Genomic DNA, 287435 nt, shown 5'->3' with positions numbered 1-287435 from the left:
TGAATTTAAAATATCAATTAAAATAAAAAATAAATGTGATTTAAATAAAAACTGTTTAAATGTGTGAAAAAGAATAAAACAGGAATAAAAGTATAAAACAATTAAAATATGAATAAAAACAAGAGAAATAAAAATAATTAAAATAGTGCATATATAATATAGTTCAATCAGTTCGGACGCAGCATAGTGCTCATTCAGTAAATGCATAGCTAAACAGATGTGTTTTGAGTCTGGATTTGAATGTGGCTACTGTTGGAGCACATTTGATCTCTTCTGGAAGCTGGTTCCAGATGCGACTGGCATAATAGCTAAAAGCTGACTCTCCTTGCTTTGAGTAAACCCTTGGTATTTCCAGCTGATGTGATCCTAATGATCTGAGTGATCTGATAGGTTTGTATTCAATGAGCATATTAGCAATGTATTGAGGTCCTAGTCCACTGAGTGATTTATATACCATTAATAATACTTTAAAATCAATCCTAAAAGTAACTGGTAGCCAGTGTAGCGACCTGAGGACTGGTGTGATGTGTTCATATTTTCTGGTTCTGCTCAGAATCCTGGCAGCAGCATTCTGAATGAGCTGGAGCTGTCTAATGGTCTTTTTGGGAAGGCCAGTGAGGAGGCCATTACAATAATCCACCCTGCTAGTGATGAAAGCATGCACAAGTTTCTCTAAGTCTTGTCTGGAAACAAAGCATCTAATTCTTGCAATATTTTTGAGATGATAGTATGCTGATTTAGTTATTGCTTTGACATGACTACTGAAACTAAGGTCAGACTCCAGAATCACACCAAGATTCCTGACTTGATTTTTAGTTGTTTGACCCCTAGCGTCAAGGTATGCATTCACCTTGAGAACTTCATCTTTGTTTCCAAACGCAATGACTTCAGTTTTCTCTTTGTTTAACTGAAGAAAGTTTTGGCACATCCAACTGTTAACTTCATCAATGCATTTGCACAGGGAGTCAATGGGGCTATAGTCATTAGGGGATAGAGCTAAGTATATCTGGGTGTCGTCTGCATAACTGTGATAGGCAATTGTTGTTATCTCTCATTATTTGGCTTAGTGGGAGCATATACAGGTTGAACAGGAGTGGCGCAAGAATTGAGCCTTGCGGGACTCCGCATGTCATGGATGTCCACTCAGATTTATGGTCACCTATACTTACATAATAACCTCTCCCTTCTAAGTATGACTTGAACCATTTCAGGACCATCCCAGAAAGCCCGACCCAGTTTTCCAGCCTGTCAAGAAGTATGTTGTGATCGACAGTGTCAAAAGCAGCACTGAGGTCGAGTAGCACCAGCACTGATAGTTTGCCTGTGTCTGTATTGAGGCGAATATCATTTATTATCTTTATGAGCGCTGTCTCTGTACTGTGGTGTGGTCTGAAACCAGATTGAAAAATGTCAAAGTAACCATTCGAAATTAAGAATTTGTTCAGCTGATTGAAAACAACTTTTTCAATGATCTTGCCTATGAAAGGAAGATTTGAGATAGGTCTGTAGTTGCTCAATACAGTGTTATCTAGGTTGCTCTTTTTCAGGAGGGGCTTAACAACTGCAGTTTTAAGGGACTTTGGAAAAGTGCCAGAGTTAAGTGATGAATTTACCACTTTTAGGAGATCTGCTTCTAAACAGTTAAAGACACTTTTGAAAAAAGATGTTGGGAGTGTGTCAAGGGCGCAGGTTGATGTTTTAAGATGCTGTACTATTTCTTCCAAAATTTTACCATCAACTGCTTCGAAATCAGACATCGTAACTACTTTCTGATGTTGTGGTCTGATTTGTCTGACCCCGGCGCAGCTCAAGGATGTGCTGATCACCTTTCTTATATTATTGATTTTCTCAGAGAAGAAGTTAGCAAACTCACTACATTTGCTGTCTGAGAGCATTTCACTTGGAATGTGACTTGGGGGGGTTGTTAGTCTCTCTATAGTAGCAAAAAGAGTGCGTGTGTTATTTATGTTTTTGTTTATAATATTTGAAAAGAAAGTCTGTCTAGCTTTGCCTAGTTCCACACTGAAAGCACGAAGGCTGTCTTTATAGATTTTATAATGGACTACAAGTTTTGTCTTCCGCCACATGCGCTCAGCTTTTCTGCATTGTCTCTTCATATTCTGCACCTCTGTTGAGTTTCTCCAAGGTGATTTTTGCCTGCCATTCTTCTTCCTGACTTTTACAGGAGCAATATCATCGATTGCAGACACATACGGAAAAAAATATATTTTTTAAAATATTTTTAAATATATTTCAAAATATACAAAAAATGGCCAACAAAATACATTTTCAATGATATATTTTTGGCCATCTTTTTATATTTTGAAATATAGCCTATTTTAAAAATACATTTCGAATCATTTTATATATATATATATATATATATATATATATATATATATATTTTTTTTTTTTTTTTAATCCAAGAAAATATATTCCTTTTGCATTGGAAGAAAAACTTTTATGGTTTTCAGAGGTTAAAAAAATTAAATATATTTTCAACTTCAAAACTATACTTAATAAAATTTCTTGTAAAAAACTTGCATTTAGCATATATTTCAAATATATTTAGGCAAAAAAAGACATTTGCCATATGGAATATATTTGCTTGCCTTGAAATACATTTTGACATATATGTTAATATATGAAGGTTAAAACTAATTATATTTCCAAATTAAAAAATATATTCAATTGAGCATATATTCTACAAAATGTATTTAGCATATATTTTTTATTTATTTTTGGCCAAAGAAATTTATATTTTTGCTGTATGGGGAAACGTATTTTTCCCACCCAATTTACATTGGTGCAATGTCCCTTAAAGTCGCCATGAAACGGAAGTAGTGATTTTCTTACTTCCCCATGGTGACGTATATCCAAGTAAAACCGGATTCTGAAATGAAGTAAGGCAGGGTTGTATTTGAATTGGTCCATCGAGATCTGATTGGATTGTTTGAAGTTGGGTCGTGTTGCTAATTGTGCCGGCCCGAGCCTCTTGGGGGCCCTATGCAGAATTTGTTTGGGGGCCCCCTCCCACCAATTTATTATTAAAAATAAAGAAATTACAAACATTTATAAAAAGAACAAAGTTGTGCTTTAAGTTAAGGGCTAAAATTAGCATTAGGTACAGAAATCAAATCAAATGAATAATAACACTGTCTTTATTGTATGAATTTAATATAATCATTATTTTTAGAGCTAGAGAAGTGATTTTCTCTTTGTCTTGGATTGTTTGATTAACATTAATGACACAGACTTAAGTAGGTTAATTGAGGTTACTGTCTCTTTAAGAGAAGCACAGACTTGGTTTCTGCTAGGGATGCACCGAAATGAAAATTCTTGGCCGAAACAGAAACCAAAAAAGAGGAAACCAAGGCCGAAAAACCGAAACCGAAACACTGGAATAAATTATTATGCCAATTATAAGTACAAATGCATTTATGTGTGTGATGGATCACAAAACTCACGATTCTGATAATTTTTCAGATCAGCAAAAAGGGGGTGGGGAAAATCTAATAACAAAAAAGAAATTGCAAACATTTTTAAAAAAGAACAAAGTTGCACATTAATAAGGGCTAACATTAGCATTAGGTACAGAAATCGAATTAAATGAGTCATAACACTGTCTTTATTGTACCAATCTAATATATTATTATTTTTAGAGCTTCAGAAGTGATTTTTTTTCTTTGTCTTGGGTTGTTTCATTAACATTAATGATACAGACTTAACTTAAGTAGGTTAATTGAGGTTACTGTTACTGTCAGAGACTGGTTTCTGACTGTAATCTATACATACACTTAAGACATAAACAAATGTTTTTATTAGAAAAAGAATACTTTGGAGATAATTTTGTTTATATGTGCCCTGTCAATAACAGAAAGATTTTACCTTTGCTTGTTTGCGTCTTACTCGTGTGTGCACTATTGAGGGCCCTAAACGCGCGCGCACACAGAGACCGAGGGCTTTATATTCGGCACATGTATGTTAATGGACTATACAGTATGAGACACATTTGTGCGACTCTCTCTCTCAAGTTTACACATAAAAACTTCTGATCTTTGAAGGGCGTACTCACTTTGAAGATCACGTCTGGACTGGGCAGACACATTGGTAAGACGTGCGCGCGATCCGCGGAGGCTTGCGCTGCGGACCAAAGCGCGACTATAAACAAGGCTTAAACCGCGTCTGTGCATACAGACAACTGCTCACTTTAGCGCCTTTTTGTGGTTAAATACATCCAAACCGCATACATGTTGCTTCAGACAAGCACGTGCAGGTCGCGGTTTCTGTTTGCGTCATCACAACATTTCTGCTGTATTGTTTCGGTGATAAAAGTCTTTCGGTGAAATTCTGAAAATTTTCGGTGGCCGAATATTCGGTGCATCCCTAGTTTCTGCCTAATCTATACATAAACACCCAAGACATACAGTAAAGAAATGTTTTAATTGGAAAAATTGGCCAGGGGCCCCCAAGCAGCCGCTTAGTTCGCTTATGCCTCGGGCCGGCCCTGCTAACTGCTAATCGCTGCGATATTTTCCCGGACTCCGCTCACCTGGCATACCATGTGAACGGAAGTAAAGAGAGATCGTTTTGAGGAGGGGAGCAGATTGCGTTTTTGTTAAAGATTATGAGGGCACATGATTTTTAAAAAAAATAATGATGCTCAAGGATCAATCATTTGTAAAAAAAAAAAAAAACAATACCACAAAATTACAAAAATGACAGTTTTTCATTTTATTTTTTCATTGCGACTTTAAATACCTATTTGTTAAAACATGTCCCTTAAATTACATCTGTAAAATACCAAACAATCTTTACATTTGCCTACATTTAAATGTATGCACTTAGCTTATACAGTGCATTAAAAGATAGCTAAACATTTTATTATTGTTCAGATGAATCTAACTAATTGTTCAGATGAACCACTCATTCCAAACAATTTCTTAAATTGAAATATTTGACACACAAATGCCCCCTAGAATGAGTTTTCATGGACGATTTAACATTTTGACAGTGTTTTGCAGTATTATAGTAATCTTTGATATAGCATTAGTAGTACCTTTAGGGGACTGTTTCCTAGCGAGGTAGTGAAGTAGTTTGGAGTCGATGAGTCTATGAGATTATATTCCATTCCATTAATCTCAGAGTTTTACCAGCCTCTGGGAAAGTAGGTGGTGTTTTGGGGGTTACAGCATGACTATATATCACTAATTGCTCGCAGATCGACATTTATGTGCTACATCACAGTTGTAATGCAACAGATCTGCTCATTTCTTGTGTTATTTTATGCTTTTCAGCTGTGGTGCATCTGGCGTTAAGTTTCCAGGATATTTATTGCTTATTCTCTCTACGACGACTTTTGTAACGTGCAGACGTTTGCGTTGGGACAGAAGTGAAGGTGCTCCAAAGTAACTGGACATTTTGGAGTTTGTTTTCCACGATTTGATGTTGAAGGTCCATCTATTACACTTGCGTGTGTGTGTGTGACACTGAATGTGTTTGTGTGTTAATGTTGTACAGAGATGGGCAGCTGCGTCTCTTTATACACTGATGAAGGCAAAGTGGAAGGGATTTGGGGGCATGTTGAAAAAAAACACCCTAATGGACAGGAGCTGATGGAGGCCTGGATTAAAAGCCTGTGTGTGTGTGTTCGTGTTATACACAAAGAGAGAGAGAGAGAGATAAACAGAGAAAAAGAGAGCAAGGATGGTAACATAGGTGGGTGGCATTTAGTCTCAACCTTAATTTGGAGTAATTTCCCCTTTCTGGGCATGGTGCAGGGGATTTGTTTTGGTGGCACGGCCTGGCCCAATCTGTTCCTCTGATATAACTATATATATCTCAACAGCTTTTAATCCACATTACGCGGATTTATGGTGAGATACGCTGGGATTTGTGAAAATCGGCGTCTGTCACAGAGAAACAGGAACGAATAGAGGCTGTTTGTGTCATAGGAGAGACTCGGATTATTATTATTAGTCTTTTTGATCCACTTTGATCCATATTGATATGATGCAACATTTCTATATATAATATAATGCTGTATGATCAATGCATCTTTTTCATATTTTTACCCTAACTAGACACAATAATGCTTTATATATATTTAATAATAACACAATTAAATGGCTTCCCAAACTTCTAAATTGGCATTGCAAACATATTTGTGTTCTCACTCATGGTTTCCCAACCACACAATCAGGATCTGACCTCATAACTTCTAGATGAAACTAACTTAATCCTGCATTGGTCTGGCTCTCATCATGCATTCCTTTGAAGTGATTGCACTTTCTTTGCCCAATTTAACTGAATAGGGCTTTGTTTATTTGGCGTAGCTTTGGTGTCCCGAAACCCCAGTCCAGTGTTTCCCCTCAGGCTGATATAGTATCAGTTTTGCCTGATCTTGCTGTATTTAGTCTAGTCTTTAAGCCACTGGTTCCAGATCTGTTCCTAATGCCAGGTGACCTCCCCACCCATCAGCGGTGATATTTATCCCATATGTGAAGCTCAAAATCTGGTTATTGGCTTTCATCGAGTACACTCAAACACGCGTATCATTTTACACTCCAAAATGCAATTAGTGTGGAATTCGCTTTTAAGCACAACGCACGGCTGTGTTTTCGCCCTCATGCAGGCTTTGCTCATTAAACGTATATTTATAATGGCCATTGCGCTCTGTAATTGTCGCATGTGCAAGTTCTCAGCCTGTGGTGAAAAGTTGTCGTCTTAGCTAGTGGATTATTTGGTAGTTTTTGTAAGCATGGTTTGCATGGCCTTGGATCAGTTTCAAATTAGAGAAGAACAAGGCTAAATTCTCGGCATAGCAATTGGATCTGGATTCGGCACCTTTGTATTTGGATTCTTAAAATAAATATGTATGTATGATAAGTTCTTCACACATATACATAATAGTTATAATGCTATAGTGTCTGTGACTTGCAATATCACTGACAAAATGTGTGTGTGTGTGTGTGTGTGTGTAGTGTGTGTTTGCTGTTCACAGAAGAGATCATCTTTGTTTGAAAAAAATAGTCCAATTTACAAATTCATTAACTTCATGATAGAGCATTGCATTAGCAGCGCAAAAGGTCACAAGTTTGAACCCATGGAAAACACATTCGCATAAAAATATGTATACCTTTTCATGCACTGTAACTAGCTTTGGATTAAAGCATTGGCATAATGAATAAATGTTAATTTACGAACATTTGACATGTAAAGTGAACAAACAAAGCTGAATTGTGTGTGCTGATGCACTCAACTTTTGTTGTGATGACCACTCAAAATGTCGATAACTTATCCGGATCTTTCACCAGTTTTTAATTTAGAATTTAGCATTGTTAGGGGATTTTAAAGCCCCCCCCCAAAAAAAATTATTTTCAGCCCCTCTAAAAATGTAGCGATGTATACAGATTTGTGATCGCTTCAGTCTCCTTCAAATTTCAGATGAAAACGGCAGAAAGATTTTCGTCTCTCCCCCCTCTGCGACTTTCAGCACGTTTAGCCCATCTATGTAATACAGTGGAATACACCAGTAAGTTTTATTTTTTTTGAAAATAGGCTCATTTTCTAGCTTCCCTAGACTTAAACATAGTATTTTTACCATTTTGGAATTCATTCAGCCGATCTCCAGGTCTGGCGGTCCCACTTGTAGCATAGCTTAGCATAATTCATTAAATCTGATTAGTCCATTAGCATCGCACTAAAAAATAACAGAGTTTTTATATTTTTCCTATTTAAAACTTGACTCTTCTGTAGGTACATCGTATACTAAGACCGACGTGAAATTAAAAGTTTAGATTTCTAGGCAGATATGGCTAGGAACTATCCAGCGTAATAATCAAGGACTTTGCTGCTGTAACATGGCTGCAGCAGGCGCAATGATATTACGCAGTGCCCGAAAATAGTCCCCTGCTATTGAAAGTACCCAAGGTGATTAATTTCAGGCAACTTTGTAACTACAGAAGAGTCAAGTTTTAAATAGGAAAAATATATTTTTTAGGGCAATGCTAATGGTCTAATCAGATTCAATGGATTATGCTAAGCTATGCTAAAAGTGGTATTGCCAGACCCAGAGATCTGCTTAATGGATTCCAAAAAGGTAAAAATCAAGTGTTTAACTCTAGGGGAGCCGGAAAATGAGCATATTTTCAAAAAAGTGGAGTGTCCCTTTAAAGTGATCTTTTTAATATATAATGATAAGATTAACTGTGTTAGATGGGACTGCCACCAATGTGCCACCACTTTGTTTGCATGGCACGGTGCTTCCTACCCAACAATAGCGCCCATGCACAGAGCTAAATGAGTTCATGTTCGCATCTTTTTGGTTCATGGACAAATACACACAAACATGTCTCAAAATAGCTGTCTTAGTATCATATCTTAACCAAATGTAAACTTTTTATTGCATTCGGTCTTGTAGTAAGCCTACCTGTTGACGTTTCTGTCATTAAAGTTAACTAAATAAGAAAAGAAGAAATTAAAATCACTCACTGCTATGACTGACTAACTGTAACTTTGTAACAAAGATTAATCCATATTTATTTTAAATAGGCTAAATTACTTTTTTGCCAGAAATCCTTAGTTTTAAGTTTAAAGGGACACTCCATTTTTTTAAAATATGCTCATTTTCCAGCTCCCTTAGAGTTAATCATTTGATTTTTACCACTTTGGAATCCATTTAGCTGATCTTCGGGTCTGGCGGTACCACTTTTAGCATAGCTTAGCATTATCTATTGAATCTGATTAGACCATTAGCATCGCGCTCAAAAATAACCAAGGAGTTTCAATTGCAGGGGACTATTTCCATGTTACGGCAGCAAAGTCCTTGATTATTACGCCAGAATGAGAGTATAGTTCCTACAGTAGCCATATTGGCCTCGAAAATTTTTCTTTTTCGTCGGTCTTACACGATGTAACTACGGAAGAGCCCATTTTTAAACTCTTTGGTTATTTTTGAGCGCGATGCTAATGGTCTAATAAGATTCAATGGATTATGCTAAGCTATGCTGAAAGTGGCCAGACCCGGAGATCGGCTAATAGATTCCAAAACTGAGAAAATCAAGTGTTTAACTCTAATGTCCCTTTAAGGTTTACCATGGAGTTTAGATTTCCTGAACAATTTTTACGAAACTTACTGCAATTAACATGAGATGTTTTGTTCAGAGTTTAAAATTCAGCCTTACAATGTTTACATATGTGCCAGTAATTCATCCAGTCAGTGCAATAGCCTATAGGAATATTTATCTAATGTGGGGTAATATAAAGTAATCAGCAATCATGAGATTCATTCATCATTTTTTGGTTCAGAGAGAGTGAATGAGATGGCCCCTGGCCACCCCATTTAATTCTAGCTCTGCCACTGTTCGTATATAGACCTTAATCTTACATTGTATTCAAACAAATTTTTATTTTATTTATTTATTCTTTTTATTAAACCCTCATTGGGGGTCTGCTCCCCCCTAAAAATAAAAATCCTAGAATCGCCCGTGGACCTTCCAGTTTATAATTAAATACCGGAGATGGCCTAGCAATATGAGCATGTGACTGGGTGTTAGTCATGCCCAAACCTGACAATATTGCATCTCTCTCAATTCGTGTTTACTGTGTCAGTGATTCCCCAACATAAAATGAATCCAATAAGCACAGTTAATAACCATGTGTGATTATTCTGCCTCTCCGGTTTATTCATCTATTCAAAATCTCATTTGGCTTATCTGCTAACGCAATTTTTAGCGCTCTCCAGCTAACTCTGTCACCTGATACAAACTGTGGAAACCTGGCCAGCGCCGCCACATTTTCATGACATATTGTAATGCGCCATAATCATCAGCCCTGCGGTAAGCAACCATTATAGCTCCAGTAACCCGTGGTGTGGTGTGTGCTACGCCACCCCACACTGCAGACAAAAAGTGCCCACCCTGACGTCTTCAGCCTCTAAATCCACTTCACTCTGTGGACGAGCGTATTTAAAACAGCAAAGTTGACGGTTTTGTTGCCAAGCTGCAGAAGTGCTTATGTCTGTCTGTTTGGGTGGCGGGGGACAAGCTTTATCTGTCTTTGCAGAGCGGGAGAAAGATGATTTCATGTGTAATTTCCAAATGGGGGGATTGTTTCAGATGAAAGAAGCGGTTGCTGGTGCTTTGGCCCTCAATGGCCCTTTCTTCTGGGTTTTCTCTCTCTCTCCCTGCTCTCTTTTCCTCTCCATTTTTACTTTAAAATGATAAGGTTTAGTGGCGTGTCCATGATTCTAATCTTATTTATACACTAACGCTTTTGGACACCCGACATCAGTCTGAGAATTAAAAGGGAAGCTCTCGGCGGGAGGGCAGGCGTTTGGTGCTGGTAAAGCGTCCTAAGATCCAGAGAATATCATGCGTACTAGTCGTAGTGGTTTAAAGCGGATGTCATTAAGCGTCACGGTGGCTTTTTAAAAGTAAATGTGTGTTTGTTTACAGATACTGATGGCATGGCTTGGTGAACTGTGTGTACACTCTTAAAAATACATGAACTTCTAGAGGAACCATTTTTGGTTAAATGGTTACATAAAGAACCTTAAATATTCAAATAACCTTTCAAAAGCTTCTTTCAATTATAAAATGATATGAAAAAAATGCATTCAATCTATACATTTGTGTTTTTCCTGGGAATCAAACCTGCAACATTTTACCATCTACCAGTGAGCTACAGGAACTAAAAGAGACCCCATATACAAAAACCAATGCTTCCTAAGCTTCTGAAGCTTAGTGTTCAGTGCTTATACTGTACTACACAGGAAACGGTTAATCTTTGCCTTCGCCGTCAATAAGTCCCTCATTTTTGAAGATCTTACAGTTACTGACATTCAAGTCTTTGTTGCTCAGTCAAGCTTAATGGTGTGATGCACATAACGGTCCCTTTGGTTAGAGCTGATCTGAGTTCAGCCCACTTTAGACTGTTTGAAGTAACACAGTGATTTTCCTGTCTGTATCTGTTCAGTGCCATAAAAGACAGATTTCGTTTTTAGCATTCCAATGCTTTCAGCAACTTCCTCTTTTATACCGGTAACATTTATCAAAATGTTTATAATGTCTATAATGTGTATGTGTATATACTGTCAACTCCAGTGGATATTTCTCAGGGTAGCTTTATTTTGGGATTTTTTTATATTCCTGACAGTAAAACGACTTTTTAATATTTATACAGAGACAATATTATCAACTTTAATATGAAACCATAGGCATCAGATGCCAAAAGAATGTGGGTGGGTCCAAAACATTTACTGGAGTAGATGCCCTTTTTATTGTATTCTGGTGCCTTTTAATTAACTCATTCCCCGCCAGCCATTTATTGAAAAGTTGCCCGCCAGCATTTTTGTGATTTTCACAAAAGTTTCACAAAATGCCTTTCAGGAATTTTTTTTCCCTAAAAAATATATAAACATATATCAAATGAAAGAACTGACCCTCTGCTTTCAAACAAACAATAAAAAAAAATTAATAAAGTTCCATCCTACACAAATTTTTTTTTGCTAAATAACACTAAAAGCTCATAATCATAGAGGGAACCTTTTTTAGTGCTATATAGCACCTATAAAGCACCTATAAAGAACCATCCAGGAGTGATATAGCACCACTATAGCATCAGATATGGTTCTATATAGCACAATATGGTTCTATACAGGTACTACCTAGGTGCTATATGGCACCTAAAAGGATTCCTCTATGGTTACGAGCCAGTGAACCACTTTTTATGCTATTAGCACAGCGTTTTGTCTCTTTATTGTTTAGCAAAAAGCTGAAATAATTGCATTTTTGTGAAGAAATTTTGTTTAATATTACATTTAGAATGATTATCAAAACATACACAGAGTTTAAAATTAGTAAATAACGTTTTGGCTTTATGTTTTTCATAAATTGGGTAAGCCAATCTAGTGGATAATTGTGGTATTGCAGATTAACATAAAAATTCATCAGAAATACGTTTTTTATGCAAATGTTTTCTCTTAATTGACGAGATAACTCGTCAATGGCGGGGAAAGATTTAAACTATTGCTTTTATAGCCTAAAAACGTTTTACTTGTACTGTCATGCAGCAGGCGATAGTAGTAAAATATTTAAAAGCACGAAATGGAGTTTAAATTATATGGACTCTAAATCAGGCAAGTGGAATGGATTCCAGCGTGGAAGTCAAAGCTGTAGCTAAAACGCGGAACAGAGTTGAATTTTTAGGGTATTTCTCTAGTGGAATGGATTTCACTGACTGCGCGAACAGACATATGCGCTAAATTGGAGAAAAAGTGAGTGGGTCCAATGTTATTAGACTTAAAAAGTCTTGGCCCACCCACATATAATGGTTCCGGGGCTCGTGTATGAAACAAAATAAATCAAGAAATGGTCAAATTAAATATTTTAGCTTAAACCATTGTATCCATGATTTTTTTTATTTGGGGACATTATTTATAAATTGGATAATTTTTTGCTATAGACGTTTATAGCGGTAACAACATAAACAAAAACTTGTGGACCAAACTTCAATATTTTACTATGTTCTTACCGCAACTTAGACAAATGAATACAAAACTATCTATTTTAAAATGCGTGCACTTAATCTTTGTACAGCGCGTCGTAAATGTGTTAGCATTTAGCCTAGCCCCATTTATTCCTTAGGATCCAAACAGGGATGAATTTAGAAGCCACCAAACACTTCCATGTCTTCCCTATTTAAAGACTGTTACATGAGTAGTTACACGAAGTATGGTGGCACAAATTAAAATTTTATGCGTAAAGAAAATGAGAACTATGTTGTATGGCGGAAGAGCACTTTGGACATTGGCGCGCAGTAACATCATCACTCTTGACTACGCTCCCTCTTGCTCAAACTTCCCTCAATATTACTGCACCCGAGGACGAAGTGCTGCAAACTAAGTGCTCTTCAGCCATACAATATAATCTGCTTAAAAAATCGCCACGTTTTATTTTGTGCCAAAAAAAGATAGGAATGTATCAATTTGTCCAAGCCGAGGCAAGAACATAGCAAAACACTGAAAAACGGTGGTGTTTTCCTTTAAAATCCAGTAAATTTGTGCAAACAATCAATAACAATGGAGTCATTTTAGAAATAATTATGTTTGATAACAAGCAAAATAAATAACAAGTAAATTACCTTAGTTCAAATCATAGCTAAAGCGTATCAACTACTGCACTAAGCTAACATCGTGTAAAATTTGTATACAATGTGAGCAGATCCTTGAATTCTTGCCTGGCTGCCGAATCTCCACAGCAGTGATCCGTGTTTACTGTCTCTCCTTGTCTTTTAAAAACCAAAAATTTTTTATATTCCACAAGGTATTTTCCAAAGGTCTGTTTAGTCACTAGCCACACCGATAAACAAGCACAGACCAGAAGCTAAATACGGATCAGGCGCATAACCGCGCCTACGTCCAATGAAACCGTTTATAAATTGTTAGAAAATGTGACAACCTCCCATAATAGAAATGTGTATGTTTAAGTGTTAAACACACAGCAATATATGACAGGTACAGGCCCAAAAATATGCAACATGAAGTAGCCTAGGCTTTAAAGGAAAATTGGTGATTTTGGAGTCTAAACTTTTGTTTAATTTGAATGCATTCACATTCTATCAGGCAGAAATTTCCTTTACAAAACAGATGGTGGGCACTGGTCAGCACACACCATGTCAAGGTGTGTTTTTTTAACCTTGCACTCGTATTGTTTTCATATTTATTTGTATTTTCGTTTAACACTTGCATAGTTTAACCTTGCAGTCCGCTATCAAAACAGACCTGTGACTCATTTTTAGATCACAACCAGAACCGCTGAACTAGAACATATGAACCCAGTTCTCTAACCTAAATTAGTTTCAGTAGGCTTTGAATCAGCCAGACATTTGAAGCACACTAATAGTGGGTTGTCTCTTATTATTATGATTTCAGAGGAAGCTGTACTGTGAAGTCCATAAATATGATTTAGAGCCGTGTAGGGCACTGTTTGAACAGTACGAATCCACCTGACAGAAAGCAAGGTGATGTAGTCAGGCACACATGCCAGCTTCAACATTTCTTAAGTGGTGTAATTGGGTTCTTTCTACCGCATATCATTTATTCAGCCGGGTATACAGTGATAATAATGATTGTATGCGTGAGGTTGTGTTTGCTTTCATTATCTTCCATCCTTGTTCAATTACTCGGAATCTGATTCTCGGAATAGTCCGTTATTTTCCTGACCACTGAAGAGATGAGGCAGGAGCTTGTAAACCGTATTGAGGGATTGGTCACGTTTACTCGGTATGGGAGGGATGAAATGGTAGCGAAAGTAGTGTCTTCACATGTCTTTACTGTAATTAATATTACAGCTCGGCGTCACAGGAAGTTCCCGTAATCGTCCGCCAAATTCTCAGCAAATCCCTGCAGCTCTGTAAATCCGCCTAAATCTCTCTTCACATGTTCCTTTATTCGTTTCTTCCCCCCATTTTCATTTCTCTTATTTAATTTTCTTCTGTTCTCCGTTCCATTGTCTATATGTTTGCCTTTGTCGACCGTTGGTCTTGTGGCGAGCACTCTTCCAGTTCAATCATTTGTTCAATCAATCTGTTTTCTCTATGCCTAGTTTCCGTTCCTGTTCTCTCCATCCTCATCTCAGCTCTTCCTCTACGCCTCATTTATCTATCCACTGTCGGTGGGTTCATTCATGACTATAGCCCCTTCTCTCTTCAATTTTTCTATCTCACCGGTGAACATTTGCGGACGGCAGGGCTGTCAAAGCTGTTGGGAGCTCCTCGGATCACAGTGTTTTGGGGATTACCGCATACTTGCTATGGCATGTTCCACCCCCTCCCTGGCTGATTTGGTTTGTGTTTTATAAAATTCACCACATAAATCACAAACTAGCAGGATAGAGTAAGAGTGAAGGCATGTACTATGTCCCTAGGTAGCCTGTAGAAAATATGCATGTAATAAATATGTGTCAGACCGAATTATTTGAGGAAAACTGCATGCAGTCTATCAGTAGTTATGTTAAAGTCATTTTGTGGTCAAAATCAAGTTTTTATTGTTATTTATATGTTTATGTCTCAAAACTGCGGTTTGTAATTAGTAGGTGACCGATATAATGCAGACGCCTAATTATCGGCCGATATTTGAAAACATTTTTATTATCCGCCTCGGACGATAAATCTTTCCATTTGGCCGATAGATTGTCTGGTTGGGTCATGTTAGCGCATTAGCATTGTGTTCCAAGATAAATACACTCGAGACCACGCAGCTCGACCCACAGACCGACATCAAAGCACCCCGAGAGCAAACTGCTACGCGTCGACCGGCTCATGCGAAGTTGCAAAAAATCAAACACACAGTCAGAGTCTTAAAGACGGTGAGATGACTATTTATAATTTCCCTTTTAACGTGACTTGTGTAACACTCTGAGTCCGGCAAGCAACAAATGGCGCTTTTCCATTGCACAGTACCCAACGGTTTGGTTTGGGTCAGGTCACCTCATTTCACTTTGGCTTGGTTAGTTTTTCCATTGAGTTTAGTAACACTTCGGAGTGGGAGAGATTGTAGGCGTGTCGTTATATTTGCGCTGCCTACTGCTGTGACATCATACAAGTGAGAGCGTCGATGTACCTTCCCATACATTTATTTATTTCTCAGTCCGCCACAAATGAAAGTTGACCACCACAAATAGATGTTTGCGTTTATCATTACCTCTGTCTCACATGACAATTTCTGTACAAACACCCGTGGCGTCAGTCGATGCCTCATTTAAGTCGCATTTAAGCATATATGCGGACATGCGCATCGCGAATGTGCCGCCACAAACTGCAAGTCTAGAAAAAAACTGTGATGGTGTTCCTGATTCTCAACCTGTGGATGTTTTTTATCGCTAAAAGGGAGTTAGGGAATTTATAACAGAGCACAGATGACTCTGTTTACTCGAAACAGCGCAAGCTAGCATAAAGGTAAAGCTAATCTTTTACATTATAGCGATGACGCTGGTAGTGACGATTCTCTCAGATCAATCAGTGATCTACAGTGTTTTCACGTTACGTTTTGGTATCAGCTCGGCTCGCTTGGAACACCGACTGAGGGGGTACTAAAAAAAGTATTGGGTACTACATACTGCACCCAGTGGAAAAGCTCCCAATAGTAAGCTGACCCAAACCAAACCGTGGGGTACTATGCAATGGAAATGTGCCAAAAGTGTCATTCAAAGAGTTCCGTGAGGTGTCACATCTACAGCCCAGCAATAACTACAACTGGTGACAACAAACTGAAACAAATTTACCTCACAAACAGTGACAAATCCCACAACCGACTGTTCCTCAGATATGTGCGTGCTGTCGGTAACTTATAAACAAAACGCTGTTTTCTCTGCACTCAATAACCAGCATCAATCGATGCCCAGAAAGCTGTGCATGTGTGTGTGCGTGAGGAGGAAAAGACATAGGTCTGTTTTGTTGCTACATGCCTCTATCTAAGCAAATATATAACATAGGCTGTGCAATTGTCATGTTTTTGTATTGTTTTTACAAAGACAAAACAGAAGAACAGACACAAATCTTTTTTGGACTAATTATATTTTTAACTTAAAAAAAAATGAAACTCTTACTGAACTCTTACTGAACTCTTACTGTTCTGACTAACTTAATGCAATTTATTTGTTAATATTAAGGAATTATAAATACTGTCTTGTCATTAATTTTACATGGTATCTTAAACTATAAGCAGTACTTATTTAACCTCATTAAAATTTTTACATCATTACAAGTTTTTTAGATTAAGAGAATATTGCAAAAATATGCCAAATCAATGTTTATTTAGTTTCACTAATTGTTTGTATGTTTCGCAGTTACTATAATGATATATTTCAAATACTGCCCTTATATCGGCCACATTGTTTTCTTTATATCGACACCGGCCATAAAAAACCCACATCGGCCGACCTCTATTTGACATTGCCTCGGTTTCCTACGTCACAAACATGTAACCAATCACATCAACACAGTTGAATGAGTGATTAAGCAGTCCATAGATAGTTTCACAACATAGTCTATGTATGGCTATCTCAGCACTGCTTTTTCAGCTCTACTTCTGCGACGCGTGTAGTGTAAATCCTTAAACCTTTGAAAATCAACGCCAAAAATAATGTGCTGTATACATACAACTTGAAACCATCAGCTATGTTTCTCGAACTGCCGAACATGGCATCTGTGTACATGTATATCTATGGTCTGTGCTGGTGTAATTGAGGAATAATTTGGATATTCCTAGATCCGTGTATACTAAATGAGGCAGGGGTGTAGTTATGTTCAAGCTATTTTAGGGCATGAAGTAGTTATAATCAAAGTTCATCAATTGGTACTCATTCATAGCATAATTGATAAGTCGCTATGTTCTTGAAAATTGTACTGACCAGTTTTAATTGGCAGCAGTGGCAGCTGGTGACTTCTTTTTTTGAAGCGCACAATGCGAAGTTCATCACAACATGTATGTAGCCTGTCATGTGTGTGGTTCGTTATTTCAAAATATGTGTTCTGCGCTTTGAGAGATCGTGTGTACATCACGTGTCATGCCAAAATAAGTGCCTGCTGCAGACGTGTATAAATGGTTTATGATAAGAGACGCTCGCGTTTGCCAGATACTCGCATTATCTCATGCATAAGAGTTTACTGTTAAAGAAGTGTCTAGCGTGTATTTTGGGAACGTGAGCTTCTCTTTTATCATAAACGGGTTTGACGCGTGTGCAGCAGGCACTTATTTTGACAAAACACTTGATGCACACAGGATCTCTCGACACGCAAGACACATATTTTGGAAATGGGAACCACACACGTGACAATACGAACACTTATTTTGAATTAACGCATCTTCGGATGAGCAGTCACGAGCCGCCACTGATTGGCAGCCGCTTTATTGTTGAAACAAGCTTTTGCTCTAATTGTGCATACATCGATAATCCTGTATATCTGGATATTTAAAAATACAATTTGTACGAAATGATTCTGAAATTATGTATTGTAAAGTTTCTCGTGTACTAGTGTAATAAAATAACAACATGAGGTACTCAGATATGGTTAATCCTTATCTTCGGCATGTTGAAAATGGCAGGTAAAAGGTTCTTTGTAATTTCACAATTTTCTGCAGAACTTTCAGTAAAGATTGTCAGACTTAGCAACGGTAACAGGTGGGCAGAGCTATGTAAAGCATCAGTTAACTGGTTTGTTAACATCAAACTGTTTCCTTCCAAGCTGTACTAAAACAGGCCATGTCCAATAATAACGCTTGTTAGTTCCTAGAAAAATCCCCTGCTGCAAAGAGCCGACTAGATGAAATTAAACTCTGCTGTACATTGACTGAATAAAGGTTTTTTGTTCTGCTGGAAAAGACAAATGTGAGTCATTCTAGTTTGATGGCCTTCATGGGGGGATGATGGAGTCTTTAAAAGAATCTCTCATCTTGATGATACCAAGGCAATTTAAATGGAAAGTGAAAAAAAGAATTTATGCATAATCCATGATTTTTCCCATTTCTGCAGTTTTTTCAAAATTGCAACATTCATTTTTTCTTTCTTTTGTTCTTTAGTTCCATTTTTATCCTATTTTCGTTCCACCGGTTCCCCCTTTTGTAAAATATTTGTTCCATTTTGTTTAGGGATGCACCGAATATTCGGCCGCTGAAAGACGTTTATCACCGAAACAATACGGCCGAAATGTTGTGATGACGCAAACCGCGACCTGCACGTGCTTGTCTGTAGCAACATGTCTGTGGCGTAGACTTATCCCTGTGTCTCAATTCGTTCCCTAGCTCCCGAGGTCGTGAATGTTAACATTCAAGTGATTTTAAACAATTTGACCGCAAAAAGACACTAAAGTGCCCTTAGTAGTGCATACATGGATAGGCGAGTTTCAAAAAGTAAACAAACATGAAATCTTTCTGTTTTTGACAGGGCACATACAAACTAAATGATCTCCAAAATATTATTTTTCTAATGAAAACATTTGTTTATATCTTAAGTAGGGATGGGTATTGTTTGGGTTTTTTTCGATACCGGTGCCAAATCGATATTTTTAAAACGGTTCCGGTGCCTAAACGGTGCCTAAAGCGGTACTTTTAAAAAAAGAGTCACAGAAAGATGGTAGATGAAAGTACAGCATAAAACACAATGAAAATTCTTCTCTGTTTGTCATTTGTTTATTAATGATTTGCCTAAAGCACCATCATCTTTTAAGACCTGCATTCTTGATTTCTTTTTTATGAAATTTTTGATTTGTGAATTAAATAAAATCTTCTCAACACTCCACTTTGAGCTCAGAAAAATGTTCTAAGATTGGTTGTTAATAATCTGTTCAATGATTGGTTAAGGCCTGCGCAGCTGCTAGAGAACTCTAGAGAAAGTTGCGCAATTGTGTGTCTCATAGTGTGGCTAATTAAACACACTTGGCAAATAGAGCAATAAAATACAGCGTCTTTTTCTCTTTATTTGGATTGACTGCTCATGCGAAATCCTCTTCGTGAAGTACCCTTCAATGGCACAAAACGGCATTTGGAATTCACCCAAAATATTTTCTTTTCGGCTTGTAAAACCATTCACGTTTTGACGCTTTCTGCTTGTCTCCGATGAACTTGACACTCGTGACTGCCGCGGGCCATCTCAGGCCAATATCAGCTTATATGCGTGTAATACTAATAAAAAAAACATACTAATAAAAACATAAGTGAGGTAATACGTTTTAGCAAATTCTCTGAAGGAATGTTACCATATAAAATATTTAATAGAAGAACAATGTCGCACACCTGTTAGTTCGGGTTAGGTGCGTTGGATGAAGAGACAATGAAGTCCACCAAACATTTATAAAAAAGGGAATATCCCGCACACTATTAAGTTGCAAAATTATGCTTTATGCAAGTTAATAATGTGCGGGATATTCCCTTTTTTTATAAACCATATAAAATATAAAATAAGCTGCCGTCAGATCAATTGCGGCATTCACGCGCTCCTCTGAGGATCTCATTTTCCAAATTGTTCTTTTAAGTCAGAATATAAAAATAACCTGGACATATATTCATACAAAATTTGTTCGATTTGTTTTATTAGGGATGTGCAGATGAGGATTTTTTCACATTTTAAACTTATTAAACACAGCGCATATTTTAAATGAAAATATATTTGGCAAAGAAGTTTAAAAGTTGGCTATTTAATCTTTAACATTAGATTATTTAATATTTCCATTTATTAATCAAATTAATTTTTAAAATGTTTGTTCATTATTACTCTTAACGAAAAACTCAACTCCAATAAAATAGTAGCTCCAATGACAAACTTGCTTATATTGCTTGTTTATTAATAAAAACGAATTCGAGGGATGGTATCTGCGTTAAAACACAAATAAATGAAAGATTTAATTGACATAATTTTCATTACTACGAATGCTTATTTGTTCTTTTTTTTTATTAAAACAGAACAACAATAAAAATGTAAAATGACTCGCTTATATTAAACCAAACGTTTAACAAAAACGAATAGACGGAAAACATTTCATCCGCCCTATAACATAAATACTTCTAAGATCCTTAGATTTTTCAAAACAAATGATTGATAAAAAAATGGAAACCAATATAAAACTACAATAATGTAAAATATGAACAAACTCACATAAGCGAAGAAATCAAACTTGAATCCTCTGTATTATCAAATCTTTCCGACTTTCCCATTCACGTGAATTTTGTAAGTGAGGAAATTATTTACACCAGATATGAGTGCAGTATAATTTAACTAGCGAGTGTGCTGTGCTTGTGTGATTATGCTTTTTGCGCTACAGAGAGCAAAATACTTCAGTCAACCGTTCATGCATTAAGAGGCACCGAAATGAGGCACCGAAATCTGTGTTCTGATTCGGTCCGGTAGGTACCGCCCATATAGGCTTCGGTGCCATAATGGCACCGCGTTTCGGTACCCAACCCTAATCTTAAGTGTGTGTTTAGATTAAAGTCAGAAACCAGTCCGAGCTTATTTGCTCTTAAAGAGACTGTAACCTCAATTAACCTACTTAAGTCTGTGTCATTAATGTTAATCAAACAACCCAAGACAAAGAGAAAATCACTCTTTTAGCTCTAAAAAATAATAATTATATTTAATTTATACAATAAAGACAGTGTTATGATTCATTTAATTCGATTTCTGTACCTAGTGCTAATTTTAGACCTTACTTAATGTGCAACTTTGTTCTTATTTTATTAATGTTGGTAATTTCTTTATTTTTTTATTATTTTTTCCACCCCTGATCCGAAAAATAATCCGATCTGTGCCTCAAAAACTGTAATGTGATCCGAACCGTGAGTCATAAATGCAATGGTACTAATAATTGCCATAATTTCTTTCGGTGTTCCGGTTTTTGGCCTTGGTTTCCTCTTTTTCGGTTTTGTTTTTTGTTCCATTCTCTCGGTTCTTTCTGGTTTTCTTTCTTTTGGTTCCATCTTTTGTCCCATTTTCTGTCATTCCATTCGTTCGTTCCTTTTTTTCTTTCTTTCATCAAGGTTCTGAAATCTCTTATTTTCCTTTTGTCTTTGTCTGAACCAGTTTTTGTCTCCTACCACAGCACTTAATTTGCTTCAAGAAGAAGAGGAATTGGGGAGTCAGAAAGAAAAGAAAATGCGAAACGAACCTCCTTTGCATAAAATGGCAAGTTATAGTAATCTTAAACGCTTGCCGTGGAACTCTAAATAATCACCGTGCTTTTGGAGATGAATATATTAGCATAACTTACAGCTCTGGAAGTAATCACCAGTCTCCAAGAGTGCGGGTCTCCCCGTGGGCTTGTTTCGGTCTGGATTGTCTCTCACAGTTTAAACCCTGACCCTCCTGGACAGATTAGATTGTGGAACCAAAACCCTGTGGTTCTCCCTAAAGTGTCTTACCAATAAAAGGTGATTCGAGGTGAGGAGTAGTTCAGTCCTTTCTGTGTTCTTTTTTGAAAAGAGCAAAAAGTATATTGTGCCAAAAAAAATATTTTTGCTAACTAGCATTCACGTGTACTGTCATCGAGCTGGCACATGTGTCACGGTGGCACAGGGTGGACCTTAAGGGCACAAACAACGTCATTATAGAGGCAAACAAAACTCGACAACATTAAGCCGCAACGCATTAAGTCTTCACATCATCTCCAAGAACACTGCGTTATCTTATGGCACAGATGTTAACACATTTCAAAGTGACATGTTTCATTTCTAAAGTGTCACTTTACAGAAATGCTAATTTGGTTATTTGCTTGATTTTAGCAGAACGACGTGGGGGAGCGCGAGCGGCTTCAGCTTTTAGCATTTGCATTTCCTTAAATGTCCCCATCTTCATTTGACTCACTTGGTAATCGCAGACTGCTAGCGGAGATCTGAGCGGTTGTGGCGAGATGGAGGCAAAATACAAGGCTCATTTGTAAATGCTGGTGAGGTTGTGTGCTTAAAACTCCTTACTCATCTTCTCTCTCGCTCTCTCTCTGCTGTGTTCATAAAATTCCCCCTATTAGCATATTCTTCGACTGAAGTTCATAAAGAACCACATATGGACTGGCCCTGCAGAATGCTGCCCATTTTATGAGCGGAGTTTGGCATCTATGATATCAGCCTGAAAGTATGTGTGTCACACGTTGTATTGAGCTCTTCTCTTCTGTATTTTCAAAGCACGCACAAAGCATTTTATTATTTGAAAAGATGAATGCAAGGAGGAATAAAGAAATGTTTTGGTGCTGTTGAATTGATTGTGCGGAGGACATTGGCTTTCTCTCTTTTCCTATCTGTTTTTTTCCTGTGCCGGTTTGCACTGGCTGATATGAAGGCCGGAGAGATGTGCCTGCCTCCTTTTAACTGCAAACACAGATTCCTTTTGAATACATTGTGATAGCGCAGCCATGGCGTATTGTGACTTCCGTCGGCTATCTTTGTCCTGGCACTCTTTTTGATGTGGGTGGCAAGACGCTGCTTGGGGAGGTTGTGTGGACACTTTTTGTCTTGCAAAAGTGAAAGGAAAAACAAACAAGCTTAGAAAATAACACTTGTGCGTTTCCTTGTTGTACATATTTATTATGATGATACATTAAAGGGATAGTTCGGCCAAAAATGATATTAAACCCATGATTTACTCACCCCGAAGCTGTCCGAGATGCCTATGTCCATCATTTTTCAGACAATGACATTTTCAGTTATTTTAGAAAATGTTTTAGATCTTTCAGTTAATCAAATGTGAAGTTATGGGGTCCACGACCTTCAAGACCAAAAAATTAGCATCCATCCTTCAAAAAATAAATCCAAACGGCTCCACAATGATAAACAAAGTTCTTCTGAGGGTAATCCGCGCAGTTACGTTGTAGAAATATCCACATTTAAAACTTTATAAACGAAAATAACTCGCATCCGGTAGCGCCGCCATCTTAGACTCTTCTGTATTGTGCGTTAATCATGTTGAATTTCTGAACTGTCAGAAAACTATCGTACACAAGACCGGGAAAACGACGTGTTTGAACCTCTCTCACTGTACGACATAGGACCACTGATGAAGAGCCACGATCACAGAAATCTAGACGATTGTTTTACGATGGCAATCTTTTGTCTGGGACAGCCAATAACCGTGCAGTGTATCCCAGGCTTAAGTTACCTGATTGCCTTAAAATTTAGTTGATTTGATTAAAATAGGGATGCACCGACAAAACGTTTTATTAACGAAACGCTTTGTTGAGTGTACAATTAAAAAATAGACTACACTCCTGGCTTAAAGCGTCGTTGCTCAAGTTTCTTAAGTTGGACTAATGAATATGTAATTGCATTTTGTGCAAGAAAATAGAAGATTGGGTTTATATCAGTTTAGCCAAGACTCATTTATGTGGCCAAACAAATCATCTTTCTGAGTGACTTGAGCCCTATAATGTCTGCTAAAAAGCAGGCAAAAGCACGCACATCAATTTTAGTAGGGTGCTCGACAAAAAAGTTATAGTATTAAAAAGCAAAGTCGGCAACACCAAAGCTCCAAAAGTTTTGAAAATATGAATTATTAAAAACTATTGCATGGCATAGAGGTAACTTCATCATTCTGATGAAGAGCCTGCGTGCTCGAAACATTAATTCAATGCAATGCAATAGTTTTTAATAATAAATACCTATAATGTCTGCTGGAATGTTAAAAAAAATGTTTATTGTAATTTGTTAAATAATGTGAAATAAATATATTAAAAGGGACATTCTGAAAAAGATCAAATTGGCAAAATAATTAGAAAAATTCTGTATTTTTTCAACTTTGGCCAAGAATTTTCCTTTCGGTGCATCCCTAGAATAAAATATTAGTTTGTTTTTAAAAAAGTAAAAAAATGTCATCTAACGAATCATCCAAAAACGTACGATTATCATAAAAAAAAACAATAACAAAATCCCCTCCTCTAACCCCAATTTTACATGGGCCAAAGCAAACCATACAAAAACATTCAAATGTGATCATACTGTACAAATAAGCCACATTCGTTCTATAAAATATGCTCAATCTGCCATGAGATAGCATTGGTCATTCACTGAAAACATTTAAGGGTGGTCATTTAAAGACAAAAACTAGACTTTGTATTGGGTTAAAATGTGACCTAGACTTGAATTATGTAAGGTTTGCCCTTTTAAATCAACTATAATAATGTACTATGTCTGTAGAAAGGGGTTAAAGCAATGCTTTCTTCATTACCAGCCTGTCCAAAGAATAGAATAAAGTCATGTCGTCATTTATAAATAATATAAATGTTTTCAATCTGTTTATGTAACGTAAATGAAAGCCTTCATTGTGAATAGTATTGAATGACACCCAGACTGCTGTTGACATTGCACTGAATCAGTACCCTGCGGTTTGGTTTAGATATGTGAAGATCTGTTGATAATTGTGAGACTGACAGGATGCCAAATGTCTGAAAGAGAGTGAATGAGACGGCATAAAAAGCTAAAGTGAGAAAAGGAGGCAGGGCGACGCTCTGAAGAGCGAATGAAAGCGCTCTCCAGACAAACATGAAGCAAAAGGGCCTAGTGCAGACATCGAATTGAAGCAGATGAAGGGAACGCTCACAGCCGTCTCCCAACACAAGGAAGCGGCGTTCTCCTGATGTTCCAAGTGCAGACATTCCCTCCTTCTCATTTTGGTCTCTCGCTCACTCTTTTTCTCTTTCTGAAGGTTGTCTGGCTTGAACGCCCTCAGTAAATGTCAGAACAAGCTGCTGCTCTTCCCAGACCACGCAGTGGGAGAACCACCAACCTCATCGCCTTGGCAACCCCTTGTCTCTCGTCCGAAAGTAAAAGGCGAGGAGGTGGAGAAGAAAAGGCCTTTTATGCTGCTGCCCCCCTCCACACACACACTCAAACATGCCCGTCATGCCCCCGGCCCGACCGAGAGACCCTTCTGAGACCTGGAACATGTGGGTGAGCTCCCAGGCTTTCTGAAAAGAGTGGCTCGAAAGGAAAGTGGTTTAAAAAATGAGAAAACCTTCTCTCTTTGAAGTTGCAGACATAGGGCAGCAATTAAATGTACTAACTCGGTTACTTAAGGACTTTAAGGGACTTTGCTTCTTGGTTTGATTGCGTCTGCTATTTATGGTTTGTTTACCAAATTACGGTTAATTTACAGAGAATAAAATTAGATTACTTTTGTAAATATTAGATACATCAGAAAATGGTGTAAACAAGTTTCAAGTGCAACTGCATTATATTTTATTGTCATATAAACTAACAGAAAGCGTATCCTAGGTAACCATATACTTAAGTCAAAGAGTGCAGGAAGGTCTTTTGTCAAAAATGTCAGACAGATTTGTTAAAGAAAGTAGAAAAATGATTTAAACTTGATTATACAAAGGGAGGGAGGGAAGGAGTGAAAAGTTTTGCGTCGATGAATGAACTCATTTAAGAATTGCTGGTTTCAATGTGTTATACAAATTAAGAGCTCAGGTGCAAAACCCTCTAAAGGGCTTGGTATATCTTTTTCTACTTTGTGTCCGTCTTTCGTGCATGCATGCATCCGTGCAGCTTTCAAAGTATACTCAACCGCGGCAACGCGGGGATGGCCGTGTATGACATGTACGCCATAGAAATGATTTCTTAACTCTTTCCCCGCCATTGACAAGTTCTCTTGTCAATTAAGAGAAAATATTTGCATGCAAAAAAAAACAAAACGTGTTCCTCTGGAGTTTTTATGTTATGTGTAATACTGTGATTATCCACTAGATAACTTACCCAATTTATAAAAAAACTGAAGCAAAAAATGATTTACACTCAGTTTATGTTTTGGTAATCGTTCTGAATCTGATCTCTAACAAAATTCCTTTACAAAAATATTATCATTTCAGCTTTTTTTTTTGAGGAAAAATACCTATATTTAAAGCGTAACTAAACCCCTGGTCATAGCCTGACTCCACCCACTGGCAATATTTGAAAAATGCAAGAAAAGTGGGCAGATCCCAAAGGAGATAGAGGGGACGAACTAAGCTTGTACCAAGTGTGTGGTGAGATGGTAACAAGGACGTGGTGAGCTTGAATCTGCTTACGTCACAAGTTATTTTTTGGACCCAACATCCAATAGGAAAATTCAACTGCAGTAGCCACCGTTCAACCTGAAGAGGGCAGCACTCAGGCGTTTTTACCCAATATATTGTAGTATTGAAACACTTTATATCCAAATGTCAAAAAACTTACTAAAATCAATGAACAGCACTAATAAAGCATCATTCTTACAGATCATTAACTAAAAAAAGTTGGTTTAGGGTTTAGTTACTCTTTAAGAGTAAAAAAATATAGATAGGGCCTTTTTTCTAATTTTTTTTGTTTGTTTGAAAGCAGAGGGTCTGTTCTTTCATTTCATATTTGTATGTTTATATATTTTTTAAAAAAAGTGAAACTTTTGTGAAAATCACAAAAAAAAAGGCTGCCGGGGAATGAGTTTATCAATACTCTACAAGGCCATCAGGGCAGCACTGATTTGCGACATACAGTACATTAAAAATTTAGGACAGATGAAGAAAAGTAGTCGATCCACCATTGCAAACCAAGTTTAGAACAAACAATAAGAAAACAAAGAACCGGGATCAATTATGGGAATGAAAATGCTCCATAGCTTTCTGTTCTTAAAAGAAGTGAAAATAAACAAAGACGATGGTGTGTGTGTGCCAATGCTGTCTATTGCCTTTGTGTAATTGTTTGAAGTGGAGTGTCCTGTCTGAATATTTTCTTGTGTATGCGCTGTTGTACCCTCGTGATGATGAAAATGACGTCATGCAAACGGCGCGCATACGCGGACGGTCCTAGTATACCTTCAGCTTAAGTGCATCTGAGATGTTTTCTTGTTCTTTCACTTTAATAGCAATGAAAAGGTTATTAGTCAGTAATTGAAATTGTAACTGTATTTTCACAAATGTTACATGTCATAGGTATTCAACAGATTTTACATGCAAGTACATGTATCAATGTCTTAATGTATTCGGTAAACCTCCTTTAACTGTATAAAAAAAGTGACGTACACATGCCGTCATTAATTCAGGGCGCACTCACATTATCCAAACCAAAATTAGTTTGGCCGTGTTTGACCCCAAAGCCTGGTTCGTTTGACTAGTGTGATCGCTTTGTACCACGCCCGGGCGCGGATTGGTTAATCCTACCCTGGCTGGGTTGCAGAGGTGGGCTGGAGCGCGGTTCATTTTGGCTCAGGCGCGGAAGGCGCAGTGTGATCGCTAATCATGCCAGAACGCGTTTTAAAAGGAGAGACGTCAATTGCGCGACCACTCACCCTTATCTGCCTCTGTAAAAACCTTCTGATGTGCGCGGCAGGGTTACATGAATGTCGGAGATGCACACGTGCGAGATCAACTAAGCATTATGATGGCATGTGAGCGGGCTGGGTGTCACCAAACGACTCAGAATAAAAAACACAGACTTAACATTACGATAGGTTTGAGCGTTAAAGGATTAGTCCATTTTCTTAAAAGAAAAATCCAGATAATTTACTCACCACCATGTCATCCAAAATGTTGATGTCTTTCTTTGTTCAGTCCAGAAGAAATTATGTTTTTTGAAGAAAACATTGCAGAATTTTTCTAAGTTTAATGGACTTTAATAGACACCAACATTTAATACTTAACTCAACACTTAACAGTTTTTTTCAACGGAGTTTCAAAGGACTATAAACAATCCCAAACGAGGCATAAGGGTCTTATCTAGCGAAACGATTGTCATTTTTGATAATAAAAATAACAAATATACACTTTTAAAGCACAACTTCTCGTCGTGTAGATCCGGTCGTGATGCGCCAGCTGACCCCACTACGTCACCGCAATACGTCATGACGTCAAGAGGTCACACAGGACGAACGCGAAACTCCGCCCCAGTGTTTACAAGCGTCTTGAAAGAGGACCGTTCCTACATTGTTATATGTCAACTGATACTAATTAATGTCTTTGTGTCAGTTTATTGTTTAAAATGGTCCGCAAATGTGCGTTTTATATATGTAACACGTATTACGTCACTACGCATTTACGTTAGGTCGCGCTGGACCGGACCTTGACGAAAAGTTGTGGTTTAAAAGTATATATTTTTTATTTTTATTGTCAAAAATGACAATCGTTTCGCTAGATAAGACCCTTATGCCTCGTTTGGGATTGTTTACAGTCCTTTGAAACTCCGTTGAAAAAAACTGTTAAGTGTTGAGTTAAGTATTAAATGTTGGGTTCTATTAAAATGAGAAAAATTCTGCAATGTTTTCTTCAAAAAACATAATTTCTTTTGGACTGAACAAAGAAAGACATCAACATTTTGGATGACATGGTGGTGAGTAAATTATCTGGATTTTTCTTTTAAGAAAATGGAATATTCCTTTAAGAGATCACTTTACTTCCTGCTTTGTTAAAACAATCGCGACCTAATGACGAAAGCGCTTCTGGGCTCGGATCGATAAAAGTACAGTCTGAATTCTTGCATATGGGGGAGTAGAGAGGGGGAACAATCGCGCGGGGGCATGGTTTGAATAATATGAGTGCACCCTCAGTTCTTCTTCGGCGCACTTGGAGGACTGAAAAAGTGACGTGGCATTTAACGAATTCTGCCAACAGATTGGTATTTCTGAATGGCCTGAGACCAGAATTAAGCAGATTTGAAGTGAAAGTATTTGATAAAAGTAAAATACATGCTGAGAGCATTCGATTAATACCATTATCTTATTTTTCACGGAGGTGACATTTAGCAGCTTTTGCATTTGAGCTCTTCAAATACACTGAAATCGCAGATTGTTTTGAATGTCAAATTCTATTTAAGTGTAAGCCAATGGGAGATTATAATGTGGCTTTAGATCATTCTGCTCTTACGTCATTGGTGGAGGCGATGTTGCTATGTTGGGCGTCTCAAACAAGCAATCTTGAAAGCAGCACAGATCCACGCTGTTATACTTTTTGGGGAAATCGCTTACTTGTGCATTTTCTCTGCAAAATGAAAAAAAGATTTGAAAAAATCTCCAGTGATGCATTTCTTAAAGTAAAAAGTTTCTAAAATCCCAAAATACATGAAACGCCTAAGGCTGAAATGATCTACGCATGAAACAAACCTTGAATCGGATCCTATCTCTCAGAATTGAAAAGAACAAGAACTTTCAGTTGCGGACACGAACGATGCCTTTATGTATATATATATTTTTTTCACTGCGTGAGCTCCGTATTCTCCGTGCAAAGGAAGCTTTATGTGTCATCAGACCACATGGGGCCATTTTGTTGGATGGTACTTTGAGACTGCAGGTGCTCTTTCTATAATGGCTGCTGGGACTGCATTTCTTTCTCAAAAGTGCCCTGTCTGTCTCTCTTTCTCCCAGACTCCCTCTCCCCATGCGCCACCTCTTACTGTGTCTCTGCAGCTGAGCTCGTACCTCTTGAAAACTGTTGTTCGTGCAGTCTTTCGGAGAGAGAGAGAGAGAGAGGGTGGGTGTGTAGTCTGGTTTATGGCGATGTTCCATCAGGTCTCTGTGGTGACAGCATTTAGCAGAGCTCCTTTGGGAGAGAGAGAGAGATAGAGAGAGAGAGAACGAGCAAGTGAATAAGTCCAATACACAAGTATTTACATGTAGATGACAATTATTGGTCAGCACATTACAAGTGCAGCCCTGTTAAACATACTTGAGATAAGAAGGCTGAAGTTACCTTTAAATGTTTAAACCAAATATGTGACCCTGTCTGTGAAATCTAGGTTAACGTCTCATAATCTTATAATGAGATTGAGAGCATTAAAGTTTGATTTAAAGAGCACCTAATTCATTGCTAAAAATAACGTTATTTTGTGTATTTGGTATAATACGTGTTTGCGTTGTTTATGGTTAAAACGCATTATTTTCCACATACCTTAAATTTATTTAGCTCCAGATTTCACTCTCTTCCTGAAATACACAGATTTGAAAAGCTCTGTGTCCTTGATTGGCCAGCTAATCTGTACTTGTGATTGGCCTGAATACCTCTGACGTCAGCAGGAAATGTGACGCTCCTTACCATGTTTGAAGGATTCGGTCACAATGCAGTGCTAACAGGAGTTAACTTACAAAGCGGGAGGAATTATGATAATGGCAGTCTTGTCTTCATCACCAATCGTAGAAAGTAAACTGTTGCCTACAATTGTGTGTTTGGCCCTGTCCAAAATGGCGCACTTTATGTGGACTTTCAGTCTAGTGGCCTTTAATTGCGTATGCTCACTTAGTCTACGAGTCGTAGGGTGTCCCATCTGTCATTTTTACGCTCATAAGTGTGCTCATCAGCGCCTCCTTCGCCCACTTGATGCAGTCTTTAGCGAAGCCCGCACTGCAGCAGGCTTCGCGCACTTTACCAACCCAGAAGTCCTTGCGAAAGAGCAATCAGACCAATCAGACGACGGAAGGGAGGAGTTCACACTGATTGGAAACTTCTTTACCTATTTCCGGCGTGACGCTAGAGTCTGTCCCAAATTACGACTCTGGTGCACCCAGGTGGACTCGCATCAAGGGTCCCTAAGGTCTGGACTACATGATGTCATCAAAGTGTGGCCTCTGTGGAGGACCACAAGTCCGGAGTGTGCCATTTGGGACAGGGCCTTAAGCCGCCTTTCCACTGCACACGACATACGGAAACGGAAGTCGGAGTTCTCCCCCTAGTGGCAGTCGTAATGAAGTTTCAATTTAATCGTATATGGGAGAGAAGCTGATTCCAGCGCAAGAGGCTTCATTCTAATTATGTTTACCATGGTGAAATAAATTAATGCAAATGAATGAAACAATAAACAGCTATGCATATATGACAAAGATTGCAAATTTTTTTTGGAGAGAACATATAAAGACAAGATTAAAATAATAACGTACACAAATTAAATTAATAATGTATTACTTATCAGTAATCAAAAGTGTTTTTTTAAGGATTCAAGTGTTACTAATAGTGTTAAACCAAAAGGATTAATAATTTTCACCTCACACACAGTTTGTGATTGGAATACAATGAAAATCATAACTTCCGGTCGGCGTGTCGCATGCGGTTTAGTCGCACAAGTTCAAATTTTTTAACGGATCCAACGCTCAAAACGGATCCGATATTTACGCATCCGCAGATGGTCGGAACCTCACGCAACCCCTTTGCGACTCTCCATAGGAAATGAATGACTTCTGGCTTATCGGCCGTTGTTTGTCGTGTGCAATGGAAAGGCGGCTTAAGTTGTAGTCCAAGAAAAGAGATTTACGTTGGAGACGATAACTCGCGTCATCGTTTACTTTGGGGTTTGGGCCTTTTGCATATTATTAACATGTACTAATACACACTTACACATCAAAGCAAATGTAAAATCGTGAATCGGACCATTGGTGCTCTTTAACTCATTGATTTCTATTGGCCTTACTCAGTCAATACTAAAGATGTGAAGATTATATTTTCACAGAATGTTCTTTACATTATGTAATATGATTTTATGTATAAAACAGACTCACAAAAATCTGTTTTCACAGAAATTCTTCTCAAAATGTTGCTCTGTCATGACCTGAAAGATAAGCCTTATGTCACTAATGTCAGCCACAGGTCCTTATTGTGTATATCTGCGTTGCTTTATGAACTGCAGTCTGATGTATTTTGGACATTTTTGCATGAATGGAGTCTATGTTGCTTGTAGCGTTTGTGTGTATTTGGATGGTTGCATGGATAAAACAACACTAAATGTGCAAAATAAAATGCAGCTAACTATATAAGTGCACAGTTAAGACGGCAAAGTAAAGAGGCTTGTTATTGTGTCTTAACAATGTTATCTTGTCTTTTCAGGTCTTAATTGGTCTTACTGTTCAGCGCTACAGTCAACAGTTGAATTTTTTTAATATGCGATAATCATGAATGTGATTGACTGGCTGAAAGGTTATGCTTTATTTTGCCACCAAATCATCAGGCCAAATTAGTTTGACATCAACATGAAAACCGGTCAGGTCTTGAAGAGCCATCTGGATGTAAGTAAAAGGCTATAGTTAACTTTGTCAAGAGGTTATGAGGCACACTCTCTCCCTCCATTGCTCTTTGCCTTTTACACAAATGATGTTATTTTCTCTCAAACACAATATTCACATCTCTCTTTCTCTCTCCAGCTGTGGTCTGTCCTCTCGCACATGTTTTTAATGTTTCCACTGACAGCTCAACAGTATATCTTATTTCGTTCTCCTTATCTTTGTCATTCATTCTGGCTGTCGTTTGCTTTTTTCCCCTAGTTTCAAACTCTCAATCTCTCGCTTTTCCTCTGTCCTCAACATAGCAATTTCCTTTAAGTCACTCTTAACAATAGTTCCACTTTCTCTCCCTTTCAATATGACACACAGCCTGTCCAACACACGTCTTTTCACTCTATATATCAAATCCTTTTTTTATATTAACCGTTGTGGTGTTACAGTATTTTACAGGCGTGTTGCTCAGAACACGAGAGTTTAATCGTTTTTAGGTTCGGCTTTTGTGGAGAGACGTATGGTTTTTATTTGGTGTCTCTTCAACAACACAACCCGGGGTCAGAGAAATAATATCTTTCATATCTTGGGGATTTGTGAGTTGTGCGTTTGACCACCTTTGAATCCACCGAGCTCATATTGGATATCTGTTCAATTTGTTTGAAATGTGTAGACGTGCGCTAACATTCTCAGGTTTGTGGTTTTATATACCAAACACGTAACTCAGACTTAAGATTTGCGCTTTATGATTTGGGCCGGTGTGACCGCTCATAACGTCATAGCAAGTTTTGAGAGGCGTCACCCACGTTTTTTCAGTGACTGTGGTGAGGCTTCATCCATATGTGTATTTTTAATCCGTGTGTGCGGGTGTCATTCTGTTCCTTTCTGCTTCAGTGCCTTGACCAGGCTGCAGCGAACTGTACCGTTGAGCTTCCACATAACCTCAGGTCTGCAGGGAGATCCTTACCTTTCATGTGCCCTTCTACCAATGTCCCGGAAAAGTAGGTCAGGACATGAAAGCACCCACATACCACTTTAACTTTGAACAGGATGAGCAGGGAGCATCAGGTGCGGGACGGGTCAGTGTGAAGGACAGGCTTGGCATAGTATAAGTATAATAAAGTATAATAAAAATCATAGCTTTTCTCTTTGTATATTTACATGAACTTGTAGAGATATAATTAGTGTTGATTGATATGGCTTTTACTTTTCTTAGATATCAGGCTCGGATTTTAGTCTGGGATCGGGTGCTTTTGGTTTGGGCCAGCAACTTGTCACCTTAGTTTTGCGTGACACATATTTTTCACCATTTTACGTGCCCCTGCCATGACTTTATTTTCCGTGTCAGTTTCACATATTGGTTACTCAGCTGTTTTTCCTATTTTTAAACAATTGTCGCTTCGGTTTGGGATTAGATTTGCTGTTTGCTTTAGGATGTCACTTAAAGGTGCAGTGTGTAAATTTTAGCGGCATCCAGTGGTGAGGTTGCAAATTGCAACCAACGGCTCAGTCCACTGCTTCACTTTTGAAACGCATAGAGAAGCTATGGTAGGCGCCACCGGAAAAACATGTAATTGAAGGAGACAACTTAGTAGAAAAAGTTTGTCCATTAAGGGCTTCTGTAGAAACATGGCGGCACAAAATGGCGACTTCCACGTAAGGGGACCCTCTGTGTATGTAGATAAAAACGTCTCATTCACTTAAAAAATGATTAATTGAATTAATCAGTTTTTTTGAGGTGGGTGGTTGCAATCAATTTATTTGGGCTACATTTGAACAAAAAAGATTAGTAAAGTAAAAATAAAATATAAAACTTTTGTTTAAATTTAGCTTAACTAAATTGATTGCAACCACTTACCTTAAAAAAATTATTAAATTCCATAAATTATTTTTTTCAGTGTTCTAAGGTAATAAAAACATAACGGTTCATTATAAAAAGGTCTTTATACACCCCTGATAATATATTTTTGTATATTATTTTGCATTTCTGTAAAGAGGTCCTTCTAAAAATTACACACTGCACCTTTAAAGTATTGGTTTATACTATATTTTCATACGTTTTTTAAACCATTGTCGCCTGACGTTAGGGTTAAAGTTGGGTTTGGGTAAAGATGTTATTTTATGTAACAGAAAGTTGTTCTAACCCCAGACCAAAGTGACAATTGTAAGAAAATAGGAAGAATAGTTGAGTAACCAATACGTAAAACTGTCACGAAAAAGAAAGTCGTGGCAGGGGCACGTAAAATGATGAAAATACGTGACAGTGTCACGCATAACTGAGCAAAATAATGCGTGACTATTTCACGTATTTTGTGAGATCAGGTTACTTATAAAACAACCATGATGTTTCTATAGACCCTTTTACTGTTTGTACACAATGATGACATGGCAGCGTATGGGCGTGCATTTAGGCAACAGAAGTTTGGCAAGAATCAGCATTAAAGCAACACAGACAGAGAAAGTAATTTTAAAAAGTTGACTTTATCAACATTTTCAACACAGCTACCAGATCCATGAACTATAGTGGAGTGGATAGAAGACGTTAGCAGATGGACAAATATAAAGTGGCCAGATACATACGCAACAACCAGACATTTTAATGCTGGGAAACCGTTTTTGGAACAACATCACTTCTGTTGCCAAAATGCGCACGCAGGCTATTTGATCACGTGGGCTGTGAAAGGGTCTAGAGCAAAACTTTTATGTTTTTGGCTAATGGATTAGCCTTTGTATTACCAGTTTAATTTCAAATATCATTGTTAAAACATTAAACCACTCCAGTTTTGCCTTTTGAAGGAATACTCCACTTTCATAAAAAATCCTGATCATTTACTTACCCCCATGTTCTCCAAGATGTTTATGTCTTTCTTTGTTCAGTCAAGAAGAAATTTAGTTTTTTGAGGAAAACATTCCAGGATTTTCCCCCATATAGTGGACTTTACTGGACCTCAACAGTTTACAGTTTCAATGCAGTTTAAAATTGCAGTTTCAATGCAGCTTCAAAGTGTCTATGAAGTGTCTTATCTAACGAAAAGATCGTCATTTTTGCAAATAAAATAAATAAAAATATGTACTTTTAAACCACAACTTCTCGTCATGCACAAACCTTGTGATGCCCCAGCGCGACCTTACATATTACGTAATCATGTTGAAAGGTCACATGATACATATGCGAATCGCACACTTGTTGACCATTTTTAACAATACACTGACACAAAGACATTAATTAGTATCAATCCACATACAACAACGTCAGAACGGTCCTTTTTTTCTCCAGACTTGTAAACACTGGGGCGTTAGTTTTGCATACCTGTACGTCATGTGTGACCTTTCAGCGTGACGTTTTCAAGGTCACGCTGGTATGTACATGGCTAGTGCGAGACGAGAAGTTATGATTTAAAAGTACATCTGTTTTATTATTATTATTATTATTATTATTTTTTGGCGAAAATGACGATTGTTACGCTAGATAAGCCCCTTTTGCCTCAGTAGGGATTGTTTAGAGCCCTTTGAAGCTGCGCTGAAACTGCAATTTTAAACTGCATCGAAACTGTTGAGGTCCACTAAAGTCCACTATATTGAGAAAAATCCTAGAATGTTTTCATCAAAAAACGTATTTCTTCTCGACTGAAAAAAGAAAGACATAAACATTTTGGATGACATGGGGGTGAGTAAATTATTGTGGCAGTCATTCCATTACATACATTACATACAGGTATTTATGTACTGCATATATGTGAGTAGCCTCTCTTCGAAATCCATTCCAGTATTGCACTAGAGAATAGTTTACCCCACAATTAAAATTCTGTAATCATTTACTTGAAGTTTCTTTATTCTGTTAAAAACAAAAGAAGATAAGCACATTGACTTCCATAGTAGGAAAAACAAATACTATGGAAGTCAATGGGTACTGTCAACTAAGTACTTACCATCTATGATCAAAAAATGTTCCAAAAAATAAAGAAACTCATACAGGTTCAGAACAACTTAAAGGTAAGTACATATTTGGCTATTAAATGGTTATTAACTATTAACCATTTAATAGACAGGATTATTATTGATTTGCCATGTTGAATCAAATGCTGAATGTTTTGGTTTATTGTCCTCTTTGAATTGTGCCACCATTGACGCATGTTGTGTCCATCAATACAGCTCTCTGAGTACAGAAAGATTTTCGACTTATCACGGGTGACGTGCCAAAAGTTTGTACTGTTCTTGACAGACTGGGAACTTCGAGAACATCCTGACCCTTCCTTGATGCAAATGCTAAATAAATACATAAAAAGCCTGCATTGTGATTGGACATTGCTGTACAAGTGGCACCCGTGCGTCCCGACAGACTGTGATGGCTGGGATGTTTGATGGTGATGATGATTTGAGACCAGCGTGTGGAACGCTGTGCGAATTATCTTATTTCTAAAAACCCTGTAGGGCGAAATCACGGGGACGAGGCGGGAGAAGGAAAGCCCAGCTGACAGCCATATAGAAAAAGTCCAGAGCCCCCCAGCCGACAGTGGAGAAATCACCATCTGGAGCGAGGCCTGCACGCCATGCTGGGCCTGTCAAAAAGACGAAGCTCTTTTCCCAGCATACTTTTGTCCATCGTCTCTCTCTTTCTCTCCTCCATTGGAGCTCTCACTTCCCAGCAGAGCTTTCACAGTTCTCCTCTCCACAAAGACCTCCTACTGCACGGATTGTTCCATTCATCGGCGGGGGGGAGGAACCGGATGGACATCACTCATTCGGATCTACAGAATGGTTAACCGGTAGATTGGTTAAATTTACACTAATCCTTTGATGTTTATCAACATTCTTTGGGTGTTAAATCAGGGATGAATGCTGAACAATGCCTTCTGACATCAAACAACTGTTTACATTTGGTTTGTAATATCAATCAGATGTTAGGGTTACTACAACATTTGTGTTTTCGTTCGGTTGACAGTATTATTAAGTAGACATTGGACAGTAGCTTCCAGATGTCAGACATGTGCTGGTTGACATCTGTTTTTATTATCTCCAGGCACTTCATTATGCATTTCTGCCAAGAAGACAGTCAAGCTAATGATCTGCTTGCTGCCTTTGTTGAGGTATTTTTTCAGCTGTGTTAACTGTGCAGTACCAATTCTAGTGCAATGCTAGCATTAGCAGTGCAAAAGTCATGGGTTTGATTTCCAGGGAACATTTTGTACTTTGCATAAAAGCTTCTTTAAAGGTATAATGTGTTTTTAGCGCAAATTGCAGCCAACCTTAATTTCGAAACGCAAAGAGAAGCTACGTAGCTTGCAAAGGACAAACATGTCGTCGTCTGAGATAACGTAGGGACGAAATGCAATCTGTAGAGCAGTTTGTCCAAATAGGGCTACTGTAGAAACCTGACAGCGACTTTCTTGAAAGGAGACTCGCGGTTTATGTAAATAAAAACAACTTATTCTAAGGTAATAAAAACAATACAGTTCATTATGCAAGATCTTTATACACCACTGATAATATAGTTATGTATATTATATTGCATTTCTGTCAAGAGATCCTTCTAATGCTACGTCTACACCAGAGTCATAAAAACAGAGTTACGTAACGCTTTGATCTCGCCGCCGCGCGGTCAAGTGATTAATGTAACGTTCTACAGTTCCAAACCAAGCCAGGCTGTCAATCTGTTTGCATAGGTTTTCAGCTATTAGGTAAATATTAGCGTGTAATGTGAATTGATCACTATACTTACTATGTTTATAACGTTTTTTTTACTAGGGAGTGATGGAAATACAGTAAACCAGTTAATAAAGGTAAACAGTTAATGGTGACCCAAAGATAACTGTGGTTATCTTATCTAAACCAACTACAGCAACACAGTTTATTTTTTATTTTTGTAGCAAAAATATGGCTATATAAATGGCTATCAATCTGCTAAAAACATAATTCCTACACTTTTACTATATTAAAATCACAAAAAAGATTGCCAACGCGGTTATTTGTAACAGTGAAGCATAACAGAAACACACAAAATTCATATTTAATTGTATTTATAGTACACATTAAATTTTAATATAATTATAAAATGATTTTCGAGGATACATCACTCGTATTACTTACCAAACACAATGAAACACATAGCAGCATTGTGAAGCAGTGTGACTTTCTTATAAGGCATTTAGCTTGTCGCCGTTGCCCCCTAGTGTTACTCGTAATATATAAAAAAAGATAAGTATAAAGTAGATGGCCACCAGACAGTAATAAAATATTAAACCATTAAATCTATATTATTCACACATTATACACAACTCATTAAAATATAAAAATTTTACTAGTTATTATTAACGATAATCATCACCTACAGCAGTGTTCATAAAATATCACTGTTGACTATATTCATAAAATGTCTGAAAATGTAAAGAGAAATGGTAATTTCATCGATTTACCAGCAGGTGCCATTGAAATGAATGGGCTTCAGTGCTGCGTTTGGAACTATGCGTCACTCCATGACACGCTGTTACTTCCGCATTCCATTCTTACAACGGACGTCTATGTGAGTGTCATAACTCTATTATTATACGACTCTGGTCTACACCAGCCACGGTATCATCAAGCGCAAGTGATTTCAATGTTAAGCCAATGTAAAGACCCGTTGATGCGCATCTGGAGGTCTTGTAGCGCGAATGAGGCGTTCAGCGCGGTAGACGCAATTCTGCCTAATTCCTGTGTTTACTTCACGCGAATGGCGCGAAAAAAGTTTAAAAATCTGAACATTGGTGGAAAAACGCGCTGCGTTAACCAATCAGGAGCTTGCTCTAGTAGTGACGTGACGACAGAAAGTGAGCAGAGTCACAGAAGCCCCTTCCATGATGCAAATTTCCACGTGAATGTCTCAGTGACTAGAATTTCACACGCGAATGAAGCGAGTACACTCAAAATGTTCAAGCTTCCAACTACATGCGGTAGACGCGAATTTGACACCTCAAAAATGTCTGGTGTGAACCCACAGTAAAAGTTACACATTGCACCTTTAAATGGTTAGCTCTGTGTTGGATTAGATATAATTTTCACCAATAACTTATGCAAAAATATTTGTCCACCGATCTGACAATTTATCATGTCTCTGAAACACACATGTAGTAGTTAAAATATCCCAACCTGTTTGTGTTAGCTGCACAAGACAATGAAGCTAGCTCACCATCCGGGGAAATTAGCCTGCTAACACACCAGACACGCTGGTTTATTTATTTTTAAACCAACTGCTAAAGTTGAATGCGGCTATACCTCAGTGGCTTGGTAAACAGACTGGATGAGGGAAGATGTTGTTGAAGTACCTAGGGTTGCCTTTCACCTCAGCGCCAGAGGCGGGTAGGAGACAGAAGTAAAGCTAACAAATCCCATCGTGATCTAAGAGTGCATTTCTGTGTGGAGGATGGAAAGATCTGACATAACCGGGTAGAAAAGTCTCCAGCTGACGGCTATTCACTGAACTTCCTAAATTCGCTCTGGCCCTAATGCGGGTTTTGAACTCGCTAGGTGAAATGTGGAGCAGTGCTGCTAAACAGACCAGTCAGCATCATTCGCTGTATGTTTCTTCCCATCCCAAACTATAATTTTAACCATCGTCTGTGTAAAACCTCTTAGGATCTCATTTGGGAAACTTCCTAAGTCTAATTTCAACTCTCCATTCTTTTCTTTAATTGATAATTGAATAAGCTTTCGCCGTGTAATCAATTAAGGACTTGATCTCAGCCACCGAAAGTAATTGTAAATTGGTTTGTGCCAATGAGAGCTCAAGAGCTGAGGTATTAACAACGATGAGGTTTCAAAGGTCATTTGCAGGTTTTCTTTATAGCTTTCACCGCATCGCTGGCTTTCGCAGTTGATCACGAGAAACGAGAGCAGGACCTTTGCAATGAATGAATCTTCGTGTGACCGAAATAGAAGCGGAGTTCAAAACCTTCACCATCTTTGATCTTGTTTTTCAGACTTTTGCACGAAGCCTCCCCTACTGCCGACCTTTGACTGGCCGAAAAGGCATCCGAAAAAATCTGCACCGCCTGCCGTCTCCGCTGCTTTGTAACCTGTGAACGGTGAATTGAGGTATTGGAGGGGAAAAAAGGTTCATCTGTCTCGCCTCACCTGCTTTTTTTGCTTTTCCGCTCCGTTCTCTAAAAACATGTCTTTTTCACTCAGTTGACTTCCATTCAAAGACAGCCAGCGATGGTGAATGCTTGACTAGGTTGCTTTGGACTAGCAGCCCCCTGGGTTCTGGGCAGGGGCCTGAATGATGCGTGAAGCTGCTTTGGAATTGAGAGCCAGTGCAGGCAGGGGGCTAATAGCGGTGCGCGGGATTGTCTTCACGGCCCTGGTGGGTTGAGTGTTGAGGGCCAAAACCATCTGCTTTTGTAATGGTGAGCATCAAAGCCAGGAGGAGCACGGCAGGAGATCTCCTTTCACCAGGGACACATTGCATATGGGCCTCATATTTCTCCAAGACGGGTTCCTGCAGACCGCTGGGACCCATCATAGTCGCCTCTATTCTCTTTATCCCTGCATGGCTACTGAGTGCCAAATAGGTGTGGAGAGACAGGAATTCCCTATTATTTACCCTGGGAATTTAGATAATAGATGAGTTTGTTTGACCCAGCAGACCCCAAACTGTAAACACTCCCCTTTCCCTAATTTTAGTCGTTTTATCTAACCAGAAACCGTAGTCTTTGCTTTATTTTTGTTGGTGGGAGGAAAAAATGGGTCACTAGATGGCTCAAGCAACATGCTCAGAAGATGATTAATTATTAAAGTGACTAATACTACATTTGCCTCTGAGCGCTTGTGACTTTAATCCATGGCAGGGGCACAGCTACTTGTATTCAGTTTTCCACTTGTGTATACACGCACACACACATCTTGTTCTTCTATGCCACTAGCTAAATTCAATTTCAGTTTCAATTTGCTTTATTTTCATGACCAAGATACATATTTGAACTGCCAAAGTTTTATCACTCTGCTGTGTCAGTTCCTCTCATTCTTACGGTCGGCCCTCCTCCATCCGGAAGTAGTAAAAAAAGAAAAGTAATATGCCACTCGATCTGCACAGTATCACATGAACTCAAACACACCTATGATTTTTATGGCAGTAAAAGCGGAAACCGAGGATAGCCCGGATATGACACCATTGGCAAGCGACCCTATGAATGGGGGCGGGCACTATTAAAAAAACATTTAGGATAATGTACGTACACATGTAAACAAAATCTATAACATAAATACCTGGTTGTATTCTGGTATGGTCATGACGTTCTTTAAACGTCTTATTCCAATGTTATTAAAGGGCACCTATTTCATTGCTAAAAACAATGTTATTTTGTGTATTTAGTATAAAACAATGTGTTCGCGTGGTTTATGGTTCCAGATTTCGCTCTCTTCCTGAAACGCACTGATTTGAAAAGCTCTGTGTACATAATCTGTACGCTATGATTGGCCTGAATACCTCTGACGTCAGCCGGAAATGTAACACTCCTTACCATGTTTGAAAGGTTCACTCACAAAGCAATGCTAACAGGAGGAGTTAACTTACAAGTTGAGTCCGAAGCCAGAGGAATTATGATTATGTCTGTCTTGTCTACATCACTAATACCAGTAAATAAACTGTTCCAGTAAGTAAATCCATGTGCATATCGTTAACATGTACTAATACACACTTACACACCAAAGGAAATATAAAATCATAAATTGGACCATAGGTGCCCTTTAAAACGTTTAACTAAATGTGCATTTTTGTCTGGTTTTGTTTTTGTATTAAACAGACATATATTTATGTTTTTTTGACTACCTAAAGAAAACGTACCAATTGGTTGTTTTTACAACGTTTTCAAGATGTCCGTTTTCGGTTGCGTTGTTTTTAAACACTAGAACCGCCAGGGGTCATTGTATACCTTAAACCGCCAGTGGGTAAAATGTACCCACACACAAAACAATTTTGTCACTGAATTATATACTATTGTTTTCACAAAGTGGTGTGTAAAGTCATGAAATTATTATTTTTAGTCATCAACTATGTTTTTGTCCTGTTGTTTTATGTTGAAGGCTATTTTTAAGCAGGCTATACAAATCGCTTTTCTTAACGTTGAATAGGCTAAATTGCAACCACAATGAGTATTAGAAATAAAAAAAACATATTTGGGTGGTGTAGTAAATGTCAGTAATCGCATATTAAAATATCCTTTGTTATTTAAATACTAAAATACCCTAAATAGACAATAAGGAGCAATAATAATTCACTGCTCTCATGGGCATAAAAAAAATTTAAACGCATGGGCATAAATTTGACCCGGCTGGTGCTTATGTATAAATGCCCTGCTTTGTATCCGGTTTTGATTAGGAGACTTGGATACTTTATTGAAAATCTGTAATGTACATTTGAATAATATCTATTGATGAATTTTACCCAGTGGCAGTGGGTGTGGTTTTTAAAACATTTTTAAACTGTTGTGATGCAACATTACCTAATTACAACCAAAATACAATGTTGTGGAAAAAAATGGTTTGTGTTTGCTGGGTGAAAATCGTACACAGGGCTGGGCGATAAACCGGTAGATGTGTTAAACGGGAGATGTTGGACTATATGTTGCTATGCACGTGGTCACAAAAACTTAACGTTTGTAGACGTATTTAAACACAGAAGTTTTAAACTAGTGATTTTAAGCCATTAAAACACAAACAACAGTGCTGTATGCGCATGCTGTTTTTGTGTGAGAGGAGCACGCAAGTCGCGCATCCGCTAGTCATTAAGCTCGTGAGCATTTTTGTCGCTTTATTTGCCTTAGGGCCTGTTTACACGAGAATGCTCGAGGGTGAAAACGTAAAAATATTTTATCGGATGTGCCTTTCGTTTACACGGCGACGGCGTTTTGGGGGCTTAAAAACGCAAAAAAGTGAAACCACCCTCCAGAGTGGAAATCTTAAAAACAATCTACCGTCGTGTTCTCGTCTAAAGAGTAAAAACGCAAAAGTCTGCTCACGGTGGCTCTCGTCGCGTACGCATTTACGTCACAGGCATGTGCCAGTTCAGGAAAATAACAACAAACATGTCGGATTATTTCCATACGTCGGACCTTCAAGTTGCCATAGCAGCTCTGATAAAAAAACAAGTCTTGCCAGCTGTTGTACGAAATATTCACAGCTAGTATTACTGATCAGAGAAGGCGCCAATTCGTCGGAGGCAAACCAGACGGCTTTGGATGAGACCTGGGAGAACCAGGAAGAAGGTTGTACGCAGGCACACGGACTTGGTGTTGTTGTGTGTCAGTGCTTCACATTGCCGCCTGGAGTGCATACTACATCGAATATCACACACTTTTGCGTCACCATGTGCACGCAGATTTCCCCCTCAAAACGATCGTATAAACGCGGAATAAAAAGTGATAACGCAACGCCACTTTTGAGGTTTCTTTTCAGATCGTTTCCATGTAAACGTAGCCTTAAATACATATATGCGTCAAAATGCTAGTCTTTGCAAGTATCCTCATAAACACGAACATTTAGATCTTAAAGGCGGAGTCCATGATGTTTGAAAGCCAATGTTGATATTTGAAATCACCTAAACAAACACGCCCCTGCCCCAATAGAATCTGGACCTTCTGTTGATAGACCCGCCCCACACATACGCAACCCGGCATTTGATTTGATTTGATTGGCTATAAGTGTGTTTTGGTAGTCGGGCCGTCTCCTTCTCCAACGCGTTTTTCAAACATCGTGGACTCCGCCTTTAAGAGAAAGTAAACAGCTAAAAGAGAAAATGCATGTGTACGTATATTGGATCTAGACTTTGGTCTTAAAGGGACAGTTACCTAATTTTGCTCCTGTCTGTCACTTATGTTTTTGTGAAAATCTCTTTAAATTACTAAATTACTTTAGTCAAGATATATAATATAATGTACATTATTATTTATTATCATTCTTTCATCACTGACTGTTTATTTTCAGCGAGCTTGAATTTTGTTTGTTTTAATCTCTTTCTTTTATGAATGTATACGTTTTTTGTAAAAATTATGAATATTCTGGCATCACATATTTTAATAACATAAAAACCTTATTAAAAGATAAAAACTCTACCGTGATACATATCGTTATCATGATATAAAATGAATCCTATAGTGAAATACAATTTTGGTCATATCACCCACCCCTAATCGTACATATTGTGCATTTTACAAGTGTGCATCGACTGCTAACATTTTAGTATCAAGTATCAGCTCTGTTTTCTTTCTCTTCCTTCAATTGCTCTTATTTTCGTTTCTCTTCTCTTTTAGTGCCATTAACTTTGGGAGGGTGAGGATAAGGTTAAAGCTATCCGAAGAGAATCATTAGTTAAATATTATCCAGTCTGTTCCATTAAAGCTATAGGGGGAGGCTCACGCTCGAAACAATGGAGCATGTGGGACCCCTGTCCGCCTCGAACATACACAGGCTAGTCTCTCAGGTCTTCATAGCTCGTACAGCCGTGCCACAGATGGCTAACCACTAATGACACTTAATGACACCTGTAGGGATGGAGAGAGACAGGTAAATGCTCTTTAACAAAGAGATCCAAGCTGAAAGGTGCAGTCAGGAAAGCTCATTTCGTGAGACTCGCAAAGTCAGCCGGAGTGCTCGTGGACATCACTTTAAAGAGATGATGATATTTATTTGAACAACATGTCAGGTGGAAATTACCTGTACTCATTATCTAATCAAAAACAGCACAGCATATTTAAATTTACTCGCATGATGTGTAATACTCAAGGAAAAACAAAGAATTGCTATTTTGAGGAAACAATGATCAGTCAGATGCTATGGTTGGATGAAACCCAGGTGAGATTTGTATTCCAAAACAATTAAAACCGCACCGTAGGGAGAGGTAACATTGAAGAGCACTGTTAAGGCTAATTGTGGACAATTAAAATAATTACGCTACCCTACCATATCTTTTATTCATCGGTGGCTGAGGAGTGGTTTACAATGACTTCCCAATTTAACCCTTGAGACCTCAAGGTGCACATATGGTGTAGTAGTTAACGTCTTTTGTTAATTCTGCTTGACAACGAAACCGTTGTAATCGCATAATGATCTCCATGGTTACATCTGGTGATGTGATAGCTGTCGAGAGCTACGCCGTCTTAAATAAATATGAATTAGAAATAAGAAACGATTGATTGTGTGGAGAGATGATTTGAGTAACGGTGTGGGGGTCAAAGACCAGCAGCTGACGGTAAATTGCTGCGCTGTTGCTGATCATGATAAATTCATGTTTTCAGACTAAAGTTGAGGTTTTAAGATCGCGTACGCACACACTCGGAGCACAAAATAGCTGGGCTCATGCTTCTAGCCCATTCACACTAATCGAACTGCAATCCTTCAACCATCTGGCAGACATGCACCCTCACACTCCATCCTTCATACACACACACACTGACACCCCAATCAATTAGTCTTAGGGTTGTGGAGGAATGTCGAGCAGGCAACTCTGAGCTCCCAGCATACCATCTATCTCACCAAAGCACACTGCTGTGTACACACATACACACATACAATGGTTGGATGGCTTTCAGTATTAGGCATGAGAAATAATCACAGGCATTTAAATGAAAGCGTGTGAAATGGGATAGTGTTTGAGAGAGAGATTGTACAAACATAAGCTATAGACACCACAATCTGACTGAAAATCATTATATGAGGTTTGTGGTTGTGTTCTACCTGTATTAGATTTACATAAGTTTTCCATTCATTGTGGGATCAAAAGTTCAAAATGTACCCAGTGAAATGGCAATGCCTGACCAAATCTAATCTTAAGGTTTAATTGCTTGTATTCCTATTGCACATACTTAAAAACCCATTGAAATGCACAGCTTTGTATAATTTTAACTTAAACAGGAAGTAGGGCGGGACATTAAGTGGCTTACACTGCATGAAAAGAGCTGTATACGGACAAATACGGGATGGGAAATCCCTGCTAAACTTTAGGTTTGCCAGATTTTTGAGGCAGAGTGCCTGGAAAGGTAATACACCAAAGTAAACTTGTGAAACATCCAGAAACTTTACGTTTGTGGATGTATATAGGAACTGGTGGAAGTTTCCAGGAATCCTTACAGCTGGTTGTGAGGAGCGGTGGGTGTGAGGTGTGAAGGGCTTTTTATATGTTAATGACCCACAGGTAGAGGTGTCTTCTTTGTTCTCAGAGCTGAGTGTGGTGGGGTGGGGGGTTAACCATGTCTCTTTAAGACAGCACATACAGTATTGTGGTACATAAAAACTGTTTTCTAAATACGTTTATTATTAATATAATTTAATTAGTCTATTTAAGAAACTTAGCATCATTCAAAATAACTAAAATTCAATGGACACAATTACAATTTTAATGTGTGAAAGTTATGTCTCTGACTCAAGAGAAATGCAACAAATGTTATTTCAGAATATTTATTTCCAACACTTTGAAAACATGTCTCCAACTGCCCTAGGTCAGAATATTGTGCACGTTTCTCTCAATGCTGCATACATCGTTTAAAAGAAGCCGTTCAAACGACATCATGTAACACATTTTTGCTAGCTAGAATGTTGATAAATTAGTCAGTGAAATGTAAAGCTGCTTGATTTTGCTGATGTCTCATGATTTGAAGTTCACTGTTTCTATTGTTATTATAATTCTACCCTAACATTTCATTAAATCTTTTAAAATAGAAACAAAAATATTAATAGACAGGTCCATAATCTAAAAGACAGTCTTTCACATGAATGCAAAACATGTTGGGTGATACTGACTGACAAACTCGGGTAAACATATCTGCAGATACCTGTCAGCTACTGTACTTCTAATCCAGAGGTGCCCAAAGTTGGCCCACAATAGATCTTTAATTTGGCCCATCATGCCACATGAGATAAGGAAAAAGAACAAAAGTCATTGACGCAGATGTTCATATTTTTAATTAAACATTTTCTAAAATGTATCATTTTTTGTTGTATTTTTACATTACAAAAATGTAAATTAATATTAAATGCAAGGGATTAAAGTGAATTTTTTTATGTTTCATGCATACTTGAAGGTGTATAAAATGCATCACAAAACTTAATGAACTCGGGTACTACAGGCTAAAAATGAAGAGGTTTTGGCAGTGGCACACAGAGAAAAGGATATTTTAAATTGGTTGGCAAAATGATTTTTTCTACAAAAAGCCTTGGAAAATAAAACTGCATTAGTTATGCATAAACAGAGTAATGTTTGCTTATTTATTTTTAAAATATTAGAAAATTATAAATTAGGGTTTATCAGAGCAACTTTAATTTTATTATAACACAACAACATTTACTTTTGGGCCACGGCCCTCAGTCAGGTTTGGCCCTTGTAAGGAAAATGTTCGGGCACCAATCAATGTGTAGTTTATCTGAGGAGGTAACTGTTTAGCATATGATAATGCATGCTTGTACAAAGTCAGTCCACATATTATAATGTTTGTCTTCAATCAATCAATTTGAATAAATGAGATGGGGACTTTATAATATAATAAGGGTCCATATATCACAGTGATAAAAGACATACATGTATTTTTACTTTAACATGAACTAATGCTGAGTTAAGGCATATACTATCATAAACTAAGAGTCATCATTAAGATGACATGTTTTTCATTGTTAGTTAATGCATTCATTTACAATGAATTAATTTGAGTTCATGTTGTAATTAAGTAAGTTCAGTAAGTTACATGTCTTAACTCAGCATTAGTTTTGTATTTACTTATATTTAAGTAAGAATTCATTTAGGTATATGTTCAATGTTTCCAATGATGAGCAGTTAATCCACTAAACCCAAAGATAATTCCTGAGGCATGTTTAAAGAGTTTTGTATTTCATCAAAGATTTTATATTTAAGAAAATCTGAGCATCATTCAAAATAACTGTTAACATGTTTGTCAACTAAACATGTTTTGTCAACGTTATAAACTTTATAGAAATATTTTTTATTAATGACCAAGTATAAAGAACCATGCATAGTGTGAAAACGCGGATTATATAAAAGTATATAATAAAGTGCGAGCAGAGGATCAATCAAACTTGGGCTGGAATGATTGTAGTGCATCCAATGCACCTTGGAATTCGTAGTTTACATCTACAGCAGCATATGGTACAGCAGTGACAACGCCAAAGAAAAGGACTACATTTCCCAGAATGCACCTGCACCCACTCATCTGCCCCCACTCTTCAGGTGCGACTGCTTGACCTATGGGCTTGACGGGAGAATTCAAAATCGCGAACCGTTACAGCCTGGACTTCTCAGTGTCTTTCTTTGTTTGTTTGCTCATCAACAGTAAGGTAAGTTTGATTTAATTAGTTTGTCTGCATCGCGCTGATCGGTTGCCTATTTGTTCATATTATGTTATTTACTATGATTCGTTTTTGTCTTTATACTAGAACTGTTTGAATTTAAAGCACAAACAGTAAAACATTAAGGGTATACATGGTACACAGCGGTAAACATGAGGTTAAAAATACGCGAAGTAACATTCAAACCGGGCTGTTAAAAGAAGCAATTCGATGTTTAAGTTTTTAAAACAAAACTTTAAAGAAGCCAAGATGAGAAGTTCTTTGCTTAAAACAAACAAAGCAACAGTAACTTGTGTGTTGGAAATGTTAGCAGCTAGCAAGTGTCTCTCTGCTATTTTAAATGATAAACAGACGATCTTTTGTTGTTTAAAAGCTCATTGCTTTAGTTCTGGTAGATGCGGCTTATTTTTCAAGACGGTTTTAATAGCTTTATATTGATTTGTAACAAAGCCAGCTTCACTTTGAGAGAACCTAGATGCTAATTGTAAAGAAGCTTGGAGTCATAATATATTTTAACGTAATATGTTTGCTGTTCTTCATCTCTTTAAATATGAAGTCTATCCATGTTTGTGTTTACAGAGGTCATGTACACTGTGGTCAACTTGTGGACGCTGAAGAGGTTTCTGGGTAAAGATGATGTAAGTATATTCATTCAATTTTAAAAACCAAACGGGTTAAATAGTAAACAGATGTGTTATGATGTATGTGATTTTGATTTTTAATTCTGTGTTTGACAGAGAAATAATGAAGTAACAGTGGAAGCTAAAACATCAGACTGATCCAGACACTGAAGAAATTGATGTCACTGCAATCTGGCCAAAATGATGTAAGTTTAATAATGAAATTATTAAATCAAAGAGGTTAAATAGTAAATAGATGTGTTATGATGTATGTGATTTTGATTTTTAATTCTGTGTTTGACAGAGAAATAATGAAGTAACAGTGGAAGCTAAAACATCAAACTGATCCAGACACTGAAGAAATTGATGTCACTGCAATCTGGCCAAAATGATGTAAGTTTAATAATGAAATTATTAAATCAAAGAGGTTAAATAGTAAATAGATGTGTTATGATGTATGTGATTCTATTTTTATTCTGTGTTTGATAGACAACTATATTGAAGTAGCCTACTGTAATGAAGCTGCAGAACGTCACAGAGACTCTGAGGACATCAACACAGAATATCAAGTATGAAGATGGACATTATGAAGTTCTTTGATCATATATTGTTGTATCTTTGTATAGTTTAATGTAAACTTTCTAAAATGTACAACTTTATCATTTTGATTTGTCATGTGTGTGTATATCTGTATATGTATATGTGTAATAGTATTATGCCAAATACTTATATGTACTTTTATATTTCCAAAGGGCTCCCAAGAGATGTCTGTCCAGATGAGGGTGCATCAACGTTACCTTTGCTGACAAGTATATGCTTTACAATGTAAAACCTAACAGTTAACTTAACTCAAACCATTTAGGGAAATTGGTTGCCTTGGATCATTAGGTTTTGAAGGAACATACATTTGAGTACTGTGAACTTAAGTCTTGTGCAATTATGCACTTATATTTAGGTAGTGTGAACTTAAATATAAGTGCTTAACTGCATGTGACTCAATTTGTTTAAGTTCACAGTACTCAAATCTATGTGTTTTAAAACTTAAATGGTTTAATGCAACCGGTTTTCTTAAATGTGAGAAATTACAGTGTTACAGTGAGAAATGTTTGAATTATTCCAAGACAGAGCTCTGTGATTGATTCTACACTGCAAAAATCACTTTCTAACACTTTTTTGGTTTTAAAAGCAACCAATCAGTGTTGAGATTAAACACCAATGGGGACACTAGAATTGTGCAAAGGTGTGAAATTCCAGTACCTCTGTAGGTGTGAAAGTGGCCCCTGCCAAAATCTTCAATGGGATTACTTCCCATGGCAACAAATGGCTGCATATTCCACGGTGATATCCCCTCAGCAAGATACATCCGAATTGGTATCATTACGGGAGTTTCCTAACTTGGTGGAATTAGTAGTTTACCCTCAGTGGAACTAGTAGATACTTCCGAAAATCAGTAGTGTTTACAGGAGTTTCCTAGTACGGATACACCTCTTTTCATGCAGTGTTAATTTTTGATTAATCGTTTTTTACGTGATTGATTCAAATCGATTCTCAAAGGCCACGAATCGATTTTTTTCCCAGATTTATTTTCGCAAACATTGAACGTAAAATTAACGTTAATCTAATTACTAGTCTTCTCCACTAGATGTCACCCTCTTTTTTGCCTTGCATGATGTTACCAAGGAGCGAGAAGCGAGCCTGTCATTCATTCACCCTCAATTTCCACCGACTGCGGAGCGGCTGCAGATCGGCTGCGCTGCGTTACGGCTCTGCACTTCGCCGTCCGCCAATACCCACCGGATCCGTATTTGTTGCAGAGCGGCTACGTGCTGAAGTGACGAGGACCCGTGAGTTCTCGCAAATTCACATGAAGATCGCGTGATAACTAGTTCCTTCTCCGCCCATTATGACGTTGAATTATGACGTTATTACAAACCAGCCCAGATCACAACACGAGATCTCGCTAATTCAGGTATGATCACGCGATAAAGTCATGGCTCCGCCCTGCGGAGCTGTCCGGCATCCGTCAAAAATAGAAGCTCTGCGTATTTGTGCCGGAGGGCTGCGGATGGCCGGAGCTATGACGGATTCGGAATGCAGTCAGTGGAAATACACACATTGACTTGAATGGAAACCGATTGACTCCGCCGCCGTTCCGCAGCGGATCCGCAGCCGTTCCGCAGCGGATCCGCAGCCTTTCCGCAGTCGGTGGAAATTGAGGGTCATTCAGTCAGTCTATATTCGAATATATTCTAATATAATATAATACATGTAAGGAATAATTGATGACAGGCCGTTGAATTATTAGAAAAATAATGCACATCCGAAGTGGTGATGCGCCACGACGCGAAGCGGAGTAGACCTTACACCTCGGGTGTGCATTATTTTTCAATAATTTAACGGCCCGGAGTCAATTATTCCGCTTATACTATGGTTACCACACCTCAAGACATCAATCACATGATATATTTAAAGGGATTTGTTCGGTTTTTGTACTTAAATCGCTATTGATATGAGTAGGACTATTTCTTGCGCGTCTCATTCAATGGCTCTTTTGCTAGCTCCAAAACGTCATTTTAAAGCTGACAATGGAGGCTTGAGCCGTTGATAACATTTTAATGCAGTTATTAACAAAGTTATTAGAAAGAGAGCCACAGAGAGAGAAAGACAGAGAGAGAGAGGGCGAACAAGAGAGATTGGGTGAACGAGGCCAAGTTACCTATGTGTGTCTCTTAAAAGCGGTGTTATTGCCTCGGAAAATCGTATGTCATTTTGTTTTTGTTAGTCCGTTATTACAGTTAACTGTGCGAAGTGATATGGAACTGTAATGCGGTCAAGAGAGCTGACTGGAACTATGTTCACCATGCGTTTCCCAGAAAATAATTGCACACCTCAGAACGTTCATCAGCCAATCAGATTCAAGCATTCAACGGACCTGTAGTATAAATAATATTCTAATATAATATAATACAATATTCTATATAATCTATATTCATTGAGTTGAATCGGGAATCGAGTATTTGAATTGAGAATTGGGATCAAAATCGAATCAGAATCAAAAATCTAATCAGAACCAAAAATCTAATTTGATAGCCTGTGAATCAAAATCGAATTGATCTGGAACATCTGAATCGATACCCAGCCCTATTGAACATCCTGTTCTGATGACACAAGAGTTGCAACTATGGCAGATGAGAAGGCCATTCTTTGTGTTGTTTTTGAAGAATTATCCGAGCCTGGTGAAATCGGTATAACTGTTTAATACTGTGAAAAATACGCTCAATGTTACAGTCACTGCCCTTGCTGTCCAGAATAAAAGAGAACATCCCAAACAGACACATTTGTCTGTTTAATACGCTTTATTCAGCGCCCCATGTTGATTCCAAACCGTGGCTGTGAGGGATGGACATCGGCGAGCTTTAAATCCATTGTTTCGTATCAGGATGCTGGTCATTAAGCCATCAAAACACAGAAAATATCATTTTACAAATTTCCACAGGACCAAGAACCTCAGAAAGTGTTGATTATTAAAATAAGAAGGGACATATAACCTAATTTGAGATGAGAATAGCGCATTGTGTACATAATATCTGTTTTGGATTTAGCCTGTTGGCTAATCGCTAATTTCTCGCAACATGATCTCACGGCAAGTCGTGTTATAGTCACAAAACATTTTATTAATTTATTTGTGTCCATGGCACGAAATTCTTGTCACTCAGCACAAATTTCTATAAACAGTTTTTCGTGTCCGTGGCATGATTTTTTTTTCGTGTCATTTTACTGTATGTATTGTTTTCTCATTTTTTTTTTTTTAAATCATTGTCGATTGGGGTTGGGGTTAAATTTGGGGTTTTGGTTAGGACGTACTTCTATGTATTGGTTTCTACATGTTTTTCTTCAGTTTTTGAAACTATTCTCGCCTGGAGTTGGGGTTAGAGTTGGGATTTGGGTTAGGATGTCTAAAAATTTAACAGAAAGTGATTCTAACCTCAACCCCAAGCGACAATGGTAAGAAAATAGGGGAAAAAACAATGAGAAAACAATACATAAAATTACATGAAATAGAAAGTCGTGCCACTGACATGAAAACTATTTATAGAAATTTGTGCAAGTGACACGAAAAAGACATTTGTGCTCAAGACACAGAAAAAAACTGAATTTTGTTCCATCTACACAAATAAATTAATCCAATTTTGTGTGACTATAACATGACTTTCCGTGAGTTCAGTCTATTTCTCATGTAGTAAGCATGTTTACTTTTCTTTAAAACACCAATATAGTGCAAAAATACAAGATTTTATGACAACAACTAAGTATAAATCTCCAGTTTGTGTAGAACATTAGAGTATGTCCTATGTATTTTCTCATTTTTTTCAAGACATGGACATTGACTTAAAAATTATTAAATTTAAATAAATTATAAAGTTGTGTACATATGTACATGTAGTAAGAAATGAATCCTGCTTCTGTTGATTTCGGTCAATGTGCTTAAAAAACTTACCGGAATTTTTTTTATGTATTCATACCTTGCGTTTTTTGTTATCTGTACGAATTGGAGATATGTACTTAGTTATACAGTAGGACTTTATTAGTGTTACAACTTACTTCTCATTTTAACTATCCATGATTTCTGAGGTTCTCTGTCCTGTGAAAATTTGTAAAATGCAACCTCCTACAGTATATGGGGATGGGCAAGAAATAGTTTAGTTTATATTTTAATAGCTAATACATGGTTAAGATTAGTCTATATGTAAGAACATGTTATACAGAAAGAGACAAGATTATTGAACGGTTATGTTTGTCTGCACTAAACATGTAATACGGCTGCTTAGATACGACTGCTTAAGAAGATTGAAAGGACAGCAGTAAAATTGCTGCTTGCACATGTTGGCGTCAGCAAGCTGCCTGACACTGCGGTGTAGTCGTATGTACTCGCTTGTGTGATTATGTGTAAGGCGCTTGTCTCTGTGTGACAGGCTTTGTGCGTGTTATTTTATAATAAACTGTGTGTTTACTGTAATAAGAGTTATAATGAATGGCTCACTCAGACAGGAGAGTTCAAACTTGTTACTTGTGAAAAAACACATACATCCTCTCCTCCTCCCTCTTTTTATTCCTCCCTCTAATGGGATCATGGCTCAATGTTTTTCCTGCATCCTGTCTAATTAAAAAAGGCCAATCACCCATGTTCATCAATCTATATGTCTGTCTACATGTATATATTTCTGTCTGTCTTGTTTGTTTCGGCTTTCTCTCTGCTCCTGTCTTTCTTATTTTCTGTTTCTTCATATACATATATGTATGTATGTATGTATGTATGTAATGTATGTATGTATGTCTACAGTATTGTCTGTTTGTCCATATATGCATGTGTCTGTCTGTTTGTCTGTATGTATGTCTTCTGTCTTTCTATATATGTGTCTGTTTCTTTTTATCTGTCTGTCTATCTGTGTTTCTGTCTGTCTATATATGTGTCTATGTGTCTGTCTGTCTATGTGTGTCTGTGTTTATTTGTTTTTCTGTCTGTCTATATGTGTGTCTCTGTCAATGTGTCTATCTGTCTGTCTATGTTTGTCTTTGTCTATCTGTGTCCCTGTCTGTCTATATATGTGTCTCTGTCTATGTGTCTGTCTGTCTATGTGTGTGTCTGTCTGTCTGTGCTTTTGTCTGTCTATATATGTGTCTCTGTCTATGTGTCTGTCTGTCTGTCTGTCTGTCTGTCTATGTGTGTCTCTGTCTGTTTGTGCTTTTGTCTGTCTATATATGGCTCTCTGTCTATGTTTCTGTCTGTCTTTCTGTCTGCCTGTTTATTTTTGCCTGTCTATGTGTCTGTCTCTCTGTGTTTGTATTTGTCTGTCTATACTGTAGGTCTCTCTGTCTGTCTGACTTTGTTTATATGTTTGTTTGTTTTTGTTTGTCTGTCTCTTCGTCTGTTTGTGTCTGTCTGTCTTTGTGTCCATCTGTGATTTTGTTTATCACTCTATATATATTTCTGTCTGTCTATGTGTCTGTCTCTCTATGCTTTTGTTTGTCGGTATGTGTTTCTGTTTGTCTGTATATGTGTCTGTCTATGAGTCTCTTTGTCTGTCTATGTTTCTTGTTGTCTGTCTATGACTCTCTCTGTTTGTCTGTTTATGTTTCTTGTTGTCTGTCTATGTGTCTGTCTGTCTGTCTGTCTGTCTGTTTGTCTGTCTATGTCTCTTTCTATCTGCCTATGTCTGTCTGTCTATCAGCCTGTCTATGTTTCTGTCTATCTGTCTGTGTCTCTGTTTGTCTGTCTCTCTGCATGTCTGTGTGTGTGTCTGTCTGTCTGTATGTCGGTCTATCTATCTATCTGTATTTCTGTCTGTCTGTGTTTCTGTTTATTTGTCTGTCTTTCTGTCTGTGTGTATGCCTGTCTGTCTATCTGTCTGTTTCTGTTTATCTCACTATGTCTGTTTATGTGTCTCTGTTTGTCTGTCTCTCTGCGTGTGTGTGCGTGTGTGTGTGTGTGTGTGTGTGTGTCTGTGTCTGTATGTCTGTCTATCTGTATTTCTGTCTGTCTGTCCGTGTTTCTGTTTGTTTGTCTGTCTCTCTGTCTGCATATCTGTCTGTATGTGTTTCTGTCTGCCTGTCTGTTTCTGTTTATCTCACTATGTCTGTCTCTCTATGTTTTTGTTTGTCTGTCTGTCTGTCTGTCTGTCTGTGTTTCTGTTTGTCTGTCTCTCCATCTGTTTGTGTTTGTCTGTCTTTGTGTCCATCTGTGATTCTGTTTATCACTCTATATATGTCTGTCTGTCTATGTCTCTGTGTCTCTATGCTTTTGTTTGTCGGTATGTGTTTCTGTTTGTCTGTATATGTGTCTGTCTATGAGTCTCTTTGTCTGTCTATGTTTCTTGTTGTCTGTCTATGACTCTCTCTGTTTGTCTGTTTATGTTTCTTGTTGTCTGTCTATGTGTCTGTCTGTCTGTCTGTCTGTCTGTCTGTTTGTCTGTCTATGTCTCTTTCTATCTGCCTATGTCTGTCTGTCTATCAGCCTGTCTATGTTTCTGTCTATCTGTCTGTGTCTCTGTTTGTCTGTCTCTCTGCATGTCTGTGTGTGTGTCTGTCTGTATGTCGGTCTATCTATCTATCTGTATTTCTGTCTGTCTGTGTTTCTGTTTATTTGTCTGTCTTTCTGTCTGTGTGTATGCCTGTCTGTCTATCTGTCTGCCTGTCTGTTTCTGTTTATCTCACTATGTCTGTTTATGTGTCTCTGTTTGTCTGTCTCTCTGCGTGTGTGTGCGTGTGTGTGTGTGTGTGTGTGTGTGTGTGTGTGTCTGTGTCTGTGTCTGTATGTCTGTCTATCTGTATTTCTGTCTGTCTGTCCGTGTTTCTGTTTGTTTGTCTGTCTCTCTGTCTGCATATCTGTCTGTATGTGTTTCTGTCTGCCTGTCTGTTTCTGTTTATCTCACTATGTCTGTCTCTCTATGTTTTTGTTTGTCTGTCTGTCTGTCTGTCTGTCTGTGTTTCTGTTTGTCTGTCTCTCCATCTGTTTGTGTTTGTCTGTCTTTGTGTCCATCTGTGATTGTATATCCCTCTATATATGTCTGTCTACAGGTATGTGTCTGTCTATCTATACTTTTTTGTTTGTCTGTCTGTCTATGAGTCTGTCTGTCTGTCTATGAGTCTGTCTGCTATGTTTCTAGTTGTCTGTCTATGTGTCTGACTGTCTGTCTATGTCTCTTTCTATCTGCCTATATGTGTGTGTCTGTCAGCCTATCTGCCTGTCTATGTTTCTGGCTATCGCTTGTATACGTCTGTTTATGTGTCTGTCTGCTTGTCTGTCTCTTTGTCTGCATGTCTGTTTCTGTTTATCTTACTATATATGTATGTTCATGTGTCTGTCTGTCTATCTATCTATTAATGTTTATGTCTGTCTGTGTTTGTCTGTCTCTCTGTGTTTGTGTGTGTTTGTCTATAAGTCTCTCTGTCTGTCTGTTTGTCTGTCTATCTGTTTTTGTATCTTTGTGGCTTTTTTGTCTGTCTCACCATCTGTTTGTGTCTGTTTGTCTGTCTTTCTGTCTGGCTTTTTCTTTTTATCTCACTATAAATGTATGTCTATGTGTCTGTCGATCTATCTATATATGTTTCTGTCTTTCTGCCTGCCTGCCTGTCAGTCAGTCTGTCTGTGTTTCTGTCTGTCTTTTTCTGTTTATCTTGCTATATATGTCTGTCTATGTGTCTGTCGATCTATCTATATATGTTTTTTGTCTGTCTGTCCATCCGGCTGTCTGTCTTTCTGCCTGCCTGTCCGTTTGTCCTTTGTGTGTGTGTGTGTGTGTGTGTGTGTGTGTGTGTGTGTTTCTGTTTGTTTGTCTGGCTGTGTTTCTGCATGCATTTCTGTGGGTCTATGTCTCTGTCTGTCTGTTTCTTTTTGTCTACTGTACGTGTCTGCCTGTCTGTCTGATTTTTAGGCTTTTCACACTGCGCTTAACTCCGGGTTATCTTTATTCAAAACCCAGCTTTTAACCCTTAGTTATTTAGTGTTTCACACTTGTAATTTAGAAGCTGAGTTATCCCCGAATTTAACCTGTGGTTAAGAGACCCAGCTCTGAAGCATTGCGGTGCCAAACGTGTGCAGTGCGAAACGAAGTGGGGTTAGAATGTTATGACTCGATGCTTAGCAACAGACAGCCAACCAGAAACTGAAGAGAGCACGTACCTCATACAGTATCACAAGCTGTGTACGGAAAACACTTGAATTAGTGTAAAAAGACATCACAGGAGGCTTAAAATAGCCAAGAGAGATTCATGTTGCGACCTGTTCTGTCACCGATGTGGAAGCACGAGACAAGCAGTTATTTAATTATTTTTCAGTCGGTTTTTATTATGACAGTTGACACCGCAAATATGCAAATAAAATGGTTAACCCAGAGTTTAGGAACGCGCAGTGTGAAACATCAAATTATGAATAACCAGGGTTATCTCCCAACCCCTGTTAAACCAAGATTTTGTTAACCTAATGTTTTATTTCGCCGTGTGTGTCTATCTATCTGAGGTCTGTCTGTCTAACTTATAATTATAATAACTTTTGCCATGTTTTAGCACTTGTTAGTTGCCGGTCTGTTAAAGTAAAACCAGGTTTTTATCTAAGTAGGTGCAGAGAGCAGAATATAGCTAACAACACATTCTCGTGTGAATTTAATTTGTAAACACACATTCGCTCAAGAACAGATTGTGGATTACTTGGTTTGCACAAGGATCATGCAATGAGCTCACCAGCCTGTGTCCATGTGTTTATATATTTGCGTTGACACTTAGTTTGCTCTTTATTTTCTTCAAGGATTGTGATGCTTTGATTGGAGAGGTGACATTTTCAAGTGGGACTTTCTTGTTTTCTCTGCCTTGACCCATTCGGAGTCACACATTCTGCTCGCATTCCTCTCCGCCTTGAAGCGGTTCGGTTTATACGACTTCTATAGATGCTACACAAAAGGTCTGGTTAATTAGCAGCTTTGTCGGTTTAATAGAGTGTCACACACACACACACACACACACCTCATCTTTTTCTGCTCTGGTTTGTGTTGGCATATAATGAGGCCCTCGCTTGCACAAGGGACAGTAAACAGTGATCAGGGTTCAAAATGCTTGCTGTGTGTATTAAGTATTTTTCCTTTGTTAGGTTACCTAGAAAAAAAACACATCAATGGAATGAAAGACATCACATCTTGATGGCGACCTTTTTTTAGTGTCATACTGCAGTTGAAAGGTGATGAACTGAGTGGCAACTGAGGCGCTCAAATATTTTTTTTTATAAAGAAAGATGCTCTCATGACAAAATCGCAAGAGTTGAAACACAGCCCTACTTTGACCTCCATTTCTCCCTTCCAGCAAAACAATGTGGTTTTAATGTCAGTATTGTGTGTGTGTGTGTGTGTGTGTGTGTCTGTGTGTGTGTAGGGGTTTTGGCTTGAAGTCTACAGCTCATTAAGTCCATTGACTAAAAGGTTCATTAAAAACCAAGCGAGGCAACAATCTAAGTGACTCCGTTAACTGAAATCCCCTCCCGGCCCACCCACGCCACCCTAAAAACCAGCAGCTTTAAACTATGAGTGTTAACATCACCTCCCTGTTCCCCTCCTGCTCTCTCTCTCTCTCTCTCTCTCTCTCTCTCTCTCCACAAATTTACACACTTGAGTTCCGCCACTCTCCCCTTTATTCAAGTCTGCCTCTAGACAATAGATTCCATCTGTTAGCGAGATTTTCTTTCCCCAGGCTCTCCTCGGGGGGCCGTGAGCCCACAGCTCTGTGACTCGAGCCTGCGCAGGTGGAGGGTGGGCCGGCGATCCAGTAGTCTCTCCGGACGCTTTTAGTGGGAGAGAAAGTCATGGGAACCAGGAGAGGGAGCGCGATGATGACTCGGGAAGCGAGGGAGGTTTGAGATTCGAGGGCGCCTTGAGGAAAACCACCTTAACGGCGCTCCGGATTTCTGGCGAGGCAGCTGCTCGTGTGCCGAGAGGGCGCTCAGCTGCGTTTTAAGTACTTTTGAAATGGAAGAGGTGAAATCCAGAGCTAAAGTTATGACTCGCACCTAAACACGAGAGAAAGAACAGCTGCAGTCAATTGCTAATGAGCGTCTTTAAGAATGTATCATTTTAAACGAATGAAGGGAAATGTCTGTTTAAGGAAATGTGAAACTTATGAAAACCATTTGGCTTTCATTACAAAAAATTACTTTTCTTCTTAGTATTTTTGTCTGGTTTTCAGTACAAATATCTAAAAATATTTAAATCAAGTTGCATTATCTTGAATTTAAGTAAATTTGTGCTTAATTAAAGGAAAACACCACATTTTTTCAATATTTTACTATGTTCTTAGACAAATTAATACATACCTATCTTTTTTCAATGCGTGCATTTAAGCTTTGTACAGCACGTTGTGAATGTGTTAGCATTTAGCCTACCCACATTCATTCCTTATGCTGCGTTTACACCAGCCACGGTAGAGGCGGCAAGCGCGGGTAATTTACATGCTAAGTCAATGCAAAGACGTGATTAGGCAACCTGCAGCACGGTAAGCGCGACGTGAATAGCGCGGAACGCGCGTCGCGGATGGCACATTACGCGCAAATTGAGCGTTGGCAGTTGGAAAATCTGAACTTCGGCGGATTTCCACGGCGCGTTAACCAATCAGGACCTTGCTGTAGTAGTGACGTGATTACAGGAAGCGAGCAGAGTGGCGGAGTCTCAGCGAAGTCGCAGAAGCCCCTCCCATGACGCGTATTTCAAGCGAGCAGAGTGACGGAGTCTCAGCGGAGTCGCAGAAGCCCCTCCCATGATGCGTATTTCCGCGTGAATTTCTCAAATGACTAGAATTTCACACACGGCTTTTACGCACGAATGAAGCGAGTGAACTCAAACGTTCAAGCGTCCAACTACATGCGAATAACGCGTTTTTGCCGCCTCTACCGCGGCTGGTGTAAACACAGCATTAGGATCCAAACAGGGATGAATTTGGAAGCCAGCAAATACTTCCATGTTTTCCCTATTTAAAGGCTGTTACATGAGTAGTTACACAAGTAAATATGGTGGCACAAAATAAAACGTGGCGATGCGTGGAATGAATGGGGCTAGGCTAAATGCTAACACATGCACGACGCACTGTACAAAGATTAAGTGCACGCATTGAATAAGGATAGGGATTAATTTGTCTAAGTTGAGGTAAGAACATAGTAAAATATTTTTCCTTTAAATAAAGCACAAAAAAATCTGCCAATGGGGTAATAAGTTTTCTTGAATTAAGTGTTTAAGAAAAAAGCACAAATTCACTTATATTTTATGTTTTTTTTTTGTCTAAAAGTAAAAGCTAGACTTATTTTCTTAAAGTCATGGAAGAATATAAATTACTAATCAAATGTGACATTGACCATATTAACATTATGAAATCATGCTGGGACAAGTTGAATCATAAAGTCCATGCTGGCTGGAGAGAAATTAGGGAGGTTTCATTTTGACCCTAATTTGACATAAAACTGTAATTTTTCTGACAATTTTATGTAGATGAAGGCAATAAGGTGTATAAACACGATTCAGTATATTAACAGCGAACAAAGCTCTAATTGAATCAACATTTTATATCTTTTTTTATAATCCATTGTTAATCACAAAAGGTCTTGTGCGCTTTTCAACACTTTATGATTGGACTCGGAAAAGATATGCGCATGCAAATGCTCAGCAATTAGCCTTAGACTAAACATTATTATTTATCTTATGCGTGATCACGCCTTAGGTTATTTATGCAAGTTTCAAATAATCACGTTTTTTTTTGCACATGAGAAGTTCAAAAGTTTAAGGAAAGTTTAAGTGAAAAATGATTTTAATCAGATAACATTCCCATTAAAAAAAAACAAAGAAATTCTTTTAAAAGGAGATGACGAAAAGAGAAGATGAAAGCTGATCTCATCGACTCAAATCAAAGCGACCTTAACAAATAGTTTAAATGCGCTTCGGTTCGAATGAGAAATGCGCAAGACTTGACACCTCTGCACTTTGAAACGGTGGAATTCTAATAGATGAAAAGCTAAAGTTCAATGGTCAAACGTGGTAGCTACGATCAGATGAATGAATTAAAACGCAAACTATGCCACTTTCAAGGTGCTTTGTGGGAGGATTACAGCCTTGTTTTTGACCTCAACTGTTAATTAAAACGCCTTTCATAAAGTTAAAAACGGAAATGGTGGCCTTCACCAAAAACGGATCCCGAACCCATCTGTCGGGTTACGTGACTGTACGAGCATGTGTGTATTTACGCGTGGGCAGTAGCAGCTATGAGACAGTGCATGTGGGTGGAGGAAGGGGGAATAATACAGCACATGGCTTAAGCTATTAAAGGACTGTTTTACAGCTTAATCGTTTTTTTGTTGGAGCTTCCATGACGATCTGTTCTGGGTTATTTCTGCTGCCGCTATTTCCCTCTTTTGGAGGATTTAACCGAGTTTACCCCTCTAATCTGGCTCTCTTTGTTACCGATACTCAAACCTGCTTGCTGAGATTATAGCGGTGGTCTTGCTAATGTGTGCGCGTTCCCCTGTAGCGCGACGGGTCTGTTTCATTGTCATGTCCATCACTGTCAGATGTGATTGCGTCTCCTCCGAAACATCCGATGTGCTTGGCACATCTTGAGTTTGTGGGTCCATGGAGACATCTGCTTGAGCTGTTATTCTTCACTAAATGAGAGTTTGTGGGATAGAGAGATGGGAAGTGAACAGGCTAGAGACAAAAACGTATGCTTAGCCGCTGTGTATTGTGCAGTGTGTGTCCAATAACAATGCTTTGGTATTAATATTTACCTTTGAGAAGCAAAGGGTTAGGTTATTAATTTACTGCACAACAGTAAGCACTGAAACAACAAATCTCTTTCTCTCCTCCATCTCTCTCTCATATGCATATAAAAAAAACATTGTGTGTGTATCCTTAATATAATTAATTAGACTAATATATTCTTAGCTGAACCGTGGGTGTACATTTGTTTTGTGGCGCTTATGTACTGTATACCTCAAATAATTTCCACCTGAAAGCCGATATGCGTTTGATTGTTACTGCTTATCTTATTTGTTTGGTGTGTGTTTGTTTAGGTGAGATAGCATCAGTAATAGGCCCGTGTTGCCGAAGCGGTAAATAAAGGAACAAGGTTACCCGTGATGCTGATCTTCTCTGACCTTCCGTTTCAATGCGGCCTCAAGCCTCGTTTGATTTCGCCCCTCCTTCGCTCTTCTTAACTCATTCAACCCGCTGTCTCTTCATCAGCCCTTCATTGTGATGGATGGCCACGTGGAGGGACAGTAAAGTGCTGAAGTTTGTGGGCCGTGGAACCCGCATCTCTGTGCATAAAACAGAGAGACAGCCAGCGAGCGAGCGAGCGCCTCCAGAATTGGATGGAGTGAAGAGGATACGTCAGCATTTTTCTCCCAGTATGTTTCACTCAGCGCGATTGAGTCTTATTATGTGACCCCACTCCCTCTTCGCTCTGACCTGATAATATTTCACCACTCACACACATTCTCTCTGTCACTCCCTCCATCTTTCTGACATCTTCCTTAGCTTATCAGTGTCGCTCTCACACACGTTATTTTCTATCATGGTGACCACTTGTATCAATGTATAAATGTATATTTTGTTTCATACTGAGCTAATGGTATTTTCTAAACTCTGCACTATATACTACCACTATACTGGATAGATAGATAGATAGATAGATAGATAGATAGATAGATAGATAGATAGATAGATAGATAGATAGATAGATAGATAGATAGATAGATAGATAGATAGATAGATAGATAGATCACAGGCAAAGACATAGGCATAGGCAAAGACATAGACATAGACATAAACATAGGCATTATACAAAGGCAAAGACATAGACATAGGCAAAGGTATAGACATAGACAAAGGCATAGGCAAAGACATAGACATAGACATAAACATAAACATAGACAAAGGCATACGCAAAGACATAGACATAGGCAAAGACATAGACAGACATAGGCAAAGACATAGACATAGGCAAATACATAGACAAAGGTATAGGCATAGGCATAGGCATAGGCAAAGACATAGGCAAATACATAGACATAGACATAAACATAGACAAAGGCATAGGCAAAGACATAGACATAAACATAGGCATTATACAAAGGCAAAGACATAGACATAGGCAAAGGCATAGACATAGACAAAGGCATACGCAAAGACATAGACATAGGCAAAGACATAGACAGACATAGGCAAAGACATAGACATAGGCAAAGGCATAGACATAGACAAAGACAGACATAGACATAGGCAAATACATAGACCTAGGCAAAGACATAGATATAGACATAGACAGACATAGGCATAAGCATAGACATAGGCAAAGACATAGACAAAGGCATAGGCAAAGACATAGACATAGACAGGTAAAGACATAGATATAGATATAGGCATAGGCAAAGGCATAGACAAAGGCATAGGAATAGACATCGGCATAGGCATAGGCATAGACATAGGCATAGGCATAGGCAAAGACAAAGGCATAGGCAAAGACATAGAAGAGCTCAGATGCAAAAACCACCAAACGCCACCTCAAAAACGCCACCATTCAGAAGTACCGGTGTGTTGGCCAGAGGTACGTGGATTTTAGTTTTGTGTACAATTTTTACTACTTTTTACTACAATTTTTTTACAAATTTTTACTAAATATTACACTTTTCACTTCATATGTTTACATATGAAGTTTGAATTTCAACAAAATTAACTCTAAAGGATAAAAATCTGGTGATGAGCTTTTTACTTTAATTAAGAAAATACAGTATAATGAAGAGTGACTTGAGACTTTTTAGTCATTTAAATTTGTTAATTACCAATAAAATGATAAAAGTGACATTTGTGAAAATAATGCATTTCAATTACTGACTAATAACGTTTTCTTTGCCATTAAAGTAAAATTACTAAACATAAACATAAGAGCCTGATAAAAAATTATAATTTACAAGAAAATATTATGTCCGGTGGATTTTGCATCTGAACTTTTTATATATATATTCCAAAATACACACAAAAAAGATGTAGTGTATTAACTATTTTTTTGTGTTAATTTATCCATGAACAGTTGGGCACTTATATCATCCAATGACTGTAAAATGCAAAAGCTGAACCACAATGTCTCTAAAATGAGCCCATCAGCTCTCAGAATATAACTGTATTAAATAGCTCATATTTAAAAGCTCGATTTCGGTTTTGGGTTAAACAGAGACGATTTTGGGATTAGTCCCATTCCAATCTGGCTACCACAGCTGGTTTCCACCCAACAGTGCATCTGACCCTACGTTTCAATGCCAGTTTGTGTGCTGCTGAACACCGACCAGATCTAAGGTCCAAATCCTTCTTATCCAGAATTAATCATTTTTCCACCTGCTCAAAATGTCTTTCCTGGGTCACCAACAACTAAGAGATTAGAAGCTAACGTTTCCCGTCTTTGACCTTTAACCTTGAGGAGATGTTTCTTACTATGGAGATCCAAGAGATCTCTCCAAGACTTAATGTGCAAGATTACAGTGGAATTGTGTCCCAGACAGACTGCCAAAGCCAGACGGCTATTTCTTGATGATGGCGATTTCTGTAATCACAGATAGCCAGATTGGTGTGTTTTGATGTTTCGCTTGGGTTTCGAGTGCTGGCGTGCGTTTATGTCTGCGTGTGCAATCTTTAAATCATATTTGGCCCAGCGAGAGCAGTATGTGTCAACATCAATAGCGTAGTCAGTTCTTTCAACTTAATGCAGACAATAACTGTGAGATTCCTGGTTTTCCCCCTGCCCAGGTGCTCTCTTAAAGACCTCTGAATATCCCTTGTAAAAGTCATTGTGGTTGAACCCAGTTTGCTGGTTTGATTACGCTGCAGAGATCAGAACTGCTGGCCAGTAGTGCATTAGCCAAGCACTTAGAATCAGAGAGAGCAAAACTTGATTGTTCTTCAGGTCAAGGCTGTACTTAGCAAATAGTGGTCTACACTTCAAATCCTTTATCAAGTGCAATACTGTCATACTATAAACTGTATCTTTATTTATAACTATAAGAAAAAGTGGTTAAGCTCCAAGTTGTGCATTCCTGGAATTTACCACACATGTTGTTGAAAATAAACACTGTCATATAATAATATTTTATAGTAGTGAAACAGGGTATTCATTAAGAATAGTGTATAGAAGATCAAGTATTGAAATATTTTCTCTATAGGTTATGTCTATATGTTAACATGGTCTCTATATGATGTCTCTACATAAACATCTCTACTGTATGTGTTGACTCCACAAACATTGTCTTTTTGTCTAAACTCTCTCTATATATGTTGTGTCTACCTAAACATTGTCGTTATACACAGATCAGCCATAACATTATGACCACCTGCCTAATATTATGTAGGTCCCTCTTTTGCCACTAAAATCGAGGCATGGACTCCACTAGATCTTTCTATCAAAACCAGCATTCACTTTTTCAACAATCTCAGCTACAGTAGCTCATCTGTTGGATCGGACTTCACTTCCAACGTACATCAATGAGCCTTGGCTGCCGGTTTACCTCTTTTCCTTCCTTGTACCACTTTTGATAGGGACTGACCACTGCAGACCGGGAACACATAAGCTGCAGTTTTGGAGATGCTCTGACCCAGTCGTCTAGCCAGTACAAGTTGGCCTTTGACAAAGTTGCTGAGATCCTCACGCTTGTCCATTTTTCCTGCTTCTAACACATTAACTACACTTGTCTTCAAAGTTGATGTGTTAGAAGCAAAAATCATAATATGGCTGATCGGTGTATGTTGTCTGTAAGTAAACATTGTCTCTATCTGTTGTTTTTACTTAAACAATGGGTCTAATTCATTATTAATTATTAACATTCATTAACATGCATACGCACAAATTTGTGTGTGAGATGTGCGTACGGATGTTTTCACAAACAAATCGTGATTAAACAAAAACTTTGTATCAAAATGTCTTCTAAATGTACAGAAAATTCAAGAAAACCTAAAACCACTCGTACGCAATAATCACGTATGCTATAATCAAATACTAGACTATAATATAATGAATAGATAATATATTATAATAGATAATTATAATGTTTATAATAATGTTGATATATTATATTATATTTTTGGTAGTATATATTATTATACATGCTCTATATTATTATTATATTATACATTATTATATTCTACTTTTTTCTACACATATAAAGAAGATGCACGTAATGACAAATCTTCATGATTTCCTTCCTCACATTATTTTGTTTTATTTCAAAGCATCTGCTTAATGCCTAATTTAAACTTCATGTTAATGTAATGAGAAGTCCAAACGTCAATCACTTGACCTCCTGTCTGTTTTATTTTAGATACAGATGCGCGTCTCTGTCATATTAATTAAATAGCATATGTCTGTACCATATACACAATACACACACAATGTTTAAGTAGAGACAACAGATAATGCAACAGATGCATAAATATCCAAATGTGAATGCTTTACTCCAAAGGGACTTAAGGGCAATTTATAGTCGTGCGTAAGTTCTACGCCATTTTACGTGCGTAGCCTGACGCGCACCTCGCAAAATTTTTAACAGCGCGCCAGTTCTACGCGGACCAGAAGTGTTGTGATTGGTCCACCAGAACCCCTCCCGTTAGGTAAAAAAACTGCGTCATAGGTATTTCCGTTTGCGACGGTGAAAACAAAGAATGGCCAAGTTGAGGAGTGATTTAACGCAAACTGCAATGAAAGTCACTGTTTATTTACTTCCATCATTGGTCTTCTCAAATCATACACAACAAGTTACTGTTTCTTCTTCGTTTGTGGGTTACCTTGCCAAGCTTCTTCTTCTTTGACGGTCACGGTGCTACTGGTTACACGTGTGGATACGGCCTACCAGACGCCTGCACGTGTGTTTGCACGTCGACGCGGACGCCGCCGCAAAAGTATAAATGAAAACCGACGCGGAACCTACGCCGTCGCTGCTACGCTGTAGGACCTACGCACGACTATAACGAGCCCTTTACAGTGCATTACTAGGTATACAGTATAGGTTTTAACAGTATGTGCCTTTCCTGGGTTCGAACCTTTGAGCTTTTGCGCTGCAAACGCAATGCTCTACCACTGAGCTATACAGGAGCATTATCTCTTTATGTTGTCTCTATATAAACATTGTCTCTATAGACGGTTTCATCGGACACACGTGCTATGACCGATTACGCGTCTTGTCGGAATTTTACTTCTGGTTTCTGTTTGTATAATGGTCTGACTAGTTGCTAAACTGAAATCTTGAACAAATACCGGATATTATAAAATAAACATTGTCTCTATATGTTGTCTTCACCTATGCATTGTCTTTATATAAACATTATCTCTATCTGTTGTCTCTACATAAACATTGTCTCTTTATGTTGTCTTAATATAAACATTGTCTGTATATGTTGTCTTTATAAAATATAAGCATTGTCTCTATTCAAACATTGTCTCATATGTTGTCTCTATAGAGTATAGAAATTATCTCTTTATGTTGTCATTATAAAAACGTTGTCGTTTTGTTTCAGTCCTTTGGTGTCAGGTTAAAAAACATTAATTAAACTTAAAAACAAAAAATACATCTACATATAATGAACTAACCTAAATTCATAACCTGAAGTCAGTATAAATCTGCATGAAACTGGGGTAAACTCTCCCTCGGGGACAAAAAGGAGAATGTTTTAACGAAAACCTTTCAGTTGTTCTTGCGGATCACATGATCTAAAGGAGGTCACTGAATCAAGATGTTTTTAGATGTAATAGTCTTGCAATTTTTATCTCATGAACGTGTTTGCAAGTACAAGTGCCATTTTGAATGCTGTGTGTATTTTTGCATTCATTCATTAGCTTGTGAGCATCTGATTCTCTAACTGCTTTACAGCTTTAAGGTGTCAAGGAGAACCATTTGGTATCTCTAAATCACTGGATCATTACTGTAGCATCATCAATTCCAGGTTTACCCAGCCTTAAACGGCACATATCAACAAAACAAACAGTGAGTGGTGGCTTTAAATGCCAGTTAGACAATCGCATCCTGTCTAAGTGGACCAGACTTTATGCGAAAACACACCAGGAGACAGTGCCAGATTGCTGAGTTGCAATAAAACTTTAGTCAAGTTTTGTCGAATCAACATAGAAACTGAACATTGTGTCACCAACTAATACATTGTAAAATTGGTGCCAGTTGGATTTGGCACTAATCGGGATCCAAACCCTACTGCTGTTGTACAGTATTAGTACAGCACCGGTGCTAACACCCTTAAGCTGACAGCAGGACTATAGGATACAGATCGCAAAGGCTATAGGGTTAAGTTGTAATTCCTGATTTCAGAGCGCACATACAGTATAGGATCCGATCTCAAGCCGGGTCCCCCTCAGGTCCGTATGGGTCAGTGAGGTCCTATTTCATCAAATATGACTCTGTGTTAAGTGTGCTGGTGGGGTTAAATTTAGTCTCTGATGAAATCGGTTATTAGTGTCTGTAAGATCTTTTTTCCAAATTTTTTATCCGTCTAACCTCAAGCTACTGTTTACCCTTCATAATTAAACCTCCTGTCTCCCACTCACTTTCGGTTAAAAAGGAAACGAACGATGCGTGTGGTTGTGTATTTTGTAACGTTTAGCTGTGCCGTGGGAACACTTTCATAATAATGTGTGCACAGAGGTGGGGAAACATTAAAAGTATCTAGCAAAAATCTTTAATTTTTATCACATACTAAAAAATTAATCCTTCCTTAAAGGATAACAAGTCCTTTGTAAAGAAAAATTATCAAAGCAGTAAAAAATGACCAAAGCAGCCAATTTTTGCAGTTTTGTGCATCGTACTCACGTTGCCAGATATTTAGACTGACGGCAGAAAGTCTGGACTCCATAGCAGCTTTCATAGGCCAAGGACCGCCAACAAAGCCATCTACTTGACATGTAAATTAACCAATCACAATTCAGTTCCTAACTAGCTGCGTTTCCATTACAGATTTGCACGAAACTTTAGGGTTATTTTCTAAATGACGACAATAGATTATTGTGAAATGACGGCATTTCCACTAAACGATGATAAGCGACTTAAACATAGTTTTTCCTCTCGCGATAATTAATTTCAAACATCACATCGACTGATGTTGGTAGTTTTAGTAATATGACATCCACCGCACTATGTATTTTTTTACCAAATGAGACGTAAGAATATTGTCCAGACATTAATGAGCCACACAAATCCAAAATCGAAAATGACCTGTATTGCAGTGTGTCATGTAGCTGTCCATCAATGTAAACAATGTGCAAAGTAGTTTAACCAAAAAGTGCACGATTAATAAAGTTATTGGCTTCTAAAGTAGGGAGTCGACTCTGAATCGCTGAAACGAGTCGTTAAATGGACTGAATCTCCTCCTGTCTTTATCCACGTAATACAAACACTTTTCATAATAATCTCAGCATACAGCCTATCCCGGCAGAAACGAAAACTATGACCTGCCCACAGAAACTTCAGCTAGTTAGTGTATAAACCTCATATCACACTGTGTTTTCAGTTTGTGTTGTTTTCCCTACCAAAGGATGAACATATAAAGAATCAGTGGTTAAAATTACTTTTTCAAGGAGGGATTTACTAAACGTTTGGCTGTAAAGAATAGGCTTGGGAATCGAGAATCGATTGGAACCGGGACTAGCTTTGCAATTTTCCCGGAATCGTTCAAAAGTTTAAAATTCGATTCCTAGTTTCGATTCACAGTCCCCCAACCGGATAAAGAAACCGCTGAACACCAATGAAGAAGCGTCTGTTTCGTGCATAGGCACGTCGAACGTAATATAGCACCTCGTTCATTGAGTAGAAATAAATGTGTGCCCCGTCTTTGACGCGCTGCGCCGACCGTCCTCCGCTGCCTCTTCCTCTGTCTATGACCCCCAGCTTGGCACCGCAGTGACTGCACTGCAGTCCGTATCAAGCAAGTAAAACAATATATACAATGAGGGCTCGCTAAATTTTGAAATCCCTGGTAGAAAAAAGAACCGCTACAACAATGTTAGTCTCTGAAAACAAAAGGACTTATTATTTTTAAATTACTTGAGTTGAGCTTTTTGCTGAGCACAAGAACAAGTACAAGTACTTGTGAAGAGCGGACCCAGGATGCAGAGGAGCGCGCATCTCAGACGAGAACACGAAAGGAATAATGGGTTTAATTATGCTTTCAGTTTCACTCCTTGTTACGTGAGGATATTAATGACTGACAAGACGACGCCGTACATACTACCTAACAAAATCTGAGAGAATGCAAAAACATTAAAATATTTTTCTTATGATAGCCCGCACGGGCAGAGCGAAGATGCATTTTGATAACCCGACAGGAATTCGCAATAGCCCCGGGACGTCGATCTAGCGATTTTGCGAGCCCTGAAAAGAATGCCTTGCACCAACATTGAGCTAACAAATTAGCCCATGTATTTTTTCATAGACAATTTATGAGCTAAGAGTGCGAATGTTAGTTAGCCCATCAGTGGGAGCACGGTAACATGTTCAAGTACCTGCAGCAGCATAATACACTCATGTGTTTTCATGAGGTTTTTAAAAAATAAAGCTCTCTTGAGGAAAGTGTACCCCTGTAAAAATATATTCATAATTTATAATATTTATATTCAAGTTCATAGATTTGATATTTATATTGTTGAAAACAGCCATGTGAGAAATTAATAGTAAAGTTCATAAAAAGTCAAAAGTTTATAAAATTAAAATTGATGGAGAAGGTCAGACTATTTCCTTCAGAAAGACCATTGGTTAGCTAGCTCATTCAAAATATCCTAAACATTTTTGACCCTGCCTCTTAAAAGAATCGGAATCGAGAATCGATAGGAACCGGAATTGAAACAAGGAATCGGAATTGGAATCGTTCAAATTCAAACGATACCCAACCCTAGTAAAGAACCTGTTGTTAAAATTAATTTTTTAAGGAGGGATTGACCTTATTTGGAATAACATGAGTCTCCTAACCACAACATGTTTATAGCTACATACTTGCTTAAATGAGTGTAAAAATGTTAATGTTTGTCATCGTTTTTATAACTTGGACTGATGATGAATGATGTGTATTGATGTCGGTGTTTAAACTCTTAATATACTGTCAGAGAGTCACGTTAACAAGCGGCTAACGCATGTGCACTAACTTATTGTTTACATTTTTGCTATGGTCCGGTTAGCTAACATACTTGCTTAAATGAGTGTAAAATGTTAGTTTCTGTCGTTGTTTTTATTGCTTGGATTAATGATGAATGATGTGTATTGATGTAGGTGTTTAAACTCTTAATATACTGTCAGAGAGTCACGCTAGCAAGCGGCTAATGCATGTGCACTAACTTAGTGTTTAGCATACTTAGCTACGGAGCCCTTCTGATTACATGGTAAAACTTTTTTTTTTAAATCGTGGCCACGAATTAGCAACTCGTTCACACGAATTATCAAATCGGGCGCACGTTTTAGTAATTCGTTCCCTCGTTTAAGCTAAATCGTGCGCACGACCCAGTAATTCGTTCCCTCGTTTAAGCTAAATCGTGCGCACGATTTAGTAATTCGTTCCCTCGTTTAAGCTAAATCGTGCGCACGTTTTGGTAATTCGTTCCCTCGTTTAAGCTAAATCGTGCGCACGTTTTAGTAATTCGTTCCCTCGTTTAAGCTGGGTCGTGCCCACGTTTTGTTGACTCGTTCCCTCGATTGGGTTGAATCGTGGCCACGTTTTGTGAGTTGGTGCCCAGAATTTCATTTAAACCATCTGGACATTAACACAACGCTAACAAGATCAAATTCACTCTAGCCATTATTAATGACGCATACTTAATGTAGTTTTATAAATTCCTGCCAAGAATTTCATTAAAATCATCGGAATGGTGACGCTTGTTGCAGCTCAATGCATTAATACATTGCTATTAAGTATAAAATTCATACACCTTATGGCTTCTGTTTAAATACAGTTTATTAACTCCTTCACAGAATTTCGTAAAATATATTGGGACATAACGTGAGCTAACGCATTGATACAGTGCTATATAAGGATCAAATTCATACATCTTGGGTCTTAAACCGTTTTATACATTCCTGCCCGGAATAATAAAAAAACAATAATCGGGAAATTAACATGACCCTTAACGCATAAATACAGTGCTATTTAAAGATCAAGATTAATCTATATACCTTATTAATGAGCCATACTTCATATACAGTTTTATTAATTCCTGTGCAGAATAAAAAAAACCCTTAACACAACCTTTAGGACATTAACATGACGCTTAATGCATGCTAATGCATTAAATACAGTGCTTTTAAGATCAAAATCACTTTATTAATAAGTCACATATTCCTGCACAGAATTAAAAAACATATTGGGACATTAACGTGACGCAGTAATTAATTTAGTCATTTATTTTGGTTTGTCCAACTAAAAAATCACCCAAGTGACATAAAGAGATTTTATTAAGTTATTTTATTTTAGTGATATTTAAGCCCCTGAATTATTTAGTTTAATTAATTCCTGCGTCACGGTAATGTCCCAATATGTTGGGACAATATATGGGCAGGAATAAATAAAACAGAATATGTCTTATTAATACTGATTTTGATCTTTTACTGTATTTAATGCATTAGCATGCATTAGCATCGCTGGTCAAACTGTGCAGCCTCTTTGCTTAACATAAAAGTGCTCAACCTGTTCGGCAGGTCCAACCATAGGGATTTTTAAAAAATATATGGGGATCATTTAACGGCTCCTCCCCAAATGGCATAGCCTGTCGGCCTTTGATGTAAAAAGCCGCGCCGCTCAATGCTTGTTTGTTGCAGTACATATGCGGTCGGATTGATCCATCAAGCAGATAGACTATTTGATAGAAAGTGTGGATTAAGGATGTTTAAAATCTCTAGCTTGGTGGTCAGTACATGAATGGATCAAATCAGCACATTTGCAAAGGTTTGTCTCCATATGGCTATATAATAAATACCAATAAGAAGGGTAACTTTGCAGTATCACATTATATATTTTCATATTATAAACAATTTTCAAAGGAACTGTATTATTGCAGTTATTCAAAGATGCACACATTATTCCGCATATGATTTAAATATTAGTCGAGAGTATATAACAGCAATGAACGTCTTATATGGCAATAAATATCCACATAACTTCAAATAACAACATAATGAAATTAATAAAAAGACAAGGAAGCAGGATTGGCATGTAAATTGTATTATTATTACCGGAAAAACAGCAAAATAACTGAAATAAACTTTGAGGTAAATGAGCAATAACAGTGGAAAAAACGTTATTATCTATCAAAACTTTATATGACAAAAATTATATTTAAAGTTATTCAAAGACAGGTGTGCAACTCCGTCTTTCGAACAGGTATAATTTTGTATAGTTACTCATTTAGGAAAATTATCCATGATTTAATGATTTTATTATTATTATGAAAAAAATTTTTTTGCAGATTGATTACGATTTCTATACCCTAGTTTAAATACAATACCTTTTTTACCACGGAGGGCCGGTGGTATACGGAATTTTCCGGGAGATTTTTTGGTCCCACTCCGCCCCTGACTGTATTAATGCGTCACATTAATGTCCCTACTTTTTAATGGCCTACTGGGCACGAATTAATAAAACTGTATAAGACCCAAGGTGTATGAATTTGATCCTTATAGCACTGTATCATGAGCCAGCTCACGTTAATGTCCCAATATGTTTTTTAATTCTGTGCAGGAATAAATAAAACGGACTATCTGACTTATTAATAAAGTGATTTTGCATTAAGCGTCATGTTAATGTCGGTTGTGTTAAGTTTTTTTTTTATTCTGCACAGGAATTAATAAAACTGTATATGAAATATGGCTCATTAATAAGGTATATAGATCAATCTTGATCTTTACATACTGTATTTATGCGTTAAGCGTCATGTTAATGCCCCGATGGTTTATTTTGTATTATTCCGGGCAGGAATGAATAAAACGGTTTAAGACCCAAGATGTATGAATTTGATTCTTATATAGCACTGTATCAATGCGTTAGCTCACGTTATGTCCCAATATTTTTTATGAAATTCTGGGAAGGAATAAAACTGTATATATACACGAGCCTAAGGTGTATGAATTTTATACTTAATAGCAATGTATTAATGCATTGAGCTGCGATAAGTGTCACTATTCCCCTGGTTTAAATGAAATTCTGGGCACTTATTCATAAAACGTGGGCACGATTTAACTTAATCGAGGGAACGAATTACTAAATTGTGCGCACGATTTAGCTTAAACGAGGGAACGAATTACTAAATCGTGCACACGATTTAGCTTAAACGAGGGAACAAATTACTAAAACGTGCACACGATTTAATAATTCGTGGGAACGAATTGCTAATTCGTGGCCACGATTTAAAAAAAAAGTTTTACCATGTCATCAGAAGGGCTCCGTACTTAGCTAACATACTTGCTTAAATGAGTGTAAATTGTTAGTTTCTGTCGTCGTATTTATTGCTTGGATTAATGATGAATGATGTGTATTGATGTTGTTGTTTAAACTCCTAATATATTGTCAGAGAGTCACGTTAGCAAGCGGCTAACGCATGTGCACTGACTTAGTGTTTACATTTTTGCTATGGTCCGGTTAACTTACATACTTTCTTAAATGAGTGTAAAATGTTAGTTTCTGTCGTCGCTTTTATTGCTTGGATTAATGATGAATGATGTGTATTGATGTCGATAATGTCTTCTCAGTAAATCATGTTAGCACTAGGTCAAAACATGTTGCACTATTGTTTGTCTGTGGCACTGATCTGTGGTCTGTGCGGAGACTTAGTCAGTTGACCAATCAGAGCAGAGTACACTACTGAAAGGTGGGATTTGGGCAGACTGAGTCGTTGAACGGCTTCACATGAATCGTTTGGTGATCTCTGAGAAATGGGGTAATTTTAAATTTATATTTTGAGATGTGTTTTTTGACCTTGCATGCATCTAAACCTGTTGTCCGGGACTTCTAAACAGTGATAGGACGCTTAAAATTAGCATCTTACTGACTCTTTAATGCAAATGTAAAGGTGTTCTTAGAGGTATTAGTACATTATTTTAAATCAAACGAGATGTAGGAGTGTTATCCAGACATTATTGGCAAGGAATGTCTGTTATACTTAGTAGCAGACACGTACTTACATGTTTCTGGTAGGTTAGTCCGAATTGCCTGAAAAACCACCTCATGCGAGCGTAAAAATATATATATTTTTTTTTGCGATATATGGGAGTTTTTGCAAAATTGACATGTCTCCATTGGACAAATTTTCAATTCGCAATGTCAATTTGCACAATTTAAATGGTAATGGAAGCTCAGCTACTGTTACTTCCCATAGGAGTGTGTTACTCATGTAGTTGTAGAAACAGAAGTGTCTCTCACACATTTCCACCTGCATCTATACACTTAGTTTTCTTGCTGAGGATGTTACTTTTCTTGACCATTTCCCCTTTCTGTATCTCTTGATAGTGTTTGGTTGTGTGCGCGTGCACAAATGTGCATGATCTTCACTTTTCTGTAAACTATCTTTGCAGCATCCACGTCTCCAGGTGCTTCCTCTAGTTCTCCCAGCTCATCCTTGCGTTTCACCTCCATTGGTTTGCCGTCCTTTTATTTCTTCTTTCACTGACTTTTCAATCTTTAACAATATTTCCATCTTTCTTTCTCTTTGGGTTACCACTTCAGCAAGGCTGAAAGCTTGTCGAGGACACACTTCAACCCGTAAGGGAAGAAATTGCATTTGGCTTATGATGCAAATAATAAATAGCATGCAAACAAAAATTCTTGACATTTGACCTCCACCCATACCCCCCGATTTAATTTTTCTTATTTGTATGGATACACTGCCAGAAATAAATGGTCCTACACTGTCACTGGGGCAGTTCCCTTTAAAACAAATAATAACAAATACCATTAAAGGACTAGTCCATTTTCTTAAAAGAAAAATCCAGATAATTTACTCACCACCATGTCATCCAAAATGTTGATGTCTTTCTTTGTTCAGTCGAGAAGAAATTATGTTTTTTGAGGAAAACATTGCAGGATTTTTCTCATTTTAATGGACTTTAATGGACACCAACATTTAACACTTAACTCAACACGTAACAGTTTTTTTCAACAGAGTTTCAAAGGACTCTAAATGATCCCAAACGAGGCAAAAGGGTCTTATCTAGCGAAACGATTGTCATGTTTGACAAGAAAAATAAAAAATATGCACTTTTAAACCACAACTTTTTGTCTAGGTCCGGTCCAGCGCGACCTAACGTAATTGTGTAGTGACGTAGGGAGGTCACGTGTTACATATATAAAATGCACATTTGCGGACCATTAAACAATAAACTGACACAAAGACATTAATTAGTATCATTCAACATACAACAACGTCGAAACGGTCCTCTTTCAACACACTTGTAAACACTGGGGCGGAGTTTCGCGTTCGTCCTCTGTGACCTCTTGACGTCATGACGTATTGCATGAGGTCACGCTGATGCTTTCAGGACCGGAGGAATATGAGAAGTTGTAGTTTAAAAGTGCATATTTTTTATTTTTCTTGTCAAAAATGACAATCGTTTCGCTAGATAAGACCCTTATGCCTCGTTTGGGATCGTTTAGAGTCTTTGATACTCCGTTGAAAAAAACTGTTACGTGTTAAGTTTTAAGTGTTGGTGTCCATTAAAGTCCATTAAAATGAGAAAAATAACAAATAAAAAAACATAATTTCTTCTCGACTGAACAAAGAAAGACATCAACATTTTGGATGACATGGTGGTGAGTAAATTATCTGGATTTTTCTTTTAAGAAAATGGAATATTCCTTTAAGGTACAGATATAGATACATTTGATACCAACAGTATGTCTTTTTAAGTACAAATTTTTTGAAAGAGTACTGCTCCAGGGACCACTGTGGAAAATACCATTACTGTAATACAGTATTTTTATGCTAATTGTGCCATCACTTTTGTTTGTTTGTGAGTTTGTGTATGCTTTGCGGACTCTGAGGTCTTATTTTTTTGCTATTGTGCAATGTGTGTGTACAGTATGTGTACTTGCATTTGCATATATATGTGTGTATACTGTATGTCTGTGTAAGCATTAACCTGCGCCTGGGGGCCACTCAACATAATGACTGAGCAACAGGCTCCAGCTGTTTACATCTGTCTCTCCAGATCTCTATGAAATGCTTTTCCTTCCACTTATGGTACACACCATACTGTGTATCTACTTTATGCATGCATGCAGATGTGTGCGTGTGTGTGCACAAGGCTGCATCCTTGACGGGGGCTCGGTCAGATAAAAGAACACTCCACCCGAGCTTTTAGAGTTCATCTTAAACCTGTGATCCGTTTCCTGTAGGGGCCGGGATTCCATTCTTACCGTTTCCACATTCAGATTCAGCGTGGTTTTCAATTGATCTCCCTGCTACAAACACTTTGTATGTGAGACCTTGTGAGAGCAAATTACAAAAGACAGAAGGCTGTATGGCTTTCTCTGGAGCTTTTGAAAACATCACATGTCAAATATCGAACAAAATATTTCATAAATCTTTTGATGTCCTCGTAAAGGATGTTTGGTTAACCATTAAGATATTAGAATTTCTAATTGATCTAAAAATCGATAACCTAACCTTAACAAAAGAGTATGTTGTCCCCACTAACGTTTCTTTTCTTTGTAGCACAATTTGGTTATTTTGTCCTTTTGAGGTTATTTTGCACGTTGGACATGACGGCTTGATGAATGTTTTTTATTCACCCAAAAATAATAATTCTGTCATCATTTACTCACCATATTGTTCTAAACCTGTATGAGTTTCTTAATTTTTTTGTCTTATACAGTCTGCAGGCATGCAACAAACAGGGCAAAAAACATTAGTCCTTGCATCAAAAACCACACTAGTGAATTTAATTTACACAATTTTACAGTAAGGTGGCACAGGCACACTTTACAATTAAAAATTTGTTAACACTTTACTAGAAGGGGTGTTCATAAGACTGACATGGCACTTTCATAATCGTGACATGACACGTGACATGAAGGAGATCTGACTTAACTGTCATTAGGTGTCATTTGTTCAATTGTGTCATTTTTAAAGGTGCAGTGTGTAAGTTTTAGAAGGATCTTTTTACAGAAATGCATTATAATATACAAAACTACATTATCATGGGTGTATAAAGACCTTTTTATATTTAATCGTTATGTTTTTATTACCTTAGAATGAGATGTTTTTATCTACATGCACAAGGGTCCCCTTACGTGGAAGTCGCCATTTTGTGCCGCCACGTTTCTACAGAAGCCCTTAACGGACAAATTTTTTTGTCTCCGAACATGACATAGCAGAATAATTATCAAACTTAAGAAACTACCTAGCTTTATGGGTTAACATTACATTAAACTGTCATTTAAATGTCATTAGGTGTTAAAAATATTGTAAAAACCTTTAAAAATGATTAAACAATTATATTTAACTTTATGTATGTGCACAATACATAAAAACAACTAACAAAACTTGTTCTTCCTCACACAGAGAGTTCTGAAATTTTCTGACATAGAAGAAAAAACGAACAAAATATTTAATTAATTTATTGTAATTAACTGTTTTTCCAGCGATATGGACCCTACACTGTATGGCTTAACCCATTTTATGTACTGTTTTCGTTTAATTTTAGGTGATTTGATTTATCAATTTTAATTTCTTCTTCTTCTTCTTCTTCTTCTTCTTCTTCTTATTATTATTATTATTATTATTTAATGATTGATTTTATTTGTTAAACACCTGGAGAAAACTTAAAAAATAACATTATGAACTAAAGAATATGCATGACGTCGTTATAAACTATATGGTGTAGAGTATTAACACTTAATGACATTTTAATGACAAATTAAATTTGTAGCACTGTAGTTGAGGTCAAGAAAAATATTCACGAAGCTGTTATAAAACTATATGGCAGAGTATTAAGACTTAATGACATTTTAATGACAAATTAAATTTGTATCACTGGTTAAAAAATATATATAAAATACAAGTTTGTGTTTACATAATATATCTGTGTGCACTAGAAATTACAATGTTATTGCAGCTGGGTTGCCCGTAATTTACCGTAGATTTAAATTTATGTTATTTACTGGCAAGAGTTTGTTCAAAGTTGAATATATTTTAAATATTAACAAATCTTTATCTTTACAGAATAAAACTATACAATAACAGCCTCATGCAAAGCATTCTGGGAACCAGAAATAATAATCAACCTTTTTCTGTTTTTTGCTTCAGATTTTGTTTCCCAGAATGTTTGCTTGATGCTGTTTTTTAGTTTTACTCTGTAAAGACAAAGACTTGTAAATGTTTAATGTTCATTTAACTTTGAACAAAATGTTGCCAATAATAACATAAATTTAAATCTACGGTAAGTTACCGGCAACCCAGCTGCAATTTCTACTGATTTTTTTTTTACAGTAAATAAACACACATCCATGTATGTTTTTAAGAAACATTAATATGTATGATTTTTAAAATTTTTATATAAAATATAAATAAAAATATACATAAATTATACAAGTATGTGTGTATACATATATACATAATTATTGCACATAACACACACAAATATATTATGCAAACACAAACTTTTATTTGCATGCGATTATGTGATTTATCTTTTGACAGCACTAATATATATATATATATATATATATATATATATATATATATATATATATATATATATATATATATATATATATATTATGCACCCGCTCTACGGAGCACCACAGGACTACAACCCCCCTGTTGAAGACCCATGGTTCAGTTAGTTTTGGGAGCTATAATGCATTTATATTACTGTAATACATTTTAAGGTCTGATATTTTGCGGGTCATTTTATATATGTGCTTTGCATGTGTGACTGTAACAGTTGCACTACACAATGTTTTGCTACAAATATAATATATAATGCATCTGTAGTGTAACTACCACTGTCTGAAAAGAGACAAGATAAAGGTTTAATACTCAAGAGAAAAATGCGAGACAGAGCTTTGCCCTGTGTTTATAAGCATAGACATTTCTAAAGGACAAAATGTTTATTCATTAGAGAATCATCCAACTGTTTTTTCTAGTGTCACCAGAAGAAAAGTCAATCTGTGTCTTGGTACAAACAAATTCTCTTTTCATTTCATAATAAACAAAACTATACGGATAAAATTGCGATTTTCAGCACTCGATCAAATATTCAGTTGTGGAAGATGTATTCTGTGTAAAATCTGTTGCTGTGTGCATTGCGAGCGAGGCGACGGCCCCTAAGGAGTGTTCAGTATATAAAATAAAGTGAACGGTCTCTGCAATATTTATTATGCATGAGCATAAATGTTACAAAACTGGTCGCTGTGGAGACTGCTGTGCTCACTTCAATGTCCGTGTGGGTACCGCATTCCCACAAGACACAGACAGCATTAAAGAGGACAAGAAATGACTTAAAGATGGGCACGGCACTGTATCGTCCTAGATGAAGTCCATTAGGAAGGCCAGATCCTACGTGTTGGCATCGTCCCGTAGTGCCGTTAAAGCTCATTAAAGACTCAATAATGGCTGAAGGTGATGAGATGAAAAGGCGGGCCGTGTCTGGCTTCTGTGTATTTTGAAGTCAGCAGTATATACGTCATCTGGTTTCATCTCAGCCTCCCTCATTTCACTCCTCTTTTCCGTCAGGTTTTTTTAAGCTGTCAGGATGAGGAGAGATATGTGTGGGGGATCCCTGCTGGCATTTCTTCAACAGAGCTAGTGAACGTCTTCAGAGGAGAACCTCCGGATCAGGCAAGACAAAGCAGGGCGGTGAAACTCAACAGGTAAGCCGAATCTTTATCACGCTCAAAGACGCCTTCTCTTTTTTCCACACGGCTTGTATATTTTTCCGTTTTTTCCTTTGGCTTTAAGAAGATGGGTAAGAGGGAAAATAAAGAGTGTTGAAAGAAGACCGTCTCTCCGTTGTCAGTTCTAAGTTGATTTTTGAGTCAAGGGGGATGGATGGTGAGAAAGACAGAGAAGTATTTCTGTCTGAAAGCTGATATGCTGAGTTGAAACATAAAACAAAGTACGTTTTAACAGAAGCAAGAAGTAGGTGAATCCATCAGAGGTCTTAAGATGGGCCTTTTTCTATGCAACTGTTTAATCCTTTTACTGTCAGTGTATTTCTGGCGAACGTTTCACAGACAGTAAGGAATAATGCTGCATGAATTTCTTTTTTTTTTTGCAAAGACTAGGGACATTTTCAGAATATCACTTTGACATTTCCTAAAACTTTGTATTGTATCATATTTTCACAACTTAAGAGTAGTGCTGTCAAACGATTAATCACGATTAATCGCATGTAAAAGTGTGTGTTTGCGTATTATATGTGTGTACACTCTAAAAAATACTTTGCTGCCTTAAAATATTTTGTTAAATCAACTAGGATTTACAAGTCATTTCAACTTAATATTATTTATCTTTACTAGAAATGAGTTGTTATAACTACAGGTGAGTTGTTATAACTTATAAAATTAAGTTCACTTTTCTCAACTATATTTTATAAGTTGTGACATCTCATCTCTGTTAACATGACTTGTAAATCTGAGTTGATTTAACAAAATTTTTTAAGGCAGCAAAGTATTTTTTTTTACAGTGTACTATGCATAATTATTATGTATATATAAAAACACACACATACATGTATAAATTTAAGAAAAATGTTATTTATGTATCCATTTTTTATTTATATAATAAAATATATATAAAATATATATATATATATATATACACATGTAAATGTTTTTTGAAATGCATACATGAATGTGTGTTTATTTATATATACATAATAATTAGACACAGGACACACACACATATATTATGCAAAAATAAACTTATATTTTGTATGCGATTAATCGCAATTAATCGTTTGACAGCCCTACTTCAGATGTTAAAGTTCTAAGTTGAGTTCATCAAAAAAAGTTAATTGTCATGATTTCCTCTATCTTTGTTTAGCTAAAAGCAAAGGAAGGCATTTGTAATCAAGCAAGAACCAGGAGCACCATTGACTTCCATAGTAGGAAAAGAAAATACTATGGAAGTCTATGGTGCTTGCAAACTGTTACGTACATTTTTTCTTTTCATTTGTTATTGTTATAACATTAGAATGGGTAAAGAAATGATGACAGAATTTTCATTTTTTGGGTGAACTGTAACTGTGCTTTGCCAGCCCAGGTTGTGCTGGTTTTGAAGCAGATATCTGTCACTTTAACATTTCCTAAAACTTTGTATTGTATCATATATACATTATCATATAATGATGTAAATTTTAACAATTTTCACAACTTAAAAGTAGCGCTGTCAAAAGATTAATCGCGATTAATCACATGCAAAATAAAAGTGTGTTTGCATATTTTATTTGTGTGTACTATGTATAATTGTTATGTATATATAAAAACACACACATACATGTATACATTTTTAAAAAATTATTTATGTATCCATTTTCTATTTATATAATACAATATATATATATATATTACACACAGGCTACACACACATATATTATGCAAAAATAAACTTTTATTTTGTATGCGATTAATCACGATTAATCGTTTGACAGTCCTAAGATGTTAAAATTCTAAGTTGAGTTCAACAAAAAATGTAAATTGTCATCATTTCCTCTGTCTTTGTTTAGCTAAAAGCAAAGGAAGGCATTTGTAATCTAGCAAGAACCAGGAGCACTTCCATGGTAGAAAAAGGTCAATGGTGCTTGCAAACTGTTAGGTACACATTTTTTTCATTTGTTATTGTTATAACATTAGGGTGGCTAAATAAATGATGACAGAATTTTCATTTTTTTTGGTGAACTGTAACTGTGCTTTCCCATCCCAGGTTGTACTGGTTTTGAAGTAGATATTTGGTTTTACATAAACATGCATGTCCCAGTTAGAAAGCACACCTCATTTTTGCAAGTTTTGCCATTTCATGCTGTTATTACATCCAATAGGTCCAAAATTGAGAGTGCAGGGTTATTTGATGATGCAACATGAAAAAAGGACATTGAAATGTGGTCACTGGCTGTAGTATCTCCTCAGTCCACCCTTCATGTACCTGCAGAAACCTTTTTTTATGTATGCATGAATTTTGAATAAATGTAGGCACGTTCAAAGGCACTGGGAGGCATGCAAGGAGATATATAAGATGTAAAGAAATTGCAGAACAAGCATCGGTTGTCACAGGGTGAAATGATATCCGTGACAGTGTGCACGAATCATATTGACATTTCGGTGTATCCATCTTGTATGCGAGCAGATTACAGTGCTGCTCAATCTAGTGCGGGTGCATATAATTCATAGACATGCGACATCAACGCTGCATTTATGTGGTGGACAAAAAGCACATTTGACTTAAAGGTGCACCAGGCAATGTTTGGGTTTCGCTGGTTGATAAATCTCTCTCTCTCTCTCTCTCTCTCTCTCTCTCTCTCTCTGTTTCAATTTATGTTCTTCATTTTATGTGAGTTTCATAGTGACAGCCATACAGAAGTAACTATGTATTTTGGTAAATTAATAAAAAAAAAATGAGCACAATATAAATCCCAAAAATTAGAGGTTCTACAAGTGCCCACTTTTTAGAGGGCTATTAAAATGATGAATTGGGTCTCTTCGGTTTACGACATATCCAGATAGTTTTGTTTGCAGTTCATTTCCTTTGTTATGTTGATTTTGACCCTGCAGACCGAACAATTTGTACCATTCATGCAAAACTTAGTTTAAACTAAACTTAGACACTGTTCAACCTGCATACTTTTTTTGCCGTTTACAAAACAGGTAACATTTTTATGCGGTTTGGCTGTTCGTTTACACGACAGCAGTATTTTGGGGTTCAAGTTTTTGAAATACACCTTGTCTTCTCTGTGTAAACTACAAAACCACAAATCTGTGATAACAGTGGCGTTGTGTAAGTGTTAAGTCGAGCTGCATGCACGAGTATAACTAAAACTACAAGGCTTTGTTATGTCTTTCTTTGTTCAGTCAAAAAGAAATTAAGTTTTTTGGGAAAATGGACTGTTTAACTCTTTCCCCGCCATTGCTGAGGTATCTCGTCAATTAAGAGAAAACATTTCCCTGCTAATGACGTCTACCTGTCGTTAATCTATAATTCTGCTATTATCCACTAGGTATCGCTCTTACCAAACTTCTAAAAAACTGAAGCATCAGCTAATTCTACGACATTGTAAACGCCGTGTATGTTTTGATCTTCATTCTGAATCTGATCTGTAACAAAAGTCCTTTACAAAAATATAATTATTTCCGCTTTTTGCTTATTTTTTATTTTTGGAGAAACCTACTCATATTTGAGAAGTTATAAAAAGAGAAATCTTTTTCTGTTTTGTTTGTTTAACTCCTTCCCCGCCATTGACAAGATTACTCGTCAATTAAGAGAAACGCATACTGCTATTATTCACCAGGTGGCGCACTTCTGCAGCTTACACAACCTGGAAGTAGCGCCTCACATGAAAGAGAAAGAACTCTGTGTATGTTTTAAAGATCGCTCTGCATCTGATCTCTATCAAAAGTCCTTCATAAAAATTGAATTATCTCAGCTTTTTGCTCAAAATTTGGTGTTTTTAAGAAACCTACCCATATTTGAGAGGTGATAAAAAGAGAACTAATGAAGGTGGTATGAAACGTTTTTTTTTTTTTTTGAAAGCAGAGGGTCTGTTCTTTCATTTGCTATATTGTTTGTATATATATTTAAAGAAGAACATTTTCTGGAAGGCATTAAACTTTTGTGAAAATCATGAAAAATGCTGGCTGGCAACTTTTTTGAAAAATGCTGGCGGGGAAAGAGTTAAAAGCAGAGGGTTTGTTCTTATATTTGATATATGTGTATGTTTATATATTTGTGGAAGAAAATTTTAGGCATTTTGTGAAACTTTGTGAAAATCACAAAAAATGCTGGCAGGCAACTTAAAAAAAAGGGTGGCGGGGAATGAGTTAAAATTGCAGTTTCAACACAGCTCTAAACAATCCCAACCAAGGCATAAGAGTCTTTTCCAGCAAAACGTTTGCAAAACAACATTTCAATAAGAAAAAAAAAGTACTTTTAAACAACAACAACTCATCATGCACTAGCCATGTGACCTTACGTAATCATGTCAAAAGGTCACGCGTACATATGTGAAACACACATTTGCGGACCTTTTTAAAAGTTAAATTAACACAAAGACATTAATAAGTATCATTCCACGTACAACGACGTGGAACAGTCCTCTTTCTCCATACTTACACTGGTGCGGTAGTTTCGCATACGACGCTGGTGCGTCGCATGGTTAGTGCAAGACGAGAAGTTGTGGTTTAAAAATTATTTTTTTATTTTATTTTTTGCCGAAAATCTCGCTTCACTAGATAAGACACTTACGCCTTGGTTGGGATTGTTTGGAGCCCTTTAAAGCTGCGTTGAAACTGCAATTTTAAACTGCATTGAAACTGTTGAGGTCCAATAAATGCTATTATATTGAGAAAAATCCTGGAATGTTTTTCTTAAAAAAAAAACGATGTCTTTCTTTGTTCAGTCGAGAAGAAATTAACACCTTGAACGACATGGGGTGAGTAAATTATGATTAAATTAAATTATTTTTATGAAAGAGAAATATTTCTTTAAGATACTGAGTTTATTAATGCTTCTCCAACAATTTTCCAAGTTCACTCGTAGAAATAAACCTACCTCATAGCCCATCTAAACAAAACCGCTTGATGCTTTTGCCATCTTGATTGTTCAAATGTATCGCTCTGTTAAAGTATGCGAAGACGCGCAGGCTTGTATGTTTCTTTACAAAGTAACATCGCCGTCTACTGGCCTGGCAAGCATATTGCAAGCAATAATATGTTTTCGCTGATCTGTGTAGTTGCCGGGGCTTTGAACCAGATTTTTTTCCCAATTGGTTTGTTCCGAACAGAAACAGTATTTTAACGTTTTCATGTTTTTGGTTCAACCCTAAATTTGACGTTCCTGAACCAGTTAGAACAAAAAAAAGGTCCCGAACCGGTTAATTATGTTACTTAAACACGCGCACACACAAAGACGGAGGACGAATTCCAAACGGCACTTCGGAAAGAAGATGCAGTATAAACAGTCACTCCATAAAAAGTGAAAATTATGTTGTTTTTCAATGCTTTATACATTAAATGTATTTTAATGGACTACAGTATGAGACACAGTAGCGCAACGCTCTCTCAAGTTAATACATTAAGAGTTCTGATCTTTGAAGGGCATAGGGATAATCACGTTTGATTGGAGTTGGACCGGACACATTCAACTGCATGTGCATGTACAGAAAATTGCTCCCTTTAGCGCCTTTTTGCGGTTAAATTGTTTAAAATCACTTACGTGTTAACATTTGCAAGCCTTTCAAACACGTGCAAATGATCAACTTTCACCCTATTTATCTGTTACACCAATTAGTATTAAAAAAACAAACATCTTGAGATACTTGGTATATTTACCTCTTATGATTGAGCATTAGAGACTTGGGCTTGAGTATAGGGTACTTGCTGGTGGCTAGCTTTGCACAGAAATCTTGTCAAAGAACCAAAAAATAACAGTATTAACCAGTTACCATAATTTTAAATAAACAATTCTGTTCCGGAACTTATATTTTTTGAAAGTTTCTGGTTTTGTTTCTGTTCCTTGCAAAACATCAACATTTTCTGGTTTTCGTTCCGTGAACCGGTTCAAAGCCTTGGTAAACACAATTTTTTTTGACTGGGTTGTCATGTGTACGTGAAGAAAAAACTGTTCAGTTTTGTACCACATAGTTGTTGTGTAAACGTAGCCTAAAATAGTTAAGCTAGCATTCAAAACATATGCCGGCGACCAGAGCTGATCTTTAAAGCATGGGAAAGATAAATAGCTGCTTTCACATCAAACCCAGATTGTATGTTTGCTCTCCGTCTGTTGAGATAAATATAACAGCAATATTGCGATAGGATAGTTTGACAAGACACAAAAACACAAGCAAAACAAACCGAGGGAAAAGGCTAATTAATTTCCCTTTCCTGTGCAAGTTGATATGTTCTCGGCAATTAAGGATGTTGTTTGTCTTTGGGGGCTTGAAGGCAACGGGGAGGTTAGACAGGCTTGAAGAACATCTCATTAAAGACCTGGACGGAAAGCGCTGAGTCATTCAAAAGGATCTCTAAACTCCAGACACATCGCGCGTCTTCCCGACAGAGCACCAAAACACACTCTCGGATGATACGCATCAGAAGAAAAGAGAAGTGAGGTTCATTTACCCAACCAGCAAAGTGACTTGCAAAGCACTGAATTCAGAACAAAAGACGTGGGTCTGTTTTTTGATTATACTGTCACACACTTGAGAAGCATTAGAATAAGGAAATGGTTTTCGAGCACAAAGAAAGATAAAGGGATATACTTACAGAATGTCTAAATACGGGACGCGCACGCCTCCGACTAAAAGCCCTCCATCCGTTCAATCGCGTTCGCAGTTTGGCGACTGGGACTGTTTGTGGGCACAGAGAATAATTGACTGCGAGTTAATTCCTATCAAAGCCCATTGGACTGCAACTAATGGACTGAGGGAGATGCCTCAAGAAGCCAGTGCTTTCAATTTCTTTTGTTTATTTAGATGGGAAAATGTTTAGTTTTTAATTAAGTAAATCACTATTATTTGTTCCACTGTGGTTGGTAATTTGAAGAGATTGCAACCTGACTCCGAACGCAAGCGCAATTGGCTTTGAGAGAGCGAGACGGGGTGTACTGAGGCAGACAAAAATGCAGCATTATGTCCGTGAACCCTGAGATAGCTTCTGTCATGAAGTATAGAAATGCTCCCTGGGCTTTACTTTGAAGTGTTCGCTCTGAAAACGTGAACTTATTCAGAGAAAGTGCTTCAAAGTAGGAAAAATATCAAGAGGAGCTATTGTAGTGTCCTAGACCTTCTTACAGTAAGTGTTTGTGTGTGTGTGTCTTTGCATATGTATCTTTCTTTTCTTTTTTGTACAGATTTTTGCTGGCCTTTGAGATGGGATGCTTGCCTTCAATGATCCTCTTTCTACTTTTACATTTCAAAGGTACAGTTTTAAACACTCAAATACAGAATCTTCTATATATAAATGAGCATTTATGCAAAGATACTTCATTTAAATAGTGTAATGAAACATTGTTATAGCAATAGCAGTGTCTGTAGCTTAGCCGGTAACAACAGTTTCCACACATTAGTAAAGTTTTCAGTATCATATAAATGAATACATTTTCTTCTGTCAGAGAGCATATTTGTACAAAAATATGAATGCAAAAAGGGTTTAGCATCTCATAAATGCCAGATTTAAATGGATTGTAATTGTATAATGACCATATTTTACAATTTGGCAGCAATACGCCTTATTTAGGCTTCCGCCATGTTGATTTCAAAACGAGGCTGTGAGGGATGGACATCCAGAGCGTGCGCTTTAAACCTTTTGTTTTGTACCGGGATGCTGGTCATTCAGCCATCAAAACGCAGAAAATATATAATTTAACAAATTTCTAAGGTTTCAAAGAACCTTAGAAGTCATGGACTGTTAAAATGAGAAGGGACATGTGACATAGGGCTGGGTATTGGCAAGGGCCTCACGATACGATACATGGTGCGCTATACAATGTGTCACGGTACGGTATGATTTGGTCGAGGGGCAACCTTCCAATCTCTCTAATGAAGCCAATACGGAAGTGACTTAAACTGCAATTCATCGACTGGCCGCTTGAGGCAGGCTCTAAAAGGGAGTCAATTTCCATAGACTCCCTTGTTAAGAATGCCCAACTTTACAGTAGAAAATAATGTTTACAGCCTGGTACAAAATGTTTTTTTTTGGTCTATATAGCTAATTTTGCCCTTCATGACAACTGTGAGGGGGGTGAATTTTTTTGTAACTCATCCGCTTAGATTATATTAAGCCTTAAACTTCTGCATAATTAAGGGCGTGGCCGCTTGAGTGTCGGTTGAACAGCCACTGCTGTCACTAGACTCGCCCTAGGCGGGCGTGGTTTCACCTCAGCTTCACCCATGTCCTGCCTTTTTACCCATTTTTGGTTTTCCGCGAGTGATTCGCGGTGACGGGAGGCCAAGATGGCGACGGCAGGCAACGCCTACTTTAAGCTTCAAAAACGATCTTCACAAACCAATGGGTGACGTCACGGACACTACGTCCATATTTTTTAATGGTCTATGGATGTGGTGCATATTGCGGTACATTGCAATACTTTTTCTTTTTTATCAAAAATGTAAAAAAAAATGACACACATTATTTTAAATATACTCAGGTACTTAATTACTTATGTATCTACTTATTATTGAATCGACACCGAAACAAATAATCAAACCGAATTGTGAAATTCCTAACAATACCAAGCCCTAATTTGTACACAACTTTGGGGGTTTATATTGGGTTTTTATCTCTAACAATACTTGCACAACGAACTATCACGTAAATAGCTTGTTATCAAGTCAGTTTCACGTTATTAAGTCAATGTTCATAACGGAGAAAATACATGGGATATACTCTTATGATATATACAAAATGGAGATGTATACTTAGTTGTTGTCATAAAACATACTGTAGTATTGTTGCACTATACTGTATTGGTGTTTTAAAGAAACAGGGTTCCAAAGGGTCCTTGAAATCTTTGAAAGTTTGTGAATCAGTGGAAAATAATTCAAGGCCCTGGGAAGTTGTTGAAAATATACATACATAGATACAGGTAATTGAAAGTGCTTGAATCTATTTTATGAAAGAAGTTTTCTGGAAAAAAAATCCATATTATTCCCTGTGTAGCGTAGGATAATATCATAAAAATTCTAGACTTTTTAAGCACCTGTGTTAAACTGTTCACTTTAAATGCTTATATCTTCTGTATGTGAATGTTGATTCATACCAAAATGCTTTTTTGCATAGTTGTATTTGACACATGAAAACGTCTTGGGTTACGTATGTAACTGTTGTTCCCTGAGAAGGGAACGAGACGCTGAGTCTCCCTTGCCATACTACCTGCGTCCCTGTAATCTTTGGCAATATTTCAGATAGCGATAAACTTCCTGGCTCCCGCGTAACCCTGTCTTTGTCGTTAAGCCTCACCACTGGTTGAATTTGATATACACATTTAAACGCACTTACCCCTGGAGGCGTCCCCAAAGTGTCATCGCAGTGACGCAGCGCGAGTTCCCTTGGGAGGGAACTGTAAAAATGTATCTAAAAAGGTAACACGATGTAACCTTAGGGTGTTTTCATATATACACTGTTTAGGTCGGCCCAAATGACGTGTCGCTCCGAGTACGGTTCGTTTGGGTCAGTGTGAACACAACAGCCGCACTCGGGTGCGCACTAAATGGCTGCTCCGAGACCGCTCTAAACAGGTGGTCTCGGAGCGGCTGTCGCCGAACTCTGGGGCGACCCACCTGTGGTGTGAACACTGCCGGACCTCGGGGCGAACCAAATACAGGAAGTTCTCCACATGTTTGAGCCACTGGGCTTCCGTCGTGACGTGAGCCGGGTGTTATATCGTGGGTTAACAACAAACAAGCCAATCCTGGTCCGTTGAAGAGATTCGCTGTCTCCTTTACGTTTGAGCTGATGATTTTATAAATGCATAGCTGTCCTCCACACACAAATAGTGACATTACGGGCTTTTTAGCAAACGGCTCCATGAAAAAAGGCTTTAATAGAACAGCTACGCAATTTCGCGTTAAAGCAAAGAACTTCGCAAAGACGTGCATCGTTTATCTCCACATCTTGATAGCTGCGCTCTCCCTGTCAGGCTGGTTGTCGTGGAAACGTGGGGGTGGTCATGAGACGGTAAGAGCTGTCAGAGACCAATGACAGCGCTGACCGTTGTCACATGGTGTACGGTGCGGCATTTCGAGTACAGTAAAAAAAATATATGTGAACACGGACCGCACTAACTGAAAAATGATACAATGTATTTTGATGCGCTCCGAGGCCGCACCACGTTGCGCACCAACATATGTGAAAACACCCTTACTCTCACTTGAAATGTGTCCACACATTTAGTCCTTGAATTTGGGTGTCCTTATTAAAGGACCTGGAAAGTCCTTGAAAGGTCCTTACATTTGAAGTTAACTAAGGTGTAGGAACCCTGAAGAAAAGTAAACATGCTTACAACATAAGAAATGAGCGATTAGCCAACATGCTAATTTCCAAACAGATATTATGTACACAATGCGCTACTCTCATCTCAAATTTGGTCATATGTCCCTTTTCCCATTTTAACAATCCACATTTTCTGAGGATTTTTTTTTGTCCTGTGGAACTTTGTAAAACTGTCTTTTCTGTGTTTTGATAACTCAATGACCAGCATCCTGATACAAAACAATAGGTTTAAAGTGCACGCTCTGGACGTCCATTCCTCACAGCCTCGGTTTGGTATCACCATGGTGGCGAACTGAAAAAGTATTGGTACTGTGGTTCTTTCCTGTCACACTCTTTTTCTTTGAGTACCATATAAAAACTTTACCTTCTTCCACCATCACAGTTACCAATGCCCCATCACAGCATTTTTTTTATATCTGTTTAAATGACTCATTCAGAATTATGTTACCGTATATATCAAAGTACCATAGAATTTTCATCTTACACTGCACTATCAGAAAAAAAGGTATAAGAAGAGAAGGTACAACTTTTGTACCTTTTCAAAAAGTATTAGCACCTTGTTAAAAAGTACCGTCCTTTGTACCTTTATTTCTGAGAGTGTGCCAATGTATCATACAGCAACACAATACTCATTTATAGAGATTTTACCATGTAAGAGATATAATGCTTCTACAGTATATACCTGTAAAATGTTTTATCTGCCATTTTGTGCCACATTATGGATATAGATATAGCTATATAGCTGATTGGTTTCACAAGTTCAATGTATCAGCTTTTACAGTTACATGCCTTAAACGCTCTCCACCAGCACTTTGTGCTAGAAAAAGCTGGATATGAATAGAAAGAATAGAAACCAGAGCAATTTACTCTAATGATTGCATGTTGCATTTTTCCATTCTGTTCCACGTAGACTAGGACTCATGGGGTTTGGCCCTCATATGCCCGACTGTGTAAAAGATGTGTTTAGTGAACCACCACTGGTCTGGGTGCATTTGACATAGTGCCAGACCTTTCTCCTGTTCATCATCTTGCTGTGAGAATTTAAGTCATAATAATTGTCCAGAGGAACCGTTGTGGTAACTTTTGAGTCTTTTGTGTTTGATAAATGTGTAGCTGCCTCTTGTGCACAGGCGCGATCCGTTGGGTGCTCTTGGGCTCAAGCACCCACCAAAATGGCCAACCATCTACGAAAAAACGCCAGATATGCTTAATTATGCAAAAACTAATTTTGTTTTAAGAATCTTCACATGGTTTGTTCAGTAACAAATTGATATTAACCTGTAACACTCATTAAAAAAGCTTTTTAAGTAATCTTAAACATTGTGTGAGGAACAGACTAAGGTTAATCTTTCCACTCCACTGCAGTTTTCAAATCTCAATTTTTAAGGCTTTTTAAGAGTCACATGCCATTTTTCATTTTTGCCATCCGTGATTTTTTTTTTTGTTAAGAAACCACGCATGTGCATTTTAATTCATGACAAGCATGTGATGTGCTGTTCTGTTATTGCCTGTGAATGATCTCAGCTTCAGCACGGAGAGTGACGAGCTCCCTGATCTCTGCTTTAGTCCAGTTTGCAGACATTTCTCATTGTGAATGTTGATCTGCGTTTAATTCTGTGTCAAAGAGCTGAACCATAAGTTCTGGTTGCGATGACACGCGCTTTCTGTTTACACAGAATGCTTTCCGTGAACGTTACGACAATGTTACTAGGGCCACTTTACGTGAACAATCCCAGAACATTTACGGGACGTGTTTATGTTTACACAGATGCCCCTCAGCACAGATGCTGATTTTACGGACATTTTCTTGGACCAGTACTGTATATACACTCACCTAAATTAATTTCTCATTAATGCAATTATTTAATCAACCAATCACATGGCAGTTGCTTCAATGCATTTATGGGTGTGGTCATGGTCAAGACAATCTCCTGAATTCCAAACTGAATGTCAGAATGGGAAAGAAAGGTGATTTAAGCAATTTTGAGCGTGGCATGGTTGTTGGTGCCAGACGGGCCGGTCCGAGTATTTCACAGTTTGCTCAGTTACTGGGATTTTCATTCACAACCATTTCTAGGGTTTACAAAGAATAGTGTGAAAAGGGAAAAACATCCGGTATGAGGCAGTCATGTGGGCGAAAATGCCTTGTTGATGCTAGAGGTCAGAGGAGAATGGGCCGACTGATTCAAGCTGATAAAAGAGCAACTTTGACTGAAATAACCACCCGTTACAACCAAGGTATGCAGCAAAGCATTTGTGAAGCTACAACACGCATAACCTTGAGGCGGATGGGCCACAACAGCAGAAGACCCCACCAGGTACCACTCGTCTCCAGTACAAATAGGTCAAAGAGGCTACAATTTGCACAAGCTCATTAAAATTGGACAGTTAAAGACTGAAAAAATGTTGCTTGGTCTGATAAGTCTCGATTTCTGTTGAGATATTCAGATGGTAGAGTCAGAATTTGGCATAACAGAATAAGAACATGGATCCATCATTCCTTGTTACCACTGTGCAGGCTGGAGGGGATGGTGTAATGGTGTGGGGGATGTTTTCTTGGCACAATTTAGGCCCCTTAGTGCCATTTGGGCATCGTTTAAATGCCACGGCCTACCTGAGCATTGTTTCTGACCATGTCCATCCCTTTATGACCACCATGTACCATCAACTGCAAGATGCTATCCTATCAATATGGGCCAACATTTCTAAAGAATGCTTTGAGCACCTTGTTGAATCAATGCCATGTAGAATTAAAGCAGTTCTGAAGGCGAAAGGGGGTCACAGTAATAGTATGGTGTTCCTAATGATCATTTAGATGAGTGTATATGTGTGCCTCTGATTGGACCAATTAATGTCAAAAATATTTCATTGTTTGAGCCAAAACCTTGAGACACTTTCTGTATAACACAAATAAACATCTCTCAGCTAGGAATAGGACTCTATTGTCAATCTGAAATGCATTCCTTATCAAACCACGCGAATAAGAGCAAATGTTATTTTCTCTGGTAGTGACTTCCATTCTGTGAAACTTTCAGAGCTCTCTTTTGATCCTAACAATGGTTGCGATTAAAATCTCAGAGAGTGGTGTTTATTCAGACTACAAAAGGAAAAAAATAATGCAGTGTTTTACGTCACATTAGCGCTGATACTTTCTGTTAGGGAGCTGTAGTTTAGCAACGTCTGCTATAGACTGAAAGTCAGATTCTGCCATGCAGCGTAATCCCGTGTCATTATTTTTGTTCAAATAAGACGTCAAAGCGCCACATCAGGAGTCGGAATCAGAGCAGAGCGAGTTTGACATGTTTTTCCCCTCCTATCTCTTTCTCTCAGGCATCTGAAGGGGTGCGAGCACTCGTGTACGACCGACTGCAACATTTAAATGTGCCATGCTGATTATCCCGTCGCCGCGTTACGTATTCATTTATGTAAACATTATGCTAATATGTTTTTCGACTTATCACTCGCGTCCGATCGTGCCTTTCGAGTTTGACGTGAGGTGACTGATGTAGTCCTGATGTGAAGTCGGGTGCGGGCGAGTGCGCCCAGATGTGTTGGATATTTGTCATTGAGTCCAAAGAGGGGCCTGGGTTTGAAAAGGCCCGCCGGTGCTCTTGGGAGCGGCCTTTCAAGAAAATGTGTCTTAAAATAACTGACCCTTTTGTGTGTGCTACATTTGGTTTTTCATACTGAAGGGTCCCCGAGTAATTATAGTTGTAAGAGGTCTTTGAAGGCCGTCAGAAGTCAGAAGCAGATCAGAGGAACCTGATAAAAGTCCGGCTCTGCATCCAAACCAAATACTTCTAGGACTTGGCGGGAAGTATGAGTGGCTGCTACCTGCTGTGTATGACTTTAAAGAAACCGCTCGACCGAAAATTCTGTTATTTTTATTTAAGCTCATATGACTCATTGACACAAAATGCATTTATGTGTCATACAAAATGCTCAAAAAATAGCTGTCACCCTTTTAAAACGTTCACCTTTGCTCCTAAAGAGTTCATATTAGTACCTCAAAGGTACATATTGCTACCAAATGTATACATATCTGTGCCTAAATGGTACATACTGTATTAAAACCTATTTGAATACAGCGTGGGATCCTTTGTTAACCTTTTTTTTCCTGACAGTATGCAATGACACTTCATAGTTACAAATCTGTAAAAAAAGGAGACATTAAAGCATTTTTTGGTGAACTGTTCCTTTAAGTTTCAAAGCGCAATTGAATATCACATTCTTTTAAATTAGCCAGTTTCCACTATTGCATTCCCGATGTTACCCAGCGGGGTCATCATAGAGTCGTGTCAGCGCTATGTCCCATTAAATCACATTTATGACAGGTACAAGCCCACCCATTCCAAAGAATTATCAGCAGATGAGTGTGACACAAATCATAATGGCACAGGCGAACTGCTGGGAAGGAGGCGTCTTTTCTCAGCCCCTGTATTATTCTTCTGGAGTGGATGTTAGGTGAAGGTGTATTGACAGCTCGGAAAACAACGAGGGCATTTGAGATCCCTCTATACCTTTATTTTCCTGCTCGGCTTCTCACTGAGGAGAGATTTAATTCTCTGTAATTACTTTATTGACTCATTTGTGGAGCGGAATTGGCTCCAATCTGTCGTCAATAAAACATAGACGGAGATGAGGAACGGCACAGCAATGCTTAAGCACAAACATCGTAGTGGGAGGCAAATTCCCTCTACGGGGAGATTTTCGTGGTAATTCACCAGCCATATGTGACAATTTTACATCTATTGCCGTTACTTTGTAAGGGGTACTCGACATTATTTCGCTTATGTAAACGTATTTGTAATTGTAATAACCACTGGTTAGTGTGAATATTATGCAGAAGCTGCTTTAGTGGGTTTTTGCTACTTTTATTGGATGTGTTCTAAATGGCATACACAAAAAACAAAAACAAAAAAATCATTTAAAACATGTCCCAAGTTGTCACTGGGCAGTTCCCCCTTAAATAAAAGATTTAATATGTACCATTTAGGTGCAGATATGTATGCATTTGGTATCAATATGTATATCTGAGGTACTAAAATTAACGGTTTATGTGCGAATGTGCACGTTTTGTGACTTTTTTGACACTGTAGTACTCATACAACAAAAAAATACTGCTGTATCTCCAGTTATATGTAGCCTATATACTGTAGTGCACATGGTGCAAAGTGTTAAATGCCCTCTCATTTGTAAGTCACTTTGGATAAAAGCGTGTCCTAAATAAACAAATTCTGTAAATAATAAATTATGCAGATTCTCTTAAAGGATTAAACTTTAGAAATTAGATGGAAATGATTGAGAATATAAAGGAACATATTTCGATTACAAGCCAGATTTGATCTCATGTTGCCCCACATAAGCACCACGGTTCACCCCAGAATGTCTGTGTTAACCACTGAGTTTCGATTGAGCTTATTGGCGCTCTTGATTTTGCCAAGTGGTTGATGTCCTCAGAGCAACATTATATTGGACAACATTTCAATCAACCAATCAGATTTCAGAAATAAGTACAGTTTGCTAAGCTTACAACCAGGATTAGCTGCTTCTAGACATTTGTTTTTCCCTCTGATTTTAGGGTTGAGTTATAGTTAGGGTTGGGGTTTGGGGTGGGTTTAGGTTTTATTTACAAAAATTTTGTCCTTGGGTCAACGCAATATGTTGCCCTGAGAACATCTCTCACTTGGCAGAATGAGGTCGAGCAGAGTTTATTAAAGGAATAGTTCACCTAAATATAACAAATTCTCTCATACTATACTTTATTTCACCCCTTGCCATCCCAGATGTATGACTTCATTTCTTTAGCTGACACAAACAAATTATTTTATGTCTTGTATCTTTGAAAACGTTCAGATCAGCATGGTAAATTCAAATATGGCGTTACAACGTTAACGTTGAATCTCATTGGTTCTTGCATGTTGTGATGAAACATGCATATCATAAGTCAGGAAATATGCAACAACCAGATTCAGGTAATTAATGTGCTGGAATATATAAAAATGAACATTCGGATTGTTGTTTCCATGGATATGCTATGTATCGATCGCTTAATAAGCTCAAAATATGAATCATTTTCTTGAACATATAAGAATACATTTTATTAACTCACTGGAGTTATTTGGATTACTTATGCTTTTTGTGCACTTTTTGGAGCTTTCCTATGTTGAACCCCATGTTAATGAAAATCTGACTTTTTTCATGTTTAAGTGCTATAATTGGGTTCCCAGTGTTTCGGTCAACCTAGAAAATGTAAAAAAGATCAACCCAGTAACTTAGTTTTGGTAAACCATTCTCTGCAAGCATGTGAAAAAATAGGTTATTGAAATTTGGCTCCCCTTGTGATGTCAGAAGGGGATAATACCGCCCCTTAATCTGCACTATCCAATCACTGCACTGCCATTTAGTGCAGAGATCAACTCATTTCATTTTAAAGGACACACCCAAAATGGCACATTTTGCTCACACCTAAAGTGGCAATTTTAACGTGTTACAATAAATATCTGTGAGGTATTTTGAGCTAAAACGTCACATACGCTTTCTGGGGACACCAAAGATTTTTTTCTTTACATCTTAAAAAAGTCTTATGAAATGTCCTTTTTAAAGGTGCAATTTGTAAGATATTTGCAGTAAAATCTCCAAAAACCACTAGGCCAGTGTTATATATTTTGTCCAGCTGATTACTATCAATATCTGTAATGTTTTCAACTACTTGTAAATCGTGAGAAAATTTCCATTCAAAACATTGACACGGGGCAGTGCAGTCTCCTGTCAATGACGTTAATATCCATGTGACCCTTTGTCACCACCTTTACTGACATAACCCACATGAGAAAACTGGTCGAGCTCGAAAAAATAAAATGGCGGCAAAGGAAGCGGCTGGAGCACAAATTTTGTTTAAATAAACTTATATTTTCACTTTTTACACATTTTAATTGCATTTCTAGCGAGAAATTAGTATTGTAGTTTTCAAATATGTGATTAGTTATCACAAAGTCGCTCTCTGTTTATATTTCAAACACGCTGCCTTTGAAGTGCGTCGGAAAGCCTTTCTCTGAGCGGCCTTTAGGCCTCCGAGTCCGAAGTCATGTCCTCATGAGGCAGCGAGGCAACAAGTCCTCACAGTCCTCACTGCCGTGAGTTTTCGGACGCAGCCAGTGTTGTGGACAAATGCGGAACTATGCTTATGGACTTATGGATATCTCTGTACCGTCTGCGCTGGTTGTGTCAGCTCCTGTAAGCGTACGGGCCAACCAAACGACCCAAGAAGAGTTTGGAACAAAACGAGGGAGGATCAATTTGGTGTTGCATTATCTGGATAGAGAGAGCTTCACGACAACATTTAACTAGACCGAGATTCTGATCCTGCTTGTGTTTTACGCGATGGGTGAGTTGTTTTGATTCGTAACCCTTCAAAAAACGTATGCTATTATATTGATCACAACATTAGTGTGTAGATTGTAATCAGCGCGTCTTCTCGTGGATGATATGCAGATCAAAAGGTATTGTACAGCAATAAAAATGGTCATTTTAAGACACTTCACAATAAGATTTGTACTGTCAATACATTATGTGAAAAATCATTGTAGATTGTAAGTTGAAAACTTAATTCTGAGCTGTGTTTACCATCGAATTTGGACTAATACTGTAATATCAATATGACTAACAATGTCGTTTTGAACATCACATATAAACTTACATAATGAAATAAACGATGTCATCAAATGCAACATTTATAAGACTTGATTACCTTATCCATCAACGTGATTTCTCGTTCTCGTCTGATTGATGGCTAAAGTTAAAGACTACAAATCCCATAATTCCACGCTGCTTCAGAGCGTCAACATCATTGTTTTTGTTTGATCTGGCGCCATCTTTCGGCGCATAAATACAAATTGTATCTTTAAAAGAAAACATGACAGTATTTTTATATTAAAGGATAAAAAAATCCAGATAATTTACTCACCACCATGTCATCCAAAATGTTGATGTCTTTCTTTGTTTAGTTGAGAAGAAATTATGTTTTTTGAAGAAAACATTCCAGGATTTTTCTCATTTTAATTAACTTTAATGGACCCCAACACTTAACAGTTTAATGCAGTTTAAAATTGCAGGTTTAAAGATCCCAAACGAGGCATAAGGGTCTTATCTAGCGAAACGATTGTCATTTTTGTCAAAATAAAACATATGCACTTTTAAACCACAACTTTTCATCTTCCTCCAGTCCTGTGACCCGCCAGCACAACCTCACGCAGTACATCATCACGTCAAGAGGTCACGGATGACGTATCGAAACTCCGCCCCAGTGTTTACAAGTGTGGAGAAAGAGGACTGTTCTGACGTTGTTGTATGTGGAATGATACTAATTAATGTTTTTCTGTAAATTTATTTTTTTAAATGGTCCGCAAATATGCGTTTCATATATGTAACACGTGACCTCTCGAGAAGTTGTGGTTTAAAAGTGAAGTTGTGGTTTAAAAGTGCATATTTTTAAAATGACAATCGTTTCGCTAAATAAGACCCTTATGCCTCGTTTGGGATCGTTTAGAGTCCTTTGAAACTGCAATATTAAACCGAATTAAAACTGTTACGTGTTGGTGTCCATTAAAGTCCATTAAAATAAGAAAAATCCTGGAATGTTTTCTTTAAAAAACATAATTTCTTCTCGACTGAACAAAGACATCAACATTTTGAATGACATGGTGGTGAGTAAATTATCTGGATTTTTTTAAGAAAATGGACTAATCCTTTAAAATGTTTATGTCATATGTGACCCTGGACCACAAAACCAGCCATAAGGGTACTTTTTTAATCGAGATTTATAAATCATATAAAACTGAATAAATAAGCTTTACATTGATGTATTTAGATAAGACAATATTTTGCTGGTGTGCTACTATTTTGAAAATCTGAAGGGTTCAAAAAAAAAAGAGAAAATCGGCTTTAGAGGTGGGGTGCATGATCTCTGAAAGCCAATGTTGACATTTGAAATCACCAACAAACATGCCCCTACCCCAATAGAATCTGGACCTTCTTTTCATAGACCCGCCCCACACATACGCAACCCAGGCAACATTGTTGTTTAGTAGACACGCCCCTTACTGCTGATTGGCTACAAGTGTGTTTTGATACTCGGCCCCACTCCCTTTTCCAAATTGTTTTTCAAAAATCATGCACCCCGCCTTTAAAGTTTTCCAAGTCCTTAGGAAATACTTACCTTAGCTATTGCTACAAATATATCCGCATGACTTAAGACGTGTTTTGTGGTCCAGGGTCACATATACATCTGAAATGGCATGAGGTTGAGTAAATTATGAGAGAGTTTTCCAATATAGGTTCATAGAAGTCTGAATGATAATAAATGATCTTTTCAAATATTTTGAAAAAGAAAAATCTCTGTTGTTGTTGACCTTCAGCACGCCGGTGGAGAATAATTGTCCAGAGAAGAGAGAGTCTTGTTCTGTTTAGATCTCAATATGATGAGCTGTGTTAACTCAACCTGTTCCCAGCTCTCATAACTTGAGATTTCAATTGCTCTATTAAAACCAAGGATGTTGTGCATTTACTTTTTTTGAAAGTGCACCAGTAGCAGTTCTGATTTACTTGTCTGTAAGACCAAAGGATAAAAACACAGTTTACTGCTAATATTTTACTGAAATATATGGCTGCCAGCAACTTTGGGATGGAGGTTAGGTCACCAGTGGATGTTCCCACTACTGGTCAGGCCCGGATTGGCCATAGGGAGAACCGGGAGGATTCCCGGTGGGCCGGTGTGTTTTATTTGGCCACGAGGGCCGGTGTTGTCATGCCACCGAGATGACGCGTATTTGCGGGTGAGAGATGTCCCCGCCGCTTTATAAGCAAGTTGATTGTGTCCCGAGTCCCGACCACTTATTGGAAGAATTCTTACATTAGGGTTCATTGACATCTAAAACGCATGGGAAACGCAGGACATGCTGCTGTCTTCTGGTTTTCAAAGCGCTTACTTGAACACGAGTTTTGTTTCAGACGCGTCTATATTGAGTGCGCTTGCCGGCCACGCGTCTATATTTAAAATAAACTTGAGCGCGTCTTTTGAGTGCGCTTGCCGTCCGCGCGTCTATTATAATTTAAATAAACTTGAGCGCGTGTTAATACAAACGGGCTGGCCTCTAAAAGGAAAATAATTTACAAAACATATTTTTTATCCAAGTCATAGATGAATTCTCTATGAATAGTCATTATTCATCGTTTATTGCAAGAGGAACAAAATTCTATTTGATGCAAAACTCATTAGTTTATTTGAAAAAAGTAGTTTCAAAAGTATATCCATGATGTTTTCTTTTTTTTTAACACAATGTAGGCCTACGTTATTTAGCAATAGACATGATCTAAGTACTAAAAAAGGATACAGATTTTTTCCATTTGTTTCCAATGCATACTTGATAAATCTTGCTTGTGTATTGTATATCAGGGGTTTCCAAACGTTATCAACCCAACAGTTAATCTCAAGACTCACGATTTTTTAGAAATAGAAATATAGAGGAAAACACAAACACATTTGTTTCCTTTAGTTTTTGAATAAGTTTACTTTAGTAATATTAGGGTCTTATGGTAGGGCTGCATGATTATGGCAAAAAGTATAATTGTTTACTGCATTTGCACGGAATATGAAATTATATATTTGAAAAATACAGTGAATTGCAAGGCTTCAGAGAACAGTGCACTACTGCAGACTCATACTACTGAGGGTTTAAAGATATTATTTTAATAGTCAGTTGTGAACTAAAGTGGGCCGGTCTAAGGCATGAAACTCCAGGGCTGAAAATGAGTCCCACTCCGGCCCTGCTACTGGTTACCTAGTACTGTTTATGAATGGAGCATAAGACTTGGTAATTTTAAAAATAAATCCTTTTGTAGATTAAAAAGTCAGTTTGTAGCAACAAAGATGTTATGCATTTTAATTGGCCTGAGCAGATCATGTGACCAGATTCTCAACCTGAATGGGCGTGGAGTTTTAGTATAACCCTGATATGATGTCCAATAACCAAGCAGCTTTCAGATGTTGTAGGATTTCTCTATCCTAACCTTTACTCACCTCATTCCCCCCACTGTTTTTTATTGTGTTTCTCTTTGTAGGTGTGTGTGGGCAGCAGGCCTTTAAGACAGAGCCACGTAATATGACGGTCAGGGCGGGGGCCACAGCTCTGCTCAAGTGTGAAGTGCTGAGGGCCTCTGGGGCCGTGCAGTGGGTTAAAGACGGGCTGCTCTTGGGACCCCAGAGATCGCTTCCCGGCTATTCACGCTACAGCATGACAGGAGACCAGCAGAGAGGTGAGAGCTCTGAGGGATGGAAAGATTGACATGCGGTGATTAAAAACAAACGTCTTGGAGTTGCTGATATACTTGCTGACAAGTTGCTAGATGTGCGTGAGTGAGCCAGTGTCCCTGTAGGGCTCGAGAATGTGAACGTGTTCTTGAAACAACATCTCAAGTTGAAAGTGTTACAGTACAATTCGTGAAGTTGGGTAAGCATTTGTGTATTTATATCTCAAGAAAACACGTCTAGGTGACATTTCATTCCCCATATCCAGTACAGAATGTTAAAGGGATAGTTCACCCAAAAAATGAAACTTCTGTCATCATGTTGTTCTAAATCTGTATGAATTTCTTTTTTCTGATGAGCACAAAATAAGATATTGTGAGAAATGATGGTAAGCACACAGCTGATTGTAACCATTGACTTCCATAGTAGGAAAAACAAATACGATTGAATTCAATGGGTATCGTCAACTGTGTGCTTACCATCATTTATTAAAATATCTTCTTTATCATTTATCACAATATTTCCATTATATTTTTTCTACTACGAAAGTCAATGAACCCAACTGCTGGGTTATTATACCCCACGCTTGCATAACAAACAACCCAACATAAGGTAATTTTTGAGTGGTCACCTTCATTTCCGAATGAATAGCAGGTACTGCCTCATTAAAGATAATGAGGTCAGCCAGGAAAAACTATACTCTCTTTACTTTAATGCAGATTATATAAGCAGGCAGTATTTGTTTTCGATTATAATTTGTTTGTTTAAAAGTAGTAGTATTTCAGGCTTTCTTTGGATATGTGTATCATGTTTATGTGATGAGTATTCGCAGAGTTTCAATTGTTTTTTTACATGTTTTATGAGATAGCTGGCAGAGACAGAGATGTCTGATTGCGCACCCTGTTTATTTTCTTTATTTGACAAAAACACAAAGATTTGTTTTTTATTGTAGTTCGGCGCACATTTAGGTTGTTTTGCACGCATGTTTTCGACGTACTGTTTCCTCTTAGCTTAAAATAATTGAAGCAAGTAAAGTTAACTTTCAAAACTCCAAAAATAAAGTCGGATATGCCAATCCATTTATTAACATAAAGAAAAGTAAAACATTTCCCCAAATCAACTTAACTCTCAACTTAAATCAACTTAAAGGGCCCTATTTTAAAGATCTGAAACGCAAGTGCGAAGCGCAAAGCGCAAGTGACTTTGTGGGCGGATCTTGGGCGCTGTTGCTATTTTCCCGGCTGGAGAAATAACTCTTGCGCCAGGCGCAAATGAATAAGGGGTTGGTCTGAAGTAGGTTCATTATTCATAGGTGTGGTTTGGGCGTAAAGTCAAATAAACCAATCAGAACGCTATCCAACATTCCCTTTAGACGCAAGGGCGCAAGTTCCATGGCGGGTTGCTATTATCATGACGGATTTACCAGGCGCACACCAGGAGCGGTTCACAGCCGATGAGACCCACGTTCTTGTAAGAGCAGTCAAAGACAGAGAAGTTGTTTTGTATGGGGATAGGAGAAACCCGCCCAAATCAGCGTAGGTTAAACAGGCGTGGGAAGAAATAGCCACAATTGTCTCATCAGCTGGCATCCCCATCGTTGCGGCAAGCGCTACACTAGTCCCTTTCACACATACAGTCTTTACTGGTAATTTACTGGTAAATTGCAGTTAACATGTCATGTGTGAACAGAACCTTTCCGGTAAATCAGTGCTCCCAATTTACCAGTAAGACAGGTTGTAAGATTAACGGTAATTTGCCGGTAAGCGCTGTGTGTGAATGAAAAATATAGCATTACCGGCATTTAGATGACGTCAGACCGCGCTGACAGATCGGGCGGGCCAATCAGAACGTTTTTTATACAGGTGACGCGGTTTCCCCCAGACTGTTTACGGACGTTTCCACACACATGTTGCTTAAAAGTCGAGCACACCTGAAGTTAACATCCACATTTCTTCACCAAAGTTGTTTAAAACAGCTTACCATCTAATTGCCGACGTCCTTAGCACACCATCTGTGAAGCCTAATGTGCAAACGCGCAGGTTCCGTTTGACGCCGCCTAACGCAATGTTGTTTGGTCACGAGCAACTTCGCAACCGTTTGCCACAGATGTGAAAACAACAAAATACGGACCGTGGATATTAAGTCATAACCCGCCGTTTACAAATACGACACGGACGGAGCTCGCCGGCCGCGCACCAGGTAACTTCCGCTTTCTCTCCGAGTTTACCGGTATTTTGATACTGATGTGTGAATGATGTCTTACTGGTAAAAAGACGGAACGTCACTGCATGTGTGAACAGCACATTTTTGTATTTACTGGTAAATTCATTCTGGTAAATTCATGGTAATTTACCAGAATTACTGTGTGAAAGAGGCTAATGATGTCAGGAGACAGGGGAATCCCAAGCTTGCCAGCATAAATCGGGCACGCCATGTAACGGGAGGTGGATCTGCCTCTACACATGACCTGACGCCAGCAGAGGACATCGCTGCGTCCACCCTCACCGCTGGTAGTTTGGGGGCTTTGAAATCGGACCCAAGAAACCCAAGCAAGGCCCAATCCCAAAGTACACTTATAAATCAAGTTCATATACATTAAGGTTTCTTATGAAAACGTTTTAATTATTATTTACATAAAATAAACGTAATACAGCCAACTTATGAAAATATTTTAATAGTTATTTGCATGAGAATTTTTTAACGCAGCCACACAATAAATAAAAACTATCACCACAATGCTCACCACAATGATTTCCCTTATCTCATGTGTTAATATTTTTTTTGTAACAATTTATGATGTGCAAAAATAACTGTTGCATCTGTGTAGATTAGATAAGCAAAGTGTGTGCGCGTTGTGCACGCTATACATTATGGTCAAGCATGCGTCCTTAAAATAGCATAATGAACCACGTGCAACGCGCCACTGACTTTAGACTAGTTTTTTTTGTCAGTGGCGCAATTGTTTTTTGAAACTGCAAAATAGCATCAGGGATGTTTTGCGCCGGAACACGCCTCCTTTTTTGCGCTGAACCGCCCAGGGAGCGCAAGGTCATTTCCTAGTTTGCAGACGTGCGTCTGTGGAGGGAAAAACCCGCTGTGCGCCGGTGCAAATTACGAATGATACATGCGTCACTGACAAAGTCAATTGCACTGGGTGCAAGATAGGGCCCAAAGTCTCCATGATTTGCCTACAGCACGCCGTGTCTCACAATAAAAAACCATGCACCTCGCTGTGCGCCACCCCTGCAGTAATTAGCCCCCATCTTAAGAAGACTTGTGGCAAATCACAGGGCCAACCCATGCCAATACACAGATATTTTCAAAATTTGCACCCTCAGATTCCGGATTTATCAAATAGTTGTATTTCGCCCAAATATTGTATTATCCTAAAAAATGCATCAATGAAAAGTTTGGTTTTGTAGTCCTGGGTCACATACTGTATTGTATAAAATTTCAAAGTGCAAATGTGCAAGTATGCTTGAATATAAACAGTGTAACATTCACTCTAAAAACAAACGGTGCTATATAGCACCAAAAGTGGTTCTTTGCTCGTAATCATAGAAGAACCGTTTTTAGTGCCATATAGCCTCGGTGAAGCACCAGTATAGAACCTGTGTAGAACCAAATAGTGCTATGTAGAACCATATGTGGTGCTACATAAAATTGTATTCAATTATTCATTATGGGGTTAAAAATGATCTAGACATTCATGCACGTGGTGCATGGTAAGTAAAAAGTGTGTACAGTACTGTGTAGGAAATTGTAAAACTAGAATCAAAACCTGCTTGTAGTGTTGGGAAAGTTCACTTTCTAAATGAACTAGTTCAGTTCATAGTTCATATTTCAGAATTTTGAACTAGTTCACAGTTCCAAAAATAACTAATTTATAGTTCTTTTTTCCCTTATATTTTTTAAAATTATTGCCATTATAGCCCATATAGAACCACAGACAGCAATTATTTGATCAGTTTTAACACTAAAGCAAAATGCATCAGATTTCATCTTCATATCCAACTTTAAATCCTTATCCAACCAGGGTTTACATTAGCATTGACTTTTTATTTTTAGGGTTTCGAGCACGAAGTGCTGAAAACCTATTGTATTTGTCTGTTTTATTATTATTATTATTTTTCCGCCTTAAAACGCGTTGCCCAGCCCAAACCGTAAGTCGTAGAAACTTGCCACTTGGTCAACTGGTTGTATATTAGCAGGCTACTCAGATACAGTGAATCAGCCAAATCGGCCCATAGGTGGCGCTATAGCAATGCCCGACGCGTTGGGCCTCATAACTCCTAAACCGGACATCAGACACTCAAGTGTTTGGTATCATTGTAATCCCTGGCTCCAAACTTAAAAAATGTATATCTCCGATTTCATTTCCGTCATTAAAAATTTTCCGCTATTTCCGATTTTGTCGAAAAAAATAAAAACGAACTAGTCCTAGGTTTTTCGCTCGATCAGAATCGTTCCAGTGCTAAAATGTTCCTTGGAGTTCGAATATCAATAATTATTAAAAAAAAGTTGAACTTTCGACTCACGGTCGACATGCCACGCCCAAACGTCTGAGGTGTGCGCAGCCAATTGGACTTTTTTGGCTATAACTGGGGACAGAAATGAAGTATCAACACGACACTTGATATTTGTGATGAGAGTCATGGCCTGAGGTTGCGTGCCTCGTTTCGTCACCGCGCCACCTAGTGGTCAGACGAATCATTTAAATGCTTATAACTTAGGCGAAGTTTGACGTATTTTCATGGGACTTTTTTACTAAGAGTTTTGAATTGTTGCCGAGTCCAACGATACCAAACATGCCAGGTTTCGCCTTACGGTTAGCCCTGCGCAGCAAAATAGCGCTTAAAAAACACGCGCGAATAACTCCGCGAGGGTTATTCTGATCGACTAGGAACAACCATAGGAAGAAATTAACTTTACCTTCTGAACAAAAAGTTCTATTGGTGTTATGTTAAAATTTCCATCAGAAATGGCCGAAAATTGCAAAAAACAAAAAATTACATTAATTTTTTGTGTTTTTTAGATATAAATGCTTATAATTCTGCAACGAAATGTCATTTTTTCACCAAATTTGATACGCTGATGTCTGAGCAGAGTCTGAGGCAATACAAAAAAAATGGTATGCCTGCACCACTAGTTGGCCTCATAATTGAACAAAACCTTTGACATTGAGTAAGCCCAATGGTCATACAACTGTTGACTGGTGACAACTGTACTAAACTAAAGTGAATAGCCGTGATTCTAGCTACAAGTAACACAGTCATGACCTGAGGTTGCATGCACGAGTCTGTCATAGCGCCACCTAGTGGTTATTTGTTTTTTTCACTTAAAAATACTGCAAAATTACATCTAAAATCATGAGTCATCATGGATTATGTCTTTCATGGCTTTGAGTATAATCATTGGTGGATTACAATTCACTCCCTAGCAACCGATGAGAATACCCTAGCAACCATTTACAAGAGCTGTATCTCTGTATCAGAACATCGTAGAGACATGGGGTTCGGTTCTTTTGACTCATTAACACTATTTTAACATTTTGTGACCCAAGTTTTGCCACTGCAAGCACCACTTTCACTGAATGATAACACCTTTTTTGCTGACAACTTAGAACACGTGTGTCTGGTAGCTGCGAATGACTTCACATTAAGGACGTGACATGTTTGTCCTATAGGTGCACGTGTGTTTAAGCATACATAGTCTGTATGAACCGTTTCTGACCACCTCTTTTGTTTTTGTGGATGCTGGATTAGCCTGGTCGACGATGTCTGACGTATTTGACGTGCTTTAATGCTCGAAACCCGGTAAATGCTGCTTGCAGCTTTAATTATTTTTTTGTATTTGCCTGTACATACCTTAAAAGGCTAGCCGGGTGCTTCAAGGGGGTCGCACACCGACTTCGGCGTCGCGTGTAGGACAACTCGCAGGTATCGCACACCGCACGTGCACGTTAAATAGCGTTAGCTTAGTCAGAGTCTATTTCAAGATCCAGAATATGCATTAGCAGCCTATGTTAATCGTTAATGATTTGGGACAAATATGATGTTATTTAATGTTAAACTGTGTGAGAGGGATTTCAGCAGAGTCCAGAGGCAGTGTGTCACCTCCATGCTCCTTTTTGTTTTGATGACGCATGCAGCGGTGAAACACTGGTGGCTGGTGTTGCCAGATTGGGTGTTTTTTCCGCTACACATTAAAGCCTGTTTACAGTGTGTTTTAGCCGGGTTTTCGCCTGGAAGACTCTATAGAAATCTGGCACCCTATTGAACGACGTTAAACTGAAAGAGCAAACACCAGAATGAACGTGTTCACAGTAACGTTTATACGGCAGTAATACAGTACGTTCGGTTCACGTTCGCCCCAAAATATGAACGAGTTAATGAACTTTCGTTCAATGAATTCGTTCAGGCCCAACTCTGCCTGCTTGTATTTTTATTTAGCATGAAAGATTATTAACGTTAATCACCGGGGACTGTTTTTCTCATAATGTGCAGTTGAGCACAGAAGCCTCAATTTTCAGTTTATACACAGCCTTGCTCATCAAAATGCGCTTGGCTCTCTTTAAAACGCTTTGTGAGACACTATCAAAGTACTTCTAATTTAAGCATCGGAGACGGATTTAAGAAATTAGCTTTTTTAAGTGAGAGGACCGCAGTGCCCTCCCTTACTCCTTAAAATAAATAAATAAATCGAAAAGATAAAATCAGCACTGAATTACTTCTATTTTTAATGTCCATTGAGAGTAAAGTGAGATTATTGTGCAGTGGCCTGAAGCGCGACTAACCTATGATGTTTGGCCAAAATGCATTGTCTCTATAAAAAAAAGAGCCAATTAAAAGACAATACTGAACAAGGCCTGGGCATCTGCTCTTCTTTGTAAAGGACAAAAGCGCTTATCCAGCACTGCATGAGAGAGGCAGCCGTGCCAAGTGCTTAAAAGCGCTCCCGATCTTTACTGCCCCTCTTTTTGCAACTGGATATCGATAGTGTGTGATGGATAAAAGACAGACAATAATATCGTAAAAACACGCTTTAATGTTTCCAGCTTTAATGCACTGATGTACAGGCGCCCACCTGCGTGATCTCTTGCAAATGCTGTGACAAGTGATAGGTGCACAGACGCTCGCAGAAGATACATTCAAGCAGAAAATGAAAAAAGGAACAGGCCAGAGTCCCCATCGGCGTTTCATATCGGTTGTCAGAGGCGTAATTATTAGACTCCTCGATACACGCTCGCAAACACCCCGAACGGTAGCATCATCGCGGCGTGTGCCGAGCGCAATTTCAAGAGAGTGGAAAATCATTAATGATTTGAAAGTGGTTTCCTCTTCTTCTATGATCGCATGGATCTGAAAATTGCTGCTGGTTGGTGTTAATTATCTTGCCATCCTGCTTGACACCTCCTTCTTTGAGCTCTGGAAGTTGTCATATCAAGATACTATTTTCTGCATGTTAGTTCCTTCAGAGGAAAGAGAAAGGAGAAAAGTAAAATGTTCAAAGCACGAACGGCTTGCATAAACTTGGTGAAGGCAGCCATTAATCCTGGCAGAATGGTAGAATAAACAACCCCTTGGTGGCACAGTATTCTGCTGGTACAGTAAATAACGCGAACGCACAAAGGAACGATGTTTAAAGACGTCAATAAATATAATGAATCATTTTCCTCTCTCCACAGGATTGGTAGCTAATTGGTGGTATTAATTTGGCATTGCATAAAAATTTAGCTCTGCTTTCCGACGATTGGGATTTCTTTATTTCGATTTGATTTGTGTTAATTAAAACGGGATATAAAAACATCTCTCTCAAATCTCTGTATTAATGTTAATCGCAGGATTCTTAAAACACTTCAGAGTAAAGCTTTTCTGAATCCTGACACTTCTTAGTCGGCCTTTTTATCAATTCAAGGAATTTTTTGAGTCTTATACAACTATATATTGTTCATTATCCAAACACACAATCTTGACTAATTTAGAGTTCAGGTGGGTTTATAGACAGATTCAGCGGCAACAACATAAACAAATGGCTTTTGTGGCCCAAACTTAACTTTTTGGGCCCTATCTTGCAGCCAACGCAATGGACTTTGTCAGTGACGCATGTATCATTCGTATTTTGCGCACAGCGGGGTTTTCCCTCCACAGACGCACGTCGGGAAACTAGGGAATGAACTTGCGCTCCCTGTGCGGTTCAGCGCAAAAAAGGAAGCGTGTTCCGGTGCAAACCATCCCTGATGCTATTTTGCAGTTTCAAAAAAACAATTGCGCCACTGACCAAAAAAAAGTCTAAAGTCAGTGGCGCGTTGCACGTTGTTCATTATGCTATTTTAAGGGCGCATGCTTGACCATAATGTATAGCGTGCACAACGCACACACACTTTGCTTATCTAATCTACACAGATGCAACAGTTATTTTTGCAAATCATAAATTGTTACGATAAAAAATATTAATACATGAGATAAGGGAAATCATTGTGGGGAGCATTGTGGTGATAGTATTTATTTATTGTGTGGCTGCGTTAAAAAATTATCATGCAAATAACGATTAAAATATTTTTATAAGTTTGTTTTGTGGCTGTATTACGTTTATTTTATGTAAATAATAATTAAAATGTTTTCATAAGGAACCTTAAAGTATGTGAACTTGATTTGTAAGTGTACTTTGGGGTTGGACTTTGCTTGCGTTTCTTGGCTTTCAGCGGTGAGGGTGGACGCAGCGATGTCCTCTGCTGGCGTCAGGTCATGTGTATAGGCAGATCCACCTCCCGTTACACGGCGTGGCCGATTTATGCTGGCAAGCTTGGGATTCCCCCGTCTCCTGACATCATTGTAGCGCTTGCGGCGCAATGTCATGGTGATGCCAGCTGATGAGACAATTGTGGCTATTTCCTCCCACGCCTGTTTAACCGACGCTGATTTGGGCAGTTCCCATCCCCATACAAAACAACTTCTCTGTCTTTGACTGCTCTTACAAGAATGTGGGTCTCCTCGGCTGTGAACCGCTCCTGGCGTGCACCTGGTAAATCCGTCATAATAATAGCAACCCGCCATGGAACTTGCGCACTTGCGTTTAAAGGGAATGTTGGATAGCGTTCTGATTGGTTTATTTGACGTTACGCCCAAACCACACCTATGAATAAATGAACCTACTTCAGACCAACACCTTATTGATTTGCGCCTAGCGCAAGAGGTATTTCTCCCGCTGGGAAAATAGCAACAGCGCCCAAGATCCGCCCACAAAGTCACTTGCGCTTTGCGCTTCACACTTGCGTTTCAGATCATTAAAATAGGGCCCATTGAGTTCAAATCAAAGCTGAAGCTTATCACCTACTACACTGAGTTAACATTACTGTGTAAAATGAATGTATACAGTGTGAGCTACAGATCCTTAAATTCTTGCCCTGGTACCAAATCCACACAGTGGTGATCCGGCCATGATCACCGTCTCCCCTTGTCTTTTGGAAACCAAAACATTAAAATTTTTCCAATGGTAATTGCTCCAGAGGTCCGTTTAGTCACTAGCCAGAAGTTAACTTCGGGCCAGGCGGGTAACCAACTTGCTTACATGCAATGAAATTGTCTATAGACGGATTCATCGGACGCACTTGCGGTGACACGGTTAGGCGTCTGAGCGGACTTCCGGTCTTTGTTGTTAAATCGTCTGACTAGTTGTTAAAATGAACTCTTGAACAAATACCTCGTCGAAAATAACATGTTTTGGTTTCCTTAAGACGATGGGGAGATGGCGATCATGGATCACTGCTATGTTAAGGGAGGTTTGGCAGTTGGTTTGTAGTTACATTCTATACATTATAGTACACATTTTACTGGAAGTTACGTTTGTTCCACGAAAGCTGTTTGTTTATGTTGCTACTGCTGAAACCGTCTATAAACAGAAATCAATTTATTACATATTGAACAGTGTGTTTTTTTTTTAAGTCAATGTTTATTTATATAGCACTTTTTTAAAACAGCAAGTGTCTTTCAAAGTGCTGTACAGACAATAATTATACAATTAAAACATAAAATAGCAATAACATGGACAACACAACAACATGGAAGCAAAAACAACAATATAGTAATCACAAAACACTTGAAACATAAAAGAACAGATCTCAAACTGAGTTAAATGCTGGACTATAGACTGTTTCATCGGACCCACGTGTGCTGATGTGATACACGTCTGGATCCAAACTTTACTTCCGGTTTCATTTTTTTAATGGTCTGACTAGTTGTTAAATTGATCTCTTGAACAAATGCCTCGTCGAAAATAACAAATGTTTTGGTTTCCTAGGTAATCTTTGTGTTGTTTTGTTATATAAGTAAACTACGTTTAAAGAACTTTATTGTTATTTATTGTTAGTTTACCGGAAGTTAGGTGCGGACCACGACAGCCGCTTTTTTATGTTGTTACTGTTGAAACCGTCTATAAAAATACGTTTTAAGATTTGATTTAAAAATGGAAAGTGTTTGGGCCTGCTTTACATTTAGTGGCAAACTATTCCATAGTTTTGGGGCTGCCACCACAAAAGCTCGATCCCCCTGCTTTTTTGTCTAGTTCTGGGAACGGCCAAGAGTGAATGATTAGCCGACCTAAGTGCTCTTACTGGAGTATGTTGCTGTATTAAATCTGAGAGTTTTTAAAGCATTACATGGGTTAGCACCGAGCTAACATTGGAATCTTAAAAACGTACGGAAAGCCAGTGTAGAGATCCAAGTATAGATTTGATATGTTCATGCTTAAGAGTACCAGTTAAAAGGTGAGCGGCAGCATTCTGTACCATCTGTAGATGTGAAAGATAAGCTTGATTAACGCCCACAAAGAGGCCATTACAATAGTCAAGACGGGTAGAAATAAAAGGATGTACAGTATAACTCTCTCAAAACCACTTACCGAATGGAAATGCTTTGGATAGTTGCCTCATTTGGAAAAAACTAAATTAGTCTGTTTGTTCAGTTTAAAATCAACATCTATAACACCTACATTTTTTACAGTAGACCTAACATACGGTCTTAAAACACCTAAATCTAGATCCGGAGACTCACAAGCACCGTCAGGCCTAAACAATATACAGGTAACTTCTGTTTTCCCCTCAATAAATGATTAAAAATTTAACGGCATCCTCAAGACACTCAAGCAATGGTATAATGGAGTGTGAATCTTTAACGGCAGATAGAGCTGTATATCTTCTGTGAAACAATGAAACAAAATCTCATGTTTTATCTAAAAATAGATCCGAGTTGAAGTAAATATAAAGAAAAGGGAATGGGACCAAGAATGGAACCTTGAGGGACTCCACATGAAAGATGCGCCGAAAAGGACTTAAAATCCCAGAGGCTTAAAACATTATCTCATATAAATATGATCTATACCACTCCAACACAGTACGTACCCTTAATTACAACCCAAACCCTCAACCTAGAGAACAGGATATTATGGTCAACAGTAATGTGCGTGAAAATTGTGAATATTAAGAACAGAAAGCATATATTGCAAAAGAAACATCTCATACCAGGGGTATTTATTACATATTTTTTACATTAGCTTGGCTTGCTTATGTATGTTAACATTTTAAACAATATTAAAAATATCAACAAGTAAAATAAAATAAAAGCAACAAGTAAACAAAAAAGTTTTGAGTAGACTATATCAAAAAGTAGCCCTCCAGATTGTTTTATCCTATTTACTGTCATTTAAAGAATATTCTGTGAAAATATAACCATGATATTTTAATACTGAGTAAGGTCACGTCAAAGATTGACATCAATGTGAAATCAAACTTTGATGCTTCAAATCTCATAATTAGTTTATGAGACTTTATCCTGGATTTTATAAACAGGGTCTCATATGTTATAAATGTACCAAAGCATCTTCCCCATACTGTTTACTGTATTATACATTTTATTTTTACAAACTATGTGACAAACATCCTGTGGTTATTAATGCAGTGTGAACTATGTGTGAACCATAATTAATTAAAACTGAAGTTAAATCACAACATATTTTTTTTTGTTTACTTTTTTCTCTTTCTGCACTAAAGGCCAGTACCATCTACAGATTCTAAACGTGAGTTTGGAGGATGACGGCCCCTACGAGTGCCAGGTGGGCCGATCCGTGAGCAGCCGCCCCATTGTGTCCCGTACGGCATGGCTCAACGTGCAGAGTAAGCAAAGGCATCTTTTTCCACAGATGAGGGGTACTGCAAATGGGCCAAAATAAAGCACGGGGGATGACTTTAGCCATGACAGATCGCTCAAGCAGGGCTGCTAATAGCTGCGTGACACAGGGTGGCAAAGCTACGCCTGTCACCACAGGCACGTTCAGCATGCTAATGAACCGTGTGCTTCTCAGCTGTACGGGGGAAAATCCCTCACATGATGTCCCATTGGTCACAGCTGTAGGACAGCATTGATAGCACATTTAAGATTTGGTCAATTAGCTGAAGCATCTACAGCCGGAAACGTCTCAGACCTGGAGAAAAGCTCAACTGTGGAAGCTGTTTGGGTGGGAAATGTCGTATTGCATGTGGGCAATCTATTAGTTTTAATTCAGTACTGTATGTTTATTGCTGCCGCAGACTCAAAGTTAAAAATAAGTTGTGAAAGTTTAAAAGAATAGTTTACCCTAAAATGAAAGTGACGTCATAATTGAGTCACCCCTGTGTTGTTACATTATGAAAAACAATGTTAGCTTTTGGTTGATTTTAGTTGAGGGAAGTAGCCTATAGATCTGTTGTGGATGTGACAAAAAATGGGGAGACCACATACATTTTGTGAATTAAAATACACAAACCAGAAGCAATAATACCCAACACATAGAAGGGATAGCTCTTCAAAAAAACTGAATTTTTTATGTGCGCATTTATAAGGAACAAACAATGTTATAGAGGTGATGTCATGGATTTGACAAGTCTGAAAGCTGAGCCTACCTTATTATTGATTAAAAAAAATCAATAATAAAAAACTTTACATCACATGGGTATTTAAACCACCAAAAATTATCATTAATCATTTATTAAAAACTATGTTTAATTCTAAGTTTGCATGGAAATGCTCGCATATACTTTATCTTTTGTTTGTTAATGTTCAGTAGTGTTTCACTTCAGTGCTGTGGTTCTTTATTGCTTGGATGCAAGTTTTTCGTTGCATCAATCTGGTAAAGCCCAAGTATGGACCATTTTTACGCATATGTGAGAGTTTGCGTAAAGTGCCCGTGATGCAATTTTTGTTATCAGAAGAGTGCGCTTGTACTATAAGCGCACCACCGGATTTTTTAAACACTACGTACATTGTACGCGCGTAGGTCGCGCATGCGCCTAGATAACAGAATGTCGTTTGTAGCCCAGAAGATGCATTGCATTTTGTCGCAATGCGGATGTGTTGAACTTCTGTGTACACGTATGAGTCAAATAAACTATGCTTTGCAAGGCTGTGCGTTCAACCGTGCACATACGTTTGTGTACACCTTAAAAAACTGTATTCTGAACTTAAGGCTAAAATGCCTTTGAGAACATCCCAAAGAAAACCATCAGATATCATGTGTGAGGGACATTTGACTTTGTCTCAGTTTTTAGTTAATGGCAGTAATGGGGATAATTTTTACAGACTGATCTCACGGAAAGTCGTGTTATTATAGTCACGCAAAATTTGATTAATTTATTTGTGTCCAATCTGTCTATGGCACGAAATTCAGCTTTCGAAAAAAGACTAAATGTCTTTTTTGTGATTAATTTCTATAAATAGTTGTTCGTGTCAGTTGCACGACTAAAAATTCAACATGATCTCACGGAAAGTTGTGTTATAGTCACGCAAAATTGTATTAATTTATTTGTGTCCATGGCACGAAATTCAGCTTTTTACGTGCCTTGAGCGCAAATGTCTTTTTCGTGACACTTGCACAAATTTCTATAGTTTTTCGTGTCCATGGCACGACTTTCTTTCTCATGTCATTTTATGTATTATTTTCAATTTTTTTCTTTCTTTTTTTTAATTATTGTCACTTGGGGTTGGGGTTAGAATCACTTTCTGTTACATTTTTAGATATCCTAACCCAAACCTCAACTCTAACCCCAACTCCAGGCGAGAATAGTTTTAAAAGCGGAAGAAAAACATGTAGAAACCAATACATAAAAGTACATCCTAACCCAAATCTAACCCCAAGCGACTTTGATTTAAACATAGGGGAAAATAATGAGAAAACAATACATAAAATGACATTAAAAAGAAAGTCTTGCCACAGACACGAGAAACTATTTATAGAAATTCGTGCAAGTGTCACGAAAAACACATTCGTGCTCAAGGCACGAAAAATGCTGAATTTCGTGCCATGGACACAAATAAATGAACAAAATTTTGCTTGACTATAACATGACTTTCCGTGAGATAATGTTAAATTTTTAACAAATTTTGCATTCAGGGGAGGTCACAACAGTTAGTATATACTTGAAATCTAAGGATGCCGGGTTTTCTTATGAAAGCATTCACATTAAAAAATTTTTGTGTAGACAAAAGCTAAGATAAATTAATTGTTGCTGCGCTACATCTATTATCATTTTAGCAGCTTTTTATGATTTGCTTCCTCATCTATCAGCATTTTAGTTTGGGCATATATATTTATTGTTTATTTGCGTGTTTAACGTACCTTTCAAGATTAATCTGAGGCGTCTCGTGAGAGACGGATGTAACAGAGTAAATTTACTGACCCACATCGCTGAACAATCTCTCTCTCTCTCTCTCTCTCTCTCTCTCTCTCTCTCTCTCTCTCTCTCTCTCTCTCTCTCTCTCTCTCTCTCTCTCTCACGTTTCATACTTTCATTTTTTCCCAGTTCACTCCACCTTTTCCAGTCAATCTCTCCATCTCTCGCTCAATCTCTTCAAGTCTCTTTTTTTTGCTGTTTCTCCATCTCTTCTGCCTCCTGTGGTGGGAGCCGTCCCATATGTCTTAGGCAGGGGGTCCTGAAAGCCCCTTTTCTTTAGCAGTCATCAAGCATTCACTTCCTCTTCTGTCTCAGAGATGTGTGTGTGTGTGTGTTTTTATAATGGAGGCTGGTTGCTGTGGCGACTGCTTTTCTTTCGCCTGGGAAGGCGGCAGGTTTTATTGACAGCGATGAAAACGAGGAAAGACAAGACGGTTAATATTGTTATGGGTGTAACAGCATCTCGGTTTCACATACACACACGCATCTCTTCCATCAACAGCGGCAGATTTCCATCGTGTTTATCACTGCGAACAGATGCATTTGGATTTTGTGTACTTGTCTGTGTAAAAAAATAAACAAATAAAATAATGCACGCCGTGTTTTATTTTTGCGTTGGCACGTGCAGCTAAAATACGACAGGAACGTTTTTGTTTATGTGAAGTTTTGAAATAGACGTTTGCAAATTCAGATGCTGAGGGCTGCAGTATTTTCCCATCCATTACCTCACTATTGCAGGCGTTCGGGATGGATTTTTGCTGTGTCTGCTTCTAATCTACCTCAGTAAATCCAATCCAAATGGCATAATGTCTTTACAGAGGGGAGTGGAGAGGGAAAAAAGGAGAGAAGGACAGAGCGAGAGTCCAAAAGATGAGGCATGGTCTTAATTGGATTCTCTATGTCCATGTGATATGTTTTATAATGGCCTAATTCAAGATGAATCACCCTTGGCTTGCTGGAAGCTAAGAGCATGGTCACGCCATCAATAGTTATCTCCACAGGCGCTGGCAAGAGGCGTTTTCAAGACTTGTCTTTGTGTGTGTGTGCCCGTTTCTTTTTTGTTCGCATTGACAGAAGATTTAAGTGGCACCTTATAATCCTGAACAATGAAGTGGTCATGTCCTCTTGCTCCTTTGAACCTCACCAGACATTGTCACAAACATTTTGCTTGCTCTGTACAGCAAACATCATTTTCTTAATCAGCGTTCTTGTCTTGTTTCTCAGGTAAACTACACTCTAAAAATGCTGGGTTGCTTTTAATCCATAGTTGGGTAAATATTGGGAAGAACACAATGTTGAGTTAAAAATACCTAATGGCGGGATGTTTTTTACCCAACCATGGACTATTTCAGGTCATTTTAACCCAGCAGTGTGTTCTGTCCACTATTGTATTGCGTAGTAGTAAAGCATTGCGTTAGCAGTGCAAAAAAATTCATGGGTTTGAAACCAGAGAACACACATAATGATAAAATTGTATAAGTTGTGATGCATTGTAAGTCGTTTTGAACAAAAGTGTGTGCCAAATGTATAAATTAAGGCTGTCAAAAGATGTATCATGATTAATCGCATACAAAATTTGTGTTTGCATAATACATTTGTGTGTGTTTTGTGTTATTATTATGTATATATGAATACACACACATGTTTACATTTAAGAAAAAAAAATCATGTATATTTTTATATATAATATCTATTATATAAAAATCTAAATAAATAAATAAATAAATATATATACACACATTTAAATGTTTCTAAAATACATGCATCCATGTGTGTGTATTTATATACACAAAATAATTACACACAGTGCACACACATATATATTATGCAAACACAAACTTTTATTTTGTATGTGATTAATTGTGATTAAAGGTGCTGTGTGTACATTTTAGAAAGTTCTTTTGACAGCAATGCAATATAATATACATAACTATGTTTTCATTGGTGTATAAAGACCTTACAAAATAAACCGTATTGTTTTTTTTACATTAGAATGAGACATTTTTATCTACATACACAGCGGGTCCCCTTAAAATAGAGGCATTCATTTTGTTGACGCCATGTTTTTACACTAACCCTAAATAAAAAAACTGCTCTACAGAGCGTGTTTGTCACTTTGTTGTCTAAGACGATGACATGTTTGTCCTACGACGACTACCGTAGCTTCTCTTTGTGCTTCAAAAGGGAGGGGTGCAAATTGCAGGCTCACAGCTAGATACCCCTAAAATCTACACACTGCACCTTTAATCTTTTGACAGCCCTAGTATAAATGTAAATCTATTGTAAGAAAATGATTTGTGCAGTGCGTTACTAAATGGTCCTTTTTGTCTGCCCTGATACCATTTTTATTTACATTTACATTTATAGATTTAGCAGATGGTTTTGCTCAAAACGACTTTTAGTTAATTCCATCTATACATTTTATCAGTATGTGTGTTCCTTTGGGATTGAACCCATGACCTTTTTGCGGCTAAACAATTAGCTACCAATTGCACTAACTAAGTCATATATTAATTGAGGAGCTCATATACAAAAGCCACTAAACGTCACCTCTGTCAAAAATTAAATAATGATATTAAAGGATTGCTTCACTTTCCTAAAAAATAAAAGATTTTTAAGTCTTTCTGTGTTCAGTCGAGAAGAATTTTTAAGTTTTTTGAAGAAAACATTTCAGGATTTTTGTCAATTCAATAGACTTTAGTGGAACTCAAAAGTACAGTTTCAACGCAGTTTAAAATTGCAGTTTTAACGCAGCTTCAAACGGCTCTAAACAATCCCAACCGAGGCATAAGGGTCTTATCTAGTGAATCAATCGTCATTTTCGCAAAAAAGCACAACTTCTCATCTAAATCCGTTAAACGCCACGTTAGTTTTTCAACAAAGTCCTCTAAGTGCCGGAAGATGAATTGGAACTTGCGATCTTGTGTCCCTTGTGTGTACTTGGACCTGAATGCAACCCAGATGTTGCAGTCACTTGATTCACATTTCACGTCTTTTGCACGCTCAAGTTCATTATTTCAAATGTAGGTGTGGGTATGCGCGCTCATAATGGAAGCGACGCGGTCGCGATGCGCACGCGGTGCGACATGCTCGTTTTTCCAGGTGGGTCCGCATCGCATCAAGTAAAAAACATTTAAACTTTCTAGAATGCCACATGCGCACCGCAGGTCATGTCACAAGAACCAACAAACGGGCGTGTTTTCCGCGTGGATTTAGACGCGAAATGTGTTCCGCCCCTAATAACCTAATTTATTTATTACTTATCATGCCTTTCTTAATTTTATCAATATATATGCCAAGAGAGCACACTGAAAAAAATTCAGATTCATTGAATTTAATCAATTTTTTTAAGGTAAGTGGTTGCAATCAATTTATTTAAGCTACATTTAAACAAAAGTTTTATATTTTATTTTACTTTACTAATCTTTTTTGTTTAAATGTAGCTTAAATAAATTGATTGCAACCACTTACCTTAAAAAAATTGATTAAATTTAATGAATAATTTTTTTAGTGCATGTTTTCGAAGTAATATGCATTAAGCAGCAACGTTTGAAATCAGTAATATTTATATGTTAAAATTTTCCTCTATATTAGATGTCTATGGCATCTAATGAAGAGACATTACAGCAATAATGATAAAAATATTTAATGTATTTTATTTACCAGCATCTATGAAAAGCTTCTCAACCACAACACACTTGTTTTCAAATTTGACTGAATTTATTACATTCTAAAATAGAAAAAAATGTTTACTTGAAAAAAACAGCCCACACAAAAATGTTATAATGACATTGACACATCTGAGATTCAGCAATCCTCCATAGATGCAAAGAATGTGTTCATGAAAGAGTCGTGCTGCACTAAGCACACTTTTAGTTTTGGTTATGCTATTCAATGTCCAGTAATATCAAGGCACACTGCTTTCTGAGCCAGCTCCAGTCTCATTTGTGAAGCTGTGTGTTCACTGCTGACTGGCCATGATCTTGGGTTTGTTCAGGCATCTCTTCACCCACCATCAGTATCCGAGTCATGTTTTGTGTCACACATGCATGATTGTTCCTCACATAAAGTTACTTGCAGGGCCTGTCACCTCAGCGTGGAGGTGTGTTTGCTTTTCTCTGTATTCACAGACTAAATTTAAATGCGACACTGTATTCTCACACCTTTCTCCAAAAGTGACAAAGCTCATGTTAATCTTTGCTAGTCATTTAGCTGACATGTTTTGACATACATATTCACACCAAGGGTGAAATTAAAAAATAACATCAGCACCAAAGCACAAACATTCTCATTTAAAACTAATTGGACTGAGCAAAACCAAATGTAATGTGATACTGTAGTTGGCGCAATTTACCTTTCAGCCGGTTTGTCATAAAACACAAATGCATTTGCTTTGTGGCAAACGGCCAAATGGCTTTCGAATCGCGGCCCAATTATGCTAAAGTACGGAGGAGTGAGTCGGCACATGTGATCAAAACCTTATATGTTATTGGTTATCGAGCTGAGCGCAGCCCACGGTTAAATATCTCGTCCGAGAGCACAATAATGACCAGACCAGACATTTGACCGCTAATCCATATCACACCTTATATATGAGGTCATTTATTTTTAGAAGTATACAGAAGTGCACTTCAACAGTTATTGTATGTAATTTAACTCTTTCCCCGCCAGCATTTTTTATGATTTTCACAAACGTTTAAATGACTTCCAGAAAATGTTCTTAATTAAATATATAAACATATAATATATCAAATGAAAGAACAGACCCTCTGCTTTAAAAAAAAAAAACTTTTCATCCTAACTTCTCTTTTAATCACCTCTCAAATATGGGTAGGATTCTTCAAAAATACAAAATTTTGAGCAAAAAGGACTTTTTATAGAGATCAGATTCAGAGCAATCCTCAAAACATACACAGAGTTTGAACTGTTTGCCCTAAGGGGATACTTCTGGGTTTTATAAGTTGGGTAAGACCACCACCTGGTGGATAATAGTGGAAAAACGGATTGACGGAAAAACTGGTCATTGGCAGGGAAGCTTTTCTCTTAAAGGATTAGTCAATTTGGTGTCTTTCTTTGTTCAGTCGAAAAGAAATTGATTTTTTAGTAAAACATTCCAGGATTTTTCTAATTTTAATGGACTTTAATGGACCCCAACACTTAACACTTTTAATGCAGTTTAAAATTGCAGTTTCAAAGGACTCTAAACGATCTAAAATGAGGCATAAGAGTCTTATCTAGCGAAACGATTGTCATTGTTGGCAAGAAAAATAAAAAATATGCACTTTTAAACCACAACTTCTCGTCTTCCTCCGGTCGTGTGACGCGCCAGCGTGACCTCACGTAATACGTCATCACGTCAAGAGGACACGGATGACGTATCGAAACTACGCCCCAGTGTTTACAAGTGTGGAGAAAGAGGACCGTTCCGACGTTGTTGTACGTGGAATGATACTAATTAATGTCTTTCTGTCAGTTTATTGTTTAAAATGGTCCGCAAATGTGCGTTTCATATATGTAACACCTGACCTTTCGATGTCATTGCGCAATTACGTGAGGTGGTGCTGCCTCGCAACCTCAATCCTGGAATGTTTTCCTCAAAAAAATTATTCTCGACGGAACAAAGGAAGACATCAACATTTTAGATGACATGATGGTGAGTAAATTATCTGGATTTTTTTTAGAAAATGGACTAATCCTTTAATTGACGAGTTAACTCGTCAATGGTGGGGAAAGAGTTAAAGGTACCAAAGAATGCATTGAAAAAATATGTTATTGTTCTCTGTTATCTTCATAGAAGTTATGTAACTTTATTAAGTGCAAAAAATGATCCCGAAACGTTTTTTTCATGTCACTTTACAACCCTAGGATTTCTCATTTGAATGAAGTGCTCTATTTTTACCCTATTTGCAAGGGTCATAAATAATAATGTTGAGCTCTGCTCTGATTGGCTGTTTTACAGTGAAGCTCATGTCAGTAGCTCACATTAGTTACAGACAAACATAACAGACAAAGATACAGATTTTGAGGAACAACCAATTGTTTGGAGAAAATGTTAATGAACGTTTCTGAGTGGTAAGTTTTTTAGTATGGACCTGCAAAACGTAACTGTCAATAGTGAAACTTCAGCCTAAACGTTAACATATAGCATTTACTAGCATATAGCGCTAACTCGGCAGTCAAAACTTTGTTTTTAGGATTTTAACAACTTTCTAATTAATTTAATGTGTAATTTAATGTTGGGGGCGTACATCACGACTGTTATGTTACAGTTGGTGTTATGTTGCGATTGACCTGTTATCCAGCGGTCTTTTGCATGCACGAGGTTTACATTAGAAGGAGGAAACAACATTGTTTGAGGCTCATTACCATGCACAGAACTCTTATTATTCATTTATGCCTAGGTAAATACAGTTTTAGGTTATACGGCACCTTTAAATCCCTGTTCTTTGCCCTTTGTAAAAAGATTTTGACAGGGAATATGACTTGTGATTCTAGATTATGGGTGGTAACTTTGTCGGAACCAGATTTGCTTATCGTCTGTCAGCGTGTTTTACGTAAATGAAGTCTTGTTCTGTTTGGTGTTGAAAGTCCTTATCATATACGCTGACCAATAAAGGAATACAAGAGAGCAGAAGGGACTGGCAAGGAAAAGATTGCCGTTATCTCCGTAGCCTCTGATGCACCTGCCGCAATACACTTCAGTCAGAAATTAGATGGGAGGAGATGAGAGGAGAACTACAGAGCGAAGGAAGGGTTGAAAGATCAGGGGTATGAAGACGAGAGAGAGAGAGAGAGAGAGAGAGAGAGAGAGAGAGAGAGAGAGAGAGAGAGAGAGAGAGGAATAGGATTGCTTCAATGGCTTTTAGCATCAAAGCTCACACCTGAGCCCACCGAAACTATTTGTGTGTGTGTGTGTGTGTGTGTGTGTGTGTGTGTGTGTGTGTGTGTGTGTTCAAGCCTTTTGAGGCATGTCTGGTCAGAGCTTGTTAACAGAGTGTGTTTGCTCATGTGGTCTAACAAGACTGTGTTGTGTGTGTGCTGATGTTTTCGTTTGTGTGTAAACTCTTAAGATGTTGAGCAGACACACGAACACATGAAAAGATGGAGCTTTGAATTTAGTTGAATGACCCAATGTGCTTCAATGTTACCTGCTCATGTAAGAGGTCATCTTCGTTTAAAATATCCAGATATGTTTTGTCTCAAGATGCACCCCTCTAATGTTTTTTTCTAAGGTATGTCTGTAAAAACAACTTTAATGTCCTAATGTAACTAAGCCTGTCCTAGAATTATCTAAACCCTGTCGGGGAAACTGGCCCTATTCAGACCAGGCTATTGAACTAGAAACGTTTCATTGCTATTTTACACTCTTTTCTCAGTTTCTTGCTGTTGTGCCTAAAAGCCTTGAGATCTGTTTTTTAGTAAATTACAGTACGTTGCATATCAAACTCTTATTTTGAAAGGTCAGTTATTTCAATTGATCATGATATGATTTATATCGCAGCTTAAAGGTAGGGTATACTAATTTTGAAGAGGCTAGCCATTGCAAGCTAGCTTTCAAAGCCTAACCCCCCAGTCACATTAGCTACAAGAGACAGAGCGACAGGTTACAATTAATTTTCAATGGGAGTGGCCATTTGCCAGCGACAAGTGACAAGCGACGAGCTCGCAGCTGGGCGAACAAGGCGAGGCCAAAATAGACAAGCAGGCTATTTTATGCAAATGCTGAGCAATGCGACAAAGCGACTGCCAATCGGAGTGAAGGAGCAGCGCGACGTAGGTCTGTGGCCGAGACGAAGAAAATAATTCAAGATGGCGGAAAATGTGTATTTAAAGGAACACGCCCACATTTTGGGAATTTAGCTTATTCACCGTATCCCCCAGAGTTAGATAAGTCCATACATACCTCTCTCATCTCCGTGCGTGCTGTAACTCTGTCTGACGCAGCCCCCGCTAGCTTAGCTTAGCACAAAGACTGGAAATGCATGGCTCCAGCTAGTATACTGCTCCCAATAAGTGACAAAATAACGCGATCATTTTCCTATTTATGTGTTGTGATTTGTATAGTCAAACCGTGTACAAATAACAAGGTGATATGAGACACAGCGATCTTTTAACAGTATACATACTGAGAACTATATTCTCTGAAGACGAAGCACTGCCGCATGGGCGGAGTGATCTGCTCGCAGCACACGAGAAGCCCCTGGTGAGGAGCAGAGAGTTCGGTCAGAGTTGTGCAAATCACTCCGCCCATGCGGCAGTGCTTCGTCTTCAGAGAATATAGTTCTCAGTATGTATACTGTTAAAAGATCGCTGTGTCTCATATCACCTTGTTATTTGTACACGGTTTGACTATACAAATCACAACACATAAATAGGAAAATGATCGCGTTATTTTGTCACTTATTGGGAGCAGTATACTAGCTGGAGCCATGCATTTCCAGTCTTTGTGCTAAGCTAAGCTAGCGGGGGCTGCGTCAGACAGAGTTACAGCACGCACGGAGATGAGAGAGGTATGTATGGACTTATCTAACTCTGGGGGATACGGTGAATAAGCTAAATTCCCAAAATGTGGGCGTGTTCCTTTAAGCAATATCGCTTGAGTAGGAGTGTGATATAGCTCTATATCATCACGGCTGTGATTAGGCCAGAGGCACGAGGCTGCAGGCCGAGTGCAATCACAGCCGTGATGATATAGAGCTATATCACACGACTCCGAGAGCGATATTGCTTTTATACAACAGTTCGACGGCACACGTTTAAAAAATGAAAACTAGAAAACAACAACGGAGTTATTTTAAAAGCCTCTTTGTTTGAGAACTACTTCTTCCGCCACGGATTTGAGGGTGGCCAGAATGACAGGTAACACTTTCGGCTGCTTTGAATCTCATAACAACTCAATGGACGGAAAAGCCGTTTCTTTATATTACTGTTTCTTGGTCACAAAGTGTAGTTTTAAGATTAGTTCAGTCGAGAATGTATCTGTATTATATTTAAATCTGCAGTCGATTAGTAAATATAGCGCCTGTTTGAACGTTTGCTTAGTGAGATTCAGTACGAATGAGAACCAAAGCATGAGCTGACATCAGTGTTCACTCGCCCCGCTGACCACCGCCCTCTCTGGGCTACATCTCTGACAGGGATTCCCTGGCTCTCATGTTGGCCTTGTTTGTTTATGATCGTCAAAATGAGATCAAATCAGCAGTATTTGGTGTCATGATCAAACTAGTACTTGTTTTTTATTCATATTTAGTGTCTTTTGTGTTGTTATTGTTTTGGCGCGAGGTAAAAGTAAATAAAACTATACTTGTGTAACGTTACTATTGCTTTCTCATTTATTCTTAACGCGATACAAGCACTCGATTATTATTACTAAACTTTGTTCTTGTCAGTACTATACAAAACGTTTTTTTATAAGTGTCAGAGAGATGTTTTTGCATGCTGCTTATAAATATATCAGTGGCGATATCTCATAACATGTTTTAATAGTCACGATAAAGTAAATGATCAATGTCCACATTTAAAAGCTGCGGGGCTTACCTGCAGTTCCACGGTGTTTTCGCGTTCTGATAAAAGATATAGCTCCAGAAAAAAACGAGTGTTTATATTCCTCTTTCCAAGTGTTAATCGTCCACACGATGTGAGAAGACATTTCTCCCATTAACTTTAACGTAACATACAATAGCGCTGATCTTTGACTGATCAGACTGATTTATGAGCTAGTAAACTAATAAGACACACGGAGAGTGATTCAAACGGCGCGTCTGTGTTTTTCCATTCAGAGATGGGCCTGCTTAGGACCTCCATTCACTAGGTGGCGGAATAATACGAAAGGTAAAGCAGTTACAGTGCCGTTATCAGCACAATATCGTATAGCTCTTAGGCAATCAGATTCGAGAACCAGAAAGAACTGTTGTATAATTATATATATCTGATAAGTTTGACATTTTATTTCATATATTTTGTTACTTTTATCGAGAAAGAAATACTTTTAAATCCAAAAACACTGTTCTTGTAACTTAACAATACCTCTAAAGTGCTTTTGATATCGCTTTTAGAAACTAGCCAAGGAACACCCATCAAGCGAGTGCGTGTCGCTCGGTGTCCCTCACTTTTGTAGCTAATGTGACTGTAGGGTAAGATTCAGAGCGTTCTTTAAAGCCACGCCTCCTCCAACACACACAAACTTTGACCTATTTCTTGATCCAGACGTTTTTTCATAGCTGTACTATTTATTTTGTACTTTTCTTGTGCCATATTTTGTTATTTCAATAGGAGTGTAAGGTAGTTGCTGTTTGCCTTTCAATCTTGCTTGATGTATGCATGGCCTAATGCAGTGATTCTCAAACTTTTTGGAGTGCGCCCCCTTTGTGTAGGATCATGCTCCCCCCCCCCCAAAGAAAATTCATGACATAAAACAATCTCAAACTTTTAATGAATCAAAACTAAATGATATTCTGTAGTCCTGTTGAATAGTAGCTATATTTTTGTGAGGTTGGATTGCACAGAAATTATTATGAAGTAATGTATTTTATAAAATGTCATAAAACTGGGCCTCCTGGCACCATCTCACGCCACCCAATTTGGGAACCACTGGCCTAATGGAACATGCAGTGCTGCCAGATCTGCATAACAAAACTAGCCCAATCATCCTAGCCCAAATACCAAAAGTTTGCTTTTATAAATGATAAATAATTTTACTTATGATTGACAGCAATTTAACAACAGACAGCTGACTGATTTAACCCACGAATAAAAAGACCAGCTGCAACAGTTAAAAATACTCTAATTTTGAGGAAAAAACACGTACTTGACAGCACTGTTGATGACGGAAGATTCTCTGTGCGAGCAGGGTATGCAATACATAGTTTGACAGACAAGTAGGATGCCCTATCATTGCATTCGGACTGAATGCAATGATTGGGGGAACATTTTATGGTCTGTCGCCTTTTACAGAGTATATGAAGAGTTTGGTTCCAAAACGCAATAAATCCATTTTGATTAATTTGGGTAAAAATGTGTTTTCTGTACCAAGAAAGTGACAAGATGAAAACCACAATTTTCTGTTACAAACTTTCACATAGCATCTTTAGGTTATAATAACATTAAAAATTCAAATTCATAATAGTGAAATTATTTTTTCCGCAAAATGCAATAAATCCAAGACAAGTTTTTTTTTCAAAATGCTATAAATCTATTGAATCAATATATAAATGTGCGTTCATCTTTTCCAAGTTATATTTATTTAGTTGACTAGTGGTATACAGAGATTAAAAAAATAAACATTAATGGCATTAATGAAAACACTTACTTTGTTATATTAAAAACTCTGTCATTGCTGCTTTTATACTTGGGACGTCGTCGCTTGACTTTTTTGACAGCGATCAGCTGTAAAATGTTTTGGTCCTGCTCGATTTTCGTTGACTTCAAGTAAAATGATGGAAAGTTTTTCATATCCCCTGTGGTCAATGTGTTAGCATGACAGAAACCAGAGTCGTATAAAGAGAGAGTAACGACACGCTTTGATCTTGCCGCCGCGCGGTCACGTTCACGTAACATTCTACAGTTCCAAACCAAGCCAGGCTGTCAATCTGTTTGCATAGGTTTTCAGCTATTTTAGGTAAATATTAGCTTGTAATGTGAATTGATTACTATACTTACTATGTGTATAACGCTTTTTTACTAGGGAGTGATGGAGTAAATCAGTTAATAAAGATAAACAGTTAATGGTGACCCAAAGATAACTGTGGTTATCTAAAGCAACTACAGCAACACAGTTTATTTTTTATTTTTGTAGCAAAAATATGGCTATATAAATGGCTATCAAACTGCTAAAAACATAATTCTTACACTTTTACTTTATTAAAATCACAAAAAAGATTACCAAGGCGGTTATTTGTAACAGTGAAACATAACAGAAACACACTAAATTCATATTTAATTATATTTATAGTACACATTAAATATTAATATAATTAAACATGATTTTCGAGGATATTTCGATTTTTCCATGACACGCTGTTACTTCCGCATTCCATTCTTACAATGGACGTCTATGTGAGTGTCATAACTCTCTTATTATACGACTCTGACAGAAACTGTCGTGTGAGAACAAGCAACAGCCGGCATTTTTCCGTCCCCGAGTGCCTCTCGCGTAAATTATTCAATTTTAATGGCTTACATTTCTTTCCCGTCACAGAAAACCACCACAGGTTTATCAATGCCATCAAAGTATTATTTTGTTTTTGTTTGTTTGTTGATCATGCAGTACAAAGTAGATGAGGAAAACTAGGATTTTGTCTGTATTCAAAGCGTCGCCATTGTTGTTTACAATGCGTGGAATAGTACGCTGTGATTTGTTGAGCAAACTACTATATAATATATTTAGACCACTTTACTTAGTGATTGCTATTAGGATAACAAAAATGCCTTTAAATTGTAGAGGCAACTGGAAGTCGTTTTGTAGAGCCATCCAAACCTTAAGATCAACCTTTAGTTTGAGTTTTGGGACAGGGCACATAATTGTCTGAACAATAGATAAAGAAATGGTTGTTATTTTGTGTTTTTACATTATTCAGTGTAAAAATTACAGTAATTAAGACATTAAACATTTCACCTTTAATTGGTCAGATCACTCTCATTTTTAAGTGGCAAAACGTCACTTTTCATCACAGTCTGATCCTGATAACTTGTACCAACATTAATTTACACGTATAATGTGTGATTGAAGTGAACGTTCATTTGGGAGGAAGCTGTTTGTTGTTTATTTCACCAGGAAATTTCTCTGCTCGTGTGCATTTGAGAAGTATCTGCAATAAAATGATTGCCTTTTGAGTATCTGCACATTGGCTTGGCCTTTACCCGTGTGAATGGGTATTATGGGAAACATTTGCGCGTTTATGTGTTTATTGATGAGTACGTGTAAGAGAACGGTGGCTGGGGAGGAGGGAGCGTGTTCATCTGTCTGCGCTAATGAGCTTCTTATCCTCCTTATCTGTCCATCCATCTCACATTTGTCTAATGAATCAAATTTTGCGGGTCAATGTTTTATGCCCGAGATTCGTGCGTGTTTATTTTTTCCAACATTTTCTAGGTTTATATTTGGCACGTGCGTGTCTAGAGAGGAGCGGTCAGGGAAAGCATGGTGGTGGAGGGCTTCCCTGAGGTCATAATCTTTGCCTGAATAACTTGTTCCCATGCAGCCAGGAGAACAAACCTATCCCCCAAAGATATCACAAACAGTAAACACGTACAGACAACGTTTGTTTTTATCACCATTGTGAGGACTATCACTTTAATTACCAGCCGAATGAGGAGGAGGGGCATTCTTATTCTAGCGAGCTGATTGAACAAAAATCCGTGCAGAAAATAATAGCTAGTAACTACGTAGTAACATAAATGTTGTCAATGTCAACTTTTAGGAGTACAATATATGGCTTTAAATGTAATAGACCTGGACTAATTTCCCCAAAACTTCATTTTATGAGACATTAAAACATTATTTAGTGTGTTTATTAAGTCATTTTTTCTCATGGAGACTGTCGGTCAGCCCCATCAATGTAGTTGATTTCATCTATTATTGTTCTTGTGGGGGCATTCAGACTCTCTCGATCTTTCTCTCTCTTACTCTCATCATCATCATCATTTCTTTTCTACGCTGAAATAAATAGAGTGCCAAAAACACACACCTGCTTTCTACCGCAGCTCAACTGCAGCAGACAGAAAGGAAAAGTGAGGAAATGGGGAAAGTGTTGAGCCAAGCGGAGAGAGCGAGAATGAAGTAAAATACGTACTGTACAGAGAGAGAGGGGGCGAGCGAGAAAACCGTTCTACCTGCTCGGCTGGTTTGCGAGCATACTGTCACTCTTTACGTTTAAAAACTGTGTGCCTGCCTGAACACTATCTTTTCTAGCACAACAAGTGATGAGCCACAGTTCATCTGCAGAGAGAGAGAGAGAGAGAGAGAGAGAGCGTTGAGGAGAAGGAAAAACAAATGCATCTCATTATCTAAGCAGACTCCTCTGCAGTGCTCTCCTCAGCCATCAGTGTCTGTCCACACAGCTCCAACTGCTTTCTTTAAATCAGCTTAAGCTGTGCCTTGCCCCATCTGTCTCTGTGTAAAGCCCAATGGGTTGCGCTGCCGAGCTGCACACAGCAATAACGCCCCCTAGTGCCCGTAAGCTCCAGGGGTGAGACTGTATGACTATTATAGTAGGAAAACAAAAGAGGGGCTTGTGTCATTCTTCATCTCAGTCTTGGACATTTTTACAGCATAAAGCATTGAACATTTATTCATTATTAAGTTATTTTGTCGTAATCCTTTTATTTTTTGCATTTATGCATTTGGCCTATGCTTTTATCCAAAGCAAATTATAAAGCATTACAAAGTGTACATTCAAAACCATGAACTTCGCAATGTAAACACAGTGCTCTACCAGTTGAGCTACAGAAACGCTATAGCATTTTAAATTATTTTACAAAATGTCTTCATTTGTTTAATAGTTAATATTGAATACTTTTTTTATCATTTCTGTCTAGAGAAGCTGACATTTTAATTAACCTTTTATAAAAATGATTTAATACTTATTGAAGAATATAACTGTTATGCATTTTTTTTTCTTTTGAAAAACCTTTTACTTCGCAGACTATCTACCACCAGATTATTGTTGTAAATGTTCTTCGCTTTATAATTAATGCTCAATGTAAACATTGCATCATCTATATTGATGCAGAATCGACTATGTTTTTTCTAGCATTCTGCATCCTGAGCCTTGCACTTGTAATAGTTTAAAACGCATATCAAAGTCATCAAATAAAATGTAGGATTACATTTTTTTAGGATCCCCTTTGTTATCACTTGCCATCACAATTTGCATAAAAAATGTTTATCAAAGTTGTACACGGCCACAACTTGTTGCCAAAGGCTTGAGTCGCTGAAAGTCACTGCACCCAGTCTCACCCCATGGCGTCAATATTTGACGACACTTGACCATGCGTCAATATGTTGACGCGGAGGGTATACCTTTCGCGTCATTTTTTGACGAACTGGGGACTGCAACACTACTAAGTCCGTTGCATTCTCTTTCCTATTTTCTTACCATTTTCTACCATTTTCGCGTCGGTTTAGGGTTAGAATTACAGAATGACATCCCTACCCAAACCTTTCCCTAACCCCAATGCCAGGCGACAACTGTTTAATTTCGCGTACCCAATAGCATTGAAGTCCCCAGCTCGTCAAAAAATGACGCGAAAGGTATACCCTCCGCGTCAACGTGTTGGCGCATGGTCAAGTGTCGTCAAGCGTTGACGCCATGGGTGTGAGACCGTGTTACGTTTACATGCACAGAATAAGTGGATAACTATTAAAAATCTGATTTGAACCCGTTTTACATGCAAATGAATAAGCCGGCTATTCAAAAAACTGCATTTACATGGGACTTGGAGTTTTTCAGGTTTCTCAATTCCATCAAAGTATTATTTTGTTTTTGTTTGTTTGTTGATCACACAGTACAAAGTAGATGAGGAAAACTAGGATTTTGTGTGTATTCAAAGCGTCGCCATTGTTGTTTACAATGCGTGGAATAGTGCGCTGTGATTTGTTGAGCAAACTCCTCATAAATATTTATCTTAGTGATTGCTATTAGGATAAAAAAAATGTGTTTGGACATTTCTGCCTATCATGCCTTTAAATTGTAGAGGCAACTGGAAGTCGTTTTGTAGAGCCAAACCAAACCTTTAGTTTGAGTTTTGGGACAGGGCACATATTTGTCTAAACAATAGATAAAGAAACGGTTATTTTGTGTTTTTACATTATTCAGTGTAAAAATTACAGTAATTAAGACATTAAACATGCAGATTTGCATGCAGTTTATTAAGTATAATCGGTGTAAGACTGGCATGGAAACGCACTCATTACGACGATTTGCTCATTACCCCGATTTCATGTAGCATATAAACACCTTAACCGGCTTTCTCACGGTTTTCTTCATGTTAAAAGTCACATGCAGAAGTAAGCGCAAAGTAACGCATAAAAGTCTTCACTTGACTAAAGCAGTTGGCAGAGAAACTGCGAAAATAAAAGCTAATGTTATATTTGCAGGTGTCTCTTCTCATGTCTGCAAAACAACAGTATAGCTTAAGACAGATTTGCCGTCGGCTTTTTGAAGGAGTATTATGTACTATAGGTGTTGAGGTCACTACCTGCGAGAAACCTGACAAATCTCCAAGTCCCATGTAAACGAATTTGTCTGCATAGCCGGCTTATTGATTTGCATGTAAACGCATGAAAACAGTTTTCTTTAATAAGCAGATTTTTGCTAGTTATCCGCTTATTCTGTGAATGTAAACGCACTCATTGACGTCACAGTACGTGTAGTCCTTCAAAAAGATGGTGGGAAATCTGTCTGAAGACGGTTTCAATTGATGCACGTGCGTTGTCGTGGTTACAAAACTTAACTTCCTGTCTCTGTTTGTTTAATGATCTGGCTAATGGCTAAACTGAACTCTGGAACAAATACCTTGTCGACAATAACAAATGTTTTGGTTTCTTAAAGACGAGGGGAGACGGCGATCATGGATCACCGCTTTGTGAAGGGAGGTTTGGCAGCCGATCTGTATGTACAGTATGATTGTATTAATCGGAATTAATCGCATACAAAATAAAAGTGATTTTTTTTAATAATATATGGGTGTGTGCTGCAGCGTTTACATGAAATGCGATTGGTTTTTGCTTAAGCCATTTATAGGCTTTCCCCGAAAAAAGAAAAACGTTTACATGACTTTACACTCAGTGTCGCTGCTAGTCGCTGGCGTTGAGAATGAAGGTTTAAAGTATCTAGTAGCAAGATTGCAATTTGCAACCAACCTTCAAAACGCAATTACAAGCTACGGTAGCTGTCACAGGCAAACATGTTGTCATCTGAGACAACGTATGGAGAACAGCAGCAGATTGCATTAGGGCTACTGTAGAAACATGATGGCGACTTTCATGTCAGGAGACCTGCGGCGTATGTAGATAAAAACGTCTCATTCTAAGGTAATAAAAAGAATACAGTTCATTATGTAAGGTCTCTAATACACCACTGATAATATAGTTACGTATATTATATTGCATTTCTGTCAAAAGATCCTTCTAAAAGGTGCATCTTTAAGCGACTTTCAATTGTTTAAGAAGACATTCCTGATTTTGTTTGTCCTAGTAACAGATATAAAGAAACAAGTAGCTGTAACTGATAAGAGATGGATGACATGAGCTCCACAGTTGCTACTCTCACCGAAGATCGCCATGCTTCCATTGGAAATAATGAGATACTAGTCGTGGCAGTCTAAATGGGGCTTTACTCATTGATCAACCAAGAATGATCCTCTTTCACATTTTTATATCAAGCCTATATCAAGTGCACAGTGGGAAACCCGTGCCTTAGACAGTGTCACATTTGAGCTCAATTCATTTAAACAGAGCAAAAAAAAGATTCGTCAAAAACGCGTGGTTTGTAGCCCCGAGCGACGCAGGCAAAAGTTGTGCGTCGGAGAGGCGAGCGCTTTGATCGGTGCACGTCTCTTCCGCTGGAGGTGATTTCCACCACTGTTGCTGCTGCTATTTTTTCTTTTCATATCAGGAGAGCTCAATGCTAGATTAGCGCTTAGTGAATTTCTAGAGGCTTGCAGACAACAGCACAGGGTTTGTGCATCATCATGCGCCTGTGATTCACAAGCGTTTCAATTGATAATGAGTTGGTGCGCTTGTGGGCCTTCGTGCCGAGGCCAGAAAACACCAAGCGCTCTGAAAAAATCGAGTGAGAGAAATGCTGGCAGGCCCTTTAAGAGGCATCTGAGATAACTGTCAGTGTGTTTTCAGGGTTTGAGCTTTTGCATTACATGCATTAAATATTTGAATGTGGTCTCCAACTGTGTAAGTTTAGGTACAGGCCTGGAGCTGGTTCACAAGTGTTGGACAATTGTATTTTTTTGTGTATATTGTTTTTATATTTACGTTAAGCAGATGCTATTTCATAATTGTAATTTACCCATACACTTAAAAAAAATGATTCATTGAATTTTTTTAAGGTAAGTGGTTGCAATCAATTCATTTAAGCTACATTTAAACAAAAAAGATTACTAACGTAAAATAAAATATAAAACTTTTGTTTAAATGTAGCTTAAATAAATTGATTTCAACCACTTACCTTAAAAAAATTGATTAAATTCAATGAATCATTTTTTTCAGTGTATTGGTGTTGTTTTAACTTAAAACACTGGGTTGTTTCAACAAATTATTGGGTTGAATATCAACATTTCAAAACAGGCGTTTATACCTTTTTGACCCTATGGCAAAAATATATTTTCAAAATATACCAAAAATGGCCAAAAATATATATGTACTTAAATATAATTTGATATATGTTTACAAAATTATTTTTTCACCAATATACTTTTTTATAGATTTTATGCATTTTTATACATTTTTATATCTAAGAATTATGGCTGTAACGATTAATCGTGCAAATGCGCATTTTCTCAATGAATGAATTTTAATGAATTACGGTGAAATCCCGGCACATCCCAAATCCAGGGGGCGCTCTCGTGCAGAAACTCCCTTTATGCCACAGAAGTAGCATTACAAACGCTATTCCAGGAAATGTCTAGAAGAATATTTATATCGCTGTTCTTCAGATTGTTTCAGGTATTTTCATGATAATAAAGAAGATTTTGAATGATTTTGTTTAACGAGTGTTGCTTTTTTAAATGCACGTTATAAACGATTCCGACTCATAATGATTTTAGATTGATAAGGACTTCCTACTGACCAAATGCCGTAGTACAGGCACAAGCTGTGCATGAAATGCAGAATCGCAGCCTTGTGATTCAGAATCAATTTCAGACAGGCATTTTTAATGGGACACACGATTAATCGTTACAGCCCTACTAAAAATATCTAAAAATAAATGTATTTTACGTCGCATTGGAAGAAAAACCTCTGTATACATAGCAGGTTTGAAAAGATTAAAATTAAATATATTTTCAACTGTATATATGAGATACATACTTAAACATTTTATACTTTATACATTTTATACAAACTTTTATATTTTGGCCAGGTAAAATATCTTTTTTTGCCATATGCATTGTAAAATGAGAAATGTATTTGTTGCCCCTTAATTTTGAAACATATATATTCTCGACTTACTAATCTTAAAACTACACCTTGTGACCAAGAAACGGTAATATTAAGAAACGGCTATTCCGTCCATTGAGTTATTTTGAGATTCAAAACAGCCGAGTGTTAACTTACCTGTCATTCTGGCCTTCAAATCCGTGGCGGAAGAAAGTAGTCCCCAAACAAAGAGGCTTTTAAAATAACTCCGTTGTTGTTTTCTAGTTTTCTTTTTTCAAACGTGTGCCGTCGAACTGTTGTATAAAAGCAATATCGCTCTCTGAGTCGCGTGTTATTTGTTTACCTTATATCGTAACAGCTGTGATTGCCTCCGGCCTCGAGGAGCTCTCTTATAAACGACGTATTTTAAGTTTATAAAAATATTCAATGTAATAAAAGGTGCTGTATTACGTGAAATATTACTTACTGTGCAAATAGACCGACTGAAAAACTCCGGGGCTGAAATATCCCAACTTCAGTTCCCACCGTAAACCTGACTGGAAACTGCTTTTAGCGCCAGGGAAAATGTGCATTTGCGTGCATGCGCAAAGAACCAACATATTTTTTTAAAACTGAATTTAATTACCGTAATTGACATGACTTGGATTTAAAACACATGTAATTCCCTTAAAACCTATTAATATATATTTATCAAAAACTTAAATGAAATAGTTAAAACTAGCAAAATTGAATTATGCTTCATTTAATTGGGGTCATAATCATTTTTTTCAGTGCAGATGCTTTCATCTTGCATTCACAGTAAGCATTTTATTATGTTTTCCTTGAATCGAACCTGCAACCTTTCTTGTTATTGCAATGATTCACCAATTGAGCTACAGAAACACCAAAATAGGGGAACGTGTTTTTTTGTAAATATAGAAATATTGAGCGTTTCTCTCATGTTGTGTGCGCACTCCACCAGAATGCAGACTAGGTGTGTCCATCACCGAACATCTTTTCCCCAAACTGAACCTACTTAAAACTTTTACACAAACTCACATAAACTGTTGCAACATAAGAGGTGGCTTCTGACAATGTGTCAGCAAACAGCATAAAGGCATGCAGTGGATTTACCAAATAAAGGAAAACCAAAATAAGAAAATAAAATGGTGGTTGAGGAGATGTTGGCTGGGGGAGGTGTTTACTTCTTACCCATGAAATTGCAGAGCACGACCTCTCATGTCTTGTTTTTATGTTTTGCAAATGTGTCCCAAAGCTTTTTCTTCAGTTTTTAGCATCTTCTGGAGACATTTTCAGCAATTTCACTAGTACCTTAGCTCCCAAGCTTAGAATCGCTCATGTGTCTTTTCAAGTTCACGTAAGAGCTCTGAAATATCTCTTCAGCCAGACACCAAATGAGTTCACAGCTTGTAATAAAATAATGCGTTGTGACAATCCCCTGCCGGTTAATCTCTCCTCACCTTCCTCTGCTCTCTCTCCTGTCTAAGTTCCACCTTCACAGCCTTACATCCAGCTGGATTCTGATGAACCATGGGTGGAAGGAGAGAAGTACACGGTGACCTGCGTCGCTCCTGACGCCAAACCTCCTGCAGAAATCGCCATGTTCAAAGGTGGGCCGTCATTTAAGAGCTAGACTCATTATTACATCCATTAAATGTTTATGCAACGAGAGAATTTCACTGTAGATATATACAAAAGATCAAAACTCGCTCTGGGAGCTTTAAGATAAATGGCCGTGAGTTCGATCTAAGTGTAGACTTCATGATTCATTTACTAAGTTGATGTCACAGCAAGCCCTGTCAAGACGTACCCTTAGGCAACTCACTGACTCTTAAACTTCTCCAAACTGTGTCTTATTTCTTTCAATCTTTTCTGTACTCTTCCTCAGATGGAGAGGAGCTGACCGAAACCGATTCTTTCACCATGTCGGGCTCGCAGGATAAGCTGCTGAACACAAATACCGAAGTCACGTAAGTTAACGCGCGCACAATGTAGTAGCTTCTTTGGTGTTGAATACACGCCACCATGTGCAGTGTATCTTTGGATGTCTGACCTTGAGAATTTATGGTATTGAAATTAGAAAATACCTTAATTCATGAAAAGAAGATGGAGAGGTTACCAGAAGCTGATGGTGTTATATAAAAGTAAACCACAGTGTACGCAAGAGTCGGTCTTTCATTTAGGCAGAATGTCCAGCTTTCATTTTTAAAGAGGACTTAAGGTGCAAGTACCATCGTCAACAAATAGTAGTTGACGATATTTAAAGAGCCTTTTGAATCGATGTAAATGTCATTACGATTAAAGTATAAGAGACAGCACTTTTAATTCATAATCATATATGATATTAAACACTGTGAGATAAAAAGTACAAAAGCTGTCACTTGGACGGTACCCTGTACAAATATGCACAGTTGAGGTACTATTGTGTCCTGTTATGCCCGAAGTACAGTCTGTTTTTAAAGAAACACTCCACTTTTTTGAAAATATGCTCATTTTCCAGCTCCCCTAGAGTTAAACATTAGATTTTTACCGTTTTGGAATCCATTCAGCTGATCTCCGGGTCTGGTGCTAGCACTTTTAGCATAGCTCAGCATAATTCATTGAATCTGATTAGACCACTAGCATCACGCTAAAAACAACTAGAGTTTTGATATTTTTCCTATTTAAAACTTGACTCTTCTGTAGTTACATCATGTACTAAGACCGACAGAAAATTAAAAGTTGTGATTTTCTAGGCAGATATGACTAGGAACTATACTCTCATTCTGGCGTAATAATCTGCAGGAGACGCAGTGATATTACGCAGTGCACGAAAATAGTCCCCTGCTATTGAAAGTTAATGAGAGTATTGTTCCTAGCCATATCTGCATAAAAAACGCAACTTTTAATTTTCCGTCGGTCTTAGTACACGATGTAACTACAGAAGGGTCAAGTTTTAAATAGGAAAAATATCCAAACTCTTTGGTTATTTTTAAGCGCAATGCAAATGGTCTTATCAGATTCAATGGATTATGCTAAGCTATGCTAAAAGTGTTAGCGCCAGACCCGGAGATCGGCTGAATGGATTCCAAAACGGTAAAAATCAAATGTTTAACTATAGGGGAGCTGGAAAATGAACATTTTTAAAAAAAGGGGATGTTCCTTTAAAGGAACAGTATGTAGGATTGTGGCCAAAACTGGTACTGCAATCACAAAACTTGTGGCTAAAACTGGTACTGCAATCACACAACTGGTGGCCAATACACAAAATGACAACAAAAACATCAGTAGAGGGCGTAAAGAATAAATAAAGAAGAATACAACCCGAATGTGGCAGCCACAACCATCATAGCGCCCCTAATGTGTGGTTCAGTTTCTTCATTTTTACCTTTTGAGTAATGTTGTTCATCATTTGCAATGCTTCTAGCTTCATCTTTAGTGATTTTGCAACCGTTTACTATGTCTTTTGGAGAGGGTTTTGCCAGAAAAGCTTTCATGCACTTAGAGGGTTTTGCAGCGAAAGATAGCCAAATTTGTTAAATACCAATGAAATGACTAAATCATGTGAAAATACGGCATTTCAGTTACTGAGTCATAACCTTTTGTTGCCATTAAAGTGAAATTACAGAACGCACTTATAGGGTTTTGCATTTAAACTCAATATTATAGATTGTGTTGCTTATTGTTTGAGCAATGTAGTTCAACCAACCTTTTTTTTAAATAATTTATTATATTCTTCCAAACTCAGTATTATTTGTTTCTTTTGTAAAACTCACAGATAAAAATGCATGTATGCAAATGCATGCTGTCAATAATATAACTTTAAATTCAATACATTGTGTCATTAGTCTTCAGTGGTAACGTGAACATTAACAATGCACATTTTTCATTAAAACCTCTTTTCAGACTTACCATGCAATGCAATTACTTGGATTGATCCACATTTGTTTTAAACTGCATACTCAAGCATATTTAACCTGTCGCAAATGCCAAAATCCATTCACCATTTGACAGAATATCTGAATCTGGTTCGCTCCCCTTTAGCTGTGCACTTGAATAAGGTATTGCTGACAAATCAGATCAGGGAACCCAGGTACAGTTAAGTGTGTCTTGGCAGTGCTCCAGAGTGGCAAATGGAGTAATGTTGTAAGCTCAGTGAGTTTGTGGGTAATTGTGCCACGTTTTTATCCCAGTGTTGCCACAGAGTAAAACGTATTAAAGCAGGCCAGCCCCTCTCTTTCATTACAGCATTAACGCGAAGAGCTCAGATGACGGGCGACGGTTGACGTGCCGAGCGAAGAACCTGGCTTCTCCCCGAGCTCTTGAGACCAGCATTACCATGAGGGTATACTGTAAGCATCCCGTATTGTGTCGTCTTGCATATCTTGTGTTAGGAGCAATGCTGTGCCAAACGTACAGACTTCTCTACAAAATGTTTGGTGGTCAGTCTTTTTGTTACCTGAAAGCTACCAATTCCCACTGAGCGTGATGTGTTTACTGTATTATTAATGACAAATATTAATAAACCATTAATGTTCATGCATGTATTTTTCATTTCTGTGTTACACGCCAGAGGACTAGATATTAAGAAAACTTCAAACAGGGTTGAATTAAATGGAGCACATGCTGTAAATAATGAAAATCAAACAGTAAGTCGAATTTAAGACTTTGGCTGGAAACCAGTGACTGAGTCGTGAATTTCTTATATTGGGTTGAGTTCATGGCCACAGTCTCCTACATGATTCATATTCATTTGGCCCTTTTACCTGTCAAGAAAAATTCCTTTAGTTTTTTACTATAGTAAGAATGTTCACCACAGTAGCAGCGTGCGCTACCAAGTTTACAGCAAAAAGACCTTATTTCAAATCAGATTAGAGAGGCATTTTTTAATCACCTATGCATATACAGTATGCATCATGCATTATATTGTGATAATATTTAAAATAGCCAAAACATTTCTGCTATGGCATCACATAGCACCTTCATTTTGAATTATGAACTGTTAGCGGTGTAGTTTATTCAATGATGTCTTTGAAAAACCATATAAGCAAACTTTATTATTATACTAATCCAATTATAGACGGTTTATTATTATACTAATCCAATTATAGACGGTTTCATTGGACGCACGTGCATTGTATTTATTTATCAATCTGGCTAGTGGCTAAACTTATCTCTGAAACAAATACCTTGACAAAAATAAAATGTTTGGCAGCCAGGAATTATTTCAAGGACCAGTACCTGTAGCTAACATTGTATACATTCATTTCACAGAAAAAGGTTAGCTCAGTGTAAGGGTACGTTTACACTAGGCGCGAATGAAGCGTTAAGCGCAAGTGATTTACATGTTAAGGCAATGCAAAGACGCGATAGACATCCTGCGAAATGAAGCATTTCGGTCGTTTGACGTGTGTAACGCATTGTTCGCGCTAGTTAAAAAATCAGAACTTGGATATTCGCTCCGTGTTAACCAGGTTCAATTCTTTATTTATTATGACTCAACTTGTATACTTAAATGTTCTGATTTCTTTGTATGAACTCCATTTTTACTTGATGGCTACATCTAGTGGAAGTTTTGTGTATGCATCATGCATTATATTGTGAGCCATTTTATAAGCATTATAATGCATTATAAGCCCACTTAGAAATTCCCTTACTGATTAACATGCTGATGTGTTAAAATACTTATTTGCCACGCTGTATATATACATACACAGGGCTTGACAATAACACCCGCCAACCCACCAAATGCGGGTAGATTTCGGCTATGGCGGGTAAGACAGCCAATCCCACTAGACACTTTGGCAGGTTGAATATATTTTTTATTGTAGTTTTCTTAAAATTTACGCGAAATTATAAACAATGGGCATTGCAACAGCTGGAAACTACAACTCCCATGAGCACTCTGCACCCAGCGCAACATACTGAGACGGTTTGTTGAGGCGCGCATGTGATCAGTGGAGGCACGCGTTGCAGATCAAAGCAGCACGGGACGCAGTCTGAGCGCATACACCTCGGAAATATGATATGATTTATACTGATATACCGGATATATATCAGCTAATAAATGTAGTCTAATCTAATCTAGCTTAATCGGGTAAAATTACTCAAATTAAAGTCATTTTAGGATGCCAAAGTCAAGTTTAATCATATAAAATGTATTTTACCAGCAACATAATTGTGGCCAGTGAAAATGCCAAGTGGCTAGTAACTTTGGAAAACAACTAGCCACTTTGGCTGGTGAGCAAAAACGTTAATGTCAAGCCCTGTACATACATATACATACATACTGTACATGCATATATAAAAACATATTGAGACTACAAGCTAGGTAAAGCCGGCAAATGAGCATATTCAAGCGCGAATGATGTGAATTTAATGCGCAAATGAAGCAAGTTAACTCAAAATGTTCAATCGTCCAACTAAGTGCATATAGCGCAATTTACTCGCTTCATTCACGTCCAGTGTGAACGCACAGTAATAGTTGATATGTGTTACATATAATATAATATTACTGTATTTTGTTATTGATTCTATGTGGAGGTCTACCTGAAGTTGTGTTTAGTCCAGAAAAGCAGTTTGCTTCTGAAACCGTCTATAATATATAAATTATGAAAGAAACACCGTTTCATTTTTTAAGCTCAAAGTAATTTTGTTAGATGTTCATCTAATCGGGTTTTAAAAATGAGAACCCTGTTTATATAATGCACATGTGTGTGATAACATTTTATGTGTACAGTAAGGCAGGCATAAGCCTTCACTGAAACGCCAATCACTTTATTTTTCCTGCTCTTTAAATTTATGCTTTAAAACACTACACCCCCCCTTCAGCTCATGGTTCCATTACTGGCCAGGCAGTGCAATAAGTGCTAATGTTGCAGAACCGATGGCCAACGTTGCTGTCTTACTCAGCACGCCTGGCCCATCAAATCCAACTTTCCGCTGCCCATTTTCATCGGCTGCAGATTGTGAGCAAGACGGCACTTTGTCATGGCAGTCTCTTATCTGTCCATCGCGCCCGCTTCCAAACTGATTGGGGCAATAACAAAGAGCGGCCCGTCCCCGTAATTTATTTTACGGCAAATGTATTATTCAGGAACCCCACTGTAATTTATTCATGTTCCGCATTGCCTTATTACGGTTTAAACATCTGTTATTTTGGTTTATGGACTGGTGCCAGTGTGTGGTGCGCTCTTTATTCTTAATGGTTTCATCAAAGGGACAAGCAATGTCTTCACACTGCAGTCGCATTAAATGGCCTCGTTTTAACAATGTTGTATTGGGACTAAAATTGAGTTGTGCCGCTTCTGAAGCTCGGATGCTATAACTTCACATGTGGGGGAGATCTTTATTTCTTTAATTCCTTTTCATAACCCAATTTTCTGAGAACAAAGGCAAGATATTTTGTTTCAATAACATTTTCTGTAATGTTATATCCACAGGTGTTTCTGTACAGTATGTGTAGAGATATATGAACCATTTAAACGCAATCAAATACTTTATATCTTTATGAAATAACACTTTATTCCCCTTTTACTTTCTCACTTCAGTCCCACCACATGATCCGGTGATAGTTGGGTTAGAACATGGAGAGGTAAAAGCTGGGACCCTTCTCCGTGTGGTTTGCATGTCTTATGGGGGAAACCCTTTGGCCACTTTGCATTGGACTAAGGTGAGAGCGACAATATTGCCAGAGGCACGATATGAAACATTCCCTTGTTCTTCCTGCCCTCTTCATCTAAAACACTTGGCCTGTAACTTCACTTGCACAAATGGGACCAAATGTTACATTAAGCAGGTAGCAGTTAGATAAAAACTGATGGGCCGCTTCATTCATCATTTAACAATTATAAGGCCATTTACTACAATGGCTTGTGGACTAATTACCTCGAAGATATTACCAGAGAAAGGCAGTATTGAATCGCAAGTCTTGAAAGTCACTTTAAACAAGTTTGTCGAAGTTGGCAGGGTTTAGATTCAAGATACTTGGCATGTAACTGCAAGAGATCAGGAGTCATGGGGAGCTACAGCTCGAGAAGATAAATAAATGCAGTGTGACGTTCAGTTATAAATAATCTCCGGATAGCTGTATTGTAGGAAAGTTGATTGGGATTTAAATTATCCTGAGCCTGTGGATCAGTTTACCATATGATGCTATTTCATCGAACCTCAGATTGATAGATAAATCATTTAATCTAGCTTCAAATCAGGAAACAAGCAATTTTTGAACCTTGATCGTGTGCTAATGCAAATCTATTGAGGCTTTGGCTAATGAATATGCATTATATTGTCTATCAATATGTGTCCGTGACTACATAATTACAAAAGGGGACACGACCTTAACCTATATGTGACCCTGGACCACAAAACCAGTCATAAGTAGCATGGGTATATTTGTAGCAAAAGCCAAAAATACATGGTATGGGTCAATATTGCCTATTTTCTTTTATGCCAAAAATCATTAGGATATTATGTAATGATCATGTCCCATGAAGATACTTTGTAAATTTCCTATCATAGATATATCAAAACTTTTATTTTTGTGTGTGGATGCCGTTCTAAGCACTTCGTTTGGACCACTTTAAAGGCGATTTTCTCAATATTTCGATTTTTGCACCCCCACACTGCAAAAAAAAAATTCAAGAAAAAAAATCTTAGTATTTTTGTCTTGTTTTCAGTAAAAAAAAAAAATATATATATATATATATATATATATATATAAATCGTAAATTAAGGTTTTTCTTGATGAGCAAAACGACCCAAGAAAATAAGTCTAGTTTTTAGACCAACATTTAAGTGAATTTGTGCAAAAAACAAGCAAAAAAAAAAAAAAAATAATAGGCCAATGGGGTAAGCAAAAAAAATCTTGCTTTTTTTTAAACACCAAATTCAAGAAAAAATTTAAGAAAAATTAGCTTATCCCATTGGCAGATTTTTTTTATTTTTTTTCTTGTTTTGTGCACAAATTCACTTAAATTTTGGTCTAAAAACTAGACTTATTTCTTGGGTCGTTTGCTCATCAAGAAAAAGCATCTTAATTTAAGAATTTTTAGATATTTTTTCTGAAAACAAGACAAAAATACTAATTTTTTTTTCTTGAAAATCATTTTTTGCAGTGCAGATTAGTGTTAGGTAATATGGCCCATTTTGTGATCGCCTATCGTCATTCTGTAAGATTGCTGATACACTAAAGTATCGAGGGGGTGGGGCAATAGTTTACTCATTTATTTATTTGTTTATTTTTTACAAATAAAGTACTTTGTAAAGTACATTTTATTACTTGACAAGTCACTTGATTGGTGGACAAAAATGAAGCTGATTTACTCTAAGTGCAACACTTTCATGACGCAACCTTCTTAAAACTGATGTCATTAATCCGAGCACATCATTAAAGCACAGGCGCTCCTGCCTTATTACTTGACAAGTCACTTGATTGGTGGACAAAAATGAAGCTGATTTACTCTAAGTGCAACACTTTCATGACGCAACCTTCTTAAAACTGATGCCATTAATCCGAGCACATCATTAAAGCACAGGCGCTCCTGCGTGCCAGAGAGCGGGAACAACAAAATCGCTGGTTTTAAATCCCTGCGCACTTAACAACCTCTCTAGAGCAAGGAAATGTCAGACTGGGTGAAGAGGAGCTAATGATGTAGAGTATGTGAAAAATTATGTGTTTTAAATCTTAAACCATGTTAACACATTATGTTCCACCAAATATGCAAAATATTTTGAACCATTTTATTACAAGCTCATGTACGAGGAAGAGTAAAGTCATGCGCATTACAAGTCCAGGTGCGTGCGAGAAGGAACCTGCACATGTTACAAGCTCTCACGCGAAAAGTGAAGCCCACAAACCATCTAATCATGCGAAGAAAAGCACGCAATGTGCATGTTAATGTGAAGCTATGATGATAATAATAATAACTATCGCCAACTATCGTCATAAAAGCCCGCTAATGGCCATATGTCTGACGATTGTCCATACACAATAGTATCGTCTATTGGCACAACCCTGGTTCCAGATTTTCAAACAGTTGTATCTCGGCCAAATATGTTATATTCGAACAAACCATACATCAATGGAAAGCTTTTTTATTCAGTTTTCAGATGATGTATACATTTCAATTTCAAAAAAGTGACTGGTTTTGTGGTAAAGGGTCACATATTTAGAGACGTTGTTCAAATGTTAATGTGTATATTTGACTTTAATATATAAATATAAAGATGCAGTGTTACCAGCCTTAGTTCATAATGTGTTGTTTGTGTGGTATTGATTCTGTTAAAGGGGCCATATGATGGACAAAAATATTTTGTGTATTTGGTGTAATATAATTCAATTCAATTCAATTCAATACATTGTGCTCTGATTGGCTTGATTCTGTCCTCTTTTGGGAGGCCAAATAAAGCACTCTAATTTTTTAGATTGAATGAATCATTTGGTATGAGACTTCGCCTTTGACCTCTAAAGGAGAACAGGAGAACATAAAATCGCATCATATGACCCCTTTAAGGGCATTTTTGAGATAAACGTAATGCATTGATTTTCAGCAAGTCACAATTTAAGTGTATCTTAACGTATGCATGTACAAAACAAAGAGACACTATACAGGGAATGCAAAATGAACAAAAGCAAAGCTTTATCTTACAGCCATTTAAAAAGTCTTTCACAAATTACAGCATCTTTGTCTGAGAATGGCTCTTGGGTAATGTTAAGTGGACTCCCCGCCTGTAAACATTTCTCTCAAATAGCCCATTCGGAAGCGAAATACATTTATTTATCTTTTAATTCATCCGTTTATTTAATTGCCGCTTTATTTTTTGTTTATGTATGAGTAAAATCTGCATGCCTTGGGGAAAGTCGAGCGCCAAGACCGAGTGCTATTAAATGTCTGTGTTAAAAAAAAAACAGAGACGAGCCATCGAGTTTTAAATCACCTGTACAGTGAAGTGTAGACAGATGATCCTACTTCTCAATTCATGTCGTGTCCTCCAGATAGACTCTCAGTGGAATGTCTCGCTTTGATGAAATGTGTCAGGTGTGACATCTCTAATAATTTTCTGCTAATGCAAATGTTAGCGTCTGCATGGCTGTTGAGCGGATGAGTGATTTTCGGACTCAAATGTCTTATTTTAGATGACTGCAAGTAAGAAACTAGACTTGGTTGTCATTGATTTTTTTTCTGTATCATTGCTGGAAATGCTACTTTGAAATGGTAACCTCTTGACCCTTTAACCTTTTTTAATCCCCATTTAACCAAAGCAGTTTCATTAGACATGCTGTTTTGATTCTCTTATCAATGTGAGGTCACATTGATAAAGCCCTGCTCACTTACAGTCCTGCATTGCCATAGTTTCCACCCTCAGCGAGTTGTACTCTGTTCACTAGATACTATTGTCTCAAACTGTATTTATTAGATCTGAAAGCGCCCACTGTCTGTTTGTAAGGAAGTGAGGAGCTGTACAGTTACAGACATTAAAATGGTGCGTTTTTGCTCCCACCCAAATAGGGGCATTTTGGACATGCTATAATAAATGAACTTTACAGACACATTCTGGGCAGACCCGAGACTTATATTACATCTTGTAAAAAGGCCATCATATACTGTATGTGGAATGTGAATTGTTAGTGAAATGTGTATTTTGTTACAATAAAGTTTGTTTCACCCTTTTTGTCTTTGCCATCACCTGTTGTTTTAGAATGGTGAGGTTCTGTCCACTAGTTGGGAGGTAGACAGCATTTCACGTAAGTCCAGCAGCGTATTAAAAATGGAGGTGAAGCCAGAGGACAACCATGCTGTGCTACAGTGCGAGAGCGTCAATCTAGTGTCCCGTTCACCGATGTCCCTAACTCGTACCCTTACGGTTTTATGTGAGTATAAACCGTTAAAAAAGATCTTACAAGTAAGAAATATTAAAATAATACTGTAGATATCAAAATCAGGTAAAAAAGTCAATCTTAAGCTTAATGTTTGGTATCAATTTGTCACTAAAGTGATTAAATGTATTTTGGCTGTCAGACAGCCAGCCAAACAAACAGACAGGTAACAGGTAGATACAAATAGATGGATGGATGTATGGATGGATGGATGAATGGATGGATGGATGAATAGATGGATGGATGGGTGGATATCAATCTGTCATTTTCCTTATGATTACATGCATTATGACTATCAGATAGGTAGACAGACAGACAGACAAATGGACACAGACAGACAGATGGAGACAGACAGACAGACGGACACAGACAGACAGACAGACAGACAGACAGACAGACGGACACAGACATATAGAGGGACACAGTCAGACGGGCACAGACAGATGAACACAGACAGACAGACAGACGGACACAGACAGAGGGACACAGATAGACAGATGGACACAGACAGACAGACAGACGGACACAGACAGACAGACAGACAGACAGACACAGATGGATGGACACAGACGGACACAAACGGACAGACGGACTCAGTCAGACGGGCACAGACAGATGGACACAGACAGACTGACACAGACGGACACAGACAGACAGATGGACACAGACAGACAGACAGACAGACGGACACAGACAGACAGACATACAGAGATGGACACAGACAGACAGATGGACACAGACAGACAGATGGACTCAGACAGACAGACGGACGGACACAGACAGACAGACAGACAGACAGACAGACAGACAGACAGACAGACACAGATGGACACAGACAGACAGACGGACACAGACAAACAGACACAGACAGAGGGACACAGACAGACAAAGACAGACAGACAGACACAGACAGATGGACACAGACAGACAGACGGACACAGACAGACAGACAGACAGACAGACAGACAGACACAGACCGAGAGTCAGAGACAGACAGACACAGATACAGACAGACAGAGACACCGACAGACAGAGAGACAGACAGACAGAGAGACAGACAGACACAGACGGACAAAGACAGACAGACGGACACAGACAGACAGACGGACACAGACAGACGGACACAGACAGACGGACACAGACAAACAGACACAGACAGAGGGACACAGACAGACAAAGACAGACAGACAGACACAGACAGATGGACACAGACAGACAGACGGACACAGACAGACAGACAGACAGACAGACAGACACAGACAGATGGACACAGACAGACAGACACAGACGGACACAGACAGACAGACGGACACAGACAGACAGACAGACAGACAGACAGACAGACAGACACAGACAGACAGACAGACAGACAGACAGACAGACACAGACGGACACAGACAGACAGACGGACACAGACAGATGGTCACAGACAGACGGATGGACACCAACAGAGGGACACGGATAGACAGACAGACACAGACAGGCAGACAGACAGACGGACACAGACAGATGGACACAGACAGACAGAGGGACACAGATAGACAGACGGACGCAGACAGACGGACACAGACAGACACAGACAGATGGACACAGACAGACAGACACAGACAGACAGACGCAGATAGATAGACACAGATTGATAGACTGACTTTTTTGATCTGTCTATCTTAAGCCTGATCTGCAGTATCAATCTGCCTTTTTCCTCTATATGATTACATGTATTTTGACTGTCAGATAGATAGATAGATAGATAGATAGATGGATGGATGCAGATAGATAGATGCAGATAGATCAATAGTTACAGACAGATAGACAGACAGACAGACATACAGACGGATAGACGGATACAGATACAGTAGATGCAGATAGATAGATCAAAAAAGTCAACATCATTGTATCAATAGATGCAAATAGATGAATAGATGGATAAGTACAGACAGACAGACAGAGAGACAGATACAGTAGATGCAGATAGATGGATCAAAAACTCAATCTCATCGTATCTATCTGTCATTTTTCTTAAGATGATTACATGTATTATGACTGTCGGATGGATGGATGGATGGATGGATGCAGATAGATGAATAGATGGATAGGTACAGACAGACAGATGAACAGATTTGACTCCAAATGTCAAATACAAATTTAATATAACAAATTTCCTTTTATTGGAACGTTCAGTTTATTGAGAATATATCCAGCAGCACACAAAAACTGATACCAGCTGGGCGTTCATTAAATTCAAGATTTCTCAAGACATTTCTGTCTCCATTTTATTGATCAGCTGGATCATTATTTCAGTATTGTAAGAGAATCACAAGAACGGCTCTTAATGGTCTCAAATCCTTTGTGGTACGATTAACCGTACATAAAGAGCTTGCTGGGCAGATATGCTGACTGTACATTTATCTTCTCTGTGTTTCTATCATGGTAATCACTTCTCTTCACAGTTGAACCAGACACAGTCACATTACTGGGCTCGTTCGAAGCCGTGGAGGGACAGATGATAAATTTGATGTGTTACACTTCCTCCAGTAATCCGCCAGTACAGATCCGCTGGTGGCTCGGGTTCAAGGAGCTCAACCAAACTGACTACACCATCTCTGAGGTATTTTAACCTAACGCTTCATTTAGAGGCTTTCAAACTGTGGTTTGATGGTGAAAGCTATCCAAATATAAAAATGACGTAATTATAAAATGTGCATTTTTAAAAATATGTTGGTGGGTCCAAGGAAAGATACCTACTTGAGTAGGTCGCAAAATGAAACGTTTGGGAACCAATGATGTAAGCTTAGCTATGCACATTAATTTTTTTGAGTGCACAGCCTCCGTTGTGGCACAAGTTATGTGGATATTTACAGATAAACTTCAAAACATTTAAATTTAAAACAAATGAGGATTTTGTTATTATGAGAAGTGCAAAAAATATAATTGGTTTGTTTTGAAACTGGTGAGACTGTGGCAGGCCCCATAGTCTTTAAGTTATTACTCGGAAACACTGCAATAAAGGTGCCAGGTTCCCTCAGTTTTGTACGGTAGTTGTCTTGCAGCACCCGTGTTTATTTACAAATCACACCGGGTACTTGCCAGGTGAGTTCATCCTTAGAGTCATTAACAACACAAATAACCATCTCCACCACAACAGCCAAGGGCACTTGATTACAGAAATAATTCACTTTTCAATATTCTACGAAATAAACTCTGACCCGAAATAACCTCAAAATCTTTATCCAAATTCTGCTTTTATTTTAGATTCTATTAGCGACAACTAATATTCGACGAGATCTGGGGCTTTTAGTGACTCTGTTTTTTAATCTCTCGCTCGTCCTCTCCAGGGCTTGATTTGAATGAAACATAAGTGAATAAAAGCCGACTCGAGGCGCCTCTCTGCCGCACAGGACCCGCGTTCATTTAGAGCTGTTTTACATCTGATCTTTCATTTACATGACAGTGTTAATTCATGATTTTTCTTTCACTTTCCGAGTTGCTCTTTGTGACTTGTTTTTTGATAAGTTTGGCCGTTATTAACCGGCGAAGAAGCGGGTCAGCCCTCTTAGCAGGTGTCAATTAGAGCTCGACAAATGAGCAGAATTATAAAAGGTAAGAGGGGTTAGTTATGTTAATTCCAATGATCAAGGCTCCTTTGGCAAATCATTCTTGTCAGGTTACGTGCAATGATTTCAGTGGGTTAATATAAAAAGAGCTCAGATGCAAAACCCTGTTTTCTTGTAAATGAGCATTTTATATCGGATTCTATATGGATTTTGCCAACAAACCGGTACTTCTGAATGACCAAAGGAATGGATTAAGCGGATTTGAAGCGAAAGTATTTGATGAACATATAATATGGAGATAATATGGATGGAGGTGGCGTTTAGTGGCTTTAGCATCTGAGCTCTTCACAGGGCCGGCCCTGGCCAATTTGCTGCCCTAGGCAAGATTTCACCTGGTGCCCTTTAGAATCACAGAATCACAATTGTGTTCCAATCATTTTGTTCATAAACTTACACAGAAAGAAACTGCACAGCTTTGTCTTGTTTTTCTTTATTTTGAAAATATTTTGGAAACACACACAAACACACGCAGACGAACACATACACACAATACCCTGTTACTCAGGCATTTGATCTTGACATTGTTAAAATCTTGTCTTTTTTACACGTTTTAACACTGTGCATTTAACTTAAAATATTTAATTGTGTACAAGAAAACAGCTGTTATTAATGAACTACTAGTAGCATGTTGTAGTGTCTCGGGAGATTGTGCTCATTGTTAAACAGCCCTGCGGCTATACTGCACCGAAGCGGCAGTTCAAAACACAAACCCAGAACTCAGCGAACGTCAAGAACAAGAAAAAAAACAATAAGGCCAAGACGCGGGATTCAAATTACGTTACACGGACCATGTATACACTTCAATGTTTCTGGACAGAAATACCAACTTTGTCTGGTACTAATAAGCTGCACATTGGAGCGCTGGCTGCTCCCCGCGGTGCTGAAGACGCGTGATGGCACATATACACAGATATTTACGTGCAGTCTATTGGAAAGCGGAGGAGTCATTAGTTGGGTTTAGTAAAATAACGAAATTACAGCTTTTAAATAGAAGAAAAAAAGGTTTTTTGTAAAGAGATTTTTTTTAAGTTTAAAAGTGCAGAACTCTTCTCAAGGGGAAGAAAGCTATACTTTTCCCCTTACGTCCAACCTATCGGAAAGCGCAGATGAGTTGGTTGGGTTAGTAAAATAATGAAATTATAGATTTAAGTACAAAATAGTATTCATATAAAGAGAAATATTGAAATAAAAAATGCAGAACTCTTCTTAAGTGGAAGTAATAAAGTAAAATAACGAATAATAATTATATAATAACGAATAATATTTTCCAATAGGTTGCACGTAAATATCTGTGCCGCCACCAGTACTCCGTCCGAGCGCGTCTTTAGCACCGCGGCCAGCACTCCAATGCGCAGCTTATTAATACCAAACAAAGTGAACAAGTAGGTATTTCTGAGCAGAAACATTGAAATTTAAACATGGTCTGTGTAACATTATGTAAATTCCACGTCTCTGTCTGATTGTTGTTTCCATTTTCTTGTTCTTGACGTTCGCTGAATTCTGGGTTTATATTTTAAACTGCCGCTTCAGTGCAGTATAGCCACAGAGCTATTTAACAAGCACGATCTTCCGAGATACTATGCTACTAATAATTCATTAATAACTGCTGTTTTCTTGTGCAAAATATTTATATTATAAAATATATAAATATTTATAGTTAAATGTTTATATACATATATTAAAAAAATAATAATTTGGGCGCACGGACGACCCAAGGGGTCGGCGGCGCCCTTAGCATTTGCCTATTCCGCCTATGCCCAGGGCCGGCCCTGGCTCTTCATACTCTATGTCTTCTGAAGTGGAATGATACGTTTGTAAGAGATAAAACGATTAATACAGTATTTTGACCTTGTTTAGCAACACATGCCATAACCATGGAAACATACAAATTAGCTCAGCAAATTAAAATTGGCAGCACGTAGATTAACTTAAAGGGGACAGAGAATGAAAAAACACTTTTACCTTGTCTTTGTTGAATAATGGTAGTCTACCCACATTCACAAACATACAAAAAGTGCTAAACATGCTAAACATCTCAGTCTCATAGAAATTTCTCTTTTAGAAATGTCAGCCAGAAAACAGCCCAATCTGAAAAACTGATGTTTATGACATCACAGGCATCTAACTGCCCCTCCACTTTAAAATAGTTGGCTACATTTTTTGAGTGGCAGCAAAGTCAGCCAATCAGTAATGAGATTGCAAGTTAAGCCAGTAGGGGGAGCCAAATAGGTGCAAAACCACTTGTTTAAAATCCCCCACCCTAATAGAGCTATCTGAGAGAGGTTTTTAGGAAGCTTCTAAGGCATTACAGATGCAAACCAAAAAATTTTTGTCTACATGTCACATCACAGAACAAGGATAAATACTCCGTTCAATCATTCTATGTCACCTTTAAATATACACAACACACGGCTCGTATACACAGTGGCTCAGTGGATAGCCTCAAAGCAAGATGGTCCCCGGTTCGAGCCCCGGCAAGGTCAGGTGGTCTTTCTGTGTGGAGTTTGCATGTTATCCCTTTGTCAGCGTGGGTTTACTCCGTGTACTCCGGTGTCCTCCCACAGGCCAAAAACATGCAAGTTAGGCAAATTGGAGATGCCAAATTGTCCCTCCCCCAACCTGTGTATGGATCAACTTGTCTTGTGTATTGAATTAACTGGATCTCGCCATGAATATAGCCGTAGATGCTGGAATGGCGTAAAGAAATAAAGGAAGAAGAAGAAGAATACACACAGACAAAACATATACACCGATGAGCCATTACATTATGACCACCCCATCCTTAAGCAACGAGTGAAATTGGCAAACCCAACCAAGCCACATAGAGAGCAGTATATATACCACCAGCAGAGTGTTTGGTTTCCTTGGAACAATTTCAGAAACGACTTGGAAAAATGTCTTGTGGGTTGTTCACGTGCCACTGTAGTAAATTCATATCAAAAGTGGTGCACGGATGGCCAAATGACTAACTGGCATCCAGCTGAGTGTCATCTGAAGCTCGTTGATGCCAGAAGGGAGTAAAGACTGTCGGCCAGTGACAACAGTGACTGCAACACTTTTGCGTATGGGCATGCGTAGCCGACGACCCAGCCAGGTCCCCATGCTAACTGCACACCAACAATGCATGAAATGGGCCCAAGATCATTGTGATTGGGCCATGGATGGTTGAAATAAAGTTGGCTTAAGATTCAAGGTGCATCTCGTTGATGATCGAGTGCAGATACGCCGATTGCCAACAGAGGCTATGACAACCTGATAACCTGTCGGACACACACAGGCTGGGCGATGTTTTCTTGGGACACTTTAGACCCCGTTCTCACAATTTCACCATCCCTGACAGCTGTCAGTTATCTGAACAGCATTGTGGACCAAGTGCACCCATTCATGGCAACTATGTTCCCTGCCAGTGATGGCCATTACCAACATGATAATGCACCATGCGACACTGCCAGAATCATGGAGAAGTGGCTCGAACCAAACTGAACATTCAACTTGGACTAACATGTTTGCGCTACACCCATAGACTGTAAAAAAAATGGACGTAGTGTCCGTGCCGTCGCCAGCTTGGCCGCACGTCACCGCGAATCACTCGTGGAAAACCGAAAATGGGTAAAGAGAAGGGACATGGGTGAAGCTGAGGTGGCTGGTTGCTGAAACCGCGCCCGCCTAGCTCGATTCTAGTGACAACAGTGGCTGTTCACCCCTCACTCAAGTGGCCACGCCCTTAATTATGCAGAAGTTTAAGGCTTAATATAATTTAAATGGATGAGTTACAAAAAAATTCACCCCCCTCACAGTTGTCATGAAGGGCAAAATTAACTATACAGACCAAAAAACTTTTTGTACCAGGCTGTAAACATATTATATGTTACTACTGTAAAGTTGGGCATTTTAACATGGTGGTCTATGGGAATTGACTCCCTTTTGGAGCCAGCCTCAAGCGGCCAGTCGATGAATTGCAGTTTAAGTCACTTCCGTATTGGCTTCATCAAACAGATCGGAAGGTTGCCCCTTGGCTACACCCCAACCCGTCCGCAATATACAACTAGAGGACCTGCTGATGACATTATGTCACTAGATACCCCAGGAAACATATTGCCATCTTGTCAAATCAATGTTTCGCCTCATAGCTGGCTAAAGGACTCCCATACAGGATATTGGGCAGGTGGTCATAATGTAATGGCTCATCGGTGTCAGGAATGGTGGTGGATGAACCCAAGTGCAGACAGCTCTCAACTCAAAAGACTTTTATTAATAAACAAAAACTCCCTCGAGGGGGTAAACAAGACAAGAATTAAATAAAACCACGACAAGACTCCTGACGGTGTCACACAAAAACATACAATGATACCACAAAGACAAGAGACACAATGGCATTAAAATAGGGAAACTAATTAGGGGACAACAACAAACAGGTGAGGAAACTAATCATACATAATTAGAAAACAGGAGGGTAAGGTTAAGACTAAAGACAGGAGAGCACGTGCCACACATAACACATAGGTCACGTGACTCTCCACACAAACACAGAACACATATGAGGGTGTCAGGATCCTGGTACTAGAAACAAGACTAAACACATAATGACATTCAGGACCCTGACACTACCCCTCCTTTAAAGGATGCCACACGGCATCCCAACACAACAGTACATGACAAAACAATAAACAAAGTCCAACGGCCAGAAGGCCAACAGTGCCCAATGTCCGGACCCCCGAAAACAAGAAGGCGGGACAGACGGTCTCCGCCCAGGAAGTGGGCCCGGAACCCAGCACCGCTCGGCCCGCCGACCCCGAACAGGACACAGGACATGCCGTACAGGAACGCTCGCGGGGCTCACTGACCAGTGAGCATCCCGGAGCTTGCTGGCCGATCCTCTGTCGCGGGGCTCGCTGAACAGAGCTCCGTCGCGGCGACAGTCCGACGTGCAAACACTCCCACGGGATCCGCCGACCAGGAACTTCCCGCGAATCTCACCTTCCCGGCACTTATCCGCGGGGCTCACCGACCAGCACACTCCCGTGGGGCTCGTCGATCCGGATCTGTCCCGCGGAGCTCCCCGAACAGGAACACTCCCGCGAAGCTCGTCGACCAGTAGCCCTACCGAAGACGCCACCGATCAGGAACACACCCGCGGGGCTCACTGCACGGCCACAGGAACACAACGGCACAGACAACGGCAGGACGGGGCAGGACTGGACAGACAGCAGGACAAGGCAGGACTGGACAGACAGCAGGACAAGGCAGGACTGGACGGACAGGAACACACGACGAAGATGAACTGAACGAGGTAACAAAACCAAAACAGAGCTGTCTGCTGGGTTCAAGTGTGGTGGTATCATTCTGTCAGGAATGGTGGTGGATGAACCCAAGTGCAGACAGCTCTCAACTCAAAAGACTTTTATTAATAAACAAAAACTCCCTCGAGGGGGTAAACAAGACAAGAATTAAATAAAACCACGACAAGACTCCTGACGGTGTCACACAAAAACATACAATGATACCACAAAGACAAGAGACACAATGGCATTAAAATAGGGAAACTAATTAGGGGACAACAACAAACAGGTGAGGAAACTAATCATACATAATTAGAAAACAGGAGGGTAAGGTTAAGACTAAAGACAGGAGAGCACGTGCCACACATAACACATAGGTCACGTGACTCTCCACACAAACACAGAACACATATGAGGGTGTCAGGATCCTGGTACTAGAAACAAGACTAAACACATAATGACATTCAGGACCCTGACAATCGGTGTATGTGTCTTGGCAGGTATCGTAACACGTGTCGAAATACATGTCTTTATGTTGAACTTCTGTATATGACAGTATATATGTGTGTTACAGGGAGATAATGGTGGAATGACGACAATATCTAACCTGACACATAAAGTCTCACGTGAGGATAACAATCTTTCCCTCACCTGTGAGGCGTTTAACAAAGGCACTCGCTTCTCCAAGGTCCAATCAGAACCGCTCATCGTCTACTGTAAGCAATTAAACTCTTTGTGACATTTTTGTTGAGCTTTTGTTCGTCATGTTAAAGCGATTCTTTCTCAGATCCTCCTCAAAAGGTTTGGTTGGATGCTCCTCCACCGGACCGCTTCTTGCACTCAGGCACAACATTTCGTCTAGTTTGTTTCTCCACTGGTGGGAATCCCACAGGGACACTGACGTGGTTGAAGGTTTGCAGTGTGGATTTTTGCAAACATCTTTATAATCAAAATCGGAATTGATTGTTTTTTTTTTTAATTCATTGATTTACCTGTGTATAAACTGCAGAATGGCAAAGTTGTGCCGACAGCTTCGAAACAGGTATCTTCACAGCGTGGGGTGTCACGAGAGCTTCTTCTCACCCTTCAGCCCAGTGACAATCTGGCCATCTACCGATGCGACTCGTCCAACAAGGCCAAGAAAGTTATCTCTGCTCAAACGAAACTCAGGGTTCTGTGTAAGCTATTAAAATTTGCACAATAATGTGGCTTGTACAAGCAATTTCTCAAACTGTGACCCTGGATAACAAAACCAGTCATAAGTGTAAATTTTTGGTCGAGATACAACAATTTGAAAATCTGGAATCTAAATATTGAGAAAATAGCCTTTTAAAATTGTCAAAATAAGTGCTTAGCATTGCATCCACTCACAAAAATAAAAGTTTTGATATATTTACAGTATACAATTTACAAAAATCTTCATGGAACATGATCTTTACATAATCTAATGATTTTTTTGGCAAAAAAGAAAAAACAATAATTTTGACCCATATCATGTATTTCTGGCTATTGCTACAAATATACCTTAGCGACTTATCACTGATTTTGTGGTCCTATTACTGGATTTTGTTCTATAAAACAGGTAAAACTCTCATTATGTATAATAATCTAGTGTTCACTGGTTATATATGCTAATATGTATGAATGTGTCTGTGTGTATTATTATGTGACCTTGTCTAAAACCAGGCTAAAGTCTCAATCTAATAATGCGATTAGGAGCATCAAAGTTTGATTTTAGATTGATTTCAATAATTGTCATGACCTTACGCAGTCAATATTAAAGATATCAAGGTTACATTTTCAACATTATGTAGGATGATTTTACGTAATTTGATAAAAAATATTACTTTAGCTACGTTTTCTCAGACTGGGTCACTAGAATATCTACTTGAAGGGGTGTTCATAAGACTGACATGACACCTTCATAATCATGACATGACACGTGTCATGAACATGAAGGAGATATTATGCACGTTTATGACAATTGTCATCAAGTGTCGTTTGTTCAATTATGTCATTTTTAATGCAAAGATGACATTGTTTGAATTTTTTGACAAAACTGTCATAAATCTGTCATAAACATGACATAGCAGAATAATGATCAAACTTAGGAAACTACCTAGCTTTATGGGTTAACATTACATTAAACTGTCATTTAAATCTCATTAAGTGTTAATTAAAATAAAATTTTAAATACCTAAACAAAATGCAAGCGACACGTCAAAAGATTATACTCAACTTCATGTATGTGCACAATACATAAAAAACTGACAACTAACAGAACTTGTTCTTCCTCACACAGAGAGTTCTGAAATTTTCGGACATAGAAGAAAAACGAACAAAACATTTAATTAATTTAATTAAATTAATTTAATGTAATTAACTTTTTCCAGCGATATGGACCCAATTGCTTAACCCATTATTGTACTGTTTTCATTTAATTTTAGGTGAATCTGTCTCCAAATGCAATCAAATATAATTTTATCAATTTGAATTATTATTTTAATTATTATTGAATGATTGTTTTTTATTTGTTTAACACATGGAGGAAACTTAAAAAAAACATTATGAAAGGAAGAATATTTATGACATTGTTATAAAACTATTTGACTAAGTATTAACACTTAATGACATTTTAATGACAAATTGTATTTGTACCACTGTAGTTGAGGTCAAGAAAAATATTCATGATGCTGTTAAAAAAATATTTGACAGAGTATTAACACTTAATGACATTTTAATGACAAATTATATTTGTAACACTGTAGTTGAGGTCAAGAAAAATATTCATAACACTGTTATAAAAATATTTGACAGAGTATTAACACTAAATGACATTTTAATGACAAATTCAATTTGTATCACTGGTAAAAAGTGGTCAGTTATGTTGTCTTGGTAATGTCAAGTTGTCATGACAAGTTATGATGTATTGGTTAATGTCACATTGTCATAACAAAGACACTGCAAACAATGTTATCTTTGCATTAAAAATGACATAATTAAACAAATGACACTTAATGACAGTTGTCATAAATGTCCATACATTTTTCTTCATGTTCATGGCACGCGTCATGTCAGTCTTATGAACAACCTTTCGAGTAAAGGGATACTCCACTTAGTGTTAATTTCGTCAGACGAGACGAGACGAAATATGTTCGTCAACGACCTTTTTTTCCATGACTAAGACGAGACGATGACGAGACTGCACCAATGTCCAAAAACGCTGACTAAGACTAAATTAACATGCATTTTTGTTGACGAAAAAAGACGAGACTAAAATGTTTTGCATAAAATAAAAACTAAGATAAAATCTCTCTTCATTTTCGTCTACAATCGTCTCAACTACATTTTATGCAATGAGGTCATATTTAAATGTGAATTCATTCATAAAAAGACTGCGTGCTCTTATTATGAAACTGCGCGCCTGTCATAACTCCAAACGAGCTCGCACTGCTGAAGTCTCCATGCTAAGTGTTCACAATATATCATCAGTTTGCAGTTTAAGTCCACAAACGTATTACATATGAGAAATGTTGATATTTCTCTGTTGTTTCCATCGGATTTTGTATCAAATAATCTTCATATGGTTTTCAACAATTGCACACGCAGCGATTCTACTATGGAAAAGGCATCCGCGATCAGACCGCGGTCAAGCCAGCCGTGGTTTGAAAAAACACGGTCAAGCCAGCCGCGATTCAGATTCTGATGCGCGCCTACTGTGTTGTTTACGGTAATTTCGTTTGAAGGTGTCGTCATACACTGCTCCGGGCGTCTCGCTCGCTCGCTCTTTCTCTCCCTCTCTCTGTGCGCGTCGCTCGCTCCCCCCCCCCCCTCTCTCTCTCTCTGTGTGCGTGTGTCTGTGTGTGTGTGTGTGTGTGTGTGTGTGTGCGTGTGTGTGTGTTTGTGTGTGTTATGTATCTATGTGTTCACTTTCCTTACTGGGTTAAATGTCACAAAATCATGTTTCACTACTTAATTTGTTTGTTTTTTAATACTATTATTTAATAAAATATTTTTCCTGTAGATCACCTATGGTACGTCTCCTTTATATTACCCTACATTTAAACTTGTAAAATAATTATTTTTAATTTACTAAAATATAATGAAATACCAGCAAGTTTGTAATTTAACATTCCTACTTTGTGCTAAAGTGTACATGTTGTACACTACAAATATACCAATTAAAAGTATTTAACAAATTGCACAGTTGAGTACATGTTAATAAGATTATTTTAAGATTTAAAGACAAATTTATCAACGCAAAGAGTACATTTACAAAGTGTAAATTCCCTCTGCTAAAACAAACATAAGTGACATATCTTACAGTTTCTCTGAATTGCTAACCATTAGTCAAATCATGCACTCTTTTTGCAAAACTCTAAACACAAACTTTTCACTAAAACACACATTTTACACTGCAATGCACTTGCTAAACACAGGTAGGCAAAAGTTGAACACTACTACAACAAAGTTAACATCGGGTAAACACAACAACTCAACATTGTACACACTTTTTTCTAATGGTATTTTTTTTACCAATTGTGTGGATTGGAAACAGTCTGAGAGGCAGATGAAGAGTATGATAAAGAGCAGGACATCAGAAATGATGCAAATTGGCAAAATTTGCAGTTGAACTGCTGACTTTTTACAAAATACAAGTGCTGCTTAAAGTAATATTGAACACTTACTATTACTTGCAATAGTTACAGTAAAATATTCACCGAACTTAAATTATGATTACAGTAATGGAGCTTTTTAACAGTATTTGTCAAGGGTGTTGTTATATATGCAGCATAACCGAGAAATAAGCATATTTTAATGCTTTAGAAATTACATTTCTTACAAGTAGAAAAAATGGACGGTCATATCCTGTAGGGGACGTCCTATACTACATACACAGTTAAAATTGACCAACATTACTGCATAGTTTTGGAGAAACAGTTGATTTTCTTCTTTAAATGACTATAGAAATTACATTTCCTACAAGTAGAAAAAATGGATGGTCATATCCTGTAAGGGGCATACTATACTACATACAAAGTTAAAATGGACATATATTACAGCATAGTTTTGGAGAAACAGTTGATTTTCTTCTTTAAATGACTATAGAAATTACATTTCTTATAGAAAAAATGGACGGTCATATCCTGTAGGGGGCATACTATACTACATACAGTTAAAATTCACCAACATTACTGCATAGTTTTGGAGAAACAGTTGATTTTCTTCTTTAAATATCTATAGAAATGACATTTCTTACAAGTAGAATAAATGGACGGCCATATCCTGTAGGGGACATCCTATACTACATACAGTTAAAATTCACCAAAATTACTGCATAGTTTTGGAGAAACAGTTGATATTCTTCTTTAAATAGCTATAGAAATGACATTTCTTACAAGTAGAACAAACGGACCGTCATATCCTTTAGGGGGCATCCTATTATACATACACAGTTAAAATTGAACAACATTACTGCATAGTTTTGGAGAAACAGTTGATTTTCTTCTTTAAATGACTATAGAAATGACATTTCTTACAAGTAGAAAAAATGGACGGTCATATCCTGTAGGGGACGTCCTATACTAAATACACAGTTAAAATTGACCAACATTACTGCATAGTTTTGGAGAAACAGTTGATTTTCTTCTTTAAATAGCTATAGAAATGACATTTCTTACAAGTAGAAAAAATGGACGGTCATATCCTGTAGGGGACGTCCTATACTACATACACAGTTAAAATTGACCAACATTACTGCATAGTTTTGGAGAAACAGTTGATTTTCTACTTTAAATGACTATAGAAGTGACGTTTCTTACAAGTAGAAAAAATGGACGGCCACGTCCTGTAGGGGACGTCCTATACTACATACACAGTTAAAATTGAACAACATTACTGCATAGTTTTGGAGAAACAGTTGATTTTCTTCTTTAAATGACTATAGAAATGACATTTCTTACAAGTAGAAAAAATGGACGGTCATATCCTGTAGGGGACGTCCTACACTACATACACTTCCAAAATGGACATATATTACAGCATAGTTTTGGATAAACCTTTGATTTTCCACTTCAAATGACTATAAAAAATTACATTTCTTACAAGTAGAAAAAAAGGACAGCCATATCCTGCAGGGGACGTCCCACACCACACACACAGTCCAAATTGACCAAAACCACAGCATAGTTTTGGAGAAGCGGTTGATTTTCTTCTTTGAATGGCTGTGGAAATTACACTTCTTACGGGTGGAAAAAACGAACGGTCGTGTCCTGTGGGGGACGTCCTGTACTACATGTACAGTTGGAATTGACATATATTGCAGCATAGTTTTGAAGAAACAGTTGATTATCTTCTTTAAATAGCTATAGAAATGACATTTCTTACAAGTAGAAAAAACGGACGGTCATATCCTGTAGGGGACGTCCCATACTACATACACAGTTAAAATTGACCAAAATTACTGCATAGTTTTGGAGAAACAGTTGATTTTCTTCTTTAAATTACTATAGAAATGACATTTCTTACAAGTAGAAAAAGTGGACGGTCATATCCTGTAGGGGGCATCCTATTATACATACACAGTTAAAATTGACATATATTACAGCATAGTTTTGGAGAAACTGTTTATTCTCTTTTTAAAATGACTATAGAAATGACATTTCTTACAAGTAGAAAAAATGGACGGTCATATCCTGTATGGGACGTCCCAAACTACATACACGGTTAAAATGGACATATATTACAGCATAGTTTTGAAGAAACAGTTGATTTTCTTCTTTAAATGACTATAGAAATGACATTTCTTACAAGTAGAAAAAATGGACGGTCATATCCTGTAGGGGACATCCTATACTACATACACAGCTAAAATTGGCCAAAATTACTGCATAGTTTTGAAGAAACAGTTGATTTTCTTTTTTAAATAGCTATAGTAATGACATTTCTTACAACTAGAAAAAATTGACAGTCATATCCTGTAGAGGGCGTCCCATACTACATACACAGTTATAATTGACATATATCACAGCATAGTTTTGGAGAAACAATTGATTTTCTTCTTTAAATAACCATAGAAATTAGATTTTTTTACAAGTAGAAAAAATGGACGTTCATGTCCTGTGGGGGGCGTCCCATACTACATACACAATTAAAATGTACCAATATTACAGCAGCATAACTGAGAAATAAGCCATTTTTTACTTTTGATGCCTGTAGAAATTACATTTTTTACAAGTGGAAAGAATAGACGGTCATATACTGTGGGGAGCGTATCACACCACACACACTGCCACTATGGACCAAAATTACAGCAGCATTACTTAGAAATAAGCAATTTTCTAATCTAAATGGGTATAGAAATTAATTTTTTTACAAGTAGAAAAAATAGATACTTATAACCGGTAGGAGGCGTCTCGCGGTACATACAGAGTTAAAATGGACCAATATTACAGCAGCATTACTAAGAAATAAGCAATTTCTGATTTATATGGCTACAGAAAATAATTTTTTTACAAGTAGAAAAGATGAACAATCATATCCTGTAGGGGGCGTCTCACACTACATATACAGTTAAAATGAATCAATATTACAACAGAATTACTAAGAAATAAGCAATTTTCTAATTTCAATGGCTATGGAGATTGCATTTTTAGAAGTAGAAAAAATGAATGGTCATATCCTGTAGTGGGCGTCCCACACTACATACACAGCTATATGAGAACTAATATTACTGTATAATTAGGGAGAAACAGTCATTATTCTTCTTTTAATAGATATAGAGATACATTTCTTACAAGTAGAAAAATTAACATTATTTACTATGGGGGCGTTTTTTCTACTTGTAAGAACTGTCATTTCTATAGCTATTTAAATAAGAAAATCAACTGTTTCTTCAAAACTATGCAGTAATTTCGGTCAATTTTAACTGTGTATGTAGTTTGGGACGCCCCCTACAGGATATGACCGTCCGTGTTTTCTACTTGTAAGAAGTGTCAGTTCTAGAGTCATTTTAAAAAGAGAATAAACTGTTTCTCCAAAACCATGCTGCAATATATGTCAACTTCAACTGTGCATGTAGTATGGGATGCCCCCTACAGGATATGACCGTCTATTTTTTCTACTTGTAAGAAATGTCATTTCTATAGCTATTTAAAGAAGAAAATCAACTGTTTCTCCAAACCTATGCAGTAATTTTGGTCAATTTTAGCTGTGTATGTAGTATGGGACGTCCCCTACAGGATATGACCGTTCATTTTTTCTACTTGTAAGAAATGTAATTTCTATAGTCATTTAAAGTAGAAAATCAACTGTTTCTTAACTGTGCTGTAATATATGTCCATTTTAACTGTGTATGTAGTATAGGACGTCCCCTACAGGATATGACCGTCCATTTTTTCTACTTGTAAGAAATGTCATTTCTATAGCTATTTAAAGAAGAAAATCAACTGTTTCTCCAAAACTATGCAGTAATGTTGGTCAATTTTAACTGTGTATGTAGTATAGGACGTCCCCTACAGGATATGACCGTCCATTTTTTCTACTTGTAAGAAATGGCATTTCTATAGTCATTTAAAGTAGAAAATCAACTGTTTCTCCAAAACTATGCTGTAATATATGTCCATTTTAACTGTGTATTTAGTATAGGACGTCCCCTACAGGATATGACCGTCCGTTTTTTCTACTTGTAAGAAATGGCATTTCTATAGTCATTTAAAGTAGAAAATCAACTGTTTCTCCAAAACTATGCTGTAATATATGTCCATTTTAACTGTGTATTTAGTATAGGACGTCCCCTACAGGATATGACCGTCCATTTTTTCTACTTGTAAGAAATGTCATTTCTATAGCTATTTAAAGAAGAAAATCAACTGTTTCTCCAAAACTATGCAGTAATGTTGGTCAATTTTAACTGTGTATGTAGTATAGGACGTCCCCTACAGGATATGACTGTCAGTTTTTTCTACTTGTAAGAAATGTAATTTCTATAGCTATTTAAAGAAGAAAATCAACTGTTTCTCCAAAACTATCCAGTAATGTTGGTCAATTTGAACTGTGTATGTAGTATAGGACGTCCCCTACTGGATATGACTGTCAGTTTTTTCTACTTGTAAGAAATGTCATTTCTATAGTCATTTAAAGAAGAAAATCAACTGTTTCTCCAAAACTATGCAGTAATGTTGGTCAATTTTAACTGTGTATGTAGTATAGGATGCCCCTTACAGGATATGACCGTCAGTTTTTTCTACTTGTAAGAAATGTCATTTCTATAGCTGTTTAAAGAAGAAAATCAACTGTTTCTCCAAAACTATGCAGTAATGTTGGTCAATTTGAACTGTGTATGTAGTATAGGACGTCCCCTACTGGATATGACTGTCAGTTTTTTCTACTTGTAAGAAATGTCATCTCCACAGCAATTCAAAGAAGAAAATCAACTGCCTCTCCAAAACCACGCAGCAATGTTGGTCAATTTCAACTGTGCATGCAGTACTGGACGTCCCCCACAGGACACGACCGTCCATTTTTTCTACTTGTATGAAATGTCATTTCTATAGTCATTTAAAGAAGAAAATCAACTGTTTCTCCAAAACTATGCAGTAATGTTGGTCAATTTTAACTGTGTATGTAGTATAGGACGTCCCCTACAGGATATGGCCGTCCATTTTTTCTACTTGTAAGAAATGTCATTTCTATAGTCATTTAAAGTAGAAAATCAACTGTTTCTCCAAAACTATGCTGTAATATATGTCCATTTTAACTGTGTATTTAGTATAGGACGTCCCCTACAGGATATGACCGTCCATTTTTTCTACTTGTAAGAAATGTCATTTCTATAGCTATTTAAAGAAGAAAATCAACTGTTTCTCCATAACTATGCAGTGGTGTTGGTCAATTTTAACTGTGTATGTAGTATAGGACGTCCCCTACAGGATGTGACCGTCAGTTTTTTCTAGTTGTGGGAAATGTCATTTCTATAGCTATTTAAAGAAGAAAATCAACTGTTTCTCCAAAACTATCCAGTAATGTTGGTCAATTTGAACTGTGTATGTAGTATAGGACGTCCCCTACTGGATATGACTGTCAGTTTTTTCTACTTGTAAGAAATGTCATTTCTATAGTCATTTTAAAAAGAAAATAAACTGTTTCTCCAAAACTATGCAGTAATGTTGGTCAATTTTAACTGTGTATGTAGTATAGGACGTCCCCTACAGGATATGACCGTCAGTTTTTTCTACTTGTAAGAAATGTCATTTCTATAGTCATTTAAAGTAGAAAATCAACTGTTTCTCCAAAACTATGCTGTAATATATGTCCATTTTAACTGTGTATTTAGTATAGGACGTCCCCTACAGGATATGACCATCAGTTTTTTCTACTTGTAAGAGGTTTGGTTTCTGTAGTCATTTGAAGTGGAAAATCAACTGTTTCTCCAAAACCATGCTGCAATATATGTCAACTCCAACTGTATATGTAGTATAGGACGTCCCCCACAGGACATGACCATTCGTTTTTTCCACTTGTATGAAATGTCATTTCTATAGCTATTTAAAGAAGAAAATCAACTGTTTCTCCAAAACTATGCAGTAATGTTGGTCAATTTTAACTGTGTATGTATAATAGGATGCCCCCTACAGGATATGGCCGTCCATTTTTTCTACTTGTAAGAAATGTCATTTCTATAGTCATTTAAAGTAGAAAATCAACTGTCTCTCCAAAACCATGCTGCAATATATGTCAACTTCAACTGTGTATGTAGTATGGGACGTCCCCTACATGATATGAGCATCAATTTTTTCTACTTGTAAGAAATGTCATTTCTATGTTCACTTAAAGAAGTAAATCAATTGTTTCTCCAAAACCATGCAGTAATATAGATCCATTTTAACTGTGTATTTAGTTTAGGATGCCCCCCACAGGATATGACCATCCATTTTTTCTACTTGTAAAAAATGCAATTTCCATAGGCATTAAAAGTACAAAAATAATTGATTATTTCTCTGTAATGCTGCTGTAGTGTTGGTCCATTTTGGCTGTGTGTGTGGGACGCCCCCTGCAGGATGTGACCGTTCATTTTTTTCTAGTATTGGAATGTGTCACTTGTGTTTGTTTGCAGAGGGAATTTACACTTAATTTAAGTGCACTTTGTAAATGTAGTCTTTTATATTTATAGTGTACAACATGTCATGTACCCTTTTGCAACGAAATAGGAATGTTAAATACTTGCTGGTATTTCACTATATATTAGTAAAAATAATTATTTTTTATTTAAGTTTACATGCAGGGCAATACAAAGGAGACGCACCATAGGTGATCCACAGGAAAAATATTTTATATAATAATAGTGTTAAATAAATAAAAAACAGACAATTTAACAAACAACTGGTAAAGTGTGACATGATTTTGTCACATTTAACCCATCCAAGTAAGTAGTGAACACCACACAAGAGAGAGAGAGAGAGAGAGAGAGAGAGAGAGAGAGAGAGAGAGAGAGAGAGAGCGAGTGAGAGAGAGAGAAAGAGAGCGAGTGAGAGAGCGAGAGAGAGCGAGTGAGAGAGAGAGAGCGAGTGAAAGAGAGAGAGCGAGTGAGAGAGAGAACGGACGGGCGAGCGAGAGACACCCAGAGCAGTTGGCAGAAATACACAGCAACACTTATCATTAATTCACAAAGACGGACACATTCTTGGATATTACAGGCGCAAGAGATGATAAACAACATAAATGACAGCGCGTATGGGTTTAGTAGGTACAACAAATCTTCAAACGCTACGTGTGTAGAAATTACCGTAAACAACACAGTAGGCGCGCATCAGAATCTGAATCGCGGCTGGCTTGACCGTGTTTTTTCAAACCACGGCTGGCTTGACCGCGGTGCGATCAGGTCAGTAAGAGTCTCATGTGTAAAATGAGCCAACACTCATTATGATTAATATTTCACAAACAGCTAAAAAGTTTAGTGTTATGCAGCATTGTGTTGATGTTTTTGTGTCGTATTCTCGTGCACCTGTTGTCTTTAGTAACTTAGACGGCTTGTCTTTCTGATCCACATTCGCTATTTACCAACATTGTTGATGTACCTAACATTATTCAAGTATTCTGAATGTACAGTATATTGTGAGGACAAAAGCTTATTATAAGTTACTGATCGCTGTCTGGGTGCTTTCCTATCGTCCATCACTGAATAAATGGTGACGCAATTTATATGCTGAGATACGGCACTGCCATTAACAAAGTTGCATTCAACAAAAATCATTCAACAAGTGTATTTTGTCAGGTGATTATGACATTTAACCAATATTTGAGATGTGTGTAACACTATTTGACTGAAATGGTTATCAGAAATAATCTCAGAAATAATTTATTTAAAAAAAGAGACAAAAATGTTTTAACTAAAACTTGACTAAGATGTATTAAGTCTTCTTTTGACTAAAATTAGACTGAAATGACAAGACGTTTAGTTGACTAAAACTAGACTAAAATGACGGGACTTTTAGTCGACAAAAACTTGACTAAGATACCTCGAGTTGTCTTTTGACTAAAACTAGACTAAAATGATGAGACTTTTAGTCGACTAAAACTTGACTAAAACAAAAAGATATGCACAAGACTAAGACTAAGACGAAATTAAAAATAGGTGACAAAATTAACACTAACTCCACTTTCATAAAAAAAACTTCAGATTATTAAGTCTTTCTTTGTTTAGTCGAGAAGAAATTACGTTTTTTTGAGGAAAACATTCCAGGATTTTTCTACACATAGTGGACTTTAGTGGACCTCAACAGTTTACAGTTTCAATGCAGCTTCAAAGTACTCTGAACAATCCCAACCGAAGCATAAACGCCTTATCTAGTTAAACAATCCTCATTTTCGCAAAAAAAGTACTTCAAGTGTGCGTTTCACATTATGTAACCTGTGACCTTTCAACATAATAACTTAAAGGTGCTCTAAGCAAATTCACACGTTTTAGACCATACATTTTTTTTTGTTACATACAGCAAACATCTCCTCACTATCTGCTTGCTGCCTGTCCACTGATCAAACTGTAAAAAAACGCGATCTCTGTAGACAGCCCAGGCTCCACAAACTGCAATAAAAACAAAGTGGCCAATCCTACAAACAGAAACCATAACAAAGTGTTCCAGCCAATAAACGACAAGAAGGATTTGGGGATGGGGGTCGGGCGCGTTCATGAAAGCACGGAAGGGAGGGGGAGGAGTTAACTACCCTCCGTTTGTTTGAAAACAGTTCAAACATCAACAAAAAGTAACGTCACACGGATTCGCTTAGAGCGCCTTTAATACGTAAGGTCACGCTGGCGCGCCAAACGGCTAGTGTAAGATGAGAAGTTGTGGTTTCAAAGTAACATGACGATAGTTTCACTAGATAACTCAGTTGGGATCATTAAGAGCCATTTTGAAGCGGCATTGAAACTTCAGTTTTAAACTGCATTGTAAACTGTTGAGGTCCACTAAAGTCCTATATATATGGAGAAAAACTTCAACTGAACTAAGAAAGATATAAACATCTTGAGGGTGAGTAAATTATTGGGATTTTTTATGAAAGTGGAGCAATCCTTTAATATGTTCTCTCTGGTTCAGTTCCAGCTATAAGCGTGAAGATTGTGGCCAAGCAGAAAGAACTACGCAAGGGGGAAACGCTTCATCTGGAGTGCCTGGCTGGGAGCAGCAACCCTACTGCGAATATCAGCTGGAGCCTTGGCCCTGTCAAGTACCGAAACTCTCATTTAGATGAATACAAACATGCAGAAATGCACACGCAGGCCCGACTAATACTGTTTTACTTAGTCTAAAGAGTTCCCGAAGGGATTTAGCCTGCCTGTATTGAACGAGAAAATGCAGCATATCTGATTGATCTAAATCAATAGACTCCAGAGCGTTGCCCTCATTCAACACAACAAAATCTTTGTTTTACACTGCATTCAGCATCATTGATGTGCATTTCACATGAATGTTACTTTAGAAAACACAGATGGCGTGTGATACCGAAAGTGTTCAGTTAAAATGGATTACTGCTGATGCACATCTGTCCAGCTCCGCTTATATCCTCACTTTTCCAGTGCCAAAAGAGCAAAAACGAGTCTTGGTTTGCACAGTAAGGCTCGATAACGGCTTTTACTCGTATGGTGAGAGTGTGAAGTGGTTGCTAAAGCAAATAGGCAGTTTGACAATCCGTCCTGAGACGTTTTTCTTGCCTCTGTATTAAGCTTCGACAGACTGCCCGTGATCACCAAGTCATTACCCTGTTAGAGTCGATCTCAGGCGCTGTCAATATGTGGCTGGATGAAGAAATTCCACTTTGCGGCGGTTGTGAGCAGATAAGGAGTGGTGTTATAGCAGCCAGGATAAGCCTTATGGCTTAGCTTTATTTTCAAAGTAATTTAACAGTGATTGTTGTGTTTGTGAATAGAGGAGGGATTCACTTAGAAAAGAAGGGATTCGTTTAGAAGAGAAACAATTTGATTAGAAGAGGAGAGATTCATTTTGAAACAAAGGGATTCATTTAGAAAAGGATCAATTTGTTTAGAAGAGTAGAGATCCATTTATAAGAAGAGAGATTCGTTTTGGTAAAAACTATGAAAGGATGACTTTATTGTAGAGGTAGATTTGTTTAGAAGAATAGAGATTCATTCAGGAGCGATTCGTTTAAAGAGGGAACAATTTATTTAGAAGAGTAGAGATTAATTCAGAAAACGAGAGATTAATTTCGAAGAGTAATGATTTAGAAGAGCAGAGATCCGTTTATAAGAGGAGGGATTCATTTATGTGATGATTCATTTAGAAGAACAGAGATTTGTTTAGAAGAAGATGGATTGTTTGGATAAAAGTCGTTTAAAAAAGGAAGTATTCACTTTGAAGAGAATCAGTTTGTGTAGAGGAGAAGAGATTCATTCAGAAATGGTGGGATTCGTTTAGAAGAATAACGATTTAGAAGAGCAGAGAATCGTATAAGAGGAGGGATTCATTTGGAAATGTGATGATTCACTTAGAAGAGCAGATATTTGTTTAAAAGAAGAGGGATCAGTTAGATAAAAATCATTTAAAAAAAGGAAGGATTTATTTAGAAGAGAATCAGTTTGTTTAAAAGAGTAGAGCTTAGTGGAGGGATTTGTTTAGAAGGACAGAATTTTTTTTAGAAGAAGAAAGATTCATTTAGAAAAGGAGGGATTCATTTAAAGAGGAAGAGTGATGATTTGGAAGAGCAGAGATTCATTTGTGGGAGGAGGGATTTATTTGGAGGTGTGATGATTCATTTGGAAGAACAGAGATTTGTTTAGAAGAAGATGTATCATTTAAAATGTTTTTTATCTAAACAAATCCTCTTATTCTAAACAAAATAAATCCTCTTATTCAGCTCTTCTAAATGAATCATTACATTTATAATTTAATCCCTCCTCTTATGAACAGTTGTCTGCTTTAAATCAAAATCATTACGCTTCTAAACGAATCCCTCCATTATTGAATGATTTGTTTTGTAAGAGAAGTGATTTGTTTAGAAGAGGAAGGAATCTTTTAAAAGAGGAGGGATTTGTTTAGATGAGCAAGGATTCGTTTAGAAGAGGAGGAATTTGTTTAGAAGAGCAAGGATTTGTTTAGAAGAGGTGGGTTTTGTTTAGACGATCAAGGATTTGTTTAGAAGAGGAGGAATTTGTTTAGAAGAGCAAGAATTTTTTTAGAAGAGGAGGGATTTGTTTAGGATTTGTTTAGTAACAGGAGTGATTTGTTTCGGATTCGTTTAGTAAGAGGAGTGATTTGTTTAGGATTCATTTAGTAAGAGGAGTGTTTAGAAGAGCAAGGATTCGTTGAGAAGAAGAGGGATTTGTTTAGGATTCATTTAGTAAGAGGAGTGTTTAGAAGAGCAAGGATTTGTTTAGAAGAGGAGGGATTTGTTTAGGATTCGTTTAGTAAGAGAAGTGATTTGTTTAGAAGAGGAGGGATTTGTTTAGGATTCGTTTAGTAAGAGAAGTGATTTGTTTAGAAGAGGAGGGATTTGTTTAGGATTCATTTAGTAAGAGGAGTGATTTGTTAGGAAGAGAAAGGATTCATTTAGAAGAGCAGGAATTTGTTTAGAATTCGTTTAGTAAGAGGAGTGATTTGTTTAGGATTCATTTAGTAAGAGGAGTGTTTAGAAGAGCAAGGATTCGTTTAGAAGAGGAGGGATTTGTTTAGGATTCGTTTAGTAAGAGGAGTGATTTGTTAGGAAGAGCAAGGATTCATTTAGAAGAGCAGAAATTTGTTTAGGATTCGTTTAGTAAGAGAAGTGATTTTGTTTAGAAGAGCAAGGATTAATTTAGAAGAGGGGAGATTTGTTTAGGATTTGTTTAGTAAGAGAAGTGATTTGTTAAGAAAAGCAAGGATTTGTTTAAAAGAGGAGGGATTTGTTTAGGATTCATTTAGTAAGAGGAGTGATTTGTTTAGAACAGCAAGAATTCGTTCAGAAGAGGAGGAATTTGTTTAGAAGAGCAAGGATTCATTTAGAAGAGGAGGGATTTGTTTGGAAGAGGAGGGATTTGTTTAGAATTTGTTTAGTAAAAGGAGTGATTTGTTTAGGATTCGTGTAGTTTAAAGGAGTGATTTTTTAAGATTCATTTAGTAAGAGGAGTGTTTAGAAGATCAAGGCTTCATTTAGAAGAGGAGGGCTTTAGGATTCATTAAATAAGAGAAGTGATTTGTTTAGAAGAAAATGATTTGTTTAGGATTCATTTAGTAAGAGGAGTGATTTTGTTTAGAAGAGCAAGGATTCATTTAGAAGAGGAGGAATTTGTTTGGAAGAGCAAGTATTTGTTTAGAAGAGGAGGGATTTGTTTGGAAGAGCAAGGCTTCATTTAGAAGAGGAGGGCTTTAGGATTCATTAAATAAGAGAAGTGATTTGTTTAGAAGAAAAGGATTTGTTTAGGATTCATTAAATAAGAGAAGTGATTTGTTTAGAACAGCAAGAATTCGTTCAGAAGAGGAGGAATTTGTTTAGTAAGAGGAGTGATTTTGTTTAGAAGAGCAAGGATTCATTTAAAAGAGGAGGGATTTGTTTGGAAGAGCAAGGATTTGTTTAGAAGAGGAGGACTTTGTTTAGGATTTGTTTAGTAAAATGAGTGATTTGTTTAGTATTTGTTTAGTTTAAAGGAGTGATTTTTTAGGATTCATTTAGTAAGAGGAGTGTTTAGAAGAGCAAGGCTTCATTTAGAAGAGGAGGGATTTGTTTAGGATTCATTAAATAAGAGAAGTGATTTGTTTAGAAGAAAAGGATTTGTTTAGAAGAGGAGGGATTTGTTTAGGATTCGTTTAGTAAGAGGAGTGTTTTGAAGAGCAAGGATTAGTTTAGAAGAGAATTTGTTTAGGATTCATTAAGTAAGAGAAGTGATTTGTTTAGAAGAAAAGGATTTGTTTAGAAGAGGAGGAATTTGTTTAGGATTCGTTTTGTAAGAGGAGTGTTTTGAAGAGCAAGGATTAGTTTAGAAGAGAATTTGTTTAAGATTTGTTTAGTAAGAGGAGTGATTTGTTTAAAAGAACAAGTATTCGTTTAGAAAAAGAGGGATTTGTTTTAGAGTTTTAGAGATATTTAGTTTTTTTTAAATGTCCTCAGTGGGCCCAAACTCACTTCAGACAAACACAAATTCACAACAAATAATGCTTTTGCTGCATAGGGGTATATCAAATATTCATAGTCTATAATGATTCTCTACTGAAGTAATGTTTTGTAATACTTTTCATATCCTTTGTATGAACTCTCCATAAGAAGTGTAAAGTGTCCTTATGAAACCTAATACACTCATCTATCTATCAGACTTCAAGGAGTTGATCAGGCTCCTAAAAAGGCAGATTATGGTGGGATGTCCAGGACCAGCAAGCTGTCACTTGTTCTCGACTCCCTTCACAACGGGAAACGGATCACCTGTCAGGCTTTCAGTGATGTGCTTTCCGAAGGCGTCAACAACTTCTATACTCTTGATGTCCTCTGTAAGTTGGTTCAAATTTAAGCATGTTTTTGTGTCTAATTTAAACTTGGAAAATTATAGTAGGGAATTTTCATACCCTTAAATATTATCATGTGAAATCTTAACAGATCAATAACCAAGCAATAGTATGCATTTGACCATGTTAACTCTTTTCTGTTCATTTTAACTCTCGTCGTGCTGGGTTGGATCATCAGGTTTTGCACAAGCTTGGTTCAAGTGCATGATGTCTTAAGAGAGGTTAATAAAAATCTAATTATTGTAATACATTTGGAAAATGCAAAGCATTTAATAAAAAGACTGAGACATCTAAAAGTCACTTACTATATTTTTACTGTATGGTATTTTTCTTGTTGGCATGACAATATACTTTTATTTTATTAGTATTGGCAGGCTTTCTTAGATGAGTTCATGTGTGTGTGTATTTTTGTGTGTTTTTGTCTGTGCCACATGCTTTGTGAACACGAAGGAAGGTCATCATCTATTTTAGATCCTCCATATCTCAACACCTTTCTATAACACACGTTTGCCATTGTATTGTCTTTAGTTTATTTTTATCATCAGCTTTCTGCATGTGTTTGAGCATGTGTGCCTGTCTATTGATGTGAGGAAATGGTTTGTTTAAATCTGCATTTGAATCCTGTGAACATTAATGAGACAAAGACACAGAAACCCTCTTGAGATCAACGGCACAATAAATCATGTGCCTTATTTACACGTTGCGCAGCAGACGAGAGAGGAAAAACACTACAGTAAATCTGTTAGTCTTATGGGGATTTTTGGGCATGCACCATTATGGTTTTCTTATAAATTGCATGGTACTATAATGTGCTATATCATTCAAAGAATAAAATCACAGACGGTTTTGGGTATTTCAGGGAAGCCTGTAGTATGGAGGCTGTAAACATAGCATAAAGCAACTTATTAGTGCTGATATTTTATTTAAATACTGTTATAGTATGTAAATGGTGTTTAAATATAAAATAATGTTTCGTATTTACGTTTTTACTATTTTTGGTTCAGTGAAATAAAATATAATATTCACTTTAAGTACATTTAATTTTACTTTTATTTCATTGCTTAAAGGGATAGTTCACCCAAAAATGAAAAGTCTGTCATCATTTACTTACTCTCATCTTGTTCTGATGAGCACGAAGAAGACATTTTGAGTAATGTTTGTAACCAAATCATCAAAAGCACCATTGACTTCAATAGTAGGAAAATGAACTGGGGTTCTGATCGGTTTAGTTTCAAACATACTCAAATAAAATGTATACAGGTTTGTATCAACATAAAAGTGAGTAAATTATGACAGAATTTTCATTTTTGGGTGAACTATCCCTTTAAGTAAAACTTAAAATGTGAAATTATTATTAACTTAAAATAATAACTTAATTGTTTTATAAAACCAAAGAAACATGATGCACTAACATAAAGTATGCACAATATTAAGAATAATACAAATGTAATAAAGGGCACCTATTTCATTGCTAAAAAATGTTATTTTGTTGGTATAATACAATGAGTTTGCGTAGTTTATGGTTAAAAAAACTCATTATTTTCCACATATTGTACATTTTGGTAGCTCCAGATTTCACTCTTTTCCTGAAATGAATGGATTTTGTACAAAACTCATCGATTTGAAAAGGGCTGTGTCCCTGATTGGCCAGCTAATCTGTACGTTGTGATTGACCATAATACCTCTGACATCGTCCGGAAATGTGACGCTCTCTACCATGTTTAAAAGATTCGCTCACAATGCAATGCTAACAGGAGTTAAAGTGATATTTCACCCAAAAATGAAAATAATTAATGCCTCGTAAGACCTCCGTTCATCTTCGGAACACAGTTTAAGATGTTTTATATTTAGTCCGAGTGCTTGTTGACCCTTTATTGAAAATCTACGTACGGTATACTGTCCATGTCCAGAAAGGTAATAAAAACATCATCAAAGTAGTCCATGTGACATCAGTGGGTCAGTTAGAATGTGTTAAAGCAACGAAAATACATTTTGGTCCAAAAATAACAAAAATTATGACTTTATTCAGCATTGTCTTCTCTTCTGCGTCTGTTGTGGGGCGCGTGCGCGAGACTGGAGTCGCGTCACTGCGGTGACGTGGCTGATGTGTAATCCTTCCATGTTTGCGAATATTTTTTTTCAAACTTACAGTGTGCGTCTCCCACAGACTGTAAACGAAGCCCGGGCGCACAAAAAAAAAACTGGGGCCACCAGATAACACGTCAGCCGCGTCACTGCAGTCACGTGGTTTTGGTCTCGCGCGTGCGCTTCGCAAAAAAATGCGGAAGAGAAGACAATGCTGAATAAAGTTGTAATTTTTGTTATTTTTAGACCAAAATGTATTTTGGTCGCTTCAACACATTCTAACTGACCCACTGATGTCACATGAACTACTTTGATGATGTTTTTATTACCTTTCTGGACATGGACAGTATACCGTAAGTAGATTTTCAATGAAAATCTTAAACTGTGTTCTGAAGATGGATGGAGGCCTTAAAAGTTTGGAACAACATGAGGGTGAGTCATTAATGACATTATTTTCATTTTTTGGTGAACTATCACGTTAACTTACAGGCTGTGAATCCAAAGCGGGAGGAATTATGATAATGTTGGTCTTGTCTACATCATTAATTCCGGGAAGTAAACTGCCTACAATCAGTGTGTTTGTTGTCGTCCAAGAAAAGGGATTTACATTGGAGACGATAACTTGTGTCATCGTTTACTTTGGGGTTTGTATCTTTTGCATATCATTAACATGTACTAATACACACTTACACACCAAAGAAAATGTAAAAACGTGAATTGGACCATAGGTGCCCTTTAATAATATATATTTCTTTTTTAATGATACTAAAAAAGAAATGTAGTTAATAATATAAAATATTTATATACAAAAATTGAGGCACATTTTACAAATGTTAATACTGTATGGGGCAGTTTCCCAGACAGGGTTTAGATTAATCCAGGACTATAGGCATTAGTTATTTTAGGACATTTAAGTAGTTTTTATAAATATTACTGATATGCATTGGTACTGATATATGTTAAGATATGCCAGTGCAAGGTGTTTTAAAGTAAGGGTGCTCAAACATGCATTTTAGTCTGGGACTAGGATAATCCCTGTCTGGGAACCCCCCCCCCCCATATATCAGTAAAACTGTTACATGAGAGTTTTTTGCAGTCCATCATTTGTGGTAACACATGAACATAAGCGTAAATAAAATCATGGCTGTGTGTACAGGGATGAAAGTGTTAGTCTGGAATTAGACTTGCTAACGTGTCATGTGCTTATTTTTTGGACACGTTGCTTACATACCATTTGGTGCCTGTTTAAAGTTCATGTCTACCATGTTGTTAATCACATTTATAAATAAACTTGCTTGTACATTTGTGCCTTCACATATGTCTCTCTGTGTGTGTATCTTTACATTAAACTTAGTTCCTCCCGAGTTCTCTGATGAGCAGCCTGATCAGGTCCAGGTGATTGAAGACGAGACCGCCACACTTCCTGTCAAAGTCTCTGCCAATCCGGACGCAATAACCTGCGAGTGGATTTTCCAGGGAGAGAAGCTTGTGAAAGGTAACGGGCAACATTACGCGACTCCACAAGCCGCGCCACACGTCGCCATATGTGTTTTGAATAAAACATCGACGGGTTCTGGCACTACACCGTGACAGATGTGATCTTGTGCTAATGTATGCAGTCTAAATGAGGATCGCTGTCGTTCTGAATGCGACACAGCGTTTTAGGTCTTCGTTTTTGTGTTAAGAGCTCCTCAGAAGTCTTGAGTTGAAGTCCCTGTGGTATTCCCGCAAAAAGGTTTTCCAGGGAGAAGGGTTATAAAGGATAAACCAGATGTTTTGGTGTACACCTTGGCCCCAGGGTTTCAAATACTTAAGCTACTCTTGACACAAAAAAGTGTCACTGCCATTGCATTGCATTAGATAATATAAAGCCAAGCAGTATTTCTTAACACCAGTATGCTTCACAAGCAAAACATCGGACAAATGAGGTGTCATTATATGAGGCGTTACCCTTAGTACCAAAGGGTGCATATTAGTACCTCAAAGGTACATTTTGATAAATTTTAGGACCATATGCTAAGTGTTAATCTGTAGGACCACTGTACAGTATGTTTGTATGTGAATATTTTTTCTGTGTGCGTTAGCATTTTTCATGGCTCTGTAATTTGACATGTATTATGTTTGTTGTATCTTTCGTGTTTGTGACAGAAAGAGATCCCCGGTATCGCTTTGACGATTGGAGCCTGGAAATCGTGAACGTGTCTCGTCGAGACGCGGGCGATTACATCATCGAGTGTTCCAACTCTGAGGGAAAATACCGCACAAAACTCAAACTGGATGTGCAGTGTAAGAAAGTCTTTTTTAAATGTTATTTTTTTTTTATTAAAGTTACAAATGAGAAACATTGTAAATTTATTTTCACAGCTTTCTTTGCTAATGTTTACCAAGGGGGGCGATATTTTTGTCCACGACTATAAATAACAATTTTGCACAATTGTTAGATAATTAATGGCAAATTCACACATATACTGGCACTGCAGTCATGTAGTGTAAGGTCCCAGATGTGACACATTCTCCTAAATGAATGAGGCTTAATCAAACGTTAGGAAATTTGTGATATTGAGTGTGCACACCAGTTATAAAAAGGTCACATTTTAGTCTTTCCAATAATACACACATAATGCTTATTGGAACGTTCTCAAGCATGCTGGGATAGCATGTGGAGTCCAAGCCAACTCTGCTGCATGTCATCATTAATGTGAAAGAGAATTAATTATGGATAACGTGTTAATTTTCAATTCAACTTTTCATTCAAATTGTATATTTGTCACATTAATGCATTTGGTATTTATCCAAAAATAGCTACTGTAGAGTGCATTAAAGGCATGCTTGTGCTCCTGTATAGCTCAGTGGTAGAGCATTGCATTAGCAGTGCAATAGGTTTTTACCCAGGAACACACATATTGATGAAAAAAGTATACTATTTAAAGGGACAGTCGACTTTTTTTAAATAATATATTCATTTTCCAGCTCCCCTAATTTTTTTTATTCTTACCATTTTGGAATCCATTCAGCTGATCTCCGGGTCTGGTGCTACCACTTTTAGCTTAGCTTACCACAATCCATTGAATCTGATTAGACCATTAGCATCGCGCTCAAAAATAACCATCATGTCCCTTTAATGCACTGTGAGTTGCTTTGGATAAAGGGTCTGCCAAATGCATAAATGTGAATGCACATTCTATCTAGGGCAGGGGTCTCCAACGTGGTGCCCACGGAGAGTCTTAATTGTAATATTTATTTATTACATATTTTTTATGTTAGCTTGACTTTGATTACGTATGTTAACGTTTAAAAAAATACTAAAACATATCAACAAGTAAAATAAAATAAAATCAACAAGTAAAACAAAAAAGTCTCATCACTTAGGCTATATCAAAAAGTGGCCCTCTAGATTGTTTTATCCATTGTGGTAGCCCTTGCTCACAAAAAGGTTGGAGACCCCTGCTCTAGGGATTCAACCTCGTAATCTTGCCAATTGCCATTGCTAGTGCTATTTAAATTTTACATTATATAATTTTAGTAATACAATGCACTTATTAAAAAAAACATGTATTACATGAAGATAGTGACCTCTGACTTTTGGGTCCCTATGTATAATACTGTGCAAAAGTCTTACTGTGCGTTCACACCAGATGCGAAAGAGGCGGCAAGTGCGAATGATTTACATGCTAAGTCAATGCAAAGACGTGAATAGGCATCCTGCGGCACGGTCCACACAAATGCACGACGCTTAAGGCACGGCACACATGGCATGGAAGACGCGGCGCGTTCAACACGAATCGAGTGTTGCCGTGGGAAACGTGCAAGTTAAAAAATTTGAACTTTGGCAGATGTTCACGCTGGATTGGCCAATCAGGAGCTTGCTCTAGTAGTTACGTGATTAGGAAGCGAGTGGGGCGGAGTCGCAGAAGCCCCTCCCATGACGCAAATTTCCTCGTGAGTGTCTCGAACGACTAGAATTTCACACGCGAATGAAGCGAGTAAACTCAAAATGTTCAAGCGTCCAACTACATGTGCGTTTTTGCCGCCTCTACCGTGGTTGGTGTAAATGTACAGTTACTGTACGTTCACACCGCCGCAGACTTAAGCTTCCAAAGAAGCTCAGGCCGCCGGGTCAAGGGCACTTGTCAAAAAGTACAGGGAAGCTTGTTGACGCTTTGACCGCTACGAAGTCTGTTTTATCGGAACTAATGTTTTGGTAGGAACAAGTTTACATCGTATGTTTCTCCGGAATCAGCCAGAGAAAAACGTCTAGGCTATATTCCGATTGGTTGCTGGCGTTTTGCCACTGCTTGCCGCTGAACCGCGTCATAGCTCATTAGCATAAAGTTGATTTTTGCAATGGTATAATAATGGATGATTTTGGGGCAGTTTCCTAGACAGGGTTTAACCTAGTCCCAGACTAAAATACATGTTTGAGCTGCCTTAATTTAAAAACACCTTATACCGACATATATCAGTGTCATTGTTTTGTCTCAAGAGACACACCTGTATTGTTTTTTGTAATGTTTGTTTGTAAAAACTACTTAAATGTTCTCATATAACTAAGGCCTAGACCTGGATTAATATAATCCCTGTCCGGGAAACCGCCCCATTATATAATTATTTCTCAGTATCTTTTAAAGAATACAACAAAAAAATGTAAGACATTTGTATGCAGTATTAAAAAACAAGCTAAAGTGTTTTAGTTAAAGTATTTAGTGTGAGCTCATCTTAAACTTAATCAATAGCAGGAACCTGTAGGTTCTCTTAAACCTAAATGAAAAAAAAATAATTTCGAATGTAAGGAATAAGTGACGACGGGCCGTTGGATTATTAGAAAATAATGCACACACCCAGGGTGGTTATGCGGCAGGACTCGAAAAATAATTCAAAGGACCGAATTCAATTATTCTGCTTATATCACGGTTACCACAAACATTGCTCTGGTGGTTATCCTAAGACCTTTGACACATTAGGTGTGCATTTAACAGAAAAATAATCAACACCCGGGGTACATTTCTCAACCAATCAGAATAAAGCATCGAACAGGCCCATGATATAATCTAATCTAATGACTTGAGTCTACTCAAAAGAGGGCCAAGATAGATCACACTAAATACTGACTTTGCTAGAAGCCTTGTTGTTCTTAATTTTTTTTTTTTTTACATTTTATGTAATATTTCCTGTATTTTCTGTGTGTATCTTAATAAAGAGACCCAAAAAATATAATTTCGCTACACCAACGCTGCTTGTGACCTAATAGTGTATATGATGTTAAAATAAAGCATCTGTATAGTGCGATTTGAAAGAAATAACATTTCACTGTGAGTGTGATACCCACTATGATTTGAAGAAAATATACACAAAGCGATTGACAAATGTGTTGTCACGCGATGCTGTTGACAGTCACAGCTGGTTAGGAGACAAACGCAGATTACAAACAAGGTGTCAACATCTTTACTAATAACCAAGCCCATTTGACATCTGTGAAGGAAGAACTCGCGAATTTCAGCAGGGCTCAAGCACCCGAGATAATTTCTTATCTAGCAAGAATTCGACTGTATCACTTGAATACATTTTCGTATATATTTATATAAATATCACTTATTATATTTTTTCCGAAATAGTGTTTGAATCCCATCTGGGCTTGCTTGTCTCTAATGCTACATATAAAAATCCCAAAGTAATACAGATATAAATATGTACTGTATATATTTTACTTATACGTATCCTCCTTATCAAATTATTCAAACAAAATGTATTTGTTGTTTTTTCTTCATTTGTACTCAGTCAAAATAAGTATACATTTCTAGTGTATTTTTTCCTAAATGTAAATTACCACAAAAGTTGCACGGCAAAGCAAATCTGCTCTGCTTTCAAAATTTGTATACATTTATTTGCCAATTCAAACCCACACACACGCGCTCGAAAGTGAAATGAAGAGAAAGTGAGCGAGACATGCAAAGAGGGAGAAAAGAGAACTCCCACTTCCTTAATGATTTAATAATAGCGCTCCTTCAAATGTAGGCCTGCATGTTCCTGCAAATCCTTCTGCACTAATGGATCTCCGCGTCCTCGTACAATAGCAGCTGACAGTGGTACATATTCATTATGTATGGGCCATTTGAATAGCTTTTACCAATGGTGCCGTTTTCCGTGTGTAGACCCCCACTTTCTGTCTGTTAGGAACAATGTATTGAGCATTGTGCATGCCAACATGCTCAAGATTATTCTGGTAGTAATGGCCTACATGGTTAAGGATATGATCCATGAGGCAGACAAATAGTTTGCTGTATGTATTCGAGATTGCACTTTTCTAGGGCACGTCACCATTCCTGCAAGTAAAGAACGTCAACGCAGCAATGTTGCATTTGTATTGATGCATTTGTCAGATTTGTTGACAAACAGTGCATTACATGTATAAATAATGTCTGTGTGTGGGAATCGAACCCATGACCTTTTGCGCAGCTACCAACTGAGCTGCATGACTGGATTATTTCTTCAAGCGCATTTTTATTTATTTTATTTTGGAGCATTTAGATTTGTTGAGACGTCTGCCTTCGGTTATTGTGAAAATGTTTTGTCATAATATTGTTTGCCTGATGCAAATGTGACTTGTAATTAATAAACATGTGATAGTGAATTAAAAGATAAATGATGGAGTTAATTAATCTAAATTAAAGCAAGACAAAAAGCCGTTGGTGTTACAGAAGCATCTTGAGTTAATTAAACATGAAAACAATCAAATGTGCAGCATACATAGAAAAACACTGTCAAGACCATTCATGCGATTTACATTGAATAGATTTTTACTAACCTAACAGTATTATATCAGAATTAGAAATGGACTAGAAATAAATTGTATTCTCATTATATTCTCTCAGTATTTACAATGTTTTCACTATCGAATCAAATGAGCTTAGCCCTTATGCTGCGTTCACACCAGCTATGGTAGAGGCGGCAAAACGCGCTATTCGCACATAGTTGGACGCTTGAACATTTTGAGTTTACTCGCTTCATTCGCACGTGAAAGCCGTGTGTAAAATTTTAGTCATTCGAGACATTCACGCGTAAATTCGCGTCATGGGAGGGGCTTCTGTGAGTGAAGCCCCTCCGATGATTGGTTAACACGACGCAATTTTCCACCAAAGTTCAGATTTTACAAGTTGCGCGTTTCCTGCTGCAACGCTCAATTTGCATAATTTTTGAACTAAATGCGCAAATGAGGCAGATTCGCTGTGAGACCTCCAGACGCGCGTAAACATGTCTTTACATTGACATCACTCGCATTTTATTACATATCTCTATTATTGTATAACCACAGGTCTATTACACGCCCAAGTAATGTCGCTAGCTGGGTTTCTATCACCCCGATCATATGCGCATTTTGAAGTATCGCAAGATAAGAGTGATGGAACGAATAAAAATCCCTTAATTCGCAAAAAGGTTTTAACTCTCACTGGTGAGAGTTGGTTTTTGACTGAATGTATGCGAAAAAGACTAAATGCGAATAATGGGAGATGGAAATAGAATAAATTCTGACATAGCGAACATTAAACAGGTGAGACTGACCGTCTGGCTGTTTCCGCTGTCACTGTCTTGACCATATATGGGGCTCGACGTTGTCGCAAGCTGCACTGCTAGTAAATGTATATCTTGCCCAATCGTAACTAAATGCAGTTCTGTCTCTATTTTCTAAGGGGCTAATCCGACCAAAAGTGCTTTAAACGCTTGGAAACGCAAGGCTGCCTTTTTTTAAAAACGCGGCTTTTTATATTGCTAAGCAGCCGTCTTGTCAATCAAATATTGAAGCGTGAGCACTCTTTTGCTGTTAACTGTCATATTAGCAGAAACTTTAAAAAGAGGGCGCTTGCTGGTACCAATACCACCGTCATTCGAATAACTTGATGGAAACGCACCCAATTCGCATTTGTTTTTCTTATTTTGCACATTCTGAAAAGATTTTGGATGGAACCCCCACTACTGTCTCAACTATATAATAAAACTTCTACAGTACATGCTTGAATGTAATCATCTACTACCTGTTGTCTGTAATTTAGTTTGCTTTCTGCACTTCATTATTGTTCTCTGATCCCTTTTAATAATAGAGTAATCCTGACAGAGTGTGACAGATACCTTTTGAGGGGGCGTTAATTCTGTACTCTTGTTAATTTGCTTCAGTAAGCATTAGTTTTGTTCTAACATGTTTGTCCTGTAGTGTAGTGACAGGGACTCAAAGCCTGTTTGCAGCCAGCCGTAGAGGAATACTAGAGGATTTAAAATAACAATGTTTCTGCACTGCACGTAATGGGGACGACATCACAATAGATTGCAAAGGCTTTTTTTATTTCACGGCCTGTAAATAATTGAAAAGGAAAGTGCAGAATACTGCTGAACGCTGTATCTTGACTTTATTACAGAGAACTCGGGAATCAACACATCCAGAATTGGAAAATCTAATGCTACAGCTCACTTTAAGCCAATATCTGTGTGCACTGTCCTTGAAATTTGCAAAGATGAAGACCTTCACTTCTTCTTGCTCTTCTACTCTCTCACTTTATCTCCTCGCTTCTCTTTGCTCTCGTCTTCTCATTTTTCATCCCCTCCTTTTTTCCACCATTCCTCCTCCCCTTTTTTCCACATCTATTCTTTTGTTTCCTCTACTATTTACCAATCTTCTCATTTCACTTTATCTCTTCTCTCTTGTCCTATTCTTCTCCTCTCTTCTACTACCTCTCTGTTCCTTGTTCTTCTCTCCTTTTTCATCCCCTCATTTTTTCTTCATTCTCCTCTCTTACCATCTTCTCTTCTCTTTTCTCTCCTCTCACTTTATTTCCTTGCTTCTCCTCTTCCCTTCTTCTGCATTTAAATCCCCTCATCTCTACTGTCCTGTCTTCTTCTCCTCCTCCACCCTATTTCCTTTCTTCTCTTTTTCCTCCTCTGCTCGCTTCTTTCTTTTTTTTCGATACTTTATTTTTGACCTTCTCTGCTTTATGTTTGCTCTCCTCTTATTTTTTTCTTTCACTTGATCTCTTCTCTCTTGTCCTTTTCTCATGCTCTCCTCCTCCCTTCTGCTTCCCTGCTCCTTGTTCTTCTCTCATTTTCCATCCCCTCCTTTTTTCCCACCATCTCTCTTTTGCTTAATCTTGTTTCCTTGCTTCTTGTTTTGTCCTCGCTTCTCTCCTTTTATCTTTCTTTTCTTTATCTTTGCTCTCCTCTTCTTTGCTCTCCCTATTCCTTCTCCCTCTTTTTCACATCTATTCTCTTGTTTTTTCCACTATTTACCAATCTTCTCCTATCTCTTTTCTCTTGTCCTATTCTCCTCCTCTGTTCTTCTTTTCTAATTTTTCTCCTCCCTTATCTTTTTTCCTCCATTCGCATCTATTCTCATCTTCTCTACTCTTTTATTTTTTCCTCCTCTTACTTTATTTCCTTGCTTCTTCTCTTCCCTTCTTTTGCATTTAAATCTCCTCCTTTCTACTGTACTGTCTTCTTTTACTTTATCTCTTCTCTCTTGTCCTCTTTTCATTCCCTTTCTGTTCTTCTCTGCTTCTCTGCTCCTCTCCTTTTTCATCCCCTCCTTTATTCCTCTATCGCATCTCATCTTCTCTCCACTTTTACTTATTTTTTCCTCCTCTCACTTTATTTCCTTGCTTCTCCTCTTCCCTTCTTCTGCATTTACTGTAAATCTCCTCCTTTCTACTGCCCTGTCTTCTCCTCCTCCACCTAATTTCTTTTCTTCTCCTTTTCCCCTCTGCTAAGTTCTCTCTTTTTCTCTTTCAATTCTTTATTTTTGCTCTTCTCTTCTTTCCTCCTATTTTTTCTCCTTATTTCTTCTCCCATCTTTTCTCCTCTTTTTTACTCCTCTCACTTTATTTTCTTTCTTTTCAAATTCACTTTTTATGAATTTAAATCTCCTCCTTTCTACTGTCCTGTATTTCCTTTCTTCTCTTTTTCTCCTTTGCTTACTTCTGTCTTTTTCTCTTTATTTTTGCTCTTCTCTTTTCTTCTCTTATTGTTTCTCCTTATTTCTTCTCGTCTTTTATCACATCTATTCTCTTGTTTTCTCCAACTCTCTTTTCCTTTCACTTTATCTCTTCTCTCTTGTCCTTTTCTCATTCTCTCCTCCTCCCTTCTGCTTCTCTGCTCCTTGTTCTTCTCTCCTTTTCCCTCCCCTCATTCTCTTCTTTTCTCTTTCTGTCTCCTCTCACTTTATTTCCTTGCTTCTCCTTTTCCCTTCTCCTGCCTTTAAATCTCTTCCTTTCTACTGTCCTCTTTTCTCTTTTCACGTTATCTCTTCTTTTTTCTCCCTTCTACTTCTCTGTTCCTTGTGCTCCTTGTTCTTCTCACCTCTTTCATTCCCTCCTTTTCTTCACCATTCTCCTCTTTTCTCTTTCTGTCTCCTCCTTCTCCTCGTTCTCCCTTTTTCCACATCTATTCTCTTGTTTTCTCCTGTTTTCTTTACTATTTACCTCTCCTCTTTTTTCACTTTATCTCTTCTCTCTTGTGCTCTTCTCATTCTCTTCTACTTCTCTGCTCCTTTTTCTTCTCTCCTTTTTTATCCCCTCTATTTTTCCACCATTCTCCTCTCTTCTCTTCTCATATGCTCTTCTCTTTTCTCTTCCTCTTTCATCCTCTTGCTTTTTCTCCTTGCTTCTCTCCTTTCCTGTTTCTTTTTATTTATTTCCTTTATGTTTGCTCTTCCCTTCTTTCATGTTCCTTCCTCTACTCTTCATGGTTCTCTTTATTTATTTTCACAATTTTTCACATCTGTTCTCATTTTCTCATGTTTTCTACATTATTCAGTCTTCTCCTTTCACTTCATCTCCTCTCTCTTGTCCTATTCTCATTCTCGCCTCCTCTCCTACCTTTGTTCTCCCTTATTTTTTCCACAATTTTCTTCTCTTTGCTCCTCACTTTAACTTCTTGATTATCCTTTTCCCTTCTCCTGCCTGTTACTCTCCTCTTTTCTCCTGTCCTCTCTACTCCTCCTCCTCCACCACCTTATTTCCTTGCTTCTCGTTTTCTCCGTTGCTCGCTTCTCTCATTTCCTCTTTCTTTTCTTTCCTCTCCTTCTCTCCTCCGTTCCTTGTTCACCTCTCCTTTTTATCCCCTAATTTTTTTCTTCTCGTATCTCCTGTTGTCTTTTATCCTCTCTTGTCCTCTCACTGTCCGTCCTTACTTCTCCTCTCTACTCTTTTTAACTAATATTTTTCTCCTATCCTTTGTTATCTACTTGCTTCTACTCTTTTCGTTTCTTTTCTCTTTTCTTTTTACATTTTTACTGAACTTGTTTCTCATTTGGCTGGCCTTCAGATGCCCCGACTGTTCATATGAAGACTGATCCAGTATCCGTAAACTTGGGAGAAACCGCTGACTTGCTCTGTGTCGCCGATGCCAATCCCATCACCTCGAATATGTTTTCGTGGAAGTGGATGGTGAGTGAGCTCTTTGTCATTTCTGTTTGTCTTTAGCTGACTCTCTTTTGCTTATTCCCACACTTTTTAGCTTATATTCGCCTTTGTTAGTCTTGCTCGCTCGCTCTCTCTCCTTTTATCGCCCCTTTATTTATCTCTCTCTGTCTCTGACTTCTCTCTCACCATGTGTCATAGCCACTCTGTAAGTGAGCTGCTATATTTCACCCTTATAACCGTGACAGTGTTTCACCTTTATTCTTAATACTTCTGGTCTAAATGGAGAAAAATTGGTTTCATTAAAGCAGCCCTTCCAAAGGCCACATTTCTCAGCGTTAGATGCAGTTGGGACCATTTTCGACCATTTGTACAGCTATTGTACCCCGCATGCTTAGTCAGTGTCTTTGATATCAAGCTGCCTATCCTTTCTGTGTGTGTGTGTGTGTGTGTGTGTGTGTGTGTGTGTGTCTTGATTGATGTGGATGCAAAGAAGGAACAATCACACTTTAACAGCTGTTACCTTCTTTTAGCAACCTTCTTTTAGGTGCTAATACTCATTGCCAATTTTTTGTTAAGGTGTGGCTTTTTGATCATGCAACTGATATCTGAAGGTTATATTTTCATATTTTCTTTACATTATGTACCATGATTTATGTAAAAAACAGTAAATCACAAATAACTTGGGTTTTCACAGAAAGGGTCGTGTATAAAATCCCACTGTGTAGATACATGATTTAGTGTATGTGTAGGGTGAAGAGGAAATTGAAGATATAGGAGAGCAGAACGAAGATGAAGGAACTGGCGTTTTAACCATATACGAGGTGACCCGTGAGAGGGCAGGATTTTACAGGTGTACAGCAGACAATGGCATAGCGCCCCCTGGCAGCGTGGAGGGACAACTCGTCGTGCGCTGTGAGTTCTACCACCCAAATTTACATCCATAGCATACCTGTTTGTAATTTTATTAATCTCCTGTTAAGATCTAATATGATGCTTTATTGTACCCACCAGAGACATTTAGTTTGTTGGTTTAGAAAATACTAAAATTACACACATTTAGATCTTGCACCAATTTCTTTTGGGATTTTGGGAAATGATTGTATCCACAGTAATTACAGCATCGGTGGCACCACTGAGACTCATATGGAATATAAAAGACTAAATAAAGTGAAATGATTAAACCTCTTGCGTGGGCATGGGGTCCGTGCGGTGGTTTTTGGCCTTCAAAATAGTTGCTGTCTATTTGTGCAGTTTCCCCAGAGCTCCAGAAGGGGCCGCAGTGGAGAAAAGTGGCCAGCAGGGGGGACGGCAGCAACGATGCGAGTGTGGTGTGCCAGGCGGAGGGCGTTCCTCGGGTACACTTCACCTGGGCAAAAAACGGATTCCTTCTGGACCTCGGTAACCCCAGGTGCGTGGCTTTTAGCATAAAATGGTTTATCATGTTTGCATTAAAAGTGACAATCCTGGTTTGTTGTAGGTAAAACTGAATAGGCAGTAAATAGTTAAAAGCTATTTAATTGGTAATTTGAAATTAGCGCAAAGGTGGGGTGCATGATTTTTGAAAACACTTTGGAAAATGTAGTCGGGCTGAGTACCAAAACACAGTTGTAGCCAATCAGCAGTAAGGGGCGTGTCTACTAACCGACATCATTACATGAGTTGCGTATGTCTATCAAAAAAAGGTCCAGATTCCATTGAGGTAGGGGCGTGTTTGTTTAGGTGGTTTCAAATATCAACATTGGCTTTCAGAGATCATGCACCACGCCTTTAATTTTAAAGCAGTTTCTATTTAGATAAACATAAAATGTTTGTATTTGACCCAAAAATAGGTTAAAGCAAGACAGCATTTTGGGTCAAAACAACCCAGCATAGGTTCAATTACAACCCAGTTGGGTTTTTTTGATTTTAGAAAATGTAATGCTGTTTGGACGTGTGCCAATACTGAATGTCTAACACGTGTGACCTAAAACAGATACGAGGAGAAGACAGCAAAGGAAGGTGCCATCCACACCAGCGTTCTGACCATTGTAAATGTAAGCGCAGCACTGGACTACGCCGTCTTCACCTGCACTGCCATCAACAGCATGGGACAAGACTCTCTGGACATCCAGCTTCTGAGCACAAGTACGTACAGACAAGCATGAACCGTGTGGTTTAACATCACGCTGAATTTCTCATCTTCACCTGAATGGTTCGGTCAATTTCTGTTTTCTATATAAAATCATCCTAAATAATATAAAGAAAATAAAACCTTGATACCTTTAATATTGACTGATTTAAAGAGGACGTTTCACAATACTTTACTTAAATACTGCACTTAAAGGCGGAGTCCACGATGTTTGAAAGCCAATGTTGATATTTGAAATCACCTAAACAAACACGCCCCTACCCAAATAGAATCTGGACCTTCTGTTGATAGACCCGCCCCACACATACGCAATCCGGCAAGGATGTCGGTTAGTAGACACGCTCCTTACTGCTGATTGGCTATAAGTGTGTTTTGGTAGCCGGCCCGTCTCCTTTTCCAAAGCCTTTTTCAAACATCGTGGACTCCGCCTTTAAACATGGAAAAAATGTGATATTCATGATATGTCACCTTCAAATTTTGATGCTCCTAATCACTTAAGTAGATTGTGACACTTTAGCCTGGATTTCACGGGCTACATCGCGTTCCCCATTAAAAAGACCTGTCTGAAATCAATTCTGAATCGCAAGGCTCCTATTCGATGTTTTACGCACAGCTTGTAACGTTACTACGGCTATCTGATCAGTAGGAAGTCCTTATCAATCTAAAATCACTATGAGTTTGATTTGTTTATACGTGCATTTAAAAAAAGCAACACTCGTCAAACACAATCATTCAAATATATTCTTTATTATCATGAAAATACCTGAAACAATTTGAAGAACTGCTTTATAAATATACCTCTAGAGTCTAGACCAGTGGTCTCCAACATGGTGCCCGCGGTGCCAGGTTGCCTGCACAAAGTCTTTGAGGTGCCCGCCATAGCACATTTTCAATTCAATTCAATTCAATTCAATTTTATTTATATAGCGCTTTTCACAATACTTAATTGTTTCAAAGCAGCTTTACATTAATAGAAGCAATAAAAGCACAGAAAAACGACAGATAGCATAACATAATAGACGATAGCATAAGCAGTCAAATTTGCTGCGGCTATGACTCGACATTATAAGCGAGCGTATTACTAATGTAACGTCTAGAAGAGGAAGCTAAGTTAAGCCCAAGAAGGCTGCCTCCCCGGGGTAAAAAAACCCCTAGGAGAAAAAAACCCCGGCTGTTTAGCCGAGGAAATAAAAAAAGTCCTAGGAGGGAAAAACCCTTGGGAGATATATACGTATATACACACATATATAAACGGAAAAGGAGATTAAGCGGAGATTAAGCTGGTTCTGTCGGTGATCGTTGGTCAGGCATCAGCTGGGCATCACGTTGAAGGACGACCAGTAGATCAGAGGTGTGCCGACTTTCACATCTACCGGAACTGGGTCTGTTTTAATTTTATTATTATTTTTTTATTAATTTTATTAATAGCCTCAATTTTTAATATTTATTTATTGCATTTTTTTATTAGCTTGGCTTCTTTTAAGTATGTTAACATTTTAAACAATGATAAAACATGTCAACAAGTAAAACAAAAAGTTTTGGGTAGACTACATCAAAAAAGTAGCTCTCCAAATTAGTTTGGGAGCCCTTGCTCATAAAAAGGTTGGAGACCCCTGGTCTAGACATTACCTGGAATAGCGTTTGTAATGGTACTCCTTCTGTCGCACAAGTGGCGTTTTTTGCACGAGAGCGCCCTTCTGGCTTTTGGGTGGATGTGGTGGCATTTCATCGTAATTCATTAAAATTCATTTATTGACAAACAAACAGACACCGATATCAGAATGTCAACGTCTAAATAGGAAATACCAACACATATCACACAAAGAGATTATATGACTTTAAAGCTTTGTGCTCTCAAATGAGATTTTAGCTTTTCTTTACCTGAAGACCAATTATGATATTAATTATTCAATCGCCGTAATGAGAAGTCTTCCCCTTAATTTATAGAGCAATAGCATTGATAAATTTGCCGCTTGCTCTCTCTCTCTCTCTCTCTCTCGCTCTTGCTCTCTCTGTGCAGGTCATACATTTTTGTAAAGGAATATTCTGGCTTTAATTCAAGTTTGTGACTCTCGACTGCCACAAAAAACAAATACATTTAACTCATTTCTCATCCTGTTAATAAAAAAGAGCAAATTACATTTACAGTAACACACTTGAAATGGAACTATATGAGCATGGAGATAAACATTATAATACAATCAGATTAAAAAGCATCTCTATCTATCTTGTTTTAGCTACTAATAGTTAACCCAAAGTAATTTATTTACTTTCTTATCTGTTAATGTTGTTTATTTTAAGCCATATGCTGCTATTTTGCAAGAAAAAAAAAGATTCTTCACTCAATTCTTCTATATAACGGTTCATAGTGAGTAGTCTGTCACATTTCAGATTAACCTTATGAGCGCCAAAATTGGTTACTCTATTCCTTGTATTATAATAAACTCAAGCTCTCATCTCATTATTCACCGAAAATGAAAAAATTCCAGCCACGCCACGTAAGGAGCTATAAGGTGCCACTTTTTAATTGATCGCATGCCGTCAAAACGGTGTGTATTTGAATCTTTTTCAGTTTTAAACCCTCTAGACCTTTGGAAGCACGTCCCTGTAGATGTCATTTTCTTTTGTAATAAAGCTTAATTTGAAACTGAAATATATCTTTAGTTCTCTCTTTGTAGTAGTAAACTTGAATGCTTTTCCACTTTCCCTCTTTCTATCTGTCCCCTCCGGCGAGGCTCGTGGAATCGGCAGACACGTTTAATGTTTATCATAAAAAACGTGAAATACAATCCAATATCTGCCTTTTTTTTAGTCCACACCACCTTCCCTGTTTTTTTACTGCTGTGAATATTCATAATTAATCTGACACGGTGATCATAAATTTTATGCGCTTCTTATCATCAGACTACCGGGAATGAAAAAGATTTTTGCTCTCCGCCTGACGAATTTGGCTTGACCCAATCACCTCTGTCTCTCAGCAAAGTCTCCCAAGAGAGACAAAATGATGATTGAATAGTGAAAAGAGTTTCATAGTGAAGTGCATTGACACACATTTCTCTTTTATACCGTTTAATTCTCTACAGTTGTCATTTACATGCTTGTATGTTGTTTCAGACCTGTATGGCTTTCTTTTAACTATAGGATGCTAAAGCTTACAGCTGCTCTTTTGCAAATAAAGCAAATTAAATTGGCTCCTAAAAGTTTTAAAATTACAAAAAAATAACAACTATAAAAGTATCTTGAAAGTATTGATCCCCGTCTTATTTGTATGCCTACGCGAGCATACGTGCAATGTCAAACACAGAGCCTTGCAAAGCATACTCTGCAAAAAAAAAATATTTCTTATTTTTAGTTATTTTTGGGGACATTTTGCCTTTATTTGATCGACAGTAATTAGGAGACAACACGAAAGTACAGGGTGGAGAGAGGGGTATAGGATCTGCAAAGGACCTAGAGCGGTAATTCAAACACCGGTCTCCGGAAATGCGTCTGCATCATATGTTGGAGCACTGCCCACTACACCATTGGCTCCGACCTTACTTAGTATTTTTGTCTTGTTTTTAGTACAAATATAAAAAAAAATTTAAATCAAGATATATTTTCTTGATGAGCAAAATAACCTAAGAAAATATGTCTAGTTTTTAGATGAAAAATATACTAATATACTAAATATAATTTAAGTGAATTTGAGCTTAAAACAAGCAAAAAAAAAAAAGAAGAAAAAACTGCCAGTAGGGCAAGCAAATTTTTCTTGAATTTTTTATGAAGTGTTTTTGAAAAAAGTTAAAGATTTTTTTTCTTTACGCAAGGTTTCAAAAATCAGGCCATACAGGACGTGCACACTCTTGACAGAAATTGCATCACGTGCCCTGTAGGCGGACCCTTGCATACACGTTAAAAAACTGACCATACTTCGGCCTTTAAAGGCGGGGTGAACGATCTCTGAAAGCCAATGTTGACATTTTAAATCACCTAAACAAACTCGCCCCTACCCCAATAGAATCTGAACCTTTTTTTGATAGACCCGCCCCACACATACACAATCCAGGCAACGATGTCTGTTAGTAGACACGCCCTTACTGCTGATTGGCTACAAGTGTGTTTTGGTTCTCGGCCTGACTCCCTTTTCCAAAGCATTTCTCAAAAATCGTGCACCCCGCCTTTAATGTGGTCCTTTACAGCTTTAAATCAAATATGTAAGAAAAAATTGACAATGGTTATTGAATAATTCGAAAATAATGCACACCCAAGGTGGTAGTGCGGCATGACGTAAAGCATTATTTTCAAATAATTCAAAGGACCAGAGTTAATTATTCAGTTTATACTACGATTACCACAGACTTGGGTAAATTTGAGCCTAAAACAAGCAAAAAAAAATAAATAAATAAATGCCAATAGGGTAAGCAAATTTTTCTTGAATTTTCTTGAATTAGGTGTTTTTGAAAAAAAATCAAGATTTTTTTCTTACCCCATTGACGTTCGACGCATGTGCATTGCGATAACTTGCAATACTTTTGTGGCCTACATACTTCTGTACACGCATGCGCGACCTACGCAGGGTTTCAAAAATCCGGCCATACACGTACACTCTTGACAGAAATTGCATCACGTGCACTCACTGCGAAAAATTATTTTCAAGAAAAAAAATCTTAGTATTTTTGTCTTGTTTTCAGTAAAAATGTCAAAAGGTTCTTAAATTAAGATGCTTTTTCTTGATGAGCAAAATGACCCAAGAAAATAAGTCTATTTTTTGACCAAAAATATCAATTTTAAGTGATTTTGTGCATAAAACAAGCAAAAAAAAAATGAGGTGAGCAAAATTTTCTTGAATTTTTCTTGAGTTTAGTGTTTAAGAAAAATATTAAAGATTTTTTGCTTACCCCATTGGCAGATTTTTTTGCTTGTTTTATGCACAAATTCACTTAAATTTGATATTTTTGGTCTAAAAACTAGACTTATTTTCTTGGGTCATTTTGCTCATCAAGATAAAGCATCTTAATTTTAGAATTTTTAGATATTTTTACTAAAAACAAGAATTTTTTTCTTGAAAATCATTTTTTGCAGTGCTGTAGGCGGACCTGTAGGCATACACGTAAAAAACTGACTGTACTTCGGCCTTTAAAGGCGGGGTGGACGATCTCTGAAAGCCAATGTTGACCTTTGAAATCATCTAAACAAACACGCCCCTACACCAATAGAATCTGAACCTTTTTTTTTTGATAGACCCACCCCACACATATGGAACCCATGCAACTATGTTGGTTAGTAGACATGCCCCTTACTGCTCATTGGCTACAAGTGTGTTTTGATACTCAGCGGTTCTCAAAAATTTTGCACCCCGCCTTTAATGTGGTCCTTTACAGCTTTAAATCAAATATGTAAGTAATAATTGATGACGACGACGGCCATTGAATAATTCGAAAATGATGCACACCCAAGGTGGTAATGCGGCATGACGTACAGTAAAGCATTATTTTCAAATAATCCAAAGGAGCACAGTTAACTATTCCGCTTATACACCGATTACCACATACATTGTTCTAGTAGTTATTTTAAGACATTTGACAGGTCCGGTGTGCGTTTATCAAAAAATAATCCATACCCGCGAAACATTTCTCAAACGATCAGAATAAAGCATTCACAGTCCCATGCTATATGCCATGTTAATAATGTTTGCTGACAATGCATGTAAAACATCGACAGTGTTTAGTACCACTTCATAAATCTGAAATATGAATATGAGGTCTTTGGATTTCTTATAGACATATTGGCTATATATTTAAGCTATTTGGACAGAAATAAAGTTTTGTGTTCCAGTAAAGAAAGTCATAATGATGACAGAATTGGAGTTGTCTTTCAGTATTCTCTCAGCAGGCCAATAAAGTTTAAGTGGGAATTGTTTATTGTATTGAGCGTATGTTTTCTCTCTATCTCTCCTTCTCAGACCACCCCGATCCTCCATCAGATCTGAAGCTTCTTCGTGTCAGCCACGACTCTGTAACTCTGGAATGGATGCCCGGGTTTGACGGAGGCTTGACGCAGAACTTTCGTGTCAGGTGTGGTTGTCACATATTCCCCTGTGAGGTGTCAATTTAAACATGTGGTATGCGTCAAGGATTAGTTTTAACTGCCAAAATTGAGCTGGTTTCAGTGAACCGTCGTATATGTGACTACGCTTATCTACAGTCTACGTGCCATCACTGTGACTCCCTGATAAACATTAGCATCTGTGTTTTTGACAGGTACCAGTGGGCGGGATCTGTAAGCTACATGTATGTGGATGTTTATCCCCCAACAGCGACTGTTTATACAGTCACGGGCCTGAAACCTTCGACAGTGTACAACTTCTCGGTCAATGCACTCAACACTATGGGAGAAAGTAGCTATGCAGACAACAACAAGATATTGACGGTCACGACCACTGGTAAAGACACTTTAACCTGTTTAAGAAAGCAGATGGATCACAACCCTATTTTTTTCGATTTGGTTTACATACAGGTATGCACAATAAACATTTTTTGGGACTGTTTCGGGTTGCATTGAATTTCCTGCGTCCCGAAACGAAACCAATTAAGAACCACTGACGTGAATCAGGCACATTCACTGAATTACAAATCCTTCAGGTTCGCTTTTCCGTGTAGGTTTAGATGCAGCCTTTCCTTCCCACTGATTTGATGAGCCATTCATCAATCCGGCCAATCACATCTTATTTGTGAAGCCAAGATCTCAGCCTCATGCAAATAAGCTGAACGGCTGAACGTCTACACCAATCAGAGAACCAGTGTGTCTTCTGAAGGAAAATCTCAGTCTTTATTATCCGGGGCATGCGAGACGAAAACAAAATGGTGTGATGTATGATAAATGAAGATAAGCTGTATTCCCTCTGCAAATATAATGAATTCTGCAATTGTAATGTCATAGCATTTCATTAGCAAAACAAATTACTCAGGAGAGAACAGCAGCTGACGAAAATGTGAAAGAAAAGTAGCCCTGACAGAGTTAAATATCGCCAGCGATGAAGATGATGAAGAGCTAGTAGAAGACGTGACTTTATAGAGTTATGAATGAAAATGATGTAAATCAAGTCACAGATTGTTCCCATGAAATCGAAATTGAAGTTTTGGCTTTTAGTATGAATGTATAAGCTACAAGATACAGATAAATGATTTTTCTCAAGCTGTTAGGTAAACTAGTGTTGTAGTTGAGACCATAGATATGTATAATAAAGGCTTGATATCTTATGGCATCTCTAATGTAATCACCGGCGGCCATCTTGTCTCAGTCAGCTGGCAGCATTGTGTTTTAATGGTGCATGTACTTCTTAATAACCAATTTCTACCGATTTTCAAATGGTTTGGCTTCTTACAAACGCTATTAACTTGGCAATAATTCTGGATGCTTGAACATGTTTCATGAACATTATTCATAAGTATACAGTGTCATAGGTACATCTCAAACGTTTATGACAAACCAAACAATTTGAAAATCGGTAGAAAATTGAGCAAGTTATGGTTATTTAAAAGTACCATTAAAACACAGTGCTATGAGTGAGTGAGCTGACTGAGACAAGATGGCCACCAGGTGCGGACGTCGACCTCCATTGGCCAGTCATGTGGTCAAGACGTCTAGCCTTTGTTATACATGTCTATGGTCGAGACCACTTAAACAGAGGCCAAGACTAGACCGAGACCAGAGAGTGTCTAGACCAAAACCAAGACTTTGAGGGGCCGAGACCAGTTTGTATTAATTTATTGAGAGATTTATTTTTGGACAGTTGTGGTCTTGACCAGTCTTCAAATAAAATCCAGAGACCACTAAGATTGAGACCAAAGACAGTCAAGAGCTTAAGTACTACAACACTAAGGTAAACTTAATGCTATTGGCTTTTATTAAAGGGGGAGGAGACACTCAATATGTCACTGATAACTTATTGTGCTTTTCCATTGCAAAGTACCCCACGGTTTGGTTTGGGTCAGGTTGGGTCAGCTCACCTCACTTTGGCTTGGTTAGCTTTTCCATCGAGTTTAGTAACACTTCGGAGTGGGAGGGATTATAGGCGTGTCGTTATAAGTGAGAGCGTCGTTGTACATTCCCATACATTCATTTAATTCTCAGTCCGCCACAAAATTAAAATTGACCACCACAAATGGATGTTTGCACATCACGTTTATCACTAGCTCTGTATCACATGACAGTTTCTGTACAAACACCCATGGCGTCAGTCGACGCGCTCCGCTGAGCCTCATTTAAGTTTCATTTAAGCATATATGCGGAAGTGCTCGTCGTGAATGTGCCGCCACAAACTGCAAGTCTGGAAAAAATGTTATGTGTTCTTGATTCTCAGCCTGTGGATGTTTTTCGTCGCTAAAATTTAGTTTGGGAACTTACAGCAAAGCACAGATGACAACAGGTTTACTCGAGACAGCGCAAGCTAGCGTGAAGATAAAGCTAATCTTTTACATTATAGCGATGACGTCTCAGACCAATCAGCTCGGGGTGGTACTAAAAAAAAGTATCGGGTACTATGTACTGCACCCAGTGAAAAGGCACCCAAAAGTAAGCTGACCCAAACTGTGGAGTACTATGCAATGGAAACGCCATTAGTTTCAGTTCTGTAAAGGCATCAAACAAACAAAACTGCACCTTTTAGGGCACTTCAGCACCTCGAAAGAAACTTTTCTAAGGCCTGCTGTGTCCCCAAAGCGTTTTTACCCTGAGGCCAGCATATTTTTTCAGTTGTTTCCATGTTTTTAAAAAAACGGCGGCACGTGATGAAGCGCTGAGTTTCCACGCTGAGCGCTTGGTCACTGAGAATTGAAAAATGTCCAACTTTGGGATAAACAGGCTACGACAATCGTACAATGACTGATAAACAAAACAGAAGTATCATAGCAACACAAACGCATTCAGAGTTTTTAGAAAATCGCCTGGGGAATGTTTAAACTCTTTGGTGTACATATAGATTGTATAAAAACACATTTGTTGCCTAACTTTCAATGCACTTGAAAGGTTTATGAATAAATTAAATAGAAAATAAGGTAACACTTTACTTGAAGGGGTTCATAAGACCGACGTGACACCGTTATAATCATGACATGACACGTGTCATGAACATGAATGAGATTTGGTGACGGCTGTCGTTGAGTTTCATTTGTTCAATTTTGTCATTTTTGGGGCAAGGATGACATTGTTTGGGATGTTTTTGTTATGACAACTTGACATAAACCTATACATCGGACATTATCATAACGGGGACATCTCGGGCGATCATCTTTGCATTAAAAATGACATAACATAATTGAACAAATGACACTTAATGACTGTTGTCGTGGGATCTCCTTCATGTTCATGGCAGGTGTCATCCCGGGGGGGGGGGTGGTGCACTTCCATAGTGTACTTAAAGTGCTTTATTTTCGCACACCAATTTTGTACTTAATATACTAAAATTCATCTTTAGTACTTCTTAAGATGTTCTTAAGATTATATAAGTGTACTTTATTTTGAGACACCAAAAATATGAACTAAAATACACTTTTAAGATACTATCTCTGTATTAAAAAATTTATTTAGTTAACACTTATATTAAACTTTAACTCAACTTTCATACAAAGATGGGTTCAAGATTACTACAAGTGGTACCTAAATACACTTTTTAAATACATTTTTAGCACATTTTAGTTAATATTTATGGTGTCTCAAAATAGCACAGTGAAGTACACTTAGATGATCTTAAGAACATCTTCAGAAGTACTAAAGATGATTTTTTTAGCATGTTAAGTAAAAAAATTAGTGTGCGAAAATAAACAACTTTAAGTACACTAAGGAAGTGTACTACATTTTCGCCTGGGATGTCGTGGTTGTGAGGGTGTCATGTCGGTCTTGTGAACACCCCTTCAAGTGGAGTGTTGCCTCATTTAATATTTAATTTTGTTGTCATAAAAACTCCTTCATGTGTCATGTCATGATTAAGAAGGTGTTATGTCAGTCTTATGAACATCCCTTCAAGTAAAGTGTTAATGAAAATGAATGCATATTATTTGTTTGTAGATGTTAAAGTATGAATTAAAGTCGAAAAGTAATTTGCAAATATGACACATGCTACTGGCATGGACACGGTATATGGGTGATTCTCAAGAAAACTTGGTTTTAAAAATGTCAAGCATGAAAATGTAAAATTTGCTTAAATTAACTTTTTTCCCACCAGACATTGAAAAACAAAGTCTGGAGTAAATGGGAACATTAATGTAAATTAAAAACTTTTACTTGTCATTTAACACTTTTTGTAACATAATTTTAAAAATTAGTCCTAAAAAATCTCATTACCGCAACAGTCAGAAAACATCAACACTGACATATTTTCAAAATGACATGACAAACCTGAAAGAACATAATTTGGAGATTCTGCACATGCATTTAAAATGAAAGTATTATGCTTCTATTAATTAAATTAACATTTAATAAGCATCTGTTGCGGTAATGATAATCAAAATGTCGTGTAAGCATTCTGACAAGACAATATTTCAAATTAACTGTAAAAAAATGATCTTACCTGGTAGCCATCTTGAAGTAACTGGTCCATGTGCTTGGTCACTCAAAATCAAACTTTATTAAAATTCTGTATGTGTGCTTAAACTGTTCTCAAAAAGTGTTGCGGAGGATGAGAACATCAGGCATGGACACATCATTTTCCTAATTTTTCTTCATTATTATTATAGATGAATATTCAGTAAATATTTTTTTCTGTCATCTAAAGTAGTCTAGCAAAACATCCATTTATTTTTTTTCTTAATATTTTTGTATTAATTTGATTAAATTACAACATAACGCATGTTCAAACACAGCCGGACACATTGCGGTAATGAGAATTTCAGCAGAAAATGAGATGAAAATGTACAATCATAAATTCTTATGTTGAAATCACACATTGTGCAAGGTAGAACACAGTATTGTGTTAATTCTGATGCTTTTTAATGTTACTATATTACACATTTTAAAGCTACAATCATTAGTGCTGTGGTGTTTCAATGGTTTCGTGAGAATCCCCCATATAATTCAATGCCTTTTATGTCTGACCAACTGGCAACCAGGTTTGTTACGACCTATTTGACCATCTGTACTTCTACGCCTCACAGCTTCATTTTTGTTCCTAGTAAATGAAATGCATGCATCTACTCTAACTAGAGTCTTTATTTTGTTTTAAACATCGGTACCTTCATGGCTCCAATGAAATTCACTCTGCTGTCCACACTAATGGACTCTGCTATATAGTGTACTAGCTATACATACTGCTAGTGTTATGTGGTGCTAAATAATTCAAAGCATTGTTATTTTTAAAACACATGGCGAAGAAGAGAAATATATCAGTTTACTTTTTAGGGAACTTTTGATTACAGGCTCCTGGTCAGAACACCGTAATACAATGTAGGGCCTACTCTAAAATCTTCGCATTACAGTAAGTGATTCTCTCTCTCTCTCTCTCTCTCTCTCTCTCTCTCGCTCTCTCTCTCTCAGAGGTGGACTTTGCTGATGGTGTCTCGCCAGCAGACGCGGACTCGACTCCTGCAGGTGCAGCATTTCTCCATTTCCTCCTCCGGCGTACTGCGGCTGCTATTTATCAAATGTAGAAAAGGCCTGACACCCCAGAATTCAGATCAATTTCCCCACTCATACTTTAGTTGCCGTGGCCTTTAACGGTCCGTTTCGTGTAGTTTCGTTGAGCCTTGGGGCGCAGTGTTTTGCCTGCTGCGGTTTGGTGCGGTTATGCCCGGCCTATAATCCTGAATGCATCTGCACTATTTAATAGGACACAGTGGCAGTTATTGACCCTCGATTGGATAAACAGAACAAACTGAAATTAGCTTGTGCCAAATATGAGGTCCACCGGACGCTGCTTTGCATTTTGATTGGTTGTGTATAAAAACATTGGTTAGCTACGGTAGTTCTGATGTGAGCGGTTTGATGCACTGTCAGGAGATTTATTATGTATAGTCTCACATGGTGAGGCGTGACTAAAGCTTGTCAGATCTCGGCCAATCACACGCTTGCTTCTACACGACAGTGACATATAGTATTACAAATTTAACAGGACACTGGCTCAGAGTTTTGCAAATCCTGCCCAAGATGTCTTTCTTTCGGCATTATGATCATACGCATGAATGTATATCTGTCTAGTGCATTCAGTGCCTTAAAAGAGTATTTGACAATTAAGCACGCTTAAAAATGTTTCAGCATCTGATTATACAAAATATCAAAGTGACATTTGCAAACAAAATAACGCCAGACTTTTTCTCAAAGTCGTTTTTTGCCATATTTTTTTGCCAGCTGGTGCCAAAAGAGATCATTTGTAGCAGATGTATTAAATCATTTACCCCAAAGTTTACACAGGTGTCTGATCTGAATCACCACAGATGTAGTTTATCATATTAACCAAAGGCAAGTTCTACTAATTTTGACAACCAGAAAGTGTCCAAACGCCTTTATATTTTAATTAGTGGTGCATCCTATAGCAACCATCAGTGTTACTATTTATTTAAGGGGTACCACAACTATTAAGACTTGTATGCATTAAAGGGGACATTTTTACTTTTTTAAGATGTCAAATAAATCTTTGGTGTCTCCAGAGTATGCATGTGAAGTTTTAGCTCAAAACACCATATAGATAAAATATTATAACATGTTAAAATTGCCACTTTGTAGGGGTGAGCAAAAATGCGCCATTTTGGGTGTGTCCTTTAAAATGCAAATGACTTGATCTCTGCACTAAATGTCAGTGTCGTGACTGGATAGTGCAGATTAGGGGGCGGTATATGTTGCTGCATCGCATTCACTTGCTGATGCTAGCAGATGAAAATAAACAAAAATGTGCGCTTTGGCGCGGAAATACATAGATGGACGTTACGTCAAAAAATGAAGACGTGGAGAGTATCAAAATAAAGATACCTCAAATCGATATTTTTACGCGTGGCATCGATGCATCGGATCATTTGAAATAATATAGATGTATCAATCCATATTATTGTAATGTTATCCCCTTCTGGCATCACAGGGGGAGCTAAATTTCAATGAGCTATTTTTTCACATGCTTGCAGAGAATGGTTTACCAAAACTAAGTTACTTGGTTGAGCTTTTTCACATTTTTTAGGTTGATAGAAGCACTGGGGACCCAATTATAGCACTTAAACATGGAAAAAGTCAGATTTTTATGATATGTCCCCTTAAATACGTTATATTTGCCTTTTACTACTAAAATCTATTGATAGAAACACATTAAATATTCTCATTACTTTAAGAAACACCAACATTGTAATACTCATTTTAACCTATGGAGGCCGCCATTGTTTAACTCAAAGTGCATTCTGGGTCGATGACATAAAAATATTAATACAGTTTACTATATTAAATACTATGGCATATACTATCATTTTTTTATGTGATAACATTTTACTTTCTTACTTAATATTTTTGTCTTGTTTTCAGTAAAATATCTAAAAAAAAAAAATTTTTAGAAAAATGTTTTTTCTTGATGAGCAAAATGACCTAGGTTTAGTTTTTACACAAAAATTATAAAATTTAAGCAAATTTGTCCTTAAAACAAGCAGAAAATCTACCGATGGAATTAAAAAAAATGTTCTGGAAATAAGTTTACTTTTTTCATAAACACTTAATTCAAGAAAATATTTCTTATTCCACTGACATATTTTTTTTTGCTTGTTTTAAACACAAATTTGCTTAAATTTAATAATTTTTATATAAATTATAATAATAATAATACATTTTATTTATAACGCGCCTTTCTCAAACTCAAAGCGCTACAACATACATACAAAATAATAAAAACGTAACTTATTTTCCTAGGTCATTTTGCTCATCAAGAAAAAACATCTTAATTTAAAATATTTTTTAGATATTTTTACTGAAAACAAGACAAAATACTAAGTACGAATGTAATTTTTGCAGTGTAGTATGTTGTAGAGTAGACAGAGTGCACTGCAAAAAAAAAATGATTTTCAAGAAATAAAAATCATAGTATTTTTTGTCTTGTTTTTAACACGTGCTGGGTTAAAAATTGACCCAATGCTGGGTTATTGGGTCATTTTTAACCCAGCACGGGGTGATTTTTAACCCAGCATGTGTTCTGTCCAATATTTACCCATTATGGGTCAAAAATAACCCAGCCATTTTTAGAGTGAAAAAGCATTTTAATACTAAGAATTTTTTTCTTGAAAATAATTTTTTGCAGTGTACAGTTTATTGTTAAGTTAGTTGATGTTACCTAATGCATTAATACAACCGAATTGTAAAGTGTGTATCCGATTTTAGAGCCATGAGTATCTCTAATAAAATTATGTTTAAAGATCCAATAAAATCAAAGCTGACAATTCTTATTTTATTAATGTAATATTGCAATGTTTATTAAAAACAATTTATCTGTGTAACAGTGGGTTCACACCAGACGCGAGTTCAACGATTTGCCCAAATAGATTACATACAAAGTCAATGCAAAAACACGACCAGATGGGTCCTTGCGAGGGGCGATGCGAATGACGAGATATGGGTGGCGCGTTTGCTGCGAAAACACGCTCTAATTACCTCAAAGGCGTCTTCGCCCAAGTTAAAAATATTCACTTTGAGAGAAAAATTTGCATGACACAAAGGTAAATCCCGCAAGTATAGAGCGAGTAACGCGAGGCCCCGCGTTTGGTGTGTACGTAGCATTAGTCATTTTTTTTAAATCATGTACCCTCATGAACTTCAATCAAAACCTGAAAATGTACTTCCCCCCTCTTGTGGGCGAACATTAGACCGCTAGTTAGACCACATGGGCGGGAGCATCCGTCAACTCTGCCCCCTTTAACTATCAGTCTGCTACCAGTTTAATATTTAAATAAAATTCCTACTTTTCTATATCCAATCAAAGCACAGTGGAAAAAAACACAAGCAACGCCCACTATTTTTCCTCTCGTTATATTATGTTTCATTCGGAAATACGCCACAACACGGTCGATCGCGACTTCTGGTTCATGGGGACTTTAAAGTCATAATGTGTTGAGTTTTTATTCATACACTTTTTTTTTCAACAGGTCCCAGTCTGCCTACACATGTTGTGGTCATACTGGTAGTGGTTGGTGTCCTGTTCTTGCTAAATGCTTTGGGCTGCTTCCTATTCGCCAGATGGAAAAGAGGGCGGAGCCTGACAGGTAACACACAGCGAGACTCCACAGTGTCACCGTTTCTTCTGTGAGCTGTTAGACAGCTTGTCCTCGACCGGTCTACTCACAGCGACAGCGCTTGCCGTGAAAGGGATGAACTGTCTGAATCCTAATTTGACTTCTCACTTTTAAAGCCGTCTGCCTCTTTCTCTCTGCCTCCTCCTCAGCCATCTGCATCACCCCTCCATCTCTTCTTTTCCCGGCAGCTGTCACTTCTTCTCTCATCCTTTGGCTTACTTCGTCTGTCACTATCCGTCTCGCTCACCCCATGGTTTTCGACTCGCCCCTTCCCTTAAACTGTCAGGTGTCTTGTCTTATGGCTCTCTTGTTCTCTTTCTCTCTCTGTCTTTATTTTTTCCGTCTATTCATGAACCTGACGTCTTCTCTCCTTCGATTTCAACGCCTCCTTTTTATCAGTTTATTAAAGCTGCTGTCACAACACAATTTGCAGGGATGAACCAATAATTGAAACAGGAGTGATGAACGTTCTGTACACCAAAAATGTCTGTCTGATATGATGTCATTCTTCATTGTCCTCATGCACTCCGCCTGGTGACCTGCGTCCTATAATATCCTTTCATTTTTTGTGTCCAGCAGACACCAAGAGCATTTCACAGGACACTAAAAGCGAGGAGGAGAGGTGAGCTATATTCATACAAGTATTTTACATTTTATGAACACATGAGTCATGCAAAACCTGCTGCCGTGATGCTGCGAATAATTGTCATAGCATTGATGTACGGATGTCGGGAGTAGTTTTAGCATGTTGCTATGTGGTTGCTATGATATTGCTTGGTGGAAATCGCTAGGTGGCAAAAGTCAAAAGGCCCATCCTTAGGTCTTTAGGATATTCTGGTCCATAGATGTAAGATCAGGAGCTATATTATTATATTAATGTGCCATATGGGTTACAGATTGAAATCACCATAGTTACTAATCAGATAAGAGTTAGGATGTTTTTGTTATACTGCGCAAGGTCTTAAATTTTTTCCATTTACATTTATGCATTTGACAGACTTTTTGATCTAAAACAACTTAAAGTGTTCCAAAAATATATGATATATAACAAGTAAGGAATAATGTATAGGCTGTATAATGTTTCCACATCGTGTCGGTTCCTGATCACACTGCCGGGACTTATTTTTGTGATAACAACCAGCTGCCTGTACATTATCCCACTTATTACGCCGCTATTTACCTTTAGTACATTAAATATTGATTTGAAATATTTTATTTGCTAATTTTTAATGAATTTCCGTGAGAAAACCCCAGTTACTTTTGGTTTTAAGATAAGACAAGACATTTAAATGTCACCAACACACTATTCGCTTTAATTATTTGTAAATATAATGTCATACAGTATATGTTTATAAGACATGTTTATATTTAATTTTTGTGTAATGTTAAACTGTACCTATCCAAAATATTTGCCGCATCCAGGTTACCGTGTTATTCGTTTTAAACGGTTGTTATCTGGGAATAAGGAAACTGAAAATGCCGCGACAATGAGTCATGTAATAAGACTGAGCGCTCCTATTACTATGAATAGGGGACAATGCAACACTCAATATGGCCGTTCTGATGGCGGAAGTCCCGCCTTTTAGTTAAAAAAAAACTATCATACAATAACAATAAAGACTCTGGGGGAGGGGCTCTATACAGAGTCCCGTGGACCCCTTGCCAACCTGTGCATATGCTCAGTAGGGGTGTAAATCCTTTATTACGATTCGTTACAAAAAAAAATTTCACCAGCGATGCAATTTTTGCCGATACATCAAACGCTTTTTTGATGCGATTACGATTCGATTCATTAATCAATATTTTTATATTACGCGCCTAGTTACGCAGTTTCATTTTTACTTACAAATGCAACCAAAATATATAACATGAACATTTAAAGGTGCAGTATGTAGATTTTAGCGGCATCTACTAGTCACATTGTGAACTGCAACCAACGACTGACGCATAGAGAAGCTACGGTAGCTCCCACAGGACAAACATGTTGTTGTCTAAGACAAAATACAGTGGTGAAAAAAGCTATTTGTCTATTTAAGGCTACTGTAGAAACATGGCGGCACAAAATGGCAACTTCTATGTAAGGGGACACTCGGTGTAAGTAAATAAAAACGTCTCATTCTAAGGTAATAAACACATAACAGTTCATTATGTAAGGTCTTTATACACCCCTGATAATATAGTTATGTACATAATATTGCATTTCTGTCATTAGATCCTTGTAAAAGTTACACACTGCAAATTTAATTAAATGGCACAATATTCTGTCCCAATTGGAACATTTACAACAACAAACTTACAAAAAACACTTTTTTTAAACAAAGAAAAGGTCAAAATGTCACATTAAATCAAGCTTATGATGGCAACAGTAAAAGTCTTTCAGTGTTTTGTGCCAAAATGTGCAATAGTGACAATCACTGAGGTAGTTTTAGAAAAAAAATATTAAATAAAAAAATAAGTTAATATAAAAAATAAAGCTGTTAAACTTAAGCATTTGATCTGTCTCTTTTGAAAGATTTTTCTTTAAAAAGATCAACTGATCAACATGTTCAGAAGAGAGGACACTGCGTTTTGCATTATCAATATCATCTGCAGTGCTAAACACACGCTAGTCTTCTGTCTCTTTTTGCTTCACTTGCTGACGCTAGCAGATGAAAATAAACAAAAATGCGCGCTTTGCTATAAATGTGTAGATGGACGTTACATCAAGGAATGAGGATGTGGAGAGTGTCAAAATAAAGGTACCTCAAATCGATATTTTTACGTGTGGCATCGATGGATCAGATCATTTGAAAAAATATAGACGTATCAATCCATATTATTGTATTGTTACACCCCTAATGCTCAGTAGCTGAAGCGACCTTTAAAAAATGTATTTTTTAGTGCAATTTCAGCTTAACTCTTTCCCCGCCATTGACGAGTTATCTCATCAATTAAGAGAAATAGCTTACCTGTCAATGACGAGTTTTTACGCCAATCCATATTTTTACTATTATCTGCTAGGTGGCGCTCTTAAACAACTTATCAAACACTAATGGCTCTATCATACACCCGGGGCAATGCAGCGCAATATTCAACTCTGCGCAATGATAATTTTCACATTTAGCGCCACATTGTTTAAATAGCAAATGCATTTGCGCCCAATTTTGCACCCATGGGGGTTCTGGTCTGAAAACAAAGTGTGTTCAGGCGCATGTTGGCCCGTTGCTATTTTGAGGCAACTAAAATAGACTACGCCATTGAACAACAAAAACCTGGTCAAGTCAATTGTTATTTAAAGAGCTCGTTAGTAATATGCGCCTATGAACGGGGGTTTGCTTATCACATACATGAATGCGCAGCACAAAAACGCTTTTAAATATGAAAAATGAAAGGATTAAAACGTAAAAGATTATTATTGAGTCTCTTGGACATAAACTAGGACAGATTATGAGACGTTTTTTTAAAAGCTAGCGGGGAAAGAGGTTTAGTTCTTGGTCAAAAATATTTGGTTTTATTGTAAATATATCATGTAATTTGCCTGTACATTTTATTAGTACGTGTCTTCCCTACAATCAAACCCATGGCCTATGTGCTTTTAATGCAGTTCTTGGCCAGCTTAGCTACAGGAACACATATTTTATTTACAATGTCAAGCTAAATTTTTGTTCACCCTAAAAGGAAGCGCACTAGCATGCAGTGGCGGCCGGTGATTTCTTTTTTTAAGGGTGCTTGATGCGAAGTTTCTTCACAACATGTATGTAGCCCGTCATGTTTGGGGTTCGTAATTTTATAATATATGTTCTGCACGTCGAGTGATCCTGTGTGCATCACGTGTCTTGTCCAAATAGCGTTTATGAACGAAGAGACGCCTGCGTTTGCCAGGTACTCGTAATCTCATGCATAATCAAAGTTTACTGTTAAGGGAGTGTCTTGTGTGTATTTTGTGAACGTGAGCGTCTCTTTTATCATAAAACCTTTAGACGCATGTGCAGCAGACACTTATTTTGACAAAACACGTGATGCACATGGTTCACATGACGCAACAAACACATATTTTGAAAACCCGAGCAACACACATGACACTTATTTTGAATAAGCGCCCCTCGAAGGCGCCACTGCTAGCATGCAATTAACATGAAAGAGCTTTCGTTTTTTATCACATTACGTTGTAAGTGTTATGGTTAGTTATGGGTTAAATCCAAACGCTTAGTACATATGAGCAAAAGCTATAGTGAAACTTGCACTACCAACACGATCAGCACACTGTTCCTCACAGCGAACTGATAAATGACCAGAACAACTGTCGATCTGAATGAAGCTTTCAGATTTAAGTGTCTAATGATGCAGAGCTTGTCTCTATAAATAGACTCCAGAGCAGTACATTATTTCTTTAACCAGATCACAGGTGACAAAACCATGAGCTACACTCTCAAAAAAGGTACAAACGCTGTCACTGGGGCTGTACCCTTTCAAAAGAGGTGCATATTAGGACCTCAAAGGTACATCTGTGCCTAAATAGTAGATATCAGGACTTTTTTAAAGGGTGTCATCACAGTGATTGCTGACTGTAGATCTGAATTTGAGTTTCTGTGCAATGAAAAGTCAAATTTACCTTTCTTTTATTTGAAAAAAAAGCACACCATCGTGCACAATTTGAAACTTTTTTGAAAGCAAATACAGTCAATTGTGAATTTATGTTGGCTTGAACGCTTCTAAAATTCAACATACCTGTACATTTTTTAAATGTATTATTTATCAATTTCTCTGAGGGAAATCCTCTCTGGTTGAAGTTTTTCTCTTTTTTAACTCTCGGTTGTGATTAGAATAATAATTTGAGAAGAGCATTCTCTGCTTCCACAGGTCCACTGCGAGCGGCTCAACCCGCTACGCGAGCAGAGAGCTTATCAACGCCGCGGCACGGCAAACACTCCTGATCGACAGCAGCTCAGAGCCTGACAGCAGCGTCTACGAGAGCTTTGGACGGGTATATCACTGATGCTCGCTCAGCCTGTTCATGCTTCAAATGAGTTTTTACATGGGCTCGCAGGAAGGAGCCGGTCTAGCAAAACATTCAGAGAGAAATAAATACAAGGATGTTGAATCGAGAAGAGACGCTTTGCTCTATTGTGATACACAGATCACCAGACAATCTGTATTACTGCTAAAGATTTTTGTTTCTTTCTCACAATATCTCAAAAGCAGGATGGCTCACATTATTACTACCCGACCGATGCCTACAGCCCCGTCCTTTACTCTCACGCTGAAGGCCCTGAATATCAAGGTGAGAGTTTACATGACTAAACGTCATCTTGAAGATATTTGGGTTGCTAACTATGACCAACTATGACAAACAATTCTGTTTATACAATATCATTGGATTGCATAGGCAGTGGTATTGTATAGGCATTAGTAACACTGACACTATATAAAACTATTTCTTCCTCTCTTTTTGATTTTGTTATGGGACACACATTAGAGATGCAATGAAAAATTTAAAACACTTGCTTGTTTGATAGTGCTATGAATATAACAGTTTGACTGCAAACCTCCAGACTGTTGTTTTTGCAGTTGGTTCTGCTAATATATTTTGCAATAATACCACTTTTATGTTTATACTGCCTGTGCTATAGACGGTTTGAACAGTAACAACAACATAAACAGACGTAGCTTTCATGTAGTGATGTTACATTTGAACCGAGGCTTCGGAGCTTGTGTCAAGCTAAAATTGGGCGTGCCAGATGAAACCTCGATTCGAAGCTTTAACTTCCATAGTAGGAAAAAAGAACTAGAGCCTGATACCGATACAAATGTTTTTTTGGTTTTAAAATCCAATACTCCGAAATATCGGCTGATATTTTTTTTCAGAAACGCGCAACAAAACACTAACAGATTTCCTTAACATTAGTTATTTGTACTTATTTATGAGTTTTAAGTAAAATAATATGATAATGCATTTTAAAAAGAAACTTGTTTCTTTTATTGTCTCGTGACCAACTCACAATGAACTCACTTAACTGTTGTTCTCTCTGCCCGAATCTGGCTGGATTGGCAGGTTGCAGGATGTGTGACGCATTATACACGAGTGTTGCCAACAGGAAGGTTGTAGAGTGCCCTCTGGTGGACAAACTATACAACGGCAACACTCATGACATGGTTGAAGGCTGTTTCGTCCGGTTTTGTTTTTTTAAATATTCATTTATCGGCCATTATGAATGCCGATACCGATAGTTTGGAAAACGACTAATATCGGCCTGCCGATATATCGGTCAGGCTCTGAAAAAGAACACTATGAAAGTGAATGGGGTCCACGAACGGTTTGGTCACAAACATTTCTTAAAATATCTTCATGTGTGTTCATCAGAACATAGAAATTGATACAGGTTTGTAACAACATGAGAGTGAGTAAATGATGACAGAATTTTCATTTTTGGGTGAACTATCCCTTTAACGTAGAAATCACGTGACAATGACAATCGAACCTTAACTTTCTGCGCTTTGCTTTGCGTGCCAGAATGTTCGTTATTTCACTTATTACGCTTATTCACATTTTAGTCCCACAAAATACTGTGTAGACAGTATTGTATGTACATATACTTGTGGGAGTGAACATTATTGAGTAAAATACAGTATAGAATATTAACTCATACTGGAATTTATTGTCACATTTGAATAAATAAATACATTTATTATATTGACCTTTCACCTGCATGTTGTCTAAGCTTTATTTGTACACATAACCACTATTGGTGGTAACGTATTACAAGTAACGTGCATTACGTAATAATATTACTTTTCTGAAGTAACGAGTAAAGTAACGCATTACTATATAAATGTACACATTAATATTTGAGTTCCTTTTTAAAAAAATGTAACGCAAGTTACTTTTCAGTTGAATTAATTTAATTAAAAAAACTAAATTAAATGGAACATATTAACAGACAATTACGCACTTTATACGTGCATGCCAGAGCGGGAACAGTTTGAGTCAGAAACGGAGATGGCAGGCCAGACCTTGACATTTTTGCGATGGAAAATGCAATTTCCGAATGCATATAAAAACACCTGCAAGGCTTAATGCTGCGTTCAGACCAGCCGCGGTAGAGGCGTCAAGCACGAGTGATATCAATGTTAAGTCAGTGTAAAGACATGTTGACACGCGTCTGGAGGTCTCGCAGCACGAATGATGCGTTTAGCATGGCACGAATTGAAGGTTGCGGCAGAAAAACGCGGCGTGTTAACTAATCAGGAGCTTGCTCTAGAATTGACGTGATTACAGAAAGCAAGTCGCAGAAGCCCCTCCCATGACGTGAATATCCGTGTGAATGTCTCAATAACTAGAATTTCACGCGGAAATGAAGCGAGTAAACTCAAAATGTTCATGTGACAAACTAGACGCGGTAGGCACGAATTTGACGCCTCAACCGTGGCTGGTGTGAACCCACAGAAAAAGAGATCAAGCATCAGCCAAGAAAGAAAAAGTAAAGCAAAAGTAACTTAAAGTAACTTAAAGTATTACTTTTTATGAAAAGTAACAAAGTAAGACAATTAGTTACTTTTTTTGGGAAGTAACTTAATATTGTAATGCATTACTTTTAAAAGTAACTTTCCCCAACACTGCACATAACATTAAAATTAATCAAAATTTCATTAGCGTGTTCCTTCGTTGACAGAGCTTCTTCCAGAAGCGACTGCTATATGTTTTATTAACCAAAAGATGGCGCTGTTTTCGATACCCTCGAAGCTTTGAATCACGGTTCGGTACAGTCAAGTGAAGTATCGGTGCTTTATTTCCCCATCACTACTTTCGTGGAACAAACGTAACTTCCGGTAAACTTCCACAAAGAATTATTAACAATAGAGTCCTAAATATAGAGAAGTTTACTTCTGATTACAAGCAAAATAAACAAGTATTATTACAGACAAGGTATTTGTTTCAGAGTTCAGTTTAGCCTCTAGCCAGCCCATAAAACAAACAGAGATAGGAAGTTAAGATCCATCCAGAAGCGTAAACGCAACAACGCACGTGCGTCCAATGAAACCGTGTGTGTTAAAGGCAGGGTGCATGATTTTTTTAAAAACACTGGAAAAGGGAGTTGGGCCGAGTACCAAAACACACTTGTAGCCAATCAGCAGTAAGGGGGGTGTCTACTAACCGACATCGTTGCCTGGGTTGGGTATGTGTGGGAGGGTTTATCAAAGGAAGGTCCAGATTCTATTGGGGTAGAGGCGTGTTTGTTTCTGTGTTTTTTTTAAATATCAACATTGGCTTTCAGAGATCATGCACCCCGCCTTTAACTGTAAAGCTGCTTTGCAATAATGCAAAAATTATTAAATGTGCTACTCGAATTTAACTGAACTTTTATACTTTTTAGAACCATTTGAATAGTTTTTGGTAAAACTTTACATTTACAATAAGGTTATTGGTCTACATTAGTTAATGAATTAGCTAACAATAAACAATACTTCTAAAGCATGTATTAACCTTCATGTTAATAACGGCAAAAATGAAAGTGTTTATGCTGTCTGTATTCTTCCCTCCAGATGGCAGACACAACACAAGTCCTCTCTTTCATGAGTATGAGGAGGTGAGAGGTTGGGGTGTGTATGAGGAGCTGCAGGGCCACTCGCTGCTGCCCCCCGCTGGCCGCAGTGATCATCGCACAACTCCCTCCATCTACCACGGGGTGAGTGTGAACCAACAACCAGCTGGATCTGTTTTACTGCACCACTTAATGTCAAATCGTGTGATTGCCAAATTGATCTGTAAATTGAGCCGTTAATTTAAATCGGAATCTCAACCGAATCAAAGTCTTAATTCAAGCGACACATGATATACAGAAACTCATTATAAGAGAGGCACAATAGATGGGTATTGCAGAAGAGTGGTGCAATAGTTCAGTGTAATAGATTCTGTCATTTTTCCATTTCCCTTTGTTTAATGTTGATGCTTTTGTTCCGCTTTTTCCTAAAACAGGGGCGGGCGTACGTTAAACCGGATCTGGAAGTAACAGCCGGAGTTTATGATTCAATGGCGTATAGACGCAAAAGAGACTCGGACTTACCGTTTGAACTCAGGGGTGAGCTTGTTTAATTTAAGTGAAGCTGATAGACGCTCCGGTTTTGGTCAATATTGACCTGATTCTGTTCATGACTTGATTTTTAAAAAGCTTTTGTGCCCATGCATGAGTTGTCTAGAAGGTGTTCACTGTTTTCTTAAAACGTTTCAATTTGTCCATGAATGTTTAATTCAAATTGTGTTCAATTTCAATAAATGTCATTTGTTTTTCATTTGGTCTGAATCTGAAGTTTCTTTGGACGCTTGTCTGCATTCAAATGCCGTCGCAAATTGAATTGCAGCACTTGAGACAGTGACACGCATTCATTAAAATCACTTACTGTACAATTAACCTGTCTGCAGTCGAGTGAAGTTTCCTGGCGTTTGAGGTCTATTTTAGCATGTCCTGTTTTACAAGACGCTTTAGTACAAAACAAATCTGATATGAATTTTATATAATGAAGCATTTAGCAGACAAGGTATTTTACATGATGTAACTCATCCTGAACTTAATGGTTTTCCCTGATGGAATGCGCGACTCTTCCTCCTGGGATTCTTGGAAAGCGCGACGCTTTGTCCCAAGAGGAAGTCTTAAATGTGGGAACTAAAATAGAAGTCTCGAATCCTTGCGGCAACAACAATACCAGCCTTTGAAGACTCACATGTGTTTTAATGCGTGTCTTTACAATGAGTTACGAAATGGAGATGCAGGAAAACTACAGTAGGTGGAGGCTAAAGCCTTCACGGGCTTCAGACAAGCTTGAAATAACATTTCAATAAACATTTTACCAAAAATGAACAGCCGTCCTTGTTTGCTCACCCTCGTGCTCAAATTCGCATTTTTATCTCTCCTGAGGATCACAAAAGGAAATGTTTGGCTCTAATTAGTCACTGGGGCTTTCATGTTAAAAAGTGACAAAAATAAACGCCATTTAAGTATGAGAAAATCTTATTTGATGTTGGAAAATAGCACGGTGAACATTCTAAACAGCTTTTGAGTTTCTCAGAAGAAAGTCCGTCATTTATGTTTGCAATAACCTAAGGGCTCATTATAGTTTTGCGTAGGTCCTATGGGGTAGTCGTGACGCGTCGGTTTTCATTTATACTTCTGACTGTGGGTTCACACCAGACGCAAGTTCAACGATTTGCGTGAGTAGATTACATACAAAGTCAATGCAAGACGCGATCAGACCTGTCCTCGTGTGGGGCGCCGCGATATGGCCGGCGCGTTTGCCGCGAAAATATGCCTTATTTAGCTCAAACGCGAAGTTGAAAATATTCAACTCGAGCGAAAAATTTGCATGACAATTGGCAATTACACATGCAGACCGCTAGTAGGCAGTGTTCATGCTTGTAACCCACAGTTGCAGTGCAGCAGCCAAAGAAAAAGCAGCTTGGCCAGTAATCCCACAAATGAAGATGAAGAAGCAGCTTGTTGTGAATGATTTGAGAAGACCAGCAGTGATGGGGTTAAATAGATGCCGACTTTTGTTGCAGTATGAGTTTTCACTCCTCAACTTGGCCTATATTTGTTTATACCGGTGCAGGAAATGCCTATGAAGAAATGCAGGTTTTTTACCTGAACGAGGGGTTCTAGTGGACCAATCACATCGCTTGCGGTACGCGAATAATGGACGCTTTGTTACATTTTTGGTAAAGGTGCGCGTCAGGCTAAGCACAGCCTACAGCATAGCTACGGCATAGAACCTATGCACGACTATGAATTACGCTTAAAGGGTTTCCCAAACTGGGGGTTGCGAACCCCTGGTGTTTTACAGGGGAACTGCAGAGGGGTTGTGAGTTAAGGTTTAATTAAAGGGGCCATGGCACAAGACTTTTTTAAGATGTCAAATAAATATTTGGTGTCCCCAGGGCACATATGTGAAGTTTTAGCTCAAAATACCATATAAATAATTTATTATAGCATGTTAAAGTTGCCACTTTGTAGGTTTGCGCAAAAATGTGCCGTTTTTGGGTGTGTCCTTTAAAATGCAAATGAGCTGATGAAATTCAAACACTGGTCACAATGATGGTGGTTTGCTGCAATTGAAACTCAATTGTGCTTTTCTCTGCACTAAATGGCAGTGCTGTGATTGGATAGTGCATATTAAGGGGTGGTATTGTTATAATAAGAGCTCCTTATGACATCATAAGGAGAGCCAAATTTCAACGACCTATTTTTTCATGTGCTTGTAGAGAATGATTTACCAAAACTAAGTTACTGGGTTAATCTTTTTCACATTTTCTAGATTGATAGAAGCACTGGGGACCCAATTATAGCACTTAAACATGGAAAAAGTCAGATTTTCATGCCATGGCCCCTTTAAATCATACAATGTAAAAATAAATGCATTTCAAATTAAAGGGACTCTCCAATTTGCTTGAAAATATGCTCATTTTCCAGCTCCCCTAGAGTTTAACATTTGATTTTCAAGGTTTTGGAATTCATTCAGCCGATCTCTAGGTCTGGCGGTACCACTTTTAGCATAGCTTAGCATAATCCATTGAATCTGATTAGCATTGCACTCAAAAATAACTAAAGAGTTTGGATATTTTTCCTATTTAAAACTTGACTTTTCTGTAGTTACATTGTGTACTAAAACCAACAGAAAATTAAAAGTTGTGATTTTCTAGTCCGATATGGCTAGGAACTATACTCTCAAACTGGCGTAATGAGTGTGCCCGAAAATAGTCCCCTGCTATTGAAAGAAACTAAGGGGACTATTTTCGGCTGCTCCGTAATATCATTGCACCTCTTGCAGCCATATTACATAAGTAAAGTCCTTGATTATAACACCAGAATGAGAGAATAGTTCCTAACCATATCTGCCTAGAAAATCGCAATTTTTTATTTTCAATCAGTCTTAGTACATGATGTAACTACAGAAGAGTCAAGTTTTAAGTAGGAAAAATATCGAAACTTTTTGGTTATTTTTTAGGCGCGATGCTAATAGTCTAATCAGATTCAATGGATTATGCTAAGCTATGCTAAAAGTGGTACCGCCAGACCCAGAGATCGGCTGACTGGATTCCAAAACGATAAGAATTAAATGTTTAACTCTAGGGGAGATGGAAAATGATCCTATTTTAAAAAAAAGTGGAGCGTCCCTTTAAAACACCCAAATAGGGGCATTATGGACATGCTATAACAAATGATCTGTTGGGTATTTTGAGCTTAAACTTCACAGACGCATTCTAGGCACACCCGAGACTGATAACACATCTAGTAAAAATGGCATAATATGTGCCCTTTACAAACGCCTGACTTAAAGCAATGAAAAAATTGTCATTTTAGGTGAACTGTGGATGTATTCCTGAAACTAAGCTGGTTTATCAAGGATGCATATTATTATAACACATTGGTATAAAGGCCAAGACTGTGTTTTAAACAGCTTGTTTAATTGTAAATCAAATATGGTCTGTAGCAGCTCTAATTTTTCTCAGATTTTATTACTGTCATTTGGCACAAGAACAAACGCTACATCTCCCTCCCTCTCCCTCCAACGCTTCTCGGCGCTGAGATTGGCCTTCGTGCCCGCTCAGCCCCGGCCCCCGTGACTTTGAGCAGACCTCCACCACTGCTAATGTGGAAGCAACTGTTCAGACACCTGGCTTGAGGTGGGGCCATCTCATCTCTTCTTGTCTTTGTACCCACAATCCACTTGGCCTTTTGACCAAATCACCAGCCGTGAGGAGCCGCTAAGTCTTTATAAGGTGAAGTTGTTCAGTGTTGCCATAGTTACCGTCTTCCTTTCCACCCTGGCTTGCAGGTGCCTTATGGTGGAGGAAACATCTGACAGGAGGTCTGTGGTCTTAGCTTTCCAGTCGACTGTTTTGTGATATTTCGGCGCAGAGGGAAATCTATGAGTCCAGGCAGAAATCTGAGCACTCAAATCTGTTTTCTTTAAAGATTGTGGTTTAGATCATTTGGAAAGAAACCAGCAGTGATTAGCTTTGTGTTCCAGAAGATGTGATTTCACCTGGGGAATGTTTTATTTTATAGCTTTTCTTCTCGTTTTACTCTGTTAATCAGGAAGGCCTTTTGGCATTGAAAAATGCCAAAGAGTTACATTCCAAAAGAATAATGCTGGATTGGATCAAATTTGGACAAACCATAGCCGTTGAGTTTAAATTACATTTCTGCATTTGGCAGATGCTTTCATCTAAGCACCTTACAAATGCTGCTGGGCAATCTCAAATGCACGCAACCTACCGGGTTGTATTTTAACCATGCTGGGTTGTTTCACCCCAAAATGCTGTGAGGTTTTAACCCATTGTTGGATCAAATATACGTAAACATCGTCTTAACTCTTTCCTCGCCATTTACGAGTTAACTCGTTAATTAAGAGAAAACATTTGCATAAAAAAATGTGTTCCTGATGAATTTTAATGTTAATCTGCCATACCACGATTATCTACTATTCATACCCAATTTATAAAAAAACTGAAGCCAAAACGTTATTTACTAATTTTAAACTCTGTGTATGTTTTGATAATCATTCTGAATCTGATCTCTAACAAAATTCCTTTACAAAAATGCTAATATTTCAGCTTTTGGCTAAAAAAAATATATTTTTAAGGAAAAATAACCATATTTAAGAGTTTATAAGCAGGAAAAAAAGCAGAATAAATATAGATAGGATGAAAAAAATTCAGTTTTGTTTGTTTGTTAATTGTTTGTTTGAAAGCAGAGGGTCTGTTCTTTCATTTGATATATTTGTATGTTTATGTTTATATATTTATAGAAGAAAAATTTCCCGGAAGGCAAATTTTCACAGTTTCACAAAAGATTTTCACAAAAATGCTGAGGGGCAACTTTTCAAAAAATAGCTGGCGGGGAATGAGTTAAGAGATACTAGGGACGTTTTGTGCCATTTTATTTATATTTTCAAACCATTTTGACTGGCAAATTTGGGCAATATTCATTCAACACAGAGGTAAATTTTTGATAGATTTTAGAATTTTGGTTTCAGTTTCTTAAATTAGCCTAAAATCGCTAAGCTACCAAAAAACCAACACATTTGATCCTAGGGCCAAAAATGCCCCATTGAAAACCATAATAACTACCATTTTTTACCCCCTATTTATCTTAACAGGATCTAATGCTAGCCTTAAAGGCGGAGTCCATGATGTTTGAAAGCCAATGTTGATATTTGAAATCACCTAAACAAACACGCCCCTACCCCAATAGAATCTGGACCTTCTGTTGATAGACACGCCCCACACATACGCAAACCGGCATTTGATTTGATTTGATTGGCTATAAGTGTGTTTTGGTAGTCGGCCCGTCTCCTTTTCCAACGCGTTTTTCAAACATCGTGGACTCCGCCTTTAAATGTGAATATTTTTTACGACAAAACCGCATGGATTGCCATCAGAAGTTATCATTACTTTTTTGTAGCATGGATGCACAATCTTTGGCCTTGAAGGAGGTGAACCCATACCTTTCAACCCTCCTGTTTTTGCCTGGATTCTCCCAAATTTAGCATTCTTTCCCGCCATCATCCCATATTTTCTTATAGTATTTTATAAAAAATTCCACTGGGTGTATTTGATTTAAATTGCCAGTGCACACAACCTCACAAATTTGGATGTGTTAAATGCATGTGACCGGGTGTGCATTTATTTGTTACTTTGCCTGTAGGGAAACACTGCTGTTTGTGCTTTAATATTTAACTTAGAAGGTGTTAAGGAATCCAACGTCTGTGACCTACATGTATAACAAGTCACTTGGAGATGCAAGAGAGCCATACAAACGATGATACAATGTACACTGCAAAAAAATGATTTTCAAGAAACAAAATTCTTAGTATTTTTGTCTGTTTTCAGTAAAAATATCTAAAAATTCTTAAATTAAGATGCTTTTTCTTGATGCTGTTTTCAGTAAAAATATCTAAAAATTCTTAAATTAAGATGCTTTTTCTTGATGCTGTTTTCAGTAAAAATATCTAAAAATTCTTAAATTAAGATGCTTTTTCTTGATGAGCTAAATTACCTAAGAAAATAAGTCTAGTTTTTAGACCAAAAATATCAAATTTAAGTGAATTTAGGTAAACAAATTTTACATTTGAATTTTTTTAATTAAGTGTTTACCCCCCTTTTTTAAGCACAAATTCACTTTAATTTGATATTTTTTAAACAAGAATTATTTTCTTAGGTCTTTTTGCTCATCAAAAAAATTTATCTTGATTAAGAAAGACAACAATTGTAAGAAAGAAAATATTTTTGCTGTGTCCTTTGCATAGTAATAGAAATTGGGAAGGGGGATTTCCCTTATTTTCAAATCCCAGGTAGTCCCAAGAGCTAGGATATTTTCTAAAAAAAAAAACTAAAAATTTGATTGTCTAAAAAATGATAGACATATGCATCACGAATGGCTTGAGGGTGAGTAAATCATGGGTTTATTATAATGTTTGGCTGAACTATCCCTTTAACTTATATTTTTATGTTACTTTAACTTAAAGGATTAGTCAATTTTCTTAAAAGAAAAATCCAGATAATTTACTCACCACCATGTCATCCAAAATGTTGATGTCTTTCTTTGTTCAGTCCAGAAGAAATTATGTTTTTTTGAGGAAAACATTGCAGGATTTTTCTCATTTTAATGGACCTTATTAGAACCCAACATTTAATACTTAACTCAACACTTAACCGTTTTTTTCGACAGAGTTTCAAAGGACTATAAACAATCCCAAACGAGGCATAAGGGCCTTATCTAGCGAAACGATTATCATTTTTGACAAGAAAAATAAAAATATGTACTTTTAAACCACAACTTTTCATCTAGGTTCGGTCCAGCGCAACCTAACGTAAATGCGTAGTGACGTAGGGAGGTCACGTGTTACATATATAAAACGCACATTTGCGACCATAACAATAAACTGACACAAAGACATTAATTAGTATCAGTTGACATACAACAACGTCGGAACGGTCCTCTTTCTCAACACATGTAAACACTGGGGCGGAGTTTCGCGTTCGTCCTCTGTGACCTCTTGACATCATGACGTATTGCGTCGGGTCACGCTAGCACATCACGACCAGATCTAGACGAGAAGTTGTGCTTTAAAAGTGTATATTTGTCATTTTTATTGTCAAAAATGACAATCGTTTTGCAAGATAAGACCCTTATGCCTCGTTTGGGATTGTTTATAGTCCTTTGAAACTGTTAAGTGTTGAGTTAAGTATTAAATGTTGGGTTCTATTAAAGTCCATTAAAATGAGAAAAAGCCTGCAATGTTTTCCTCAAAAAACATAATTTCTTCTCGACTGAACAAAGACAGACATCAACATTTTGGATGACATGGTGGTGAGTAAATTATCTGGGTTTTTCTTTTAAGAAAATGGACTAATCCTTTAACTTAACAATTGTGTTAATTTGACAAAAATGCTGCATTTTTAGCATTGCATGACTCAGAGACCGGATGAGATATAAAGCACTTTAGAGTAAAGTCGCATGCAGATATATAATGTTACTAAATAACAGCGAGATCTTGTTACATCCTAATCTGTTTTTGTAATCATTGAGGAGTTACAGCTTTAAATAAGAAGTGATCAGTAACCAAGCAGGTTCTTTGGAGAAACATTGCTCCTACACGAGTCACAATGCTTTCAAAGTAAACAATAGCACAGTAACAGATAAGAACATGGCCATAGATGAGATGATATCAATGTTCTGACACAAAAACAACCATGGTTCCTCCCTGATCTGTTCACCATCCCCTTTTGAGTCGAATACATGACAGAATTGAGAAGTTGACGCAGACAAGTTACACACACACACACACACACCTCTCATTTGAGCTTCTGTTTTGTAATCTGTCACATGATAATGAGTCTTTGTCCTGAAACACACAACCCCCACACACATTCACTCACACAAACAAACACAATCAACACATGTATTCACACGCTAGTGGAAAAATACAACATCTGAACTCGGATAATCATCTGGTTAGCGTGGTAAAACTTTGGTTTTGCTGTAGGGTAAAGTCTATCAAATTCAGCCTGAATGTGTCCCTATTGTCTGTCCAGGGTTGTCTAAGTGCTGAATCTATTATATTATTATATCATACCATACCATTATTCCTTCTTCAGTTGAATTATTGGTTCGAATTGTAATTTTTAAAGTACATCAGTGTGTTAGAGATTAGGTTGTGTGCATCAAGAAAAAAACACCAATACAGTACTGTGTAAAAGTCTTAGGCCACCACCACCAGACTTGTTGTTTTAGAAGTTTTAATGTCCATCCATATTTATTTTTCAATCTATTTTATTGAGATACAAACAAAAATACTGGAAATATGTACAAAAAAAAATGTTGTTTAGGCATTGTTTATGTTTAGTGTGACCTCTCTTGACACTGAACACATCTTGATCATTTTTAAGCAGAATGAAGTAAAAAGACAAATTTCTTTCAAATGAGAAATTAGGATTTAATTTTATTTAGGTTTAAAAGATCCTGCAGTTTCCTGCTATTGCTCAAGTGAACAGGGAGTTTACTCTAAAACATTGCCACATCAGTTTACATTTTTATACAGTTTTTAATACTATATACACATTTCCTGTATTTTCTGGATGTATTTTATTAAAGAGACTGAGAAATAATTATATATGATCACTGTAACATTGCAAAAACAACAAGTCTCATTGTGGCATGGTGGCCTAAGACTTTTGCACAGTACTGTGTTTTTAAGAAACATTGAGGGAATTTGATATCTTATTCTTATTGGAGGCGCACCGGTATTAAAGGATTAGTCCATTTTCTTAAAAAATATCCAGATAATTGACTCACCACCCTGTCATCCAAAATGTTGATGTCTTTCTTTGTTCAGTCAAGAAGAAATTATTATTTTTTTTTTTTAAATACATTACAGGATTTTCTAATTTTAATGGACATTAACAGTTTTAATGCAGTTTAAAATTGCAGTTTCAAAGGACTTTAAATGATCCGAAAGGAGGCATAGGGGTCTTATCTAGCGAAACACTTGTCATTTTTGACAAGAAAAATGTAAAATATGCACTTTTGAACCACAAAGCTCTCGTCTTCCTCTGACTGTGTGATGAGCCAGCGCGACCTCACGTAATTGCGTAACATCGAAACGGTCCTTTTTCTCAACACTTGTAAACACTGGGGCATAGTTTCAATACGTCATCCGTGACCGCTTGACGTGATGATGTATTACGTAAAGTCGCGCTGGCTTGTCACACAACCGGAGGAAGACGAGAAGTTGTGGTTTAAAGTGCATATTTTTATTTTTTCTTGCCAAAAATGACAATTGTTTCGCTAGATAAGACCCGTATGCCTTTTTTTGAGATCGTTTAGAGTCCTTTGAAACTGCAATTTTAAACTGCATTAAAGCTGTTGCGTGTTGGGGTCCATTAAAATGAGAAGAATCCTGGAATGTTTTCCTTAAACATAATTTCTTCTCGACTGAACAAATAAAGACATCAACATTTTGGATGACATGGTGGTGAGTAAATTATCTGGATTTTTATTTTAAGAAAATGGACTAATCCTTTAAGGATTTTCTGCAGATCTGTAAAAAAATATTTGGGTTATTTTCATAGTTTTCTCGTTTTGGCACCAAACTCTTGTTAACATGAACAAATGCAGTAGCTAACATGAACTAACAATTATTAATCCTTGTTAGTGTTAATGTCAATACAATTGTTCATGTTAGTTCATTGTGCATTAACTTATGTTAACTGTTACAACTTTGGATTTTTAAAGCAACACTAAAGAGTTTTTTTACCTTAAAATAATGTTTCCAAAAAAGTTTCAGTCGTTCATCCACTCGAAACAGGGTGAACGGCACTTTCACATTTACTTTGCAGCCCTCCATCGGCCAAAACCGCACTATAAAGAAGTTTCCAACCGTCGGGTCGCGGTCCTGTAGTTCGAGTGAAAACTACAAAAGCTTGCTTTACGGCAGACCTACAATCCAATCAGAGCCAGCTTTGCTGCAGTAGGTTAAATTATTTACGACAGTGGTAATGGACAATTCCGCTTTCAACCTCTAGGGGGAGCAAAGAGCAAAAACTCTTTAGTGTTGCTTTAAATGTATTAGCAAATGCTGAGATAAACAGAACTAAATTAATAAATGCTGTCCACCCTTAGAAAAAAGGTACAAGAAGGTACAAAATTTGTCGATGGGGCGGTACACTTTTGTACCTAAAATCTGCATAGTGGTACCTCAAGGGTAAAAATCTGTACCATAATGGCCTTTTTAAAAGGTATCGTCCCAGTGACAACTGTTGTACATTTTCTCTGAGAGTGTAAAAGTATTGTTTTTTGTTAGTTTATGAACTAATGCATTAACTAATGTTAACAAATACAACTTAATCATAAAGTGTTACCAAATCATCTCCAAATTGAGTTCAACAGGACAGTAAAGACAATGTGCAGCATGGATGGAACTCCCTTAACTCCCCAAAAGAGTGCTACTGCATTAAAGAAGGTAACGTTTGAGTTTTTGTTTATTTTTTTAACGCCATATTTGAATTTGTCTGGTCTCAGAGTTTTGATGACTACTTTACTGTTTCCACAACATCGTTGGTAAAGTATGTCTGTCCAAACTCTTGACTGGTGGTGTAATTCTGGGTGGAGCATTGTAATAAACTTCAGTTAAGTTTACTGTAGCTGCAGCTGTGCCCGCATAGATTATGTCACCACAGTAAAAGGCAGACAGAACGGTTGACTCAGCAATTCACTTTCAAACATTTCCAAAGTGAAAAATGACTTTTGTCTATAGAGGATGTATTAATCTATTTTTTAATGGGTATATACAAGATGAATTGTCTTTAATCAAAGTCTCAGTTTATCACGGAGAATCTATTGAATAGCCTGCATGATCTTTCCTCTGAGCTTTAAGGATGATATATATTCTTCTGTCCACAAGTGCATATCGCTTTGATATTCCTCACATCAGATCGGTCTCCAACGTAGGAGTCCGACTCAGTTACGATGTTCACAACTCAAATCCGTAACATCCCATAATTCACAGAAACTGGGTTGCTCGGGAAACAACCTTCTACCGTTTGCCAGCAGCTCGCGAGTGCTTTACCGCAGTGCAAAATGGCAACGTTTTATAATGTAATTTGCATGCTGAACTTCGTCTATCAAAATTGCTTTTTCACACCGCAGATTTCAAAATTACACGAATAATAAGGCAACATGAAGTAAGGTAATAAGAATTTTGATTGAATTTGGCTTGCAGTCTATCTCCCATTACATGACAGCTGCGGTGTTTTTTGGGTCCTGGGTTTTGCTCATTTATTGCTTGAAAACGACACACAATGCAGTGCATTAGCAATCAGGCCATTGTGGAGTCGGCTCTATACACAGTGAGCAAACACAATTTATTCCTTAATTACTAAAGATAAAAGTCTGCAAATGTGGTTATTCTGAGACATTACCCATAATCCTCTTCTTCACAGTTGGACAGTGTGAGCATACAGTATAATGCAGAATATATGGGTGATTCTCACAAAACCATTGAAACACCACGGCACTAATGATTTTAGCTTTAAAATGTGTAATATAGTAACATTAAAAAGCATCAGAATTAACTAGGGGTGTCAACAATAATCGATTCGGCAATGCATCGCAATGCGCGCATGCACGATTCAGCATCGATGCAGCAAAGTGCCATAATCGATTATGTCACTGTTTATTTTCTGGCCTCGAGTGGACAAAAAAGTTGTGAAGTTTCAATTACTTCCGGGGGCATAACAACAACAATCAAGATGGCTGAGGCGGAGAGAGATGACCGTGATAGACGGGTAAATAAAAACGCACCCTTTTTAATGGAAAGTGGACATATGGGCACATTTCGGATTCTATCAAGTTAATGGGAAACTAGACAAGACTTACACTGTGTGTAAATTCTCATCTCAGGTATATAATTGTCATTGTCTTAAAGCTGCTAAGCTTCTGTTTTGTTGAGAATAGTTGGACTTGACTTTACTACTTGACTTATTAAAAATTTGCCTTGTTGTGTACAGTAGAATTCTGATGCATCGCAATACATCGTAGAATCGAATTGAATTGAATCGTTACCTGGTGAATCGTAATTGAATTGAATTGTAAGGGGAATGCCAATGCACACCCCTAGAATTAACACAATAATGTGTTCTACCTTGCACAATGTGTGATTTCAACATAAGAATTTATAATTGTAAATTTTATCCCATTTTCTGCTGAAATTCTCATTACCGCAATGTGTCCGGCTGTGTTTGAACTTGCGTTATGTTGTAATTTAATCAAATTAACAAAAATATTAAGAAAAAAAAATAAATGGATGTTTTTCTAGACTACTTTAGATGACAGAAAAAATATTTACTGAATATTCATGTATAATAATAATGAATAAAAATTAGGAAAATGATGTGTCCATGCCTGATGTTCTCATCCTCCGCAACACTTTTTGAGAACAGTTTAAGCACACATACAGAATTTTAATAAAGTTTGATTTTGAGTGACCAAGCACATGGACCAGTTACTTCAAGATGGCTACCAGGTAAGATCATTTTTTTTACAGTTAATTTGAAATATTGTCTTGTCAGAATGCTTACACGACATTTTGATTATCATTACCACAACAGATGCTTAATAAATGTTAATTTAATTAATAGAAGCATAATACTTTGATTTTAAATGCATGTGCAGAATCTCCAAATTATGTTCTTTCAGGTTTGTCATGTCATTTGAAAATATGTCAGTGTTGATGTTTTCTGACTGTTGCGGTAATGAGATTTTTTAGGACTAATTTTTTTAATTATGTTACAAAAAGTGTTAAATGATAAGTAAAAGTTTTTAAATTAATGTTCCCATTTACTCCAGACTTTGTTTTTCAATGTCTGGTGGGAAAAAAAGTAAATTTAAGCAAATTTTACATTTTCATGCTTGACATTTTTAAAACCAAGTTTTCGTGAGAATCCCCCATATAGCAATGACTAAATTTAGCATGTTAGCTTTTTTATTTCACGCATAATACTGTAACAATGTGTTTTATTAAGAATTTTGTTGTTTTGTTGGTTGCAATGTCCTGGGTTGCTGTTAAAATGCATAAGACCCCTTCACTGGATCTCTGATAAACATGCATTTATTCTTTTGATAAATGCCTGTTTTGTTTCCTTTCACACCACACAAAAATTACAATAAACCTTTGGTTTTATGATTTTCTGATTCATAGTTTAGTTAAGTGGATTTTTTTGCTTGCTTTCTTATCGCTGCAAGGTAATGGCAACCATTTTTCAATAAGCCACCTATTGAGTCATCACTCATATATATAGCATAAATAATGCGGGACACATTTTATTCTTATGTGATTATTTTATTTAACCACTGCTTTATATCTCTCACACTTTTAGGTGATTTTCAAAGCAGTGGGTTCTTTTGAACAGGACTTAAATCTGGTAATTATCAGGGAGAAAACAATAACCCACATTTATTCAAATTGGTGTAATGAAAGTCTTGTCTGGAAAGGGTGTTTTTCCTCTCCACGTTTTCATCAAGAGCATTCTAATTCGAGCATGAACTTATTAGTGATGTATTTCACTAATTATGATATTTGTGTGAAACGTCTCGTCTGTGTGTTTTCAGTTATGTTAAGGACTACTCTAAAAGCAATTTAATACTTCTGTCCCAAACCAAATCCCAGGAGTGAAAAAGCTGTCAGGCGACCTCAAAGACCCTGTGAATTTACTTGACAAGTGCAGTTTCCGTTTTAAATTTCTAATGAAATAGTTACTTTTTGTGGAGTGTATTTTATGGCTCGTCCTTTATCTTTAACTACACACTCGTTGGAATGCTCGGATGGGCTAGTCAGATTCCCAGATAACAACCGCTCAAAACTAATTACACACCTTAACCCGGTTGCTGCAATCATTTTGACAGGTACAGTTTAATATTACACAAAAATTAAATATAAATTTGTATTTTAATAACATGTATGACATTATATTTACAAATAATTAAACCAAATTTTCATGCGAAAGGTCTGCATATGTTAAAAATGAGCAAATAAAATATATCAATATTAAATGTTCTATGTAAATACATTAAATGGGACATATCATATAAATCAGACTTTTACCATGTTTAAGTGATATAATTGAGTCCCCAGTGCTTCTATCAACCTAAAAAATGTAAAAAAAAAAAATCTTAATTTTGGTAAACCATTCTCTGCAGGCATGTGAAAAGCATAGGTCATTAAAATTGGGCTCCCCTTATGATGTCAGAAGGGGATAATACCGCCCCTTAATCTGGACTATTTAACCACAGCACTGCCATTTAGTGCAGAGATCAACTCATTTGCATTTTAAAGGACACACCTAAAGACGACACATTTTTGCACACACCTACAAAGTGACATTTTTAACGATATAATAAATTATCTACGAAGTGTTTTGAGCTAGAATTTCACATACGTGCTCTGGGGACACCAAAGATTTATTTGACATCTTGAGGTATTTCGAAATGTCCCCTTTAACCCATTTGCCGCCAGACATTTTTTGAAAAGTTGCCTGCCAGCATTTTTTGTGATTTTCACAAACGTTTCACAAAATGCCTTCCAGGGAAATTTTCTTCTAAAAATATATAAACATGCAAATATAATTTAAATGAAAGAACAGACCCTCTGCTTTAAAAAAAAAACAATAAACAAACAAACAAAACAGGAAAAAACATTAATCTTATAGATTTTTCTCTGCTTATAAACGCTTAGATATTTTTCTTTAAAAAATTTTTTTAGAAAAAAATCTGAAATAATTGCATTTTGGTGAAGGAATTTTGATATCAGATTCAGAACGATTATCCAAACATTGAATGCATTTACATGCACAGAATAAGTGGATATTGAAAATCTGCTTTATATAGAAAACTGTTTTCATGCGTTTACATGCAAATCAATAAACCGGCAGACAACTGCGTTTACATGGGACTTGGAGATTTGTCAGGTTTCTCGCATACAGTGACATCATCGCCTATAGTACATAATAGTTCTTCAGAAAGTCGACGGCACATCTGTCTTAAGCTATACTGTTGTATCTCTTCTCATGTCTGCAGAACCTGTAAATATAACGTGAGCTTTTATTTTCACAGTTTCTCTGCCCATAACTTTAATTGATTCAAGACTTTTATGCGTTACTTTGCGCTTACTTCCACGTGTGACGTTTATCTTTCACATGAGGAGACATGCGCACATGAAGAAAACCGCAAGAAAGCTGGTTAAGGTGTTTACATGCTACTCGAAATCGGGGTAATGAGCCAATAATTTTTTGCTTACGATGTTTATGGGCTTTCCCTGGTAAAAGAAAACCTTATTATGCCATGGCCCCACGTGTTATCAGTTTATTAAGCATAATCGGCGTAAGACTTATTTATAGAGTTTCAAATTAGTAAATGAAGAGTTTCGTTGCAAAACGAGATAAATCCGTTTTTTTAATTGTTCAGAAATCTCGTTTTTTGGTTGTGCATTCCAAGTAATATTAATTCAACTCCAGTTGGTTTGTTTTGATTTAAACCTTCATAACTTAAAAAATACAGCTAAGTCGCACAATAAAAAAAAATAATAAAATGATAACATAATAATAAACATGTTTTTAAAAAAATTTAAAAAAATGTATTTATCTCGTTTTGCAACGAAACTCTTCAAATAACGTTTTGGCTTCATTTTTTTCATAAATTGGTACAGTCATCTAGTGGATTATTGCGGTATTGCAGATTAATGTTAATTCTTCATAGACATGTTTTTAATGCAAATGTTTTCTCTTATTTGACAAGAGTTAAGTCCTTAAATAACTAATAGGCTTCAGTACATTAATTATAATTTGCTCCTTGTTATTGGTGTATTACTGGAATGTGCAGATTGTTTTCCTAATTTGATTTCCCATTTTGATTGGCCAAAAATTTGTAGTGCATGAGTAATCAATAATTTGGCACATTTTCACGCCCAAGAGTAAGACTAAACCTTATACAGTATATAACTATTTTATGTAGCCTGACGTTGTCATACTCAATTCTAGTCAGAATTTGATCTTCCCCCGTTTTTCCAATTGTGGTGGACGGGGCTAAGATCGGCTGGCACCCAGGCTATATTTTATGGTCTATGAGCCACTAAAAATCATTGAACACAATCTCAGTGCAGTTCGTAACTCTTTTACAAAATGCCCAATTTCAGCTATACCTCACAAGAATTTTTACGTATTTTACGCATTGGCTAATTCGTATGAATTCTGTAAGAAGTGAATCACACAAAAACATATGACAATTAGAAAAAAAAACAAAGAATAAACTCCACCTCTAACCCCAATGTCACAGGGGCGAAAGCAAATCGTACAAAAATCTATGAATTTTGTCGTACAAATTAATTTGAATAAGTCATCTTGTAAATTGCATCCAAATTGCCACGACATTGTGTTGGTACTCGTACAAATTCGTAAAATCTAATTTTATGTTTTATATGATCTGCTTTCTCCTCACTGGCACTGGGTTTAGGGGTGGGGCTTCATTCTTGCTTTTTTTCTAATTTTTTGTGTATTTGTGTGCTTTACAAATGTACAAAATGACAAAAAAAGACTTGAGAGTGCATTACAAATAATATGTTCGAAACAACAAAGTTATGCACTGCTAATGCAATGCTTTACCACAGAGCTACAAGAACACTATAAAGTACAGTACTAAGCATTATTTGATTTGTCTTGCATTTGTTGTTTAACAGCTAGTTACTGTTATTTTTTATTTCGTAAAGACAGATCTGTTCTGTACTGTGAAGGCAACAGACAAATCTACTACTGTATAGCGGTTATGTCGGCCTTTAATTGGCCCTTTTTTCAGTCAACTGCAGGGACAGGCTCTCAAGGGTAAGTGGTGCTCCATGAAGGGCCTTGTTAAAACTCTGTTCCCCTCATTATTGTAGAGAGCGCTGGACTGACAGGGGTGGTCTAGATCTATTCTGCTTTAGTTAATGAAAGACTTACAGGGAATAACACTTTTTTGAATGTGTCTGTATTAAGGTTAGTGGACCAGTTTTATGAAACCAAAGAGTGAGCTTTTTCAAAAAGCTCATAATTTGTAAAGGTTAAAAGTCCACAAAGTGATAAGTACAGTATATATTGTAAGTATTCAATGTCTGATTCACCCAGCACAGTTTGTTTTTGAGACTTTTAAACTTTATTGGGGGATTGTTGAAACCATAACTTGTTAAAGAAGGGTATGCTAATAATTTATTGGGACGCTCCACTTTTTTTGAAAATATGCAAATTTTCCAGCTCCTCTAGAGTTCAACATTTGATTTTTACTGTTTTGGAATCCACTTTTTAGCATAGCTTAGCATAATCCATTGAATCTGGGGACTATTTTAGGGCACTGCGTAATATCATTGCGCCTCCTGCAGGCATGTTACGGCAGCAAAGTCCTTGATTATTATGCCAGAATTAGAGTATAGTTCCTAGCCGGATCTGCCTAGAAAATTGCAACTTTTAATTTTCCGTCTGTTTTAGTAGACGATGTAACTACAGAAGAGTCAAGTTTAAATAGGAAAAACATCGAAACTCTTTGGTTGTTTTTTGGCGTGATGCTGGTGGTCTAATCAGAATCAATGGATTATGCTAAGCTATGCTAGGAGTGCTGGCGCCAGACCCGGAGATCAGATGAATGGATTCCAAAACAGTAAGAATCAAATGTTTGAGTCTAAAGGAGTTGGAAAATAAGCATATTTTCAAAAAAGTTGAGTGTTCCTTTAAGTCACCTGAATTACAATATCACATAGGCTTAAATTGAAAGAGAGACTCAAGCCTATATAAGGACCAGTATATCATACCCTAAAAATTTTTGGGTTATTTTCAAAGAGCATTGGGACGAACCCAACCAGTTGAGTTGTACTTGTACATTTTCTGGGTTAATTTAACCCAACGGCAGAATTTATCAATTTTTGACCCAATGCTGGGTTGAAAATAACAGCAACTGCTTAGCAGTTTGGTAATATCATAGCAGTGTGATGCCATATTTTGCACATATGAGCACCCCTCACAAAAGAACTTGAGACACAAACAGTATGTGCCGAGCATTGTGTGGTGGGCCCTTGGAATTACACGGGTCAACACCAAGAACGTGACAGGAACGGGGTGGTCAAACAAACCCACCAAGCCATTTCCATTATACTGTATGAGGACTATTGTGTCTTTGTTGATTTGTGGAAAACTTCTATTGTTTATTGTAGCACAATGTAGGTGTTCACATGTAGGTGTTCAGATGGGTTAAGTTGACTGTGCTCAACCTCTTCGTTCTCGGTAGCATTGAGAAAGAAGGACAGCTGATAAATGCAAAGTTCAATTTCTTTATTTGAAAAGCAATTGAGTGTGTAGGAGGGCTTTTAGAGTGACAGATATTCTTTATTTATCTTTTGAAGATGCTAGAATAAAGATAAAGTTTCAGCTTTGTAATTGCTATATATGTGAAGACTGAAACCTAACTGTAGGCTTGGGAGGGTTGCTGTCATGACAACATCAGCACAGTGTGTTCTCATTTGGTTACCACATTTATGTGGTTAAGAGATTTCCTTTCTTTGGTTTTTCAAGGAAGTGAAACGTGTGTCAGTCTCATTTAGTCTTAACATAACAAGAACAGTTGAAACTCTTAACACAAGTGTGACTGAATAGAGAGCAAAACTAACAGATTTTAATTTTCTGATCTCTCGTGTTTGTCCTTTATACTGTAGCGTACTTACCTGACATCATGGTCATTTATGCTTTAAACGAACAAAAATGCCACACTGTTATTGCACACACACACACACACACACACACACACACACACACACACACACACACACACACACACACACACACACACACACACACACACACACACACACACACACACACACACACACACACACACACACACACACACACACACAATCGAATTCAAACAATCAAAATACACCTCACTACCTCAACTCTGTTCTTTTGCACTGGGCCCGCTTTACACACCCTGCACTAATGTACAGTTAATGTCCCTTTTCTCTTTAAATATAAGTATATTTTTGGAAATGTCCTTGTTTATTGCATTTTAGTTGTTATGCACCAGTTCATCAAATTCCTTATACATGCAAACCCACAGTACTTGACAATACAGCTTATTCTGATATTGACTTTACAAGACATTTTAATCTACTATTTTTAATTCTTAAATTAAATTAAAACTCATCACAATAAGTTTAGAAAGTTTAACCTCAGTGCACAGTGCTCCTGTGGTAGAGCATTGTGTCAAAGATATTGGATATAACAAGATTGAGCATTCCTATGACTGTGAAAAGAGAGCAATGCAATGCTCGATATACCAACTATGGCATTGGAAGTCCCGTCTAGAGTTAAAAGAACCAATCATCAGTGTTGGGGGTAATGCATTACAAGTAATGTCCATTATGTATTATTATTACTTTTCTGAAGTAACAAGTAAAGTAACTTATTAATGCAAGTTACTTTTTAGTTTAATTAATTCAATAAAAAATTATGTACTGAATTAAACTAAACATAGTCACATTACATTTCTATGAAAGTAACTAAGTAACACAATTAGTTACTTTTTTAGGGAGTAACTTAATATTGTAATGCATTACTTTTAAAAGTAACTTTCCCCAACACTGCCAATCATTTAACAATAAAAACTGACAATTATCTGGGAGAGGGGCTTGCCAACCTGTGTGCATGTGCAGTAGCTGAAACCACCTCAAAAAATGTGATTTAGCCCGATTTCAGCCCAATTGTTTTAAGAAACAAAAGGGGCGAAAGTACAATTTTTCAGAAAAACGTAATTTTAAAAGATAATGTTATAGACAGAGATATATTTTTGCTGTGGTCAATAACTCACAAGTGTGGTCTATCAATACAAGGTGAAATTTTGTAAAAATGTAAAATGACTTCTGTATAATTTCACTTTAAAGGAACACGCCCACATTTTGGGAATTTAGCTTATTCACCGTATCCCCCAGAGTTAGATAAGTCCATACATACCTCTCTCATCTCCGTGCGTGCTGTAACTCTGTCTGACGCAGCCCCCGCTAGCTTAGCTTAGCACAAAGACTGGAAGTGGGTGGCTTTAGCTAGCATACTGCTCCCAATAAGTGACAAAATAAAGCGATCATTTTCCTATTTATGTGTTGTGATTTGTATAGTCAAACCGTGTACAAATAACAAGGTGATATGAGACACAGCGATCTTTTAACAGTATACATACTGAGAACTATATTCTCTGAAGACGAAGCACTGCCGCATGGGCGGAGTGATTTGCACAACTCTGACCGAACTCTCTGCTCCTCACCAGGGGCTTCTCGTGTGCTGCGAGCAGATCACTCCGCCCATGCGGCAGTGCTTCGTCTTCAGAGAATATAGTTCTCAGTATGTATACTGTTAAAAGATCGCTGTGTCTCATATCACCTTGTTATTTGTACACGGTTTGACTATACAAATCACAACACATAAATAGGAAAATGATCGCGTTATTTTGTCACTTATTGGGAGCAGTATGCTAGCTAAAGCCACCCACTTCCAGTCTTTGTGTTAAGCTAAGCTAGCGGGGGCTGCGTCAGACAGAGTTACAGCACGCACGGAGATGAGAGAGGTATGTATGGACTTATCTAACTCTGGGGGATACGGTGAATAAGCTAAATTCCCAAAATGTGGGCGTGTTCCTTTAAACATAAGTAGTGAATTGTTACTTTCGACCCCACCTGCAGGGACGAAAGTAACATAACAAAACAAGATAGATTATTGTGTTACACTTGTTTTTATTAAATATACATGACTATGACCTCGTTAATATGTAAGAGCAAACATATTTTGTCATTTATATTTTAAAAAAAATAATGGAATTACATTTTTATTTTAAATTTCAGTTTTATCAAATGTTTCAAAAGCAACCAACAGTACAAACTTAAATACATTTTTTCAACAGTTTGAACACTATGAAAATGAAATTATATCAAATAAGAATAAGAATAATATACATTTTCAACATATACAACAGCATTAGCAGCGGGACAAAAGTAACAAGTGAAGAGTTTCGTTGCAAAACGAGATAAATCCATTTTTTTACATTTTTGTCAAAACATGTTTATTATTATGTTATCATGTTATTATTTTGTTTTATGGTGCTACTAAGCTGAATTTTTTAAGTTATGGAGGTTTAAATCAAAACAAACCAACTGCAGTTGCATTAAAATTAATTGGAATGCACAACCAAAAAACGAGATTTCTGAACAATTAAAAAAATGGTGGTTATCTCGTTTTGCAACGAAACTCTTCAAGTGTTATAAGAACAAAATGACTGCTTTAGGAATTTACTTATCATGGTTGAAAACACCTTTCTGGATCTACACGTGGGTAAAATAACGCAATATTTGTCAGCTCTGTGCCTCTGTCAGGGGTTGTGTGCCTATGCTGTCGTAGTTTGGGATGCAAATGTTATCACGGCTCGGAGCAAATTGCTTTGTTACTTTTGTCCCGTGTTACTTTTGCCCTGGTTCTTCCCAATACTTATAAGTTACACTAATTCAAAAACATGCAAACTTGAAAAATAGTAAATAGTAAGTTGATATTATGCATGAAGCCAATTTTACTGTATTTAAATATTTAAAGTGAAATACTCGAGCAAAATATCTTTACAGTGTATTGTGATGCACTATGAGCTAAAGAAATTAAAAGCCAGAGATTTCCACGTAAATTAAAACATTGTTTAATCTTTAACTTCTTGCACTCTAAGGCTATTTTGGGGATTTTCGCCTGGATTTGGCCTACCCAATTTCAAAAGCTTCCCATACCCACATGCAGAGGTGTACATGTCAGCAGTCTTATTTGTGTCTAACCTTTCTACTTGGATGTGGTTGCAATGCAAATGTCATGGGTTCGTTCCCAGGGAATGCACATACTGATAAAAATATTAGGGATGCACCGATAGGATTTTTTGGGCCGATACCGATTCCGATTTAAACAGACGACTTCTGGCCGATGCCGATACCGATATTAAACACTTCTATACAATACTATACAGTTGGTCTATTAGCTAGTTTATTTCTGCATCAAATTATTTTTACTGAACATGGATTGGATCTAATTAACATTCAACTGACCAACATAATAAGAGAGGCACAAATTAAGCTAAAACAAATATAATAAGACAGCATGACAATCTTCAAAGGTGGTTTTTGCTATTCAGCATTTATTTTATTAACAACATCAACTCATTTTTTACATATAATGGATTTCTTTATGCAGTTAATTAATAAACAATCGGTATCGGCCTTTCTCGTGCTATTGCCGATATGCCGATGGTTTCAAATTCATCAAAAATCGGCCGATAAATATCGGTGGCCGATACATCGGTGCATCACTAAAAAATATATATAAATGTATAGGGTACATGCACAGTAAATTGCTTTGGTTCACCCAAAAATGAAAATTCGGTCATCATTTACAAACTCTAATGTTACAAACCTGTATATTTTTTTCTGTTGAACACGAAGTGAGATATTTTGAGGAATGTTTGTAATCAAACTGTTCATGGGTCCCATTTGCTTCCATAGTATACTTTTTTCCTATTATGGAAGTGAATGAGGCTCACAATCGGTTTGGTTACAAACATTTCTCAAAATGTCTTCCTTCGTGTTCATCAGAACAAAGAAAATTATACAGGTTTTAAACAACATGAAGGTAAGTAAATGGTGACAGAATTTTCATTTTTGGGTGAACCAAAAGCATACATTTAAATGTAATTGAGAGCTTCATTAAATCTTTAACTTTAGCGACACATAAAAATTGACCAAAACACAACTTTCCAAGCTGACACTTCACCACTGAAGTTGTTTATAAACAAAAAACCTCTTTATGATCTCAGGCCCTTTTAAATGGATAGACACAAAAAAAGTGTTCAGACAATGAGCTGCAGTGTTGATACAAACACACAGTGTAGTAAAGAGGGTGGCATTAACACAGTCTGAACTGTAGACAAAAGCTGATGAGAAAGAGGATTGACAGATAAGCAGAGTCTGGGGCCTGTACACCAGCGAGAGAGAGAGAGAGAGAGAGAGAGAGAGAGAGAGAGAGAGAGAGAGAGAGAGAGAGAGAGAGAGAGAGAGAGAGAGAGAGAGAGAGAGAGAGAAGGGGAAGCAATGAATGATGATGGAGGAAGTTTAAAAGAGGGCGGGGTCAACTGTCTGCCCATCATCTTCCATTTTCTCTTTCCGTTACTTGTAGCTACAGATGCTGTGTTCGGCTTTGGGTGTGATATAAGTTTAAAATGAACCGCAAGGTGAGTAAAATTAAACTATATGTGTTTGAAGTAGACGTGTGATGATGTTTTTGTGCCTGTTGAGTATTGCAGTACAGATACAGATGTTGTAAAGTGGAAAAGACCATCAGAAAGTAAAATGTAGAGAATGAGATGCACATGTGCTTGAAGCATGTAAGGTCACAGTAGACCAGGCTTTACGTTTATCTGATCCATTGATCATCTAACACCCAGAGGAGGTAGACACAGGTAAACACACTCACTCATCTGCTAAAAAATTAAGCACACACAAAAAAAGTTCAATACATGCTTGCCCTCACATAGATCAAAGCTGGTTGTTGTAATGAAAAAGGGTTTTATTAATATTTTACATTTTGGAGAAAGGAATACATGAATGTCTAAATGATGTATTTTTATGGCTATAACACTTATAAAGGTGTGTACACGTCTGAAGGTCAGTAAAGAGAAAAAAAATTAATAATCCGTTTAATTTAGTTTTTTATACGTTTTTTTTAGCAATTGAATGAAGATATGTGCTTTATTGTCATATACAGTATAGTGTAAGGTTATTAAGTTGCACTGATGTTTACATAGTTTTAATAGTTAGCAGGCACCACACGTTCTAGTTAGATGAGTATTGCTTTAGAAAGGAATTTATAATGGCTTTTCATATTCGAGGCTTTCATGCTCAGCTTTCACTCCAGTATGCTGAATTTCTTAATGGCTCAGCATCATAGGCACATTTAAAGGTCCTCTGTTATTGTTCCAAGTAGGAATGTTAATGTAACCTTTCAACTCTAAATGTCTTCAGATGAATTGGATGTTAACACGTGGCAGCCCTTTGCACATTACAGAAAGTAATGTCAAACTAATTAAACATATCACATTTGAGTTTAAAAGTGCACTGAAATTCTTGATCTTGTGGACAGGATAATCAAGCGTACTTGTAATGCTTTTGTTTTTGAAAATGTTTTATTTAAATCTGTACAATTCCTCTTAAATGTCAATTAAAAACTTAAAGGTGCATTGTGTAACTTTCAGAAGGAACTCTTGACAGAAATGCAATATAATATACATAATAATATAATCAGTGGTGTATAAAGTCCTTACATAATCAACTGTATTGTTTTTATTACCTTAGAATGAGACGTTTTTATCTACATACATCACGGGTCCACTTACACGGTAGTCGCCGTCATGTTTCTACAGTAGCCCTAAATGGACAAACTGTTCTGCAGAGTGAGTTTCGTTCCTGCGCTGTCTCATGCTGCGTTCAGACCAGTCACGGTAGAGGTGTCAAATGCAAGTGATTTCAATGTTAAGTCAATGTAAAGACACGTTGATGCACATCTGGAGGTCTCGCGGCACGAATGAGGTGTTAGCGTGGGGCGGTAGACGCGGTTCCACAACTGGCGGGAATTAAGCACTGCCATGGCAAGCGCAAGAGTTGAAACTTAAAGCAACACTAAAGAGTTTTTGCTCTTTGCTCCCCCTATAGGTTAGAAGTGGAATTGTCCATTACCACTGTCGTAAATACTGCAGCATAGCTGGCTCTGATTGGACTACAGGACCCCAACCCGACGGTTGGAAAATTCTTTAGTGCGGTTTTGGCTGATTGAGGGCTGCAAAGCGAATGTGAAAGTGCCGTTCACCCTGTTGCGAGTGGATGAACGACTGAAACTTTTTTGGAAACGTTATTTTAAGGTAAAAAAAACTCTTTAGGATTGCTTTAATGGGACTTAACGGAAAAAGGTGAAACGTTAACCAGAAGCTTGCTGTAGTAGTGACGTGATTACAGGAAGCGAGCGGAGTCGCAGAAGCCCCTCCCATGACGCGAATTTCCACGTGAATGTCTCAATGGCTAGAATTTCACGCTCGAATGAAGCGAGTAAACTCAAAATGTTCAAGCGGCAAACTAGACGCGGTAGACGCGAATTTGACGCCTCAAACTCGGCGGGAATCTCATGGCAAGTTGTGTTATAGTCACAAAATTTTTTATTGATTTTTTTCATGTTATTGACACGATTTTCTGCTGTTTTTCGTGCCCCTGGAGCACGAATGTCTTTTTCGTGGCACACAGCACGAATTTCTAGAAACAGTTACTTTTTTGGGTCATTTTATATATATTTTTTCTCATAGTTTTTTTCTTATTTTTAAATCATTGTCGCTTGGGGTTGGGGTTAGAATCAGGGTTTGCTTTAGGATGTAATGTTATGCATTGGTTTCTACATGTTTTTCGTCCGCTTTCAAAACTATTCTCGTTTGGAGTTGGGGTTAGAGTTGCGGTTTTGGTTAGGATGTCGCAGAAAGTGATTCTAACTCTAATACCAAGCGACAATGGTAAAAAAATAGGACAAAACAATGAGATATATATATATATATATATATATATATATATATATATATATATATATATATATATATATATATATAGAATTACCTACCCAGTCTCCTCGGGATGCGTATGAATAGCACGAGGTGTGGAACTCGTGCAGTGCATGCACCAGGTTCCACTTTGGTGTGCATATGATACGCAAGTCCTTCCCATTCACTTAAACGGTGCATCTTTTTTTGACGTTTTATTTATTGGTTTCTCAATTTTTTTCTGTTTTTTAAACCATTTTCGCTTGGGTTTAGGGTTAGATTTAAGATTTGCTTAATGAGGTTATTTAGTATACAGGTTTCTCCATGTTTTTGTCCATATTTAAGCCATGATCGCTTGGAGTTGGGGTTAGAGTTGGGGTTTGGGTTAGGGTGTCATTTTTATATAACAAAAAGTTGTTCTAACCCTAAACCCAAGTGAAAATGACAAAAAAGATGCACCGTTTAAGTGAATGGGAAGGACTTGCGTATCATATGCACGCCAAAGTGGAATTTGGCGTATGTATTGCACGAGTTTTACACTTCGTGCTATTTATACGCATCTTCAGGAGACTGGGCTCAAAATTACACGATACAGAAAGTCATGCCACAGACACAAAAAAAACATTTCTAGAAATGTGTGCTGTGTGCCACGAAAAATACATTCATGCTCCACGGGCATGAAAAACAGTGAAGATTAGTGTCAATAACACGAATACATTAATTAAATATTTTGTGATTATAACACGAATTTCCGTGAGATTGGGTTGTCTCAGACGACAACATGTTTGTCCTGTGGTGGCCACTATATGCGTTTTGAAATTGAGGGTTTAGCTGTTGGTTGCAATTCGCAATGTCACCACTAGATGCTGCTAAAATTTACACACACCACCTTTAAGTCAAACTTAACTATGTCAACACAAATAAGTGCCGACATTACATTCATAACACCTCATCTGTATAGTTTTAAAGAAGTTACTATATGTGATAATGTTTTCAACACAATCTCATGGTAATGGTAATTCGCAAAAATTCGTACGGCGATTCGCATTTGCTCCTGTGATGTAGGGGTTAGGGGTGGGGTTTCGTTATTATTTTTATTTATGCTAATCATATGTTTTTGTGCGATTCACTTTTTACGTACTTATACGAATTAGCCAACTAGTAAAATTCGTACGGATTCTTGTGAGATCAGGCTGGTAATTAATACGTATATTACGAGGTGACTAATTTCTATGAATTTCTGCAACCACATTTGTGTGGGTTTTAATTATTGTGGCATTGGGGTTAGGGGTGGGGTTTCACTATTGTTTTTTCTAATAATGTTTGTGTGTTAAATCAAAAACAGTATGTGCGATATAAAAAGTAAAGGATTGAATTGTGAGTGTACATATGTGCTATAAATGTCTTTAGGAAGTGACCTCAGTGGCTTACTCCCAGATCCCACAACCACCAGCTGGTCCTCTATTTCTGACCTTTAGCTCTAATGTCAGTTTTCTAAGTCAGAAAGCAAAATGTTGAACCACAGCAGCAGTTTTTGATAGATGATGTTTTGCCTGTGCTGTTCGCCCTATGACTCTGATATGATAGGTTTATATAAAAGCTCTGAGCGATGGCCAAGGCTACTGTATTCTGTTCTCCACACCTATAGAATTGTGAGGATTTAGTTGTTTGGTTATACTAAAAAAAGAGACTGGTGACTAATGTTAACCTGTCAGATGATGTGTTATAATCTACAGTAGTGTTTGTGTTATGTGCCGGTTCTGTTGCTAAGCTCTCCCCCTCCCATCCCACATAAGCATTGACAGCCTTCTATTGTTTGGCTTTAAAGGCACAAATTTTCAAGAACCACATATTAGAAATGATTGGTTAATGATTACCTTGAAAAATGTGAGGACCTTTATCTTAAACGCTCTCTCAAAACACATGCAAAATTACCATTACATCAAAACTAAGACATAAATGTGCTCAACATTGGATACCCGTCTTTTCATCAACTATAGACACAATATAGTCTGGCTATAAGTAACCCAGTTTTAACTAAAATACACTTGAATTAGGGTTACATGTCGTTTATAACAAAATAACTTATGAGATGATGTATGATATTCCATCATGTAAGCAAAGTCAACATTGAGTAGACTGTTAAAAATTTCAGTATTACTGGCAGCTGTTTGCCAGGAACTTACTGTAGATTTAAATTTATGTTAATAAAGGCGGGGTGCACGATGTCTGAAAGCCAATGTTGACATTCGAAATCACTTAAACAAACACGCCCCTAACCCAAATGAGTCTCACCCCTGTTTTGATAGCTCTGTAACACACAAGCATAATCATGCATAAGACGGCAGTTATACACTGTAAATTCCGTAGAAATTACAATATTATTGCAGCTGGGTTGCCGGTAATTTACCGTATATTTAAATTTATGTTATTTACTGGCAAGAGTTTGTTCAAAGTTAAATGAATTTTACAAATTTTAACAAGTCTTTATCTTTACAGAATAAAACTATACAATAACAGCCTCATGCAAAGCATTCTGGGAACCAGAAATCATCATCAACCTTTTTCTGTTTTTGCTTCAGATTTTGGTTCCCAGAATGTTTTGCTTGATGCTGTTTTTTTAGTTTTACTCTGTAAAGACAAAGACTTTTTAAAATGTTTAATGTTCATTTAACTTTGAACAAAATGTTGCCAGCAAAAAACATACATTTAAATCTACGGTAAGTTACCGGCAACCCAGCTGCAATTTCTACGAATTTTTTCACAGTGTAGTTTTGCAAAACCAACATTACTCATATCGAGAAGAAAAAAGCAACCTCTGTGTCCGATCGCAGGCCTTCCCGCTCCTTCAGTTCTCCACAGTGCTGGAAAGCTGATCATATTCACACGGGTCGTTCTTCTTGTCTTATCGTAAGCCTTTTTTCGCTCGGCAGATGGGATACTCTTTCCGTTTTTATCCGCCATGTAAATTTTTCCATCACTTTCGGCTACTGCAGACATGCCCACTGAACACTCTTTCTGCCGCATAATGACAAGACACGCCCATTTCTGCTAATTGGCTACAAGTTTGTTTTGTTATTCGGCCCGACTCTGTTTTCTAAGCATTTTTGAAACATAGTGCACCCCGCCTTTAACTGCCGACAGTTTGTTCAAAGTTAAATGAACATTAAACATTAACAAGTCTTTATCTTTACAAAATAAAAGTATAAAATAAAAGCCTCATGCAAAGGGTCATATTGTGAGATTTTTTTTAAAGATGTAAAATAAGTCTTTGGTGTCCCCAGAATATGTAGAAGTTTTAGCTTAAAATAGTCCACAGATAATTCATTATAGCATGTTAAAACTACCACTTTGTAGGCCTGATAAAAAATGTACCATTTTTGGGTGTGTCCTTTAAAATGCAAATGAGGGCTTGAAATGCAAACACTGATCGCAATGATGGTGGTTTGTTGCAATTGAAACTTAATTGTGCTGTCAACTTTATTTCCACTTTCTTTATTTCTTTCTGCTCTAAATGGCAGTGCCGTGATTGGATAGTGCAGATTAAGGTGCTGTATTATTGAAATTGGCCTTGCTACCTACTTCACAAAACAGGCGAAATCTGAACAACCAAATTTTTCTTATGCTTGCAAAGAATGGCTTACCCAAACAAAGTTATTGGGTTGATATTTTTCATGTTTTCTAGGTTGATAAAAGCAGTGGGGAGACAATTATAGCACTTAAACATGGAAAAAGTCAGATTTTTTGAAAAGTCAGAACATTAATGTTCATTTAACTTTGAACAAACTGTTCAAGTACATAGTAAATAACATTATCCAATTATACAAACTTTTTTGATGTATTTATTTAATTAATTAATTAATTTCATTTATTTTTGGCAATGGTTAAATTTTTGTTGTTTTAGCTTAGACGTCTCTGCTGTGTTTGGACGACTACTAGATGTCTTTTTATCCAAAATTGCTTACTGGTATCAGACTGACCTAAAAATATACTGCCCTACAAAGGCTAAAGGAGGTCACACACCGGACGCACAGCTCAGCGCCGCGTCGAGTTGCATCTAGGACAACTCGGAGGTATCGTACACCGGAAGTCCACATTAGCACGAGCTTAGTCAGATAACGTCTACTTCAAAATGTAAAATATACGTTAGCAGCCAATGTTAATCTTTAATGATTTAGGACAAATATGATGTTATTTAATGTTAAACTACATAAGTAACGCGACAGGGAATTGAGCAATTTTTTTAGAACGGCGCGGCGCTGTGCGGAGCTGAGTCTGGTGTGCGACCTCCTTGAGTGCAGTAACTACGCAAACACTGAAACCGAGAAAACAGCCCTTAAAGTTTTCACACCAGCCAGTCAAACATGTTACTGCAATTTTGGCACACACGATTCTCTGAAATGCGACAAAATTCAACCAGGAGACACAACAGATCTCACAAAGCCCATTTCAACCCTTAACTTAATTTTGGCCAAATGCGTAGATACTGCTCTTTGGCTTTGTAGGGCAGTATAGTGTGAACAAAAATTTTGACACCTCACTGGTAGTGTGTTGTAGCAACACAAAATTCATTGGTTTGAGTACACGTGCTGCAATGAAAATATATATTTTGAAGACACTTTGAGTAAAAGCATGTGCTAAATGTGTAAACGTATATAGATCAAGTCAAATACTGTATAGGAAAAATACATATATTGAAGATTACTTATCAAATGCAAGCAAATTTGGGTTCACTTTTCATACAAAAGTCTGATTTCTATGCATCCATTGCATCACATAAAATACTCTTGTAACCTTCTCATATCACGCAGGGATAACATCAGGTTTAGAGGTGCATGCTGTCATTAAAATAAAACTGATGTTAGGAGTCATTTCTGGACTCAAAAAGCAGAAATTGGAAGCTGCAGTTATTGAGAAAATCCACACTCCAAATATAATAGATTGTAAAAATAACAGCAGAGGGTTTTGAGAAAATATAATTTAATTGGTATAAAACTTGTTTTCCTGACAAATATTGGCACTCGTTTCCGGCCGTAAGCCAACCTTGCAGGTTTATTATGCAAAATATTGGAGCTCAGATGCAAAAGCAGCTAAAAAATGAGATAATGATATTAACCAAACACTCCTAGGACGTATTAAACAGTACATCTATCAAATACTTTCACTTTGAATTCCCTTAATCCCGGCCTCAGGCCATTCAGAAATACTGGTTTGTTGGCAGATTTCATTAATTGTGCCTGACGTGTTTTCTTTTAGACTCTTAAAGAGTTTTGCATCTGAGCTCTTCTTATATGCATATACATATACATACATATACATACATATACAGTCATGTTCTCCAAAGAAAAACCTGTTTGTGTTATTTTTTAATAGTGGCTGTCTTCTCTTTTTCAGATTTTGTTACGAGAGGTGGCATTTTTACTGTTACTTTGCCTGAGAGGTGAGTTATTAAACTTCTCTTCCTCTTTTTCTCTTACCGGCTTTTATTATGCCGCACATATAAACATTTGTCAGTATAATCTGATAAACCCTATTTTTGTTCAAATCCCACATTACCCCAAGCCACGAATGACCAGCGGGTGCAATATGTGGAAGTTTCAGATGAATACTTCCAATAAAAGATTGATTACGGGCGTTCTGCAATAATCACAGTGTTTGCCAGCAGAATTATTTAATCCCATGCGGCCATTCATCTTGGGAAGAGATTCATTGGGAAGCCGCGTCTAGCCAGAAAATGCAACCGAAATGGTCTTCTAGACCACAATTAGTCCTTGTTCTCTGGCATAGTGTATGAGAGCCGGGCCTTCATTACAAACCACTGCACTGTTATTATGCCAGAGTCAGAATACATTTGCATTCATTTGATGGGCACTTGTAAGCGCGTATTCTTGTGTTGCACTTGAGCCAAGCTTAAACAATGTGTTGAATGTGTACTTCAGACACTCATAAGTCATAACTGTGTCAATAAAGAGAGGGTGCGTAGTTAAAAACCGTAAAGCACTTTTTTAAGATTTCAGAGCAACTGTGATTTGCTTTTTTTGTGAAATTATCCTACTCATCATATTCCCAGTCAGCAGTTTTGTATGCATTTTTTATGACTTGCGCATCAGAATAATTATATCTTCAAACTCTCATTGCTGATTTGTGTTACACTACGGTAGCATGTTTTTCATTACACCAGTTAAAAAAATCAATTACTGCAACTTTAAAGGGATCGCAAACTAAGAATAAAAATTCTCCTTGATCTTCTGACAGTTAAAGGAAAACACCACCGTTTTCAATATTTTACTATGTTTTTACCTCGACTTAGACAAATTAATACATACCTGTCTTTTTTCAATGCGTGCACAGCGCGTTGTGAATGTGTTAGCCTTTAGCCTTGAATTTGTTAGCCATTTTTAAGCGCTCCTTTTTAAATGAATACAATGTGCAATTCCACACATGCACAGAAACTTTTACGTATATGCGATTATGCGATCGCGTGATTCAATGCATAATCAGCCAAATTCCACATATTTATGCGGGGGCCGCATTTTTTAAATATGCCGCACTTTCGTCGCATAAATTGCGGATTTCTGCTTGCAAAATATGCGGGGCTTGCATGATTTCATAATCCCTGCATTTTCGTAGCAAAAAGTCATATACTGTATATATTAGCAGAAAGTTGAAAAATGTTGCATTTACTTCACACATGTGCAGCCATGTTCCCTGTTTTCATGGGAATGTTAGGAAGTGACATATTTAAAATCAATGAAAAAGCTGCAAACAGTTTTTGCAAGTTCAAACAATTTTTGGCAAGTTCCCGCAATTTCATTGCATAAAATCGCATAAATATCCCACATATTCCATTGCATCTTTTAAGAAAACGTGCCACAAGATCAAGGATTTTTGTCCGCAACAATCACAAAAAAACTGGAAGGACTGGTGTTTTAAAACAGACACTCAAAGATAAAGAAATATTTTTGCACAAAAAAGAATAAATTACAAAAAATACAAATAAATTACAAAAAATATTATCAACTTATCAACAAGTCAACTTTAGTTTTCTTATCTTGACTACTTCTGAGTTGCCATTACTTATTATGGGGTGCTTTCTCAGACAGGCCTTATCCCAGACTATAATGCATGTTTGAGTTGCTTTCATTTAAAAACACCTTGTCTTGACTAATTTAACATACTGTATATTAGTGACATTGTTTTGTCTCAAAATGCACACCTGTAGTGTTTTTTATAAAGTATGTCTGTAAAAACTAAATGACTTAATATAAATAAGGCCTAGATTAACCTAAACCCTGTCCGGGAAACCACCCCAAAATAAAGTTGAATTAGCTTAATTTATTTCAACTTTATTTTATCAGTTATTACAGTGTTATTTACTGTTTTTTACTGTTATCAGTTATTTACAGTCTATTACTTAGTAATTGTTTTTTTTTTTTTAAGGAAAATACCTTTCTAATCCTATCCAGTTGTTAAGTGATGACATAAGGAATACTGTTTCAGGGTTCAAACCATCTCATTTCAAACGAGAATATTATTTAAACAGCCAATTATGAGCATTATTTATTCATATCACACATTTAAGCGAAAATTGTATAAACTCACAGTGTAAACTGCAGTGTCATGTTTTTAGAATCCAAGACAGCAATATATTAATAATTCATAAAAAATCCACGTCCATAAATCCATGTCTGGTCATCTCAAATTTTGTTATGGAGATAAAAATTATTTTTGTTATTTCTTTATGACATCTGTGAGCGGTTGGACCCGGAAGCGGCGCATGACGCCAGACTTAACAATCGGAGAAGTGGACCACAAAGGCTGGGTAGCTATTGGACAAGAACACACATTGGGTTAAAAATAAAGCTGTGCTGAGTTGTTGTTACGTATTTGGGTTTAAACAGCACAGGTTTAACCCAATGTGTGTTCTTGTCCAGTATTTACCCAACATTTTTTAGATTGTACAAAATAATAAAAATAGCCAGTACATCACCCCTTTAAATCCAACCGTTAGATTAAAGGTGGGGTGCATGATCTCTGAAAGCAAATGTTGACATTTGAAATCACCTAAACAAACACACCCCTACCCCAATGGAATCAGGGCCTTCTGTTGATAGACACGCCCCACACTTACGCAACCCAAGTTAACAATGTCGGTTAGTAGACACACCCCTTGTTGCTGATTGGCTTCTAGTGTGTTTTTGTACTCTGCCCAACTCCCTTTTCCAAAGTGTTTTTCAAAGATCATGCACCCTGCCTTTAAAACAACCTACAAAATGTTTATTTTTGACCCAACCATGGGTTGAAACAACAGCATATGTTTTTTTTAAACCCGATGGTTGGCTTTGTCTATATTTTTACCAGCCATGGGTTAAAACACAACATTTTTACATACATTTTAAAGGAGAATATTAACATTGAAAATGTGACATGAAAAACCTATAAATGCGTAATGTGTTTGTTCTGTCTCTCAAGGTTATGCAGCTGAAACCTCTGAAACTTTTCCCAGCACCGCTGATCCCACATACAGCGGTAGGAGATTGATTTAAATACATTATTCCATAATAAGTAGCTTCCCTTTCATATCATAATAGCATTTTCTGTTTTCTCAATTGCATTGATATTTGATGGTGTAACTGTAGATATTCAGTATGGCTTGTGTATTAATTAACATTTATGACCCAATCTGTGAATACTCCGCTAAAGTCATTTTTTTGTGATTGACTGTTTTTACATAAAATCATGCTATATAATGTAAAGATAATTCTGTGAAAGTATAACCTTGATATTTTCAATATTGACTGAGGGAGGTCATTTCAAAGATTGATATGAACTCAAAATCAGTCATTGAAATCAAATTTTCATGCATCTAATCTCAAAATTAGATTGAGACTCTAGCTTGGATTTCACAGACAGGCTCACATTTTATAACTCAAATACAACATATTTTTTCACTTCCTCTAGATGACTTATTTTCCACAGAGATGACAACGGATCCAGTAGACATTGAACATCACAACGATGACACATCTCCAGCACCTGAAAATATCTCTACCAATATCTCCACCAATATCTCTACCAATATCTCCACCAATATCTCCACCAATATCTCCACCGTTACCCATGTGACTCCAAACGAGACGTCCATAGTCGCTGCAACTACACAAAGTAAGTTTTGGGTCACTCTTTCCTGACTTACAGTTTCACCCAAACAAGAGGAATGGGATTGCAGGATTGGGAAGAGCAGAGTATTGCCTGAATAGCTAAGAGGCTTCCACTTTACGCGTGCATTCATATCAAGGGCGCACATAACTTGGAAACTAATTAGCAGGTAATTAGAAAATGTTCAACGCTTTTTCCACGCCGAGAGGCTTGCAGATAACGCAGCGTTTCTGTGGGACCGAGCAGCACTGTCGTGGTGAGCCGATACGCTTTATGACGAACCAACCAACCATATATCCTGAGAGAGCGTGCCATTGAAATATGCAAAAATTGAATTTGAAAGACAGTCCTGGATAGTAAATGGGAGCTAGTGGAATTTAATTAGAAGCAATTACGGACGAATCCATAGGATTGCGATAAGAGGCCGTGCCTGCTTTTCAAGCTAAGAGTCCAACGTCACCCCGCATTATGGACACGGAGGAAAACCATTTCCAATTCAAAAGCTCACGCTTATTCACAATGCTATGAGTTTGAGAAAAGAATGTACGTGTTAGATTGTCCTGTTTTCATTTTCTCCTACAGTAGCAATGACCGTGAAGACCGTCAGCTCCAAAACTTCGGGGGCGGAACACAATTCTACTGAAGTAAAATGGGGTAAAAATGGTTTTATCTTTATCCTTCACTGTTGTCTTTACAACTCTAGAACAATGCTGGGTTGTCCATGGTTGGGAAAAGTTATCCATTGGGTTTGGCTTGGATATAAAATATCTGTCATTTTATTAATATTTGGACATTTTGAGAATTTCAGCATCAGTCAAGATTATCTTGTGTCAAATATTTACACTGGCAGTATCTTAAATCCATGCTTTTATAACAATGCTTTCATAACACACACACACACAGCGTCTCTCTGCCTCCTGATCAGATCATGAGAAAATTAGTGTTGACAGTCATCTAAAGCAGACGTGGGTCAAAGGACAAGAGACTGCTTTCTGATTGTCATCCCATTAGATCCATTAAATGTAGCAAAACCCAACAGGCTCATGGCTCGATCGTAATGACCATGAATATGCCAACACACACCCACACATATACTTGTAGCTTACTTTGCATATTATGAAAATGATAGAGTCCATTATGTTTTATAGGCTCGCAGAATTGTTTTCTAGTCTTATTATGTCAAAACCTCTCTAAACTGTGCAATTTTCTCCATAGAGAAAAGATTGAATGAGGATGAACAATTTAAATATGGTAAGTATCTGTTTAATCATTTAGTAATTAGCTTTGCTTGTAAACGCAAGCTATTGCGTTATAATTGTTAAAGCTTAGGGTTGGGGTTTGTTATTTTGATTAATAAAACGGTTAGTTGCGATCCTTGATTCTGATTGGGCAATAATAGTTGCGTTTTATCGTAAATAAAACACAGCTATTATTAACCAATCAGAATAGTGTTAATTAACGCTTTTTCTTCTTTGTTGGATAATTCCTCTCTCGATGGCTCACTGGATATTAAAGTGTCCATCGAATTAACACTTTGGGATCTTTGGGAAGTATTTCGGATGCAGCGTCTGTTACTAGTGTTCAGAATAGGTCAGGGACTATTTACTTTCTTGCGCCAATAAGGTACCTTGAACACCTTGGCAACACCATAGCAACACTCTCGCATCATGGAGGTGATGAAGTGATGAAGTTTTTCCACAGGCACTCTTATTTCAGAAAATGTAGAAATCTAGCTAGTTAGGACACTCTTAAAAGTAAAGGTTTCTAGGTTCTTTGTCAGGCTGTATGGTTCCTCAAAGATGGTTGAACAAGTAATTGTGTGCACATCCCACCTTCTGGCAGGTGCAGGACAAAAAAACAACTAAAGTGAAAAAAATATTTTTAATAAAAAGCAACGTTTCGACCCTATTGGGTCTTCTTCAGGCCCAGACATATCATATTTTTTTCACTCCTCAAAGATGGTTCCTTAAAGCAGTGGTTCTCAAACTGGGGGCCGCGAGATGGTGCCAGGGGGGCCCCAGTTTTGTGACATTTTATAAAATACATTCATTTAACATGAATTCTGTGGAAATAAACCTAAAAAAATAAGGCTAATAACCAAACACACTACTTTATATAACTTAATATGTATTGTTTAATTAAAATGTTAAATATTAGAACAGTTTTTGTCATAAATTTTCTTGGGGGGGGGGGGGCGCGAAGAAGTGCACCATACACAAGGGGGGCCGCACGCGGAAAAAGTTTGAGAACCACTGCCTTAAAGGAACAGTATGTAGGATTGTGGCCAAAACCGGTATTGCAATCACAAAACTTGTGGCTAAAACTGGTACTGCAATCACACAACTGGTGGCCAATACACAACATGACAACATAAACATCAGTTGAGGGCTGCAACTTCACTTTTTAAATGACAATATCCTGGCCAGACCACTGTTGTGAGTAATATAAGTATTTGAAATGAAAATGATTTCTTAATGTCTAGTGACATATCAGGGCCATTTTATGATTAATTGATATACATTTCTTACATACTGTTCCTTTAAATGTTTTTTTAAATAAACTTTCTTTCTGAAACAAAAAGTTTCTTTGGATGTTAAAGGTTCTTTATGGGACCATACAGCCAAAAATGGTTCCTCTATGACATCATGAGACACCTTTATTTTTACCTTTCTGTTTCATTAAAGCTTTTTTTTGTGGAGAAAGGTGAAAGAAAAGTACTTTTTACTGACTGTTTTTTGTGGAACAAAAAATTGTACTTTTACGTCATCGCTGCGAAGAACCTTTAATTTTTAAGAATGTACTTCTGCATTTACATATTAGATTCATCAGACTAAAATTGTAAACCCAAAACTTGGCAGAAACCCAACATGAAAATCGCAGTCGTTTCACAGTCAGAAATCTGACTGAGCAACGGGGTTTTGTCATTGTCATGAACCTGTTAACAAGTAATCAACAAATGTGACTCTTTGGTTTGTTTTGAAGAACTTGTATCACGTGGCATTCAGGTGTTAATTTTCAACAAATTTTTAGTACACGAGCCTACAGTGTACGTCGACACACAGAGAGACTGGAGAAATTCAATCCTCGGTGTCAGTGGAAAGTATTGTGTTGATAAGAAACACAGAAGTGCTGAGAATGGGAGCACTATGTGCTCTCGAGTGGTGCAGTTAAAGACGTATGACCTGGTAACAGATGCTGTTTCAATCACTTCCTATTGTTTGGATAGCTACAGGGCATCTGATGCTAAGGATAAAACCTCATTAGATTTGACCTGTAGATGCCTTCGTTCTGAATTCCTCGGGATTGGAGAGTTATAAGTGCCTGAAAATGCTCTGAATAGTCATCAGTTTGGTTTGTGCAGGATGTTCTCTGTTACTTGAAATCTATGTGTGTGTGTGTGCGTGCGTGCGTGCGCGCACGTGTGTGTGCGTGTGTGTATGGTACTGTAATTCCTATGGTGTGCGGACTAAATCTCCCCCACAAAGATAGTAATACAGTACTAGTAATATTTGACCGTGTGGTTACATTTTTGGTCCAGAAGAGGAAAATGCTTATAATTCTAACAAAATTTTTTTTTTCTTAAATCTAAAATAGCAGAACGTTTTCTGTGAGGGTTGGGTTTAGGGGTTGGGTAAGGGCAGTGGTTCTAAAACTGGAGGGCAGGCCCTTGGGGGGCATGAGATGGTGCCAGAGGGCCCCAGTTTTATGCCATTTTATAAAAAACATATTTATCATAGATTTGGTGTAATTAAACCTCAGAAAATTAAGGCTATAACCAACAGCACTACATTGTATCATTAAATAATAATTATATGCTTTGTACAGACTGTTTTATGTCATGAATTGTCCTTGGCGGGGGAGTGCGGGATGCACCTTCCGAAAGGGGGATGCATGCCAAAACGTTTGAGAACAACTTGGTTATGGGATAGTATATATAATTTGTACAGTAAAAAAACATTATGTTTGGGAAAGTCCCTGCGAAAATGGAAACCTTTGTGCGTGTGCACGGTTAGGGTTTGTGGTCAGGTTTTACCAGTTGTGGATACAAAATGTCGTACAAGAATAGTAAAACCTGAAACCTACATTAGAATCACCACAGAGAATAATAACAATAATTATTTTTTTAAAGGCACAGCGTGTAATTTTTAGAAGGTTCTCTTGATAGAAATGCAAAATAATATACAAAACTATATTATCAGTGGTGTATAAAGACCTTTCATAATAAACCGTTATGTGTTTATTACCTTAGAATTAGACGTTTTTATCTACATACACAGAGGGTCCCCTTACATGGACGTCGCCATTTTGTGCCACCATGTTTCTACAGAAGCCCTTAACGGACAAACCTTTTTTACTAAGTTGTCTCCGATGATGACATGTTTGTCCGGTGACCGCTACTGTAACTTCTCTATGTGTTTCAAAAGCGAGGGGTGAGCAGTGGACTGAGCCGTTGGTTGCAATTCACAAGATCACCACTAGATCCCGCTAAAATGTACACACTGCACCTTTAAGTAAAATACATTATGCCTAGTTGTCCTTGGTATTGTATTTCCAACCCATTAATACGAAATTACAACTGTTTTGTTCTAATTTCTTACCATTGTCGCTTCAGTTTAAGGTTAGATTTACATAAAATTACATTCTTACCCAACGCTAACCCTAACCCTAGCGCCAGGGGACAATGGTTTAAAAATTAGAAAATATAAAAAAACAGAAAAAATAGTATAAACCAATACTTAAAGTGACATCCTAACGCAAACACCAAATCTAACCCTAAACCGAAGCGACAATGGTTTGAAAATAAAAAAAGCTGTTGAGTGACAGGAACACGTAAACAGACCGTGTGATACGGTCACGTATAAACGCGGAAAAGCGTGACAGTGTCATAGAAAAGAATAAAAAATTTAAATGACTATAGGTACATAATTTCATGATACAGGGTTCTGTATTTTTACCGAGCCCCTAAGGTGCATTGGAGTAAAAAAATCTAAAGTTCAGTTTCATGTACTCACGTGAAAACTCTCATGTGCTTACACAAAACTTTCATGTGCAGATACGCGGTAGTTTCACGTGAGCACACGAGAGTTTCACATGCGCACACAAAACGAAACTTTATTTAATTTTTGCTCCATGTCTCTTTAGGGGCTCCGTATATTTCAACCTTTTGTGATTTTTTTTTTAAAGATTTTTTTTTTGTGTGTAAAATTCTTTTTTCTTTTCTTCTGCTTTGAGATACAGTGACATTTTCACCCAACCATATGAATTCAAATGAATGAAACTTACTCTACATCTTTACGTTGTTAGACAAGATTTTTTTTTTTTACTTTCATGGTGATTAGTGTTAATATATATAATTTGTATGCTTTTTTAGATTACAAGTCTCTGCGCCAAGTAGGGTTGTGCATCGCTGGCATTCTCTTTGTGACAGGGATCCTGATTCTTGGTTGTAAGTTATCTAAAGTCAATCTCTGAATGCCTTTCAGTCCTGAAATCCTTTTATGAACAATTATGTTTCTAAACCACAAACATCTCTCCTTCTTTATTTCTATTCTTCTTCGATTCAAAAGGTGGTAAAGTGAAACGAATACCACGCTGTCGGATTAACAAAGGAAGGTAAGTGTGTCCATGACTGTGTGTTTATGTGAAGCTCAAGGTTTTTATTTCAAATTATGGTCTGTGAATACCATGCTAGTACTATATCCAGTAAAACATATAGTAAGGATAACATTTCAAGGGATAGTTCACTAAAAAATTAAAATTATGTTGTTTCAAAAAGTTGTTTCAAACCTGTACAAATTTCTTTGTTCTGCTGAAAACAAATAAGGTGATTTTGAGCAATGTTTAGAACCAAATTGTTCTGGAGCACCATTGACTTCCATAGTATTTTTTTTCTACTATGGAAGTCAATGGTGCCTCTGCTTACATCTTAATAACAAATATCTTCCTTTGTGTTCAGCGGATTTTTTTTTATACTGGTTTAGAAAAACTTAAGGGTGAGCAAATAATGACAGTATTTTAGCTTTTGTGTGAACTATTCCTTTAACATAATAGTATGTGACAAGTTAATAAATTAAACATGCTTGTAATGAGGTCACGCGACAACACTGTATTTTAGCTACAGTTTAAATAGTTTAGAGTGTTTGTTGCATGTTTCACAAATTATGTAAAGAATAATTGACGATGGGCCATTGAATTATTAAAAAAAAAACCAATGCACAACGTGAAGCGTGGTTGGTGTGCATTATTTTTTAAATAATTCAAAGGACCGGAGTCAGTTAGCTAAGACATTGCTAATGGTGATTATTTTAAGACATTTGAGAGGTTAGGTGTGCGTTTTACCGAAAAATAATCAACACCCATGGAACATTTCTCAACCAATCAAAATAAAGCATTCAACAGCCCCGTGGTATAATTTAAAATAATAGACAGTATACAGTATGCAGTTAGCAATACATTAGTATCTCATTCTGTGCATTGTGGCATTTTGCATTGCTTACAATCAGCCCTGTAACTGCGTTTGTACCCTTGATCTATTTTAAAATGTCCTGATGCATCTTTATAATCATTACAGAGTTCATTATGTTTAGACATCATTAGGGTTTCACAAGACTTTCCAATATGCGCAATGTTCAATCTTGCTACATGTAATTACAGCCAAGAGTTTATATGTCTTATGTGCTTATTATACACCTCTCTGTGCAATTTCAAAATGGAATTTTTACAATAAAAATGCAGAGCTTTTCCACGGACAGAATGTCAGCCGAGCTGATTTGTGCAAGAGGGAGAAAACAGTATGTAATTTTAGTAATATAAGTGAAGAATAATAACACGCTTCTCTATGAAAAGAGCCTTTTCAAGTGGTCTCAGCTATTAAGGGGAAAAGGCATAATTTTCTTTCTCTGCGCAACAGTAACAAGCGGTTTTAGGGCTTTACCAGGTAAGAATAAAGTTGTTGACATGGCCCGAGCTATCACGGTGCCTTTGTGAAAACCCTGCTAAAGGGTTTAACGGTCGATTTATGACTTATACAATTGAAATTGCCCTATGAAGTTGGATGATATGAATGTGAAGGTCCGAGCAAACTGTTAAATTTAGAAAGTAGTCTTAGTATTATTAAAGTTAATTATGGGCCATTTACTCATACAGTGATTTTTATCGCTGAAGGTTGCCTGTATTGTTGATGGACTGCACTGAAGTCCCACTAGGCGGCCATGTTTGCGACACCTCCAGGCAGTAATTTCAGTCATACCAGACTAATGGCGCTTTTCCATTGCATAGTACCTCACAGTTTGGTTTGGGTCAGGTCGGGTCAGCTCACCTCACTTTGGCTTGGTTAGCTTTTCCATCGAGCTTAGTAACACTTCGGAGTGGGAGGGTTTATAGGTGTGCCGTTATATTTGTGCTGCTGTGACATCATACAAGTGAGAGCGTCTTAAAATACATTCATTTATTTCTCAGTCCGCAACAAAATTAAAATTGACCACCACAAATAGATGTTTGCACATCTTGTTTATTATCGCGAATGTGCCGCCACAAACTGCAAGTCTGGAAAAAAATTGGTATGGTGTTCCTGATTCTCAACATGTGGATGTTTTTCATCGCTAAATTGGAGTTTGGGAACTTACAACAAAGCACAGATGACGACAGGTTTACTCGAGACGGCGCAAGCTAGCATGAAGGTAAAGCTAATCTATATTATAGCGATGATGCTGGTAAAGACGATTCTCTCAGACCAATCAGTGATCTACAGTGTTTTCGCATCACGTTTTGGTATCAGCTCGGGTCGCTTGGAACCCCGGACCGAGGTGTTACTAATAAAAGCCCCCAAAAATAAGCTGACCCCACCCAAACCGTGGGGTACTGTGCAATGAAAAAACGCCATAAAGTCCTATCTACTTGAATGGCCAAAGGCAGATTTCTTTAAAATCGTGTGCTAAAATCACAATTAAACAACATATTTCTGACCAACAATTACAGTTGTCATCAACTGTACCATTATGTTTGTTTTATCAGCTCAAATTGTGCTCAAAACATATTTCTTGAGGTCGTACTGTGCCCAGGTTGGCAAGGACCTTACATGTATAGAGCCCCTCCCCAAGATAATCGTCAGTCTTTATTTATTGATGATGAAGTATACTTTTGGACACGGAAAGGAAGTATACCCGCCCCTTTATGCTGCATACAGCAAATGTGAAGCACCGCATTCCTCGCTCTAGATTACTTGAAGGATTTAGCTTTGTGTCATGTGATTTTTTTACATGAGTTTTTGCGGCAATCGTGCCACCTAATTCGCGTCATTCGCATTGCCTGCGTGAATTTGCGTTTATTACACATTTTGTCTAACAAAGTAATCTTCACAGATAAACACTTTTATGAATTTTGAAGTCAAAGTTGTGGCTTTTTATTTTCCTAGTCAACGCATTTACACTTCAAATTTCATAAATTTTGATGTGATAATCCAAAAGTCTAAGGTAAAAATAAATGGGCTTTTTTTGCAAGGGAACAGTGTCCTATTTACTTCTGAGTTGGCCAACAAAAATACATCATCCCTGCAGCACTCTATTGAGCGTTGCATTGTCCCTTATTCGTAGAAATGGGAGTTCTCAGTCTTGTTATATCTAAGGGGCTGTTTACACTTGGTATCAAGATGTGTTTTCATCGATCGGATCACAAGTGGACGAGAGAGACACATCACGTTTACACCTGGTATTTGAATCCGTCTCTTTTGTCCACTTTCGACCGCTTCTGTGCTGAATACTATGAGGGGGTGGTCTGTGAGACGGTGGGCGAGTCTCTCTGCTGTCATTCAAACCCGAGCGGGAGTAATTATGAGTTTATATGGACGCAAACTAATGTTATGTCGCAGTGCACTGCTTGTTTAGCAAGTAAACATGCTGCACAGTGTTTGTACGTGTATATGTTAAAGCTTTCTTTGAATTTTCAGCGCAATTGATGAAATAGGATCACGCAACTTTCACACGCTCTCAAAACGAAACTACGGAGATCAGCCGCTTAGTTTTATCAATGAAAGGCTAAAAATAGTGCTGTTCACCGAATGTTCACGCCAGAAGTCAAAAAAGACGTAAAACTTGTGTTTAATACCTCAGATTAGATAAATGGGCGGAGAGAAGGCGGTTGCGTGTGGCTGTTCGAACGCATTCAACCACATGTGCGTTCCGCAGCTCCAAAGCGATCCGATCGAAAGTGGTTTCGACCACCTCTGGATGTGGTTGAAAGTGGTCGAAAGTGGACGAGCTCAAAACGTTTTAAACACCGTTTACACCTGGCATAAACGTCGTCCACTTGTGATCCGATCGACGAAAACACATGTTAATGCCAAGTGTAAACAGCCTCTAATATCTTTAGCTGCACACCTGGTCATAGTTTTGGAAAAGCTGATCACATCGTCTATGCGCATACCAAATATCACAGACATTCTAATAGATTTAATGGTTATAATTGTATTAGTTTTAAACTATAATGGTCATGGATGGGAACCTAAAGAACCTGTTTTTCCAATTTGTAAACCACTTGTTTGAAAGCATTAAATTTGCACACCAAAGGAATTTTGTAATGGGTTTTAATGGTAAACAACCGATGCTTCAAAATGGTTTTGTAATTAAAAGACTGGAATTCATCTGCATATTGTCTGTAGAAATAAGATGCCATAACCGTTTAATTTTAATAGAAAGAGCTTGTAAAATAAACTGGAATGTAGTATGCCTCATATATCATAGACATGAAAGATCTGTCAACACATGAATCGCTCAACTGGCTCAAAATGCAGACAATGTCTGCTGTTGCCATGCATCATTTTTCTAATGATATATCAGCATGTGGGCAGAACCAAATCATGACAGTCAAACCACTTTATCATCTTGCCCACAGTCGAAGCCGATATGCATTGCTGCTCATTTGTATAAAAGTTCAACTTCTCATCTCAGTTGAGTCATGGATCCGAAGTGATATAACTAACCAGTGTACTTTCTGTTTTTCATAGTTCATACAAGGTGACCAGAAGTTAGTGCTCGGCCCAGCATCGATCACAACCTCATCAATAAAGCGAAACGCAGCAGAGGAAACATGGAGGAGACCTGTTCTGACAGTAGTTACACTTATTTCCCCCATGTGACAAAAAAACGAGGAAGATGGAGAGATTGTGTGCGTTGAGTGTGTTCATTATTTTAAACTGATATGTGGGTTTGTCACACAAAGGCGTTGGGGAATAAAACGTGTGCTGTCGTGCGGCACTAAATGCCAGCGGAAACACAACGTCTGGGATCCCAACGTAATCACACATTTCAGACACAAAATCCCCTCATTCCCCCAGCACCAAACCGCTCTGAGCGTCAAACTTTGTTCAACACAGACCTGTACTTGTGTTTTTATTATTTTTCAATATTCTGCATCTTCACATGTGTCAATCATTTTTGTATTAGAAGAAAGAGAGTTCTGTAGCTCACAAGCGCCCTCAAGAGGCCATATGGGAAACTTACTGTAAACCACCACCACAACAAAACAGAATAAAAGTATGTGTACAAGTCTATCTATTTAGTGTTCACTGACTCATATCTCAATTTGCATGCACACTTTTGGAAAACCAAAACAGGGATATCAGTGTATCTGATCTGAGCTATAAATGCACCAGCGAATGAAGGCATATCTTCCGTGTGCTCTAAGGCTGACAACAATGGAAAATGAATATTTGCTGATGTCACAGGAAAAATAAAATATATCAAGATTATCCCCGTGTGACATTTTCCACTGGCAATGAGTACAAGGTATATTTTTAAAACCACAAATATTGTATATAAGTCTATAGAAGCATGCTTAGTGAGTACAATGATACATATTTATTTCAAAAAAAGGTTCATACAACAAATAGATGACAGATCATCTAAAATATATACAGCAATAGGAATTTAAAACATGTTAAATGTTAAAACATCAGTAGAAATCACACAAGGTTTGTTAAATGACTATTATAACAAGACAGGCTATCCGATGTTACGGCTACTTTTAAGAAGTATATATATTTATAAAGTTTACATTATATAATCATATACCTCAAACCTCAAACGTTACCTTTGATAACACGCACGCACGCACACACACACACAAACACAAACAATTGAAGCTGATTTCTGAACTGATCAGCACAGAAATGCAATAAAATTTGTAATGATTCTCCTTTGTAGACAAATACGAACACCATTCAAAAGGAAAGTATACATCTGGCCATCACTTTTTTCCTTGAAAGACATTTGCAATAAACAGTCAGTTTACAGATTGCAAAAACTACTAATAATGCAAGTAACAAAATTGATGTAAATCTGAAAATAACATTACATTATTGATTCATTTTTTGAGTGTTTTTAAATGGAAATTATCAAACGCATATTTGTACATAAGCATTACATCCCTTCACATAGCATTAAAAACAACTTTTTCATCCACCTGCCCCCAAAAGCCTAGAGGAAATTAATCTCAATGTTTTTTAATACACAAAACTCTATTAAAAATAAGGAATACATAAAAATAATGTGAAACTGGCTTTAAAATGAAATATATTTTATATTAATAATTGTACAATTTTTTATGTTCCAGTTATCTGAAATGCTATCATCTAAGGACACTTTTTGAACGGTTATATGATTAATATCACACACTAATGCTTTTATGTACAGTACACCTGAATGCGTCGAAGTAACAAACACGATTGGATTTCGCTTAGATTTAAATAAAAACCGGCAAGCACAAGAGCTTGACTAATCAAGACACCGCAAATTTAGCCGGTGAAAGGTGGAAAAGACAGGTTGTATAAAGAACACAGAGAAGAGATACTTAAAGGCCGGGCCGTCGGCCAAATCAGCCTGACTGCTACTATATACGAGGCTATAATATCAGCATGGCACATCACTCAACCAAAGTGGGTGTACAACTTAATTTTTATTGTTTAATTAGTACTCAGATTAATTCACATAAAAATTTGGAATGTATCGAATCACATTTTTTTCTTAATAAACCTGTAGAAATGTTTAGGATATATGCAAATACTGACATTACTACTGTAGGCGGTGCTTAGTGAAAGGTGACAAGGATCTGTAATAACAACTAGACTTTCAGCACTGTTTTGATGGCCGGACTTACAGCTGTGATTGCTGCATATTTTAAAACCTAATGAAAACTTGACGGGGTCATTTTATTCAATAACCCTGGTGATGTATGAAATAAGGCAAAGTAAGGAAAGGCATTAAAAGTGCTCGTGTATATTCGTGATAAAAAGCCAAGGCAGGCTTGAGACTCAAAGTGGTTTGATTGATTTCCGTTTTAATCTAAAAACAAGATGACGGCGGGGGAGAGCGGGATAAATACAGTAAATAGTCTGCTATAGTGTCTTTGGATATTTCCTTCCTTCTTATGACACATGGGTGTCCTGGGTCTGTCTGTATCTCTCCCAATCCGACCGCCCATTGGATTTTCTCCATTCCTATTTAAGCCAGCAGTATATATAAAACATTAATCTGCTACCCAGCATCCCAGAGCTATTTACAATCTCCGGTACTGTAGAGGGTTGGGCGCTCGGTAAAAGGAGGAAAAAGAAAACAACATCATTATTCAAAGAGGTCGATTAATTCGGGGCTGTTCGGAGGCGTTTTTCTACTTGCTTTTCTCTTTCTTTCCTTTGTCAAACATTCAGACACACAAACCAACTTTACATTTTAAACGCTTTGAGAAAGTGAAAGTAAGAAGAGGGTTTCCTTAAAGGTGCTTGCAGTGTATGAGTGTGATGAACAGGTTTTCCGAGTGCTTTCCCCACCTGCTATTGGTCGAACAAACCAAACTCACGCCATTGGTTGAGCCAATGACGTTGCGTCAAACAAATACCGCACTGTTTGGGGCAGTGTTTGCTTACAGAGACGTATCTGAACCTGTGAAGGGTCCACTTGTTGACTCTGCACACTTTAAGGGATACGTATTTGAAACAAATAAAGCTTTACAATGGCCTGCACTTGATCCAGTTACAGAAAAACATAAAGTAGGTCTGGTTGAAAAAAGTGGGTCCAATGAGAGTCCATGTCCATGTGCAAAATGTTGCATTTGTGTACACAACTTGCATTTGAAAATGGTTTGTAGAAAATTGATGACGGCAACATAATCGGTTGCTGGTTTAGACTCTGCTACAGATATACAAATTTTTGAATGAGAAAACATGTGCTTGCTGTATTTCCTTGAAAAATCCAGTGTGGTGAGGATATATAAAGGCACTGATGGTTAAACAGCAGCTTTCTGTACTTGGTCAACCGGCATGGTGTAAACCCTAGAGAGAGAGAGAGAGAGAGAGAGAGATGAGTGCAGTCAACAGCTCACTGTGGTGACTTTATTTTAGCTGGAGCTGTTTTTGCATTTCCCTTAAAAAGTGCACATAGTATTTTTCTTCATGAATAAAAAATAAGCAAATAAAGAAAAAGAAAATATTGAGAACACCCGTTTAGAAAGTTTTTTCGGTAAAACTTTACGTTTATTAGCATTAGTTCAATTCAATTTGCTATTTATGCTATTTACACTAGCTCCGCCCACTTTAGTGCTCTGGTTGGAGAAAACGTGCAAAACTACTGTTGTGTCAGCAGTAGTGATATGGCTTGTAGAACATGATGTCCCTGGTTTGAATCCGCTCACGTTCTTCCACATTTTCCTATCTACGCTGAAAAAAATTATTTTGTGCCTTAGTAAATTTAACCCTGGAGAACCCAAGAACCCTTCTCTTAGTATAATTAACATTGGCCAAATTTGACTTGTGGGTTCTCCAGGGTTAACTTAAAAAAAATACTAAATTCTATTAAAAAAGGTGTAACAAGTAAAAATAACACAAAAAATGTTAGTAATTCTAAATGAACACATTATTGAGTAAATTTAACTTAATTTTATCATGTGAGATCTACCCAAATTTGTAAGAAGGAAATAACCTTAATAATGTGTTAATTGTGTTGAAACTACTTGCATTATTTAATTAAATATAACAACTGTTTGGAGAGTAAAATTTTAAATTAAACGCTATTGTTTTTAACAAAAAAAAGACGTTTTACTGTTTAATGTTAAATTATCTTTCAGGTTTAGAAGAGTTTCTGTTTCTGTTGTGAGTTTTGTGGTTACCATCATTCAGAAGAGTGGTGCTTGTGTATAGACAATATTTGCTGTCTTCCAGCTACTCAGGTTCATTTGTTTTTGTTACGAATGGTGAGTTACATTACTGGCACTCTTGTCTGGGAGAGAAAAAATCTCTTAAAGGTGCAGTGTGTAAATTTTCGCGGGATCTAGTGGTGAGGTTGCGAATTGCAACCAACGGCTCAGTCCACTGCCCCACCCTCGCTTTTGAAATGCATAAAGAAGCTATGATAGCCACCACCGGACAAACATTTTATTAGTAAAAAAGTTTGTCCGTTAAGGGCTTCTGTAGAAACATGGCGGCACAAAATGGCGACTTCCATGTAAGGGGACCCTCTGTGTATGTAGATAAAAATGTCTCATTCTAAGGTTATAAAAACATAACGGTTCATTGTAAAAGGTCTTTATACACCACTGATAATATAGTTTTGTATATTATTTTGCATTTCTTTCAAGATATCCTTCTAAAAATTACACACTGCACCTTTAATAAAGTAAGAGTTAAAAAATATTGGGTTTGCTTTATTTGTCTGAATATTAATAAAAGTTAAGCCAGAAGTTAACCAATCAGGATCTTGCTGTTGAGCGTTGCCGCGGGAAACGTGCAAGTTGAAAATTCTGAACTTCGCCGGATTTCCACGCCGCGTTAACCAATCAGGATCTTGCTGTTGAGCGTTGCCGCGGGAAACGTGCAAGTTGAAAATTCTGAACTTCTGCGGATTTCCGCGCTGCGTTAACCAATCAGGACCTTGCTGCTGAACGTTGCCGCGAGAAACGTGCAAGTTGAAAATTCTGAGCTTCGCCAGATTTCCATGCCGTGTTAAAGGACTAGTCTCCTCATTTTCAATATTAAAATACGTTATTACCTTAATTAAGAATTGTTGATACATCCCTCTATCATCTGTGTGGTGCACGTAAGCGCTGGAGCCCGCTGCGACGCTTCGATAGCATTTAGCTTAGCCCCATTCATTCAATGGTACCATTTAGAGATAAAGTTAGAAGTGACAAAACACATCAACGTTTTTCCTATTTAAGACGAGTAGTTATACGAGCAAGCCTGGTGGCACAAAACAAAACGTAGCGCTTTTCTAAGCAGATCAAAAAGAGGAGCTACATTCTATGGCGCAACAGCACTCCTGGGAGTACTTCGACTCGGCGCAGTAACACCCTCCCTCTCCCATTATGAGAGAAGGGGAGCGGACTTTTCAGGCGAGTTGAAGTACAGCTTACTTTAAAAAAAATAATAAATTCTTATCCTAGTGCTCAAATGAATTACATTTCTCATGATGTGACCCGGGTCAAACACACCAAGCCAAACATCTACACGGGCCTATTGCGACAGCAGCAACAATACCGGTGCAAATTTACAAAGCCATGCTGATTTCAGTACAGAATAGGGTCAGATACGGGTCATAATGTACACAAGTCGATAAATCTGCATATATTTTAAAGGAGCTTAACTTTGACTTTCATTCTGAATAGAGGGACATTCAGCTCACAAGTTCTGAAGGGACGTGAATGGAGCTCTTTGTGGCAGGAGATGACATAGTCAAGCTGTTTAAACACACATGTACGCTCGCTCTCTTCAGGTTCATTTGCCTCTGTGATGAATTCGTTCACAGTTTGCATGTCTTGTGAACTCCGGGGCAGGAGTTTTGCCTGTTTAAAGTCATTTCAGAGGCTTTTATTGGTTTTATCGAAAGGGTTTTCAGTGAACATGTTCCGAAAGGTTCACTGTTGATCCACAGGTCTCATGGTTGCTGTGTGATTAAGCCCCTATTCAGCCCACCTATCACTCAACAGCGAGAAAAAAAATTCCTTGGCTCAGCTAACTGCATTCCCTTGAGGTGACCTGTAATCCCGCAGAAGAATTTAACCTTAATAAAGAAAGAGACGAAAAATAGGGGATCTTTAAGCTTACTGTAGTGAGGCAGGTGTCAGACAAGCCTCTCTTCCTGTTCTCACATAACGCCAAGCTCAGCAACTTGGTAAAACTGATTACTTTGCAAAACAGGTACGGATAAAAGCCAAATTCAGTTACACAACCTATCAGGGCCTCAGAGATGAGCCACAACACGGGGATATGACAGGAAACAATGCTTCTAGTTTTATCTTGAAATTCGCAATAAACTATACTGTCAGAAAAAAATGGTCCCATGCTGTCACTGGGGCGGTGCCCTTTTGAAAAGCTCCTCATCATAGACTGTAAAAAAAACATGGTTGACGCGACATCGCTTCCTTCCATTGTAATGAATTCTAGTTTTATCTTAAAGATTCACAGTAAACTACACTGTTAGAAAAAAATGGCCCCAAGCTGTTACCGGGGCGGTGCTCTTTCGAAACGGTCCTAATCATAGACTGTAAAAAAATGGACGACGCAACATCGCTTCCTTCCATTGTAATACATAAATATGTTTCAGCGTGATAACAACTACCTAAAGAACCAAAGCCATCTTTCAGAAAATTTTATTGGAAGTGTAAATATTTTTTATTTTAGAGCCGCGTCCCGTTCGCTTGCATGGAAAGGGTGGGGTTTATGACCCGGTCCTAATATCAGATTTGTGTACATTTGGTACCACATTGTGGCACTAATATGAAGTCTTTAGGGGCAAAGATGTACTTTTTGAAAGGGTACTGCCACAGTGACAGGAAGGGCCCAATTTTTTTTTGTTTTATCTTAAAAATTCACAGTAAAGTACACTGTCAAAAAATATGGTCCCAAGCTGTCACTGGGGCGGTGCCCCTTTGAAAAGGTCCTAATCATAGACTGTAAAAATGTCCGACCATGGGCGCTGCCATGTTACATAAAAACATCAGTTTGGAGCCAGGGCATGCGCAGAAGGAATCGTCCGTGGAGTCACGGTATCAAACTTCCGCCCAAAGGCTTGAGCACCCAATTCAACCACGCCTCTTGGATGTCGCATTTGACCAGCTTGATGAAATATGCTAATGAAAACACCACAGTTTTTCAATATTTTACTATGTTCCCACCTCAAACTAGATCAATGAATACATATCTATCTTTTTTAAATGCGTGCACTTAATCCCTGCACACCGCGTCGTGAATGTGCCAGCATCCAGCCCAGCCCCCTTCATTCCCATGGCTCCAAACAGGGATGAATTTAAAAGCCACCAAACACTTCCATGTTTTCCCTATTTAACGACTGTTACATGAGTAGTTACACGAGTAAGTATGGTGGCACAAAATAAAACTTTTGTTTGGAGACATAGGAATGAATGGGGCTGGGCTAGATGCTAGCATATTCACGGCGCGCTGTACAAAGATTAAAAGTGCACGCATTGAAAAATGAACATAGGAACATAGTAAAATATTTAAAAACAGTGGTGTTTTGCTTTAAATACAACTTGTTTTGTCGAAAATGAATAGTTAGTTTTATCTTCAATCTTCCCTTGAAGCTCCGAGAGTCCGCTCAGAGAAGCTGTCAATCAGAAATGTCAATCATAACAACACGCCCTGTTTCTATAGCATCAAATTACTAGCTAAAATAAAACGTATCAAAAAAATTAACAACTGAACATATATCAGCGTGATAACAACAAAATTGTATTGGAAGTGTAAATATTTTTTTATTTAGAGCCGAGTCCTGTTCGTTTGCATAGAGAGGGCGGGGTTTATGACTTGTACTGCAGCCAGCCACCAGGGGGCGATCAAAGAGCCAGCGGCTTTACTTTTCAAGATGTATGAGGCACACCCGGTCCTAATATGTACTATTTAGGCACAGATTTGTGTACATTTGGTACCAAATTGTGGTACTAATATGAAATCTTTAGGCGCAAAGATGTACTTTTTGAAAGGGTACTGCCCCAGTGACAGGAAAGGCACAGTTTTTTTTCTAGTTTTATCTTAAAAATTCACAGTAAAGTACAATGTTAAAAAAAATTCTTAAGCTGTCACTGGGGCGGTGCCCTTTCGAAAAGGTCCTAATCATAGACTGTAAAAAAATGGACAACGCGACGTTGATTCCTTCAAATGTAATAAATTAAAGGCATGCTTTTTATATTTTAGGATGTTCTTACCTCAGCTTAGATGAATACATACCTATATTTTTTAAATGCGTGCACTTAATCTTTGTACAGCGCGTCGTGAATGTGTTAGCATTTAGCCCACCCCCCTTTCATTCCTATGGCTCCAAACAGGGATGAAGCCACCAAACACTTCCATGTTTTCCCTATTTAACGACTGTTACATGAGTAGTAGTTACACGAGTAAGTATGGTGGCACAAAATAAAACTTTTGTTTGGAGCCATAGGAATGAATGAGGCCAGGCCAAATGCCAACAGACCCACGAAGCGCTGCACAAAGACCAAAAGTGCACGCATTGAAAAAAAGATGTATTAATTCATCTAAGCTGAGGCAAGAACATAGTAAAATACCGAAAATGGAGGTGTCTTCCTTTAAATACAACTCGTTTTGTCGAAAACGAATAGTTAGTTTTATCTTCAATCTTCCCTCGAAGCTCCGAGAGTCCGCTCAGTGTAGCCTACTGTTAAACAAAATATTTCAAAGTTCAAAAGAGTGAGCGTTTATTTAAAGCTGCAGTGCGTTGTTTATGTGCCACAAATTAGAATAACAAAAATGAAAAGGTGAAAGATATGAAAAGGTTTTCCGTTTAACACTGCTTCCATTGTCTTCCGTTGGTCAGAAAACAAATTGGCTGATGGCGATGTTGCTGTGTGAGGATACTTAAACAAACGGAGGGATTTTTATAGCGCACAGTAGTTAGTCTGTTTAGGGAAACACAGTCATGCAAGAATAAGAAAAAATAATAAACACCAGAAAAAGTTGCACCGCAGCTTTAACCAAGGCTTACATTTCCTGAACCTAAAGCTTGTGGTGTTTAGACTAACCAACTGTTGGATTTAAATGAACCAAAGTCAAAAATTTGGGTTTGTCTATATTTTACCTAAACATGGGTTCAAACAGCCAAGCATTTTTAGAGCATCATGTGTGCAAAATGACTCTTTTTGTGGTTTAATAGTACAGACATGTAAAGGGTTGTTTGTCACAATTGTGACTAACATGCGACAAATTGCAACACATGTTTTTTACCTTTTTCCGTCTCCCAAACAAAAACACAAACAGGTTTGGGCAGTTTTCTGTCAGACTGTTTACGTCCAGCAGCATTGAGAAAAACTCGTGGAAAAGGCGACCGAATTTGTTATTTTATGCAATTTCCACTCTCTCAACTTTTTCAGCTACATCGGCGGGTTAAATCTCGTTTGCATTAGCCAGCGCCTGACTTGTTTTCCGTGTTTTTTTCTCCCTTTGTGTTTCATACACAGCTCAGGAGGTGAGGGACGTTTGACAGATATCTGGAAGGTGGAGTTATCAACACACATGTACGAACCTGCTGCTAATGGTGGCCTAACCCTTCAGCATGGCTGCCCTCCATTGTCTCACTTCTGCTGAGTCGTCTCATGTTTAATAGGTTACCAGGGATTCGGAGAACTGTTACCCACCCGACTGGTCGGACCACCGCAAAAGGCGATGGGTGGGGCGCAAAAACCGCCTTGTAAAAACTAAGTACTGCTGTGTCAATCAACATTTCAGACATAGCAGTACGCCGACGACCGCAACAGTTTTCAGTAAGCGCTGCTAAATCTCTCTTGAGCAGAAGACACACAAAATTTTCATGGATTGCACGTTTTAGTCGAATACTTTCGTTTTTGCATGCATTGATTGTTTTTAACAACATTTAACAGCACAAACAAAACTAAACTTAGTCTTACCCCTGTTCCTGGCTCCGTAAATAGCGTCTGAAGAAGACAATAGCTGTAAAAAAAAAAGAAGGCATGATTTTTATTGTACTTATTTAAAATGCACACATTTACGGGGGTGGCCATTGTATCATTTTAAATGCCAGATTGCGAATAAAACTTGTTTATTGTGCGCTTTTTATATCGAATAAATCTGTCCATCACACAGCCTTCAACCGTTTGGCTGCCAAGAGTTTAGCTCACAGGTGTGTTGTCACGGCACAACTGAGAGAGAGATGCTGCCAGTTTCAGCTCTTATAAAATAGGCATCAATATTAAACTGACATTTGACAATAAAACAAACCTTTAAAATATTCAATAACAACTTGCATCACAAAAAATAGTTGAGTATTTGAAACGCAACACTCATAGGTTTGGAGACCGTATGCATTTTTATTCTGGATAGCTTTGTTTTCTGAGTAGCTCATTGTCTGACAAAAGATTTGCGTAAAACTTCAGCGTTATTTTTAAAATGTCGACAAAAGACTATTGCGAAATGGCAGTGTTTTCATTAAACGATAATATGCGACTGAAACATAGTTTATCCTCTCTGAAAAAGCCATTCTAAACATCACGTTGACTGATGTTGGTAGATTAACTAATATCACATCCACGGCACTAGGCTTTATTTTTAACTGAAGGAAATTTTACCCAAACATTAATGCCAAGGAAAGCTTCTTATATTTAGGAGCGGCAACGTATAGGTGTTTTTTTTTTGGAGGTAATAGTACATCGTTTTAAATCAAAAGAGATGTAGAAGTGTTATCCAAACATTATTGGTAAGGAAAGCCTTTAATACTTGGGAGTAGACACGTATTGAGGTGTTTCTGGGAGGTTTTAGTACATAGTGTACATGACTTACTTGCATCAGGTGATCTAAAAAGTTACCATTGCGGTTTGTGAAATACACCTTTTCCGAATTGCCTGAAAAACCAACTCGTGCAACGAAAAACTTTTTGGCAATTTATGGTAGCTTTTGCATTTTTCCATTCGGCATAGTTTTAATTAGCAATGTCAATTTGCGCAATATAAAGGGTAATGGAAATGCAGCTACCGTATTTTCCGGACTATAAGTCACACTTTTTTCATAGTTTAGCTGCGAATTTTAGTCAGGTGCGACGTAAGTCAGTATGAATTAAAGAGGCTGTTTACAATATTAAGATGTGTTTTCATCGATCGGATCACAAGTGGACGAGAGAGACACATTACGTTTACACCTGGTATTTAAATCCGTCTCTTTTGTCCACTTTCGACCGCTTCTGTGCTGAATACTATGAGGGGGTGGTCTGTGAGACGGTGGGCAAGTCTCTCTGCTGTCATTCAAACCCGAGCGGGAGTAATTATGAGTTTATATGGACGCAAACTAATATTATATCGGCGTGCACTGCTTGTTTAGCAAGTAAACATGCTGCACAGTGTTTTGTACATGAGTATGTAAAAGCTTTCTTTGAATTTTTAGCGCAATTGATGAAATAGGATCGCGCAACTTTCAGACGCTTTCAAAACGAAACTACGGAGATCAGCCGCTTAGTTTTATCAATGAAAGGCTAAAAATAGCGCTGTTCACTGAATGTTCACGCCAGAAGTCAAAAAAGACGTAAAACTTGTGTTTAATACCTCCGATTAATTATAAATGGGCGGAGAGAAGGCGGTCGCGTGTGGCTGTTCGAACGCATTCAACCACATGTGCGTTCCGCAACTCCAAAGCGATCCGATCGAAAGTGGTTTCGACCACCTCTGGATGTGGTTGAAAGTGGTCGAAAGTGGACGAGCTCAAAACGTTTTCAACACCGTTTACACCTGGCATTAACGTCGTCCACTTGTGAACCGATCGACGAAAACACATGTTAATGCCAAGTGTAAACAGCCTCAAAGGAACAGTATGTAGGATTGTGGCTAAAACTGGTACTGCAATCACAAAACTTGTGGCTAAAACTGGTACTGCAATCACACAACTGGTGGCCAATACACAACATGACAACATAATCATCAGTTGAGGGCTGCAACTCCACTCTTTAAGTGACAATATCCTGGCCAGACCACTGTTGTCAGTGATATAAGTATTTGAAATAAAAATTATTTCTTAATGTCTAGAGACATATCAGGGCCATTTTATGATTCATTGATATACATTTCTTACATACTGTTCCTTTAATTTTTACATATATGAACTAAGAGACAATATTACCGTCTACAGCCAGGAGAGTCCGCTATATGCTGCTCCTGAATTTATGTAATCCAATGAATTCAGTGATGCGGAATGACGAGCCTGTGAACTTGATGCGCTTTGGCTTTTGGTGTTCATTTAACCTATTCAACCTTCCAGGTATGTTCAGTATGCTATTGTGTATCGTGTAAATAACTGTTTGTATTGCATTAACGTACGGACACCTATTCAGCCTGCTGTTCTGTGTCCTATTGTTTAGTTGAATAACTTGCCTTTCCAGATTAAATGTCTGTTGTTCGGCTTGGATTTTGTGAAATGATTTTCTAAATAAATGCGACGTATAGTCCACTGCGACTTATATATGTATTTTCCTCTTCACAATGCAGTTTTGATTGATGCGACTTATACTCCAGAGCGACTTATAGTCTGACAAATAAGTTCCTAATATGTACCATTAGGTAGTAGCCTAGTGGTTAGAGAGTCGTGCTTGTAACCTAAGAGTTGCCGGATTAAGTCTCACGGATGGCAGGTTGGGACTAAAGTGTCCTTGAGCAAAGCACCTTAACCCCAATTGCTCCATGGGCTCTGTAGTGATATCTACCCAAGGGTGTGTGTGTTCACGACTTGCAGTGGGTGTGTTCGCTACTCACTAGGATGGATTAAATGGTCACATTTTGAGTATGCACGCCATACTTGACAACACATGTCAGTTTCATATGCATAGATTTCATATCAATATGTATCTTTGAGGTACGAATATGAACTCTTTAAGTACAAAGGTGTACTTTTTGAAAGGGTACTGTACTCCCCCTGCTAGGGATCATTTTTTGACCTTTTTTTTTGACAGCCATTTATCAACAAGACACAAATATCATCCAAAGCATCTTTAATAACTACATTTTTGTTTCTTCTGAATATTTCACACAGAGTAAGGGGACAACCACATCAAACGCGTGGAAACGCAAGGCGCAACGCATGCGGATTTTTATGTTGCTAGGTAACCATCGAGGCTGCTGTCCTGTCAATCAAATATTGAAGCGTGAGCGCTCTTTTGTTTTTAAATCATAAAAACGGCCCTTTCCACTCGTTCGATTGGACAATGGAAAAAGGTGCTTTTTTCGCTCAGAGCACTCCTGTAAAACGCATGGCGCGGGAGACGGCAAAAATGTGAGGTGTGGAAAAACAAGCATGCATAATGCTCAGTGCCCACAGAAAGCTATTGCCATAATCGCGTTCTGTGTGATCGGCCCCTAACTGTGTAACATATAAAGTATGTGAGCGTTTAACACAGTAAGCGTTACACACATAGTATCAAATACAGTAAGAAGAGCAGAGTAACAAAAACTTACCAATAACCGCAACTATGGCCAAAGCTACAACACTGACAGCAGCTATGACGATGATCAGTGTTCCTTTTTCATCTAAATGAATGAAGAAAACAGAGAGCCCCATTAAATTAATTTTTGTACACGGCATCTCACAAAAATAACAAATATCACAATTTCTTACCTGCTTTACTTTCGTCTATTTCTCCTTTGGACATTTGATCAAATCCAGCATCACTCAAGGGTCTTGTGCGCCTTGGTGTCACTAAAAAACGCAAACAGAAGAATGATATACAGATATTCAATAAATATATGGCACAGAAACTCCTGTGTAAATGGCCAACATATGTAAACATTAACAGGAACCTTGATATATTATACTCATAAAGCAGCATTATTAAATTATTGAAGGTGTTTTTTGCTATTTTATTTAAGCAGCTATATGTGATTTTAGCGACACAAACGGGAATTATGCCTGAAAAAAAGTCTTGTCCTAAATGAATGCCATGATACAGACTGGAAAAGGGTTTCCACCACATTTTAAGGCATTAGACTTTTTCCCAGATTAACTCTTTCCCCGCCATTGACGAGTTAACTCGTCAGTTAAAAGAAATCGCCAGTTTTTCCGGCAATCCATGTTTCCGCTATTATCCCCCAGGTGGCGCTCTTATCCAACTTATAAAACCTGGAAGCAACCGTTTAGGTCAAACAGTAAGAACTCCGTGTATGTTTTGATAATCGTTCTGAATCTGATCTCTATCAAAAATCTAAATATTGAGAAAACCGCATTTAAAGTTCAAAGTCCAGATAAATTATGTATTCATTTTATTCAAAGAAACTTACAAATATAAATTTTAAGTAGCCTAAATAAAAAAACGAATACGTTTGGTGCAGATTGCTGCAACATGGATTGTTAGTAGCTTTATGGTAATGAGCTATGACGGGTTTGGCGGCAACCAATCGGAAGGCGGAAACGTTCAGCGGCAACCAATCGGAAGGCGTAAACGGATTCCAGAGAATGCATTTGAGCGTCAGAGCCGGCACGCTTAATCTTCACACCCACTAGAACACTCGGGCCAAATACAGGAAAACATCAAGTAAGTAGTCAAGTAGTCAAGTGCAAAGACAGCAAGTGTGGTTATTTAGACGCAGCCAAAGTTTCCCCCTGAGCTAAAAACCCATTCGGAAGGGATAAGATCAGGAATAAGATCCTCTTTTTGGTACTTTAACAACGTCAATGTTCTTTTGGGGGGGGTCGAATCGAGATTACAATACTTTAACGATTAATAGTGCAGCTTTACCTACGGCTGTAATGAACTTGGAATAAACATAATATGAGAGTTTCTTGCCCATTTGTTCGCGATTTTGCTGCATCTACTTTCAAAAATAACATTTTATATATTTACGGTAGGACATGTACCAAAAAATCTTCATGTAACATGATTTTACTTAATATCCCAATTATTTTTTTGTCATAAAAGAAAAATCGATAGTTTTGACCGACGCAATGTACTTTTTGCTTTTCCTACAAATATGCCAGGCCACTTACGACAGGTTTTGTGGTCCAGGGTCGCAAATTGCATGGCAAATGAATCATAATTCAAATCATGTTCATACTAGAGAGCTTTACTATCTTCTAGCCCACCACCCACTCCTCCTATAACAGCCTAAGCTGGTGAGCATGGCTTGCTTTAACAGCTGAGTAATTCTATCAGAGAGCAATCATTCCTGTGATGAAGATAGACAGATCCTCACAGGGGAGGACTGAATGAGACTGCCAGTGTCCATTAAGTGGACGGACAGGGGTGTGGATGGAGCCCAGGTTATCAGCGGTGCTCTGCGGGGACAAGCTAATTGATTGCTTTCAGGAATTAATGTGGCAGATGAACCGGCCAGGTCTTACAGTAGCAACGTGTCTGAATACCCACCTGTATCATCGCACTCATCGTCATTGTTCTCATCGCCACCTGGGTTTGTGGGAATATGGAAATAGAAGTGTAAGATAGATAAGGATAAATAAAGTGAACATATGAATTAATCACAAACAAAGTCATAGTAATGCAGTGCTAGTTATAAACCCAGTGAAAACCTGGGGCCTCATTTATAAAGCGTGCATACGCACAGATTTGATCGTAAAGTGTGTGTGTACGCAAAAATCCACGACAAAGTCTATATTTTATAAAAACTGACATGGAAAAGTGCTTAGCGTCACGTCAGGGTCTGAGCAGACGTACGCACTTTTGCTTGTCTGATTTCTGCAGGTTTTTGGAAATATAAGCCATTAGTGCTGCCCGAAATTGGGTTTAAACATTGACAAGCGCTCTTTTATATGTCTATGACATTAATTAGCATTGTTTAAAGGCGGAGATCTAAAACTGCTCAGCTGCGCACAAGTTCAAGATCATTTGCGTTTAAAAAATTTTACATCTGAAAGAAAGGTGTACGCGCGTTTTCTGCGCGTACGTTCGGTTTATGAATCACAAGTACGCATTTTTGATAAATGATCATAAGATCAAATGTAAGATCTACTAGGGGTGCAACAGATCACAAAACTTACGGTTCGGCTCACATTACGGTTTTTGAGGCACGGATCGGATTATTTATCGGATCAGAAAAAAAAAGTATGGGAAAATTCTGATAACAAATCAAGAAATTACAAACATTTATAAAAAAAACAAATTTGCACATTAAGTAAGATCTAAAATCAATAGGTACAGAAATCAAATGAATAATAACACTGCATTTATTGTATTAATTAAATGTAATTATTATTTTTTAGAGCTTCAGAAGTGATTTTCTCATTGTCTTGGGTTGTTTGATTAACATTAATGATACAGACTTAAGTAGGTCAATTGAGCTTATTGTCTCTTTAAGACCAAATATGCACAGGCTGCATATCTCTCCATGTGTGCACTTCTGAGTCCCCTTAAACAAGTGCACACACACACAGACAGAGGGCGAATTACAATGGTGCAGCATAACAGTCGTTCCACATAAAACATTACTTTATTTTTCATTGCTCTATTAGCCAAATGTATTTTAATACACCACATTATGAGAGAGAGTAGCGCAACTCTCTGAAGTTTACACATCAAGAGTTCTGATCTTTAAAGGAACAGTATGTAGGATTGTGGTCAAAACTGGTACGTAATCACAAAACTTGTGGCTAAAACTGGTACTGCAATCTCACAACTGGTGGCCAATACACAACATGACAACATAAACATCAGTTGAGGGCTGCAACTCCACTTTTTAAAATGACAATATCCTGACCAGACCACTGTTGTCAGTGATATAAGTATTTGAAATGAAAATGATTTCTTAATGTCTAGTGACATATCAAGACCATTTTATGATTATTTGATATAAATTTCTTACATACTGTTCCTTTAAGATGATTACCTCTGACTCGAGCTGGACCGGACGCATTCAACCGCACGTGCGTTTATGCGTAAAGTAAACTGCTCACTTTAACGCCTTTTTGCAGTTAAACGGTTTAAAATCACTTGAATGTTAACATTTGCAAACCTTAGAAACACTTACAAATGATAAACTTTCCCTATTTAAATTTGCATATTAATCTGCAAATCACATGCGAGCCGAACTGCGATCCGTTACACCACTAGTTTCTACGAAGCATTTTATAAATGAGGCCCCTGGCCAGGTCATATCTCACTCCAAAATCAGATATAACTCATAAAATGTATGATAACTGTAAAAAGTGTTCCTATAAACAATTAGGTAAAATATAACCTAAACATGTTCTTGAAAGAAACTTATTTTCATAAAAACACACGCATGTGTTTTTACAAGTTATAAGAAATTATACATACACGCATTTCCAGAAGATTCTATTTCTTGTGCTGCAACAGCTGTTGATTTGAATAAAAAAGATAAAAAAAGGTTATGGCATGATTGAACATAATCACTTAAAATTAAGCTAACAACTTTATCAAAGGTTTGTCTCAATTCATTCCCAAAGAGTAAAGTGAAGCCCATAGTGGAATGGTTCTTTTAACTTATACAGGTATATGAAGAGTTCAGATGCCAAAGCCGCTAATCGCCACCTCCGTCAAAAATGAGATTATGATATTGATCGAATGCTCTAAACGCGTTTTATAATGTACGTCAAAAACGTTCACTTCAAATCCACTTAATCCTGGTCTCAGGCCACTCAGAAATACTGGTTTGTTGGGAGAATCCATTAAACGTCACGTCAGTTTTTCAACAAAGTGCAAGAAAAAATTGGATGAAAACTTTTTTTAACCGTTTAAAAGAGGTTTACCAAATAGTTTTTAGTACTGGAAATTTTTGCAGCAGTGGCAGACGCCAGACGGTGACTTCTCTTCCGACGGGCGAGGTGTGTTGATCGTCATGTCAAAATACGTGCCTGCTGCACACATGTCGAAAGGGTTTATGATGAAAGAGATGCTCACGTAAACAAAATACTCTTTTATTATTAACCACTTCGAAGCGTCCGCAGCAGGCTTGTATTTTGACAAGTCGGATGATAAACCATGTACACATGATGCAACGAACACATATTTTGGATTCGTATTTTGACAAGTCACATGATAAATATGGTTCATCAAGGTTATTTCAATATGACGAAACGCACACATGACAGGCTTGGGGGGGTGTCAGTGGTATTTCAAGCATTCTGACTTATTGACAGAGTTATAGAGTTGTTTCCTCATGCTAAACGTAGCCAAAGTGAAAAAAAAGCAGTTGGACGTGTTACAGAGTATTTCTGTGCCGAATGCACTTCAGAAAGTTTTTTCCGATTACGGGTCCAGCTGACGTTTCAGGGGTTTTCTATACGTATCACTTCTTTATATGGGCACTTCCCCCTGGAAAACCCCGCCCAGCCGTCAATCAGCGGGAGACGCTAGAACTTACAAACATTCACATCACGCGACAGCTTTGTTTACTTTCAAAACTCAACAATGGCACGAATGAAGAAGTGTGTTTTTGGATGTAAGGAAAAGAAATCCAGCCTTATGAAAACAATGGATATAGTTTATTATCCGGGGTAGCAGCGGAGTTTTGCATGTGTGTTTGATGCGCTGGATTTTCCCAACCGGGTCACGAGTTGCATGCGGTAAGTAAGAGTTCTGTCTTATGTTGTAAATATGCGCATGCATATTATATAAATGACACAAACATGTAGTGAATCATAAGTTATAAGTGTTGTATAGTGTTGCATGACTCGTACTCGCTCCACCCGCGGTAGTAACTTTTTTCGTAAGTTATCGGAAAGATTCGGTAAAGCTAATCTTTCTTTTGTAAATCTGATTAAACTAACGACTCTTCGGAGATATAAAGGATGTCATACTACTCTAGGTACTCCAGATTATCATCAGAAATGCAGAAACAGCGTGTGTTACGTGAGCTTTAATACATGTTGTGATGAGCTTTGCATCGTGCGCCCTCAAAAAAGATGTCACCGTTTTGCAGTGAAAGATTTGTTAAATGCCAATGAAATGACTAAAGTGACATTTGTGAAAATAAGGCATTTTTTACTGATTAATAACGCATTTATTGTCATTAAAATGAAATTATTGAACCAAGAACATGAAGCACTTAAAAGGTTTTGCATCGAAAGCTCTTCCCATGTAATTTCAAGCAAGTGTAAAACAAAGAATTGATAGCGTTTGATAAAAGTCTACAAAAAAAGGCATGAGAGGCTGCCTGTCACACAAACAGATACAAGCAGACAGACGTGTGAAGAGATCATGTGAAGATATACTGTAGATTGAGTAAAAATAGACATCTGAATAGACGGGACAAAAACTTTTAGATCAAAGTACTGTAGAATATATTATAAATGTAGATTAAATTAAACCTACCTGCACATCGAAGAATCAAAAACACAAAGAGTAATCGCAGCATCTTCTTATTCTAGAAAAAAAAGAATAAAACAAACTTTAATCTACATGTAAGAAAACTTTTTTGCAAAAGCTTTTTACAGCTATCAACTATACAGTATTAATGATAACTGATCTGGTGGTGAACCCAAATACACTCACATATATGCCTCCCATATTAATTATTAATATTATTATTAGTATGATTTAAAATAAATATTTTTAAGTAATAAAAACAGCTTTATAATTATTCATTAAAGCATGCCATATATGGAAATACACGCCAACGTTCAGAAACGGCTACAAACAGTATCTGTCCGGTACGAAAGCGTTCTGGTTGACCAAACTACACAATGCAAATGAATCAGGTTCGTATTTCAGTTTCATCTTATCATGAATTCACTGAGGGCTGATTCAAGCTATCATGGTTCAGAGTTTGTCAACCTGTCTACAAATAAATGCAGCTTTTTATTTGCCAAATGCACACTCAATAGGAAACTAATGCTGCACGCCATAAGGTTTCCTGTGGCTAGTGCGGTCCAGTCCTGCCTCTGCATTTTCTTACAGTGTGCAAACACCCAAAGTCTCGCCTTGAATTTCTGCACACAGCAGGTATTTGTTCATTTTGCCCCCTCAAAATTTTGTGCCCCCTCAGACCGTGCCTGTGTCAACAGTGTTGACTTTTCCAACACAGGAAAAAAACATGTTTGTCAAACCATTTCATGACGTCTTTAACTTATGACTAACTTTTTATAAGAACGCTCTTATAAATAGAGGCGCTAAATGGCTTCTTCACATCTTCTGTTTTTATCTTTATAATCTTTTCTTCGCATGTTAAAGGCACAGCGTGTAACTTTTAGAAGGATCTCTTGACAGAAATGCAATATAATATACGAAACTATATTATTAGTGGTGTATAAAAAACTTTTATTATGAACTGTTATGTTTTTATTACCTTAGAATGAGCTTTTATCGACATACAACGCGGGTCCCGGGTTGAACAAACGCATCGTCGAAAATAACAAATGTTTTGGTTTCCTAGGTAATCTATGTGTTGTTTTTTTGGTTGTTATATAAATAAACTACGTTTAAAGAACTTTGTTGTTATTTATTCTTAGTGGAGTTTACCGGAAGTTACGTGCGGACCACGACAGCCACTTGTTTATGTTGTTACGGCTGAAACCATCTATAGAATCGTACATGATTCTTCTATGCCAAAGTGAAGCACATTTAAAATTATTCAGCTCTTTTTGCTTGGAAACAAGCTGTCAGAGAATCAGATGAATCAGTACAAGTAATTCATTTCAAACGATTTTAACTGTTATGTATGCACCCCACACCTTAATGATTCAACACCTTTCCTTGTCAAAACACATGACAGGTTGCCAAATCACTCAACTCGTGCCTCTTCCATGTATGAGTAAAGACGAACACGCATGCGAAGAAACCTCCTTAACTAATACCATTTCTCCTTGCTCCTTGTTATCGTTCCCAGAAAAATCTGGTAGTCATAATACAGTCAGATCTGTCACACACCTGGACCTCCACTTAACAATAATCTTTCACTTCAGAATAATGCCTATTTGTTTTCGTTTCCACTTCAGACAAGGAGAAAGGAAGTATTCCCGGGAATTACCTTTTCCTGAGTTCCAGCTAAATGGTCAAATATAGCACACGTTGCTATTCAAATGAACAGTAGCTCCGCTGCCCGAGCCCCACAATCCCCATCCAGATATTGTTATTATTGCCCATTGTGTTGGACCTCCACTTCCTCCTAATTTGTGTTATGATGTCACAAACAGTGGGAACTCTATGGCCTATACAGGACGGTTACACACCTGTTTTTTCCATCCACGTTAACTAAATGAATGGGCATTTAAACAAATTTCCAATTTGAAGGCCTGATGTGAACTCGCCTCTGTTTTGTAGGTGCCGTCTCAGGGTGTGTTGTTATTGGTGTGAGAAACGGGTATTAGGTGTGAGAAAGGGAGCATACAGTTGACTGAATGAGTAATGCAAACAGTGGCGATTCGTGATTGCTCATCCGAGGGGCGCGAATTCTAAATATGTGTTTGTTGCGTCATGTGAACCGTGTTTTGTCAAAATAAGTGCCCGCTGCACACGCGTCAAAACCGTTCATGATCTGAGAGATGCTCACGTTTACAAAATACACGCAAGACACTCCCTTAACAGTAAACTCTGATTACTCATGAGATTATGCGAGTATCTGGCAAACGCAAGCGTCTCTTTTATCACAAACCCTTTAGACACATCTGCGGCAGGCACTTATTTTGACAGGACACGTGATGCACATATAATCCCTCAACGCGCAGAACACATATTTTTAAAAATTGTGAACCACACACATGTCGGCTACATACATGTTATGCAAATTCGCATCGAGCGCCCTCTAAAAATGTAGTCACCGGCCACCAGTGAATGCAAAGGTTTCTGATAATGGGTACAGAAGAGCTGTATTTTTTGATCAAATTATCATATTATAATATCATGCAACACAGAACACCATGTCTTCAACCGCGATTGTATTAAAGAAATGCAGCGGAAAATTGAATAAATGAAATAAAAAGAGCATCACGCCATGTTGGGGGGGTGAGATCACTAAGTCTCTTCTAAATGATGGCTTGTCTACAGTAGCTCAAATAAATCAATCGCATTGGTGGGACAGAAGGTAAACAGACAGCGTTTCTAAAATGACAGAGATTGGCGTAGCTTAACTCGCCTCTTGATTTGGAATTTCCAAGCTCAATCTGAGTCGTCACGCCAAGAGAGATCCTCTCAATTAAGCCGTTAATCACAAGATACGGCCTCGGTTTTTGGAGCGAAGCTTGTAAAAAATGTGACAGCAAATCTCTCATGAACAGTCACCTACAGCCGCCTCGCAACACCCTCCCTAAATTCCAATTTGGTGGCTGCCTGGAAGAAATAATAAGCTGAACCAATTTGAAAATATTTATCAGCGCAGTCCAAAGCCTGCGAGTTGACAGTTCTCCTAAAGCTCGTGTTGACGCACAATTGCCTAATATATTCTCGCGTATTTGAATTCAAATTGAATTTGGCCTATTCTTCGGATACTGCGCTTGTTTTGCTGCCACCTAATTTGTGCACGATCATTAATACACGCGAGCCTGCAAAAAGAGACCCGACGGTGCCCTGCAGGCCGATGAAAGACCATTTCATAAATCATAACTCAACAGCACGGTACAGGACAAAAGCTTTAGTAAAACATCTGTCTTCTGCATCATCATCCTATTCATCTGATGATGTAAACAATAACAGCAATACTTATAATGACCGTAAAACATTATTTTCATCTAAAGTGGATCTATGCTCTTGTAAATTTAGTATTACGCATATATTGCACTTTGAAACAATTAGGCGCAGGGTAGAGAGCAGATAAACTGGTGACTAAGGAACCGCCTTGCTCCATTTACAAGGAAATTAATCCTGTTTACTTAGTCACAAACTGTCGTCCATGTCTCTAGGCCAAGTTCACCAACAACTCCCAGTTGAATCAGTAGGTCAGGCCATAAAGTCAGCACAAAATTAACATTCGCCACCAAAAGTGTTTTTTTTCTATTAAAGGGATAGTTCACCCAAAAACTGAAGGAAAATATTTATATAATGAAACCGTTCGTGAGCCTCATTCACTTCCATGGTATTCTTTTTTCCTACTTTGGAAGTGAATGTTACAAACATTCCTCACAATATCTTCCTTCATCAGACTAAAAAAAAAAATGAGAGTGAGTAAATGATGAACGAATTTTTATTTTTGGGTGAACTATCCCTTTAAACTTTAATGTGAGATGACATACTTTAACAGCACATATTGTTGCTCCGTTCCTCGTGGTGTCACTTTGCGAAGTGTGAAGTCTGTTTTTTCTTTATTTCACACTTTCACAGTTGCTTAGTGTGATATGTGTATGACATATTGTAATACAGCTACTAAAAATAACTTAAGAGTACAGTCTCATGATCTACACTCCAGTTTCACCTTGGGTGAACCACCAACCTCAACTTGCGCGATTGGAGTCGATAGCTGTGATGTTGGTAAATTTGGCATGCAAGACAACTAAAGAGTAAAAGAGCAATCAGTAGGCTATGAAAGAAACAAACAGTTTACGCAGATGTGATTGCTTGTAAGGGAGAGGTTAAGAAACAAGGAAGCAGGAAGCTGAAATCCTGTTTTGGTTGTACTTCCTTTAAGTAGTATCACATGAGCAAGATGTTTACTATGTTTACGTTTATGTCTTTTGCAGATGCTCTCACCCACAATGCATTGCAGTGCATTAAGGTTTTATATTGTATGAGTACATGCATTTATTACATTTATCCAAAGCAACTTAAGAGTGCATTTAATGTACATTTTATCACTGCGTCCACAACCTTCGGCTAATGCAACGCTCTACCAATTCAGCTACAAATTCGATTCACTATTTTTAGATTCCAGTTCACATTTTGCAACAGTCCAGCAATGGCATGACAGGAATGATGGTAGACCTTCAATAGTGTAGACATCAAACATTCATCAAAGGGCCACAGGATAAAGAAGCATCCATAGAAAAGCACATAACCTCGGACGCATGCTTAACCACAGCAAACAGCCACATGAAGCTAATATAATAAGGATATGGTTATGATCACACAAGGTTTGTGTCACACGGTATTTGCAGGTGGAGATCTGAATAAAAACTGATTGACAATACACACTTATGTACTGTAAAAAACTCAAAAAGATCAGAGAGTGAGACAGAAACCCGTTTAAAAAGGGGAAACTCGTCAGACAGTGACATCAGTAGTGGTTTGACATTTTCTGCCAGTGTGACGTTTTTTTTGGGTCTGTACTCGAAACCCTTAAAACAGAACTGAAAAGGTTTTCCATCTTTGCAAACAGGAGGAAGTGAATATTGTGTCGATATTTAAACGTAACAGTGATTACAAACAGTCAGACAAATTTATGTATTTTTTAAAAAAGTCTTTGAAACCAAAACAATTCTGCGAACCAGAAATAAAATTACATTCACTTAAACTTATAAAAATGAAGAGGTTCCCCAAAGAAAGGTTCTATACCTTTAAATGCTATACCTTTAAATCACCTCAAAGAACGTGAAAGGTTCTGTAGATGCTAAAGGTTCTTTATGGGACCATAAAGCCCGACAAATAAAGACCATTTTGGGAACATGTGTTTAAGGGCAGTGCCCAACTAGACCACATGTCCACACATTTGCCTCTACAAAAATAACCCAGCATTCCTTGTGAGTCTGAAACCTGCAATGTTACTCTTACACACATGCAGTTAAATTACAGTAAACCATATTAAAACAGTATAAGTTTAACGCGCAATTACATCGTGACCCAACTTGACTTACCACCACTTCCTTGCAGACCTCGCTGCAGTGAACGGGACAGGAAGCAGAGCTGACAGTTCTGCACATTCATTCGGGGAAATAAAAAATACCCTCACGTGTCATCTTTACTCTTCAAGAGAAAAATGGCAACGCTATTGTTATAAACGCAAGGTACGCTGCGCGCGATGATTCGTTGCGTTGCGTCACTGCACCGTAAGTTTATCAGCGCAAGACAACTTGTTGCAAGTATCCTGGTTGGTTGGTTTAAGCTGGTCTTCGAGACTGGTGTGGTTCTGACAGCTTGGCCAGCTATCTGTCTATCTTAAACAAGCTAAGACCAGCCCAGCAGCTTTTGAACTGGTTTAGGTGTTGTTATGAGGAGGTTTATGCAGTTATATAATTTTACAGCCTTTCGGAGGGTTTCTGTGTCGTGTCTAAATCGATTTTGTAACATTACACAAAACGCGCATGGTTATCTAACATTGGTTTCACTTTTACGCGCATCACCTGCCGCAGCTGCAATGGGAAGAAAGTCGAAGAGAAATTGTCTGCTTCACAATGTGTCTTTAAAATGAAAGGCAGAGTTGGTTTACATTTTATGATTTTATCACGATCTTCTTCGTTTTTTAAACCTAAGCATCAGAGCTTGCTGTGTTAGACTAATCCGACATCATCAGGCGCTATTCTTTTTACCCTTATAAACTAAAATGAAGTTTTTTATAATTTATTTATATTTCTATTTTTAATATGATCATTTAATATTTATTAACGATTTAGTAATGATTTATAAATTAATTAAATAAAAATGAATTAATTATTATAAATATTAGCCCTTTGTCTGCGTATTCCTTGCAACGTGTTAACCGCGTCTGCTCGCGCATTAGCTGACAGTGCGTTTATAGAAGTGCTGTGTTTGCCTCAAGTGTGCTAGAAGTTGAACAATATCTTGGCTACTTACAACCTAGTGAACCTTACAGCCTGCAGTTACATCAGAATCAGTATATTTCGTGGGATAAAAATAGTTAATGTAAATTACAGTTCCTGCTTTACAATAAAAGTTCAACTCAGAGTAAAAAGGCAGCATAAACAACTACATAAACTGGCACGTGAGAGACTAGCTGATAAAAACTATCTGTGGCCGATCTGCAGGTTTAAAACATTTTTGCTGGACCTTAAACATGCAGGGACAAGATCTGTTTACAGTTACAGAGGCAATTTGCTGACTGTCTGCAAAGTGACGTCTGTGTAATTTCAGCTTTGAGCTGTAAACAGTTTCTTTTTGATGCATATGACCTTATTACTCTTTTATCTATGACCTAGTGTACGAAACATCACGTAAGCCATTTAAGTGTTTCAAAGCACGCAAATGAATTCGCAGTGCAAACATGTTGCTGAGAAAAACACATTTGCTTGCTTGTGATGTCAACAAACATTTCTACTTTATTTACTCTGTATCAGCAGAAGCCTACTATAGATGTACAAATTGCTTTCACTCAAAAGATATGAAGTAGCTGTTTACCATATCCCTAAAGTGACCTAAATGTATTATTTCAAAGAAATGGAAAAAATGACTTACTTTCAAAACGCCCATACTTCTGGTGCTTTAGTGAAGCAATGAAGGAAAAAACTCTCTATAAAGTTTGGTCCCCTGCTAGTGGTGTGGTTGACATACGCTTATGACTCTCTCTCTGTCTGTACATGAGCTCCTTTGTCAGCCTTCCTAGCAGAATGGGAACTTCCTGACTGTCTTAACCCATGTGCACTTTTGACAGGGCCGTGATGTGGCTGTCTTATTGGCTGACGTTCGCATGAAACTCGACACCTGCACAAGTTTTACCTACACTACACTGTGCTGACTGTAAGGTGTGGATGTGTACAGAGTGTGTTACTGAAATATATGTATCACATAGCCTACCGTCTATATACATTCAGCATTTTCACCTGAATGATTAATATGTAGGATAGTTCTAAATACTGTGAGGAAAGAATCTATCAATCTTAAATAATGTTTCAGGAATCTTGTACTTTTGTATGAGATGTTTGACAGAGATTTGACCGGCCCCTCAGGTGCTGAGTATCATCATGAA

General features: G+C 37.6%; 3 protein-coding genes and 1 long non-coding RNA gene across 12 annotated transcripts; 3 read left to right on the top strand and 1 right to left on the bottom strand.

Annotated features, from left to right (window-relative positions):
• Nucleotides 1-47963: 47963 nt before the first annotated feature.
• Nucleotides 47964-50561, top strand: LOC141361583 (uncharacterized). Of its 2 annotated transcripts, XR_012367725.1 has the most exons (6): nt 47965-48770; nt 49362-49420; nt 49520-49608; nt 49707-49795; nt 49892-49971; nt 50155-50561. It is a non-coding gene; the product is annotated as an uncharacterized lncRNA (long non-coding RNA). The 2 variants fall into 2 exon arrangements; XR_012367726.1 differs by lacking the exon at nt 49707-49795 and having other exon boundaries at nt 47964-48770.
• Nucleotides 50562-81460: 30899 nt separating this feature from the next.
• On the top strand, nt 81461-216099 carry nphs1 (NPHS1 adhesion molecule, nephrin). Of its 6 annotated transcripts, none has more exons than XM_055197109.2 (32): nt 81461-81813; nt 83670-83758; nt 86553-86585; nt 89003-89070; nt 103261-103455; nt 115494-115616; nt 138747-138869; nt 139148-139229; nt 141487-141590; nt 144789-144910; nt 148939-149110; nt 151567-151724; nt 158584-158725; nt 158797-158921; nt 159019-159187; nt 171605-171734; nt 175806-175978; nt 179433-179573; nt 180227-180364; nt 189380-189501; nt 190227-190389; nt 190729-190885; nt 191450-191601; nt 197550-197661; nt 197848-198029; nt 203117-203170; nt 206686-206802; nt 207412-207454; nt 211672-211795; nt 212011-212092; nt 215353-215495; nt 215786-216099. In XM_055197109.2, the coding sequence occupies exons 2-32, from the start codon at nt 83721-83723 to the stop codon at nt 215900-215902; spliced, it is 3804 nt and encodes a 1267-aa protein (XP_055053084.2). In that variant the 5' UTR covers nt 81461-81813; nt 83670-83720; the 3' UTR covers nt 215903-216099. The 6 variants fall into 6 exon arrangements, with proteins under 6 accessions (XP_055053084.2, XP_055053083.2, XP_055053082.2 ...); XM_055197108.2 differs by having other exon boundaries at nt 81464-81813; nt 207409-207454; nt 212014-212092; XM_055197107.2 differs by having other exon boundaries at nt 81464-81813; nt 207409-207454.
• A 22933-nt stretch (nt 216100-239032) lies between these two features.
• fxyd5 (FXYD domain containing ion transport regulator 5) lies at nt 239033-261225 on the top strand. 2 transcript variants are annotated; one of them, XM_073863451.1, is made up of 9 exons: nt 239033-239177; nt 246915-246960; nt 249993-250049; nt 250482-250685; nt 251262-251333; nt 251895-251930; nt 256051-256125; nt 256247-256292; nt 260680-261225. In XM_073863451.1, exons 1-9 carry the CDS (start codon nt 239166-239168, stop codon nt 260702-260704), a joined length of 573 nt encoding a protein of 190 aa, XP_073719552.1. In that variant the 5' UTR covers nt 239033-239165; the 3' UTR covers nt 260705-261225. The 2 variants fall into 2 exon arrangements, with proteins under 2 accessions (XP_073719552.1, XP_055053080.2); XM_055197105.2 differs by having other exon boundaries at nt 239035-239177; nt 250500-250685.
• A 284-nt stretch (nt 261226-261509) lies between these two features.
• LOC129438363 (uncharacterized) lies at nt 261510-287102 on the bottom strand. Of its 2 annotated transcripts, none has more exons than XM_055197103.2 (8): nt 286925-287102; nt 279965-280016; nt 277949-277987; nt 276044-276082; nt 274300-274380; nt 274140-274211; nt 270597-270639; nt 261510-264000 (listed from the first exon to the last, which is right to left on the bottom strand). In XM_055197103.2, exons 1-8 carry the CDS (start codon nt 286937-286939, stop codon nt 263955-263957), a joined length of 387 nt encoding a protein of 128 aa, XP_055053078.1. In that variant the 5' UTR covers nt 286940-287102; the 3' UTR covers nt 261510-263954. The 2 variants fall into 2 exon arrangements, with proteins under 2 accessions (XP_055053078.1, XP_055053077.1); XM_055197102.2 differs by lacking the exon at nt 286925-287102 and adding an exon at nt 285370-285531.
• Between the last annotated feature and the right edge of the window lie 333 nt (nt 287103-287435).

Source organism: Misgurnus anguillicaudatus, chromosome 24, assembly GCF_027580225.2.
Source record: "Misgurnus anguillicaudatus chromosome 24, ASM2758022v2, whole genome shotgun sequence".
NCBI classification, from domain to species: Eukaryota; Metazoa; Chordata; class Actinopteri; order Cypriniformes; family Cobitidae; genus Misgurnus; species Misgurnus anguillicaudatus.
The sequence above is the reverse complement of the archived record's forward strand: the minus strand, read 5'-3'. Positions and strand labels throughout refer to the sequence as shown.

Excerpts from the sequence above, each read along its gene's own strand:
- nphs1 (XM_055197107.2), top strand. The coding sequence starts at position 83,721 with ATGGTAGAAAAAGGTCAATGGTGCTTGCAAACTGTTAG. Across the intron at positions 149,111-151,566 it reads TCGTACCCTTACGGTTTTAT|TTGAACCAGACACAGTCACA; the intron begins GTGAGTATAAAC and ends TTCTCTTCACAG. Across the intron at positions 158,922-159,018 it reads GGACACTGACGTGGTTGAAG|AATGGCAAAGTTGTGCCGAC; the intron begins GTTTGCAGTGTG and ends TATAAACTGCAG.
- fxyd5 (XM_073863451.1), top strand. Across the intron at positions 246,961-249,992 it reads ACTGTTACTTTGCCTGAGAG|GTTATGCAGCTGAAACCTCT; the intron begins GTGAGTTATTAA and ends CTGTCTCTCAAG. Across the intron at positions 251,931-256,050 it reads GGATGAACAATTTAAATATG|ATTACAAGTCTCTGCGCCAA; the intron begins GTAAGTATCTGT and ends ATGCTTTTTTAG.
- LOC129438363 (XM_055197102.2), bottom strand. The coding sequence starts at position 285,435 with ATGTGCAGAACTGTCAGCTCTGCTTCCTGTCCCGTTCACTGCAGCGAG. Across the intron at positions 280,017-285,369 it reads AGGTCTGCAAGGAAGTGGTG|AATAAGAAGATGCTGCGATT; the intron begins GTAAGTCAAGTT and ends TTTTTTTTCTAG. Across the intron at positions 264,001-270,596 it reads TTACGGAGCCAGGAACAGGG|GGTTTACACCATGCCGGTTG; the intron begins GTAAGACTAAGT and ends CTCTCTCTCTAG.